The sequence below is a fragment of the Giraffa tippelskirchi genome, chromosome 11 (assembly GCF_054371585.1).
Source record: "Giraffa tippelskirchi isolate mGirTip1 chromosome 11, T2T-mGirTip1v1.2.pri, whole genome shotgun sequence".
Lineage (NCBI taxonomy): Eukaryota > Metazoa > Chordata > Mammalia > Artiodactyla > Giraffidae > Giraffa > Giraffa tippelskirchi.
Window position 1 is genome coordinate 49,858,957 of NC_137285.1, and position 218,940 is coordinate 50,077,896.

General features: G+C 39.3%; 3 protein-coding genes, 1 non-coding gene and 1 pseudogene across 60 annotated transcripts; 3 read left to right on the forward strand and 2 right to left on the reverse strand.

The window, feature by feature from the left end:
• Nucleotides 1–3,860: 3,860 nt before the first annotated feature.
• TRNAG-CCC (transfer RNA glycine (anticodon CCC)) lies at nt 3,861–3,933 on the forward strand. The gene has a single exon. It is a non-coding gene; the product is annotated as a tRNA-Gly (tRNA).
• Nucleotides 3,934–51,510: 47,577 nt separating this feature from the next.
• Nucleotides 51,511–69,832, forward strand: NOCT (nocturnin). 8 transcript variants are annotated; one of them, XM_081540596.1, is made up of 6 exons: nt 51,511–51,917; nt 54,224–54,398; nt 55,053–55,227; nt 64,552–64,589; nt 66,591–66,860; nt 67,873–69,832. In XM_081540596.1, exons 5-6 carry the CDS (start codon nt 66,599–66,601, stop codon nt 68,694–68,696), a joined length of 1,086 nt encoding a protein of 361 aa, XP_081396722.1. In that variant the 5' UTR covers nt 51,511–51,917; nt 54,224–54,398; nt 55,053–55,227; nt 64,552–64,589; nt 66,591–66,598; the 3' UTR covers nt 68,697–69,832. The 8 variants fall into 8 exon arrangements, with proteins under 8 accessions (XP_081396722.1, XP_081396724.1, XP_081396719.1 ...); XM_081540595.1 differs by lacking the exons at nt 51,511–51,917; nt 54,224–54,398; nt 55,053–55,227 and adding exons at nt 59,924–60,050; nt 60,651–60,785; XM_081540598.1 differs by lacking the exons at nt 55,053–55,227; nt 64,552–64,589.
• A 7,675-nt stretch (nt 69,833–77,507) lies between these two features.
• Nucleotides 77,508–173,547, reverse strand: ELF2 (E74 like ETS transcription factor 2). 50 transcript variants are annotated; one of them, XM_081540581.1, is made up of 12 exons: nt 172,888–173,228; nt 149,379–149,466; nt 147,847–148,085; nt 128,116–128,281; nt 121,033–121,135; nt 88,779–88,892; nt 87,133–87,270; nt 84,821–84,859; nt 84,334–84,420; nt 81,371–81,563; nt 79,666–80,016; nt 77,508–79,238 (listed from the first exon to the last, which is right to left on the reverse strand). In XM_081540581.1, exons 6-12 carry the CDS (start codon nt 88,816–88,818, stop codon nt 78,611–78,613), a joined length of 1,476 nt encoding a protein of 491 aa, XP_081396707.1. In that variant the 5' UTR covers nt 88,819–88,892; nt 121,033–121,135; nt 128,116–128,281; nt 147,847–148,085; nt 149,379–149,466; nt 172,888–173,228; the 3' UTR covers nt 77,508–78,610. The 50 variants fall into 50 exon arrangements, with proteins under 50 accessions (XP_081396707.1, XP_081396705.1, XP_081396708.1 ...); XM_081540579.1 differs by having other exon boundaries at nt 87,133–87,306; XM_081540582.1 differs by lacking the exon at nt 172,888–173,228 and adding an exon at nt 172,423–172,514.
• On the reverse strand, nt 141,758–145,228 carry LOC145526359 (large ribosomal subunit protein uL4 pseudogene; annotated as a pseudogene).
• Nucleotides 169,862–180,051, forward strand: LOC145525209 (uncharacterized). The gene is made up of 3 exons (XM_081538039.1): nt 169,862–169,914; nt 172,546–173,462; nt 179,643–180,051. The coding sequence occupies exons 1-3, from the start codon at nt 169,862–169,864 to the stop codon at nt 179,726–179,728; spliced, it is 1,056 nt and encodes a 351-aa protein (XP_081394165.1). The 3' UTR covers nt 179,729–180,051.
• The last annotated feature ends 38,889 nt before the right edge of the window (nt 180,052–218,940 follow it).

Sequence of the window (218,940 nt, forward strand, 5' to 3'; positions counted from 1 at the left end):
TGGTGAATTAGCAAAACCAGGGAATTTTGCACCAAACATAATTTGATATCTTCACCTCTTATAACAAAACAACTCTAGTTTTAATGGGAGCATCCCCTTTTACAAAAAATATTAAGCCCTATCTATCTCCCTGGGCAGAGATAATAAAAGCCTTCTAGAAATTCTAAAGTTACTAGACGATTATTATTTTCCTACAGATGATAGGAAATTGTTACAGGTTGAATTGTGTTCTTCAAAGAGATATGGACACCGTAACCCCAAGTACCTGAAAATGTGACCTTACTTGGAAATAGGGTCCTCGCAGATGCAGTCAAGTTAAGATGAGGTTATTAGGATAGGCCCTAATCCAATACGACTGGTGTCCTTATAGAGGAAGGGAATTTGGACATGGACACATGGAGAGAACACCTTGTGAAGACACAGAGGGAAAACTGTGATGACACGGAATTTTGCTGTCACAAGCCAAGAAGCATCTGAGGTCCCCAGAATCTACAAGAGGCAGAAGGATTCTCCCCTTGAGGCTCCAGGGGGAGCATGGCCCTGCAACATCTTGCTCTTAGACTTCTGCCCTCTAGAACAGTGAGAATAAATTTCTGTTGTCTACCCAACTTGGGGTATTTTGTTAAAGGCAGTCCTAGGAAACTAATACAGAAATCATTAAAGATTGATTTAAAGGGAGAAGGCAGAGACTAGCATTTACTGAGAACCTATGATGTTCCAGGCTCCACGCTGGATGCTTCACCTATTCTACTAATTCCAACAACTGTGGGAAGAAGGCACTTGACAAATGAATAGGTTGATGCTCAGAAGCTAATATGCTGAAGTTCCTTCAGCTGGAAAGGGCTAAGGTTAAGGTTCTCCTTCCAGGGGCTTCTCTGGAGGTCCAGTGGTTAAGACTCCATGCTTCCAATGCAGGAGGCACTAGTTTGATCCCTAGATGGGGAACTAAGATCCCACAAGCCACATAGCATGGCCGAAAAAAAAATTCTCCTTCTAAAGCCTGCAATGCTTCCAACGCACCATTACCAAGGACACCGAGTTGGCCTGGGAAGACTGATTCAGCAAAATTGCACACACTGATGGGTGTTAAACCATCAGTTACCATGCAGCCTTTGGGTGAACCAGACCTTCGTGGGCTCCCTGGAAGATAAGTCAACATCACTTGACTGCCAAATATTGTTGCTAATTGCACTGAAGCTTCATAATTTGCCAACTAGTAGTCAAAACTTGTTTTTAACCAAAAGTTAACTCTAATGCTGAGATTATCAATAAACAATCCCATCTGTTTATGTAAATATTAGACTTTCATATTGAATGAGAGAAGGAAAGCATGATATGGTGTACCAGACTAAATGATTCTTTATCCAGCAAATACCGATCACACACAATATCCTACTATCAAACTTAATTTTTGGTTTGAAAAGGTTTGCTTCAACCGTCATATTCTCCCAAGGTTTCAATGACCGCTAGCTGGTTAATTATAAAGCTGATTGCCAGGACATGAAAGCCCAGTACACTATTAGTTTGTAAATTCAATATGGTTTGTAGAGGAATTCCCTTCTGGTCCAGTGGGGGAGGTTAAGGCTCTGCAGGCAGCATGGGGTCAATCCCTGGTTGAGGAAAACAAGACCCTGCATGCCGTGGGGCACAGCCACAAAACAAACAAAAACAAAACAATATGGTGTGTAGTTAAGAATTAAGGATGATAAAAAAAAAAAGAATTAAGGATGGCTGGGTGCTAATGTGCCCAAAGACACATGCTAGATTTCAGGCCCCCTCTTGCCCCTTCAGCTGGCATCCTTGTGCAGGGCACAACCTGTACAAACATGCACTGCAACCCTGCAGGTAGGTTTCCATCTCCCCTGACTATGGGTGGTGGTGTTCTCCATGTCACACCAACCACCCAAAACATACAGGTAAAATGGAAGCAAAACAACCTGTGGGTTCAAAACCATTTGATATATTTGATACTCATGACATATTGCTACTGAAATCATGTATCTCCCCCACAAAAGGAAAGTAGAAACTAAGTATTGCTTAATCACTCTAGTATTCCTCAAGTGGGACCACTCTCGGGGAAAAGCAAAGACCTCAAGAGCAGTGGGGTATTGGGGTTTAGTCAGCTTAGCCCCTCACACATTCATTGCATTCCACTCAGCAAACAGCATTCAGAACATGACACCCTGGATATGGTTTGGAATGTGTGTCTCCGGGAGGACTAATTATTGGCTCATAGAGAGGAAGGCTCTCCAGTGCCCCATTAATTGCAGAGCTCCTGGCAACACAGGCAAATGTCTCCTGCACAGAAAGGTCATATCCTCGTCAGATCTGTGCAGGGTCTTATTGCTGTTCATGGTTATTTCCCTGATAATCACTCCCCAGGGGTAACTCTGGCTACAACCTAGAATATTTGAGCACAGTAATTTGCAAGATTTATGGAAAACAATTTTTCAGAAATGAGCTTTCCATTTTCATTGGGCAAATTTCCCTTTCTCTGGTAAGTGCTGGAGCATATGGAGCAGGTAAATGTTTTAATGGGCGACATAAAAGTACCATTTTTCTTCTGAAGCTCATGCTTTGCACTTAGGGCTTCCAATCCCCCCCCCTTTTTTTTTTTATCATCGTTGAGTTTTCAGCACAAATTAAAGAAGGGGAGGGGAACTCTGCTCTTTCAACCCTGCTCCCTCCACAGCTAAGCATTGAGCGTACCATTTCACAGGCTCACAACACCTCCCCTGCTCCCACCCTCAGGGAGGAAACTGTTACTGAATTTCTCTACCCCAGATGTTAGTCTCCCACCTGTCTCTTGTGTTATATACACTGAACTCATTTTTTTTTCCCTAAGATTTAACACAATACAATGAAAATGGCCAAAGGCAGTCTTTCTCGTCTCCGGAAAGAAAGATTAATGGTAGAAACAATCACTTAATGAAAAGTTGAGGAAAAAAATAAAGTGCAGGTAAACATACCCATGTGAATGTGCACAGTGCCCAGTGGCTCTTTATAATCAGAACAATTGCAACCGTTATTAAATTTTTTTTTTCTTTTATGGCATGAAAGAGCAGTAACAGGGTCTCTGGAATCAGCCATCGAACCATTTGAAGTTAGAATCACAGCAACACAATTCATTCGTTTGTTCAGCTATATCCATTTATTAAGCACCCGTTGTGCACACCTACTTTTTTTATCTCCAAGTATAACCAACTCCATTACTCTTACATGTGCATTAGATGGTCTTCCTTTATTCTCCTTTAACACTTTCTCTATATCTCTAGCAATGCATTTATCACTTTATACTACAATTACCTGATAATGTTTGTCTTTGGAGCTGACAGTGGACTAGGGGTAGCTGGTGGAAGTGATGACACATTCTATTCTTCTCAGCACCTAGACCAGGCACGAAGTAATGAATGTGTTCAATAAAATAATGAAATCTTACATGATGGCAAAATAAACTCTGTTCTCCTAAGGCCTCTTCTGAGAGTCAAAGGGAAAGGTTGGACATTTATGAGGAATTATGAAGTGAAAGGAACAAGCACTTTCTCTAAAAGTGAATAACAGAGGGCTCTTGAAAAGCTATTAGATTTTTTTTAAGCACCAGGAGGAATTACAGAGATCACCAGACCAACTCCACTCCGCTCTCTGCCCTCCTTGACATGTAGAAAAATAGAGGTTATGAAACCTACTTAAAATCACGCTACTTGTCAGTGACTGAGGCATAGAGTCCAGGGTACTGGATGCGCTCAGTCCACATGCCCTGAAAGGCAAAGTCAATCAACTGTACAAGAAAGGCCCTTTGAAAACTAGCTTCTGCTTTCACAAATGCAATTCTGTGTTTTAAAATGCAAATCAGAGGAACTTCCATGATGGTCCAGTGGCTAGGACTCTGCACTCCCAATGCAGGGGGCCCTGGTTTAATCCCTGGTCAAGGAACTAGATCCCACATGCTGAAACTAAGAGTTCACAAGAGTTCGCATGCTGCAACTCCCACATGCCACAGTGAAGACCTGGCACAGCCTAATAAATACATAAAAATTAAATATTTTAATGCAAATCAATGAAGAAACGTCCTGTGAGTCTTCTTCTTCCCCTCCCAGTTTGTAATTTGACCTGTTCACATCTGCTTCAGGATCTTTGCAACACCCTCTCCCCACACCCCATCACATCCCCAGGGAAGCCTTTCCTTATTATTCTCACCCCCCAGGTCAGATCCCTCTTTATAACCAGCGGGGTCCCCTGTACTTCTCCTTCATGGGACTCATCACAGTCACACACATGGTGACTGCTTGATTAGTATCTGTGAGACTGACTCCTCCATTAAATGAAGAGGTCATAAATTATGTCTCTGGAGATAAAGGGTATTCTCATAACACAACCTAACCCGTGTTTTCTCCATCATACCAACCTGGGAGTAGAAATAGGATCAGTGTGACAGTATCAAAACTGCTCCTTTGAGTCTACTCCACTTCCTGGTGTGGGTCCTTCACACTTAACTTGAGACCACACCCCTTGCCCCCACCTTCCAGGGTGTGAATCCCTGAGTCCTCTTGGCTCTCCTGAGACTCCTCATCCATCCCTAGACTTTCAGAAATGTGCTGCTGAGGACTCTTCATGCCTCAAATCCACCCTTGTATTATTATGCATGATACACAGGTCCTAGTTACAGAAATTTTAATCAAACCATTCTTTCCATTTTTCCTCCCAGCCCCTGCTCCCTGGGGCTCAAGACTAGAGTCCTTCATGGTTGGCAAGAAAAAAAAAAAGGTAATTATCCCTCCCCCATGATCCAGAAGCAAAGGTTTAGGGTGCCTTGACTCCTTTCTTGCAATGAATTGGTCCGAGCCTCCTTAGTGGCTCATATATAAATAGATGCCAATATGGCCTGAAAGCAGTGTGACGTCAGTGTTGTGGGCAGAGAGGAGCAGCAAGCAAAGGGGTTATCCTGGTTCAGAGCTGAGGAGGAGATCCACTCACACCCATCTGTTCAACAGCTGTACTGAAGAACAAGGGTTTCTGGGAACAGGCCCCGCAAAGGCCCTGAATTCCAGTCAAAGACACTTCATAACTTGTGAATCTTGACGGAGTCCTGAGGAAGGTGGCCATGTGCCATCAGCTGAGGACTCTGCTGGGACTGGTTTGAATCTTGGTTCCAACACTTGCTGCGTCTGTGAGCTTGGGCAAGTTTCTGAGCCTCCGTGAACTGTGGTTTCCTCATCAGACACCAGGACAATCTCTATCTCTCAGACAATGTTATGAATTGTAAATAAAACCACCTTGGTAAGTCATCCAGTATAGCGCTTCGGATATAGCAGATGCTCAATAAATATTCATTCGCTTTCCTGTGACTTTTTAAAATCTGTTCTGATTTTTTCAATCATTCCTTCTCCGGTGGCTTTGGTTTTAAATTTTTCCATAAAAATATTAAAAATATGTATGTCATTAATACTAGTTTAAAATTCTACTGTGCTCTTGGAGTTTACTATTGCATCATTAAATTGAAGAAATTACACTCATTTTTAATTCACTATTTCCTGGATTTACTCCTGGATTTACAGGGAGACATTATTTTCCGCTACTTTGTTTTTTCTTTTTTTGGCAGCAGCACAGGGCATGCAGGATCTTAGTTCTCCAATGAGGGATCGAAACTGTGGCCCCTGCAGTGGAAGTACCAAGTCTTAACCACCAGATTGTTCAATATTGTGTCGACAGTTCAATAAAATGTCGACAGCGAAGTCTTAATTTTCCCCTCCTTTGAAAATGGTTTGCAATTCAATAAGCCTATCTTGGATGAAAATATGGGAAACTAGTATATATTTATTTATTATCTATTATATGCCAAGGTGGCAATAGAGCTTGGCAGCTAATTGCTTGGGGGTTCAGAACCACATACTTAGATTTAAATTCAGACACCATAACCAGCTGTGTAACCTTGAGCAGGTAACATAAATTCTTGGTGCCTAAGTTTTTAATCCACAAAATGGTGGTGACTGCACCCATTTCATAGGGTGGTTGTGACAATTAAATGAGTTAATTGCAACAATGTGTAGCACATAATAAATGCTCAATAAATATCAGCTATTATTACTTTTTCACATTATATACAGCTTCATCTTCACAGCAGCCCTTCAAGGTCTGTGTTCAGCTAGCATACAGCACCCTAGCCATCCTGCGTAAGGTTTTCTGAGCCCAAAGTTCTGACCTTTTCTCTACAGCCTGACACTTTCCAGGAGGCTGCAACTGGTTCTCTTGAAGGCTTAAAACAATAAACAATACATGAATTATGAGGCGGATATCACCTATGTTCTAAAAGCACAGCTGACATAAAACTTGTTCCCCTACATTTGTCTAACTCTAGGTTAAACAAGTGAGTTTCAGGGTTACTTTTGTTCCAGATTAAATTATGCCCACATTCCTAGTAACTGAACCCTGCAACCTCCTGGCAGTCAGTAGACAGCACTTCAGACCAAAAGTTACACAGCTATTTCAATAAACAAAAGGGAAAAAGGAACACTCATATGAGTGCCATTATGTTATGCCAAGCATTTTACATTTCCTATTTAATCCTCTTGGCAAAGTAGGTACTATTTCTCCCATTTTCTAGATGAGGAAATTAAAGCTCAGACGGGTTAGGTAACTTCTCCAAAGGTCAGACAGCTAGCGCATGTCAGAGGCAGAATGATACAGGTAGACACCTGGCTCCAACCTCAGAAAGAAAACATCTCCATGAACTCCTGGCCTCTCTTTATGGCATCCTCTCAAACCCCTTGCTCAAATACTAGTTAAAGCTTATCTGGGGTTTACTGTATGCCAGGCTCTGTTCTAAGCACTTACAGGCAATATTTCATTTACTTCTCATAGGACACTTGATAGGGCTTTTAATCCTGACTCTTTCACTGCGCTATGTTAAGCAAATTAATCACTCTAGGACTTAGGTTCCTTATCTGTAAACTAGAACTTGATTTTACGGAACTTGGGTGTATTCCGCTAGAATTCTATGATTTGCAGCATATCAGTGTAAGTGACATAAGCAAATCAGCAGAGAAATTTCATTTGGCCAATCCTCATCAAAGAGACGACTTAAGACTCTAAAGCGGTTTTTTTTCAACATTTATCTGAGCTGGAAACTTACTTTAAAACTCCTATTTTGCCACCTTAGAGAATACTTAATAAATCAATTCAGAATTAACATGCCATTCATATGAAAGTGACAGTTCAGCAAATATAACATGTAGATTTTTACTGTCTGAGATGAATGAATGAATGGATGGATAGACAGATAGACAGACAGACAGGGAATTGAAGCCAGGTAGACCTGTGTTATTACACTGTCTCTGACATTTACACGTTATCTGACCTTTGGAGGAGTCACATTAACCTGTCTAAGCTTTACTTTCCTCATGAAGAAAATGGGGAACATAGTATCTACCCTGCTGAGCAAATTAGATAACAAATGTTTAGCACAACATTTTGGCACTGTTTTCCCCCTCTGCTTATTAAACCTGATAAGATAGAGACACATACACATGCACACATAGTCCTTAACTCTAAAAATTCAAAGACTGATAGAAAAAGGAAAAAAAAAGGCAAACTCTATACAAGAAAAAATCCGAGAGCAAACTGAAAAGATGGATTTTGGGGACTACCATTGAAACACAGATGTATCCTCCAGTGGGGGCAGGGCAAGGGAGAAGGTGAGAAACTCAAGGCAAGGCTGGAAAATGCTGCCAATCTCCTTAGAGTTGTTTATCAAATTCTTCCCCACTCACTTCCTCTCAGGTTTTAGGGATCATAATAGAGAGCTCCAGACCCTGGTATTTCCCTTCAAGGATTTTCCCATGGGAATTCATGCTGTAATTCACTCATGTCCCTGATGCCAATTTTAACCACTGACAGTCACGGAAATCTGCCACGGAAATGTTTGCACTGCTTCCCATAATGACTGACAAAACGGCAGGCCTCTTTGACACATTTGGAGGCGTCATCAGAAACTCTTTCTGGTGACCTGACACAGCTCTTGAGGCACAGGAAGAGAACAAGAATAAGGCCTCCCCAAAAGGTCAAGGTAAATGCCAGGAAAGCGAACAAGCAGATGATGTCTTTTTTTTTTTTTTGAGAGATCACTATAAATTTACAGGCAGCTGTAAGAAATGATACAGAGATCTTGTGTAGCCTTTACCCAGTTTCCCTCAGTGGTTACAACATGGAAAACTGTACTACAGCATCATTACCAGGATGCTGACAATGAGACCCATCACCATTGACACCAGAACAGCTCCATCACCACAAGGACCCCTAACGGTGGTCTTACATAGCCACATCTACTCCCCTCCCTCCCGGCTACCATTAATCTATTTTCCATTTTTATAAGTTTGTCATTACAGAATGTTATGTAAATAGAATTATAGAGTATATAACCTCTCTGGATTTAATTCTCTAGTGATTCATCCAGCTGTTGTATCTATAGTTCTCTTCTCCCTCCCGCCCTTGTTTGGTGCTTGCCGTACAGCCTGTGGGATCTTAGTTCCCCAACCAGGGATGGAACCTGGGCCCATGGCAGTGAAAGCACAGAGGCCAAACCACTGGAACACCAGGGAATGCCCAATTCAGTAGTTCTCTCTTTTTGCTAAGGAGTACTCCATGGTGTGGCTGTTTAATCATTGAGCTGTCAGAGGACATCTGGATTGTTTCCCGGTGTTGGCTATTACTAATGCAGCTGCTATAAACATTCACGTTCAGGTTTTTGTAAGTTTTCATTTCTCCAGGATAAATGCCCAGAAGTGCAATTGCTGGGTTGTATGGTAGTTGCATGTTCAGTTTTGTAAGAAACTGCCAAGCTATTTTCCAGAGTGGCTGCAATATTTTTTTTCCCTTATTTAAAAATTATTTTATTTATTTATTTTTGGCTGTGCTGGGTCATTGTTGCTGCCTGGGCTACTCTCTAGTGGCCATGCGCAGGCTTCTGATTGTGGTGGCTTCTCTTGTTGCAGAGCACAGGTTCTAGGGTGCCCAGGCTTCAGTAGTTATAGCACGTGGGCTCAGTAGTTGCAGCACCTGAGCCCTAGAGCACAGGCTCAATAGTTGTGGCACATGGGCTTAGTTGCTCCAAGGCATGTGAGATCTTCTCTCATCAGGAAACACACCTGCTGTGTCTCCCTCACTGGCAGGCAGATTCTGTACCATTGAGCCACCAAGGAAACCCCTGTAGTATTTTAAATTCCCAACAACACTGTATGAGAGATCCAGTTTCTCCCCATCCTTGACAACATTTAGTGTTGCGACTTTTTTTTTTTTTTTTCGCTTTTCTGATCAGCATGTAATGAGAACTCCTTGTGATTCTAATTTGCAGTTTCCTGACAGCTAATGCTCTTGAGCATCTTTTCATGTGTTTAGTTGCCATCTGTATGTCTTTGGTAAAATGCCTGTGTATTTTTTTGTCCCTGTTCTAATTGTTTTTCTACTACTGAATTTTGAGAGTTCATGTATTCTAGATATTAGTTCTTCTTAGGATATATGATCTGTAAATATTTTCTCCACTCTGAGCTTGTCTTTTCATCACCTTAACAGTCTTCTGTAGAACAAAAGTTTAATTTTGATAGAGTCCAATCTATCAATTGTGTTTTTAGTGTCAAGTCTAACAACCCTTTGCCTAACCCTTGATCCTGAAGTTTCTCCTAAATTTTTCTAAAAATGTTATGTTTATCTTTTACACTTGTGCGTGTGCTCAGTCACGTCCAACACTTTGTGACCCCTTGGGCTGTGGCTCGCCAGGCTCCTCTGTCCATGGGATTTTCCAGGCGAGAATACTGAAGTGGATTGTCATTTCCTCCTCCAGGGGATCTTCCTGATCCAGAAATGGAACCGCCTCTTACATCTCCTGCATTGGCAGGCAGATTCTTTACCATTGGCTTCCCTTATGGCTCAGTTGGTAAAGAATCCACCTGAAATGCGGGAGACCTGGGTTTGATCCCTGGGTTGGGAAGATCCTCTGAAGAAGGGAAAGGCTACCCACTCCAGTATTCTGGCCTGGAGAATTCCATGGACTGTATAGTCACAAAGAGTCAGACATGACTGAGCGACTTTCACACACACCTGGAAAGCCCCACCTTTTACACTTAAGTCTAACCTATTTTGAGTTTTGCTGGGTTTTTTTTTTTTTTTTTTTGGATTTTTTTTAGCCATGCAGCAGTGAAAACACCAAATGCTAACCACTAAACCACCAGGGAACTCCCTCTTGAGTTAATTTTTTATAAGGTGTAAGACTTAGGTCAAGGCTCATTTTTTTTGCCTATGGATAACTAAACTCTCCAGCACACTTTGTTGAAAGGGCTACCTTTCCTCCTTTGAACTGCTTTTGCAGTTTGTCAGAATCGGACAGGCATATTTATGTATGTCTTATTTCTGGGTACTCTATTCTGTTCCATTAATCAATTGTCTATCTTTTCACCAGTACTGCACAGTCTTGATTTCAATAGCTCTGATTTTCATGTCTTGAAATTGGGTAGACTGATTACTCTCATTGTATTTCAAAAACGTGTTTGCTATTCTAGTTCTTTTGACTTTTCTCATTTTGGAATAATCTTGCCTGTAACCACCAAAAAAACTACTTGATTTTTTTTTCCTTTCTCTCTTGCTTCCTTTTTTTTGGCCATGCCACGTGGCTTGCAGGATCTTAGTCCCCCAACCAGGGATTGAACCTGGTCCTTACCACTGGGCCACTAGAGAACTCCCAAGTGCTCCCTGAATTTTTAATTTCAGTGTCTACATGTTCCTTGCTGGTATACAAAAATATGATTGAGTTTGGTATGTTCATTTTGTATCCTGTGACTTTGCTGAACTCACTTATTTCTAGGAACTCTCTGGTAGATTTCTTGGGATTTCCTACCTAGAAAATCACATTATCTGCAAGTAGGGAGAGTTTAATTTCTTCTTTTGAATCTGTATGCCATTTGTTTCCTTTTCTTGCCCTGCTGCCTCTGGCTGTAACTTCTAGGATTACAATTGAACAAGAGGGATGAATGTGGGTATCTTTGCCTTGTTCCTGATATTAGCGGGGGTTCTGGGTTGAAAATTTATCCCTTGATGTCCTACCCCTAGTACCTCAGAATATGACAGTATTTGGAGAGTAAGTCTTTGAAGAGGTTAGGAAGTAAAAATGAAGTCATTAGGGTAGGCCCTAATCCAGTATGATACCAATCCTCAAAAAAAGAGATTAGGAAACAGATTTATAGAAAAAAGACCATGTGAGACATCAGAAGAAGACAGCCATTTCTAAGCTTAGGAGAAAGGCCTCAGAAGAAATGACACTGCTGACACCTTGAGCTTGCACTGCTAGCCTCCAGAATTACAACAAAATTAAGTTCTGTTGTTTAAGTTACCCAGTTTATGGTACTTTATTATAGCAGTCCTAGCAAACTAAATGCACAAAATTTTTCACCATTAAATATAACATTGGCTATAGGTTTAAGATGTTGAGAAAGTTCTCTTCTATTCCTATTTCACTGAGAATTTTTATCATGAATGCATGTGAAATTCATTTTTATGAAAAGCTCTTTGCTACATCAATTTATATAGTTGCATGATTTTTCTTCTTTAGCCTGCTAACATGGTAAACAACATTTGACTGATTTTCAAATATTGAACCAGCCTTGCATCTCAGGGATAAATTCCTTAAGTCTTGGTATATATTGCTAAATTCTATTTACTAATATTTTGTGAATGAATTTTTCATCAGTATTCTTGAAGGACATAGTCTATAGTTTTCTTTGTACTCTCTTTGGTTCTGGTGTAAAGTAATAATATTAGCTTCATGAAAACCTGTGAAATGTTTCTTTCTGTTCTGTTTTGTGGAAAAAATCACACAGAATTCATATTAATTCCTCAAATGCTTGGTAGAATTCACCAGTAAAACAATCTGAACTTAAAGATTTCTTTCTTGAGAGTTCTTAAATTATAAATTCAACTTCCTTAATACTTACAGGGGCATTAAAATTATCTATTTCATATTGGATAAGTTGCGATAAAACTATCGCAACTATATTTTGAGAAATAGCCCATTTCATCTAAGTAATCAGTTGTGTCTGACTCTTTGTGACCCCATACACTGTAGCCCACCAAGCTCCTCTGTCCATAGGATTCTCCAGGCAAGAACAGTGTGGTAGGTTGCCATGCCATCCTCCAGGGTATCTTTCTGACCCAGGGATTGAACCTGCATCTCTTATGTCTCCTGCATTGGCACGCAGGTTCTTTACCGCTAATGCCGCCTGGAAAGCCTTCATGGTAGAGCTATACCTATTATTCTCTTTTTATACTATTTGGGGTTTTTGGTGGGTTTTTTTTTTTTTTTCACTATTTGCATGTGTTTATTTGCTAGCTTGTCTTTTGATTGCAGTTTGTGGGATCTCAGTTTCCTGAACAGGAACTGAACCCAAGGCATAGACAGCATCGAAAGCCCAGAATCCTAACCACTGGGCCACCAGGGAACTCCCTATCCCAGTTATTTTTTAACTGATCTATTTACGTTTTGTTCCAAAGCAGAAAACTTGTTTTTCTTACAGTAAAAAGGAAAACTCTCAGAACAATAATAGTAATAATTTTTTAAAATCACTTAATAGGCAATAGTAACCAAAAGGAATGCAAAAGAAGGCAATGGCAACCCACTCCAGTCCTCTTGCCTGGAAAATCCCATGGATGGAGGAGCCTGGTAGGCTGCAGTCCATGGGGTCACTAGGAGTCGGACACGACTGAGCGACTTCACTTTCACTTTTCACTTTCATGCATTGGAGAAGGAAATGGCAACCCACTCCAGTACTCTTGCCTGGAGAATCCCAGGGACGGGGGAGCCTGGTGGGCTGCCATCTCTGGGGTCGCACAGAGTCGGACATGACTGAAGCGACTTAGCAGTAGCAGCAGCAACCAAAAGGAAGTAAATCTAACCAACCACACTTAACATTCCCCTGAAGATTCTTTCAGACACCTATCTACCCTTATCTATCTACACACACACACTTACACATGCACACATAAATATGCATTTTTATACAAATGAAATCATACTATGTATGCCATCAGGAACAGCCTCTTTCATGCAACAATGCATAATAGATCTGTGCTGTTTATTTATAATGACCACAAGGCATTCTGTTGTGTGAATGTATCATAATATTCTTAACATAATCTGATATTAACAAAAGATCAGGTTGTCTCTGATGTTTTATTTTAATAAATAATACTACAATGAACATCTTTATGCATAAAATTTAGCACATACGTGTAACTGACTCTTTAGAATTATTTCCAAATAGAATTGCTGGTACATTCATTTAAAATTCTGATACATACGGTCAAACCACATTCTACAAAAATATATTACTCCACCATTACCTTACAAACACTGGGTTTTATCTTTTTTTACCCTCTTTGCCAATAAGATATGTGAAAATAATCAGGATTTGTTTGGTTTTTTTTGGTAGTGGAAGTTTTTATTTTTTGCCTTTCTTTAACTACTGCTGGAGTTGATATGTTTTATTTTGTTTTGTCATTTGTATTTCTTCTTTAGGAGCTGCCTAGAAGAGGTAGGTTTTAAATAAATGGTTTTATTAGACACTCTGAAGGTTTAAGTACCTGGAAAATAAGATTCAATTTTAATTCCTGTCCCAAATACCATAGCAGTGCGAATAGCTTCACGCTTTCTAATTTTACTGAAAATCATTGTAATTTCCTTAGGTGTAGAACAAAACAAAGTAAAAACCCAGCTGGGGCTTAGATGGTGGTGATTTTTACACAACAATATGAATGCCACTAAAATATGCCAATTTAAAATAGCTAAAGTAGTAAACTTTATGTTACATATACTTCATCACAATTAAGAAAAAAACAGTTGGGGAAATATAGATATATGTATCTATCTATCTATAGATATATATATATATATATACACACACACATACAGAAGAATTTTTACTTTATTAGTTTATAATAAAAGGATTAACTCTCAATCTACTTTCCTTAAAAGAAAAAAGAATGAGACAACAAAGAAAATATGGCTAACATTCCACTTCTGTTTTCAATACTCTATAAATCATGGGTTTGTTAAAAGATTAAATCTATCCTTGTTTATTAATATTTAGATTTATAAAATCAAAAGTTGCATTATTAATAAATTGGATAGCATGTCAAGGGCACATTAGAGAAACATGAATTAATCATATACTCATCCTAAAAACTTTGCTTACACTGCTGCAAATTTACTGCAGTCAAGGAAGTTACTTTATATTTAAGTTAATCTGTGTATCAAACTGTGTGTGAGAAAATACTCTATGAAGTCTTCTGGGATGAATGGGTTTTTTAAACTCCCTTTATACGTTTCTGATCAAAAGCTTTAGAGGTCATCTTTCTACTACTAACTGATCTTTTTTTTTTTTTTAGGTAATTTCATCCAATATTTTGATCTTATTTCATTAGTCACTGTCATTGTCATTATCGTGAAGTAACATTTCCTCAGTTCCTGTTGGAGACTATAAGACTTGGTGACACAAGTCCTGTGGCCAGATCATAAACAACTAGGACTTTCCATTAGCCCAGGGAACCTCAAAGTCTGGAAAAAGAAGCTCAGAAAAAAACACCTCACCCTTGGGGCCCCCAGGCCCAAATTCTCCTGTAGTGCCCCAACTCTCTTCACACATACACAGGGCTTTCTCACAGAGCTGGGACCCAGAAACAAAAGACGCCCATGGTTTTGAGGAGTGGAATTGAAAGGGCAGAGTCTCCACCCCTGCAGTTTGCACGGAACCCATTGGTCTTCAGCTAGGAAGTCATTGGGTAGATAGAGAATTCTCCGACCATTCCTACCAGAGCTCCTTGCAACCCCTTCTCTACTTAGCAGCCATTTATATTTTATATTTTAAGTTTTTAAATGTGTTTTATATCTAAGAACATAAGACAGATGTTTGGGGTTTGGGTTCCCTGAGCTAATGCAAAGTCCTAGTTGTTTATGATCTGGCCACAGGATTTGTGTCACCAAGTCTTACATTCTCCAACAGGAACTGAAGAAACGTTACTTCACAATAATGAGAATGACAGTGAATAATGAAATAGGAGCAAGATACTGGATGAAATTACCTTAAAAAAAAAATCAGCAAGTAGCAGGAAGATGACCTCTAAGGCTTTTGATCCAGAAACGTGTAAGTTCAGTTCAGTTCAGTTCAGTTCAGTCACTCAGTCGTGTCCGAATATTTGCGACCCCATGGACTGCAGCACGCCAGGCCTCCCTGTCCATCACCAACTGCTGGAGTTTACCCAAACTCATGTCCATCGAGTTGGTGATGCCATCCAACCATCTCACCCTCTGTCGTCCCCTTCTCCTCCCGCCTTTAATCCTTCCCAGCATTATGGTCTTTTCGAATGAGTCAGCTCTTCGCATCAGGTGGCCAAAGTATTGGAGTTTCAGCTTCAACATCAGTCCTTCCAATGAACACCCAGGACTGATCTCCTTTAGGATGAACTGGTTGGATCTCCTTGCAGTCCAAGGGACTCTCAAGAGGCTTCTCCAACACCACAGTTCAAAAGCATCAGTTCTTCGGTGCTCAGCTTTCTTTATGGTCCAACTCTCACATACATACATGACTACTGGAAAAACCATAGCCTTTACTAGACGGACCTTTATTGGCAAAGTAGTGTCTCTGCTTTTTAATATGCTGTCTAGGTTGGTCATAACTTTTCTTCCACGGAATAAGCGTCTCTTAATTTCAAGGCTGCAGGCACCATCTGCAGTGATTTGGAGCCCCCCAAAATAAAGTCAGCTACTGTTTCCACTGTTTCCCCATCTATTTGCCACGAAGTGATGGGACCTGATGCCATGATCTTAGTTTTCTGAATGTTGAGCTTTGAGCCAACCTTTTCACTCTCCTCTTTCACTTTCATCAAGAGGCTTGTTAGTTCGTCTTCACTTTCTGCCATAAGGGTGGTGTCATCCACATATCTGAGGTGACTGATATTTCTACCGGCAATCTTGATTCCAGCTTGTGCTTCACCCAGCCCAGCATTTCTCATGATGTACTCTGTATATAAGTTAAATAAGTAGAGTGACAATACACAGCCTTGACGTACTCCTTTTCCTATTTGGAACCAGTCTGTTGTTCCATGTCCAGTTCAAACTGTTGCTTCCTGACCTGCATACAGATTTCTCAGGAGGAAGGTCAGGTGGTCTGGTATTCCCATCTCTTTCAGAATTTTCCACAGTTTATTGTGATCCACACAGTCAAAGCTTTGGCATAGTGAAAAAAGTAGAAATAGATGTTTTTCTGGAACTCTCTTGCTTTTTTGACGATCCAGCAGATGTTGGCAATTTGATCTCTGGTTCCTCTGCCTTTTCTAAAACCAGCTTGAACATCTGGAAGTTCACAGTTCACGTATTGTTGAAGCCTGGCTTGGAAAATTTTGAGCATTACTTTACTAGTATGTGAGATGAGTGCAATTGTGCACTCAAAAAGGCATTGCCTTTCTTTGGAATTGGAATGAAAACTAAACTTTTCCAGTCTTGTGGCCACTGCTGAGTTTTCCAAATTTGCTGGCATATGGCGTGCAGCACTTTCACAGCATCATCTTTCAGGATTTGAAATAGCTCAACTGGAATTCCATCACATCCACTAGCTTTGTTCGTAGTGAGGCTTCCTAAGGCCCACTTGACTTCACATTCCAGGATGTCTGGCTCTAGGTGAGTGACCACACCATCATGATTATCTGGGTCATGAAGATCTTTCTTGCACAGTTCTGTGTATTCTTGCCACCTCTTCTTAATATCTTCAGCTTCTGTTAGGTCCATACCATTTCTGTCCCTTACTGAGCCCATCTCTGCATGAAATGTTCCCTTGGTATCTCTAATTTTCTTGAAGAGATCTCTAGTCTTTCCCATTCTGTTGTTTTCCTCTATTTCTTTGCATTGATCACTGAGGAAGGCTTTCTTATCTCTCCTTGCTATTCTTTGGAACTCTGCATTCAGATGGGAATATCTTTCCTTTTCTACTTTGCTTTTCGCTTCTCTTCTTTTCCCAGCTATTTGCAAGACCTCCTCAGACAGCCATTTTGCTTTTTTGCATTTCTTTTCCATGGGGATGGTCTTGATCCCTGTCTCATGTACAATGTCACGAACCTCTGCCCATAGTTCATCAGGCACTCTGTCTATCAGATCTAGTCCCTTAAATCTATTTCTCACTTCCACTGTATAATCCTGAAGGATTTGATTTAGGTCATGTCTGAATGGTCTAGTGGTTTTCCCTACTTTCTTCAATTTAAGTCTGAATTTGGCAATAAGCAGTTCATGATCTGAGCCACAGTCCGCTCCCGGTCTTGTTTTTGCTGACTGTATAGAGCTTCTCCATCTTTGGCTGCAAAGAATATAATCAATCTGATTTCAGTGTTGACCATCTGGTGATGTCCATGTGTAGAGTCTTCTCTTCTGTTATTGGAAGAGGGTGCATTCTCTTGGCAGAACTCTATTAGCCTTTGCCCTGTTTCATTCTGTACTCCAAGGCCAAATTTACCTGTTACTCCAGGTGTTTCTTGACTTCCTACTTTTGCATTCCAGTCCCCTATAATGAAAAGGACATCTTTTTTGGGTGTTATTTCTAGAAGGTTTTGTAGGTCTTCACAGAACCGTTCAACTTCAGTTTTTTCAGCATTACTGGTTGGGGCATAGACTTGATTACCGTGATATTGAATGGTTTGCCTTGGAAACGGACAGAGATCATTCTGTCATTTTTGCGATTGCATCCAAGTACTGCATTTTGGACTCTTCTGTTGAGTATGATGGCTACTCCATTTCTTCTAAGGGATTCTTGCCCACAGTAGTAGATATAATTGTCATCTGAGTTAAATTCACCCATTCTAGTCCATTTTAGTTCACTGATGCCTAGAATGTCAACGTTCACTCTTGTCATCTCCTGTTTGACCACTTCCAATTTGCCTTGATTCACGGACCTAACGTTCCAGGTGCCTATGCAATATTGCTCTTTACAGCATCGGACCTTGCTCCTATCACCCGTCACATCCACAACTGGGTGTTGTTTTTGCTTTGGCTCCATCTCTTCATTCTTTCTGGAGATATTTCTCCACTGATCTCCAGTAGCATATTGGACACATACCTACCTGGGGAGTTCCTCTTTCAGTGTCCTATCTTTTTTCCTTTTCATACTATTCATGGGGTTCTCAAGGCAGGAATACTGAAGTGGTTTGCCATTCCCTTCTCCAGTGAACCACATTTTGTCAGAACTCTCTACCATAACCCATCCGTCTTGGGTGGCCCTACTCGGCATGGCTTAGTTTAAATGAGTTAGACAAGGCTGTGGTCCATGTGATCAGATTGGCTAGTTTTCTGTGATTGTGGCTTCAGTCTGTATAAAGGGAAATATATAAAGGGAGTTTAAAAAACCCAGTCATCGCAGAAGACTTCATGGGTTTCCCAGGTGGCACTAGTGGTAAGGAAGCCACCAACCAATGCAGGAGACAAAAGAGACCTGGGTTCGATCCCTGGGTCAGGAAGATCCCCTGGAGGAGGGCACTGCAACCCACTCCAGTATTCTTGCCTGGAGAATCCCATGGACAGAGGAGCCTAGTGGGCTACAGTCCAAAGGGTCTCAAACAGTTAGACACAATGGAAGCAACTTAGCACCAATGCATTCACCCTTGAATAGCTTTCCATTGTTCTTAGAATAAAACTGTAAACAAAGAAGAACACAGACCATTGCTCACCACCCAGTTCTACTAGGACTAAGTCCCAACCCACTAGTCACTGACCAACAGTGCACTGAGAGGAAATTCACATGATGATGAGATGAGTTACCCTGTGTTTTGGAAGAGTAGGCCCTTTAAACTGAGGTATACCTCAAGAACAATTTCAGTAAACCAGACTCTTGCATTTTCTCATAGAGAGAAAAGCATTAAAATCATTAACTGGAGAGAGCTGGTTTTTGAGAACAGCAGCAATCTTTTACCAAGATATATGTTTGACCACACATATTTCCTAGCCAGAAATTATATATAAACTGACTCCTCCTCAATCTCTACCTTCTCCTCCTTTTGGAGCTACTGAGAGGCTGTCTCCTGGGCTATAGTTCTCAGTAAGACCTGGAATAAAACTTAAACTCATAACTCTAATTTTTTTTTCTTTTTTTTTTGGTGTTCCATATGGCTTGTGTGATTTTAATTACCCGACCAGGGATTGAACCTGGACCCTCAGCAATGAAAGGATGGAGTCCTTACTCCTAGATTGCCAGGGAATTCCCAAAATTTACAACTCTCATGTTGTGTATTTTTAAGTAAAAACAAAAAAACAAATTCTTTGACAGTTGTGATTTGACTCCTGTCACATTGACTCCTTTTGTACCTGAACATCATCAAACGATTATTTCCAATTCAAGGCCATTACCCTGGCAATTCTCTGCCCCAGTTCTTCCCAGAGGGGGACGCTTCCTCATCCTTCAGTCTCAATTCAGTTATTACTCACTCTCTATCATGTTGTTTCACTTACTTCCTTCATAACACTAACCACATTGTATAATTATCCTACTTATTTGCTGGCCTATCATCTGTCTTCTCCCTCAACTAGAATGTAAGCTCCATCAGGGTACCCTTGTCTGTCTCATTCACTGTTGTATGCCTATAAGTAGATAGGGTAGAGCAGGGGTCCCCAACCCCCAGGCCACAGACTGGTGCCCATCCATGGCCTGTTAGGAAAGGGCTGTATAGCAGAAGGTGAGCAGTGGCGAATGAGTGAAGCTTCATCTATATAACCACTCCAGTTGCAGGGAAACAAGCTCAGGGTTCTCACTGATTCTACATTATGGTTAGTTGTATAATTATTTCATTATATATTACAATGCAATAATAAGAGAAACAAAGTACACAATAAATGTAATGCACTTGAATCATCCTGAAACCATCTCCCTCACACACAGGTCTGTGAAAATATTGTTTTTTATGAAACTTATCCTTGATGCCAAAAAGGTTGGGGTCCACTGGGGTAGAGGACAGGAAAAAGAGAACCAGGCATAGCTTTCTTAACATAAGAAAAGCCTTTTTTTAACTAAGCCATTTTGTGATCTAATCCTGACTACAACGCTTGCCCTGGAACAGGTCTCCGTAATCAATGATCTTTTTTTTTAAGTAATAATGATCTTAAGGGAACAACAAATTATCATCAGGCCAGAGAAGTAACAGTAGCAAAGATAACAGATATTTTGCCAAGACTCCCTGTTCTGTTTCAGTTGTAAAGACTAGCTGTTTTGCAGAATTTAAACACCCCTCAAACACCACCACCAGACCAATTTGAACTTAAGGGATGCTGATACTGAACTTTTTTGACCTTCCTGACTTCAGTCAATGAAAGTCTGGAATCCTGGACCTTTGCCCCAGTTCAGTGCTGAATTCTCCTCTGCTCAAGTCCCATCATTAACATGCATGTACCCTTAGCTTAAAACTTTCCCAATTTTGCTGTTCAGGGAGACACTAGCTTTGGAAAAGGTCCCCAGTGTTCTCCTACTTGCTGCAAATTATAAATCCTTCCTTCTCTCAGATTTTGGTTTGATTATGTCTTTTGGCTCGACACCCACAAAGTGGTGCACCTAGTTTCTTGGGTAACATGACCAGCACTTAGAAGTGTGCCTGGATTAGGCAGTGGTCAATATAAGTGTCATGGAACAGACAAGAACGAGTGCTTAAAGACCCCTTGACCCTCTGCCCCAATCAGTTAGTGACCATGAAACTGAGATACCCAATGTATACTATTTTGTGAGAAAACAAGTATACTGCAATTCATTGAGTATTCTTAGCAAATACTCAGTGTGATAAGAATTACAATTAAGGTGTCTCTGTCCTACCCTCGGAATTAAAAAAAAAAAAAAATCAGGATGAATTTACCATTTGAAACTAGAATATGTAATATCTGGTACCCACATCTTTCAGGTCTTCTGGAAAAGACCAGGTGTTTGCTAAATCTCCACCAAGTGTAGCCTCAGGAATCCATGATATAACTGGAATGCAGAGATGCTAAGAAACTTCTTCTGAGTTGTACCCAGAGGGCTGTGGTTAAACCTAGTCTATAAATAATGAGTATCAGGGGAATTTACCTGTGTTTCTCAAACACTGTATATTCTAGGGTAAAGAATGTAAGTAAAGAACAACCATAATAAAGATGACTGCTCCCCAAAAGCAAAAAGTGATCTTTTTATAGCTAGCAAGCCTAGGGCTGTTCCCATCTCAGGCACCTCCTCTCCCTTCTGTTTTGCTGGCCCACGCACGCACTGCAGCTCAAGCTCCTCCTAGGGGTCTTAGGGAGGCTCCTTCTGAGGAAACTGTTAGTAAGAATTACCTGGGGGAGGAGGGTACTGTTACCTGAAAACTGGTTCATGGTGGGTGTTGAGACAATAGATCAACCAAGCCGAAGATTGGGAGAAGGAAGAACTTATTATTACTTACAGCCAAAGATTGGGAGAAGGAAGAACTTATTATTTATTACTTACAGCAAGTAAGGATCTTTCCTTACCAGGGATCTTTCCCAAAGCAGTCTCTCTGAACAGCAAAATTGAGGAAGTGTTAAGCTAAGAGTATGTGCATATTCATGATGGGGCTTGAGCAGAAAAGAAGTAGGCATAGAACTGGGGCAAACATCCAGGAGTCCAGGCTTTAGTTGATTCAAGTCAGGAAGACGAACAACATCATTCCACCCTCCACTTGGACAGGGTGCCCATAGCACCTGCAGAACTCAAAGGTATATTATTATGTCTATCCCTTGAGAAGGAACTGAGACGCTGCTTTATCACTGCACTACTGTTTGACTGCCTTTCCTCTATTTCTGCATTCCTTTGTTCCCTTAAGATCATTGATTACTGAGACCTGTCCAAGGGTAAGCATTGTGGCCAGCCTTAGATCACAAAATTGACTTAGTTCAAAATGGCTTCTCTTATGTCAAGAAAGCCATGCCTGGTTCTTTTTCTCTGGGGACCTCCCCCAACCTACCTGCTTATAGGAGGAACTAGAAGTGAAGCTGCTCTTCAATGGTGTGAATGATTTAATGTCTTTTTAAAATTTTTGTTTTGCTTTTTTTTTTTTAATATTCTTTTTTCTTTTTTAAATTCCTTACTTATTTTTTGGCCTTGCTGTGTGACTTGCAGGATCTTAGCTCCCCAACAAGGGATTGAACACACATCCTTGGCAGTGAAATATGGAGCCCTAACCACTAGATCATCAGAGAATTCCCTGACTTAATGTCTTAAAGTAAGAACGAATTCATGTATTACTTATAATAAAAAGAGAAAACAATATTATTTTTAAGACAACAGCTTATCTTCTGTCAGGGAGGAAGAAAATTTCTTCTACACTTTAAGGTTCTTCTGGTTGGTCTAAAAATTAAATTGACATGAGACACATTAACAGTAGAAAATCAAACAAAATTTTAATAAGATGAGAGAGACCCAGGAAAACTGAGTAACTTGCCAAAATGGCTGAAGCCTTTACCTTGAGTACCATCCTTGCTAAAGAAAAACAAGGATGTTGAAGATGGGGGGGTCAGGCATGGGTGGGGGGTTACCAACAACAGCACAAGTAAACAAGGGTTAAGGTTCTTACACAGAATCAAGTCTTTGCCTCCTCCATTCATGAGAGTGTTTAGAGATTTGGTCATCCTCCTCTTCTTGGTACATCCAGGGAGACACCCTTACAATTGGGTATTTCTCTTACAGAAATTTTGTAAATATCTCTTACGAAAGGTTAAGTCCTACTTGATTTTCACATTTTTTCCCATATCCGCTGTTTCTTAGAAAATAACCAACTTAAAATATTCTAAAGAGACATATTTTGGGGCAGCAAATTCTGTTCCGCTAGAGTCCTGCCTTTGCAACTTCTCCAGGAAGTTTCACGGTTTAGAAGCTAAGTTGATACATTACTCCATATCTTTTTTGAACCAGTTACTCAGTCCTAAGAATAGGTCAATTCAGCTAAACAGTTGTGTCGCATTTCAGGAAGTGGTGATGTTGCCGGACTCTTAAAATTAGTCCTATATTGTGAGAGAAGTCAGGTATTTACTAAGAGGCATTTCTATGCAACAAAAGAAAAACAAAGGTTAGTAGCTGGAGCAAATTATAAATTCAGTGCCTGAGTCCTGAGAGCCGCCAGCTTTGCAGGTTGCAATATCTCTGATGATGTCATTGATGTGCAGGTAGACTTTCTAGCAACAGACAGAACGATCATCTAAACATGAGCTATTGTTACCAAAACACAAGTTCGTGTACCCAAGGCACAGTGAGGTCAAACAATATCAAAACATTGTAGTTTGGAACACAGAAAGGTTTATCGCAGGGCCATGGAAGGAAATGGCCCAAACTCCCAAAAGCTTTCAGCAAAGCCCTTTCCTAGGAAAGGTGAGGGAGGGGTGTTGTTGGCTGTTGTAAACTTCTTGGTGTCTGACTCTTTGTTCTTGAGGTCAGGTCATGGTCAGGTAACAAAGTGCCTGTAAATCTCCACCAAACAAATCTCTGTTCTGACAAGGAAGGGCAAGGTCCCAAGGCTCAACCGTCACCCTCCAAGGTCCAGGTCTTGGCTAAGAGGAGGCAGAGCTCAGTTGGTGGCTCCCTTAGGGACAGGTCTCCAGACCTTGTCCAGCTGTCATCACTGAGGAAGCCAGGTGCCCAGGACCCAACTGGTCCTCAGACTCCTCAGGTCACCCAAACATGGGTGGGAGGAAGGTTCCACATACTGTCTCCCAGACAGAGGCCGCTACTGCCATTAGGTCACAGAGGTGGGGAGAGGGGAAGAGGTTCACCGCCGCCTCAAGGCCTAGACCTCACCAGTCGGGGGGCCCTGATGAGGGCTCTGGAGCCCTGCAGGCACAGCCCCCAGCCTGTTCCCCAGGCCTCCCGTATCACCTGCTGACCTGAGGCCCAGGATCTGCCTCTTAGCTCACTCTCCACCTGACGGCCACCACTCTTTAGATCCTTGGATGTAACCCCCACGAACAGTTCCTCACTGACAGTTGGTCACTCATGGGAGGGGCCCACTGCAGCGCTAACCAATGGCAGAGCAGGACCACTAACAGTCACTCAGTGACAGTTGGTCATTTGGGGGAGGAGCCCGCTGCAGTGCCAACCAATAGCTGAGCAGGACCACTAATGGTCCGCACAGTAACTGTTGCCTAGTAAGGAGGGGGGGTGTGTGTGAAGGTAATAGTGCATAGCAACAGTCCCATGCTAAGGACTGTGATCAGCCAGTCTCTGTTACATTGTAGTGATCTCTCTTAAATGTATCTCAGCCATTCAGCTTCAGTTTGCAGGGCTTCAAAAAAGGGACTGCTTTAATTCTCAAAGATTCCAAGTCAACAGTAGGAGAAAAATTGGAAATTATTAGTTTGAAGAGTTACAGCCAAATATTTCAATAGAAAAATTCAGGTTCCAGTCCAGTTTATAGGTAAATAAACACAAAACCCCGAAGACAATTAATATCATTACAATCTAAAATCCATGGCTGAGTGCTATAGTTTTTGCTGAAACCAAACAGGAACCTGTGGGGCTTCTGGGCATGGAAGCCTTTCAGAGAGTTGCTAATCAGGGAATGGAAGGAATGCAGAGACAGGAAAAGCCCAGAACCAACAGTGCAGCTTTGGGACAGGGTCCTGGTTGTGCCTCCAGGAATACACATAACACTATCTTTGAGGTCTTTAGAGAACTAAAACTCCCAATAAATGGAAGATGTTAGCATTCTTCATTTCAGATTAAAAGAACCAGAGAAGCTCTTCACACCTTGAGACTCTACACACATCCTAATCCTCATCAGCAACCCCGCCCTTGAGCCATTGCTATAAAACTCCTCACCAAACCCTCCCAGGTTAGGACACACAGTTCTTCAGGGCCAGGAGCCCGTTGAGTTCCCCTTTGCCTGGCAAAGCAATAAAGCTCTTCCTATTTCACTCAAAACTCTGGTCTCCAAGATTCGATTTGGCACTGGTGCACAAAGGCTGAGCTTTCGACATCAATTCCAAGTTGGCAAGGGCTCTGATTCTCAGTTATTCAGGGATCCAGGCTGAGTCTCCACCATCTTTAATATAGCACTTTTCAAGTCACTCTGGCCATCAATGCAAAGGCCAATTCAGCTTTTGAGAGGAGGGAAGACGGAATATAAAGGAAAGCACATGGGATATTTTTTCGACAAGGCTTGGAGGTAGCATATGTCCCTCCTTCTATTCCATGAAAGAACTTAGTCCTTTGGCTCTACCTACCTCCTGGGGAGACTGAGAAATACTGGGGAGCTGGGAAGCCAAATGGTACTGCAGGAGAGCAAAATTCACCTCCACAAAATGTCTCTCTGGCATGCAAATTATTTCCAGATGAGAATAATCAAGGCCTCAAAGACTCAGGGAGAACCTTGGCCTTCCCGCTAACTGTCTAGAAGAATTTAGAGGGCCTGTTCACAGAATGGAGTTGCCACCAGAGAGATCTGCCAAGAATATGGGCTGGCCGCTGTGGGGGAAACAGGGCCTAGAGTCCAGCATCTATTCTGTGTCCTACTGTCTCCACAGGACCCAGCAAACATTTGCTTTTCCACCTCCAAATGAACTGTCTTCCTCCACTGTGAGGAAACCACTAGCCACAATATCCTCTTTCATCTTCAGCCGACGATATTGTTTGAGATGAGGACTTTGGCCATTTTGGTGAGTTACTCAGTGCTTCTGGGTCTCTCCCATGTTTATGTGTTATTAAGCTTTTGTGTGATTTTCCTTCTGTTAACCTGTCTCAGGTCAATTTAATTCTTAGACTGGTCAGAGGAACCTAGAAGGGGAGAGGAAAATGTCTTCCTCCCCAACAGCAGAAAGAGAGAGAGTTCTAGAGTTTAGATATCAATCTGTGCTACCTTTAGAGATCCTGAGGAGGTAAAGCTGCCAGATAAAATATAACTGGGACTCCCAGCTCAATTTGAATTTCAGACCAAAAAATGAGTAATTCTGTGGTATAAGTATGTCCCAAATGTTACACAGGCAAACTTACACTAACACTTAAACTAAAATATTATTCATTGTTTACATGAAATTCAGATTTAACTAGCACCTTCATTTTTATTTGCTAAACCTGGCAAGGGTAATTACCAGGTTTTAGACTTAGGTGAAATGGTAGTTGGCAATGTTATTATCTAGAGGGAAAGAGGACAAGTTCAAGATAATCAAACACACAAGAAAATCCACGTATAAGCCAAAATGCCAGTTCATTAGTTGAAAATGGAGCATGTATTTGGTAGGATTAACTAAGGCTGGCTATTGATACAGGTCACTCTGGGTACTTTTGGAATAGCTCAGTCAAGAAACAATAATCATAGATGAAGAAAACAGGAGTGAAATAACAGCATTAGGACAAAATACAAAAAGATCTCCAAGGTACCTTAAGGAATATAAGCAAGATGCAGAGTAACGTGTACAAGATGTCTGCCTCTGTGTATGCATTTTCTTGTACATGTGTGTTTGCTTGTACCTACTGTGGAAGCATGGAGTCCTAACTACTGGACTACTAGGGAATTACCTGAAGAAGCTATTTATTGAGTTTCAGATCCTGTCTGGACTAAATACTTTCTCTTCTTTGATTAATATTATATATGTAATGTACTAAAATTGTTTATCTATGTTATATATAATATGCATATTATATACACATTGTATCTTTTAGGTTATACTCTGTTATTAGAATCCATTAGAATCTGTTAGGTTCAGCTGGATATAAAGAATTGTTTATCAAGATGTGGTTCATATATACAATGGAATACTACTCAGCTATAAAAAATAAAATAATGTCACTCATAGCAACATGGCTGGACCTGGAGATTATCATAGTAAGTGAAGTAAGTCAGAAAGAGAAAGACAAATACCATATGATATCACTTATATATGGAATCTAAAATATGACACAAATGAACTTATCTATGAAACCAATTCACAGACATCAAGAACAGACTTGTGGTTGTCAAGGAGGAAGGTGGTAGGGGAGGGATGGAGTAGGAGATTGTGCTTAGGAGATGCAAACTGTTATACACAGGATGGATAAACAACAAGATCCTACTGTATAGCACAGGAAACTATATTCAATATCCTGTGATAAACCATAATGGAAAAGAATATTAAAAATAATGTATGTACATTTATAACTGAATTACTTTGTTGTATGGCAGAAATTAACACAACATTGTAAATCAACTATACTTCAATTAAAAAAAAAACTCTTTATCCCTCCCTCCTCCATTGTGGGTTTTTTAAAAGTTTACTTTCTCTCACATAAAAAACGACCAGAGGTGGGCAGTTCTGGGGTGGTATGCAAGCTCCACAATGTGGTCAGGAATGCAGGCTCCTTTCAATTCTATTTCAACATCCACAAAGGGTAACCCTCATTCTCATGACTCTAAATGGCTTCCAGAGTTCCAGTTATCACTCTCACATTCCAGGAAACATACAGTTAGAAAGAAGGGTACCTACACTTGTTTCAAGGAGAATTCTCAGAATTACCACATGACACTTCCTTCTACACCTTTTTAACCCGAATTTAGTCAAATGGCTAAATCTCTGTGAAAAGAAGGCTGGAAAATGAAATATTTTAACTGGTGACACTGTCCTGCCAAACACAGGGTGTTACTGCTCAAGAAGAAGGGGAGAATGCATAGCCATTCAAAGACAGGCATTGTTAAAACCACTCTATGGCTAAGGAAGCCCAGACTGGTTAAATAATTTGCCCATCACTTCATGGCAACAGAAGGGGAAAAAGTGGAAACAGTGACAGATTTTATTTTCTTGAGCTCCAAATTACCGTGGATGGTGACTGCGCCACGAAATTAAAAGACACTTGCTCCTTAGAAGAAAAGCTATGACAAATCTAGACAGCACATTAAAAAGCAGAGACATCACTTTGCTGAGAAAAGTCTGTAGAGTCAAAGCTGTGGTTTTTCCAGTAATCATGTACAGATGTGAGAGTTGGACCATAAAGAAGGCTGACTATGTGGCAATCTGGATTGGAGGGGAGTTTGGGAGAGAATGGATACATGTATATGTATGGCTGAGTCCTTTTGCTATTCACCTGAAACTATCAAAACACTGTTAATTAGCTGTACTCCAATATAAAATAAAAGAATTAAAAATAATTAATTAAAATTAAAAAAAAAAAAAAGGCTGAGCGTTGATGCCTTTGAATTGTGGTGCTGGAGAAAACTCTTGAGAGTCCCTTAGACTGCAAACCAGTCAATCCTAAAGGAAATGAACCTTGAATATTCACTGGAATGACTGATGCTGAAGCTGAAGCTCCAATACTTTGGCCACCTGATGCAAAGAGCTGACTCATTGGAAAAGACCCTGATGCTGGAAAAGATTAAGGGCAGGAGGAGAAGGCGATGACAGAGGACAAGAAGGCTGGATGGCATCACAGACTCAAGGGACATGAGTGTGAGCAAACTCCAAGAGATAATGGAGGACAGGGAAGCCTGGTGTGCTGCAGTTCATGGGGTCCCAAAGAGTTGGACACAACACAGTGAATGAACAACAACAAATTCATGCAGCTTCCACATGCTAAAGCTGGAATTTTACCTCTGTTCTCATTCCAGAGCCAGTGTACTTTCCAGCACCCAGTACTAATCTGGTTCACTCAGCACGAGAGTCTAATCCTCAGAAATGAGCGAGGAGATTCTTTGAAAAAAAAAAATATAGCACATCCTCTATGCAGTACAGGCTTTCCTGGTGGCTCAGATGGTCAAGAATCCGCCTGCAATGAGGGAGACCTGGGTTCAATCCCTGGGTTGGGAAGATCCCCTGGAGGAGGGCACGGCAACCCACTCCAGTGTTCTTGCCTGGAGAATCCCCATGGACAGAGGAGCCTGGTGGGCTACAGTCCATAGGGTCACAAACTGAGTGACTAAGCATAACTATGCAGTACACATTTCACTCCAGGATTTAGGAATTAAATTAAATTTAGGAATTTTATTTATAATAAACATTGTGGTGTAGAGGGTCAAATTGCACTGATTTTTATGACGAAACAGGTGGCTGGAAACAAATTTTACAATGCATTAGTCTCTTTAAATAAAGCAAAGTTTGAGAAGCCCCTCATTGCCCTGCACTGTCCCCACCACACTCTCCTCCTCCTCGTTATATGCTGACTCTATTCATTGCTGTTTTCTAGTCTTACCACCAGTTGCAGAGTGCCTACTTGGAACCTATAGTTTAAGGTCCCAACAGGATTCACTTCCTATATAGTATTGATATTACAGGCTGCCAACTGATTTAAACAACAAAACTTTGATTACATATTCTGATAGTATAAAATGTTTGAAAATGGCTAGTAATCCCATTTCTATAGAATCCCTATGTAAGAATATTGTATTTGCTGCTACGAAAAATAATTTCCCAGTCATTTCACACAGGTTTAGGGAAATCTGCTGATTGGCAAGGAAGGGTCTCAATTCTGATGTAAATAATTCTATGTGGCCCTGAAGGCACACAGTCTTAACTCGCGATTACATTTATAACCCAGTAGTTCCTTTGATGCTAAGCTTCCAGACAAAGTCTCCTGCAGATAGACCTTTCAACGGTGGAACTTTTCATTTCAGAGCTTCTCGTGGCTGGTAACATCCCATTATGGTGTCTGCTTGAAGGCTGCGATTCAGTTTTAAATAAAGCTTTGGTAGGATTACCAGTTTTGGTGTGTGTTCCCTATAATTATTATACCAGCTAATGTAAAGTTTAAGAATACAACTTGGAGGACTATCAAATTGATTCCAGACATCTGAGGGGTGGGTATGCAAATAAGTAGGAGATTCAGTTACACACACAAAAAAACATATTTCCTTTTTCTAAGGTATAGATGCAGAGGTCTTATCAAACTACACCAAAGTTTGATTATAATAAAATAAATTGGTTATTATTTACACAGACAAGTAGCTCAGAGATTGACTGTCTAACGCCAGCAAAAAATTAGGTTGTTTAGTCTGCCTAAGTGCTAACACACAGTTTTGCTAGGGAAAAAGGAGAGGGGGCAGCTGACATGTCAGAGGCAGGCACAGGGGCGGCGGGGGGAGAATTTAATTTCCTAATAGTGTTACTGAAAGCTTAGCCTCTCTGTGCACCAATGCCATATCAAATCTCAGAGACAGAGTTTTGGGTGAAGAAGAAAGCAATAGCTTTATTACTTGGCCAGGTGAAGGGAGACACACCAGGCTTCTGCCTTGAAAAACTATGTGTCCAACCTTGGAGGATTTGATGAAGGGTTTTAGAACAATGATTCAAAGCTGGAGACTCCTGACAAGATTAGGATATGAGCAGGGTTCAGGTGCTTTCTTGGCTGCTCCTCCCTTGATGAGCAACAGTTCGAATCCGCCCTTTGCAACTCAGAGAAGGTCATGGAGGCTGGAGTCTTGCCTACAAGAAATGGGGAACAGAATGGCCTCTGTGCCTGGGAACCCCACAGGGTCCCTCTTGGTTTGACAAGCTCAATCTCTTATAAACGGATTTAAGCCAAAAACAAACAAACAAACAAAACAAGTAAGATTGGGACCACTGCCTTTGCTACATGTGAGGACAAAATATTTAGACATTGGGGAAAAAAATGTCTCTGAACAACCTAAAAGTTAAAGAACTTGTATCCTTTGGGGCCTGGGACTCAGGTTCTATGATGACCGTGTTAACTAATGAAGCTCGGGCTGGTTGGGCCTAACTCAGCCAACCAGGATTTAGCATAGTGCAGGAAAATTATGGATTTCTTACTATTGAATAAAGAAAAGGAGATCTCAAAAAGGTGTTAGGAAAGGATTGGTTAGAATTTACACATCTAATGGATATAAATAGTGAATTTCACTGAATTTAAGAGACCATTTCCAAGGTGTTAAAGTGTTAAGGGGAAAAAAATCAAACTTGTATTTTGTATCTTAGAATTGATGATGCAGAGCTCATGGTATGCAAAAACATAATGACAGTTGTTTCAGGTTGGCAAAAATGTTGTTAGGACAAGTTTCAGAACTGGGTGAGCATGCTCAAGACAAACTGGAGACCAGGTTACTAAGGGGAGGACTTGCTATGACAAGATTCATTAAGAAGGGGATCTGCATCAGTATCGGTCTCTGTGAAATCTTTAAGATGGACTGAAATACTCACACCTACCTCTAAGTCCACTGCATTAACATTACAGAGATATCCAAATAAAAACTTTTTAACTGGCTTCTTTTTCTTTTATTTATTTTTTAATTTTCTAGCCGCACCCTGTGGCCAGCATATGGGATCTTAGTCTCCAACCAGGGATCGAAACTGCATGTCCCCTGCATTGGAAGTGAGGAGTCTTAATCACTGGACTGCCTGCCAGGGAGGTCCCTTAACTGGTTTCTTATTTCCAAAAAAAATATCTTCAGGGATACCACATGGTCATTAATCAATTGGTATGTTGTAGGCTTTCAATTTTTTATTTCATTTTATTTTTTATTGTTACAGGTTTCAAAGAGGACACTGGAGATTTAAATCAATTTTGGTTGCCCTGGTAGGCTTTGTATTCTGTCAGCTAGAGACTGATAACTCTAGTCTGAAAGATTCTATCCTATCCTGTTATATATTCATAGTTTGCTCTTTTGTTGTTGTTCGGTAAGTTGTATCCAACTCTTTTGAGACCCCAAGGACTGCAGTCCACCAGGATCCTCTGTCCATGGGATTACCCAGGCAAGAATACTGAAGTGGGTCACTATTTCCTTCCCCTGGGGATCTTCCCAACCCAGGGATTGACCTCACGTCTCTTGCATCGAAGGCAGAGTCTTTACCATTGAGCCACAGTATAGTATTTTCTATGCTTATTTGTTTACATTTTGAGTGACTGGCTTTGGATTATTGGTTTGTTTGCTGTGTGGTTTTTTTTTTAATTGAATGAAATATTCTTTAAATTCTAATAGTGTTTTAAAATTTTCAAAAGTTTCACACATATGATTTCATACAATCCCATAATAATGGACTACTGATTTTAACATTCTATATTTTCAATCCTGTCAATTGCCTGTATGACTAAGAGTCTATATTTTGCTACTTCCTCAATACAGAGGAGCTCTGCCTAACAACAGATCCATACAACCTGAAACCTCGAGGATAGAATGTTCTTCCTTATACAATTGTCTGCATTGTTGTGAGGGTGGAGGAACAGATACCTGTGACAGCAAGCCCAAAATATATCCCAACTCTCTCTGCCCTGCTATACAACGTAGAATCTCTGGTCCAATTTCTATAAAGAGAAGACGATCCTGAAAAGAATGTTGACTGGGTAGAGTGAGACCCGGGAATTTCAGCAAATTTGGACTCTATAGACAAAGTTACAGGGTGAAACTTCAGGTTATTTGACGTAAGTATAATATAATTGGACAAAGTATTTTAGGAAATTGGAGTGGCTCCCATGGTGAAGAAAACAGATGAGTAAACTGGGAAGCTTACTGTTTGAAACAAGTCCATACAAGAACAAAACAGTGGCATAGATCAGTCAGAAAATATACTATGAGATGATGCAATGCTGAAAGGAATTTTCCAAAAGGAATTAATTGTGTTGAACACCACTTCTTTTGCTGAGGGTATTTGCAATATCTCATTTAACCCTAACAATTGTAAACAACTGTAAAATAGGTATGGCAGCTCCAATTACACTAATGAAAAAAGTAGTTTGGTGAAATTATGTAACTTTCCCAACGTCACTCAGTTTCTGAGTGGTTAAGTTGAGATTCAACTACAGAGCTGACTAATCCCAATGCCACTGCTCTTTCCAAAACAAACAACAACAAAAAAATCCAACTGTCCTTAGGCTCTAGAAACTACAAAATATTGCTGAAAGAAATTAAAGAATACCTAAACAAATGGAAAGATATCCCATGTTCCTTGATCAAAAGACGTCATATTGTTAAAATGATAATCCCACCCAAAGTGATTTATCAGTTCAACATGTTTCCTATCAAAATCCCAGCTGGTTATTTGGCAGAAATTGGTGAATTGAACTTAAAATGCATATAGAAATTCAAGAGACCTAGAACAGCCAATACAATCTTGAAAAAGAACAAATTTAAAGGACTCACACTTTCCAATTTCAAAACTTACCACAACGCTACTGTAATCAAGGGACTGACATATACACACTACTATATATTGATACCAAATAGATAATAAGAACCTGCTGATAGCACAGGGAACTCAATATTTTGTAATGGTCGACAAAGGTCTGTATAGTCAAAGCTATGGTTTTTCCAATAGTTATGTATGGATGCGAGTCAGACCATAAAAAAGGCTGAATGCTGAAGAACTGATGCTTTTAAACTGTGGTGCTGGAGAAGACTCTTGAGAGTCCCTTGGACAGCAAGATCAAACCAGTCAATCCTAAAGGAAATCAACCCTGAATATTCATTGGAAGGACTAATGCTGAAGCTGAAGGTCCAATACTTTGGCCACTTGATGAAAGAGTCAACTCACTGGAAAAGACCCTGATGCTGGGAAAGATTGAAGGAAAGAGGAGAGGGAGTGACAGAGGATGAGGTGGTTAGTTAGCATCACAGACTCAACGGACATGAATTTGAACAAACTCGGAGAAGCCTGGAGTACTGCAGTCCATTGGGTCACAAAAAGTTGGACATGACTGAGCGACTGAACAATAACAACAATATGGGAAAAGAATCTAAGAAAAAAAAAATAGTAGATATATGTATATGTATAACTGATTCACTTTGCTGTACATCTGAAACTAACACAACATTGTATTAATAAATCAACTATACACCAATAAAAAAATTTTTTAATGTTATGGAAGCAAAAAAAAAATGACTATAATCAAGAATCTGATACTAGCATAATGACAAATATAAAAATTGAGGGAATAGAACTGAAAGTCCAGAAATAAACCCTTTCATTCATGGTCAAATGATTTTCAACAAGTGCCGAGACAATTTAAAGTTGGACCCTTATCTAACACCATATACAAAAATTCACTCAAAATGTATTCTAGATCTAAATATAAGAGCTAAAACTACAAAGCTCTTAGAAGAAAATGTAGAAGCAAATCTTTGTGACCTTGAGTTAGGCAACAGTTTCTTACATATGAATCAATTGCACAAATGATGAAAAAATAAATACATTTGACTTCATGAAAATTCAAAATTTTTGTGCTTTAAGTAACACAAACCTGGGACTTCCCTGGCAGTCCAATGCTTCCACAGCAGGGGGAGTGGTTTCAATCCTTGGTTTAGGGAACTAAGGTGCCACATGGCCCTCAAGATGGCCAAAAAGTAAAATAAATAGAAATTTAAAAAATTAAATAGCACCATCTAGAAACTGAAAAGACAATCCACAGAATAGGAAAAAAACATGTGCAAATTATATAACTGAAAAGGACCTTCTATTCAGAATATGTACGATGCAACTCAAAAAGCTACATGGGACCTCAGTCCTCTGACCAGGGATTGAACCCCAGGCCACAGGCAGTAAAAGCCTAGAGGTACCCTAACCACTAGACCACCAGGGAACTCCCCAATCCAATCTTTGTAAATGGGCAAAAAAAATCTGAATAGACCCTTCTCCAAACATCATTAATCATTAGGTAATGCAAATCAAAAGCACAATGAGATAACATTTTGCACCTACTAGCTAGAATGGCTATAGACAGGTATTAACAAGTGCTGGTGATTATGGGGAGAACTGAGAACCCTCCTACATTGCAGGTGGGAATATAAAATTGTGTAGCTGGTTTGGAAAAGAGTCAGTCCCTCAAAAGATTAAACACAAGAGTTACCATATGACCTAGCAATTTCAGCCTTAAGTTTATATCCAAGAGAAATGAAATCATATGTCCACACAAAAAACTTAAACATAAATGTTCACAGCAGCATTATTCATGATAGCAAAAATGTAAAAACCACTCAAATATGCCAACTGATTAATGGATAAGTAATGTGGTATATCCATAAAATAGAGTATTATTTAGAAATGAAAAGAAATGAAATACTGATTCATGCTATAGCATCAATGGATCTTGGAAACAATATACTATGTGGAAGAAGCCACCAGTGACTACCCTCGTGGTCCAGTGGCTAAGACTCTGTGCTCCCAATTCAGGAGGCCTGAGTTTGAGCCCTGGTTAGGGAACTAGATCCCACGTGATGCAACTAAGACCCAGTGCAACCAAATAAATACATGAATATTAAAAAAAAAAAAAGATCTCATATTACCCTTCTAAACTATTGGTGGGAATGTAAATTGGTATGGCCACTATGGAGAGCCATATGGAGGTTCCTTAAAAAACCAAAAATAGAGCTGCCATATGACCCTGCAATCCCACTCCTGGGCATATATCCAGAGAAAAACATGATCTGAAAGGATTTATGCACCCCAATGTTCATTGCAACACTATTTACAATAGCCAAGACATGTAAGCAACCTAAATGTTCATCGACAGAGGAATGAATAAAGAAAATGTGGCACATTTACACAATGAAATATTACTCAGTCATTGAAAAGAATGAAATAATGCCATTTGCACAACACAGATAGATCTAGAGATTGTCATAATGAGTGAAGTAAGACAGAACAGGAGAAATATCATACAATATCCCTTACATGTGGAATCTGAAAAGAAATGATACAAATGAACTTATAAAACAGAAAGAGATTCACAGACTTAGGAAACAAACTTATGGTTGGCTGTAAAAGTGAAAGTCGCTCAGTCATGTCCAACTCTTTGTGACCCCATGGACTACACAGTCCATGGAATTCTCTCGGCCAGAATACTAGAATACTGGAGTGGGTAGCTGTTTCCTTCTCCAGGGGATCTTCCCAATCCAGGGATCGAACCCAGGTCTCTCACATTGCAGGCAGATTCTTTACCAGCTGAGCCACTAGGGAAGCCCAGGGTTGCCTGTACACACTGCTATATATAAAATGGATAACCAACAAGGACCTACTGTATAGTACATGGAACTCTGCTCAATGTTATGTGGCAGATTAGATAGAAGGGAAGTTTGGGGGAGAATGGACATATATGCATGGCTGAGTCTCTTCACTGTTCACCTGAAACTATCACAACATTGTTAATTGGCTATTGTTGTTGTTCAGTTGCTAAATCACATCCAACTCTTTGTGACCGCATGGACTGCAGCACCCACTATAAAATAAAGTTTTTTAAAAATCACATATTATTACTGTACTTATGGAAATGTTGATAACAGGTACATTTATAAAAACAGACTAAGTGAGAAGAATCAGCCACCCTGAAATATCTTTGGCATATTAATTGTGTTAAACTCTTTCTGGGAAATAGCAGACAAGGGGTGGGCTATGAAAACCAACTTGGGCGTTTCCCTTTAGTAAGAAACATTTACACATGAAAGGGAAATCTCCATTTGTAAAGGTGTGTCCCTCCCTGTACCTGAAAGAGGATTACCAAATCAGTACAGAAGGCAAAGAGTTAAACTTGCATCACAAATCACTCTTGTTTACTGTGCTTTTCCAGGTAGTCTCACAAAACTGACTCTCTCCACCCTCAACATCCTCTTTCATTTTTAGCTGAGGATGGTACTTAGAGTGAGGGTTTTGGCCTTTTGGGCAAGTTATTCAGTTTTTTTTGAGTTTCTCCTAAGTATGTTGTTGTGGTTCAGTCAGTCACTCTTTGTGACCCCATGGACTGCAGCACGCCAGGCCTCCTTGTCCTTCACCATCTCTTGGAGTTTGCTCACACTCATGTCCATTGAGTTCGTGATGCCATCCAACCATCTCATCCTCTGTCGTCCCCTTCTCCTTCTGCCTTCAATCTTTCCTGGCATAAAGGTCTTTTCTAGTGAGTCTGCTCTTCGCATCAGATGGCCAAAGGATTGGAGATTCAGCTTCAGCATCAGTTCTTCCATTGAATATTCAGGATTGATTTCCTTTTTCTCCTGTTAATCTGTCCCACGTCGATTTAATTCTTAGACCAGCCCGAAGAACCTAGGACTGTAGAGGAAGTTTTCTTCCCCCCAACAACAAGAAGTAGTGTCGACTAAATAAAGATATACAACTTGAGGGTTTCGAGTTAAGCTTTATTTGGGGCAAAATGAGGACTGCAGCCTGGGAGGCAGCATCTCAGATAGCTCTGAGAGATACCCAAAACTCGGCTCCAAAGCGGCAGTGGGGGAAGGTCAATATATATGGTTTTGGTGAAGGTGGAATTCAATACCATTAAGTGCTCATTTTATGACCAACCTAGACAGCATATTAAAAAGCAGAGACGTTACTTTGCCAACAAAGGTCCGTCTAGTCAAGGCTATGGTTTTTCCAATAGTCATGTATGGATGTGAGAGTTGGATGGTGAAGAAAGCTGAGCACCAAAGAACTGATGCTTTTGAACTGTGGTGTTGGAGAAGACTCTTGAGAGTCCCTTGGACTGCAAGGAGATCCAACCAGTCCATCCTAAAAGAGATCAGTCCTGGGTGTTCATTGGAAGGACTGATGTTGAAGCTGAAACTTCAATCCTTTGGCTACCTGATGCAAAGAGCTAACTTATTTGAAAAGACCCTGATGCTGGGAAAGATTGAGGGCAGGAGGAGAAGGGTATGACAGAGGATGAGATGGTTGGATGGCATCACCGACTCAATGGACATGGGTTTGGGTAGACTCCAGCAGTTGGTGATGGACAGGGAGGCCTGGCATGCTGTGGTTCATGGGGTTGCAAAGAGTCGGACACAACTGAGAGACTGAACTGAACTGAAGCACTCATTTTACAAAAGGGTTTTTTGTTAGTCATGAGGCTCTGATGTCACTATGAAAGGATTTTTGCTTCTCTAGATATGAGGAGATGCAAGGATTGAGATCATAAAATCTGTTCCTAAAAATATCCAACTATCTAAAGACCTGTCCCACCAGATTCCCTGGAGCACAGAGTGCCTCACTCCACCCTGAACTCCCTCAGGGGTTGCTGAAGGTTAACAGCTACAACAGCATGGGCTTCAATCTCGTACAGGCAGATGGTAAATGCCTTTGTTGTTCAGTTGTTGGCAATGCTCTTGGTATAAGTGCCAATTTGTAGTTAACAGTAGATTCACAGTTGCCCAGGAATGGGGAATTTGGAGAGAAATGCAGAGTGACAGCTAGTATCTACAGATTTTCCTTTCAGGGTTATAAAAATGTTTTAAAATGGACTCTCCTGATGGTTGCACAATTCTATGTGTCTGCTAAATTGTTTCAATCATGTCTCTTTATGACAACATGGACTGTAGCCCACCAGGCTCTCTGTCCATGAGATTTTCCAGGCAAGAATACTGAAATGGGTTGCCATTTCCTTCTCCAGGGGAACTTTCCCACCCAGGGATCGAACCCAAGTCTCTTTATGTCTCCTGCATTGGCAGGCGGATTTTTACCATTAGCACCACCTGGGAAGCCCAATTCCACAGATGTATTCAAAAGCACTGAATTGTTCACTTTAAATGGATGAACTATATGGTATATGAATTATAGCTCAATAAAGTTGTTAAAAAAGAAAGCCAATATATTTTTTTGTTTATATTTTCAAGCAGATGTCCAAATAATAAGTTAACAACTTTTTACTGTTTCCTCTTTCCATCAAGGTTCTCGGACAGCTTTTTTTTTTTTAATAGCCAATATTGTGGAATTAAATCTTGAATCATAAGGCTCTGGTTGGATTCTAAAGGGCTTGGTTTCCTAAAAAGTCAGGAAACCTAACTCCCAATCCCTGCCTAGTGATTAAACCAAGTGGGGAAGATTTTCTGTTCCCCATTTCCTGTAGGCCTCCATGACCTTCCCTGAGTTCCAAAGGGCGGATTCAAACAGTTGCTAACCAAGAGATTAGCAGCCAAGAAATCATCTGAGGCAAGATTATAGGGACCCGAGAAACTCATCAAGATTAGAAAACAGATCATTTGATTAAGGGAGTGCATGCCCTAAATCCTACCCTAATCTTGTCAGAGACCCCACCTTCAAATCATAGTTATAAAACTCCTCATCAAATCTTCTTGGATTGGGACACATGGTTTTCCAGGGCAGGAGTCCACTGTCCCCCTCTGCCTGACAAATAAAGCTATTCTTTCCTACTTCACCCAAAACTCTTTCTCCAAGATTTGATTTGAAACGGGTGTACAGAGGCCAAGCTTTTGATAACAGTTATTACCAAACTAACACTATTGGTCTCAGTTTTCACAATGGTAAGTTAAAAAGATTGAGGAGATGATCTCTAAAGGTCCTTCCTCTGACACTAAACGAGCTTCAATCCCATCAGTAGAAGTACTGTTGGTTCTGTTTACCTCTACAGAGCCAAGCAGTCAAAATCTGATGTGATTTCAATTTACTTTTCAATTTACTTATCAGGGCCAATTATGAAACAAGCTTCTGGGGGCCCAGTGGTAAAGAATCTGTCTTCCAATTGCAAGACATGCAGGTTCAATTCCCTGCAGAAGGAGATGGTAACCCATTCCAGTATTCTTGCCTGGAAACTTCTATGGATAGAGAAGCCTGGCAGGCTGTACCTGCCAGGGTCACAAATGACATAGGGTCACAAAGAGCTGGTCATGCTTGAGCAGGAGCACTATCAGGACTTTGTATTTAAAGTAGAAACCACAGAAGCATAACACTGAGTTCAGCATTTGTGGAGGCTATTTACTTAGTACTCACATTCAGTTCAGTTCAGTTCAGTTGCTCAGTCATGTCCGACTCTTTGCGACCCCATGAATCGCAGCACACCAGGCCTCCCTGTCCATCACCAACTCCCGGAGTCTACCCAAGCCCATGCCCATTGAGCCGGTGATGCCATCCAGCCATCTCATCCTCTGTCATCCCCTTCTCCTCCTGCCCCCAATCCTTCCCAGCATTAGGGTCTTTTCCAATGAGTCAACACTTCGCATGCGGTGGCCAAAGTATTGGAGTTTCAGCTTCAACATCAGTCCTTTCAATGAACACCCAGGACTGATCTCCTTTAGGATGGACTGGTTGGATCTCCTTGCAGTCCAAGGGACTCTCAAGAGTCTTCTCCAACACCACAGTTCAAAAGCATCAAGTCTTTGGTGCTTAGCTTTCTTCACCGTCCAACTCTCACACCCATACCTGACTACTGGAAAAACCATAGCCTTGACTAGATGGACCTTTGTTGGCAAAGTAACGTTTCTGCTTTTAAATATGCTATCTAGTTTGGTCATAACCTTCCTTCCAAGGAGTAAGCGTCTTTTAATGGTACTCACATTAGAATCAAGTAAATCAAGTAGTTGTGCTAACTTCTAATTTTTAACCAGTTTATAGATGACCAATCAAGAAAGTTAGTAAAATGTATCCAAATAGTGTTGCCGGGAAGAGCCAGTTCTGACTCCATGCTGGATCTGTTTCTTTAATTTTAACCTTTGCTTTTTGTTGCTTTCGTTACTATAATCATACATAATGTCCTGCCTCAGATGCCCCTCCGCCTGTTAAACTGAAGTGCCTTTGTTCAGCTCACAGAGAGAAAAATCTGACCTTACCTACCTGTGAGAAGAAGAAATTAACACTTCCCATTTTGCAAGACTGATTGCCCTTATTACTTTACTTCCTCATTGTCTCTCCCTCTCCATTCTGCCTTTTTACTTCAGTGCCTCACCACTTTTCTCTCTGGTTCTATAAAAGAACCTGGTATCCAGACCCCTACCAGATGGTGTCTGGCATCATAGCTTTTTCTTCATTTAACACTATAAGCACATCTCCAGATCATCAGGTAGCTTTTATTATTTAATGCCAGTAGTAGTGTCATGACTATTTAATCATTATCCTATCATTGATAGACTGGTTCCCATTTTCCACTGTCTTCAGTAATGAGGGAAAAGGATTAATAACTTTATACAGAAAGCATTCTGGTATGTAGGGTTACTTCCTTGAATTAGATTCTGATTCATAGGAAGTAAAGTGAATGCATCACAGGACATGACCATTTCATAGCATTTCCCCCCAAAATTGTACCAATTTATATTCATATTGAGAGTGATAAAGTTAACTTGTATACTGGGACCCACAAAATGGAGGCCAACCCAGTGATCCCACACATCACAAATCTAAACCTAAGTCAGCCTTCACTTATCCCAAACACCTCACTGTCAAGGAAACAGAAGAGACACCAATCACTGTCCTCCAACTCAACTTTAGTCAGCTCAGCTCACCTTACCCTAGAAAACAGGACTTGCCAGCCTTACAAGGAGACCTCCAACCTCCAGGCCAATCACGCCCCATTTCCACTGGCTCTTTCTAAAGCTCTGTACATCCTCTGCCCAAAATCCCTCTGGAAGAGGGCCCCACTGCTGGTGAAGACAATCCCCAACCCGTGGATTGTCTTCCCTTGAATAGAGGATATCAAACCTATAACCCAGTGGTTTTAGTTTGATCATTTGGGAGTGCGCTACCAAGCGTGATTAAGACCTGAAATTTTTGGTACACCTTCATCACCGACATACTTATTTATTGTTCCTTGTCTACATAACCCTGTTAGAATACAAGCTCCACAAGGGCAGGAATCTTGGTTTTACTGATCTATCTCAAGCATCTAAACAGTGCCTGGCACTAGGAGACATTAAAATATTTGTTTCAGGAACCAACAAAGGACTTCCCTGGTGGCCCAGTGGTTAGGAATCTGCCTGCCAATGCAAGGGACACGGGTTCCATCCCTGGTCCAGGAAGATTCCACATATGGTAGGGCAACTAAGCCCGTGCACCACAGCTAGCGAAACCTGCCCCTGAGAGCCCACACTCCACAGTGAGGAGCCCCCAGAGTGAGAAGCCCGATCGCCTCCCTAGAGAGCAGCCCCCGCTCACCACAAGCAGAGAAAGCCCACATGCGGCACCCACGACCCAGCGCAGCCACAAATAAATATATACGTATTTTTAAATCTCCCATATGATTATGAACTTGTCTATTTTAAAAAAAGAAAAGAACATATGAAATAGGAAAAAGTTTGCTTTTTAATCATTATTATGTCAGTCCCAATGGCAAGATTTAATAGCAGGTTGCAACAGAAATGTCGAATAAATATGTCCCCATGTCCATCTCACGCTCTGGTATTATCACGACACAGTTTAAGCCTGAATCATTTATTGCATGCCTACTTCAGCCATGAAAGTTGTGTTCCTTCATTCTTACATGTAAGAGAAACGGCTAGTTGCCAACCTGGCTTCAGTTTCTCTTTCTTTCTTGAAGACCATATATTCAACTAGAAGACCACATTTCTAATCTCCCTTGCAGATAGGTTGCTCAGATAATTAATAAGACATATATGGAAACTGTTGGAAGTCCTTCTAGCAAAGATCTTTGAAATGGGAACAAACAGCTGATGTGGTCCCTTGCCTTCCTTCTTCTTCTTCCTGCCTAGAATGCAGACATGATAGTTCCAACAGCCCTGTCTTATGCTGCTGCTGCTGCTAAGTCGCTTCAGTCGTGTCTGACTCTGTGCGACCCCATAGATGGCAGCCCACCAGGCTCCGCCGTCCCTGGGATTCTCCAGGCAAGAACACTGGAGTGGGTTGCCATTTCCTTCTCCAGGCCCTGTCTTATACAATGAGGTAAATTTAAGGATGGCATCTCTGCTCAGTGGATGACAGAGCAGAAAGCTACATGGAGTCAGAATCTCTGGTGATGTGGAGACATCATGCCAACCCTAGACTGCCAGCCCCTAGGCTATTCTACGGAAGGAAAAAATAAAGCTCTGTCTTGCTTTAAGCCACAGTTCTTTCAGGTTTCTTATCAGCTAACCACAATTCCTAACTATACTAATCGTCATTTTTCTTAAAGCTCTGAAGATTTCAGTAGTACAATAAATGTTCTTTTAAAACAACAAGGAATCTTTTTATTTATATGCTTATCTTTTAAATAATAAGATAAATACTTTTTATTCTGAGCTAATCACTATAGGAGAGCAAAATTTGCCACCCCCAAATGTATCACTCTGGCCTGAGGATTAATTTAAGCTGATTATTTTGTGTGTGTATGATTTTTCAAAACCACTTTATTGAGATACAGTTTACAGTTCATAGAATGCACTGTTTAAACATAATTTACTGGTAAGCTGATTATTTTAAGAAACAGAAATCTCTTTTTACTTCTCCCATAGCCGCCCAAAGAACTTAGAAAAAAGGCTTATTGGAATAGAACTATCATCAGAGATACCTGCAAGGAATGTGGGCTAGGTGTGAAATAGGAGGGAAGGGAGCAGGGCACAGCCTCTAAAAGAATGACACAGCCGTTGAGGATATGACATAAACTGATCAGAACAAAGTTCAAGATGGGGGAAGATCTGGCTTCCCGTGGAACTTGAACCTTATTGTATGCTCACTGTAATACATAAGCATCTACATGACATACCTACAGGTGCCATGACATTTCCAAGGCTAACCATAAAAAGTCAAAAAGTGAGTGGTGGCTCAATTCCTGGAAATCTCTGACTCTTCCCCAAAAGAGCTGAAATAGACACAAAGTTCTCTTGTGTTGATAACTCCCCCATTTCATGGTGAGCAATAAGTTCAGTTTTATCTCTCTGGTGATATTTGGGGGCTAGTATTTGATACATACAAAAGAGTTATTAGAGCAAGACCTGTGAAAACAGGGCAGTAGCCTGGAGGAGGCTGAAAGAGCCTTCATTCTGCAGAATGGTCTGCATCTAAGCAGGATGAAGGTAAGAGGAAAGGGAAAGAAAGAGGAAGGGAGGGAGGAAGGAAGGAAGAAAAAGGAAGGGAAGGGAGGAGTGTAAGCAGATAAGGGGTCCCTGGAGAAAGAGAACCAGGCATGGCTTTCTTGACATAACAGACGCTGTTTTTGGCCTAAACCATTTTGTGATCTAAGCCTGGTCACAATGCTTGTCCTTGAACAGGTCTCAATAATTAATGATCTAAAGAGAATAAAAGAATTCAGCAACAGACAAAAAGCAGTCAAACAACAGTGCAGTGATAAGGCAGAGCCCAGAGTTCCTCCTCAAGGGATATACTTAAAAATATATCTTTGTGTTCTGCAGGGACTGCGGCCCCCTTACCCAGGTGGAGGGTAGTATGACAGTGTTGACCCTTCTGACTTCTGTCAACTAAAGCTTGTGTTAAGAGAACCACTGGCTGAAACTGCCCACCCTGGCTAGGCACCACAGCAACCATTTGCATGAGTTATTTTACAACAGGGAGTGAGACAGGGAGGGAGGGAGGAAGGTCCTGGTAAGGAAACCAGAACTAACAAGCTTCCACCAACCAGAAGAAAGTCAAAATGACAGAGGAGACCCAGAACATATGTCCTACCAACCTCCCAGAATCCTCCTCACTGGAATCCATCCTGGTTGAGCAATGCGTGGGCCACCAGGAAGCACCCGAGTCAGAATGACTGGCCAGAGACAACCCAGAATCTAACCCCCTTAGCCATAAAACCCTAGACAGCAAGCCACGTGGCGGAGCACTTCTCCTGTGTTCCCTTACCCTGCTGCCCTCTGCCGGGGCACTCCTTCCCAATAGTCTCTATCAGTATGTGTCTCCTCAAACCATCCATTTGCAAGTGTCAGACAGGCCCACTCTCGGTGCTGGAAGTCATCTCCCTTACCGCAACACTCGGACTTGCAGACCTTTGCCCTAGTTCTATGCTGAATTCTCTCTGCTTAAGCCCCTTCGTGAATGTGCATGTACCCTTAGCTTAGAACTTCCCCAACTCTGCTGTTCAGGGCAACACAGCTTTGGGAAAGATCCCTCATTTGCTGCAAGTAATAATAAATCCTCCTTCTCCTGATCTGTGGCTTGGTTGTGTCTGTTGGCTCGACACCCACAGAGAGGCAAAACCAGTTTGGGGCTAACAGGACCATAGGTGACGGTGCAGTTATGAGAGTTTGGTAACTGGGAGCTCAGTCTGGTGCTGTGACAACCTAGCGGGAGTGGTTGTGGAGGAAGGTTCAAGAGAGAGGGGATATACGTATACTTATGGCTGATTCACATTGTTGTATGGCGAAAACCAACACAAGATTGTAAAGCAATTATCCTCCAATGTAAAGAGTGAGAGCGAGCTTGCTAAGGCCGTGGGAGCTCCCCAGCCAAATTCGCCCCTCAGAGTAGTCCTCTTTCCTCTGTCTCACAGGGTCGCCAGTGTGCTCCGCTGTGGGCTGGGAACACCTCTGTGAGAACCAAGGCCCCGGCTCCATGACAGTGACGCCTTTCAGAGCAAAGCCTCTGAGGGCACAGATCCATCTTATCTTTGCAGTCCCAGTGAGAGGTCTGAGAGCCACATTCTCCTGGTTCGGGACATCTGATGAACCTCAGAAAAGACACCTGGCACAGTGTTACCTTCTGAGAAAAGGGTTATAAAAAACTCCAACAGAGTCTAACATGAATTTTTGTCCTTTCAGTTCAGTTCAGTCACTCGGTCATGTCTGATTCTTTGCAAGCCCATGGACTGCAGCACGCCAGGCCTCCCTGTTCATCATCAACTCCCGGAGGTTACTAAAACTCATGTCCATTGAGTCGGTGATGCCATCCAGCCACCTCATCCTCTGTCGTCCCCTTCTCCTCCTGCCCTCAATCTTTCCCAGCATCAGGGTCTTTTCCAATGAGTCAGCTCTACGCATCAGGTGGCCAAAGTATTGGAGTTTCAGCTTCAACATCAGTCCTTCCAATGAACACTCAGGACTGATCTCCTTTAGGATGGACTGGTTGGATCTCCTTGCAGTCCAAGGGACTCTGAAGAGTCTTCTGCAACACCATAGTTCAAAAGCATCAATTCTTCTGTGCTCAGCTTTCTTTATAGTCCAACTCTCACATTCATACATGACTACTGGAAAAACCATAACCTTGACTAGACGGATCTTTGTTGGCAAAGTAACATCTCTGCTTTTTAATATGCTGTCTAGGCTGGTCATAACTTTCCTGCCAAGGAGTAAGTGTCTTTTAATTTCATGGCTGCAGTCACCATCTGCAGTGATTTTGGAGCCTCCCAAAATAAAGTGTGTCACTGTTTCCACTGTTTTCCCATCTATTTGCCATGAAGTGATGGGACAGGATGACATGATCTTAATTTTCTGAATGTTGAGCTTTAAGCCAACTTTTCACTCCCCTCTTTCACTTTCATCAAGAGGCTCTTTAGTTCTTCTTCACTTTCTGCCATAAGGGTGGTGTCATCTGCATATCTGAGGTTATTGATATTTCTCCCGGCAATCTTGATTCCAGCTTGTGCTTCATCCAGCCCGGCATTTTGCATGATGTACTCTGCATATAAGTTAAAGAAGCAGGGTGACAATATACAGCCTTGACGTACTCCTTTTCCTATTTGGAACCAGTCTGTTGTTCCATGTCCAGTTCTAACTGTTGCTTCCTGACCTGCATACAGGTTTCTCAAGAGGCAGGTCAAGTGGTCTAGTATTCCCATCTCTTTCAGAATTTTGCACAGTGTATTGTGATCCACACAGTCAAAGGCTTTGGCATAGTCAATAAAGCAGAGGTAGATGTTTTTCTGGTACTCTCTTACTTTTTCGATGATCCAGCAGATGTTGGCAATTTCATCTCTGGTCCCTCTGCCTTTTCCAAAACCAGCTTGAACATCTGGAAGTTCACGGTTCACGTATTGCTGAAGCCTGGCTTGGAGGATTTTAAGCATTACTTTGCTAGCGTGTGAGATGAGTGTAATTGTGCGGTAGTTTGAGCAGTCTTTGCAATTGCCTTTCTTTGGGATTGGAATGAAAACTGACCTTTTCCAGTCCTGTGGCCACTGCTGAGTTTTCCAAATTTGCTGGCATATTGAGTGCAGCACTTTCACAGCCTGTTGTTCTTTAATAATTACAAAAATAGAGCTGAAGCAAGTGGGATTTTTCTGCATTTTAAAACATGCTAAAGGTGATATCACTTCATTTTTAGTGATAGAATCAGAGTCTTCATTACTTTCTTTCGACTACTCATCGACTAATATATTTCCGGTTTTGGACAGCGCGTATATGTATGTATGTGCTTAGTCACTCAGTTATGTCCAACTCTCTGTGACCCCATAAACTGTAGCCCACCAGGCTCCTCTGTCCATGAGATTTCAAGACCAGAATAGTGGAGTGGGGTGCCATTTCCTTCTCCACGGGATGTTCCTGACCCAGGGATCAAACCCATGTGTCTTGGGTCTTCTGCATTGGCAGGTGGATTCTTTATCACTAGTACCACCTGAGAAGCCCTTGGACAGTGCTATGAAGTGAAATGTGTCCCACTCACTCCAAATTCATAGTTTGAAGCTCTAACCCCTAATACATGTTGAAGCTGAAACTCCAATACTTTGGCCACCTGATGCGAAGAGCTGACTCATTGGAAAAAACCCTGACGCTGGGAAAGATTGAGGGCAGGAGGAGAAGGGGATGACAGAGGATGAGATGGCTGGATGGCATCATCGATTCGATGGCCATGGGTTTAGGTGGACTCTGGGAGTTGGTGATGGACAGGGAGGGCTGGCATGCTGCGGTTCACGGGGTTGCAAAGAGTCAGACACGACTGAGCGACTGAACTGAACTGAACCCCTAATATGATGTTTGGAGATCAGGTTTTCAAGAAGGTAACTAAGGTTAAATGAGGTCATAAGGGTAGACTCCTAATCCAACAGGACTGGTGGCCTCATAAGAAGAGGAAGAGAAAGATTTCCCTTCTCCTCATGCCCACATATGTATAAATATATGTGAATTTGTGTGTATATGTATGTGTATCTATATATGTGTGTATACATATGTACATCTGTATATATAGCTGTACTTCAGCCATTAACAAAAGAACTAGTAGAACTGCAGAAAGTCTCAATAGGAGAAAAACTATAACTTCTATGTTTCTTGGCTCCTTTTCCCCAACTTATAATTTGAGGTTCCTCCAATCTTCAGAGAAAAAGAAGACTCACCTGGTTCCTTAAGGCGTTGTTCTTTCATGGGTCTCCTGCCTTCCAGCCCCACTGACCACTGCAATCTGGTTTCCACCACCACGTAAGGGTTAGCACGAAGAGCCTTCTAATTGTCAAATCCAAAGGATTCACTTGCTGCCTTGACCTCTCGGCAGCATTCATCAGTGTTCTATTCTGGCAGCTTTAGGTTCCCTTACTTCCAAGATACCAACCTTCCTGTTTTCCATCTCTGACCAGGTCTCAAGTCTCTTTACCTTCCAACCATCCGTGAAGATGTATGTTTCACGGGAATTTAACCCTTAACACTTTTCTTCTCTCCCTCAAAAGACTTTTTGTGAGTAACCTCATTATCCATGAGTTTAACTACTAGACTTTCAAAAGTGTCTGGCTCTGACTCCTCTATGAACTCCCCGTCTTAGTTTATTTGCCTACAAAGGAACTCCACCTGGGTGTTCCACAGAGGCATCTCAATTATATGTTGTGACCTCCACCTGTTTTCCTTGTTTGTTACCATTATCTACCAAGGACTCTGTCCTCTCCTCCCTCACCCCCCAGATTTAATGTTACTCAACAGCTGTGGTTTCTGTCTCCTTTATAGTTCTCAAACCCATCTCTTTTCCACTATCTCTATCCCCAGTTTATCGGTTTTGAAGGTTGTGTGGCAGGAGAAACAGAGCTGTACATCGAATCAACTGTGTGGTTTTCTTTTTAAAGAAGTGTGCCTACCCTGGCCCTCCTCCAGAGGTTCTGAACTAGCAAGTCCTCTTCCTCCCCACACTGTTCTTATTTTTCCCTGGTCTCCCATCCATCCTCCACACTGCTGACAGATGATCTTTCCAAAATGCAATCCTGAAGGTGGAACCTGTCTTTCAGAGGTTCCCCAGAACCTTCGGATAAAGTCCAGATTCCTCGGAAAACCCTTGACACTTTTGTTTTCTTGCTCACAATTTCCACCTCATCTCCTGCCACTCCCTTACGGGCACCCTGCACTCAAGGCTTATCAAAGTGTGGTACTTGCTGTTCCCAGAATATCCCTCCTTTCCTTCCTTTGCTGTTCTCAGTGGTTCTCCATAAGCTTTTTCTGCCTGGAATTCACTTTGTTCAAAAAAGCCTCTCCTGACTCCTACAGGCAATGAGGCACTTCCTCTTCTGTATTTCTACAGGACCTTGTTCAAATCATGATTCTATATTTATTATCGGATGACTGTAAGTATTTCTGTTTATACAAAGTCTCACCCACCAAACTGTGAGCAGACTTTGTTCATTTCATTATTTAGCTCTGTCGTGAAGACTGACACATAATATGTACTCAACAAATGTTTACTAAATGAATTTTTTTAATTTTTTATTTATTTTTGACTGCAACTAGGGTTTCGTAACTGTGCAAGGGCTTTCTTGAGTTGCAGTGAGCAGGGTCTACTCTCTAGTTGTGGCGTGCTGGCTTCTCATTGCGGTGGCTTCTCTTGTTGCAGAGCACAGGCTCTAGGGCACTAGGGCTTCAGAAGTTGTGGCACATGGGCTCAGTAGTTGCAGCTCCCAGGCTCCAGAGCACAGGCTTAATAGTTGTGGCACCCGGGAACTTCCGGGACCAGGGATTCAATCTGTGTCTCCTGCATTGGCAGATGGACTCTTTATCATTGAGCCACCAGGGTTGGCTACAAGTCAACCTGGGGATTGAGCCACCAATCCCCTAAATGAATTTGAAGTGAATAAAGTTTTAATTTATATTTTTTCTGATTGTTTAAAGTATATAGTACTTAGCATATACCAAAAATAATGCTACTGACCCAGTTTCAGGAGAGCATGCTCTTTGAATCCCTTTTAATAATGACAGTTTATATTCAAACAGTGCTTTTAATTTTTCAAAGCACTTTTATTCCAACACTTTATTATGGATATTTCCAAACATATGGAAAAGAAAAAGAACTGTGAGTGAATTCCCACAGACCCTAGATTCTAACTCAACATTTTGCTATATTTGCAGAACACTTTTTATGGACTAGTTTGATCATCACACTTATTTGACCTAATGACTAAGGTATGACTTTCTATAGATAAGTAAAGTGAGACTAAGAGATTTAACGACTTGCCAAGGAGGGTGTCTCCCAGCAGTTATGATCAACCCTGTCAGCTGACACGTCCACACCCTCTGGGTGTCCTATATATAACCCAGGTCTTAAAATATTTTGAATATCCTTAGTAATGAAAAGTTTCCAATTCCACAAGACAGGAGACTCAGCAAAATCATGGGAAAACCAACAAGAAAACATTTCTAGGTCATAAATCATTCAGAGAGGTACCGAGTCTTGGGCATCTCTCCCACTCACCCCACTTCCTGTTCTGGTTAGTCATCATTTCCTGCCCAAGCTATCTGAGATATTTCTTCCATTCATTCTTTTCCAGTGCTAGATGCAGGTCTAGAATACCTTTCATATCAGCTAGTCTACTCTCTCCTGCCTTTTCACATGTCCGAGATACTTCACCTCCAATGACAGCACGGCCCTAAGACATATCCTTGCCCAGCTTACAAAACAGCTCACCCTTTTCTACCATATTAAGTCTAATACAATCTCTGCCTTCCGCAGTATAACCTATCCAAGCATCTGCCTTACTTCTTCGCTTCCACCCTACATAAAAGATGTTGCCACAAAGATACCTAGGGCTTTTTGTTTTATTCCCATAAAATTTATGCCTGTGTAAATCACCACCACTCTTTCTCCCAAATTCCACAAATGTAAATCCAAGTCGTGGCCCAACACAAATGCCAATCTTCTAATGAAAGTGAAAGTGAAGTCGCTCAGTCGTGTCCGACTCTTTGCCACCCCATGGACTGTAGCCTACCAGGCTCCTCCGTCCATGGGATTTTCCAGGCAAGAGTACTGGAGTGGGGTGCCATTTCCTTCTCCAGAGGATCTTCCCGACCCAGGGATCGAACCCAGGTCTCCTGCATTGTAAGCAAGACGCTTTACCGTCTGAGGCACCGGGGAAGTCCAGTCTTCTAATGAGCCTTCTAGAAAACCCAGGCGTGTTACGACCTCTATCGCCAAACTTACATGAAGTTACGGCACTGATCTTAATCTACCTTGTACAGCTTTATGGTCTGATTTCTCTTGCCACGTTGGGCCCCCTTTGCCTGAGAGTAACATTCTTGAGGAAAGGGACGTTGTCTTACTCAGCGTCGCCCTCGCACACAGTAAGGGCTTTATCGTGCTTAATTTCGTTTTAACGCAACACATCTCGCCGAAAGGGTGGGGGGGGCAGACACCCGCGGCCGGATTCTCACTTACACGCGTACACGGATGCTGTCTTTTACTCCGACACACACGTGCCCCCGGGGCCATAGCCTGGAACGGTCTTGGGACTCCCAGCCTGTGGGCGTTTCCACTCCACCCAGCGGAAGGGGAGGCTCATTTCTTTAAAACTGCCTTGAGGGATACTTATTAATCTTGGACCTCCCACAGCCTCCACCCTATAAACAGCTGAAGATCTGCGTCCTCGCAAAGCAGGATCACTCCAGTTCTACCAATCCCTGCCAGGTCGCGCCGGGCGCCGGTCGCCTGGGCACCCCCTCCCTGGTACGCTTGGTAGCGCCCGCTTTGTCAGCGCGCTGCGCTCGCCGGTTACCCTCCAGCTCCAGCCGGCCCGCGGCAGACAGCGCCTCCACTTCGTAGCATTCGCGTCTTCGTCCGTGCCGTCTCGGGCTCCTCTGCCTGCTACCTTCCCCCGGGCCGCGGCTGGAAGAGAAGGAGCCCCGGAGCCTCTGCTCGGACGGCCCCAAGAGGCTGCTGGGCTTGCCCGCCTCGGCGGGCCCCGCAGGTCGGTGGGGCGCGCGAGGGGCCGCGGCGGTTTTGGCGGCGGCGCCCGGCATGTATCAGAGCCCGCGGCGGCTCTGCTCCGCCCTGCTGCAGAGGGACGCGCCCGGCCTGCGCCGCCCGCCCGGCCCGCCGCCGCCGCCGCGCCGCCTCTCGCCCACGGCCGCCCCGCGGCTCGCGTCCCCCCGGCTCCTGGCGGCGGCCTCGGCGGCCCGCGACGTCGCGAGGTCGTGCTCCCGAACAGGTGAGTGCACCGCGGTTCCGGGCGGAGAACGCGGCGGCCGCCACCTGGAGACGGCGGGGAATGAATGGGAAGCCGGGGGCTGCCGGGCGGTGGGGTGCGACTTGAGCCGCCGTCTCTGCTCTCCTTTGCCGCTCTGCCTTCGCCTTCTCTTGCCTGGGGCTTGCACCGCGTCCGGTAAGAACTGGAACCCCGTGTTAGGTTCCCGTTTAATCCTTCCCGTTTCATGCCGCGGTTTCAGTATTTCTCGCTCTTGACCGACGTTATCTTTTCCCCTTCCGAGGCCGCAGATTCTGTGTGTTTTACTTATTGCGCTAATGGTGGAACATTTTATGCAATATGTATATAAAGTTACACTTACCTGATCATGTGGCCTGGTGGCTTATCTGATCATGGCTTAGGTAGTCTGGATTTTGAAAAATGTATGAACACACATTGACTCTTTGGACATCTACTTGAATTTGGGGGGAGCCTTCCAATCTTAATATTTGCGTCATTATACGTCCTGTATACCTGGGGTTAAGATCTTGTAAAGGTGATGCCATCTCTTTGCCAAGAACCTGTTCTATAGGTCGCGTGCTCTGGGTTTTTCTTTGGTTGCGGGGAGGGAAACGCCAGGCAGGATCTTACTTCCGTGACCAGGGATCGAACCTGCGCTCCTTGCATTGGAAGCGTGTAGTCTTAACCACTGGACCCCCAGGGAAGTTGCCTGGATTTTCCCTTTTTTGACCTCGGAAGTTTCTGCCCGAGGTCTCACTACCGCGGCCACAATTTACATACAAATTAGTCATACTTTTAAAATTAATAAAGCTTCTCTTTCAAAGGTGGGCAATTTCATCACGCTAGCAGGTATATTTTAGTCGTACTCAAGTTTATTGCTGTTAAAACGTATGAACATCTTAGATTGTAAACAACTACCTTTTGCTCCAAAAGTTTTGTGTTATCTCTTTTATGCCACCCCACACGGGTTGCCTGATCTTAATTCCCTCACCAGGGATTGAACCGCCAGGGCAGTGAAAGAAAAGGCGGAGCCCTAAACACTGGACTGCCAGGGAATTCCCAAGTTTTGTATTAACTTCAGAACAACAGATTGAGCAGTAGAAAGAGTATGTTTGTTCAATGTAGCTTTCTTTACTGAAAGTGATCACCCAAAATGTGATTAAAGTCAAGATTTTAAACTCTATTCAGATGATCGGCCTCTATTTAGATGATTGGCAGATGTAGATTGAGACAAACTTTTTAAAATTAGGATTTTCTTCTAAAGGGACTTCGCCAGCGGCCAGCGGTTAAGACTGCGTTTCCACTGCAGGGGTCACAGATTCCACCCCTCGCCAGGGAACTAAGATATTGCATGCCACCCAGTGTGACAAAAAATAAATAAAATTAGGATGTTACTGGAGACTAAACTCTTTTGTTCTTTTTTTAAAAAAAGGTGAACTTGACAGTCATTGAGATTTTCTTTGCAGTTCTGTAGGAATTTGTGAAATAACTGTTAGAATGGGAAAATTTCTAGAGGCACATTGTTGGGTTTGAGGTGGGAGAAGTAAAAGAAAATCAGCTGGTGTCTTCTGTAGCACCATATCTCTTGTCTTAACCTCTTACCTTAGATTTCCTGCGGGTCCTCGGGGCAGAGTTAGTCAGTAGGTTCATCTTGGGAATACACATAGCTTGTGTAATACAGATATAGAGCTGTGCTGTTAGCTGGGAAGAAAGGTCAATACATGTGGGATCTTAGGCCTTTGACATAGAAAGATGCTTAATGAACTTTCTGGAAGTCCCCTGAAATCCCCTAGTTTTAGAAAGAAATTGAAAGGATTTATGGCTGTTAAACTACAAGACCTAGGCAGTTTTCTCATTTTGCTCAGTTTTGGCTTCAGCTGCTTGTTGGGAGAAACTCGTGAATGCATTCATTTGCATATCCTTTGATCACTCATTCATTCAGAAAGTCTTTCCATTTCTGGTCTGTCTCACTCTATTTGTGCTAGTCGTTCAGAAGTGTCCAATTCTTTGCGACCCCATGAACTGTGGCCCGCTAGGCTTCTCTTTCCATGGGATTCTCCAGGCAAGAATACTGGAGTGGATTGCAGCTCCCTTCTCCAGAGGATCTTCCTAACCCAGGAATCAAACCTTGGTCTCCTCCGTTGCAGGCAGATTCTTTACCATTTGAGCTAGGTGCCACCTTACAGGAGGTAAAAGAATGCGAGACATAGTCTGCCTCTGAGGAGTTTAGTGCCCAGTCAGAGAGAAGAGTTTTGCACAAAGACCTGCTTGTTTAAAGAAATAAAACACCTTTTATTATTCTCTTTCAGTTAAAGGTTTGCAAGTGGCACAAGGGTGCTGGAGAGCATGAAGTCCCTTCCATCAGTGGTGATCATTTTGACTTCAAAAAACGTGGTTGGCATTTGAGTTGGTCCTTGAAGTACAGTTAAGATTGAAAGAGATTAAAAACATTTTGCTTGGGAAAAGCCAGGAGCAAAGTGGAAGGTATGAGGCATGGTTGTGGCAGGGTGAGAGAAGAGGTACCTTGCCAAATGTTTCCCAAGATTCATAGATCCTATTGTAGACTTATTAAAAAGAATCGTTACAGGTGGGTCCTGAATTCCATGCTACTTAACAGAATGACAACAATAAATAAGAAGCAGATTATTGTTATTACAGGCCTCAAGGTTTAGCCATCTGGCTAGAGAAAGTCTTCAAGGAACTGAAAGCTACACTTCGCTCCCTCCAGCATCTTTTGGGGTGCGTGTGTGCTGAGTCGCTTTAGTCGTGTCTGACTCTTTGGGACCCTACGGGTCATAAGCCCGCCAGGCTCCTCTGTCCGTGGGATTTCCCAAGCAGGAATACTGGAGTGGGGTGCCATGTCCTTATCCAGGGGATCTTCCCAACTCAAGGATAGAACCCAAGTCTCTTAACATCTTGCATTGGCAGGTGGATTCTTTACCACTAGCACCACCTGGGAAGCCCCAATCTTTTGGGGGGGTGCTGCTAAATCCCAACAGTTGACCTTATTTGTTAATCAGTTCCTTGATAACTTACGCCCTATGGGAGTCAGATGTCACTGCAAAGGTGAGTGCAGCCCCTTTGCAGTCATCAAATGCTGGGTTATTAGAATTTAAAGGGGACCTTTTCTCATGGAAGGATCACAGGGCCCATAGAGAAGCAGCAGCTGTCACAGTTACCCTACTGGATGAAACGTGGTCTGGTGTCTTCGCTGGGTTTATAAATGCCATCCTCCAGATCCCACCTCCTCAGATAGTGAAGAGTTGGCTGAATTACTGTTCTCCACCGCTGGAACACATTGCTGTTTTTCTTGGTACGATTTTAAAAGCAAATACCAGCTCATTTGAGGAGGCAGTTTTATTTAGTATGTCCTTTAACAATGTGAGTGATCTGCTTGGAGAGAGAAGTGCAGCAGCTTGTAATTATCAAGCTTCTATAGACATATATTTTCTTTGTAGGAGAACCAAGGTATTTGTTTTCCCGTAGCATTCAGTGGTAAGAGCTTAAATACAGTGAGTTACTGGGGGCTTTTGAATTAGAAATCACGATACCAACTGATCTGTAAGTTTTACTGAACACAGTATACTTAAAAGGCCAAATATTTTATTGTGTCTCATGACTAATTGCATTGGAAATTAAGAAATGAGTGTGGCTGGATTTGTTAGGGAAAAACTTTGAATGCAAGGGAGGAAGGTGACAAGCAAGAGAGAGATCATTTGCCTGGAAGCAGGTAGCAAGTGTGGCAACAGGGACGAACACCCTAGGGAAACAGATTCTTGAATTAATCTGGGTCTTTTCAGCTTCCCTGGTGGCTCAGACCGTAAAGAATGCACCTGTAATGCAGGAGAGAGGGGATCGACCCCTGGGTCGGGAAGATCCCCTGGAGAAGGGGATGGCAACCCACTCCAGATAAAATACCTACTGTGTAGGTTCCTGTGGTGTTTGCTAGAAGTGAGGCAGGTATATTCTGGTTCTTGGAAGGAGGCAGGGACACTCCGCATATATTTACTGTTAGGAATGACTCTCTAATCAGGATTCCTAGGACTTTGCTAACCATTTGAATGGTTATCACATTTGAATACTTAGCAATTCAAGGATGATGTGCATGGGTGTTTAGTTCCATAGTAAACCCACTTGTACTTCAATGAAAAATAACTGAAATATTTTGGATTTATCATTTTTAAAAAATATTTGGCTGTGTGGTCCATGGGATCTTTGTTGACGCATGTGGAATCTGGTTCCTGGGGACCGGGATCTAACCCAGCCCCCTGCATTAGGAGCACAGAGTCCTATCCAGGAAGTTTCTGGATTTGCTGTTTTAGAATGAGGAGAGCAACCTTCCTACAGGAAGGAGTAAGACCTCAAACAAAAATCTTAGCTAGGTCTTCTTGTGTCTACGTGATCTCAAAGCAGCACCTGAACAACCTACCAGCTACACAGAATTCAGCATCAGTGTCGGGGATGTGGGCGGGAGTGTCCAGGAGAAAGAGGGCTAAGAAAAAATTATGCCTGTCAGATTTAAATGTCTTTATGAAATGCAGCCCCTCTTCCCCACCCTCCATGGGTGGGTTCCTCATCCAAGGTTGGTTGAATCCCCAGATGCAGATACCAAGGGTGTACATCCTTATATAAAAGGAGCTTGAGCATCCAGATTTGGGATGTTCCAGGAGAGAGTCCTGGAACCCATCCCCAAGGGATGACTGTACTTTTTTTCTTTTAACGCTATCAAAAGAATGCCTGGGTCCCACTCAAATCATCTGAATTTTAGTTGCTGCGAGTGGGCCTTGAGCATCTGCTAGTTCTGATGTATAGCCTGGGCAGACAGCCAATGAGACACTTGTTTTGCTAAATGCTTGGAAGCCTGCTAGAAGTTTCTTAACTAGTGTCCCCAGAAGTTAGTCTCCAGTAGAGACTGCTATTGGATTATGAGGGATTGTGCAGAATGGTTTAAAAATGGCTTTTTCCCTTCAGAACTGGAGTGGTCCGAGAAGTCCAAAGCTACATGGAGCCAGAATCATGGAGCAGTAAAGAAAAGTTACAGTAGGGTGCCCAGGAAGCGCCTTGTGCATCATTTTCCTTTGACTTTCCCAGCCTGTCCCCCAACTCTGAGTGTCCAGTGCTGGGCCAGGTGCATCCAGTACAGGGTACAAGGAAGTTATTTTGCATATCCTAGCGACACTCTGGACATGATGGTTTTCTGTTTCCTTTGTTTTGCTTTCACTGAGAGGGTTGAAGATGTTCATCTTTCAGATTTTCTAGGTCAAATAGATTTGCTGAGATGTGTTCTACAATTAATTTCTCTTTCCGGTGGTTCATTCTGAATTTTATTTGGAATATTTTCATGACAATTTTAAAAAAATGAGTTTTTAAAAATAACATGTCTGTCTGCCTCAGAACCTCAATTTCTTTGACAGTACCAATTATCCTCTAGAAGTTTAGGATTGTTTGTCCTTGGTGTTCAACAGTTCTATCAGGATAAATGTCTCAGCATCAGATGAGCCCATTCAGTGTAAAGTTTCACTGTGCTGGGCCTTCATTGCTGTGTGGGCTTTTCTCTAGTTGTGGAGAGCAGGGGGTACTCGCTAGTTGCAATTCTCAGACCTCAATGTGGTGGCTTCTTGTGCAAAGTGCAGCATTGGTTCTAGGGTGCAAGTTCTTCAGGAGTTGCAGCTCCCAGCCTCTTGAGCACAGGCTCAATAGTTGAGCACAGGTTTAAGCTGCTTCACGGCATGTGGGATCTTCCCAGATCAGGGACTGAACCCATGTCTCCTGCGTTGGCAGGCAGATTCTTTACCACTGATCCACCAGGGAAGCCCCAGGACGTACCATTCTTTAGCCCAGGAGAATTTCTATTTCTTGGATTTTATCATTTTTATCACTAGTTTATCACGTTCCCTGTTCTCATATTATTAAACTCCTGCTAGACAGATTGTTGTCCATATGGGTCCACCCTCTGTGGCTCCTCTTGCGTTTTTTAAAGAATTTATCTCTTTATATTTCATGAGATGTTTTGAACATGGCTATTTTGCAGTTGTTTACAATTTTTGGACATTTTCTAATTCTCTCTTTGCTCATAGAAGCCTAGTCTTACTTTGTGTCCTATATAGTTGTAAATATGCACAGCTGTGTGTTTCTCCCCCAGACCTTTCCTCCCGGGAGAGCAGTTTGCATTCTCTGTAGTTGGGGAGATTTGGGGGTGGGGGAGTGCAGGCAGGCTCCCTTCTATGTTCTCTAATGCTGAGCTCACCCCTCCAGCCACGCCTTTAGAAATAGCCCTGAGGTCCATGGTTAGCGCCTGGTCTGCTCTGCCTCCCTTCCCATCCATCACTCTCGGGAGCCCTTCCAGCGCCTGTCCCCACCATCTCTGAAGCCTGTTCTCCAGCTGGCGGAGGCCACCCTCTTCTGTCTGAGAGGGGAAGTGACAGAACTAGCAGCTGTCTCAAATGCCATTGCTGAGAGAATGACCCTAACAATGGCCTCTCCTGCCCTCTGTCTTTGTGGACTTAGCTTGGGGTTTCTTCAGAGCTCCCTTGGAAAGAGCCATATGTAATTTTCCTTTGGTAGTTTGTACTGCATTTTCCTCCACTCTGGGTTCTCTGTTAATTCACACCTGTCTCTGTCTTCCTGGAATTGTTTCTTAAGCCCATTGGTGGCATCCTTTCTGATTTTACCTGGCATCCTTTCTGATTTTACCCATATTCTTTCAGTCTTTAGAAAAATATGCATGTCTGTACTTTATTCCGGAAAGCTCTTAGGAAGGAGAATAATGTATTTTTGGCCTCATGTCTGATGACCTGTTGTACATTATTTATCAATTCCCATCTTAAAAATGAGTCATTGGACTGGAGATTTTAAAACTGCTTCCAGTGTCACTACACATTTTAAAAGATGATTCTTTTCCTGCATGTGCTGTAATTATTCAAGCAAGGCTATGGAAATCTATATATGAAAGGTTTTTTTCCCCTATTTTAAATGACTGAGTCTTTTGATTTTGTGAAGTATATACAAATGGACTGTACAATTCATGATCTAGAGCAGGAGTCTGCTAACTTTTCTGTAGAGAACCAGCCTAGTATATCTTGGGCTTAATAGACCAAATATCTGTTATAGCTGTTCAGCTCGGCTGCTGTAGAGTGGAAGTAGCTGCAGACAATACACAAACTTTATTTATGGATCCTGAAGTTGGAGTTTCGGGTGATTTTCACGTCAGGAAATATTATTACAATTTCTTTTTCAACCATTTACAAATGTAAGCAGCCATAGGCATCTCATATGGGGCACTGGGAGACGCATGTGGACCTCTGACCCACAGGGAAGAATAGCAGAGTACTCCTTAGCTCCGTATTTCCATTCACAGCCATTCTGGGCTGTGAACCCAGGCCACCTCTTGAGCATCCTGGGAATGTTAATGATGGGCACCAGGTAGTAACACAAACCGGATGTCTTAGTTGGTGGAGAGCAGCTGTCATACCATATTCTTTGTTTCTGCCTTTTCAATTTTCAGTTTTCTGGCATTTTGCTGGAAAAGTCTGGCTTGTGCAAATGCTTGGCCAGCCCACTCATAATCAAGCACCAGTTTTAACACGCTAACCTAAGTATTCATTGTGGAGGCATTTCTCTTTCCTTAGCCATATTTTCAAGATGAATCTGGCGTGACTGAAGGGACAGCTCCGCTTTGTCCAGAACGCACTTGGGTATTCTTGTGTCTGTGACTGCTGCCTAGCAAAGAAAGGTCACTGGGATTGTCGCAGTGTGTCTAGGAGCTTGTATTTATAGACCCGCTAGGTTGGGAGACATGACCTTCACTTGATATCTCTAGTAATGCCATGTGCCAGTAAAGCGGGTCATCACACCGCTTTGTACACTTTGTGCTGTGCCAGTGTGCATGCCCTGACGGTGGTGACTTGTGCAGAGGGATGAGGTGAAATTCAACCTTTGTTAATTGCCATGCGCACCCCTGGCACAGCTCCATCAGGTCATCCTGACTCTGGGTCAGCACTGTCAGAGATGTTGATGAGCAGTGGTCCAAGGTGCAGGCAGCCCTCTCCAGGACCGGATCCTTTGCTAATTATGCAGTCAGTCTCCGTGTCTATAAAATGGAGAAGACAATACCTACTTTGCTGAATTGTTGGAAAGGTAAGTGTGTTACATGCTTGGCTCTCAAATGTTAATAGCTGCTCTTTAAACCCAGAAAGAAAAGTAACAAAATAGCTGCCACTTAGAATGTACTAGGTATAGCCAGTTTAACTCTCTTAACCCTCACAGTAACACAGTGAAGTAGGTCATGGTGATCCCCAGATGAAGAAACAGAGCCACAGAGATAAATAACTTGTTCAGGATCTGATTAGTGAAAAGAGAAGCCGTGATTTCTGGAAACCAGGCGACCTACCTTGAGTCCATAAACAAGGCAGATACAGTCCCTGTCCTCATGGAACTAATGAGTGAAGAACAGGGGTTGTAATTTAAATATTAAGGGTGACTTAAGTAAGAGAAGAAGGCCATGTATAAGAAAAAGGGAGCCACTGGAACTTGATCCATGCAGCTGTGAGCCATGGGGACTGTGAATCTTTATTGATTTATTCATTAAGTATTAAATAAATATATTGCATACCCAACATCCAAGCTGTTTTAGGTCTATCGTTATCTTGTGAATATTTTGAAGGTGGCCACATTTATTCAGGAATCTTTAAGATCAGTGAAAATTAGCTGCTGAATTAGCTTTCTAACCTTTCTGAGGTGATTCAACACAATGGCCAGTGAGTGGCAGCACAGGCTTGCTGTTTCAACGATGCCTTCCTGTGACATCTGTCCTTAAAGTTTTGTGTGAGGTTTCCTTGGGCCCAAGGTTGGTCAACTCCAGCAGCTTCTCAGGTGTGTACCCAGATAATCCTGGCTTTTGTTTAATTTTTAATCAGCATTTTTTTTTCCCAAATAAAAAGATTTGTTGAAAAAGTGGCACCATTTGACGTTTTGGGAAATCGCTTCATTTGAAAGTCTGGCTTAATAGGTGACAGCTGTATCCTAGTTGCTTCTCCATTCAGTCTGTTGTGATATTTTGGTTAAAAGATAGGAATCCAGTCTCTCACTGGTTATATAATCGGAGAGAATTATTTTAATAGCCTTTTACGATAATTGTGGGTAGTCTTGTGTGGTAGCTTATGTTAATAGTTATTTACAACATCAAATCTAATACCATATCAGTGAACATCTTATTCCCTGGTGGCTCAGAGGTTAAAGCATCTGCCTCCAATGCGGGAGACCTGAGTTCAATCCCTGGGTCGGAAAGATCCCCTGGAGAAGGAAATGGCAACCCACTCCAGTATTCTTGCCTGGAGAATCCCATGGACGGAGGAGCCTGGTAGGCTACAGTCCATGGGGTCACAAAGAGTCGGACACGACTGAGCGACTTTTTATTGGTTATTTGGGAAGTGTTGGTTAACTAGTGTGTTTCTTCCAGCTGTTATACAGTATAGAAATAACCTTAGTAACGATCACCACCAATCTTGTCAGAGAAGTTTTTTAAGTACTGGGGACTTGTCAGGCTCCTGATGGCAGATACGTTTTCCAAAATTTTCTCTGGGAAATTTTTCTCGGGCAAAAATGCTGTCAATTGTTTGCCTTAAAGTGACAGGCTCACTTCTTACATTTGAGTGGATAAATGTCTGCCTTGTATCCATATGTGATTGACTAAAGTTTGTTGGTTCTTTGAGGTGAAGACAGGGGCGAGTTCATTTTGCAGGCGAGACACTCACCTGAGTGCTTTTGCTTAAGGCAGCATATTTTATGTGCAGCACAAGTGTTTATATGGACTTTCCTTTTTGTCAAGTATTAAAGATATGTCATCAGGGCTCGAAATTTAACAAGTACTTGTTGCCACCTCACTTAAGGACATTTGAGGGTAAGACAGGAAATTTAAAAAAAAAAAAGAATAACGGTGAGCACAGTAGCCCCTACTGGAGCCTGGGGCCACTGCCTGAGTTATGCTGGCAAAGCAGCGGTTTCATCACAGTTGTGGGTAAAACAAAGACAGAGAAAGGATGCCTCAGTGTTAATATGAAAACCTTGGCCCTGCATTTCTCCAAAGGTGTCTCAGACATCCCTAATGGCTTTTTGTCTATACATCTATGTGTACTGTAAATGAGACATGAAATCTGGATGATCTGTCTGACTCCACCTCAAGTACCTCATGATTCCTTTTAAACCTTTCCTCATTTATCTGCAGCTTTCCTCTTTCACAGAACATTACTTACTGTATCTGTTCAACCACAATATACATGTAAAGCATTTTTGGAATCGCTGACACCCACCCCCCAAGAGGAACAACGTTGCTAACTTGAGTGCACTTCCTTTAGTCTTGAGCAGTTAAAAGCTGTTTTCCAAAGTTATATCATTCCTTTTTTCCTGAACCCCCTTCTGTGAATTTGTCATACATTTGTGATAGATTTATTTGTCAGAGTCGGCATTTCCTCTTGATCCCTCCACCTCCCTGTTGATCTTTTGAATTTTCACACATTAAAGTTTACGCTTTGTGAGGGATAGTTAAGTCAGTGGATTTTGACAAATACAAAGAGTCATGATGTGCGCATCACCCTAGGGCTCTACAGAGTAGTTCCATTGCCCTAAAATTCCTTGTCAGCCACTGCTGCCTCTCCTAATCTCTGAAAACCATTCTGTATAATTTGCCTTTTCTAGAATGTCCTGAGTGGGATCATGCAGTATGTAATTTTTAGGATCTGGCTTCTTTCACTTACAAAATGCCTGTGACTTGTTCCCCTTTATTGTTACGTACTATTTTGTGTGGTTGTATACATTTGCACATTGAGGGGCATCTTGACTGCTTCCAGTTTGGGCATTTATTAATACAGTTGCGTATATACATTTGCGTACATATTTTTGAGTGAAGTTAAGTTTAAGCTCACTTAGGTAAATCCCTAGGGACATGAGTTCTATGTTTATTTTAAACACTGCCTGACTGTCTTCCGGTGAGGCTGTACATGGGAAGCAGTAGGTGGGAGTTTACGAAGGGATTGGTATTGTTTAAATATTTGATAGGCTCACCAGCGAAAGCCATCAAGGCCTAGGCCTGCTTTCTGGGCAGATATTAACTTACTTCAGTATCTTCGCTGCTCTAGTTGGAATCACTTCCACAGAGCTGAGGGGGAGGTGTGAGGCCAGGCAGGACCTGCACAGACCAGCACTGTTTTTAACTGAGGTTCAATAGCTTTCGCAAATAAAAGCTTCTCAGTTTGTATGCCTTTGGTCTACATCCAGAGCACTGAAATGGCTGGTTTTGACACCGTGGCTTAGGTTTATAATTCTTTTGAGGGAGGACTTGTCAGCTAAAGAGACGTGGTAGTCTGCTCCAGAGCTCAGTCCTCCTGTCAATAAACATCTCCCACCTGTTTCCAATTTGCACCTCTCTCCTGAACATCAGTCATACCTAACTGCCGAACTCCTATTTTCTGCAAACCCTACCCAGTTTTCCTAACCTGTATTGGCAGCTTCATCCTTGCAGTTGCTCAACCACCCGTCTTGGAAACTTTTTTGACTGCTCTCTCATAGGCCACATCCAAGTCATCAACAAAACTTGTTGGCTCCAATTTTGGATTTAATCAGAATCCAACCATTTAAACTGAGACTAGAACTGGGGCTTTACTGCCCACATTGCAGTATGTCCTTCCTCTTTTTTGCTGTAAAGTCTTTGTCTTTAGGTGGTAGATGTAATTTTTGAAAACCCTCAAAAGTCACGAATAAGGTGAATGACAAGATATAATAATCCACTATTGGACCAAAATGAGCTGACTTTTTTTGAGCTGAGCTGGCTTTAATAAGAATGTGTTTTCCTTGAGTTTGTAGCTAACAGCCCTATAAATACATTTCCAAAACCAAACCAAAAAAGGACAACAGGGAATGATGAAATTAGAATATCCAGTTTAAGCAGTCTAGAGTAGCAATTCTGATTCTACCATTACCAATGATGATCACAGCAAATAATTTTGAATATGCTTGCTTCTTTCTGGTCCCTGCTCTGTCCCACCCCCAACCCCCATCCCAAGCTTTTCCTTTTTTTTTTTTTTGGTTGTACTAAATCCTCATTGGTTCATTCTTGGATCACATAGCCAATGGATATTGTATTATCTTAACCTCATTTAGACTTGATTTGCTCTGTTTAATACAGCGCCACCAGTTCGTTTATCAGTATCTCTGGTCATTTTGGTCTAAAGCTTGTTCTCTAGTTCCAGGGGTGGTAAGACTTTTCTGAGAAGGGCCGGATAGTAAACATTTTGGCTTTGAGGGCCAGAAATGATCCTGTCACATATTGTGTGCTTGTGTGTGTGTACACAACATCTCAAGATCAAGGACTGTACAAAATACATCTGGCTGCTGTTGGCCACCCCGTGCTCTAGTATTTTCTGGAAGAAGTGCTCCTAGGGTCACTATTCCAGTTTTGCTGGATGTAAAATTCTTGGCTCACATACCATGAGTCATATGTATATAAAGCCTGACATGTTTCAAATATGTTACTTCATTTTTTCTGGTCTAAAAACATTACAATTGAAGTCTGATACTCTTAACTTCTAAGTTACTTGCTGTTTATGGCCTGGAGTCCAAGGGATTTTTTTCTGTTTCTTTACAGTCCAGTTGGTGTTGGTCATTCTGGGTTGATAGTCTCAGGTATGTGTGTTTGTGTCCATGATACATGTTTTTTTAACCTCATAATTTTTCTTTCAAACCATTGACCTTTCCTTCAGCTTTATTGAGGTATAATTAGCAAACATTGTATGTATTTGATGTGTATTGCGTGATGCTTCGGAGAAGGCAATGGCAACCCACTCCAGTACTCTTGCCTGGAAAATCCCATGGACGGAGGAGTCTGGTGGGCTACAGTCCATGGGGTCACCAAGAGTCAGGCACGACTGAAGCAACTTAGCAGCAGCAGCAGTGTGATGCGTTGATATTTGTACACATCTTGAAATAATTACCTCAATCAAGCTAATCATCATGTCACTCACATAGTGTGTGTTTCAGGGGGGGCAGGCGGTGAGACCACTTAAGATCTAAGATCACTTAGAGGATTTCAAGTATGGGATACAGTATCCTTAACTAAAGTTACCTTGCTGTACATTAAACCTCTAGAACTTAATTAATCCTGCATGATTGAAACTTTGTACTCTGGAGAGTTTTCTTGATTTATAGTTTTTAGTATCAATACGTGTTTCATTTCCTTGCATTGGTTTTCCTGCTACAAGAACCTTTTATCCATATGTTGGATCTTTGCTTTAAATTAGTACATGGTGCCACTATTTCTCAAGCTTTATCTCCTCATTTCTTTCTGTTATGTGTTTTGTTACTAATTCTTCACCTTGCCTCATTTGTAAGTTTTCTAATTTAGACTACTTTGTCATTTTCTTAATATCTTAGCTTATTTTGCAATAGGATATAATTTTGATTGGCTTTCTGGGCATGTCTTCCAGCACTTTTATTGTGTTAACACCTTATACTGTTCACTTTATATGGAAGGTATATTCAAGTCAAACATCCAGGAAACAAGTGTGTGCGTGTGTTCATGCATGTGCCTTTGTGAGAACAGGCTTGCAGGCAGTTGCACGTACACAGAAATGTGTGTTGAGAAAACTGGTGTTTCTCTGCCTCGTTTTCTCATTGGGGAGTCGTTGGAAAAGGAATGATAGAGCATGCTTGCATCTTGAGCTTGATGTTTAGGGATAGATCCTAGGGGGGAACACTTGAATTTGCCTTTGTGACCTGCTATGTAAGGTGAATTCAATTGCTTGCTAGTTTCAGGTGCAATCAGCTTGCCAAGTAATGTCTTTCATAAAGAAAACTTTGTGTCCTTCAAGAGAAGGCAAGGACATGGATGAGGTCAGGAAATCTGGGTTCCTCCAAACCAGGAATCTTAGACATGGTTCCAAATCCTAGTGAGGTGGCAGATACCTCTCCCTTCATGCTAACTTGTTGAAGATTGTGCTCTGTTGTCCTTAGTTATTATCCAGTTAGATAAGAATCAGAAGCCCCAGGAAATGGACCTAGACAATGCTTCCTGCACCACTATACCCCACCCACCCCACCCCCATCTCAACTATCTCTGCCCCTCCCCCCGACAACCTCGTTTCTGATTTTTAAAAAATCTGGCAAGTAAGATTAGATTGCAGACTGTACTGCTCGGGGTGATGTTCACAGAATCCTATAGAAAGCCAGAGCCCTATGAGAAATGGATTTAATCCAGCTGATTCTTCCCGTAACAGGGATCTGAGTAGATGACCCACTAAGAGCCTGCTCTAATGTCATAATAAAGTAACCAGGCTTTCTCATATCTGCTCTTTACAAACTGGCCTTCAAGTTTTCATTTAAAATACATAGAAAAAGGAATATGGATTTTGTTTAGCCATACTTTCGTAAGACTGTGTCTATAAATTATAGTCTCAGGTTAGAATAAGCCATAAAGATCAAGGTATTTCAACTGTAGTATTTCAAGTAGTTGTCCTCCTAGAAAGCTAGAACCTGGGAGCTCCTGTAATCCACCCCGTAGACCATGAATGTGGCAACATCGGCCCCAGCTTCTGTGGACACTAACTGCTTTATCTGTGGTCCCTCTGAGAGAGAATGGGAGAAAGGCAGGAGAAGGCTGAGTGTGTAACTGTTTCTCCTTCCCCGCAGTGTATCCCATGGGAAACGGCACGAGCAGGCTCTACAGTGCTGTCGCCAAGACACTCAACAGCAGCGCGGCGTCCCAGCACCCGGAGTACCTGGTGGCCCCTGACCCAGAGCACCTGGAGCCCATCGACCCCAAAGAGCTCCTGGAGGAATGCAGGGCTGTCCTGCACACCCGGCCCCCGCGGTTCCAGAGGGACTTTGTGGCTCTGCCAGCCGATTGCCCCAGTAGCCACCCTCCCATTAGGGTCATGCAGTGGAACATCCTTGCCCAAGGTAGGCCTGCTGCATCTCTGCTTGAGCCGCCACCGCCTCCCTGCTTCTGCACATGCCTGATGCACCTCTGCCTGTGCGGGGGTGGGTGTGGCCGGGAGCCTCTCCCAAGGGGAGGTGGGGAAAGGGAGTCATCTGGTTTTCACTGATAAGTCCAGCAACGCAGAGGCAGAGGTATTTCTTACTTACGCGTTGGTAGACTTTGCATATTCAGTGACAGCTTCTGTCTCCCAGCACATCCAGATTTCAAGGCCCCCATCTCTTGTTAGCCTGAAACTTTCTGTTGTCTCCAGCTTTCAGCACTAAGATAGCATTTGCCAGGGGGAAACTGAGTCTGCTGAGTGGGCGATGTAGAATCTTCTGCAGGAAATGGGGCCTGGGGGGAGGGGTTCTGGGTACTCTGGCCAGATTCTCATCCAAACGCATCTTTATAATTTGAGGCCAGAGATGTTGCCTCTGTTCTCTGCTTTGAGATATTTGTTATGGTAGAAAGGACTCCTTTCCTGGGTCTGCTGGATTTAAAAACAGGTGTGTCAGTCAACTTTGTGTAGTGCTGCTGATCATGGAGCTGTTGAAATTTTAAGAAGAAACCAGGGTCACCATTTTTCCCTCCTTTTCTGGAATAGAAGAGCGTTAACTCCCTGACTTCCAAAATTTTGGATTCATTTTTTCTTTTCCCAGATATAGGTAAAAGCTGCCCGTTTAAAATAGGTGTCATTTATGGTATCTATAAAGGCCTAGTACAGGGTTAAATGTATTTAGTTCATCTGACATAGCTTAGATCTCTTAGACTACAAAGAACATTGTTTAAAGCTAAAACTTAATGTTTTATGGCCTGGAATATGTGGCTTTATTAAGTCTTCTGTCCTGGAATAGAAACAGATAGTTTTAATATGAAGTAGTCAATTCCTTGCTTCATGTGGATGGCCAGAGGTAATTAGTTTAGAGGCCAGTGCAGTAAGAGAATACTCTCAGCAATTTAGCAGCTGACAACTGACCGGCTTTTTTATTTCAGCTCTTGGAGAAGGCAAAGACAACTTTGTCCAGTGCCCTATCGAAGCCCTCAAGTGGGAAGAACGGAAATGTCTGATCCTGGAAGAGATCCTCGCCTACCAGCCCGATATCCTGTGCCTCCAAGAGGTGGACCACTACTTTGACACCTTCCAGCCCCTGCTCAGTAGACTGGGCTATCAGGGCACCTTCTTCCCCAAGCCCTGGTCACCTTGTCTGGATGTGGAGCACAACAATGGACCTGACGGCTGTGCCTTGTTCTTCCTCCAAAACCGATTCAAGCTGATCAACAGTGCCAACATCAGGCTGACTGCCATGACGCTGAAAACCAACCAGGTGGCCATTGCCCAGACGCTAGAGTGCAAGGAGTCCAGCCGACAGTTCTGCATCGCTGTCACCCACCTGAAGGCACGCACCGGCTGGGAGCGATTTCGATCGGCTCAAGGCTGCGACCTCCTCCAAAACCTGCAGACCATCACCCAAGGGGCCAAGATTCCCCTGATTGTTTGTGGAGACTTCAACGCAGAGCCCACAGAGGAGGTCTACAAGCACTTTGCTTCCTCCAGCCTCAATCTGAACAGCGCCTACAAGCTGCTGAGCGCTGACGGGCAGTCGGAACCTCCGTACACGACCTGGAAGATCCGGACCTCAGGCGAGTGCCGGCACACTCTCGATTATATCTGGTACTCCAGGCAGGCGCTCAGCGTGCGGTCAGCCCTGGACCTGCTCACCGAGGAGCAGATTGGACCCAACCGGCTACCGTCCTTCAATTACCCTTCAGACCATCTGTCCCTAGTGTGCGACTTCAGCTTTAAGGAGGAACCTTGATGGACGTTGATAAACGCTTGTCTGTGTGTTTAATCACAGGAGTCTTAACCAGGGATGTTTCAGGAAACTGAAATAGGATAAGTTGACTAAGGAAGGGTTCCCAGTTTCTCTCACTTCTTTCTTTCATTGTTTCCAGCATGCCCTTGGGAAGGAACCCCGTTAGCTCACATTAAAACCTTTTCCATTAAAACCTAGGGCGAAAAAGGTTTTTGCACTCCAGTATTGCTTTGCAGTGTTTTTCTTTCCCTTAGGGTTAATTACATGATCATTTAAGGGCATTATATTAGGCTTGTTTTGAAGCTTTTTCTGGTAGAGGATACTATATTAAAATAGTAGACTTGCTTGAGTCTCCCATAATTAACAAGTATGCAGGAGCAGTTTCTCTAGACAACATTTCAAGTTATTTATTTGTGTTTTTTAATACCAAGTTATGCATGGCAATATTTATTTTTTTATATCTTCATGTAAAATTAAGTAAATTATAACATGAACATGTTAAAACCATGCAAGACATAAGTTATAGAGTAATTTATAGTAATTTTCTTAAAGCTTTAAAGATGTTTTTATTGGGGTCTAATAAAATAGTAGTGTACAAAGGAACTATTTAGTCTTGGAGTTTTTGTTATTTAAGTGGAAATACCAGTTCTCCTTGACACATTCTTGATAATTGTTCTCCATTATCGTGTTTCTTGAAGAGATTCCACGGCCAGTCTGCATTATTTAGTCACTGTTACACATTTCCGGTATTCCCTTGGACTGCTATTGGTATTCATGTGCAGTTACTCTGCCGTTATTTGTCTTGAATGTGCTTTGCACAGTAGATATATTTAGGAGCTGTTATGTGGTAGTGGCTAAAGACAGTAGGATCTTCTTTTCAGAGATGGGAAACTATTCCTGCTCTGTTCATGAGGCTGTGGTTGAGATTTACTAAGATAGCCAGGTAACTGGTTTTAAAACATCAAGCAGAATATAAAAAGTTAACCTGGAATTCTCTTCACTCAGAAATAAAGTGGTAAAGATAACAGGTGAAACTCCTTCCTAATGAAATCCCAGAAAGCAGCCCACTGGAAATAATATATTTTAACCTGTGAGTTGTAAATATTTAAGATTAATAAATAAATTGTCTTTTAAAGCCAGTGTTTTAATATCTTGTCTTTTTAATGCATAGAGAATCTGAGAATAAATTTGGTCTTTTTAATACTGTTAAATGTGGTGCCCACGCAATCCCTGACAGTCAGACCTTCATTTTAAAGTGGACAAAGGTGGCTCAGTAGTTGAAGGTGGCATCTGATGCTGTTTGTGAAGTATCACTTGGTGACAAGGTTGGAGTCCCCAAAAATAGTTCCTCCAGGTATTCTGCATTGGAAATGCTTTTGAACCCATATCATAAGCAAATCTGGATGAGAATAAAAGCCAAACAAGTGTTTAAATTTCAAATGTTAACAGGCTGTGGGAGGGGGGGGGGCAGGCTGGGAATGCTGCTGAGCACAAAAGGGCTTCTGGAAATACCAAGTCACCCTTCAGCACTGCCATGGCGGTAGGCTAAACACATACTTCTGTATGCTTTTGTTGTATTTGTCTTCATTTAAAATGTAGTCATGTGAGCATTTTATGTAAAGTTTTTTTTAGTAGTTGATAATTCTTGCTAGGTGGCACTTTATTTTTACTTCTCTAGTCTTCCTTTTGTAGACAGCTCTGCCTTGTGGACCATCAGAGTTACCTGAAGGCATAATGGCAAATAACAAATCTCTATTCTAGACTTCTAAAATCAGTATGTTCCATTACTGAAGTTCTTATTCCATGCCTATGTCCCTTTTGAGCCAGCTTTTCCTTTTATAGCCCATGATATTTTGTGGTTATTAGTCTTAGAAGGTAAATTGTACAGATTCTTGAAGACAGAGTGAGAGTGGATTTTTTCATTCCTCCATGGCCGTATTTCAGGAGATTCTACGAGGTGGTAGGGATGACATAGTAAAGCATAATGGTGTGTATAACATTTGAGTTCCTTATTTTTGGCTCTAAGAGCTTTGGATATGAATTTAAAACTGCTCCTAATTTAAAATGGAGCCTAGGGACTTCCCTGGTGACAGAGTGGCTAAGACTGCACTCCAGTGCAGGGTGCCCAGGTTCGATCCCTGATCAGGGAACTAGATCCCACATGCCACAGCTTAAAAAAGCTGTGTGTTGCAAGGAAGGACCTGGCACAGCCAAATAAATATTTTAAAAATAATGGGGCCTAAAAAGCCCAAATAAGCTGAGCAAAGTCCCAGTGGGACTAAATTCTAGAAAAGGATAAAAACACATGCCGATAATCATAATTGATTTCAGTTGGAAAGGCATCCAAAAAATGAATGTGCTTGAATGAGCTCTGAACTTTTCTAAATGACATGTATAAAAATACAGTACAGGCAGGCTTTTATCTAGAGTGGTTGGATACTGGAATGGCAAGAGGTCTGGAGCTGGGCTTATAAAAGCAAATTCTGTAGGGCATGGGCTGTAAGTAAAAGGACTTAGCTGTGACTGCTGTGACACTCTCTAGGGCCTCAATTTTCTCATCCAGAGTATAGCATCATACCTACCTTGTCAATCTCAGATTTGTCAGATAATTTGTAAAACACTACTGTAAATCTGAGGTAAGTCATTGAGTAAAGGTTTAAGATTAAGGTCAGCGCTTAAGGTTCAAAGCAAAAAAGGAAAGGGCACTGTACTTGATGTCCTAACGTATTCATGATGTCCTAACAAACCACTCTTAATCTTTCCGTTTGAAAGGGCATAGTCTTAATAGAAATTAAGACCCAAATAGGTGAGGGATTGTTGGAGTGGCAAGATTATTTCACCCCCGTTTCTCCAGGCAGATGTGAGGTGTAGGTTAGTGATTCATTTTCAGGAGAGGATGTCAACCCTACTTTGACTTGTTGAGAGATGAAACAACAGCCACAACTCCAGGCCCTTTGTTCACCAGATGTCTGTGGAAAACTCACCTCTAAGAAACTATTCATTAGGACGTAATCGCATCCATTCCTCTTGACAGAATGTTAGGAGAAGCCTTGCTGCTTCTAGGCTGCTACTGGTAAACCAGATGAAATCTCAGGATGAATTCCTGTTTGCTTTGGCTGCTGAGAAATTCAAAACCAAACCTTATAGCTGGATTTTAATTACTGTGTAACATTCTGTAGCATGTATTCCATTTCCTTTTGCCATCCTGCCTTTTTCATGTCATTGTCTTTCACCTGCTTATTTTTGTTGACTTTTCATTTGTTCTTACAATATATAAACTATCTAAAGTTTTTGTTAATCTAAAGCAGAATCTAAACTGCCACATTGAGCAGATTCAGGCTGCTAGATGTAGACCACTTGCACATTAGAATGCTGGAATATAATTACAGAGTCCTGCATCACAGGGAGAAAACACCAGTCAGGAGAGATGATGGAAAGCTGGATACAGGATACCCGGGACATCTTAGATTGGTAAACCTGAAGAGAACGCCCAGCAAAATTCTGTAGCATTTTACTAAGTTTGTGAGAGTAGGGATCACTGCATGGTGAGATAGATTTACTCAGACACTAAGCTTGTTCTGCGCCAACCCCTGCCTTTTTGTAGATGGAAGGGAACAGAGGTTGAGGCCAGAGGAAAAGTTCTGTCCCTAGGTCTGCCACTGATTAGCTGAACTGAAACTGAGTCAAGTTTTTCTGAACTTTAGTTTATTTACAATACAGGGAATAGACCAGAAAATCTCTTGGATTTCTTAAAAGCATTAAAACTGACTTGCACTTCAAAACAATTTGGGTTAATTGCTGCCACTGCCCAAAAATATTTTTGAAACTTTTTGGAACAGTTTGGATATCCAGTTCAATGAAGGTCTCAAGAAAACTAGTGTAAACTTTAGCCATGTTTAATTTTGCCAGGTATGGCAGTACCTAGCTTAATTCACATCAGTTTCTCAATCTCAAGTGACTTCACTATTTCTAAAACTAAAACCTTCCTTGATAGGAAAATTTGTCTCTTATTCTTGTCCTTGTGTTTGTCACTCAGTCATGTCTGACTCTGTGCAACCCCATGGACTGTAGCCTGCTGGGCTCCTCTGTCCGTGGGATTCTCCAGGCAAGAATACTAGAGTGAGTTGCCATGCCCTTCTCCAGGGATCGAAGCCAGGTCTCCTGAATTGCAGGGCAGATTATTTACGATCTGAGCCATCAGGGATTTACCATCTGTGTCCCTAGTTAAGTATGTTTAAAAATTTAGGTTCTGCTCCAAGAAGCAATTCTCAAAAGTATTTTTTCAAACAATGGTAGCATTGGTGTCACTTAATATATAGCTTTCTGAAAGTAATTCCTTTTAAAGGACAAGGTACTAACATAGTGTACTCTTTCATAAGAATTTAAAAAAACGCATCCTAGTTAGACAGTAAAATGTGAGAAAACAGCTTTAGAATCAATGAATATACAGTATATAATATCCTAAACTACCTTTTTTTCTGTTGAACGTTTGTTTTAGAAAAGCTTAGATTAAGACAGATGTCTAAATGTGAAAGTTGTGACTGAGGTGCCCAAACCTGGCTGCACAATGAAATCACACTGAGATTTTTTTTTTTTAAATACCAATGCCTGGCTCTCCTTTCCACACATTGTAATTTAAGTGGTATAGGATGTGACCTGGGCAATAGTATTTTAAAATCTTTTCCCAGGTGATTTCCAACGTGCAGCAAAGTTACCACTGTATTTCAGTGAACTCATGTCCTACAACCCAAATAATTTGCAGATTCTGTAAAACAGTTTAGTGCCCACCTTTTATTCACTTACCATGTCATTAAAACCTTGTAAAATAAGATTTTTTTGTTTAAACATACAATGGGTGAAAACTACTGTTAGTTTACAGTCTAGAGTTTTGTTTTTGTTATGGAGCATTTTGCATTAAATACTCATGTTTTTCTAAGTTCTCACTTGGAAGTTGTAATATATCATTTATTTATAAGTCCTGAACCCAAAGCATTACTGCTGAGGTGCAGTGTTTAAAAAGATAAGCTACAGGTACATAAAAAGTGAAGTCAAATACGGCGTACCCAGAGATATATTGGTTCCAGACCACTACAAAGAGTAGCTCAGTAAATAAAGCATCATGTGAATTTTTGCTGTCCCAGTAAACATAGAAGTGACATTTGCATGACATTATTAAGATATTATTAAGTGCAGTAATCTCAAAAAAAAAACCTACCTTAATCTAAAAATACTTTATTAACTCTAGTCATCATCTAAGCCTTCAGTGAGTCAGTTACTTTTTGCTGAAGGAGGGTTTGAAATATGAATATTACCAAAGAGATGAAACTGAGCAAATGCTGTTGGAGTAAGGACACTGCCAGACACATGTTGACAGCAGTGTTGCCACAAATCTTCCATTTGTATAAAGCAGAGTGTCTGCGAAGTGCAGCGTAGTGAAATGAAGTGTGCCTGCAAGTCTCCCTGCTGCACTTGTGTTTCAAAGGGTTCTGGCAGAATGTAGGCAGATGCAGGTCTTTAGGAGGCAGACCGGCGTACTTGCAGAGGTGGGGAGAGAGTGTCTTATTCTCACAAGGACTGGCCAAGCTTTAACTGTGGAGGAGGATAATGAAGGGACTTCTGAAGGACTGGTGAACCACAAGTACAGAGGACTTGTACAATGAACAGTGAAAAGCTATGAAAAGGGAAGAGTTGCTGGAATGGCTGTGGAACTGAAAGTAGGGTTCCTCTTGCCTCCCCAAAATGTGCTCTAATATAGATCACGTATGTAATGTCCTCACATAAAGTAGACCAGGAGGCTTAAAGGATCACGGGATAGATCCTTTATAAGCCCAAATATTGTTATTGTTAAACCTGACTCATTTGCATACAGCGGTCAGAGTGGCTGCTAATGAACCAGGTGCTGTGTCCCCTACATTCTGGTTTCATGGTCATCCCCCTAGTGGAACTGCCCCTTTATTGTCATGCCATCGGTTTTGGTGGCTTTTTCTTTGACCTTACTTGCTTGGCCCTTCCTGGTACACTTGATAATGTTCCCACCATACCTTGAAATGTGACCTCTGCTGTCCTGTTGCCTTTCTGTGAACAGTCCTTGATCTCCACTTGCTGATTCCTTTTCCTCTCTCCTAGCCCTTTATATACTTGATGTTTTTCAATCTTTTCTCAGAGTTCACTCAGAGTAGACTACCCCCCACCTTGAATGGCTTCCAAGCCTATTTCAGAAATATTTTGATGTCTGTCATCTTCACTTCAAATTCAGGTGAAGAAAGAGTGGTCCTGAGAGAAGCCATCAATGGCATGGCTCAACAAAGGTAGATGCCTGAAACATTTGGGAAAATATATGTCAGTAGGTCTGTAGCCTGGAGATGCCTAAAATAGAGTCAAGAGAGTTAAGACCTGGGAATGTAGGCAGATGCCAGATCAAAGGACTTTGGATTTTTTATCTTTTTAGCACAAGATGTGCTGAAGATTTAGTGCAGTCACAAAGAAGTTGATGAAAATATTCATTTTAGAAACTCAACTGGTAACATGGAAAACAGTAGAGAGAGGCTTGAGAAGACAAAGCAGTAAGGTAGGGAGGATGGGAAAGGAAGTTATTTAGAACGAACCATCAATAGGACTTGGTGAAAGATTGGATGTTGGAAGTCAAGTGTCTAGAATGGCCTTCAGGTTTCTTCTGGCAAGAGAAATTGGTTGCTGGTAGTATCATTTGTTGAGCCAAGAGAACAGATTTTAGAAGAGAGTTCAATTGGACATTCAGGAAGAAATAACCAGTAGGTAATTAAACCCATCTTAAGACTTTCAGTCTAGCCTAAGACAATAGATAGTAAAAACCATATGCATGGATGAGATTATTGAACAGTTATGTTGATGCAAAATCGTAATAGTAAATACAACTATTCTATGAAGAAAAAAACCCCATGGTTAAGTACTACCTTTAAATGGGAAAGCTGACAGAAAACAAAGACTAAGAAGTCAGGCAGGATGCACACTAGAAGAGTGGTATCATGAGAAACCAAAGGGGAGTTTTAAGAAGTAAGCTGATCACGTGGAAAAATGAAGTATCTGTTGGATTTGGCTCCTGGAGACCTCAGTGGGAACTTTTTCTAAGCCAAAATTAACTGCAAGCTACTGAAGAATGATGGACTATTGGAACAAAGAAACCAAGGAGTTGTGAAAGGGGGGAGGTGTTGAGTACAGGAGGATAGCACACCTGCCTCCTTCCCAAAGCAGGTGTTCAGGATGGATGCTGGAATAAGGCGATGCTCTTACAGCAAGCGGTCCAGAAACGGAGTTCACAGCTCAGACCTCGATTTTCTCTATTAAGAGGTATACTGGCCGGCTGGTAAACAGAATGGTGGTGAAAAGGCTGGAACTGTTGCTGGAAGATGACCCAGGGAATAAATGCGCTGACTGCTGAGTCACTGTTCAAAAGCCTGGCCAGACTGGAAAATGTAGTGGCATCAAGTCATTGCTATGTGGTTCTTTTGTTACAATGGACACAAAATGCAAATACTAGTTATAATGATTAACATAAGGGTTGCAAGTAAAAGCCATACCACTGATAATTCCCATCAGAAGAAATACTCTCATCATTACATACTGTCAACATGTATTTCTAAATCAAGACCTTAGGTGGGCTTACTCTGCAAGAGACACAGAAAATGTTAAGGTAGAGTGGTAGAGGTAAGCAAGCAGCCTTGGCTTAGCCTAATGAAAACCAAATAGTAATATAGCATAGGTGGAAAAGAAATGCTCATTTAAAATATGTTTCATTAGCTATCTTCCATGTGACTTCTTGGGCTTCCCTGGTGGCTCAGATGGTAAAGACTCTGCCTGCAATGCAGGAGACCCAGGATCGATCCCTGGGTTGGGAAGATCTCCTGGAGAAGGAAATGGCAATCCACTCCAGTATTCTTGCCTGGAAAACCCCATGGACAGAGGAGCCTGGCAGGCTACAGTCCATGGCGTCGCAAAGAATCGGACATGACTGAACAACTAACGCTTTTTCATGTGACTTCTTTGCCCTAGAAGAATATTACGGGAGACATGACTCAAAAAATGAAACTGGAGTGCAAAAAAAGACAATACAGTTATGTGTCAAGGCGTATGATACAGATTTTGAAACATGAAATATTTAGGAAATGTTTTAAAAGGAGGTAGAGTTTGAGATTAACCCCAAATGGGATAAGAATCAGTGAGTTTTTCTTTGAGCTTTTATTAAAAAGTACCATCAAGTATGTTTATGGAAAAGATAAAAGATTACAAAGGGAGCTGTTATAAAAATCTGTCAACCTAAGTAGTGTCTAACCAACCAAATGCACAATTAAAGGCCACAAATATTAAGTATCAGTTTATTTAAATTTCTAAAAGATGTAAAAATAGACAACTTTTCTCTGTAGTAGAAAGAGCATTATTATGTGGAGTTATGGGACCTAGTTCACTGTGGCATGAGGTTCCTCTGGTCCCTCCAGTTCCTAAAAGAGCTAGAGTATTATTTGTTCTTCCTTACCCACAAAAGGTCTGGTTGAGAAACAAATGGTCTGATTTGAAATATAAATTATTTAAGTGTGGCCAACACTAAAATAGTAAATTCATTATGGTAAGTAGAACATTATAATAATTACATGACAGTAATTAGGAAGTGGAAACATGCAGGTTATTTGCCAAATATTAATGTAATGGAACAAAACAATTTCTTCAGGCAGCAGCTGGGAAGGAAAAATAGGACTTCTATTACTTCTTAACTAAAACAACATGTTTATATAGTAGCTTTTGAATACTGTTATAAATATCACCAGAGACCAAAACACAAGGTAAATTTCATTTCTATATTTCAGAAAACCTACTTGAATACACTTTGAAACAAGAGTACAACAAAATAGAATATACTTCAAATGTTGAATATACAAACTATTATAGTTCAAATCTGAACACTGGTACTTTCCCTCTTAAACTTCAACTAAAAAAAAAAAAAAAACAAAACAAGGAAGAAAGAAAACTCCAGGTATTAGAGTTACCTGACAAAAATCATGCTGAGCCTTAACTTCCAAGTGACAGTAGAACTGAAACGGATATGTCTGCACAGATGCCAGGGCTAAGTGAGTGACAAACAGGCATGTTATAGCAAAAGGCCAGAGCCAACTGTTAATTTGTCCACAATTAAGAAACTGACAGACTTAAACTACCATATAAAATGTTACATGTAAATTCTATAACAATACTGTGCTAGGTACAAGATTTTTAAAATTTTTCTTTTAATAAAAAAGCTTTACACAAAGAAGCCATTAGCTTATTTCAATAAAGAAAACCGAAAATTAGTCTAAGGCCTTTGTTTTAAATCAGCTTAAGCTATATGATAAAAAAAAAAAAAAAAAAACGCACTAGATCTTTTTTGCTAACCTCTTTCTGAAGCTTTTGGATCCATTCTTCAATTCACATTCTAAAATACCTATATTAGCAGTTTTCACATAGCACCAGTTAAGTGAGTTCTGTGTGAACACAGTAATAATTGCTGGTATGCATATAAAATGCATCAAAAATTGCTATATGTAACAACAAGATCACCCATCCCAACCCCTCCCCACTGAAAACTAGATAACCTCTTACAGAATGTTAGTGTTCCAAGTCTTAGTGTAACTTGATATTGTAGTGAGTTGCTTGGTCCCTTTCAGTCCTTCTTCTCATTGACGGGTTCAGTTGTTTTCTACTGTAAGAGGCAGTTTTCTGTCAGCATCTCAATATGTAGTTCGCTTCCCACTGAAACATGGGATAGGTAATTTATTTCCAGTAAGTTTGATTGTTTTCTTAAATGCATGAAAAATGTTTTAAAGTCTTCTGACTTCTGTCGATGACATCCTTGCAAACACTTATATCAGGACTATCACTAACATTCTAATGTCCGTGGGAGCACTGCTGTTTTATTTCTCACATGTTACCAATCCTTCCGTTTTCATCGTTACAGGAAGGGCAAGAGCTGAAGGCGCACTGACAACCACTACGTGGGTCACAGTCTTATTTCCATCTGCCGGTTTTTCTTCTTGTACCAGCTGCAAAGTTTTCACATCATGTTCCTGCTTTTTCGCCACTGCTTCTGATTTAACCTCTGGCCCTTTTATGACAGCGCTGATAACCCGGGGAGGAGTCTGGCCAGATGCCTGTTGAGGAGGCACTGATAGTCTCATTACAGGGGCCCCGTGGGCTATTGAAACAGGGGTAAGTGCTCTCACAGCCAGTGGGGTGCCCACAATGTTAATGCTTCCTGATCCAGTCAGATTCGACTTCGTCTGCAGTTGACACTGTGCAAGTTGTGTAGCTGGGATGGTAATAATTTTGGCAGGCTGCATGGTGATTTTGTCTCCATTTTCAGTAGAGGCTGGCATCACAGTAGGGATTGTCTGAATAACTACCTTTGGAGAGGCTGCTGTTGTTGGACTAGTGCTGGTTATTAATGGTGCACCTGCATTAACTGACTGAACTGCAACAGTTGAAATTTTCTGACCCAATGATGTCATTACAACAGGTACTTGCATTGCCACACGAACTGTCCTGGTTGATTAAAAAAATAAATTTGATTATCTGTAATGCTAAATTATTAAATAGGTCTCTTTGAGAGAGAAAAAAAGATGAATGCAAATCCAACATATATAAAACTAGTGGACCCAATTTTACAGATGTACCAAAAATCTCTGAAGTTTACAGCATGAAATAACATGAGCTGAATGTATTTATACATATTTTTAAAAGCCTACATTAAATTCCATCTATAAAATCATAAAAATCAATTCAAGTAAGAAAAGACATCTACTTTAGTAAGAATATTTTAATTAATATATTTAAAAATACCAAGCACTTTTCAAAGTCCTGACAAAGAATCAGTTATTAGAATGCAAATATTAAAAAAGGAACATCCCAACTGTGCCAAAGAGTTTTCTAAAAACTAAATACATTACCACTACTGGTTTCCCTCACTTACCTTGGGGCAGCTGTTGCTGATACGGATGTAGCAGTAGTGGGAGACCTGGATGAAGCATCATGACCAGGGGGAGTGATGTTCACAACTCTAGCTACACCCTTCTCCGCTCTGGAGCAGTTTAGAGGAGACGAGTTTTTCCCACCACGAACAGAAGTTGCTGCTTTCAAGAGACTTTCTGCAGACAATGATACTCGTTCTAATGATTTTTCATCAGTAGCTGCTGCTAAATCTTCATTACAGGTTTCACTTTTGTCATCATCTATGACCACTATGTTTTTGGGCATATCCTTGAACTGATATACAAGCCTCTGTCCTTCAACCTTTGCAAGAATACCCCTTTGGTAATAATATCTGTAAGGAAAAAGTATTAAATAAGTCAAGTATATTATGTTTGCCCCCTCACAATCCCCAAACAAAAATACCGTGAAGAGATGCTAACAGAAACATTCACTTACTCTGTTAAGAGGTAAGGTGGGACTCTATTCAAAAGGCTAAGAATTTGATGTAGCTATGAAATTAGAACTTGGTACTGTATGTCCTATAACCTTGAAATCTGTGAATTAGCTAAAAGCTCACTGTTTTTATTAAAGGAAGTCATTTAACCTAAATACAGAATATATTCCTGTACAGTTGGCCCTCCATATCTGTGGGTTCCTTATCCATGGATTTAACCAACCACAGATCAAAAACGCTCAAGGAGAAAAAATTTCCACAAGAGTTCCAAACAGCAAAACTTGGATTTGCCATGTGATAGCAACTACTTAGATAGCATTTACGCTGTATTAGGTATTATCATCTACAGATGATATAAAGTATATGGGGGATATAAGTGGGTTACAAGCAAACACTACTCCACTTTATATGAGGGATTTTGATCATCCATAAATTTCTGGTATCCAAGGAGGGTTCTGGAGCCACACCCCTCAGATACTACTGAGGGACAACTGGATTTTACAGACACTGGTAAAAATTTAGTTCTGATTTACATAGGTTATAAAAGCAATTTGGCATTATGTGGAAAAATTATCTAAACCATACTTAGTAAAAATGAATTTGTGGCATATGTGAATACTGTCACATAAACTATGTTCATTTACAAATACCCTTAATTAGAATAAGCCACGTACATTACAAAGTTATGTGGGTTCCTTAAACTGACAAAATTTTCATATCACAATAAATCCATTATAACAAATTTGCAGGAACTAAAGAACAAATTCACAGTTTGAAAACTGTATTGTTTGGGTTTAATTTTCTTAAAGGCACACATTTTCCACAAATGGATTTTCCGATAGTGTTCAAATTTTAACCATCTAGACTAAACTTCTCTCTCCATCTGCCTCCAAATCCAAAAAGTTCCTCTAAAAAATCCACCCAAATTAAAAGCTATAATAAGTAAGAGATTTTAAGAGCTTCTCTTTAAATATCAGGTTTCCCAGGTGGCTCAGTGGTAAAGTATCCACCTTAAAGGAGACACAGGAGACCTGGGTTCAATCCCTGGTCAGAAAGTTCCCTGGAGGAAGAAATGGCAACCCTACTCCAGTATTCTTGCCTGGAGAATGCCATGGACAGAGGGGCCTGGCAGGCTACAGTTCATGGGGTTGCAAAGAATTAAGACACAACTGAGCGCTCTCACACACTTCAAGTATTAATAGATAGGATTAAGACATACGTAAGTTTTCTCTGAAAACTCTTGTGTTCTTACCTCAAAGCTCGTCCCATAGTTTCATAGTTCATGTCTGGCTTGTTCTTATGCTTTCCCCAAAGCTTAGAAACAGCCTTTGAATCCACAAGCTTGAATATGCCTTTTTCTCTCTGAGTCCACTTAATATACCGAGGACAAGTATTTTTATCTTGAAGTAGATCTAAAAGAAACTCCCACAAATAGGTTGTGTTTCCTTTGAAAACAATTATAGACATTGATTAAAAATTCATCAACATAACTAAAAGCAAGTATTTACTTACACTGAATAAAAAAATCAATTTACTACTCGTAAAGAACAAATGTACTAAGAGTCTGCCATTAAATACTTGACTATATTATCAATCATCTGTACAGTGTCAAACTGTGTTGTCTAGTATAACAATTCAAGAAATAAATAACAGTTTTGAAACAATATAAGCTATATCATAAGGCCATGCACAATTTTATTTCCAATGAATGACAGAAAATAATGTCTGGGATTTCAGGAGTGGAAATAAAGTGGATTGGTAAAACATTAAGTCTTGGAAGATGGCTAAGATTTGCATACCAGAAAGAAAGGAAGGAATGTGGGTAGGTAAAATAAGGAACTTAGTCCCAAAGAAAAGAGAGCATTACTCTTTTCTTTTTTTTGGAAGGGTGGGGGGGAGTAGTGGGCAGTGTTATGACAAGACTAAAGACAGGCTGCTGTTTTTCTTTTATTCCCTCTGTAAGCCTCTAGGTACAGAGGTTCTTAAACTGATGAAGAATAGAAGAGTCCTGAGAAGATGATTAGAATACATATGCCACCACTGAGCCACTGGGTCATCTCTAGGCTCCTGCTCACTAACCCTTTACTATCCTCAAAAATTCAGATCCAAGTTACAAGCTACATGAGAAGAACCTTGGGGAGGCTTCTGCTACTCAATCTAAACACTGATGCTCTTCCTCTAGCATTTCATTTTCATCCTGTAATTTCCCCGAAGATTCAGTAAACCCATTAACCCACAGTTGAGCCCTGTGTGCCTTCTCTTGACCTAAAAAAATTAATCTTCAACTTTACAATGTTATTATATTTGTATCTCTGAAGCCCTATTACATCAGTATCAATACCTAAAAACTCTTAGTGTTAAATCACAACTTTCAACTACATCAGTCTCAACTGAATCAAGAGGTGTGGCTGGGGCATTTTTATTCTGTCTGTGACCTGGAGATTATAAGAACTCATTCTGGAAGAAATTTTTGTACAACAGACAATGCCTTGTACATAGTAGGGATCTGAATGCTCCTGTGTCTAATGAATTAGTTATAGTTAGACCCATTGACATTCTTCAGATTATCTTTAACTGCTTCACTCCAGTTACCATCCCTAAGTCAAAATGAACAATTCTATTTCTGGTTTTAAGGAAAACAGAATTCAGAAAGGGAAGCCTTCTTTATCAGACAAAGTAGTTCATGGATGTCTAAGAAGACATCATAATTTTGCAGAAGACGAAGCACTGACTGGATTTTTAATCCAGGTGTGACTGTAATGACTTTAATCTTCACATGACAACATATTGCCTCAGGTTTAATAATACAAAACTGAAATTTTAATGAAAGATGATTTTGACTGGTAAAAATAGGTTACCACAAAATTTTTTTCCAGTGTTAAACGTAAGGTCTTTGAATATAAGAGATACCATTAATAACGGGAGTAATTTTAAAAACAGTAATAATTGTATATTTACAGTTCAAATTTCTAACACTTACTAATAATAAAGTTTTAAGGTTTTCAATACAAATTAAAAGATAAAACCTAAGATGTTAAGAATGTAAAACAACCAAAGACAGAGAAGAAAATAAAACTATCCTAAACTTGTCCCAAAATGAATAACAGTTCTTAAGTAAATGGAGGTTTACATAACTGGATTTTTAAAAATCTAACCAAATTTCTTGGTAGATTTACTGACTTAATTTTTTTTATTAAAGACTTAATCCAACAAATTAAGAGAGCAGAGAATGTAGAAGGCTTATTGCTATTTTTGCTTTTACTGAGAATATACAAATTCAATATACACATCAATTTTTTAAAAATACGTCAAATTTTTGTTTAGACATCCTTACTGACATGACTGAATTTTGTTGGATGGAAAAGTAAATTCACCTTGCTTCTATCAGTTAAAGTATTTATCAGAAATGAAGCCTTAGTTTTGTTCAGTTCAGTCGCTCAGTCGTGTCCGACTCTTTGCGACCCCATGAACTGCAGCACGCCAGGCCTCTCTGTTCATCACCAACTCCTGGAGTCTACCCAAACCCATGTTCATCGAGTCGGTGATGCCATCCAACCATCTCATCCTCTGTCGTCCCCTTCTCCTCCCACCCCCAATCCTACCCAGCATTAGGGTCTTTTCCAATGAGTCAACCCTTCGCATGAGGTGGCCAAAGTATTGGAGTTTCAGCTTCAACATCAGACCTTCCAATGAACACCCAGGATTGATCTCTTTTAGGATGGATTGACTGCATCTCCTTGCAGTCCAAGGGACTCTCAAGAGTCTTCTCCAACACCACAGTTCAAAAGCATCAATGCTGCGGCACTCAGCTTTCTTCACCGTCCAACTCTCACATCCATACATGTTTTGTAAACCTTTTCAAACATAAGTGACTCCATTTGACTCTCCATGAGGATGGGTGTAAACATGCACACATCGTCCAAAACACAGGTGTGCATCAGACTGCACTTAGGGCCTTTTCCAAATCCAAATGCTTGCCCAGCTCCACTCCCTACCGTTTCTCTATGCCTACAGAACCTCACTGGGTAAGGACCAGGCAGAGATAAGTTTGAAAAAGCTCCCCATGTGATGCTCATACACCCCTGATTAAGAATTACAATCCAAGACAGCACTACAGTGCATGTACTAGAAGATAATTTTCCTACAAATGTACTTGACCGGAAAAAAAAAAAAAAAATATCCATCTCACCTACAAAACAGCCCTCCCCAAATTACCTTTTCCTTCTCTGGGTTTCTTCTTTATACCTAAGTCAGGAGACCCATTGGAAATTGGCGACTGCTGGGTCTTTGGTTTACGGCCAACTGAAAAAAGAAGAGATTGAAACCATACATGGAAAACAGGAAAAATAACAGAAACATGATAGCAGGTTTTTTGATAACACACTATTTATGAAACTAAACACTAATTTATGGATTAATATACTGTGTATATAAAAGCTGCTTTTAAAAGGAACATTAAAAGCACTTCTGCAACATAAATTACAGCATTTCAGTTCAGTCGTGTCTGACTCTTTGCGACCCCTCTTTGTGTTAACTGATAGTAAAATCAATGTATATGGCAAGTCAGGTACTACTAACCTATTATTTACATGGTCACAGCCTCAATTTGCTGACCTTTTCCAATAATGTAGCAATGGAAACAAATTCTAGCATAAACTTTTGTTTTCTGTTCTACAGAATTGTTAGAAAAAGCTTTACCTACCTATTGCAGAAGATCTGATAATCTGCGAAGCCCTTTGAGCTCAAATGAGGAAAAGTAAAAAATATTATTTTAAACACTCTCTACTGCTCTGAGCCAATCAATTCACCAGAATTTAAGCATAAATTTCCCCACCTCAACGTGCAGGTATAAAGATAAAAAAAAAAAATCTTCCAAGTAATTGCTTCATATGTCTAAGAAATGTTCATGCCCTTTCATTGCTCCTCACTCACTTCCACCCTAAACCGCTCTCACACAGTCCGACACCCACAATGAACAGGAAAGCAAGAACTACACTTCTCTGCAGTAAGGAGAGCGTATTTCTGAAATGTGTTGTGTTCAACCCTCAGCACTGAAGGATGAATGCTGGCAGGTGAAGGAAGTCTCAAGAAAGAGACTGGGAATATTAAGTATGATATTACTGATTTGATGATTGTCATATACCTGGGATTTCTGATGTCTCTACTCTTCATTAACGAGGATTATCTAGAGCTAAATTAAAATGCCCTAATTTATATCTAAAAAAGTATAGCATAGCTATTATATTCTAGGATTTCTGTATGGTAATTCTGATCAATAAAGAAGTATGTTTTGGCAAAAATTAAAACAAAGTTCACCAGTCTCCTAATTAAAAATAGAGCTTAATTTCTCAATTTAAATAATATTTATATGTACAAAGTAGTCAGTAATAAGATCAACATCTTCTCTGTCTCCTAACTCAAGCACAAAAGCCCAACTCCTTAATGGAAAGGTTAGTCCCCAAAGGCTTATTTTCTTATAAAGCAGCATGTCTCAAATCATGTTACTTGAGAAATAGGTTATTCAATCAGTAGGAAAAGGGTTCTACAGTCAAATTAACTTTCAGAACTGCACGTAATCATCTCTTGGAGATTTATAATGCACATTAGTATATTAAAAGCTCTGGAAATAAAAATAAGGCCCTACTATTAAAAATAGCCTACCTAACTCTGTATGTCCCAAATGTACTTAACCACAAATGAATAACCGGTGGTGTTATATGTAATTTTTAAATTGTCATTCATTAAGACCACCTATTTTCAAATACATAAGATTAGTATTAAATTGGCAAATTATTTCCTGGTTTATACCAGACCATCATGTACACAGATCAACCTATTTATCTAGAGATCTTGGTTCCCTAAATACTCCCAGCTTTTCAGTCTTTTCCCTCTTCATTTAAATCTAAAATTTTCTTAGGTATTTTGTAACAGTTTGCATAAGACACAACCAGCCAAAGGCTACAGTGGGCAGTGGGTAAACAGGGTTATTTACATGTATACCTTTTGCTTAAACATTTACAGTGCAAAGTAATTCTTCCTTCTAAATTCTCTCATCCATGCCTTTCTCAAATATATATATATGACCTGTATTGTAAGAGGGAAGGCAACCTGTGTTATTCTTTGTTGTGTCCCTCACAGCAATGAGGCACAGACCTGTGAACATCACAGCAATCTGAAATACTGCTATCTAATAAATGATTAGAAAATACCATTATTTCTAACACAACTTTTCCCCTTATTTTTTGCCTTTGATTTCCCCCCCCACTCTAAAATGTGCAGAAAGAGGCAAAGAAAGTAAAATTAGGTGAGTACTCATTTACACAGAATCTCACTTCTTTCAAGTTTTACCTTTGATTCAAACAGAAAAGAAGAACCCACTCAGGACGCTGGAGATGGACTGGAGCACTGTGTGCCACCCCCCGCCCACCCCAGGATCAGGTGAACACAGGTTTCAGCAGGAGTCAAAGAGTAAGTGGAAATGCTCTTTACCCAATGGTGAGTTTAGTCCCCTCAGAATTCCCTATGGGCAATCTTGGTGTTTTAAAGCCAAAGATAGTGGGGAAGAAAATTGGGCTTTTTATTTTAATACCCACAAAAGAGTAGGAAGATAAGGTTATGAAAAACAGAGTCAAGAATACTTTTCTTTTAAGTAACCAAGTACCTAAAAGGATCAGAAAGTAGAAAAATGTGCAGTGAATCCCTGATCTTCCTTCTGCGTTGTTCAGTCGCTCAGTCATGTCCGACTCTTTGCAACCCCACGGACCCCTCCTGTGTATCAATCTCTTACTATAAATCTCACTTTTGGGCAACTACTTTTAGGGCTCAAATACTAACTCCTTTAAACACTATGAACATGTTAAAAGACACAATTAAAAATCTCAATTTTTTGAGAATATTTAAATCAGTATAACATCGATCATAAATATAGCATGTATTTCCCATGTCCCTTCATGGAGAAAAAAGATACTAGAAAAAATTTCACCCAATTTCCCAGAATTTATAAATACACCCTACCTTTTTTCTTTTTCATTGGTTCATGGCTATCCGGTGATGTAGGAATAGGAGAGGTATCCATTGGTTCAGATTCTTCGGTTGACACCTCCACTACAGTTTCTGTAATGACATCTGGCCTCATAGCAGCATGGATAAATTCTGGAGTTGACACACAAGGAGGGACAAACACTTCCACTATAAAAAAAAGTTGAAAAATTAAAATTTCCCACCCCCATTAATGCCTCTTAGCATGGACAAATCAATTTTTAGTAAAGGTGAGGTTATTAAGAATTCATCAAAGCAGGGTAAGAACTTGAGGTTAATTTGTTGAATATACAATACGGTCTAAAGTAGGTAAGTAAATAAATGCAAAGAAACTCGACCTGAAGGAAATGTTAATCTTCTGGGTAAAGGGGGAGATCATGAGTAGCCAACCCCCTTGCTTCACACTTTAGGTACTTTCAAGTTCATTGCAGAAGACTTTGTATCATTTTGACAATTGGGAAAACAGTTGAAAATAAAACAGTGTAACAGTGAGTTAATAATTATTTTCCTTCTACTTACTCATCATTATTTTCTAACAAGGTAAAACATACACCTAGTATAACATTAAATAAAAGCGAATTCACTGGAAGTAAGCACTTATGGTTCTCTCTTTTTTTAAAAATAACTTTTGGCCGCACCGTGAGGCATGTTGGATCTTAAGTTTGCCCACCAGGATCAAACCTGCACCCTCTGCACTGGAAGGCTGAGTCTTAACCACTGGACCACCAGGGAAATTCCTACAGTTCATTTTAAATATGAAAAGAAAACCTGCTCATTAGAGCCAAATAAGTATCATCTTTCAATATTTTATTTAATGGAACAGTCCCTAATATTTTGGGTCACTGAAATGGTGCATACAAATTTTTAGTATTCTATTATGTACAATAATGTTGCTCTGGCTTCCTTTCAATGTGCCTGAATAACTAGGATATGACATTTCTATTTCAATTTAGATTAATACACTGACCAATATGCACTAATTTTCTTCTCATATCCCTGAATAACACACGGGATTACTACTCTAATTAAAAAGTCCAGTTGATCTTAGTATTTACTGTAAATCCCTAAAAGAAGGGTCAATCTTACTGTATGAAGTCAAATTAACATTTGGACATTAAAATTAGGGACAAAAAGATTCTCAAAGGCAATCTGTAAAGCGAGACCAAAACCAATGGAAAACCTGAAGCCTGAAGGGAGTGTGAAGAGAGGTGGACACTACCTCCTCTCTCTTCCAGGGAGTGGTCCTGGAACTACTGCCTGTTATCATTGAAGGAAGGACTCAAAGTGGGCATGGGTGGCAACAGCTCCCATCGGCCATTCTCCAGCCATTCTCTTAAGGTTTCTCATTTACCCAGAGTTAAGGAAATGAGACACAATAGTAGAAACAGCAATCTGACATTTATCTGTCTACAGTGGGCACTTTCTGTATCAATTATTTTGAAAATTAAGTATTCAAAGCATTTAAGACTTGGGAACTTTGACAGGTAAAGACCAATTACTGCTGTCATAGGTATTTATGTATAATAGACTTTGAGAACAATTCCCTTTGATTAAAAAAATTTTATTCTAGATACATGAAATGATATGACATCTTTAATATAATAAAAGAACAGTTCACATACCAGGACTTCTTGAATCTCTCAAGCAGGTAGGAGATTCCATATGAAGCAGGGCTTCAGCAGCTTCAATTGTCTTATCTGTACAGTGTGCATTACTGCTATGAACTGATGCTTCCACTGGAGGGAGAATAAGTTCCACTCAGTAAAAATGCATTGAACACATTACTGAACTAAATGCTCATGTTTAGTTCATAACTCTAAATAAGCCATTAATACATATTAGTCTATACAAATTACAGAAATAATTAAAAAACTAAAACAAACCTGCCATTTATAAAATGAATGTTGATGATAAAGCAACTATTGAGATTGATTAGAAATTTCTGAATCTTATCCAAAGGAAAACAAAGACAGACTCTTGAAATTTGAACTCTGCATCAATTTTAGGCCAAAACTAACTTGGGGTAGGGGGCAGAATGGTTGTAGATTAACAATTCTATGAAGTCTATTGTAATTTTAACATACTGCTACTACTAGAATCGGGGGTTAACACCTAGCAGAATCGGTCAGAAACTCATATTTCTAAATTACTTTAATGAATTAGTTCCATTCTTACAAACCCTCCTGGTGAATGCACCGGAGAACTCAGAAATTTTCTTCACAATTATCTGCTTTCTTCTTCAAGATTTCACTGGCCTTTGCTGGGTTTCACCCAAGAAATTAAGAAAGACTAAAAAAGAGAGTGTTCCTATTCCCCCCCCCCCCCAGCCTTCATGAAGCCTTTTCTAATTCTACCACTTTTTGTAACTCCTCTAACACTTACTGTATGCTTTGCTGATTAAATTATTTGTGAAAAAGCTTTGGTTCTAGTCTCTGCCACTTATTTCTGTAACCTAAGGCCAGTAATTTAAATCCTTGTATGGCCCAGTTTCCTCTCTCACTAAACAGTAATATTACTTACCTCATACAGTTTTGAGAATTAAATGCAGTGATTTCCTTAAAAAAAAAAAAAAAAAAAAAAAAAGGCACCCTATCTCACCTATAGATAATTAATTTAATAAATGGTGATAATTTCCTACCACTTCTATGTGATTGTAAGCTCCATGAGATCAGGGAGGGCTGGCTCTCCCCACCCCTGCCTTTTTAGCCACATGGCATGGCATGCAGGATCTTAGTTCCCAGACCAGGGATCAAAACCATGCCCCCTGCAGTGGAAGCATGGAGCCTTAACCACTGACTGCCAAGGAAGTCCAAGGAAGGCCTGTCTTAAACATCTTTATATCTGTTATAGTTCCTAACACAGATTCTTCATATAGTAGGTATGTAAGTATTTCTTTTATTGAAGTTAAGGACAACCAACAGACCTTACAGGAAAAGTAGCAATCCAAGCACAAACTTATTATCCTAATGATATATTAATTTCACATCCTGATTTGAAATACTGAAATTCTACTTTGTAAGAGGTTCTGAAACACGAATGTGTTTAACAGTTTCTAATTTGATAGATCTTTCTCAAGATGTCCTCTCAAGGACTAAAAGAAATACAGAAATTTCATAAAACCATGATAAATTCACAAGTTCTACACACTAAAGATATAAATCTTTTAAAATTATTTCTAGTAAACTTTAATTGAAAAAGATTTTTTCACTTAGTTTCAAAATTCACCAAGTCCTAAGGCCTCAGCCTTAAACACCAGTCATTTGGAGAGCATTTATAAAAAATCCAGTGACTGCTTTACCACCTGTTGCACATCATCCACACTCTCAACCAAGGTACCGAGTCTCTCCAGTTGCTCTTTCCATTTATGGAAATCTGCTCAAAGCTAAACAGTTCCAGAGAGGCAGCCAAACCTCTAAGTAAATCTATCTTTAGGTGACCCTGCTTACTCTTATCTGCAGCTTCACTGAAGCAGAGGATTCAATCAGTCCTTCTAGCTCAACCTTAAGAAACTACTATTAGTAAGTATAAAATGTATCACCATTCTCAAGTATTTTTTTTTTTCAAATTACCTCCCTACAATACTCATGTGCACTAAAGAAACCTGGGAAGCAGTTTCAGGGTTTTAAAGTTTATTCTGAGAACTTCATTCTCTTTAAAGTCTGCTTGTGTTGCAATTTAGCTGTTGTCTGAGGTGCTATTAATAAACTACCCTGGGTAAACTAATTCCTTATGTAATTGTATTAAGACACACCCTAAAACTCTACCATATTAAAGTTAGAGCTCTGAGTATTTGATAATAATACATCAATAGAATCTTACCAGATATTTTAATGTTTTAAGTTATAAACAAAATTTCCAAACAGTTACATATACTGCCCCAAATTCCTACATAGCTTGAGGTATATTTTCAAAACCATGATTTCATGTTAGTTATGTCAGTGAAAATTTCCTAGCTCTTATTTCCAACCTCAACCTCCCCTTTCTCCCTAAGTTCAAAATATTATTTCTCTAAAATACTGTACATGTACATAGTAAAACAAATAGAAAACATACAAATTTAAGAAGAATATTATTAAATCATTTATACTTTAAATTTAGGATGAGAATATTAAAAATGCATAAATTCTCTATGAACTAATGATTAGATCTTATACTCTATGTACAGTCAATAAGTGGTTGCTCAGGATCTACCCTGTGCTACAAACAAGTGTGGAGAGATCTCTGGACTCATGAAGCTTACACAAATAGTTCAGAAAGTATCAAAAAGATAAACAGGAGTAAAATATTTCAAAACAAAGATGCAAAATAATTTGACAGTTTCCATGAATACTTAATCCATTTTGTTAAAAAGGGAACACTATCTCCTTTTGCTCTTCCTTTGTTGACGTAAGTCAACAAGTAGTTTTTGGTAACAGAAATTTAAGAAATATTTTTCCTATTCAAGTTTCTGTAATAATTGAAAACTTTTCAATACTATTTTATTCTTATCAGTAATTCAAATACAATTTAAATTCAATACAAATACAACTAAATAATAATTCAAATACAACTAAAATTCTGCACAATTCTTAAGGTAAATAAAACAGTGTCGTGCCATTAAAGTAAGCAAACTTACAAGTGATGGCTGAGAATTATTATCTCTTACTTAAAATGTGATTTACGGGTGTTTTTCTAGGCCTATGTATTAAATTCATGAGTTAAAAAAAAATTTAAAAATAGAAACAATGAAGCAAAAAGTTATCTGACAGGCACATCATCATCTAGTTACCACTAGCAGTTAGGTTGCTGGTCAACATTCCTTGAAAAACTAAATGTATCAAATAATTTTCAAAACTATTTTAATCAGTATCAAAAATTAAATTTGCTTATGCCCTCCTTTACTATTGGTAAGAGTCTTGTTCCATTTCTAGCTTTCTAATCAACTGGTGTTTGTATGGTAGACCATTCCAGACTCACTCAACAGCTGTTACTAAATACCAAACTTGGTAATTAAGTCTGACAAGAGACATACCTCTCAGCTTTGCAGAAGAGAATGCTGGCAATAGACCTAGCTCATAACAATGTTTTTAAAAGTCAAAAATAAAAATTAACAGCAACTTGAGAGCCGTAGGAAAAAATTAGTAAACACTTCATTAGGTGATAGTGGTATTCACCTACAAGACCATAAACTAATATTTACAAGGCCATCACTCAGCTACCGCACCTGACTTACCACAGCTTATTCTCTGAAGTCCCAGGACTGTAACAGTAACAGATGAGTAAAGAACACAAATGAACGCACTGAAAAGGAGGAAAGGTAAAGGTCTCCATCTTTACCTGTGCCCCTTTGACTTTCTACAGCTTCATTATAAGGTTAACGGAAAGAGAATAAAATAATTTTCTAAAGTAGAGCTGTCTGATAACAAGTGCCACATGTAATTTTTAAATGTCCAGCAGCCACATTGAGAAAAGTTAGTGGAAGGTGAAATCAGTACCTTTCATTTAACCCAGTGTATTCAAAAACATTGCCATTTCAACATGTAAAAGAAATTTACATGGTAAAGAAGTTTTCTCTTGTTTTAATTTTCATGTTTAAATAAAATTAAAAATTTGGTTTATCCATCACATTTCAAATACTCAATCGCCACATAAGGCTAGTCGCTATGGTACTGAAAAGTGTAGACTAATTAAACTATAGTACAGCTATTTGCAAACTTCTTTGGTCAAAGAATCTTTTTACACTCAGAGAGGACCACAAAGAAGATTTTGCTTATGTAAGTCTCATGTTTAGATATTTATCTTATTTGAAATTAAAACTAAAAAAACTTTATCATTTTTTATAAAAAGTAACTTTTTCTTAAAAACAAAAATTTAAAGAGTAGCTTTAGTTCACATTTCTGCAAATCTTTTTAATACATAATAGAAAACATTGGGGCTCTCATACTTGCTTCTTCATTTGATCTGTTACATCCAGCCATGTAGCCTCTAGAAAACTCCTGTGAACATTCGTAAAAGTGAAAAGGCACATGTCTTAGCGTTATCATGAAAATAATTTGATTCCAGACTCCCCTGAAAAAGTCTGGGGGGACTCCCAGGAATTTCAGTTTTTAAGAACCATAGGTGTCTTTTAGTATCAAACATAATTAAAAACACCCAAATTCTATCCTCATATTTCTGTAAGTTTTAGCTTCTAAACATAAAATCAATGTGTGGACAAAAGATTATGATTCCATTTCCATAAGGGCAATAGTATTTTGTCAACTCACTTGCAAATGAAGTTTTGTTTTTTATAACTTTTCATAAATCAGAAACACTCTCCTGCCTGCCTCTTTCCACCAGTTAAATGTGTCCCTAAAGGAAACTGATGTTGAACTACCTGGAATGACTATTTACATATTGATGACTTACTGTTTAACTCAATTTTTATGAATTTTAGTACTAATGCTGCAATGAATTCTGAAGAGTAATTTCTTAAACACATTTTCAAATAAACTTTTAAAAAATTAACGCCATTCTTTCAATTTTGTTTCTACACAGGCCCTCATTTTTTCACTGCCTGCTAAATTTTTTTTTCAAATTGATGATCTTTTCGTTGATATTAGGTATTCCTGTTTATAATAAATTAGATTTTCAAGTTCAAATTTCATGATGAATTTTGACAAACTAGACAGATTTGTTCTGTCTGTGAATATACTTAGGCTGCATTTTCAGAAAAACTCCCCCCTTCCCTTCAATAACTCAGTTAAAGCAGAACAATACTTTTGGTTACCCTATTTCTCAATTCTCAAATTCTCCACTTTCCCAATTTTCAATTTCTCAGAAAAAGATGGAAAAAAAAAGTCACGGAAAGTATGTACTTGACAATAAGGGAGAATATTTTAAACTCAAAGTCTTCAAAAAACGCAGACCACATGTACACAACACTTTTGCATAAATATTAAGGAATATTTATTTTTCCTTAAGGACTAAAAATGGGTCTAAATTATTAAATAAACTATATCTTGTCTTATTCAACATACAGACACAACCTCAAGCTCCCATTTGTTACAAAGATTGGTGAAAGAAGTTAGCCTCCCCATTATATAATCACCTTAGACAAATTCACTCACATGGTGTAAATAAATCCAAGAAAATGAGAACCTTCACTTTCCATAATATATCTGAGCTGCCCTATAGTTTTAGAGTTTTAAAAGTCAGTAGAGATCACCTAGTCAATCCTGTTCTCTTACAGAAAATGAAGCTTTAAAGAGCAGTATAGTGACAGCTAGATGAAGATCCTTATCTCCTTATCTCAGGGTCAAGGCTCTTTCTCATATATCATGTTGTCAGTGAAAGTTTTTAATAAAGTATGTCGTCTTTACCACAAAGAAGTATTTTGTATGTTAAAATGAAAGTGATTTTGAATAAACAAGCGTATTTACTTCATTCTTCATTCAAACGCCTCTGACAGCATAAACATGGATAACTAAACCTTAAGTTGATAGCTAAAGCTGACAGTTAAGTCTCTAAAGGAGGAAAATAAAAACAAAAATATATCCTCTAACATCTTAACATAAAATAGTAGTGGTAATTCTAAGTGCTTTGTACCTACTTAGAAACAAGTTATGCTAACAATACTCAGTTTAAAGCTTATCTCCTTTAAAAGTTTTCCTTACTATCAGTCACTCTATTCTACACTTATCATAAACTCATATAGCAATCACTGTAATTAAACATTTATGTATCATATAGATTTTCACCTGTCTCCTCAATTAGACTGTAAACCTTTGTGAGGAATAATTCTAACACTTGATTTCGCTCAAGAGAATAAAAGTATCATTATGTCCATTTACAAATACAAACCCTTTAAACATTACACTCCCAACATCACTGGAAACTGGACGCGATAAAAATTTAGATCCATGATTCTTCATTTTCCAGGTCACTTTCCTCCCCAACTTTTTCAATGAATAAACCTTGGATAAACTAGCAAACCTGTCTCAAAATTTCCTTCTAAAACAGAGCTTATAAAGGAACTTCAGATTACATGAACATGACTGAGGGAATATTTGAAAACAATTATATTGAAATGGATTCTTCACAGAACACTATAATCACAAAAGAAACTTCAACTGTAAGATTTGTATATACTTGTGAAATGCAGCAGAACTGGAAAACATCATTTCACGTAAAAAAGAAAAAAAAAAAACCTCATCAAAAGAAAATAAAACTTTGGTATTTTTAAAACCGTAGACTATCTGTATGTATCCACTCCTAGCAAAATATCTACAGATCACATTCGGTTTTGATAATGCCAAAAGCTTATAAAAAGGATCTTCTCTTGGCAAAATTAAGCCCTCTTATCTTCACAGTATCTTTCAAAATTCTAACTGCATAGGCTATCCTACAGTTCTCATAACCACTAGGAACGTTTCTGAAAAGGTACACGCTCAACATGACTGACCTAAACAAAAGTATTGTTAGCACCAATAATATAAAGCCAAAAATTCCATCCCTTAATTCATAGTTATCATTAATAAACTGAACGTACACAAAGGGACCAAGTTCTCATTGTACTCTGCCCCTTTTTCGTTAATATTTAAGATCTTGCTCTAATCAGAAAATAACTGTCAAATGTGCTTTCATCACTACTCACTGTGATTTCTCTTTGGAAATGTGCAGTGTTACATTTTAAAGATTAAGTTCTGTTAAATATACATGTATGATTTCTCCCAATCGAATTGAAACAGTTTCACCAACCAAACTAACTTCACTACCTAAAAACAATGGATGGAAAACAGACGGTAAGACCTTTTACAGCAATGCTCTTCGATGAATATTTCCCATCTTCCAATTCCCATCGATGGCGATATGAAATAGAACCCAAGGAAAGGAACATTTATGCTCACTACAGTAAGTAAATCGTATTCAAGCACTGCTACGCCTATTCAGGGCTCTCACTGCGCTGTCTGCTATTAAGTAAAGCTGCTTTTTCTATGTAACTTAAGTCCGTGCCCTTCCGCTGCAGCAGTGGCGCTGCACATCCCCCACCCCCGCGGCCACTTCCGTGTTTACACTCCTCTTCCCTCCAATTCCATGCGTACATTGTCAGCTTCACTCCCGCCCAATCTTCATTGGCCCAGCGCGGGCCCGGAGTCCCGCCCCCAGAAACCAACGTTCTTATTTGGAACAACTCAGCGAGCAGATTGGAACCAAAGGCCTGTCAATCCCGTCCGTTCTGTCCTCTCCTAGGCGCTTCCGCTAAGGTGGGAGGCTTGGGGGGGAGGGGAAAAGGGGGCAATTCCTTGCGGAGACTTCCCTAGGGCCAAGACTCCCTCCCGCCCGCCCCACCTTCACCCGCTGTTTACCAAAATAAACGTTCTTCTCTGACGCCCCAACGCTCCGGGGCAGGGGTACAAAATACATTCCGTGTCTTTTCCATTCTCCCCCCCTAAAAAAAACAACCCACGAGGGAAGGGGCATAAACCTACTTCTCCACTGCCGCCCACTAAACGAGGAAAGGGAGGCGGGCCCTTGAGAGAAACACCACCCCGGGCCGCTCCACGTTATTAAGTGACCCTTTCCAGAACCGTTACTCCTGAGACCGCACAAGGTGGGGATGTGAGGGCGAGGGTCAGAGGGTGTTTTTTTTTTTTTTTGGCGCGTATCGATGTACCGGACATGGCACGGGGCTGCCTCGTCCATGCGGAAGTCGAGGATTTGTGGACCAAGTCTGAAAGAAGGACGGGGCGGGAGTGGCGAGCGTCCACCCGAGAAGCCCGCCGCCCCCGACCGCGGGCAGTAGCGGCCTCTCGGGTCAGACAGCGTGGCAGGCGCTACCGGGAGACAACAGCCTCACTCACTTCCTGGTTCCTCAGCAACTGGGGTGAAGCGCACAACTCGTCCGCCCCCGAGTCCCCAACTTAACTGCGGTTCCGTTCCCCGGCACCCGCTGCCAGCGCTCCGCCCGGCAGCTGCCACCACTGCTACACAAACCCACCCTGGAGCGACAGCGCCGGATTCGAGGCAGGTTACTCTCCAAGGTGATCACTTCCTGATTCGTCGCCTCCATTACTTCATTCACTACCCCCCTTTCCCCCGGCCGCCCCAGTGACTGATGGACATGGTCCCCCCTGCACTGACCGCTACAGGGGAGCCACCCCGCCTCCTGTGCACCCCCTCTCCTGCTGCACTGATGCACCAGAGGAAAGTTCCCCTGTCCTTACCAGCCCGGATGAGCAGATCCAGCTGGTTCGTGGGTCCCTCATGCAGAGACGTCGCCATGTTTATCCCGGGGCTGGAGCTGCTGCTTCACATTGACTTACACCGTGAGCAGCGGCGGCAGGGGAGGAGGCGGAACCCGCGGCCGGAGACACACGCCGTGCGGCCGACACACACTCACGCACTCGCACACTCAGACGCCCGGATCCTTGCGCGTCCTCCGACAGGAAGCCGAGGCCGGCCCGCCTCCCGCCGCCGGGCTGAGAAACCCCACCACCTAACGGCAGGGGCGGCGGCGGCGGCCGTCTCGGCTGGCAACGCGATCCTTCCGCCCCGCGCCCAGACAGGAAGTCCCGGACGCCCGCCCAGCGGCCGCGGCCCGCAGCAGAGAGGGACACCTGAGGCTGGAAGTCGCCCCGGGAGCCGCGGTAGGACGAGGCCCCTCGGCAGGAAACAGCACATTTCACGCTCTGCGGAAGAAAAGTCTGCAGTTGTCCCCACTCTAGAAAAGAGTCATTAATCAAATTTTCTTTCTGGAAGAGCTAATCCTAGTGCTGCAGCTGTAAATAAAGGTAGCTGTTTAACTTGTTTGGCCATGTCAAAGCTTATGTTACATGTAACCCGTTCACTTGAAAGCCTGCACTTTAAAACAGGAATACCAACTAAAAAAAGTCATACCCGGAAAACATTATAAAAGCTTTCCTTGAACAAAGTAAGGAGCATCCAATTACTCTCAGGGACCGACTTTGTCCTTTCCCCTCTGCAGAAGTGTTAGCACTCTAGACAACTATTTATTAACAAACAACAGAACGTGCCAACCTCTGAGAGATTAGATTATCCTCCCCCAGTTTGCTAGTCATGAAGTTTATGTACCCTCTTATATTTCTATTTGGTTCATTTGGAAGCAAACGTATTTCCATCATCTACTTTTAAAGGTCTTTTTGATAAAACTAACGTTATTACAAATAACGTACATATTAAAATACAGTAGAAGCAGGAGCTAAATTGCCACTTAGTGACTACAAACTTACAACACAAGAAATCAAGCCTATAAAATGACTTAGATGAAGCTTCATTAAAACACACACACACACACAAAATGCTTTCTTGGTTTCAGAGTTTCATAACATTAAAAAAAAAAAAAAACTGAAACAAAATGTTGCCCTATAGTTTCTACACAAAACATAAAACAGTGCCTCCCTCCGGAATAAGTGTTCGAAAAGTATTTGCTGAATAAATAAAAGAAAATTTTGCTACTTATTTTGAATAACAAGGTATAATTTTTATGATCTAAATTGAATGAACTATGCTGATAACTACAGAAAAAACGTTTTCCAGTAGTAGTATTAATACACTGTCATTTTACAAATATTTGCCCAACATGTCAGTGCAACTTCAGAGTAGATTACACAGTCCATGACTTTTCTTCTAAATACTCATTGATTCCCTTGGGCCTTTCCCCTAGTCCTACCACCATAATCCCCAGCTCCCGAAAAAGAACTTATCTGACATTTCCAAAGTACAACCTTCCCTTAAACCAAACAGCGATTTCTTTCCTGTAGTTAGGTAAACTTGCCACCTATTGGACAAAAAAAACCTGTATGATTGGTCGCTTTTATTTTTTTTAATTTCTAGTTAATTTAAAATAAGGATCATCCATCTACCAGCAGGCAGTTATCATAAACGGAGCGTTTCCAGATGAGAGGATGATAAGGAATACTAAGGAGCTAATTTCTAGCTTTAGACAGAACACTGAAATTGGTAACAAACCCGAATTTCCACTCTTATCAATCAATAGATATTAATATGTTTTGAAAAGAAGAGAGTAAGGAAAGCCAAAGGTTTATTTTTTTCTGGAGGCAACAGTTTGACTTAGCTGAAAAGGAAACAAATTCTCTTCTCACTGTGGGAGTCACTTTGAAGCCTCATACATAACTTTCATCTTACTATTTGCTTCTTGAAGTATATCTTTTAAGGAAGATAACAGTGTGTGTCTGTGTATTTTACTCTGGGTATATCTTAATTAAGGGGATTCCCTAGTGGCTCAGTAATTATCTGCCTGCCAATGCAGGAGATGTGGGTTTGATCCCTAGGTAGGGAAGATCCCTGGGAGAAGGAAATGGCAACCCATTCCAGTATTCTTGCCTGGGAAATCCCATGGACAGAGGTGCCTGTTGGGCTATACAGTTCATGGGGTCATGAAAGAGTCAGACATGACTCAGCTACTAAACAACAACAGAATCTTAATGATATAGACACATATCTGCCTTATATTTTAACTTCTAAGGGAACAGAAGCTGTGTCTATTCCTGCATAATACTTCACAGTTAATATATACACATATATAATATTTATGAAATATTAATACAAATTATGCACAAAGGCTAGAAAATATTCCTATGTATGTAAAGCTCTTTTGAAACATAATTCCCTAGAGTTTAATGCAATTCTGTTTTGGTCCTGTAACTAGGCTTTCAAAAGCCACCAATATAATAGGAATAGCAAGCAAGGTGAGACCAAGTTACAAAATGGATGAAAAGTTAAAATCCACTTTACTATTTTATAAATTATAGCTGCTGGAAATATAAACTGGTACAAACTTTCAAGAAAGCAATGAGTGTCAGATATCAAGAGTCTTAAAGAGGTAAATATATACTGATCTAGGAATTTCATTTCCAGGGCCTAGCTTGAGGAAATAATCAAGAAATTCAATGGATTGTTTTATTAAAAACATGTTCAAAGAATTTTTAACAACTTGGTAAAATGTTAAAATATAAATGTGGCAGGACTAAAATATAATGCATTTGTTCCATACAATATCACTCAAGCCATGTAGACTGTAAAAATATGTGTATATTATGCATATATGTATGTATATATACACATTCACATACATACATCTGCATTTCTGAAGTCTTCAAGATTAAGCAGATATTCATAAGCAGAATTTTAAAAATTGAGTAAGAGTAGTTAGGTTAGCATGGTAGAAACTTTAGAGCAAATTCATAACCTGCTCATAACATTGCAGAAAGACATCCTCTATGTCAAAGTATTGCTATGATCTAGTAGGGAAAAAAGGTAAATAACCTTTACTGAAATCAAAGCCACCACCTTCAGTTTTTTTCACTTATTCTGCTTTACATTTCTGTAACAGATATTACCACTGTGCTCATTTTATAGATGAGGAATGTTGAGCAAGGTCATGGTGTTCAAGAGAAGCAGAGCCAGGATTTGAACCCAAGAACTCCTAACTCCAGAGCCCTTACTTTCAAACACTTCCCCAAGCTCCAAAGTAACAATGCTTGTTTATCCATTATGATGCATTTAGTACCTACTTTTCTGAAAATTCCTTAATATTCCTTCCTTCAAGAGGTAGACTATAATTTCCCTCTCTCCCTTTGAGTGTAGGCTGAACTAGATGGACTTCAGAAAGTGCTTGATCTCTTGCTTTTGGGTCAATCTGAGGAAGCATCTCTGTGGAGAGGCCCCATTAGACAAGGAACAATGGCAGCCTGCCAACGGTCCTGCGACTGAACTCGCTAGGACATAAACCCTCCAGCCCTAATCAGGCCCTCAGGTGATTCCATCCTCATGAAAGATCCTGAGTTAGGAACCATGAAGGTAAGTCAATCCCCAATCCTTAATCTTAAAAACTAGATAGTATAATGTTTATTGTTTTAAGCTGCTAAATTTGGGATGATTTGTTAATCAGCAAAAGATAATTAACACAGAAAAGGAGCAGTTTAAACTCCCAACTTGTCACATTTTACAGCTTAAAGAAAGAAGGGAAAAGTTTAAAAATGACCTGTGACTTTCAACTACAGAGTCCTGAGCAGTTCTTTCCATGTCTGTCTTTATACTCTGAGCATCAATTCTTTCATCCTCCAGCCTCTCCATTTTAAAAATAAGTCGTCAAAATATAATCATTACCATTAAAGTCTAATATGAATGAATGAACGAATGAATGTATGTGTACTCAGTCGTGTCCAACTATTTGTGATGCCATGGACTATAGCCCACCAGGCTAATCTGCCCATAGAATTTTCCCAGCAAGAATACTGGAGTAGGTTGCCATGTCCTCCTCCAGGGGATCTTCCTCACAGAGGGATCAAACCCACATCTCCTGAAGCTCTGGCATTGGCAAGCGGATTTTTTTTTTAACCACTGAGCTACCTAGGAATCCAGGTCTAATATAACTGAAAATAATTAGATACCCTTGGGTATTTGAATGATTTTATGGTCCTGGAATAACCAAGATGGTAAAAATTCTTTAGAGGTATGTAAACGTACAATTGTTTCTTACACCATACTGGTTTTAATGTTTTTTAGCTATTCTGGTTATTTCCTTTGTATTTTTTCTTTATCTAGAAAAGAGAATCATAAAATGTTATGGTTGAAAAGATGCCTAGAGACCACATCACCTAGAGATTTTGAAAAAATTAAGGACCTGAACTGAACATCACGATCTCTTTTCCTGACTTCCATGAATCAAATGTATTACACTTGAAAGCCAAATATGTAACTGTGTGCGCCATCAGATGCAAGTACCAAGGGCAACAGGCTTTAAAAAAACTACAGGTAGGAATCAAATGAAGGAGACATTTTATCCATTTAATGTCATATACACTTAACATCCTATAATTTTGGAGAAGGATAAAAACTTCCTATTTTAGTGATAGTAACTCTGTAACCACCAATGGGAGGGTTATTTGAGAATCACCGGCTTTATCCAATGCCCTATTTTACACATCAGGAAACTGAAACCCCAAGAAGTTAAATAATTTAACCGAAGTTACATGGTAGCTTATGATTTCGAGGTTAAAAATTCTACAAAACAATCTATAAAACTCAGAAGTTATAAAATGGGTGAAAAACCCATTTTGCCATTTTGTAAGTTATAAAGTGTTGATGTTTTACTTTTAATGTCAAAGCTAGAGCAATGGTTAAGAGTATACCTGAGAAATTAAGAAAAAACTGAAAAAAAATTTTGAGCAGTGAATGGTGGGAGAACAACAAGAGGGGGTCAAACAGTCTAAGTTTTTCTAATACAGCCAAACTAACAATGAAACTCAAAGCTTGGGGTATGGTGTGTTGGGCATGTTTAGCAGGGAAAAAAAGGTCATGAAAACTAAGATTTAAGAAAAACATATCTATCAGGACAACAAGCTAGAATCAAGAGATTTAGGACCATTACGTAAAGCTCAGTTCGTCAATGCTGGGAGACAGACAAATACATAGAGGTGTGTAAGTCTGTAGACTGACCAAGAGAAAAGACAGACGATTTCATATGTTGTTAAACTACTGTGGCTAACTCTCTATTTTTAGTTATTTATAATACTGATACATTTTATTTAATATTATAGTTAGGTTTTATAAAATATTATTAAAATGAAGATGCTTGAACACACATTATATTCACATATCCATTCGTTTATTCAACAAATAATTAACTAGCACTTACTTTGAGCAAGGAAGTATTGTAGGCACTCTGTACAACACTTTCTGTTGTAGGCACCTACTACTACATCTGGTAGCACTGAAGTAGATAACAAAACAAAAAAAATTAAGCCTTCTCAATTCACACAGAACCTCTACCAAGGGTGAAATTCTTAGACAAGTGTGATATACAAAATTGCCTATACATGAAATTAGAGTAGTAATGAGTATATCCTACATTTACATGTATAAAAGCCTTCATAAGGTATGAATATTTGATAGGAGGTTCATAAAGGAAAAATTGTTAGCAAAATATTTTGTTAGCAAAAAATAGCATTTTTTTTCTGAAGAAAAGAACTGTGACTATTCAGATTCTCAAGGAGGTCTATGATTCCCAAAAGTTATTTTATCATAAATTTTTCTCCCCATATGCATTTATGGACCATAAAAACCTATGATGAGTAAGGATCCAGCATGTACCATTTTTGAAACTGATAATCTAGCTTAGTTTTATTCATGTTTTTTGCATTTTTACTTAAGCCCTCCCTGGGCCAAACTCTCTTTGAGCCTGCTGATTCTTCACTTTATGGTTTATACTATGCAAAAAACTTTCTAATCCTTAGCAGCCACTCCTAGAACAACACATCAACTGATTCTTGTAGCTGGTCTTTTCTAATGGATGTTGGACAAATAATTGTCTTCCAAAAGCATTTATTAAGTACTCTTATGCGTATGACACCATACAAGGTAAGTTAAAATGGTTAATGATCTATTTTATATAACATTTATAACAACTGATTTCCAGGACTTGGGTTCTTTATTTTTATTAGGGAATGTATCTTGAATACTCTGGAAATTGTTTTCAATTCCTGTGAAAGTACAAGGGCTATGCATGATTCTTGTTCGGCATATTTATGAAAACATTTACAGTGGAGTTCTTAACTAAAACATACGGCAACTCTAAGTCAAATTCTATTTGTATTCTAAAAGGAATATTTAAATTAACTAATTTCTTCTCCTGTTACAATATATCTTCTGCACCTACCCACTGAAAAGTTCTTCAAAAGTTCCTTCAAGCTTTTAACTGCCAAGCCCAAGGACCTCTTCTTAGTTTTCACCTGACACTACCTCTTCAAACCAATGACATTTTTGACTATCCATTATTAACCTTCTTCCCTTCATATGACTTTCACAATAAAAGATCGTCTGACAGTGTTTTTTTCCTCTTTTCTTCAGTTGACTTAGCCTACATCTGCACAACCCTCAAATGTGACTGTTCTTCCAAAGCATAAGCCTTAGCCAGCTTCTCTCTTCATTCTCCACTCTCTGAAGAATGACAGTTAATATCCACATACCACCATGACTTTCAATATTATTTCTAAACTAACTCAAAAATTAGCATCTCTAGGCTTGACTTAATTTTTTCTTTTTTTTTTTAGGTCTAAGTTCTAATTTCCAGTTGTATGGTAAATGTCTTTATTTGGATAACCCACTGGTATCAAGGTCTTTTACCTACAAATCTCCTTTGTTTCCTCTATCAATAACATTACATCATCCCAGGCTAGAAATCTTGAGTCATCTGTCTATGTTCCTAGTTTAGAAAGTCATCTATTAAGCAACCTAGAGGTCCATCAACAGATGAATGGATACAGAAATTGCAGTACATATATACAATGGAATATTATTTAGCTATACAAAAGAACACATTTGAGTCAGTCCTAATGAGGTGGATGGACCTAGAGTCTATTAGAGTGAAGTAAGTCAGAGAAACAAATATCATATATTAACACATGCATATGGAAGACACAGACATAGAGAACAGACTTGTGGATACAGTGAGGGAATGTGAGGGTGGAATGAATTGAGAAAATAGCAAGGAAACATATACATTACCATATGTAAAACAGACAGTAAGTGGGAATTTGCTGTGTGACACAGGGAACTCAAGCCAGTGCTCTGTGACAACCTAGAGGGGTGGGATGGGGAAGGAGATGGGAGGGGGGTTCAGGATGGAGGGGATATGTGTATACCTGTGGCTGATTCAAGCTGGTGTGTGGCAGAAGCTGACACAAAATTGTAAAGCAATTATTCTCCAGTAAAAAAAAAAATTTTAAAAGAAAGTCATATAATTTTTGAGGAAATTTTAAAATGTATGTGAAATTACCAAAAAAAAAAAAAACCAAACATATATATAAAAAACAGACAGTTCATGGCCCCACCATCCAGAACAAACAACTGTAATCATTTTGTTATTTATACTTGAAAGTGTTGTTTCTCCCTAAGAAATAGTACATTACAAATGAAGATAATAACACCTTTGAGAACTATCCCGTCTTCATTCACCATTCTCTCTCTCCCAGGAAACCATTATCATGAGTTTCTGTGTATATTCTTCCAGCCTATTCTGTATACTTTTACGTGTTCACATGTGTGTGCATATATCCCAGAATGACATACAGTATTATTTTACATGCTTTGTGTACATAAATGACATTATACTATATATGCCATTCTAAAATTTGCTTTTTTCATTCAAGATTCACATTCTACCCATGTTATTATAAGTAGATATAGCTATGCTTTTTACATACTTCAAATTATCCCAGGGCATAAATATACCCCATTTTGTTAAAAAAATTATCTACTCATAGGCAAATAAAATTGTTCCCATTTTTCACTTTTATAAACAATGCTACAAAAAAAGAATCCTATCTATGTTTTCTTAAGCATGCATGCTACAGTCTCTCCATAGTACAAACGCACAGAGAGAATTTTTAGGTCAAAGAATAAGTGCATTTTTAATTTATCTGTTACTCTTTCCAAAGTAGCAGTTTAAGTCTAAAATACTGCTAGTAATGTGTCAGAGTTCCCATTTTTCTTCCATTCTTGTCAATACAAAATATAATCAGATTTTTAAAATGTTTGCCATCTGCTGGATGGCAGGAAAATTTTCACTGCTGTATTAATTTGCATGTACCTAGTAAGTACTGAGAATAAACATTTTTTTCATATACTTACTGGCCATTAACGTTTCTCCTATGAATTTTCTATTCATATCCTTTGTCATCTTTCTATGACACTTTCTGTCTTACTTATGTGTAGAATGTTAACATCTAGTGTAATAACACTCATTATCTAGTGTATTCTAGATAATAATCATTCAGACAAGTGTTCTAAATATCTTCTGCCAGCCTGCTGTTTGACTTTACTGGTTGGTCTACGGTATCCTCTGTCCTACAAAAATTTTAAGTTTTGATACAAACTAATGTGTGCTATCATTTCCAGTGTATTTTAAATAGCCCATAAAATAAAAGGGGAATCATAAAGTAGTTAAGAAATATTTAGAAATTAATTACAATAAAAATACAATATGTGAAACTATATGCAACACAGCTAAAATTCAGTACTTAGATACCAGGAAATGAAAAGGTTTAAAAATAAATAAGCTAAACATTCAGCAATAAAGATGGAAAAAAAGAAGAAAGAAAATAATAAAAAGCAGGAAAAATGAAATAGCAATAATTTTCAAAAATACAAAAAGTCACAAAATCAAAATTTGATTTTGGAAAGGTTAATAAAACAGATAGACCTCTGCAAGAGTTACCAAGAAAAAAAGGTACAAATATGATACAAGAACAAAAGGGGAAAAATAACCACAGATACAATACATATAAAAATAATAAATCAGAAAAAAATAAAAAATAAAAAATAAAATAAATCAGGATTATGAACAATTACACACTAACAAAGTTGAAATCTGGATGAACTGTATAAAGAAACTGTGTAACTTGTAAAAGGAAAAAAATTGAATAGAATAGTAAGCGGCAAAGAAATTAAAACGTAGTCTTAAACCTCTTTTACAAAAACAAAAAAAATTACAGGCTTAAATGTCCTTTTAAGAAAATTCCAGCAAAATTTTAAATTAATTCTTATCTTATGAAACTGTTACAGAAAAATTAAAAAAGTGAAAGCAACCTAGATTATTTTATGAGCCTAGTGTGATCTCGATTCCAAAATTAGATAAAGATAATACAAGAAATTGTAGTTCCATACTACTTATGAAAGGCCCTTAACTAACAGTAAAACAAGAGCAAAATGATGTATCCTCAAATGCAAGGAGAGTTCAATGCCTAAGAATTCTTCAATTAACTGATCATATTAATGAAGAAAAATCATAACTTATCAAAGAATGCTGAATAAGCATCTGATAGGATTCATGAATAACTAACACAAAAGCAAAACCAATGTCCTACATGGAAATTCCTTAACCTAGTATATATTATATATAAAACCTACAACAAACACTAAACTTCAGGTTGAAACTTCAGATACATTTTCAAGATTTAGGAAGAAAACAGGAGTGCAAATGAGAATGTAAATTGGTAGAGCCACTTGGAGAAGGAAATGGCAACCCACTCCAGTACCCTTGCCTAGAAAATCCCATGGACGGAGGAGCTTGGTGCAGGCTACTGTCCATAGGGTCGCAAAGAGTCGGGCAAGACTGAGCAACTTCACTTCACTTCACTTCTTCACTGTGGAAAACACTATGGAGGTTCCTCAAAAAACTAAAAATAGAACTGCCATATGATCCAGCAATTTCACTCCTGGGTATATATTCAAAGAAAACAAAAACACTAATTCAAAAAGATAATATGCTCCCCAATGTTCACAGCAGCATTATTTACAACAGTGAAGATACAAAGCAGTCAAAGTGTCAACCAACCTATGAATGGATAAAGAAGATGTGGTGTGTTTATGGAGACAGACAGACACTCAGACACACAGACACACACACACATATATATATATACAGGAATACTACTCAGCCACAAAAAAGGAATGAAATTTTGCTGTTTGCAACTTGGAATGTTATTATGCTTGGTGAAGTAAGTCAGAGAAAGACAAATACTGTATATCACTGATATAAGAAATCCAAAATAATTAAATTGTTATTAAATTAATTTGTTATTATAACAAAAAGAAACAGACTCAAAGATATAGAAAAGGAGTGGAGAATGGAGAGGGGGAGGGGCAAAATAGGAGTAAGGGACTAAGAGGTACAAACTACTATGTATAAAAATAAGCTGTTATAAAGCACAGGAAACATAGCCAATATTTTACAATACCTATAAATATAGCATAACCTTTAATAATTATGAATCACTATTGTACACCTGAGACATACAATGTATATTATTAGTTAACTACACCTCATTTAAAAATTTTTCTAATTAAAAAAAATTTTAAGAGAAAATCCATTACCAAAAAAAAAAAACACCCCAAGAAATGCCAATTAATATAACTACTCTAACATATTAGAGTTTCTTGATCAACATCTTAAGAAATAAAAAGAAGATGATTGGAGATAAGAGAGAAGAAGGCTGAGTTGTTCCAGCTGAGACCATTCTAGGCCATTAAGCTCCCAGTTGATCCACACACAACCACAAACAGGAGAATAAAATGTGGCGGATGTCTATCAGGGAGAGCTGTGCAGCAGTTAGAAACAACAGATTGGATATGTACAAAGCAACGTGAATGGATATTAAGAATAGCACTTACTAAAAACCAGACTAAGACACACAATACCATTTCTATAAACTTTAAATTTATACAATAGGATATACATACAGTTGTTGTTCAGTCACTAAGTTGTGTCCGACTCTTTGCGACCCCATGGGCTACAGAACGCCAGGGTTCTCTGTCCATCACTATCTCCCTGAGTTTACTCAAACTCATGTCTATATATACAGTTAATACACTAAAAAATACCCATTAATCAAATTAAATTTGATGGTTATGAGGGAGGAAAAGTGGATTTTTACATAAATAAAAGGGATAAAGAGGAATAAACAAATCAATTGAAAAAATAAAGGTATGAAACATGGATCTATTAATATTTTACTTTTCTCTCTATAAAAAGCTAGCTGTCCTAACATAATTTATTGAAAAATTCTTCCTTTCTGTAAACCCAGTCTATTATATACCAGGCATAAATTTATGCTTACTGTGTTTCTGGGCTCTCTAGTCTTCTCTTCTGTTCTACCCAACTACTCATCTGTGGGCCAATAACACATTCAAAAATTTTACATAATTTTATGACTGGGGGGTAAGTAGCACACATTTTGTTCTTTTGCAGTATAGACTACTTTTGGATCTCTATCTAACAGTTTGTCAATTCCACCAAAAACAAGTCCTCTTAGAATTTTGACTGGAATTGTATTGAATTTATAGATTAATAGGGGAAAAATTAACAGTTTTACCATGTCTAGTTTTCCATATGTTTACGGGTTAAAGATTAAAGGAACCAATAAAATCGGTCTGGTCTTTTTTTCTATTGTTTCTTAAGGAAGTTGTGGATCTCTTCATTTAGTTATGTCCCTCCATAAAGTAAAGTTCTTATTTTCATACAGGTATTGCACATCAGTTCAGTTCAGTCATTCAGTCATGTCCGACTCTTTCTGACTCCATGAATCGCAGCACACCAGGCCTCCCTGTCCATCACCAACTCCTGGAGTTTACCCAAATTCATGTCCATCAAGTCAGTGATGCCATCCAGCCATCTCATCCTCTGTCATCCCCTTCTCCTCCTGCCCCCAACCCTTCCTAGCATCAGGGTCTTTTCCAATGAGTCAACTCTTCGCATGAGGGGGCCAAAGTATTGGAGTTTCAGCTTCAACATCAGTCCTTCCAATGAACACCCAGGACTGATCTCTTTTAGGATGGACTGGTTGGATCTCCTTGCAGTCCAAGGGACTCTCAAGAGTCTTCTCCAACACCACAGTTCAAAAGCATCAATTATTCGGCGCTCAGCTTTCTTCACAGTCCAACTCTCACATCCATACATGACAACTGGAAAAACCATAGCCTTGACTAGACGGACCTTTGTTGGCAAAATAATGTCTCTGCTTTTAAATATGCTATCTAGGTTGGTCATAACTTTCCTTCCAAGGAGTAAGGGTCTTTTAATTTCATGGCTGCAATCACCATCAGCAGTGATTCTGGAGCCCCCCCAAAAAAAGTCTGACACTGTTTCCACTGTTTCCCCATCTATTTCCCATGAAGTGATGGCACCAGATGCCATGATCTTAGTTTTCTGAATGTTGAGCTTTAAGCCAACTTTTTCACTCTCCTCTCTCACTTTCATCAAGAGACTTTTTAGTTCTTCTTCACTTTCTGCCATAAGGGTGGTGTCATCTGCATATCTGAGGTGACTGATATTTCTCCCAGCAATCTTGATTCCAGCTTGTGTTTCTTCCAGCCCAGCGTTTCTCATGATGTACTCTGCATATAAATTAAATAAGCAGAGTGACAATATACAGCCTTGATGTACTCCTTTCCCAACTTGGAACCAGTCTGTTGTTCCATGTCCAGCTATAACTGTTGCTTCCTGACCTGCATACAGGTTTCTCAAGAGGCAGGTCAGGTGGTTTGGTATTCCCATCTCTTTCAGAATTTTCCACAGTTTATTGTGATCCACACAGTCAAAGGCTTTGGCATAGTCAAAAAGTAGAAAGAGATGCTTTTCTGGAACTCTCTTGCTTTTTCAATGATCCAGCGGATGTTGGCAGTTTGACCTCTGGTTCCTCTGCCTTTTCTAAAACCAGCTTGAACATCTGGAAATTCACAGTTCACGTATTGCTGAAGTCTGGTTTGGAGAATTTTGAGCATTACTTTCCTAGCGTGTGAGATAAGTGCAATTGTGTGGTAGTTTGAGCATTCTTTGGCATTGCCTTTCTTTGGGATTGGAATGAAAACTGACCTTTTCCAGTCCTGTGGCCACTGCTGAGTTTTCCAGATTTGCTGGCATATCGAGTGCAGCACTTTCACGGCATCATCTTTCAGGATTTGAAATAGCTCAACTGGAATTCCATCACCTCCACTAGCTTTGTTCGTAGTGATGCTTCCTAAGGCCCACTTGACTTCACATTCCAGGATGTCTGGCTCTAGGTGAGTGATCACACCATTGTGATTATCCGGGTCATGAAGATCTTTTTTGTACAGTTCTTCTGTGTATTCCTGCCACCTCTTCTTAGTATCTTCTGCTTCTCTTAGGTCCACACCATTTCTGTCCTTTATCAAGCCCATCTTTGCAATGAAATATTCCCTTGGTATCTCTAATTGCATATACCTGTACTAATTAAATTTTTAAAACTATGTGAATGGGATCTTTTTTGTCTCGTTGCTCTGGTATACACAGCAATCCTGATGAACCTTCTAAGCAATTTTAAAATCTATTTGTTGTTATTGTTAAGTTGCTCAGTAGTCGTAGTGCACAGGCTTAGGTGCTCTGCTGCTTGACGGATCTTCCTGGACCAGGGATTGAACCCATGTGCCCTGCATTAGCAGGCGGATTCTTTACCACTGGACTACCAGGGAAGTTCAAAATAGCGTATTTTGAATGATACTGATGTTTCTAGACATAGTTGAGATTTTGCTATGACAGTCACTGTTGAGATTCTGCTATGACAGTTAAAAACTGACCTGAATATAACTGGAAAAAAATATACAAGGTTGTATTTTATTTAGTTAGGTATAATGTTCTATATATTTCTAGTTTATCAAATTTGTTAATCCTGTGGTTCAGTTCTTTGATATCATTTGAAACTTTGTGTCTGCTTAACTTTTCAATTTTGACAGAGGTATTTTTAAAGTCCCAGTTTTGTAGACACATTGACTTAGCCTTGGAATTCTTAAAGTTTTTACTTTATTTCTTGGTGGTAGCTTGCACAGCTTATGGTATCTTAGTAGATTTTCCTGCAGTGGAAGTAAGCAGTCCTAACCACTGGACCACCAGGGAATTCCCAAACATTTTTACTTTAAATGATATTATAAGGTTATGTTGTTAGATGCATATAAGTTAATGATGATTATATTTTCTGGACTGTTCCTCTTAGTAGTTTGAAGAGCCTTTGGCCCAATTAATTTGTCCCCTGAATTTTATTTTAGTACATTAGCTTTATTTGGTTAGTATTTCTCTGATAAACATGTTTTTCCATTGTTTTTAATCTTGTTTTGTGTATCTGTTAAAAATAGCAGACTCATGTTAAGATCACAATTGGTAATTTTAATATAATTGATGGTTTGGACTATTTCTACTGTCTGGATTTATGATTTGTATTTCCATAGTTTTTTCCTCCCCCTCTTCTGTTGCTTTTTTGTTAGATTGGTTAAAAGTTTAATTTATTCCCTAACCTACCCCCCAACTTAGTACTTTGGAAGCCATACTTTCTATTTCTATTATTTTAGTATGCTCTGGTTACTTAAAATAAATGTTCTTTTCACTTCTCATCTTCTTCAGATCATGTTTCACACAGCTCCTATTTTATTCAAACGCCACCAAAATCTGGTTCCACTCTATCTTTCTAGGCTCATTTCTCTCAACCATATACATCAACGAAGCCTAATTACACTACATTACGTATAAGTTTAAACTACATTATTTATCAGCTTCTAAATAAAATACAAAATTTCTGAAATTCTGTTCTGGTTCATGATGTTTTCTGATTCATTTACTCAACAAATATGTTATTCAAAACGCACTTGGTGCCTGGCTTTGAGCAATACCAGTAAACACAATAGATAGGTCTCTGGGTTTATGAAGCATGGAGTGAAAAGATTAAACAATAAATATAAATATAATAAAGTAAAACTTCATGGATTCAGATAAATGTTAACTGGGAATTGGCTCCCATCTTGCACTCTATTCTCCAACAGCAGTCACTGGAGAACACAAATACCAGCAGGTGGCACCAAACCACCTAAGTCTGACCTTAGACTGATCTGGATACCTTATTCTGAATTCCACACACACGTTTCCTCATCCACACAGACTGACTCGAGTCATTTTATTAAACTTACAATAATGTCATTGCTCAAATCATGTTTGTGATTTGAATTTTTTAGAATCACTTATTACTTTATCATGGGAATTTACTGTATCATAAGTTTTGTAGGTGCTAATCAAAAAAAGAAAAAAGGAATGGGAGTCTCCGACAAAATAACAGAACTGTCACAACTGAGACTGAAGAGTATCAGCTAAAGATCCTCTCTCTGAGAAAGTGACTTTCAAACTGATATCTGAAAGATGACCAGGAATTAAAAGCTAAAAAATGGAAAGTAGTATGTTCCAGAAAGTGAACAGCATATGTGAGCACCCTAGGAAGATAAAGTCTGATTTAAAGGAGAGGTGAAAAGACAACAGTGTGTGTGTATGTCTGGGGTAAGGGTACTGTGTAATTCATCAGAGTATAATGCTTATGAGCTTGGGCCCTGGAGCCCTAGCTAACTTACCATCTGACTTATCATCTGACTTTAAGTTCTTGTTATTTAAGTTATTTAAGTTCTTAAATAGCTGTCTAGCTTTAGAAAGGTTATTCAGCCTAGGGTTGCTAAAAGTATTAAATCTATTATTATATAAAGCCCTAAGAACTATTCCTGGCAATATAGTAAAGATATATTAATGTTAAGAGTTTTGTTTTTTGTTGCTATTATTGTTGTTATTGTTTCTAGATGGATGAGAGTAGACAAACTATTCTGTGTCTTGAAGGCCATGTTAAAAATCCTGAATATTAGGATTTCCCTGGTGGTGCAGTGGTTAAGAATCCACCTTGCAATGCAGGGAACATGGGTTCAATCCCCGGTAGGGGAATTAAGATCCCACAGGGCACAGAACAATGAAGCCCAACTGCCTCAACTACTGAACCCAAGAGCCACAATTACAAGAGTCCAGAGTCTGTGCACCACCACAAAAGATCTCACATGATGCAAGGAAGATCCCGAGTGGTGCAACTAAGACCTGACACAGCCAAATAAACAAATAAATAAACCTGAAATTTATCCTAAGTGCAGTTAGAACCCACTAAAAGGTTTTACAGGAAGGGAATATCATATTTCAATTTATAAATATATTTTTTAAATCAACAGGAATGAATTGATTAGGGTTGGGGGCAGGGGTCAGGAATGGAAACAAGATCTATTGGAAGGCCAAAGACCATCATGATAGTTCATATAAAAAAATAACTACAGGCTACTAGGCTAGTAGCAATAAAGTTGGAAAGAAATTGGTAGATTTATGATACATTTTGGTGGTAAAACGGATGTGATTTGGCGAACAGTTGACTCATTGGAAAAGACCTTGATGCTGGGAAGGATTGGGGGCAGGAGCAGAAGGGGACAGAGGATGAGATGGCTGGATGGCATCACCGACTCGATGGATATGAGTTTGGGTCAACTCCGGAAGTTGGTGATGGACAGGGAGGCCTGGTGTGCTGCGATTCAAGGGGTCACGAAGAGTCGGACACGACTGAGCGAATGAACTGAACTGAACTGAGGCGGTTAAGGGAGGAAAGGGTATAAATGATGACTTCTTACAATACCCAGCCCCAAACCTTGAATAAAGTCTTCCTTACTGTATGTACTTTAATGACTGTCACTGCATTTTTTTTTTAACACTTCTCAAATGAGAGTTATCTTCCCAGGCTCAGCTAAAATATGAACTTTCCATCACAGGAGCTAATAGCTGTCTCCTCCTCACCACACTCTTTACAATATAAAGAGCTATTTTTCTAAACATATATTTTCCCTATAGAGGCAAGTTCCTTTACAGTCAAGGCTTTTTTTCTCCCACATAAAAAAAGTGCTACATGTAGTACAGGCAGAGTTGGATAATCCCACAAATGGTCTCAAAGCCAAGGCAACTCCTCAAGTTCTTTTCTTTCTTTGAAAGGAAATTCAGTTTGCTTTCTTCTCCTTTCAATTATTCTATCTTTGGGGATTCTGTTTCCCTTAAGATTAGTTGCAGAATTAACCTGGCATCCCCATTTCTTGAAGCCACCAAAAACAAGTATTTAGGGATTTTTTTTGTTGAAGTGCTTGCTACTAATTCTACTGAAAAACAGAAGGTAACAAAATTGAACACAGGGTTATATTATCTTACAATAGTGGTCTTTAATTTATAGTTTCTGACTCCCTTTGTTCCTGAATAGTTCCTGAATGCCTCTTACTTTTATTCCCAAGGATGAGGTTTACCAAAAGTTCTTTCTTTTTTTGTGTGTGTGAAGGCCTCTCTTCCCAGAATATAGCCTGTAGATGAAGCCTAGACATAATAATCAGTGTCTTATCTCAAGAAGATAACTGGCACTTATAAGGATATCCTAAGTAGGCATGTAATGTAGCAGTTGAATTAAAAACAAATTCTATTCTGCCAGCCTTGTTTTTTCCAAACCAAATGGCTAAAGCTTACTGCTGTGAATCTAAATAGATGCTAACTATGCTGTTTGAGTTCTTTCTCCTCTTCAACCAAATCTTCAAAACAATTTCACATTTTAAGTTATTATTCTAAGTCTTTATATTATGAGGATTAAGTTGCAGGAAAAAAAGGTAGTATGAAAAACAAAACAAAAACAGGATTCAGATTCTCCTAAAAATTCGCATCAAACAACATGCATAACAAGAACTTCTTTTTTGCTAACTGCTTTAGAGACATAACTCTTTTCTTTTTGATGTAAAACTTTCTAGGTTTATCTTTTGGAAACTCATCTAGTCATAAGAAAATCTCTAAGTTCTGGCTAACGAATAATTCATTTTGTTCAAATATATTCTTAAAAAAGTCCTAGAGGATAACTACTTATTATCATGACTCAGTCTTACAGAAAACATATGAAAAGTATTTTCATTAAATTAAAAAATTTTAATTGTTCATTCCTTTTAAATAAGATACATATTTTGGCTGATTTAAAAAGTAAAAAGAAATCAAACAGTTACAACCAAATGGTGAATTTGACCATGGAGAATATGGGATATCTATTATAAAAATCTGTACTTCACCTTAATAATGTCTAAGAGAAAGAAAGGAAATTAGCTATATTTCTTCTTCCCTTGATATACTCAATAAAAAAAATTACAGAAATGTAAAAAAGATTTTAAATAAAAACTAGTCCTATCTCATCTCCTAATCCCATTCCCAAATTGTAACTAAGCACAGCAAACACACTAAGTTCTTAGCCCTATTCCCTGATTTTTTGTGAGTGGGAAGAAGTCACTTATGTTTTTGATGGCAGTATTTCCACATGATTAAAAAAAAAAAAAGGTGAGATTTCCAAATGCTTAATTCCATTTGACTTGCTTCTCTGTCCCTAAACTCTTTGCCTTAACAGTCAACTATGCCTTTATGATAAAATTTAAATGTGACCCACCACAGTAGAAATAGTTCAATCTGGAACTTACAGACTAACTACTATACTTGGTTATTTTTTGTCTTTCCTCACCGTTCCCCAACCTTATCTACTTTATACTATTATCTCCTCAAATGCTTGTTTTTCTCAACTTAGTTGGTAAGCTTCCTTGAGGCCAGCCACCATGTTATAGTCAACTCTGAATCACTTACTCCCTAGGAGCTGTGACAGTACTTTGCATATAACAGGTACTTTGTACACAATAGATATTAGTTCACCAGTATCACAACTGTGCTTAAAAACTGACACATGGAGGAGGAAAAGGAAGAATTTACCTGTTGCTTCAATTGCTTGAAAAGAAATGGTTCGTGAATTTATTATTTTAGCTTAACTGAAAATACTAACTGTAAAGAACAATTTCAGGAGTTGCTAATTTATGTAATCTGCTTTGTGATAAAGAAATTTTACTCTAAGGGGAATTTCATATTTTCTCCACTAGAGCCTAAGTATTGCATGAATGTAGACATTGTCTCTTTTGTCTGTCTATCATTCTAACCCCATACTTTAAATAGTGAAAGTCACTCAGTCGTGTCCAACTCTTTGTGATCCCATGGACTATACAATCCACGGAATTCTCCAGGCCAGAATACTGGAGTGAGTAGCCTTTCCCTTCTCCAGGGGATCTTCCCAACCTAGGGATCAAACCCAGGTCTCCCACATTGCAAGCAGATTCTTTACCAGCTGAGCCACAAGGGAAGCCCATGCTTTAAATAGTGCCTGATAAATAGCAGATGTTCAATGAATGTTTACTGATGAATTAATTAATAATAGCAATGCACTACATCATCTCATACAAACCTGAAAGAACTTTAGTACCTTTTCACCCTCAACAGCAATCTCTGTGATGGGTAAAATACAACACAGTAAGAAACTACAGTACTAACTGAGGTCTCACAGTGGCAGAAGCTCTTTTAGTGCTATCATTCCCAACAGTCAAGATAATGGTTCTCAAAGTATGACCCCTGGGCCAACAGCATCAACATCAGCATCATCTGAGGACTTGTTAAAAATGCAAATTCTTGAATTCCACCCCACTGAATCACAAATCCTGGAGGTGAGGGCTAGCGATCTGTATTTTAACAAGCACTCCAAATGACTATAACGTATGCTCAAGTTTGAGAACCACTAGCCACAGAAATTTTTTTCATGGAAATCGAAGGGATCTCAAACCAACAAAAAAGTAAAGAAACATTAAATGAGGCTTTTAAGAAATGTACTTGATGTACAACACTAGAATGTTTTTAGAATAAGTTAAGTCAAACCATTAAGTAACATGAAAAACTACCACTATACAGTTAAGAGATTTTTTTCTTTTCCTTAGCAGAAATCATAAGATTGTATTCAATAAGAAATATATTTAAAGTGGCTTTCAGATCCCTACTATGAGCTATTAAGAAAAGAGACAGAAGCAGGGCAGAATACAGAGAAGAAAAGGAAGATAAGGTAGACCAGCTAAAATAAGACATGAATGAGATACAAGAAAATTGTTTTTTAGATCCACCTGAAATTTAGCACATTAATTTTAAATAAAGTACAAACCACAGTAGTTTTCACAGTCACATTATCTGTGACCTCATGACCAACAGAAAACATAAAATATTTTCATATTGTATTATAGTTATTACATATTTCTCAAAATATAATTGATGGTCATCACCACTTTGAAATTACAGCAGTAAATTTTATCTGCCACTAAATCTCATTACTTAATACATTATAAAGGAAACATGTATTAATATACCACAATTAAAAATAGCCTGAAAGCTATATTTCAATATATTTGGTTCCTTGGTATTTCTAGGTATTTTATATATTTAAAAATGTTAAATATGAGAGAAGGTCCACAGGCTTTACCACATGGCCAAAGAGGCCCACAATACAAAAACATGAAAAAATCATGCAAAAGCTAACAGTTAACTGTTGTGTTAAAAGTGTTCCTGACCTCTTCTTAAGTTATGTGCCCCTTCACAAATCTGAGAAGACGTATAGATCCTTTCCCAAGTTTACAACGGGGCACAGGGCGTGCAGAAAGGACAATGATTCCTCCTCCTGAAACAGCATTGTATCAAAGCACCCACATCTTGATACCTAAAAGAAACGCTAGTTGTGCAACTACTTTAATCTCTATTAACTTTTAGCTTAGTATAGGCAATGAGCACATCTATAGCCCAAATCTGCAGAGGCAGACAATTTAGTGGAAAGTGAATAAGAACAGTCAACTAGCTTAAAATTAGGAAACTGTGAATGAGGAGCTAAGGACTTCCTTCTTTATTTCAGGTAATGTTTTTATTGTCTTACTTTACTTTTCATTTACGGTACTCAATATTTTGGAAACAAATTTGTATAAAAAACATACTTTGTTTAAAACTCTTAAAAAAGCTTCCCACCACCTTTTAGATAAGGCCAAAAAAACAGGTATAAAGGTTTCAGAGTCCTCACCAGTTAAGATTTTACCTCTTTCACTTCATTTTAATCCCCTTTCCTTGTCATAAATCACAATCTAGCCATATTGAATGCTACTGCTGCTAAGTCGCTTCAGTCGTGTCCGACTCTGTGCGACCCCATAGACGGCAGCCCACCAGGCTCCCCCATCCCTGGGATTCTCCAGGCAAGAACACTGGAGTGGGTTGCCATTTCCTTTTCCAATGCATGAAAGTGAAAAGTGAAAGTGAAGTCGCTCAGTCGTGTCCGACTCTTTGCGACCCCATGGACTGCAGCCTACCAGGCTCCTCCGTCCATGGGAGTTTCCAGGCAAGAGTACTGGAGTGGGGTGCCATTGCCTTCTCCAGCCATATTGAATACCTTTCTGCTAATAGACTATGTTCTCCTTCCTCCAGACTTTCAGACATGCTCTTCACTACATGGCTAATTACTTCAAACCTTTCAAATCTGTTTAAATGTTACTTCCTCATGAAGGCATTCTCTGATCTCCTAGCCATTCCTCTGCTGTATGCTCTCTAACCCTTTCATCAATCCTATCATAACACTGACTCATCACATTTTATTGCAGCAATGTGTTTAATTGTTCATCTTTTCCACAAAGCTGAAAGCCTGGTGAAGGCAAAGGCAGGGTCCTGCTTAGCACAAGAATTTCAGCTCTGAGCCTGACAGGCTGCAGGTCCGCAGTAAGAGCTGGGAGAGGAATGGATTTGCCTACAGTTTTAAAGCATTTCTATTTGTATACCTAAGAAGCCTGAGCTATCCCTACTTTGTAACACTTGTAACCTTATGTGCTACTCATTTAAAATTTTATATAATCTGCATTTAACCCTCTCCACAGTCTGAATTAATAAAACTGTATTACTTAGACACATTGTTATATATAAAATCGGAAGTTATTAGTGTTTAAAAAAACAAGTCTGAGTGCAAAGGAATGAATGCTACTAGTTTCCCAAACTGAACAAATATTCTTTAATGATCTACTGTCTGGATATACTTATCTTTCCTTTTATATAAGACAGATGTTTCTTGAAAAGTATACAAATACCATTTAAAATCATTCCTTTTCATTTGTTTTATTAATTGATGGGGGTAGTTCTTTGCTTTGGGCCACTCTCCACATAATTAATCATCTGTACAAAATATATTCAAAGGGTACTAGAAATCTGTGGCTATTTTAAAAAGTCTTTAAAGGATTCTGTTTTAAAATGATAGTTTAAAAAGCTTTCTAGGTCACAAAATTCAATTAAAAACTGCCAGTTATGATAAAACTCTACTTTTTTTTTTGGCCCTGCAGTGGCTTGAGGAATCATAGTTCCCCAACTACGGGGACCCTCAATCTTTCTTTCTTTAGCAGTGAAAGCACCAAGTCCTGACCACCGGACCACCCAGGAATTCCCAAACTCTACCTACTGAGTTAAGTAAAAGCATCATATTAGAATACTTTTTCATCTATACACTCCATAATTTAAAATTTTATTTTATGGTTATCTTGTATACTTTTAAACAGTATAGTTAAATGGTGCTTTAAATACCGTCTCTTAAAAGACAGTAAAGAATTTAGAGATCTTAGCATATACAGAGACCTCCACAACTGCCAACTCATCTCATTTTTCATAAACCTGATATTTTAATATCTAATTCCCAGATAATAGGAATTTCAGGAAGATTTGTAATTGCATGATAACATAGTTCATTAATTATAAGATGTTTTTTTCACATTTTGGCATCTCTGAAATCGGTGTATTTCACAATTGATGATATCCTAAAATTTACAACTGGCAGCATTTTTTTCTTTCAGTGGTCTAAAAATGTCTCTTACAATTGATGGCATCTCAGATTAAATGAAATACTGTCAATAAAATATTAAAAACTTTTCTCTGATAATGCTTTCTAACTAAATAACAGTATAATTGTAACTCAAACAATTCTAGAATCAAAACTAAATAAACTTAAGATTTACATTTTACCTTTTTAGAAAACTAGTGACCAGGCTAAACTCAAGAAAATAGATAACTGAAAGAAAACATTTCTTAAAAACTTTCGATGCATGAGACAAGGGCTCAGGGCCGGGGCAATGGGATGACCCAGAGGGATGGGATGGGGAGGGAGGTGGGTGGGGGGTCCAGGAGGGGGAACACATGTAAACCCATGGCTGATTCATGTCAATGTATGGCAAAAACTATTACAATATTGTAAAGTAATTAGCCCCCAACTAAAGTAAATAAATTTATTAAAAAAAAAAAAAAAGTTATTTTAGGAAAAAGTATAGATTAGTAGCAGAAATAACAGACATGAAAAAAAAAAAGAAACAAACTTGAAGATGTTCAGTCAGTAGTAACTTCCAAGGAAGTGGAGGCAGGAAATAGCCCTAGACTTTTGTCCATAAAAAGAAACAAGTATTAGGAACAAGACAGGGGATTTAATTTTAGATAGCAAATTATCTAGGAGGAAAAATACTATTTTAATCTTTCTCCTATAAGGAGGACTCATTGTCAGCCTTTAAGCAAAAATATGGTAGAGGGATTAGAAATAATTGTAATTAAATGTAAAATTGTAAACATTCTTAATAAATTAAAGACCAACCTACCAGCATTGTCTTCCTTCTGGCTCAATCTGTTTCCCCTTCAGGTAATCCTAGGAAAGGGGCTCCTTTTCAGATCCCCAGTTTTTCATGTCGATCTTCTACCTCCCTGTGGCAACAATATTTTCTAATTAAAAGAGTCCTGTTGTGCCACAGGGAGGATTTCTGACGGTATAGCAAATACAAACGTTATTCACAACTCATCATGAAGTCAACCTAGTCTTGAGATTCTTCAAGCAAGAAATTTGGTTCCTTATTTTTCAAGATAAATCTGGTTTTTATTTTTTAAAACTCCATTTCAAAAAAGCTAATCTTTCATTCATTAAAAAAAAAAAGCACTACTTTCTTGTTGAAGTATATAAAAATTCTTATCATTCATCTATCTCTTCAGCTAATCTCTAGACACAATTTTGCTGATCATAAAAAAAAAGCTTTCTGAGTTCTCTTGACAATTACTTTAACTAGTAAGACCAACCTTTTATATTTTGATACCTGGTTAAAAACCAAAGTCCTGTTCCCAATAATCAGAAGAGAGTAGTAGGAAGCTATCAGATCCCTTTCAGTCAATGTTTGTTAGTAAAGATTAATAAATAAGTCTATGTGCATTATATAACATGATGCTAATTATGCTTAAAACATACATTAAAAAAAATCAGCAGGGAATTTAGAAAAGTGGCAGTTACTGTCCCCTCACTGTTAAGATTATGGGTGATTTTCACTGTTTGTTTATTCTTTGCAATACTTTCCAGTTTTTCCAGTGAGCATGTATTGCTTTTATTATAAGAAAATAAAAAGTCAAATTTAGGTATAAGCAAGAATGAATAAAACTTACTGTGATTTTTAAGATAAAGTTAATCTAAGTATGACAATATTATGGCTTTGATATATTTTGGATGACAATATTTATGTTTCGGATGAGTACCTTTTTATACTTTAAATAACCCAACAGTATCCAATAGCTTTTTTTAGCTTATATAAAAAAGAAAATACATTTAAGATTTTACATACATGATTCTTGATTATATTGCAATTCTAAGTCAAAACTCAATTTGCTTCAGTCTATATTTCCTAACAGTTTTGTGTTAAACACTATATTATATATTATACTCAAATAAAATAAATAGAATAAAAGTATGGGCCCTGTATTCAAGGGGCTTGTATGCTTACTTTGAAAACAAAAGGAATATATACACAAGAATAGTATAAGAAAGTAAATGATCAAGTGCCTACATCCAGATGGTCTAACAGAAGATGAGGAGAGGGAGTGTGGACAGTTTCATGTAGTTGGGCCTACAAGTATGAATAATACTTGACATTCTTGATAGAAAACTATATTTGAGCAAAAGCTCAAAAGCATATATAGCACAGCCACGTAGAGGGCAGAAAGGAAACAGCTAGAGTACAGTGTTTCTGTAGATAAGAAGGCCAGATTTAAAAGGCTCTACTTCTGGATGATTCTGTGAGTCAATGAATTTGGTAGAGGAGTGGACTTTGAAATCTGATAAACAAAAGAGCTTCAGGAGAATGATAAATGTAGATACCAGAGCACAGTAAGTTAAGGAAGGAACGAGAAAGAAAAAGTACAGACTTATGGTATAAGACATTTTTAAAAAGTCAAAGTGAAAGGAAAGAGAAGTACTACAACAGAGAAGTAAAGAAGTATTAAACAAATGTTGTGTTTCAATGTATGAAAGACATTCTCCATATCTGAAGGCACAAAAAGAGGTGTTAATGAAGTTAAGGAACACTTATAGAGTACTTACATCACAAGCACTGTGTTTTATAGGTTTATTTTATATAATCTTCACAACCTTGAACTCCTATCTTAAGACAGTAAGATAGACTCTGAAAAGGTTAATTATTGTCAAGTAAGTGATAAAGCGGAAACCTGAAACCAAGTAAATAACCCAATCAATAGTCTTCCCTTTCCTATTAAAGAAAGCTACTTAAAAGGCTTAAAAGAAAAAAAATTAAGCTCAGGATTAGTCACCCAGGATTTTCTATCATATCTGACTACTCTTTGGCTCTTGTTCACATCTTCAAAATGTAAACATTCCTTAAGGTTAATTTCTTAATTCTGTGTCCTTTGTTCTCAATCACCAAGTGACAAATATAGAATTTATATCTTGCCCTGAGGAAATCTTTCAAATTCCTCTCCCCCTGGTCCTTTCATTTATTTCTATGAGGATGATTCTCCAATTAGTCTCTCCTTGACCCTTCTGTACTAGGCTTCAACTATACTAGATAAATCTTCCATTTGCTCTACGGATCTGTTCCCCACCTTCCACTCTGTTCTCTGTCCCAGGAGGCTGACTTCCCTGGACTCCTTCTATGTGGCACTGCCCTCAAGTCAGCTATGTCCTTTGACCAAAGGTTCCAGATTCTCTCAAGGTAACCCTTTCTCCAGGGTTCTCTTCTTCTGGGTTCCAGTAACCCTTCCCTCTGGCCCTTGGGCCAAAGGACAGAAATAACTCTATTATTGCTAGCTCAGGAGTACCACCCTATCACTTATGGTCACCCTACACTCACTGACATATTTGTAACTATCTATTTATTAAAACATTCTTTAAATTATCCTAATTTGAATATGCCCTCTCTTTCGTGATGGGACACTGACCATACATTTACATGTCTTTTTAAATACCTAAATATATCCCCTCAGATGCCCTGCTTCAAATCAAAATCAACATGCTTATTTATCAAACTTATCTGCTTTCCCCAAACTCCTTTATGATACTTTCATCATTATTAAGGTAAAAAAAACTGAGTAATATCTTAACTAACTCTGTTTCTTCCATAATCTATCATGCCAAGTCTTATTAGATCTTACATAGTAGTACTGCTTATATAAGCCCCTTCTGTTCCTACTGCTTCTGTGCATGGGCTTGGACACTCAGTCGTGTCCAACTCTCTGCAGTCCATGGGATTCTTTCGGCAAGAATATTGGAGTAGGGTGCCCTTTCTCCTCAAGGGGATCTTCCTGAATCAGGAATTGAACCCAAGTCTCTTAGTCTACCACACTGGCAGGTGGATTCTTTACTGTTAGCGCCACCTGAGAAGCCCCCTATTGCTTCTACCTTGTCTCAGTACTTCTCAAGCCATCCCTGCCTCATACCACAACAGCTAGTCTTTCTGCTTCATCTTTACAATTCATCCTCTATCTACTGAGATACTAATCATCTATGATTATCTACTCAAAACCCTCCAAATCTTGCTGTTTCTTTTCTTTTTTTTTTCTTCATAATCACACAAGATGTGACATAGTTTATTGACATGATTTCTTTGGGGCTTATATATGCTTAATTACTAACTCTTAAGTTCAAATCACAAACTAGTCACAATTCTTAATGGAATCTACTAATATCTTATTTACTCAGTATCTCCTAAACATATCTTGAATTTCTACATTCCACCCATTTATTAACTATATCTCCCTCAGTCTACATGCCATTCACCTACCTGCTATCTGCTCATCCAAATCCTATCATTTGTCTTCCTCTTTTACTTTCTCTAAAACATTCCCTAATCCTGTAATTGAACTTTCCTCTTCTGAACATTTCTTTGAATTTATGAATAGTGCTCAATTGATTTTATGTTGCTTTATATTTTTTTTATAATATATGTATCTTATCTCCATAAAATATAAATTACTACCTCCTGTGGGAAACAAACATGTTGAACACAGTGCCCTGGCACATAACAAACACAAAATATTTACTGATATGTTTTCATAAATTGAAGTAGAGGATTATGAGTATAAATATAGTTTAAGTTAAGGTACAAAATGAAGAAGCAGATGCTAAACAGCTCAATCTTTTCAAGCAATTCTTAAAAGTTTTCTAGGAAAACTTATTATGGATTGTATTGGTATAAACTTATTACTTTTTACATAGTAATCTGTAACAACCTTTTAAAATATTATTTTTATACATATATATTTTTAAAGAGTGAACATAAAAACTGAATTTCCACATCTTAGTACGGAATCCAAGAGATGCCTCTCCACCCCCAACTCAACATCAGTCTCTCCAGCAGCCTCCTGAAACTGCTGGAGTCTGCAGCCACTGGCAAAGGTATTTCAGTCTGCCAGAGTCGAGACCACCCTTCATCCATACTTTGTTACTATTCCTCAAAAGTTCCTTATGATTACTAAACTTTAGTTGTCATCAAAAAGCAACTTATAGGTTTAGATGAATATGTCTGCTTTTTTAAAGTTTCAAATATATTTGGGTTTTCCTATATAACTTAAGAGAAGATTACTATTACACACAAGCTCTGTGAGGGAAATGTCGATGTTCAGTCTATAAAAAAAGTGAAGCAAGACAGCCTATAGTTATCACTAACAAAATAAGAAACCATTTTATACACAAAATAATGAAGACAGCTAAATGTACATCATTATATGATTTTAGTACTCCTGCCTAGATGACACTATGAATATTGCTTCTCATACAGACATGTATGTATGGGTATACAGGAATAAAAGAAGAAAAACTTCAATGAAAACATGCAGAGAACTGATATAACAGATCAATAAACACAATTATGAACATATGTAGACTAATGTAATCTAAATGATAATGTAGGATCATTCCAAGAAGTGTTTCTCAGATGTGCAAAAGGCACTCTTTTCTATACAGATCTCCTTTCTACCAATTCAGCAGACAGAAACTGCTATAGCCATCTTATAAATATTCCTTTCCTTCCCAATTATTTTCTTCTCCAAAACCTACATATATCTGAGATTTAAATGAAATATTTATTATCACCACAAGAAATGAACCTGATCCAAATCCACTAAAAGGAAACATGTATTACAATAAGTCATAACAACCTTTATTCATCTGTGTAGGTTCTAGATATCAGAATTAAAATTTATTTAGATTTTAACTCATGTAAAAATGCATTTTAGTCTTTAAGAAAAAACATAATTCAGCTCAGATTAACTGATTTTAAACTAATCTATGTATATTAACAATCTTACTAAGTTATTATGAGCCAGGGCATTTTTAAATAAATTAGTATATTGTAGTCCCCAAGTTCTGCATGCCTTATGATGAATAAATGTGAGTGTTCTGATTACAGATGTATGAGCAAGTAGTTTTCATTCTGAATTTGGCATTGCTTTTAAAAAAGTTATATCTGAATGTTACATCTTACAGTGTTGTTCTGTAAAGAGAGCCAAGAATAGCTATACTATCCTATTCTATATTTTTAGAAGTAATATGGATTTCAGAAATAAAATGAGTTTTCAAATCCATGAGCCAGAATGGAATTGAAAACAAAATGTAAGATGAACTTCTCAGTACTTTAAGACTGTTTCAGAATAACATACGTTATTTATTAAAATTTCCTTTTAGTGTTGAAGAAAAATAAATCTAAAAAATATTATCAAGTATTCAAAAACTACTTTTATAATGCCATTAAAGTAATTGTTCTTTTATCCAGACTTTGTATATCCTCTTTTTCGATATTATAAATAATCACTTTTATCTCTGTAATGCAAATTATATCATCACCCCTCAGAGAGTTCAAGAAGAAAATAAAATCCCTTAAATGGATTATATTCACTTCCTATTTGGAATTCTTTTTGCAATATTAATTTAAATCAATGAACTGTTGACCATTAACTGTATAACCAGTAAGAGCTGGTGAACATGCTCTGGTATTTTAATGTGAATTTAAATTTCTACTGATATAAATTTGGCACTATAATTTTCATTTTTCCAAGTTTCCAATTTACTACCAAAATCATAGTTTTTCTTATTTTCTTTGATCAAAACATTTTCCAGAAATTTCAATCAGTTCTATTTTTTTATTCAACTTAAGCTATCACATTTTTCTTGTTCCATTAGTTCTATTTAGTTATGCTCCTATAATAAAATCAGTTACAATGTCTACTTCAAAATATCATCCTGCATGATACTTTTATAAGTGCTCTTCTTTTCCTCAAGAGGAAAGTTCATCTCTGCCACTAAACTTGTAGCTTCAGACTAGAAAACTCTCCAAACTCTCAACAACAACAAAAAATGTATCTTCCTGCCACTTGCACTGTAAATCAAGTATCACTCCAGACTATAGCCACAAAGTCTTTATGACGTGTTTAGCTATCTGTTTTAATAAAATAACTTGATTACCACTGCACACGGGGTTTGCCGGCACGGCTGTCATCATTGTACCTCCAAAGAGCGAGGTAAGTTTCAATCTCTCAGCTCAACAAAAAATAAAACTGTGGAGGAAGAACAGGTTTAAGCTGGAGGAAGCTAATAGTCCTAGGGAGTACAACTGGGCCTCAACAAGCAGAAAGACATCAAATAAAAATTTTAATCATGAGATTCTGCTACATTTAAAGAAATTTATCTAAAGTACTAGAAATTTTTATCAGGATTGTAAACCAAATATAAGGATTTCTTTTCCTATTCACTAATAAAGAAAAAAATTAATGTTTATTTTATAAAATTGTCACTATAATCTTTCTGGTAAAAAAATCCTTTTTTCTTTATGGTCAATGGCAAATAGGAAAAGGTTTCTCCAAGAATTATACATACCAATGCCCAACTAAACATACAGTTATCTCACCACAGACTTACTGAAATACCAAAATTTCTAAGAAGACAAAAAAGCAAAGAGGAAGTTGATATACTACTACAAAGACGCTTTTGAGCTAGAGAAAAAGAAATGATACTGCTCTAATACTACTGGTTAAAAGAAACTCTAATCTGCTATGGAATGAGGATACTTTATTTTTTTAACTAAGAAAAATCATATACTGGTCTACTGGCTTCTACAAATAAATAACAACTAGTCAATATTACCACTCCCAGGAAAAAATGACAAAAATAGTTTTATTATTATCGGTCTGTAATTTTTCTTTAGAGTCAATGATATGAGACTGTTATACCTCAAAGAATTATTACGTAGAACTTCATATATTTATAAACTCTTTTAAGAAATGTTTCACTTGTTTCCAAGTTATACTAAATAGCATTAAAAAGAGATTTTTCAGTATGTTATTCAATTGGCAATAGTTATGTTGACACTTACAAAATGAGAAAGTTAAAAATAATGAACATTTTATGAGATGTCTACCTGTTTCCACATTCTCGGTCTCAACTTCTTGTTCTTCTGCCACATCTTGCATCATATAAGTCTCATCATCATAAACCAGAACCTGGGCTGCATAGCCCTGCTCTAATCTGGCGCTTGGAACTGGCTCCACAATCACTGCTGGGTATTCAGAAACCTTTCCACTTTCCTACAAGAGCAAATTTAAAAAAACAATCAACCTCTTTATTCACAAATTCTGAATTCATTTATAAATCCTTGAGTTCATATAGTCTCAAGGAGTTCAAATGAGTTTCATGTATTATAAATATGGATGTAAAAACCAAAGCAAGAGATGAAAAGGGCTCATTTTAATAATCTTTTCAAGTCTCAAAAGGTGAGACATATGTTAAACATTTTAAATAGTCAGGGCTTTAGGATTAAGATGGCAAATTAAAAACATGCATATAATTTCACTCTCTCATGAAAGCCCACTAAAATGCAATAAAAGACTTTTAGACATAAACTCATAAGAAGAGATAAGAGCAACAAAATCTTGAAAGACTGATAGTGAATGGATGAATATTAATAAGTGGTTTAGCAGACCAAGGAAAGCCAAATCATAGCCTGGCAGCAAAAAATAAATGAGACACAACACACTTTACACTGGAGAATCCACAGAAGGCAATACCAATTACTTCTGGAAATAGAGGAGCAGCAGGTGGTGGAAAGAAGAGGGGGGTTAAAACAAGGAAGATTCCATTAAAGTTGTTTGAAAAGCACTTTTATTCCTAGACCTGCTCCCTCCTCCATGATGCTAGGCAACCGGCCCTTCCCCACCTCAGCAGAAGATTGGAGAGTTACTTTCTGGAGAGAGAAAAACAAGAGCATCTTTGAGGTACATAAGCACATTTACTAGTATCAATTCTGTACCCAAAGTAGATTCCCAATCAGCTTCTTAGTCCTCCACTTCTAGCCATGAGCAGACAGCCAAGTTACTAGTCATCCAAGCAAAAGCCTCTTAACACAAAACATACCATTTACTTACACATACATTTATAAATTTACATTCTTCACAGAAATAAGAGAAGATATATCCAAAAAGCGGGAACAAAATACAATTTAATAAAGAACATTAAAAAATAAAGAGTTCTGAGAAATTAAAAACACAATAGCTAAAATGAGGCATGGAGGATAAAACTAAGGCAGTCTTTCAGGAACCAGAGAAATAAGAGGAGAGAAATGGGAACACTACTAGAGGATCAGTCCAGGATGACCAATGATCAATACCAAGCTCCTGAATAACGGGAGTTTCAGAAAAAGAAAACAGGGGGAGAAAAAAGTTGGAAAGAAATAAAAGAATTTCAGAAATTTTCCTAGTGTGGAAGGATATGAGGTGACCATTTAAAAACATCTACCAAGTGTTAAGTATAAACAAATAAAGAATGAGACCTACACTGAGGCACACCACTGTGAAATATCACAATTAAGGAACAAAAAGAGGATTCTATTAGATTCTTGAAAGAAAATACAGGTCATATACAAAGAATCAGGACTCAGACTTCAGTCTTCTCCACAGTCATACTGGAAGGAAGATGGATGACAATGGAACCATTTCTTCAAAATTATAAAGGAAAATTATTTCCAATCTAGAATTCTTCACCCAAACCATCTTATGAAAAAGTAAAGATATTTTCTCAGACATAAAAGATCTCAAAATGTTTACCTTCCACGCATCTTTTCTCAAGAAGAAACTGGAGAGTGTATTCCACTAAAAAAGCAAAAGTTTAATAAAGATGATAACCTAGAATATAGAAGGTCTAATATGGGAGAGAGGCAATAGCAATGTTTAGGAGGATCGGATTGTGAAGAGAGGTTCCAGGATGCCAGCTGTGCACTGGATCTGAAGGGCAACTAGTTCAGTTGTAGCAAAGTAACTCCTGAGACAGCAGGATAAACTGTCATCACCAAGATGACCACTGACACTGTTCCTAAGGAGAGGATGCCCATATAAGCCTATTCCAGATTTTTATTTATATTTGGCTTGTCTTGATGTATTTACTCACTCCACCTTCCCTTGCTACCTGGCTCAGCCGAGAACCTCCCAGATGTATTCTGCTTTATTTCATCTACTCCTAAGTTTTGGAAGATCACAAAGAGCTCAAAAACCAAAAATAAACAACAGCACAATAGCACTCTTTCCATATGACCATATATCTATTGAAGAAGGCTGCAACACCAAGTCCATACCCTAGCACTGCCATATATCTGATCAAGATAGCCTTATGTTTCCAAAACTAACTCATTACACTGCTTAAGGATTACCTGAGTAGAATCTCTGGAAGCTCAGTGAATCTGATGTCAGACTAGTCAGCCTATCTCCCGGAAGCTTTTACTAACTGTGGTAATGCTGTCCCTTCCTAACTCTAAAGCTAAGTACACTATGCATTTTCTCAAAGTAAATAATATGTTGTCTAGGAGATATTCAGAGAGAATAAAACTATAAAGAAAAGTAAAAGACTGTTAACACATTGTCAGGATCATGGCACCTCAGGGAACAGGTATGGGGACAGGAGGTGTGGCACACTTGGTGTTCTAAAATACCAATAATTTCTAATTTTTTAACCTGAATGACAGATAATATGTCCTTTGTTACTCTTAAATTGAAATATAATATCTTATATACTCTTCATTTTGTATAAAATATTGCACAAATTGTTAAAATAAATTACAAAACAAAGATACGGTGAATTTTTAAAAAGAAAGTACATATTGAATATTAACCTTGAATTTCCTACTGTGTATAAGGCAAGAAATGAGTCCAACTTTTTAACATTAGAAAAAAATTCTTTTTCACCAATTGGATATAGTGACAGTTGAATCTTCATGCTGATCATGCTTCTTGATCAGCTTTATAACCACAGCACCACCCAGTTACATAATAGCGATTAATGAGAAGCATCGGCTTCTCTGGTGGCTCAGATGGTAAAGAACCTGCCTGCAATGCAGGAAACCTGGGTTCAATCCCTGGGTCAGGAAGGTCCCTGAAGAAGGGAGTGGCTACCCACTCTTATATTCTTGCCTAGAGAATCCCATGGGCAGAGGAGCCTGGTGGGCTGTACTACCTGGGGCTGCAAAGAGTCGGACACAGGGAGGACATCTCCAAGCCAAGAACACCTGAAGCCGCCAAAAGCTAACAAACAGGCGTGGGAGACAGTCTCTCTCACAGCCCTCAGAAAGAATCAACTCTGCCAACCTTGTTTTCAAACTCCTAGCCTGCAGAACTGTGAGACAGTAAATGTCTACTGTTCCCAAAAGTGAAATTTCCATGATTTTTTGTTTCCATTATCTGTCCAAATCCTTTTTATCCACTCAAGGCACGGTTCCACAGGGTCTTCTACAATCCTCTAATCTGAATTAATTTTTCCATACCAAATACTTCTAGAAAACGTTGTTTCCCTATTATCACCACTGTACGTTATCCTGTATTATAATTACCTGTTTACATACCCAACTCCCTGACAAGACAATAAGATGACTGACAGCAAGAGCCCATTTCTATATCGAGAGTCAGTTACTGTCTCCTCCCCAACAACACACACCTCATACAAACTAAACTGTCATTTTAAGGGCTTGGAATTTGGTTCAAAGAATGATACAAATAAGTCAGAGGGAAATGATTAACAGAACAGTACTACTGTATGATTCTATTTATAAACATATTTGTTTTACATATGCATTAAAAAATCTGAAAAATATACCTCAAACTACTAATAACACTGTAAGAGAGGTGAGCAGATAAAAGGAATTTTCATTTTCTCAGTGTATCTGCATTTGTTTTTTACAATAATCCTGTATAAGAAAAAGCAAAATACTTTTCCCGTGTAAATATAACAATGACAAAAAAAGAGAACAAATGAAAAAACAAAGGAAAAATAAAAATTACCAAAAAATATATATATTAAAACTTACAGGGCTAATTTAAAAAGAAATACCATTTCGGTAATATAAAACTTGCAGGATAATATATCTCAACTAATAAACTAAATTATTTAGTTTTAATCAACTTTACTGATGTATTTTTATGTAAATAAAATGCAACCATTTTAAGTGTACAGTTCTATGGATTTCTGTCAATGTAGAAATCCCTGTAACGATCATCACCATCAAGAAATAGAATACTTCTATCATCCCAGGAGGCTCCCTTGCACCCCCCATACCAGTCAAACTCTCACAATCACCACCATACCACCACCTACTCCCCCATCTACTCATTTACCCACGTGGGCAATCACTAATCTATCTCTATAAATTTTCTTTTTCTAAAATTTCATATATATGGAGTAAACAGTTTTGCTCTTTTGCATTTGAGTTCAAGTTAGCATAATGTTAAGATTTATACTTGTCATTGCATGTTCAGTAGATCATTTCTTTTTATTGCTGAGACTACCACTGTATTGACAGTCCTCTCTACACAGGGCTGTAACACTCCTATTGGGGCTTCCCAGGTGGCGCAGTGGTAAAGAATCTGCCTGCCAAGCAGGAGACACAGGCTCAGTCTCTGGGTCAGGAAGATCCCCTGGAGAAGTGCATGGCAGCCCACTCCTGTAATCTTGCCTGGAAAATCCCATGGACAGAGAAGTTTGGCAGGCTACAGTCCATGGGGTCACAAAGAGATGGACACAACTTAGTGACTGAACAGCAGTAATACTCCTATTAATGTCTTGCTGTTCCCCTCCCTCGCTTTCCATTCCATATTTACCTACAAATCAAATTACCAGATCATATGGTAATTGTACATCTAGTTTTAAAAGGACTGTCAAATTATTTTGCAAAGTGGTCACATTGTTTTACATTCCCACTAGTAATGTATGAAAGGTTCAGTTCCAGTTCCTCTCCAAACATGCTCTGCAATTTTCACCATTCTCTAAGTATGTAGTAGTATTTCCTTGTGTTTTCACTTCGTGTTTCCCTGATGGCTAATAATATTGGGTATTTTAAAGTGTGCTTATTAGCCACTCACAGAGTTATCTGATCAAATCTTTTTCTAATTTTAATGGATTATCTCCAACTTATTATTATATATCATCAGACTATAAGTCCTTTTATAGATTATGAATACAGGTTATGTATTCTAACTCCTTTCCAATCTTTGGTTTGCCTTGCCCTCCCTCCCCCTCACCACACAGCATGAAGGATCTTAGTTCCACACCAGGGATAGAACCCGAGCCCCCTGCAGTGGAAGCCCGTAGTCCTAACCAACGGACCACCGGACCACCAGAGAATTCCTGCCCTTTCATTTAATTAATGGGATATTTTTAAGGAATAGAAGCCTTTCATTTAAATGAACTTTATCATTTTTTTCTTTTAAGGTTCATGTGTTTTATATTCAATCTAAGGAATTACTGCCGGTTTCAAGGCTGAGAAAATTTCCTCATTTTTCTCCATTTACACTATTTAAACATTTAATTATATAATACATTTAGAGTTAGTCACTGTGTATGATGCAAGAAAGCACTGTAGTTCATTTATTTGCATAGGGATATAGTTGTTCCACCTCATCTGTTAAAATGACTATCCTTTCTCCACTGAATTACATTAGCACCATTACTGAAAATCAATCAGTCTTATATGAGACTATGCGATGTTCCACTGATCCACAGGTCTGTCAGTATACCAAACACCACACTATCCCAATTACTGGATCTTAACATTAAGTCTATAAATCAGGTATGTAAGCCCTCCAACTCTGTTCCTAAACCATAAATATTCCGATCCCCACCTATGTTATATTTCTCCATTTACTCAGGTGTTTAATTTCTCTCAAGGAGAGCAAGGAGAGATAAGAAAGCTTTCCTCTGTGATCAATGCAAAGAAACAGAGGAAAACAGCACAAAAACAAAGACCAGAGATCTCTTAAGAAAATGAGAAATACCAACGGAACATTTCATGCAAAGATGAGCACAATAAAGGACAGAAATGGTATGGACCTAACAGATACTGAAGAGATTAAGAAGAGATGGCAAGAATACAAAGAAGAACTATACAAAAAAAATCTTCATGACCCAGATAACCACCATGGTGTGACCACTCACTTAGAGCCAGACATCCTGGAATGAGAAATCAAGAGGGCATTAGGAAGCATCACTACGAACAAAGCTAGTGGAGGTGATTGAATTCCCAGCTGAGCTATTTCAAATCCTAAAATATAATGCTGTTAAAGTGCTGCAGTCATATGCCAGCAAATTTGGAAAACTCAGCAGTGGTCACAGGATTGGAAAAGGTCAGTTTTCGTTCCAATCTCAAAAAAAGGCAATGCCAAAGAATGTTCAAACTACCGCACAACTGCACTCATCTCAACACTAGCAAAGTAATGCTCAAAATTCTTCAAGCCAGGCTTCTAACAGTACATGAACCAAGAACTTCCAGATGTTGAAGCTGGATTTAGAAAACGCAAAGGAACCAGAGATCAAATTGCCAACAGCCACTGGACCATAGAAAAAGCAAGAGAGTTCCAGAAAAATATCTACTTCTGCTTTATTGACTATGCCAAAGCCTTTGACTGTGTGGATCACAACAAACTGGAAAATTCTGAAAGAGATGGGAATACCAGACCACTTTACCTGCCTCCGGAGAAATCTGTATGCAGGTCAAGAAACAAGTTAGAACCAGACATGGAACAACAGACTGGCTCCAAATTGGGAAAAGAGTACATCAAGGTTGTATATTGTCACCCTGCTTATTTAACTTATGTGCAGAGTATATCATGTGAAATGCTGGGCTGGATGAAGCACAAGCTGGAATCAAGATTGTCAGGAGAAATATCAATAACCTCAGATATGCAGATGAAACCACCCTTATGGCAGAAGGTGAAGAAGAACTAAAATGTCTCTTGATGAAAGTGAAAGAGAAGTGTGAAAAAGTTGGCTTAAAACTCAACATTCAGAAAACTAAGATCATGGCATCTGGTCCTATCACTTCATGACAAACAGATGGGGAAACAATGGAAACAGTGACAGACTTTATTTTGGGGGGCTCCAGAATCACTGCAGATGGTGACTGCAGCCATGAAATTAAATTAAAGACACTTGCTCCTTGGAAGAAAAGCTATGACCAACCTAGACAGCATATTAAAAAGCAGAGACATTACTTTGCCAACAAAGCTTCGTCTAGTCAAGGCTATGGTTTTTCCAGTAGTCATGTATGGATGTGAGAGCGCCGAAGAATTGATGCTTTTGAACTGTGGTGTTGGAGAAGACCCTTGAGAGTCCCTTGGACTGCGAGGAGATCCAACCAGTCCATCCTAAAGGAGATCAGCCCTGGGTGTTCACTGGAAGGACTGATGTTGAAGCTGAAACTCCAATACTTTGGCCACCTCATGCGAAGAGTTGACTCACTGGAAGAGACCCTGATGCTGGGAAAGATTGAGGGCAGGAGGAGAAGGGGATGACAGAGGATGAGACGGTTGGATGGCATCACTGACTCGATGGACATGAGTTTGAGCAAGCTCTGGGAGTTGGTAATGGAGAGGGAAGCCTGGCATGCTGCAGTCCATGGGGTCGCAAAGAGTTGAACAGGCAGGACTGAGTGACTAAACTGAACTAAATTTCTCTCAACAGTATTTTGTAGTTTTCTATGTACAGATTTCATTCAACTTAACCCTTTGGTCTTATGCTGCTGTTAAACAGTATTGCTTTTTAAATTTAATTTCTGAATTGCACTTTGCCAGAATATATAAATACAACTGATTTTTACATAGACACCTATTCTACATTTACTTATTAGTTTAACAGTTGCACAGATTTCTTAGGAGTTTCTATGTATATGATTGCATCATTTAGCAATAAAGACAGTTTTATTTCTTCTTTTCTGATCTGGAAGTCTTTTATTTTTCTTGCCCTGTACCAATTTTGCCAGTGCAGTGTTGAATAGAAGTGATTAGAGCAAGACACCCTTGCCTTCTTCTCAACCTTAAAAGGAAAACATTGTCTTTCTCCATTAAGTATGTTTACTGTGGGTTTTTCACACATGTACTTACCATACTGAGGAAGCTGCCCTTTATTACTAGTTTAAGGAACTTGTATAATAGGTATTGGCTTTTAGCAAATGGGCTTTAAGTGGCTACTGATACGATCACATGATTTTTCCCTTTTCCTTTGTTAACATGGAAAATTACACTAATTGATTAAACCTACCTCCCTGGGACAGACCCCATTTGAGACATATGATCCCTTTTATATGCCCCAGGATTTGATTGCGAGTATTTTATCAAGAATGTTTGAGTCTATGTTCATGAAGAATATGGACGTGTAGTTTTCGTTTCCTATAAAATCTGTCTGGTCTTGATATCAGGGTAATACTGACCTCATAAAATTGTCTTGTCCTCTATTTTCTAAAAGAGGTGTGTAGAATGGGTATTCCTTCTTCCATAAATATTTATCAGATCAAGAAAGCCATTTAGCTCTGTTGTTTTCTTTGCAGGAAAGACCTTGACTACAAACCCAAAGGTTACTTAAATATCTTATTTAAAAGATACCTTTTTAAAAGACATCTTATTTAAAAGATACTTTTTTAAGAGATTATTAATTTAAAAGATAGAGGGCTATGCAGGCCTGCTATTCCTTTTGGATTGACTTTCAAGGAATTGGCCCATTTCATCTAGGATATCAAACTTATTGGCCTAAAGTTCTTCTTAATGCTTAGTGTCTATAATAATGTATCTTTCGTTCTTGATATTAGTGTATTTTGCCTTTTTCTTGTACAGTCTACTTACAGATTATCCATTTCCAACTTCATTGATTTGTTTTTATTTTTATTACTTTGGGTTTGATTTGATCTTCATATTCTAGCTTGTTGAGGCAAAACCTTAAGACTGATTTTCCTTTTCCAATGTAAATATATGAAGCTATAAACTTTCCTCTAATTTAACTTATATGCAGAGTACATCATGAGAAATGCTGGAGTGGAAGAAGCACAAGCTGGAATTAAGATCGCCAGCAAAAATATCAATAACCTCAGATATATAGATGACACCACCCTTACGGCAGAAAGTGAAGAAGAACTAAAAAGCCTCTTGATGAAAGTGAAAGAGGAGAGTGAAAAAGTTGACTTAAAGCTCAACATTCAGAAAACTAAGAACATGGCATCCGGTCCCATCACTTCATGGGAAATAGACGGGGAAACAGTGAAAACAGTGCCAGACTTTATTTTTGGGGGCTCCAAAATCACTGCAGATAGTGACTGCAGCCGTGAAATTAAAAGACGCTTACTCCTTGGAAGGAAAGTTACGACCAACCTAGATAGCATATTGAAAAGCAGAGGCATTACTTTGCCAACAAAGGTCCGTCTAGTCAAGGCTATGGTTTTTCCAGTAGTCATGTATGGATGTGAGAGTTGGACTATGAAGAAAGCTGAGCACAGAAGAAGTGATGAATTTGAACTGTGGTGTTGGAGAAGACTCTTGAGAGTCCCTTGGACTGCAAGGAGATCCAACCAGTCCATCCTAGAGGAGATCAGCCCTGGGTGTTCATTGGAAGGACTGATGTTGAAGCTGAAACTCCAATACTTTGGCCACCTGATGCAAAGTGCTGACTCACTGGAAAAGACCCTGATGCTGGGAAGGATTGGGGGCAGGAGGAGAAGGGGACGACAAAGGATGAGATGGCTAGATGGCATCACCAACTCAATGGACATGAGTTTGGGTAAACTCCGGAAGTTGGTGATGGACAGCGAGGCCTGGCGTGCTGCAATTCAAGGGGTCGCAAAGAGTTGGACACAACTGAGTGACTGAACTGAACTGAAGCACCGCTTTGGCTTCATCCCTCAAACTTGATATCCTGTGCTTTCATCTTCATTCAGTTTGAACATCTACTTTCTCTTGTGATTTCTTCTTTAATCCATGGGTTAGACTAATATAGAAGTAGACTGTTTAATATGCAAGTATTAAAAAATTTTGCAATCTTATTTTTTTGTTTATTTCTAATATAATGATGCTGTGAAAGTGCTGCACTCGATATGCCAGCAAATTTGGAAAACTCAGCAGTGGCCACAGGACTGGAAAAGGTCAGTTTTCATTCCAATCCCAAAGAAAGGCAATGCCAAAGAATGCTCAAACTACCACACAATTGCACTCATCTCACATGCTAGTAAAGTAATGCTCAAAATTCTCCAAGCCAGGCTTCACCAATACGTGAACCGTGAACTTCCAGATGTTCAAGCTGGTTTTAGAAAAGGCAGAGGAACCAGAGATCAAATTGCCAATATCCACTGGATCATCGAAAAAGCAAGAGAGTTCCAGAAAAACATCTATTTCTGCTTTATTGACTATGCCAAAGCCTTTGACTGTGTGGATCACAATAAACTGTGGAAAATTCTGAAAGAAATGGGAATACCAGACCATCTGACCTATCTCTTGAGAAACCTGTATGCAGGTCAGGAAGCAACAGTTAGAACTGGACATGGAACAACAGACTGGTTCCAAATAGGAAAAGGAGTATGTCAAGACTGTATATTGTCACCCTGCTTATTTAACTTATATGCAGAGTACATCATGCAAAATGCTGGGCTGGATGAAGCACAAGCTGGAATCAAGATTGCCGGGAGAAATATCAATAACCTCAGATATGCGGATGACACCACCCTTATGGCAGAGAGTGAAGAAGAACTAAAGAGCCTCTTGATGAAGGTGAAGGAGGAGAGTGAAATAGTTGGCTTAAAGCTCAACATTCAGAAAACTAAGATCATGGCATCTGGTCCCATCACTCCATGGGAAATAGATGGGGAAACAGTGGAAACAGTGTCAGACTTTATTTTGGGGGGCTCCAGAATCACTGCTGATGGTGACTGCAGCCATGAAATTAAAAGACCCTTACTCCTTGGAAGGAAAGTTATGACCAACCTAGATAGCATATTTAAAAGCAGAGACATTACTTTGCCAACAAAGTCTGTCTAGTCAAGGCTATGGTTTTTCCAGTGGTCATGTATGGATGTGAGAGTTGGATGGTGAAGAAAGCTGAGCACCGCAGAATTGATGCTTTTGAACTGTGGTGTTGGAGAAGACTCTTGAGAGTCCCTTGGACTGCAAGGAGATCCAACCAGTGCAAACTAAAGGAAATCAGTCCTGGGTGTTCATTGGAAGGACTGATGTTGAAGCTGAAACTCCAATACTTTGGCCAGCTCATGCAAAGAGTTGACTCACTGGAAAAGACCACAATGCTGGGAAGGATTGGGGGCAAGAGGAGAAGGGGATGACAGAGGATGAGATGGTTGAATGGCATCACTGACTCAATGGACATGGATTTGGGTAGGCTCTGGGAGTTGGTGATGGACAGGGAGGCCTGGCGTGCTGCAATTCATGGGGTCGCAAAGAGTCAGACACGACTGAACGACTGAACTGAACTGAACTGAACGGAAGAGGCAGAATCTGACAAACACTGCCCGAACTGAACTGAATATAATCCTGCTTTGGTCACACTTTCCCTGTATAATTTCAATCCTTTGAAAGTTTTTAAAATTACTGAGATGTGCAACCCAGCATATGATCTACTTTCACTTACTGTCCATGTGCACTTGAATATGTATTCTAATACTGTTAGGCACAGTGCTACATAGAAGTCCATTAGGTGAAGTTAGCTCATACTGTTATTCAAGCTTCTGATATCCTCATTGGTTTTCTAATTGATCTATCAATTACTGAGTCAGGAGTACTGCAAACTCTGACTAAAACTGTGGATTTGTCTATTCTTTCAGTTCTATCAGTTTATGCTTTATGTATTTTGAAGCTCTCATGTTGAATGCAAAAACGTTTAGGATTGTTAAGTCTTCTTGAGAAGATGGTCCTTTTATCATTTATGAAATGTCTATCTTTATCCCTGGTCTTGTCCTGAAACCACTTCACCTTGTTTTATGATTAATATTTGCATGGTATTATCTGTACCTATACTTTTAAACTGTGTGGTTATACTTAAAAAGAGTTCTTTGCATGAAACCAACAGATTTGGCTTTTTAAAAAATCTAATCTGCATTTTAAACAATATCTTCATTTAAATTGGGCTATTTAGAATACTTATATTTAATATTATCAATAAAACAAGGTTTAAATTGACCAACTGCTCTGTTATTTACTTCATTTATTCCTTGTTCCTTTCATTCTCAGTCTTGTTTTGAATTAAGAATTTTTTTTAGTATCCATTTTAATTCTATTTAATTTATAGATAGTAATGGCTTACTATCTATATTTCTTTATTTTTTAGTGGTGCACTAGATCTTACAATGGGCTTCCCTGGTAGCTCAGCTGGTAAAGAAGTGAAGTCAAGTGAAAGTCACTCAGTCCTGTCCGACTCTTTGCAACCCCACGGACTATAGGCTGCCAGGCTCCCCTGTCCATGGAATTTTCCAGGCAAGACTACTGGAGTGAGTTGCCATTTCCTACTTCAGGAGATCTTCCCCATCCAAGGATCAAACCTGGGTCTCCCGCACTGCAGTCAGATTCTTTACTACTGAACGATCAGCTGGTAAAGAATCCATCTGCAATGCAGCAGACTCTGGTTCAACTCCTGGGTTGGGAAGTTCCCTTGGAGAAGGGATAGGCTACTCACTCCAGTAATCTTGGGCTTCCCTGGTGGCTCAGATGGTAAAGAATCCACCTGCAGTGTGGGAGATCTGGGTTCAATCCCTGGGGTGGGAAGATGCCCTGAAGGAGGGCATGGAAACCACTCCAGTATTCTTGCCTGGAGAACCCCATGGACAGAGGAGCCTGGTGGGCTAGTCTATGGGGTCACAAAGAGTCGGACACGACTGAGCGACTAAGCACAGCACAGCACAGATCTTACAATAGGCTTCCTAACATATTACAGTTTATATCCAACAATGCTTAATGTAAAAAGTGTACAGCACTGTAGTATTTTTCCAATCCTCCCTCCCATCCTTTGTTGGACTGTTGTCATACATTCACTTCTTTTGCTTCTTCACATTGCAAACTCTAATTCAGCTATTATATACATACATATATATAATTCACTGTTATTTTTGTCTTAAACAATTATCTTTTCAAAAAATTTAAAACAAATTTTAGAAAGTATTTACCCACACATTAACTATTTCTCTAGCACTTTTCAATGCTTTATGTATAAATTTATGTATATATGCTTTATTTTTTTTTCAGAATTTTATTTTAATTTATTTATTTTAGTTGGAGCCTAATTACTTTACAATATTATAGTGGTTTTTGCCATACATTGACATAAATCAGCCATGGGTTTACATGTATTCCCCATCCTGAACCCCTCTCCCACCTCCCTCCCCATCCCTGTATATATGCTTTAATTTGGTGTCATTTTCCTTCTGCCTAAAGATCTTCCTTTAACATTTCTTATAATACACATTTGTTGGTGATAAATGCTCTCAGCTTTTGTTGGGCTGAGAAAAACTTCACTTTGAAGGACATTTTCACTGGATATGTTACTGTAGGTTGACAAGTTTTAGTTTTGTGAAATTTAAGGAAATCATTATCTTCTGACTTGCATAATTCTAATAAAGATGTCTGTAGTCATATCTTCATTCTTCTGTAGGTAATGAATTTTTTCCTCTGGAAGCCTTTTTCCCCCATGCTTCTCACTACATCTTTGATCGGGTCTTTACTTAAAATTAACTGTCCAAAATGATTTGACCTTTATAGATTATTCTGAGTTTATCCAGCAGACTTCTTTTCTTCTGTGTTGGGCTTCCTTTTTGTGGGTTTCCTTTCAGTTGCTGTTTGTTTTTTTGTTTTTTTTTTAATCACTGCAGCCTTTTTTCCCCTCAAAGCTGCTTCTGCTTCTTAATGCCAAGAGCCTTCCTTCCTTTCTTCCCCACCACAGTCTTCTTGCCTGGAATCCCCTTTTCATCTGATCTGGCTTCTAATGCTGCTGCTGTCCACCTGAATTTTCTGGTTCTTGGTCAGAAGAAGGGTGTTCTGGCACATGGTCTTTGAACATGAGTTTAGTAGCTTCAATGTGATTCTCAAGTTCTTCAGTGGATTCTTTTTCAGGCCTTTGTAGTGAATCTTCCATGTGGTGCTTGGAGAGCTCTCTGGATCTCTGGGGTTTTTAAGATTCTGCAAAGGTCTATTTTAAGCATCTTGTGAATGGGGAGTTTGCAGTTAACTCTTTACACCAAGTGCCAAACAGCTCATTTAACTTGTGGAAAGCACTTCCAGTCCAAATGCAGAAACATCCCACATGCCTACCAGGAGCAAGTTTCAAAAATATTGAGTTTGCTTATACTAAGCAGAGTAATTCCAGGGATGTCTCTGAAGGCCTTGATGATTTCACTGTCCTCATTAAAGAAGATGCAGGGTTCCCCGTGCTGGATCCAGTGACGGCTTCTCATTTTGCCTTTGCCAGTTCTCATTCGTTGAGAAGCACAGATCTTTCTGATATCATTCCAAGCCTTAAGTTTCTCCAGAAGCAAAACAATCTCCTTGGTCTCCTTGTAGCCTTCAACTTTATCTTGAGCCACCAAAGCAAGTTCAGGAATTTCCTCAATAAGATGACACAACCAGCAGGTAATGCTGAGGCAGCCAGTGCAGAGCAGATAGAATATCACTTCTGCATTGTGTTCAGTCTGAAGTGCCAACATCACCAGGCCTTGATTAGCGCAAACATGTGGCCTCCACAACATATATTTCCAAAAGCACCCTGGCCAGAACAGTGAGTCCCACCACCTCAAACTCTGGGAAATGGAGTCACAGCTCTGCCAGAAGCCCAAGACTCAGAACTGGTTTGATGACCTGCTAATTCACTGACAGCATAGGGCTGTCTGTTGTTTTTGTGCAAGTTGGTGTGGGTAAAGTACACAATATCTGGTCAAACGGGAGCCTTGAACACAGCAGAAAAAGAGGCATTTTTCTAGATGACTCCCCCTTTTTGGAGTACTGGTATCAGTGAATGAGCACTCCTCTCAACCCTGTGGCTCCCACAGGAGAAGTTCTCTAGAAGCTTCCAAGATTTTCTTTTTGAAGTTTGCTTTCAGCAGCTTTATTATGATGTTCCTCAGTCTGTTTACTCTCTGCTTTATCCTATTTAGAGTTTAAGATTCTTATATCTGTGCTGTGCTTAGTTGCTCAGTCATGTCCATCTCTTTGTGAATCCATGGACTGTAGCCCACCAGGCTCCTCTGTCCACAGGGATTCTCCAGGCAAGAATACTGGAGTGGGTTGCCATGCCCTCCTCCAGGGGATCTTCCCGACCCAGGAATCAAACCCAGGTCTCCTGCATTGCAGGCAAATACTTTACTGTCTGAGCCACCCGGGAAGCCCATGAATACTGGAGTGGATAGCCTATACCTTCTCCAGGGGATCTTTCTGACCCAGGAATCAATCCAGGGTCTCCTGCATTGGAGGCAGATTCTTTGCCAGCTGAGCTACCAGGGAAGCCCCTTCTCAGATCTATGGGTTTATATTTTCATCAAACTTGGAAAATTTTACAGCCATTATTTCTTTACACGCTTTTTATGTTCTCTTCTCTCACTCCGGGACTCCAATTACATTATATTAGACAACTTGATATCGTCCCACAGGTAACCAAGTTTTTGTTCACCTTTTTTTCTTTTTTCAGTCTTTCTGCACTTCACGATATAGTTTCTATCCTTCAAATTCACTGGTCTTTTCTTATGCAGGACCTAATTCATTTGCAATCCTATATAGTGAATTTTTCTTTTCATATAGGATATATTTCATTTCTAGAAGTTTCACTTGGTTCTTTTATGTCATTTACACCTCTCCTGAGATTCATGTTCTCTTTATCTTTCTTGAGCTTATCTGTAATAGCTGTTTTGGAATTTTATCTGTTAGTTACATATCTATCATTTCTATTTATTTTCATTGACAAATTTTTCTCCAAGTTTTAAGTTATATTATTCCTGCATCCTTGCATTTAACATGATTGGGTACTTCATATGTAAAATTTACATCATTGGGTGCAATTTACACATTGCTGTCTTATTTTAATATTGTTTACTAAGACAGTTATGTTACTTGTGGATCAATTTTCAAGGTTTATTTTGAAATCTTTCTAGAGCAAGTTAGGACTCCCTTTATTCCAGAGCTCGTTTAGCTCCACTTATATAGGCATGACCCTTCTGGAATCTCTAATGAATGCCCTGGGCACTTAACAAAAATCCTCTTTTCCAACTGGTTGGAACTCTAGCATCTTCCAGCCTTGAGTGAACTATGTAGATTTTTTTCAGTAGGTTCCTGAGTTTACACCTTTCTGATCATCCTTTACCTGGCTTCATGGAGTTTCTCACTACACCTGGGAGCTCATTCAGCTAAAGACTAGAGGAACCAAAGGCTGAGTTCTGTGTTCCTCCTCTGGGCAGCTTCTTCCTTTCAGATACTCTGCTCCTCAAATTAGTTGCATTCAGCTCAGTTCAGTTGCCCAGTCATGTCTGACTCTTGCCATCCCATGGACTGCAGCACACCAGGCTTCCCTGTCCATCACCAACTCCCAGAGCTTGCTCAAACTCATGTCCATCGAGTCAGTGATGCCATCCAACCATCTCATCCTCTGTTGTCCCCTTCTCCTCCTGCCTTCAATCTTTCCCAGCATCAGGGTCTTTTCAATGCATCAGTTCTTCAAATCAGGTGGCCAAAGTATTGGAGTTTCAGCTTCATTAGCAGTCCTTCCAATGAATATTCAGGACTGATTTTCTTCAGGATTGACTGGTTTGATCTCCTTGGAGTCCACGGGACTCTCAAGAGTCTTCTCCAACACCACAGTCCAAACCATCAATTCTTCAGCGCTCAGCTTTCTTTATAGTCCAGCTCTCACATCCACACATGACTACTGGAAAAACCATAGCTTTGACTAGATGGAGCTCTGTTGGCAAAGTAATGTCTCTGCTTTTTAATATGTTGGTCATAGCTTTTCTTCCAAGGAGCAAGTGTTTTTTAATTTCATGGCTGCAATCACCATCTGCAGTGATTCTGGAGCCCAAAAAAATAAAGTCTGTCACTGTTTCCCCATCTATTGCTTCCCCATCTATTAGTTGCATTATTTCCACTGTTTCCCCATCTATTCCATTGTTTTCCCATTTTCAGTTCCATTCGCCTCTCCAAATTCCAGATTTGGTACCTCAATACAGTAAGACTGTCACATTCTGCTTGGATTTCTACCCCCATGTTTTGGTCCAGAAAGTAGGTCCAAGCAGTAAGCCAGTGCAATCATTTCTCAGGAAGAACAGTCTTGCACTGTCTATAGTCCAAATGTCTTAAACCATTCATGTTACTATAACAAATACCAGACTAGGTGGCTGAAAAACAGCAGAAATTTATTGCTCACAGTTCTGGAGGCTGGAAATCCAAGATCAGGGTACCAGAATGACTGAGTGGGGGCCTTCTTCCAAGTCACAGACTTCTTTTGTCCTCACAAGGGGTCTCTCTACAGCCTTTTTTTCCCCCCCTTAACGCCTTTTATAAAAGTATTGACCCCATTTGTAAAGGTTCCTTCCTCATTACCTAATCACCTTCCTAAAGCCCTACTTCCTAATACCTTCCTAATGATAATCATCTTTGGAAGTTTGGATTAAACATATGAATTTTGAGGGGTTCACAAACATTCAAGACTATAGCACAAATAAAAACTATGGGTTCATATGTTTTGTTCATTTTCCTAGTTGTTTATGATTGGAGTACAAATCTGGTTTCAGTTGTTCCATCACAACCTGAAGTGGAAGAAGTCCACTTCTTTGTCTGGAAGCAGATGCTCTCCAAAACTTGCATTCATTTTGTTTTTTTAAATATACCTAAATCCTTTTTTATTTTTTCTGCATTAATTCCCCATTTCTATGAGACCTACCTGCTATGTATTTCCTTCTCAAAAACTGCTCTGGATAGTAGCTTGTAAGACAAAATTCTATCTTTCAAACACCACTATCCCCAAAACTCACTTTAAAAACTTGGGAGATATTACAGATACTAGTGGCTTTTCTTTCTTACAGGAATTTTCTTCCCCAGGTGTTTCTACAGCTCAATCCCTTATGTTATTTATGTCTACACTAAAATGCCACCTGCTCAGAGAAGCCTTCCTTGTCCATTCTTATTAAAATACCCTACCAATTCTCTATCTACCTCTAGCCCTGATTTATTCTTCACAGCCATTCTGAAATACTTTATCGTCAACGTCAAAAAAAGTAACTGACATTCACTAAGAGGTCAATTAATGTTTGTTGAAGGAATAAATGAAATGAAAGTAAGTAGGCACCCACATGATATAATGTGAAGAAAAAGTTCCCAAGAATAGTTTCCTCGTTTCTGGTGCCACCTTTCCTAAAATGCCTATGAACACCTTTTAAGACTACTGCATAAATCATCAGTCAATAATGTCTGGCAAAATTATTTTCATTTGTCAGATTCTTTCTTTGGTAATAATCAGTTTGTCAAGCCATGAACACATGGGGTCCCTTGTAAATGAAGGGAGGTATAGAGAGTCTTCCAGAAACAAAGTGTTCTATTCATTTTCCCATAATGGTGGTACCCAGTCACGACAAGGTAAATATATTCTGCCAATTGTTCTTAGCAGCTTCCTCCATAGAATTAATATTAACAGAGTAAAACCATGGGCCAAAAGGAAAGTACTTGAAGAAGCAAGTACTGGATGATATTGGAGGGGACATAAATTCCGAGTCCCTCATTTCTTCGGTGAATCATACTTGGAAGTGATCATATAGAAAGTGAAACTTCAAGAAGGAAGCAGAAATTGATTATGAGAATAAAACAAGTTCTTTACCTTTGTTTCTCTTAGTAGATTTTGAAACGGTTTTAGATTCAAATACAACAGGAATATTTCAGTTACCAAGTCCACTGAAAACAAACCCACTGAATTTGCCCATTGCTATCTCAGAAAACTGGACACCAAGCAAGCAAGAAAAAGAATCCAGATGCCAGAACACACAGCCTGACATCCTAACTTGTATCTCAGTCGTAATACTAAGTACCAGTAACAGCAGTATCTTTCACAGAATGTAGAAAAAACAAACTTTTTCCCTTCATTTCCCCATCTTATCTCTGGCCAAATATTTGACCATTGTTGTGACAGTATTATTATATTTTAATTTAGATAGTTCCCAATAGTCAGTCTTTACTGAATGGTGGGAGTAAAAGCCAGGCCCTGCAAGTCCATGTATTTCTGGTACTATTGTTTTCTACTCCTATCTCTTATTCTTTAATGTTATCAATAACAACAATAACAACAAAAAAAACAAATACACTGACATTCCAAAATTCTTCAAGTATAAAATTTCAAAACCGAGTTTCTCTTCTGATTTACAAATTATCTAAATTCTTAAGTATAAATAATATGTAATTAAAATACGATGGATTCCCACATGAATTAGAATAATCAAAAGACAAAGGTAACAACAAAAAGAGATACAAAATTCTAAAGTAAGATGAATATAATTTAGGTATTTAGGTACGGTATTAACCTATATACTCTAAAATCCAAAACAATGGATTTTATCAGAGATTTAAATCTATTTCTCAACTGATACTATTGTCTTCTTTCTTTTTTCCCTCCTAGTTCATTCTAATATATGGAAGTTCCAACAACTCAGGCAACTCAGGCCCAGTACTACCCCCCTCAACCTTCTAACACCTAATTATATGGGGACACATGACAGAGATACACAGTCTCCTGCACTATACATCTCTGCTCTCAAATACCTGTTTCCCATTAAATTCATTAGTTCATGCATTGATTTTATGAACAAAACAGAAATGTAATACATTGGATGGCTAACCTCTTGATTTTCTACTCCATTGCTGGGAAGCTCCAAAATAGAACCTCCACTGTCAACCACTGCTGATGCCATTGTTTACTCCCTGAGGAAGCTTCAAACGCTACCAATCAATGTAATTAAAGGTTCATGGATGATTGTCAGTGTTACAGGTTTGCATTATCATGTTTTAAAAGTCAATAGAGATGGAGTAGAGTTGATATCCAGAAATTCAGTCTTCTTAAGATGATTAACCAGAGAGCCTAAAAAGAAGAAGAATTTGAAAAATTATTTAAAAAAATACAAGGATATAAAGCACAAACTATTTTGCAATAAAATTTTTTAACATTTTTATAAACTGAGAAAAAGAAGAGCTAGGCTTATACAGCTGTGTGTCAAAAGAGGGCAGTAATGAGCATTGCTCTTAGAGCAGTCAAGTTCACAATCTGCAGTTCTTACCAAGCTATTGCACACTGGTGATCTCATGATGTTTACATTGTAAGAAATAAAATGTTACAACTTTCTCCCCTCATGAAGATGTACTATTATTCCTGAAATATTTTGGTAAAAATTTCTGAAATTTAAAAAAAATTTTATGCACTAAAAACATAAAATGTGCTAGACCAAGACAACTTCTAAAATTATTCACCTGTTTAACAAATTAAAAGATGTATTGGTTTGTAAATATTTCAATCTTCCTTGGCTCATCTGGTTTGTTTATGTATATGAATTTATGTTTATGTTGTTTGTTTATGTATGTATATAAGTAACTAATTAGAATTATCTTTTGCTTACAGTAGCAGGCTCATTTTGTGTTCACATTTTGTATACTCTACAAGGTCTGTAAAACAGATTAATCTGAGTTACTCATACTTTCATCAAATATAATAAGTTTGAAAATAAAGTAGTGAAATGACTTGGAATGCCTTTAATATTACTTTATCATTCTTTCTTCAATAACTTCGTTATTGGTTCAAAATGAAATATAGCAAATGGTTTCAAGTAAACATAATTCAAGTTTTTTTCCCCTAGTGGAGATGAACGGCAATATGTACATCATCTTGATTTATGTATTAGATTATTTCTTAAAAGGTACATTTTATTTGATTTTTGTGGACATTAAATATTTCACAAAGAAATTACAGGGCTTTTTAATAGAATTTTCCACACAAAAATTTAAGAGTACAGAAAAACTAAGCATATTTAAAGAGAAAATAATCATTTCTAATAAATCATTCCATTAATAATGTCCTATATTAAATATGAAAATAAAATAACAAAGCATTTCCATAAGCTTCTACAATAAATAGAAAATTCCTGAAGAAAAGCAGAAATTTCACCTCACAACCTAAGACCCATTCAGTACTATTAGTCTTCTTCTTGATCCTATCAACAGAAAATGGGATAGGAAATATTTGTATCTTAAAAATAAAAACTAAGAAAAATCCTCAATCCCATCACCCTGAATCTCACTATTATCACATAAGGTAACCATTATTTTCAATTTCTGTTTTCTGATCATACAGATAATAATAGCAGAAATAAATTTTACTTACAATTTGAATGTTTAGTAGTCTAAGCATCCTTCACTAGTTTCACAACTTGGCAAGAGTTAAAATATAAACCAGCAGTTCTCTGGAACTACTAGTGGGGGGAAAATACAGTATTAATACAACTCTACTAAAAATATTTTACTCAAAATAGATGTGATTCAGACAATATGTACTTACTGCAACAAATCATCTCCAAGCCTGATGGCACACATTTTATAATGAACATAATAAATTATTTCTAAGCTACTGAAGAATCAAAAGTTTTTTATCAGACTTAAAGTTTTAAGTCATCACTAAAGGACAATTATTGAGTAACAACAGATTCCCACATACATAGCCTATACCCCACATTATGGGCTATATTTCAATCAACCAACAGGATTTTAATACATGGCTGCAAGCATAACTCCAGAATTCCAGGAGTATTAAATCAAGTTTAAAAAAACTAATTCCAATTAAAAAATAATTTAAAAAACTTAAAACAAATTTTCGGAGAAGGCAATGGCACCCCACTCCAGTGCTCTTGCCTGGAAAATCCCATGGACGGAGGAGCCTGGTAGGCTACAGTTCATGGGGTCGCTAAGAGTCGGACACGACTGAGCGACTTCACTTTCACTTTTCCCTTTCATGCACTGGAGAAGGAAATGGCAACCCACTCCATATTCTTGCCTGGAGAATCCCAGGGACGGTGGAGCCTGGTGGGCTGCCATCTATGGGGTCGCACAGAGTCGGACACGACTGAAGCGACTTAGCAGTAGCAGCAGCAAAACAAATTTTTAAATTAAAAAAAAAAAGACTAACCCAGAAAACTACCAGTGAACAACATTAACATATTATTGCCTGTTAAACTTTCCTGCCATTCACTTTTTTGTTCACTCTTCAAAATTAGCATCCACACAAATCCAAACACTCCAAGCCTCCTCAAATATCCCTTCTGCTTTCTAAAGCTGATCTATTGACTGATGCACTGGATCTTAGGCCTTGTTCCATCAATTATTCCTTCTTTTTCCTTATCTTTCTCTTTCTTAACACTGGTTTTTTTCCCTCAACATCCAAATATTTATAAGACTCTCTCATCTTTTTTTAAATTTCTTGGCCATGCCACACAACATGTGGGATCCTAGTTCCCCGACTAGGAATCTAACCCACGCCCCCTATAGCAAAAGCATGGAGTCTTAACCACTGGACCTCCAGAAAGTCAAGACCCTCTCATCTTGAACATGACTCCTCCATGACCCTGCATAGCCCTCTAGCTACCACTCTAGTTCCTTCCTTTCTCAGATATAGTTCTACTTTAAAAAAAAAAATCTTTTAAACTGTGCCTCCACTTTCTGCTTTCTCAGGTGTTCCTTCTACAGAAATTTGGTATCCATCACCACCAAGTGAAATTTTTATTAAATTCTGGTTATCAAATCCAAAGGATACATTTCTGTCTTCATAGGACTTAATGTGTCTGAAATCTCTCTTTCAGTCTAAACCATTTTATGGGCTCCAGTTTGTCTACTAGATATTTTCTTGCCTATACTTCCCTGCAAACTTAAAACAGTAAGCATCTATTCCAGGATATCCCAAGGACTACATTAATTAATTTACATTAATTCAATCAATCAATAAATATTAATTGAGCGCCTTTTATGTACTAGTAGTTTTCAGTTAGAGTTACAACGGTGAATAAAGCAAAAGTCCTGGCTTCCCTGGTAGCTGAGTGGTAAGCAACCCATCTGTCAATGCAGGAGACAAGGATTTGATTCCTGATGCAGGAAGATCCCACAAGCCACAGAGCTAAGTCCGTGCACCGCAACTACTGAAGCTGTACCCTAGAGCCCTGGGAGCCGCAACTACTGAGTTCACATGTCGCAACTACTGAAGCCCGTGCCCCCAGAGCCTGTGCTTTGCAACAAGAGAAGCCACCACAATGAGAGACCCGCACACAACTAAGAGAGTAGCCCCCGCTAGCTGCAACTAGAGAAAAGCCTGTGCAGCAACGAAGACCCAGCACAATAAAAAATAAATAATTTTTTTTAAAAGCACAAGTCCTTATTCTTATGCATCTTAAATTCCAGTGTAGAGAGAAGAAAATAAGCAAAATATGTATCACACATGTACAGATGGGGATAAAGGCTAGGAGACAAATGAGACAAAGGGAGAGAATATTCAGCAAGGAAGAGGGTTGCAATTTCAAACTGGGTGATCAAGGAAGAATTCACTGAAAAAGTGACACATGAGTGAAAACTCAGGAAGTAGGCATGAGCTGTGCCAATGACTGGGAGGAGTCAGGGGAGCTCCCCAGTGAAAGGAAAGGGAAAATTCAAGATCTTAAAGAGGGAATAAGCCTGAGTAGTTCAAATATCAGCAATACAGCTGGAGTAAAGTGAGTAAAAGGAAGACAGAAGATGATGACAGAGAGGAAAGAGAAAGGGATGATAGGAAAAGGGAAAGCCCTCTCTGAGGACTCTGACTTTTATCCAGGGAGAAGGAGGATTTTATGCAGAGAGATGACCTGATTATTAAAAGGATCATTCATTAGATGCTGGATTGAGAACAGACAAGAGGACAAGGGCGGAAGCACAGAGATCAATTTGGAAGCTAATATCATAATTAGGTTAGAACTGATAGTGGCTAGGACTGAGTGATAGGTGAGTGAACAGTGAACTTTCAGAAACTTTTGTAGATAAAAGAAGCAAAATTGGATAGCAAACTGGATGTGGGGTGTGAATGAAAGAGAAGAGTCCAGAATGACTCCAGAAAAATCAATCAGCGCACCTGGACTAGCCATTAAGTGGGATGAATAAAAGTGTGAGAGAAACCCAATATGTCCCAAACTAAACTTTTTCTCTGCTACCTCCCCCAAAGTATGACCTCTCCTACTGTACTTAGCTCTGTAAACTACACTATCGCCTATACAAGTTGCCTAATAAACAGATGCTAAAGTCATCTGTGATTTCTTTTTCCATCATCATCATCCACCTCTCTCACTCTTGACTCTTCTCTATAATCTCACATGCTCTGCTCTAGTTGAGGTCCTTATCATCTTTTTAACGTTGTAAGAGCCTCAGAATTTGCCTCTTGGTCTCTAATCTCCCCTCCTTTTCAGTCCATCTAACTGCACCAGCAGGGTAATCCAAGACTGAATAATGTCGAGGCCCTCTCAAAATTCTTCAACAGTTCATCATCACCTACAAGATGAAATTTCAATCTTTGCAAGCATACTGATTTAGTAAGAACAAGTAAGGGTCTAGGTCTCTTTCAGAAGTTACGAAATGTTCATTCTGATATGCTCTGGTATGGAAGTCACAAATCTAATCCATGCTCCCTTGTCCAGCCTCATCTTTCCTTTTTACTCCCTCCATTATGGTTGTTTAATACCACAATTGTTTACAGCTCTCTATTTCTTCGCTCTCTTGACATCCTTCCTCTGTTTGCCCATTTGGCCAATTCCTAGCTGTCTTAACAGGTCTCAGCTCTAAAGCACCCACATCACCAAAGGGATCAATATTATTCTCTGTAATTCTCTTCCCCCAACCCACATTATATACCTTCCTCACAAAAACATCAAGAAAATAACAGTTTCCAGCAGATCATCCACTTACCACTTCCCTCCAATGAACCATATCAAGCCCAACACTTAACGCCTTTCTTCAGTGCTCCTTAAAATCTTGCTTCTCTTTACCATCTTAATATTATCTTCGTACTACTTTCTCAAAGCACCAAGTTTAAACACCTGTGTATCCAGGTTTTAAAAATCTGTGATTTATGCCAACTAAACCAGGGGTTTCATACAGCAGATACACAGTAAAGATGTGGTGAATACAAGGATAAAAAAACATGTCCCAATAAGACAAATATCTCCACTGTTCACTACACAGACCAAGCTCATCCCCGTCCCTATCCTTGTGCTGGTTCCCCTCTCTCACCAGGAATGCCCTCTTCTTTGGTTATTCAAATTCTACCTGTCCCCCATGGACAACGTTTCCCCAAAATGACATCACCTCTTTCTTTTCTCTACTATACCAGTTCTTTCAAGTAACATTTATTAAGCACTTAACTATATACCAAATACAGCACGATGCCAAGAACACAAAAATATCAAGCTAGGACTCACCCTTCAAATAGCTTAGAGTATAGTAAGGAGAAACACTTAAAGCAATTACATTAATGTAAATGCCATAAAGGAAACTACAAAGTACAGTGGAAACATTAAAAAAAGGAAAACCCAATCAGCCCTGGGGGGTGGGAAGATTCGAGAGAGACTTCATTAGAGAGTCACCATTTGGCCTGGGACTAGAAGAAGGGCTGGAAGTTGGCATAACAATAAGAGAAACATCTTTGAATAATGAATACTAACTGAACTCTCCGGACTAAAAAACTCTGAGAATGATAGCAAACCTAATTATCACTCAGAAAAAAATTCACCTCGGACTATAATTGAGTTGCTTAGAATACAGATCACATTCTCCCCCAAAACAGTTTATGTGTATGATTTTATTTATATAAAGTACAAAAACAAGGAAAATTCAACCTATGATATTGGAAATAGGATACTATATCACAAAAGACTACTGAAAGAGAGAATTTTTTTTATCAACAACCTTAGATATGAATCTGCTTGCAATGCGGAAGACCTGGGTTCGAGCCCTAGGTTGGGAAGATCCTCTGGAGAAGGGAAAGGTCACCCACTCCAGTATTCTGGCCTGGAGAATACCATGGACTGTATAGTCAATGGGGTCGCAAAGAGTCAGACACGACTGAGCAACTTTCATTTTCACTTTTTCAGATATGCAGGTGATACCACTCTAATGGCAGAAAGCAAAGAGGAACTAAAGAGCCACTTGATGAGGGTGAAAGAGGAGAATGAAAAAGCTGGCTTAAAATTCAACATTCAAAAAACTAAGATCATGGCATCTGGTCCCATTACTTCATGGCAAACAGATGGGGAAAACATGGAAACAGTGACAGACTATTTTTCTTGGCTCCAAATCACTGCGGACAGTAACTGCTTTCATGAAATTAAAAGCTTAGTCCTTGGAAGAAAAGCTGACATATCTAGAGAGCATATTAAAAAGCAGAGACATTAGTTTGCCAACAAGGGTCCATATAGTCAAAGCTATGTTTTTTCCAGTAGTCATGTATGGATATGAGAGTTGGACCATATAAAGAAGGCTAAGCATCAAAGAATTGATGCTTTCAAATTGGTGCTGAAGACTCTCAAAGTCCCTTGGACAGCAAGGAGATCTACCCTGAATATTCACTGGAAGGACTGATGCTGAAGCTGAAACTCCAATAATTTGGCTACCAGATGCAAAAAGCTGACTCATTGGAAAAGACCCTGATGCTGGGAAAAACTGAGGGCAAGAGAAGAAGGGAGCAACCGAGGATGAGATGGTTGAATGGCATCACCAACTCAATGGACGTGAGTTTGAGCAAACTCCAGGAGATAGTGAAGGACAGGGAAGCCTGGCATGCTGCAGTCCATGGGGTCGCAAAGAGTCCGACACGACTTAATGACTGAACAACAACAGTTCAGTTCAGTTCAGTCACAGTTGTTCAGTTCAGAACAACAAAATAGAGAATAAAGGACCAAAAAAAAAAGAGAAATATGAAAAACACACAATTCACAAAACCAGATATAAAAACAGCCCTTAAACATAAGAAAAGATGTTCAAATTCACTCACAGAAAATGCAAGTTTTTTAAAAATTGAAATACCATTTCTCTCATCTATCAGATTGGTAAAAATTAAAAAGTATAACAATAATCTGTTGGTAAAACAGTACATTTATACATTGTAAATGTATGGGAATGCAAACTGGCACACTTTGGGAGGGGAATTTGGCAATATCTAACAAAACTACATATGTACTTACCTTTTGAAACAGTTTTATTGAGATATAATTCACATATCATGGGCTTTCTGATGGCTCAGAGGGTAAAGAATCTGCCTGCAATGCAGGAGACTCAGGTTCGATCCCTGGGTCGGGAAGATCTCCTGGAAAAGGGAATGGCTATCCACTCCAGTATTCTTGCCTGGAGAATTCTATGGACAGAGGAGCCTGGTGGGCTACAGTCCGTGGGGTTGCAAAGAGTAAGACACGACTGAGTGACTAACACTAACACCTTACATATCATACAGTTCACCAACTTACAGCATATAACTCAAAAGTTTATAGTACATTAATGAAGTGGTGCAATCATTACCACAATCTAATTTTAGAACATCTTCAGCACTCCCTCTCAAAAAAACCTCATGTCCATTAGCAGTCCCTCCCCATCCTTCCCCAACCCCTAGTCCTTGGCAAGACTAATCTACTTTTATCTCTAGAGATTTGCTTTTTCTGGCCATTTCATATAAATAGAATTTTCAATATGTGAACTTTTGTGACTGACTTTTTCACTTACTATGCTTTCAGTATTCATCTATGTGTAACATGTATTAGTATTTCAATTTTTTTATTGCTGAATAAGATTCCATTGCCTAGATACATCACATTTTATTTATCCATTCATCAATTAGTACAAAATTGTTTCCACTTTTTAACTACTATAAAATAATGCTGCTATAAAAATTCATGTACAAGTTTTTGTGTAGATGTGTTTTCTTTTCTCTTGGTATTTACCCAGGAGTGGAATTGCTGGAACACATACTAACTTTATGCTTAACATTTTGAGAAAATGCCAAATGACATCATTTCACATTCTCATCGGTAAGTATGAAGATTCCAATTTCTCCACATCCCCATCAACACATGTTGCAGGTAACCTGTTATGCAGTAATAATTAATACATCATCTTGATAGATAAAATAAAAATCATTTGATAAAATTTTATAATTAAAAGAAAAAAGCTGCCAAGACTCAATGGCAAAATATTTAAAACTTTCCCCCGATACTGGGAACAGAACAAATATACCTACAATTGCCACTTCAATTCAAAACCATACTAGCAATCCTGACCAGGAGAGTTTGATAAGGAAAAATTAAAAGGTGTAAGAAATGGAGAGGAGGAAATGAAGCTATCATTGTTTATAAATGATAAAACTCTCTACATACTGTAGGAAATCCAAAAGAGCCTTTGGATATTAGAAGAGGGTTTCCGATTTGTGTGGATACAGATCAATATATAAAAATCAAGTGTCTTTTCTATATCCCAGCAACAAACAGCAAATGTAATTTTTAAAAAGGATATAATTTACAATAACTACAAAAATATAAGCTACCTAAGACTTAGGAATTACTGGCAGTTACGGAATTTCAGCAGTTAGGAATCAGCGCTTTCACTGCCACATCCTGGGTTCAATCTCTGGTCCAGGAACTAAAATCCCACAAGCTGCACAAAGATAACTAAGACTCAATCTAACAAAGACCTCTATGGAGAAAATAAATAAATCTATTGAAAGAGATTAAAGAAGTCTTGGGAATTCCCTGGCAGTCTTGGATAGGTAAGCTCAATATCTTAAAGATACCAATGCTCAACAAATTTGTCTAACAAATTCAATACGTGAAAGTCGCTCCCTCATGTCTGACTCTTTGCGACCCCGTGGACTATATATTTACTCCATGGAATTCTCCAGGCCAGAATACTGGAGTGGGTAGCTGTTCCCTTCTCCAGTGGATGTTCCCAACCCAGAGGTCAAACACAGGTCTCCTGCACTGCAGGCGGATTCTTTACCATCTGAGCCACCAGGGAAGCCCAAGATACTGGAGTGGGTAGTCTATTCCTTCCAGCGGATCTTCCCAACTCACGAATCGAACCAGGATCTCCTGCATTGCAGGCGGATTCTTTACCAGCTGAGCTACCAGGGAAGCCCAACAAATTCAATATATTCCAGTCAAAAATCCCAAGAGGGTTTCACAAAAAACTTGACAAAGATAGTTAAGAAGGGGGAAGTATACACAAGAGAAACTGGCAAAAGTGAACAAAGCCCCTGGAAAAGAACTGTCCTACCCTGTCTAGTCTAGTTATCAGACAGTAAGTAGTGGTATAGACATAACCAAATATTAACAATGTAACAGAATATAGAGGTCAGAAAAAGACACATGCATATTGGAAACAATGTAGAAAGAGGCAGTGTTAAAATCAATGGGAAAAAAAAGACTATTAAATGATGCTGGGACAGTGATTATCCATACAAGACAAAAATTAAATTACCACCTCTCACCATTCACAAAATAAATTACAGGTGTACTAAAGATCTAAATACATAATTTTTTTCAAATTGGAAGGAAATAGAGAATATCTTCATGAATTCACAGTTAAGGAAAAATTACTAAATACATGGAAAGCTAGAAACAAAGAATTACTAAATGTGACTACACCAATTTTTTAAAAAATTCTTAACAACAGAATCTAAAAACAAAACTGAAAGACAAAGGACTAGGTAAAGAGACTAGACTCCCTCCAAAAAGGGGGGAAAAGGAGAACTCCTACTAATTAATAAGAAATATACACAACTGAAATCTATTAATGATTTTTAAATATATTAAGGCACACACAGATAAATGTGATGTAAATTCTTGTCAAGGTTCTAGTTCTCAGGAATTCCCTGGCAGTCCCAGTGGTTAGGATTTGGCATTCACTACTGGGGCTCAAATTCAATTTCTGGTCAGGGAACTAACCATGCAAGATTCGATCTCTGGGTTGGGAAGATCCCTTAGAGAAGGGAACAGCTACCCACTCCAGTGTGACCAAAAAGAAAAAAAAAAGTTCTAGTTCTCATCTGAATGATGGACTCACGTGTGATCACAATAAACAACAATGACTGGGTAAATTATTCTGTGTCATGAATCACGGATTATTTATCTAATTGTGTACAAGCTGATGAAGCACAAGCTGGAATCAAGACTGCCGGGAGAAATATCAATAATCTCAGATATGCAGATGACACCACTGAAGAGCCTCTTGAAAGTCAAAGAGGAGAATGAAAAAGCTGGCTTAAAATTCAACATTCAAAAAACTAAGATCATGGCCTCTGGTCCCATTACTTCATGGCAAATAGATGGGGAAACAATGGAAACAGTGACCGACTTTATTTTCTTGGGCTCCAAAATCACTGCAGATGGTGACTGCAGCCATGAAATTAAAAGACACTTGCTCCTTGGAAGAAAAGCTATGACCAACCTAGGCAGCATATTAAAAAGCAGAGACATTACTTAGCCAACAAAGATTCAGCTAGTCAAAGCTGTGGTTTTTCCAGTAGTCATGTATGGATGTGAGAGCTGGACTATAAAGAAAGCTGAGCGCCGAAGAACTGATGGTTTGGACTATGGTGTTGGAGAAGACTCTTCAGAGTTCCTTGGACTTCAAGGAGATCAAAGCAGTCAATCATAAAGGAAATCAGTCCTGAATATTCATTAGAAGGACTGATGCTGAAGTTAAAGCTCCAGTATTTGGCCACCTGATGCAAAGAACTGACTCATGATGCTGGGAAAGACTGAAGGCAGGAGGAGAAGGGGATGACAGAGGATGAGATGGTTGGATGCCATCACCGACTTGATGGACATGAATTTGAGTAAGCTCCAGGAGTTGGTGATGGACAGGGAGGCCTGGCGTGCTGCAGTCCATGGGGTCACAAAGAGTTGGACACGACTGAGCAAACGAAATGAATTTTGTACAACTGAGGCTGGTCAAAGGAGAGGTTTAAAACTGATTTTATTAGTTTCCCATCTACAGTGTAGGAGGAGAAGGGAGTGACAAAGGATAAGATGGTTGGATGGCATCAGTGACTCAATGGATATGAGTTTGAGCAAACTCCAGGAGATGGTGAAGGACAGGGAAGCCTGGAATGCTGCAGTTCATGGGGCAGAGCCAGACACGACTGAGCAACTGAATAATAATGACAATATCTAAAATGTCAAATCCATTCACATGAATTGATTCCTTTAAATATGTTGGGTAAACTAAATAACATTTATTAATACTAAACCATTGACAAACTTCTTTTTCCAATTTTCCAACAGGCTGTGTCAATTTTTTCTGATTTAGTTGCTTCTTAATGCAATTCCTAATTTGTAAGAAAGTTGTAGCAGCATAGAGGGTCACGGTTATCTTACTTGCTAGTGCAGCAACTATATCTAAACAACCTAATAGATCAGTAAGAGGAAGGGCAATTCCATTTATATGACACTCAAGAAAAGGTCCTATAGGAACAGAAAACAGATCAGTGGGAAGGAGTTGATCTTAAAAGGCACAAGGAACTTTTGGGGGTGATAGCACTGTTCACATCTTGACTGTGGTGGTGACTGCATAATGATACAAATTGAATCTGTTAAAATCATGAAAATGTAAGGATGAATTTCACATGTAATTAAACTTCAATAAACTAGACTTTAAAAGGAGAGGACAATGCTACAAATTTGAATTTACCCTATTAAAGAGACATTCTTACACAGTATTAACATTATCATCATACTAAGAAAAACTGCAGCTTGATAATCTAAACTTATGTACAGTTTAACTCACAACTAGGTTCCCCCCAAAAAAACCCTTAACTGTTCTTAGCCATTTTATTGGTAAAATTAATCCTTTTAAATTTGGAACTCAATTCCTAAAATAGTTTTGATTCATATTTCATTGTTCTATTTTTTAAATTATCTACCAAGTCTGATGGGAATTATATATGTAGTTTATAATGCTAATATAATGACAGCCTCAATAGTATCAATATCTATTTTTTTATTTCTTTGTTACTAAATCATACATTTTTATGCACTGTCTTCTCATTCTTATAATAACCATATGAAATAGGAATAATTATTCCTGTATTAATGACGACTATTTTAACAGAATTCTTTATGTTTAAGAGCATGTGCAACTTAAGAACCTGTTGGCCACTGTATTCCCAGAATACAGTAGTACTCAATAAGAATTTGTAGACTGTTGGCCTCACCTCTATGTGACCTTGGACAGTTATTTATCTCCTTAAATTTCAATATCCTCATCCATAAAAAGATAGTGAAACAATTCTAGGAAGTCAGTGTTTTTAGTTCTTTTAAGCCTTTATATAAAGTACCTGGCACACTATGAATACTGAATGAATGTGACCTTATTATTATCTCTTTGACAGCATTAATCAGAGTTGTATCATACTGCCAAAGCTTTCTATTAAGAATAAAGCAGTAACAGAATAGATGATTATACCTAAAACCTAACTGTTCCTCATGCCAAACTGAAATGTTCAGTGTTATTTGTTAAAATAAAAATCAGTACAACATTTTAAAGGGATAAAAAGTAAACTAATGAATCTTTTAAGGAAAGAAGAATCACCTCCTGAAAATGGAAGTAAGTGTAAGAAGTATATAATTTACAAATATTTGGGCCCATAAGTCAGGGTTGGAAATTATTTGGGCAGCAAGAGGTCATTGTCATGGGACTTACTTTAGGGCAAGGTGAGTCATCTAGATATTATAAATTGGGTGCCAGAAATTGACAAGATAAAAGAAACTGCATTAAATTATTGGAAGAGATCTTAGAGCTCATTTTATAGAAGAAGAAATACATTGAAGAGGCTAACTGGAAAATCAAGCAAGATAACTTGCCAAGCATAAAAACAATTCTGCATTTCAAGAGTCCTGTACCATGGATAACAGTATCTCAAAATCTGCGTTTACTCATGGCCCTGAGTTCTGACACACAGAAAAAGACACAGAGAATCACACACAGGTAAGAAGTGAACTTAGATAATTTGTGACATCATCCAAGTTCTGTTTAAGGTATTTTGATGCTTTTCTTGCCAGGCATGTTTCAGTTGGTTTCTTCATCAACCAAAGAACTACAATGGCCAGGTTTCTGGGCGTAATCTAACAAATGTTGGTTTGTTCAATTTATTTTAGGATGGTGAAAATCTAGGAGGGAATTATCATCCAAAAATACTCCAAATAATCAAACATTAGAGTTATTTAAAGAACTGAAGAGCAAAGAAACAGCAAGACAAAATCAACCTGACTTGGTTGCCCACAGTTACCACTGAAGCTAAAATTGATACTGCTGCCTAGCTATACTCCTTTAATATTTTTATCCTCCTAATCTCTATTACCACCTCACATATGTTGAAATTCCAGGGCAGTAATAAGGAAATAAGCATAATAAGGGAGGAATTGATAACATTAAGCACATATTAGAATCCAACCTATCTTGAGGATGCAGATAAGCAACAAAGTTCTGATTTTTTTTTCCTGCTGCACCAAGAGGTATGCATGGAACCTGAGCCCCCAGCAGTAGAAGGGTGGAGCCTTAAGTACTAGACTGCTAGGGAAGTCCCCAAAGGTTTGATCATTAATCAGTAACCCCAAACTTAAATGAATATTCATTTCTATACTTACCCCACAAACTATCTGTAAGAAATACTATAATGGTGGAAATAAATGTTAAGCCATGTATATTCTATGAATAAGGACATTTCCAAATCAAGCAAGAATCAGATAAAAGAATATGCACTTGGACATTTGGTTAGGGAAAAGGTAACAATCAAAAGTCACTGGCTGGGGACTTCCCTGGTGGTCCAGTGGCTAAGACTCTGTGCTCCCAAACCAGGGGGCTAGGGTTGGATCCCTGGTCAGGGAACAAGATCCCACACACCGCAACGAAGATCGAAAATCCCGCCTGTGTGCTGCAACTAAGACCTGGCACAGCAAAATTTAAGAAAAAAGGAAGGTCATTGGCTTATCCCATGACCCCTGTGCAGATGTTTAAAAAGTCTTAAGGCTGGTCACTCTAGCTCTTGCAAATCCAAAAGGAGATACTTAAAAAGACTTGTTTCAACTGGATTAAGGTAGTCAAGCAACTGCTTTATGGGTATTTGCTATTCAGCAAAGCAAACTGGGAAAATTTTTCTTTTTGAAGGAGAGACCCTAGTACAGATCATTCTAAAGCCTCTGCCAACTTCTTCACTTTTGTGATTTAAAAGGAAGCAAAGAACTGCTTTTTACAACAATCTTTTTTTAATATTCTGGTTCAACAGGATATGAATGCATTAGTGTGAATTTATCCTAGAGGAAAGCCAATAACCAACCTAGCTTAAGAGTATTTTTCCTTCTTCCAAACAATGAAGGGATAATAGTAGTTAACATTTATAGAGCACTTACTCCATGCCAGCATTATTCTAAACTTGCTATATGTATTCATCCAGTAAATCTACACAATCCTACAAAACAAGCATAATTCCCCATTTTACATCTGGGGAAATTGAAGCACCAGGAGACTTTTTTTTTCTTTTTTTAAAGGAACTTACTCAAGGTCAAACAACAAACAAATGGAGAGTCAGAATTTCAACCTAAGTAGTCTGGATCCAGAGTCTATGCTCTTTAAGTTTTTCTGCCTCATGATTATACCACTGTTTTCAACATTAAAACCGTGAAAGAATCACTTAGAACCTCTCCCACCCCACCCTGGGAGATTTCTCCACCTACTTTCTTATTGGCTCATAACATAGGCTAATCAGAAAGGTTCAAATATGCTAAATGGGAATTACATACATCTTATCTATATAAGCATACATTTCTCCCTTTCCCCCCCAAAAAAGGGAGAGTGGTGCGAGGAGGGAATTAATTAACTCACAAATTCTCTCATATTAAGTCCTGCAGGCCTTAGGGAGAAACTGACAGCATGAGAAGGTCTTTCTTCTTTGCTCTCTTTAGGGTTGAGCTTTTTGTTTTTTCTTTTAGAAAGAAGCGTTGCGCTGCAACTCTGTATTAGTAACAAACAAAGCTTTTCAGGCATAGGCTTTCGATCTTAATTAAGACTTGCGCATATGTATTATACCTGGAACCAAAATATAAACTTTCTCATAGTATTAAATAAAATGGGCCCTGCAGAAGTAGCTAGGGAGAAAAGTGCACCCAGTCTCTCACTTTGAAGCCTGAACTACTTATGAACAAATGCGTGCTTATTTTAACTTAAGGACTAAATATCACCTTCTCCATTGCACCTGGAACTCTAATCTCTAGGCAAGAATCTTTGCCATTGCTACAACTGTACTACAAATTCAACACTTTACAGATATTGATTTTTTTGTTGTATTTTTCAGTAAATTTCAAGGAAGAAACAGGGAAAAAGTTACTTTCCCTTCTATCCTTTATAAAGCTAAAATCATTTATAGAAAACCCTTCAGAAATTTACTCACACTCAGAAGTTGCTAAAAAGAATAAAACTGTATCAGTTCAGTTGCTCAGTTGTGTCTGACTCTTTGCAACCCATAGACTGCAGCATGCCAGGCTTCCCAGTCCATCACCAACTCCCGGAGCTGGCTCAAACTCAAGTCCATCGAGTCAATGACGACATCTAACCATCTCATCCTCTGTCATCCCCTTCTCCTCCTGCCTTCAATCTTTCCCAGCACCAGGGTCTTTTCTAATGAGTTGGCTCTTTGCATCAGTTGGCCAAAGTACTGGAGCTTCAGGCTGTAATTAACTCCTGAGTTAAAAATGTAAGTTACTGAAATATTTTTCCACTGTTTTGCCACCACACTTAGAAAAAAATCTAAACTCTAACATGGTCTTTATAAAGATAACCCAGGAGAAGCCCACCCCACCTCTCTGATCTCATTCATCCCTTAATTTCTCTTTCACTGGCTTGTGGAGTTCCAGCGACACTGGCCCTGCTCCTGTAACACTCCAAGCTTATTCTGCACCTCCTATTCTCTAGGCTACAAAGCTCTTCCAGATCATGAACAGGCTGAATCCTCCTCACCCACCATGCAGATCTCACTTCAAATACCACCTCTTCAGAGAGACATTTTCTTCATGGCTCCCCTCCCACCAAAATTATATCACATTTCCATGTAGCTGCCTCATCATTCTCTATTTGAGATCACATTACCCTATTCTGGGCTTCCCTTGTGGCTCAGCTGGTAAAGAATCTGCCTGCGATGCGGGAGACTTGGGTTCGATCCCTGGGTTGGGAAGACCCCCTGAAGAAGGGAAAGGTTACCCACTCCAGTACTCTGGCCTGGAGAATTCCATGGACCGCACTGTCCATGGGGTAGCAAAGAGTCGGACACAACTGAGTGACTTTCACTTTACCCTATTTTATTTGTTCAATATATTTATCATTCTCTAAAATTATCTTGTTAATATGTTTAACGTATATCTCCTCTAACAGAATATAAAGGTCCATGAAAACAAGTACTACATTTATCTTATTTACTATAATCTCTCAAGGAACTAAAATGAATAAATACTATACTACTAAATGTGCAGGCTCATATAAAGATTTTGATATTTTATAACCATTCTAACACATTATATTGCTCTCTTAGGCTTTTTCTGCTTTTTTCTACCCATTAGCACCTACTGTGAGAGAATTAAGCAGCAAGAAATACAAATAAACATGTAGACTTTATATTATATAAGCAGTTCAGAGAATGAACTAAGGTTTCTGAATTAATAGCATGTCTTTCAAATTGTACACTGATCCTACTTATCAGTAAACAATAATAGTATTGTAAGTAAATTGTTAATTATGTTTAAAAAGAAACTATCAGATGAAATTTAGCATTTATGAGTAGTATACTTTTACGTATATCATGAAATACAGATTAAAATATTGAATATAATTTAGAAATAAAACAAACTTCAGTTTACTATTTAACATAGCTTACATATCATCTACCTAAAATTTAATTTCATCTCCAAACAAAAAAACCATATTTAAAAAAGTTAAAGGAAAGTATGACAACTATAACTCATAAAATAGGCAATCTCAATAAACATACAGGTATTATTTTTTTAAAAAAGAATAAACGGAAATCCTGGAGTTAAAAAATATTGAAAAATATTAGGAACCAAAATTTGGGGAAATTCCCTGGATATCCAGCAGTTAGAACACAAAGCTTTCACTGCCAAGGGCTCGGATTCAATCCCTGGTGGGGGAACTAAGATCCCAAAAGCCACTTGGTGCAGGGGGAAAAAAGAGAAAGAATCAAAATTTTAAATTCACTAGCAGAGTTCAAAAGTGGATTGGAGATGACAGAAGAAACAGCTAATGCACTTGAAGCTATATCAATGTGTATGAAAGTCTCTCAGTGCTGTCCGACTCTTTGAGACCCCATGGACCAGGCCCCTCTGTCCATAGGGATTCTCCAGGCAAGAATACTGGAGTGGGTTGCCATGCCCTACTCCAGGGGATATTCCCAACCCAGGGATCAAACCCAGGTCTCCCGCCTTGCAGGCAGATTCTTTACCATCTGAGCCACCAGGGAAGCCCACCAATTATGAAGAAGAGAAAATAATTTTAAAAATTTTTAAATGAACAGATCCTCAGAGATTTAAGAATACCATGAAGCATGCCAACATACATTTAATGAGAGTCCTAGAAAAAAAGGAGAGAGAAGAAAGAATAGAAAAAATATGTGAAGAAATTATAGATAAAACTTACCAAATGGTTTCAAAATGTTAACCACTACATTTAAGTTTACTCAATCCAAAAGAGGATTACACAAAGAGATCCACACCCAGACATATCACTTTAAATCTGTTGACTAAGGACAGAAAATCTTGAAAGCACAAAAAGAAAAACTACTCATCAGAAACAATGGAGGCCAGAAAGCAGACGATGACATATTCAAGATGCCAAAAGAAAAAAAAATGCAGCAAAGAATTCTATATCCAGCAAAAGTACTCTTCAAAAATAAAAGCAAAATAAAAACAAGTCCAAGAAACAAAGACTGAGATAATTCATTAGCAACAAACCTTCCTTACAAGAAATCTAAAAGGAAGTCCATGAGATTGAAAGGAAATAATCAGCCCATAAATCAATACATAAAAAGAAATAAAGAACACATAAACAGTAAATATGTGATAAATATTTTTAAAACTGTTTAAATATGTTTTCTTCTCTTAACTATTTTTAAAAACATACAATTACATTGAAATATTGTAAAATTGTATTGTTGGGCTCCTAAAACATAAATATATGTATGACAATATTGACAGGACAGGAAAAAAAAATAGAGTAAAGTTTTTATATTTTACTATAATTAAATCAGTCAATTCTGAAGCAAACTGATAAATTAAGATACACACTGTAACCACTAAAGCAACCTAAGAAAATAATGTTAAAAAAATCCAGTTAAAAAACTAACAAAGGAACTAAAATGATAGCCTGGAAAATAACTATTAACTCCAGAATAGGTAGCAGAGGCCAAAGAAAGAAATAAAAAAGAAATAAGACATATGGAAAATAACTAGCAGAACTGCATAAATCTGACTATCAATGATAACATTAAATGTGAACAGATTATGAATTCTCCAATCAAAAGGCAGAAGTGGTCACATTAATTTTTTAAAATAAGCATTTTAACTATATGCTGTTTGTAAGATACACTTTAGATTCATAACAAATAGGTTAAAAGTAAAAAGACAGAAAAAGATGCAATGCAAATAGTGAACATAAGAGAGCTGGAGTAGCCACACTAACACCAGATAAAATACTACTATAAAATGTGTGTATGTGTATTATTATATCCACCTATCATATCTAACACTAGTCCCAAAAATATGAAGCAAAAATTGACAGAACTGAAAGGAAAAAGACACTTCAATAATAATAGATTTTAATATCTCACTCTCAGTAACTAATAGAAAAGCTATAGACAGAAAATCACAACAAAGAACCAACTTGACCTGATACCTATAAAACATTCCACCCAACAATAGCAGAATACCTTTCTAGTGCACATAGAACATTCTTCAGAACAGATTACCTACTAGGTCATAAGAATGTTTCAATAAATGTAAAATGAGAAAAAATACAAAGTATGTTCTCTTACTACAGGGGAATTAAACTAGAAATTAACAACAATGAAATTTAGGGAATCCCCAAATAACTGAAAATTAAACAATACATTTCTAAATAACCATGGGTCAAAGAAGAAATCACAAAGGAAATGAGAAAATGTGAATTAAAATTTTAAAAAGCAGAACATATAAAAACATATGGTCGCTAAGAGTGTTAAGAAGGAAATGTATAGTTTTATACACCTATATCAGAAAAGAAGATCTCAGATCAATAACCTAAGCTTCTACCTTAAGAAACTAGAAAAAGAAAAGCAAACTAAATACTAAGCAAACAGAAGGGATGAAATTATAAAGATTAAAATGGAAATCAGTGTAGAAAACAGAAAAACTTTTTTCTTTGAAAACGAAACTGGCAAATCTTTTCCTAAAATGACTAAGTAAAAAAGAAGAAACATGCTACCAAAATTAGAAATGAAACAAAGACATCACTACCTACGCTTGCAAAATTAAAAGCATATATAGAACTATTACAAAGTGCATGCCAAAAACATTAAATAGCTTAGATGAAATAGACATATCCCTAGAAACACAATTACCAAAACTAGTAACACAAAACTTAGCAAAAAAATCTGAATAGGTCCAGTGAAGAAACTGAATTAGTAGTTTAAGAATTTTCCAAAAAGGAAAACCTAGGCCTAGGATATTTCATTGATGAATTCTATGAATATATTTAAGGAGATAATACCACCAATCCTTCACAAACTCATAGGAAACAGAAGAGGGAACAATTCTCAATTTATTCTGGGATTAAAACATATTATTACATTACAAAATCCAAAGAGATCACAAGAAAACTTCATACCAGTATCTTCCATAAGTATAGACACAAAAACGTTCAATAAACATTAGCAAACTAAATTCAGCAGCATGTAATAAGAATTACATATCATGATCAAGTGGGATTTACCCCAGAAATACAAGGCTGGTTTAATTGTTAAAAATCAGTTAATATAAAACTCTCTATTAATGGAATAAAGGACAGAAACAACATGACCATCTCAGACATTAAAGTGACCAACTGTTCTGTTTTGTCTGGAACTAAGTTTCCCAAGAAGCAGGAGATCCAGTACTAAAACTAGAATCAGCTTGAGCAACTACAACAGTTTGTCATGTTAAGAGATGCAGAAAACACATTTGATAAACTGAATAAAATAGAATTAAAAAGGAACCCTCTACCAAATAAACAAATCTGCTACACCACATTTTGTCACAGCAATAGTGTACTGTATTCTTAAAAAATGACGAGAGGATTCCCTGGTGGCTCAGTGTTCAAGAATCCACCTGCCAATGCAGAAGACACCCTGGTTGGGGAACACCAGATCCCTGGTCCAGGAAGATCCCACACGCTGCAGATCAACTAAGTCCATGGGCCACAACTATTGAGCCCATGCTCTAGAGCCGAGGAACCAAAACTACTGAAGCCCATGCTTCCTACAGCTTGTGCCTCGGCAACAAGAGAGGCCACGGCAGTGGGGAGTCCCAGCACTGTAACAAGGGAGTAGGCCCCACTCGCTTCAACTGGAGAAAAGTCCAAGCAAGAACAAAAATCCAGCATAGCCAAAAATAAATAAATAAACAACTAAAATTTTTTAAAGTCAAGCGGGTAGATCTCATGTTAAGTGTTCTTACCACAATAATTTTTTTTTAATTTAAGTAAAAGATTTGCACACTGAAGATTTTAAAACATCACTTAGAAAAATTAAAGATCAATAAATAAGAAGGAAATTTCATGTTCCTGTATTAAAAAACTGAGCATTATAAGGCAGCAATTCATCCCAACTTGATCTACAGATTCAATGCATTCCCCATCAAACTTCCAAAACATTTTTTGCAGACAATGACAAGTCAATTTTTAAAATTTTAAATGTAACCCAGAATAGCCACAATTTGAAAAAAATAACAAAATTTAAGGATTTACACTACTTGGTTTCATAAATTACCATAAAGCACAGCAATAGAGACAGAGTGGTACTAGCACAAGGACAGACATACAGATAATGAAACAGAATTGCAAGTCCAGAATTAAATCTTTACATTTACGAGCAGTGGAGAAATGACAATCTTTTCAACAAATGGTGTTAAGACAATCCATTATGTGCGAGCTAAGTTGCTTCAGTCACGTCCAATTCTTTGTGACTCTATGGACCATAGCCCGCCAGATTCCTCTTGTCCATGGGATTCTCCAGGCAAGAATACTGGAGTGGGTTGCCATTTCCTCCTCCAGGGGATCTTCCCATATACAACAGGTGAATTTAGACCCTTATTTCGCACCATACTCAAAAATTAACTCAAAATAGATCATAAATCTAAGAGCAAAATCTATAAAATATCTAGAAGAAAACAAAAAAGAAATCCTTAAGCTCTTGGATGAGGTAGAATCCTTAAAACAACAAAAGCATGAAAATTTGGGAAATTAAGCTCCACCAAAATTAAAACTTAGGTGCTTCAAAAGACTCCAATTAAAAAAAAGAGAGAGAGAGAAAAGCCACAGACTGGGAGAAAATATTTGTAAATCATGTATCTAAGAAAGGACTTGCATCCAGAACGTATTAAAAACTCTTTCAAATCAATAATAATACAACAATGGGCAAATTTCCACCTAAATGGATATATGAATACCGTATGAAAAAATGCTTAACACCTTGCATCTTTAGGAAAAATGCTACTTAAAATCACAAAGAGTTAAACATTTCATAGTACAATGGCTGTAACAAAAAGGACAATAACAAGTGTTGGCAAAGGTGTGAAAAAATTGTAACTCTTGTACACTGCTGACAGGAATATAAAATGAAAGGCCACTTTCAAAAACAGTTTGGCAATTTCTCAAAAAGTTAGATGACCCAGAAATTCTATTCCTAGGCATCTATCCAAGAGAATGAAACCATATGTCCACACCAAAGACTTAAAACTTTCAAGCTTCATTATTTGCAACAGTCAAAAACTGGAAACAATCCAAATGCCCATCAACTGATCAACAGATAAACAAAATATGGTATAGCCATACATCAAAATACTATTCAGCAATAAAAACGAACAAAATATTGATGCATGCTACAATATGGATGAATCCTCAAAACATTATGTTAAGAAGCCAGATGAAAAAGACTACATATTCTATGTTTCCATTTACATGAAATATCCAGAAAAGGAAAAATCTACAGAAATAAAATACAGAACAGTATTTGACCGGGGCCAGGAGTGAGAATAAGGGTTAACTGTAAAAAGACTAGAAAGAATTTCTAAATGTTCTAAAATTGGCTTGTGGTGATAATTTAACAACTCAATATATTTACTAACAAATTATTAAATTTTGCATCCAGAATTAATTTGGGATATTAACTCAAAAAGCTAATTTTTTAAAAAATTGTATATACTCAGAAGAAATGAAAACATATCCACACAAAAACTTGTACAAAAATGTGCATAGCAGCATTACTTGTAATAGCTAAAAAGTAGAAACTCTAATGTTCATCAACTCATCAATGGATAAATAATATGTGGTATATCCATCCATACGATGGAATATTACTCAGCAATAAAAATGAAATGAAATAATGACACATGCTACAACATGAATGAACTCTGAAAACATTATGCTAAGTCAAAAAAAGCAGTTATGAAAGATCACACATTGTAAGATTCCATTTATGCAATTTGTCCAGAACAGAGACAGAAAGTAATTAGTGGTCACCTAAGGCTGAGGGTTTTGGAGGAAAATGGAGAGTAACAGTTGATGGGTATGAGGTTCCTTTTTGGGGATAATGAAATGTTTTCAAATTGATTATGGTGATAGATTCACAACTCCGTGAGTATATTAAAAACCACTGAACTGTACACTTTAAATTGGTGAATAGAATGGTAGGTTAATTATATCTCAAGAAAGCTGTTATTATCATCAACGACAATAAACCTTGGTGTACAATCTGTGAGCAGGTAAAGCCATCAACACTGATAAGGGCCTACCACAGCCACAGCTTCAATCTATCTACTTAGGACAGAAAAATCTCAAAGTTACAAATTCTTTCCAACCTACTGTGATTATTTTGTAAATGAGTATATATGTCTGAAATGAAAAGTAATGATCTATCAAAGCAATTAGTTCAGTCACTAAGTTTAAAAAAATACTGACATTAAACTGTCCAATTTCAAATGCCCAAGATATATGAATTTTCTACTAAGTGTTTTTAGAAAATATCTCAGTAATATTCATATAAGCTCACTTTGTAAAATATTACATCATATTTAAACCTTATTCCTAAATCCTTTTAAATGTAATTAGCTTCCAGCCTTATATAAAGTCATTCTACCGTCTGAAGAAAAGAAATTCTGAAACTCAAATACCCAATCCTATCTTGCTAAAGAAGACATTCTTCTGTGCATTCTGGTACTACTCTGTGACCACAGCATTAAACAAAGTGCATAATTTACCTCACGATACAGACTCACAGAAAGGCAAATCTGATTACTAAACACCAGATTACTGTTCTATCATCACCGGATTAAAATTTAAACCACACAGTTGAAATAAATGTTGATGAACACAAGATAGGGGGTGAAATTCATAGTTGTACAATAAAGTGTTCGCCTCTTACTTCTTTCATGAAGTACTATGAACTTTAAAGGCTATTCTGCAGCGTAGCTAGCTCCTACAAAAAGGAGCCCAGGATGCTGGCACATGAGAAACATTAGAAACTATTCAATCTAGATTACTCTTGGGGTAATGGAATATTTTCTCTGTCCTCTATTGACATGGAATAAAAATGCCCAAATAGAGTAAGAGAGGGGACCCGGCTGCCCAGCTCGCAAAGCTGCTCAGGCAGTCAGTTCTAGCCCTAGCCAAGCCTTCACCGTCCTCCTCCGCGTCCCCCCCACCCTCCAATATCCAAGAACACGGTCCCTGAGGGCCAGCTTCGCGAAGAGAGGATCCATAAGGCGGTCACTGGAAGCGCGTGTTACAGAGCCCGTTTTTGTTTTGTTTAAAAAACAGATTCCTGTCAGAGCCCAGCCTCCCCACTCCCGCGGGAACAGGGGGAAGTGGCAGCAGGGGGCCGGTGTGGAAAGAGAAAATAAAAGAATGACCTAGTACAACCTGCCGTGCCAGCTAGCAGCAGAGGGCAGGAAAGGTAAGAGGCGGCTAGGAGGCCCGACGGCGAAGGAAACTGGTCTCCAGCCCTCCACGCCACCCCACGCGGCCGCAGCCTCCCAGGTCCCGCCCCGGGCTCGCCGCCCTGCCCCGGCGCCGGCCGCCGCCTCCCGCCTTACCCGACCCTCCCAGGACGCGCTTCCTCTAGGGCCGGACCCCCGCCCTGGCCTCCTCGCGGGATAAGGCGGGTCAGTTCAGTCCGCTTCTCGGCAGAGGTGACTCGCGCGGCGATGTAAACACAGCGAGACCAGCTGCGCGCGGCCCATCCCCCCCGCCGGGGGCTGTAACCTCTTCCCTCAGCCCTGCTCCGCGCCCCGCGCTCCTCGCGGGCGGGCGCGCCGCGCGCCTTCCCCTTTCTCCAAGTCCAGCTCCCCGACCGTTGCCCCGGGGCACTCAGCCCCCTTTCCCAGCTCCCGGCCGGTGTCACCGCCACAGCCTCCGGAAAACCCTCCGCAAACCCCGGAGCAAACAACACAGGCGCCGGGCGGGGGCGCGGAGGGAGGCGGTGGCACTCGGGCCGGCAAGGCTTTCTCGCCGCACCCTCCGCGCTCCCTCCCACCAGCCTCGGCGGCCCGCGCTCTTACCTGCTCTCCGCGTCGCCCGGGAAGACCGCCGCGTCGCTTTCCCTCCCGGCAGGGCCGCGGACTAGCCGCCGCCGCCGCAGCCGTTGGCCAGGCGTCCGGAGGGAGCCGGGGCCTCCCCGGCTGCCCGAGCCGCTCCACTGGGAGAGGAGGAGACAAAACAGCGGCACGCCGCCCCGCGCAGAGCCCCCCGCCCGCGCCGCCCCACCGACCCCCCCCAACCGCCGAGGCGACGGCGGCGACACTGAGCCCGGCGCGGGGAGCAATGGTGGCCCCCGCCCTCCACCCCCCGCCTCGGCTCCTCCCCTCGGCCTCCTGCCGCCGCCACCAGGACACTCGAGTCCGCCTCCCCCACCCCGCCCGCTCCGAGCGCTCCTCCCCTCCCCACGCGGCGGGGGCGAGGGGGGCCGGCGGCACCGCCAGTCACCGCCGCGCCTGTCAAACCCCGGCCGGCTATTTATACCCCGCGGGGCCCCGGCGCCCTCGGCCCGCACCAGCCCGCCCAACGTGCTTCCGTGGCCGTCTCGAATCGCGCCCGCCCTGTAGCCCCCCAACTTCTCCAAAACCCGCCTTCTCAGGTAAAGACTCTCGCCACTTGTCCCGCTTCCTGCTCGGCGCTTCGCCAGCCTGTTCCCGACTCCGACCCCGGCCCGGGACTGGCGCGGAGGCTCCCAAACGCGGGCCGGCGCGTGGGGGGCAGCGGGGCCGCGCGTGCACCTGCAGCGGCCGCCGGCCCGGACCGCACTCACACACCCTTGCCCCTCTCTTGAGGCCCCCCGCGGACCCGGGCTGTCACCCCATCCCCAAGCTCTGGACTCCCGCCCTTCTCCTCCAGGGACGGCTCGGCCCTCGGGCAGCCTGACAGTCACTGAGGGCTGGAGATTGTGGAAACTCCTAGCCCGGCTCTCTCGCTTCTCCACTCCGAAGCCTGGACTAAGTGGAAGGCGGGGGCGCGGGCGGGCAGAAGCGCGCCGCCGGCCCCGCCCCTGGTGCCTCCCCGGCCCGTGACGCTCGTGGAGCCACGCCTCTCCCTGCCCGCGCCCCTCGGCGCAGCCCGCTCCTCCTCCTCCGGCTAGTCTGCAAACGCCCGGCCTTGTACCCCGCGGACCCCGCCCCATTCCCAGAAATTACCACCCGCCCAACGGCCGGGCCGCGCGACGGTTGGTGCCCGCGTTTGCTGACGGGCGGGCGGCGGGGCTCAGCGCGCAGCTGCGGAGCGCGGCGGGCCGTCCCTTGGCTCTGGCCCCGGGAGCTGCGGGTGCCCGCACCGAGCCATTGTCGCTCCTCGCTCGGTCGGCGACGGACGGAGAAGTAACTGAAGTCCGAGGATTGTCGGTGCGGGAATGCGGGAGAGTGTTGGTGCGGGAGTATTTGGGTGCCTGCGAATTCGAAAGAAAAGGAAAACCCAGCTATAGCTGCGAGCTTCTGGTTTCCCCCCTTTCACACAAAGAGGAATCTCTGAGCAGGGCACTCACGCGCCTCCAAGTACACAAAAGCCAATGACACGGTGCCCAGGGTTGTCCTGCGTTTGTAGCGCCTCATTAATGATCTTTCTTACGCACAGTTATGCATATAAACGCCTCAATCTGTTCCCCCACCAACACCCTTGGCCGCCGCCGCATTTTCTGGTATTTATTCAACAAAGAACCAAGACTGTCCCAGTGCGCGTGGGGACCGATTCTGGTCCCCTCCTGGGCTCCTGCAGCCGCACTCCGATGGACCCGGCACAGTGTTCAGTAGGTTCGTTTCCCGGCTCCAGTCTCACTTTTTTTGAGGCTCCACAGTCAGTCCTGAGCGAAGGAAAAACCCTGAGGATTATAAGAGATAGCTGTTCTTGAAAGTAACGTGGGAACCGTGGAAATAACGCTACAGTAAGGCTCAAACTTCAAAGAATCACAGGAGGCCCTCTGATAGTCTGAAGAGCGAGGAATTTAATGATCTTCTCTTTCTTTTTTAAAGCTAATAATGCCTGTATATTTACTGGGAAGCCAAGAGGGTTGCGAGGGGATTCTTTCTTTCCTATTCGAAAAAGCAACTCTGGGTACTTAAGAGATTTTTGCTTTTAAACATAGGGGAAATCTGGGTAGCAAATAGGGTCAGTCAAAGAGATCCTCTGAACTCTGATGAAGTTTTATAGATTCCTGAGTTTTAAAACAATGCGAGTCTTGCCACTTTTCTAAATTAAAGAACTTATAAAGCCTTATAACATTCAAGGGCTTCCCTTGTGGCTCAGCTGGTAAAGAATGTGCCTGCAATGAGGGAGAGCTGGGTTCGATCCCTGGGTTGGGAAGATCACCTGGAGAAGGCTACCCACTCCAGTTTTTGGCCTGGAGAATTCCACGGACTGTATAGTTCATGGGGTCGCAAAGAGGCAGACATGGCTGAGCGACTTTCCCTATAACATTCAAACCTTTCATACACATTAAACAGGATACTATAAACAGCATCCTTTCTAGGGCAGTATTTTAATGCCCTATTTCCTGTAAAATAGCCTATCACTTAAGGGAACTGTAAAGAATTGGCCTGCAATGCAGGAGACTCAGGTTCATTCCTTGGGTTGGTAAGATCCCCTGGAGTAGGAAATGGCAACCCACTCCAGTATTCTTGCCTGGCAAATCCCATGGACAGAGGAGTCTGGCGGACTACAGTCCATGAGGTCACAAAGAGTTGGATACGGCTTAAGCGCCTGAGCATAAGTACACTACTGTCCATTTTTTATATTTGTAAGGAATTAATATTCAGTACTACTGTATCTCCATGACCATAACATGGCATGTTAAGGAGTGTGCAACAAGCCCTGATTTCTAAGTTACAAACAGATTTGGTCTGTATATATAGAGACCAAATATTAATAAGATTATATGTATACTAGGTAGAACAATTTTGTACTTTTCTCTGTTTCCCTTTTGTTTTCGCTGAGAAAATCTCTTTTTAAGATCATTTTAGACGACTCAGCCCGTCTTCAATATGATAGGTGAAATAAGAGAAGAGGTTATCATCACTTTTATATCAGAATGTTAAATGGGACAAGGACCCCTTAGCACTTGATTTAAGGGTAGAAGTGGTAATCAACATGAGGAATGAAGGAGAAGACTAAATTCTCCGAGTGGTAGCCTGTAAATCATTTGTTGTCCCTCCCAAAATTGAAAATTCTCTTTTTGGGCACATCCTCCAGCACTATGAGTTATAGTTGATTAAATAAGGCTCTATTCCCTTTCACAATGAGTAATCCAAGAGAACAAAGGAATGCCATGCTGCCTTTTCTAGCCAGTCCTGGGAGTCATACACCATGACTTATGCCTTATTCATACAGACCACTCCTAACTCACGTGGGATGGCTCTACACGAGGACATAACACCAGAAGATGAACATCACTAAGGCCATGTTGGAAGCCGGGTATCACAAGGCCCTGACACAGTAGTGAATATTGAGTGACTGACACAGGTTTTAAACTTATTGGATTCCCTCATTGCAGGTGGGCAAATCACAGGTTACCAACAACTATGTAGACTTTATAAGAACAGCCAGAAAAATCTCTTCTTTTGTCTCTTTAAAGAGTAAGGTGTTCTGGACAACTATCCAGTTATACTATGGTGTTAACCTACCTTGTTGGTGAGTTACTGTATCCATCCCTCCCAACACACCTTTCTGGGCATCTCCAAAGATAATTATTCATAACTCTCCCATATTCTTTGTCTGCAAAGGAACCCAATCCCCAAACTCACCTTTTGTTTTAGATACCATCTTGCCTTTTATAAGTCAGAATCTCTTAAACATTGTATCTGAATCAAGTTATAATAGGCCTGCCTGAGAGAATGGTGAAAACCAAAATAATTTTGGAGGAACATGTTAAGTTTCCATAATCCAATGAAATAGTTCTTAAGAATGAAATTTGTACCATCAAATGCAACCAGATAAGCAGAAAATGTAAAGTTTTTAGTATAGAATGGACGCCAAATCCTCATGAGTTGAATGTGTAATTTTACCATGTAATGTTTTCTTGTAAGTACTTAAAGTCACTTTATAATTTGAGTTCTTGATAAATTTACAAAGCAGTCTTCTCTTTAAAATAGTGCTTTAGTTGGAAGCATTCTATTTATTCTATCCACAAATAAATTACTTTCAAAGAATATTTTATTAATTTTTAAAAATATTTGAAGTATTTAGCATGGATTACACTTTATTCTGGTTAGGATTTCTAATATTTTCAATGTTAAAACCAATTTTTGTAAGCAGATTTTGCCTCCTTATCTTTATTGTTAAATTAAATAATTCCATGGAATTCTCCAGGCAAGAATACTGGAGTGGATTGCCATTCCCTTCTCCAGGGGATTTTCCCAACTCAGGGATTGAACCCAAGTCTCCTGCATTACAGGCAGTTTCTTTACCATCTGAGCCATTAGGGAGGCCCATAAAATTGAAAGTTCAAGTGAAATGTATATGAAGATATTTTATTAGTGATTTAGGATTATATTTAATCTTTAAAGTTTCTGATTTAGCACTTCCCAGGTGGTGCTAGTGGTAAAGATTCTGCCTGCCAGTGTAGGAGACACAAGAGATGTGGGTTCGATTCCTGAGTCAGGAAGATCCCGTGGAGTTGGAAATGGCAAACCACTCCAGTATTCTTGCCTGGAGAATCCCATGGACAGAGGAGTCTGGTGGGCTACAGTCCATAGGGTTGCAAAGAGTCAGACATGACTGAAGCAAAGCAAGCAAGCAAAGTTTCTGAATGAAACTGATTTCTTAATAAAATTCCGGATAAATGCTGTAGTAGTTAATTAAAACACAAAGATAAATGTCTCCCTGGAGAAAGATCTGAAATAAATTGCCATATCTTCAGGCTGACTAGTTTTCAAGGACATTTAGCTGTTTCTTTCATGCTACTAAGATAAAATGAGTTAGTAGAAATTTTTCTTTCCATTCATTTCCTGGATCACCCTGAAGATTAGAAAAGCATACCAAAAGCCATGTTTTTCCCATTATTTATTTACTTTCTTCTCTGGTGGTTTTTCCTACTGGTCAGCTAATCAGAATGGGTAGCATCATATTCGTAGTAAATAACAGCAATGATAACAAAAATGCTGCTGCTGCTGGTGCTAAGTTGCTTCAGTCGTGTCCGACTCTGTGCGACCCCATAGACAGCAGCCCACCAGGCTCGCCCATCCCTGGGATTCTCCAGGCAAGAACACTGGAGTGGGTTGCCATTTCCTTCTCCAATGCATGAAAGTGAAAGTGAAATCATTCGGTCGTGTCCGACTCTTAGCGAGCCCGTGGACTGCAGCCTACCAGGCTCCTCCGTCCATGGGATTTTCCAGGCAAGAGTACTGGAGTGGGGTGCCATTGCCTTCTCCTAACAACAATATATTATTGTTATTATTATATAATATATATTATTATTAGATTAGATAGATATAATAACAATAATATTGGCCCCTATTAGTATACAACTGGATAATTTGTGTTCATTAATCTTATGAATTCTGTATAATTATTCCATACTACAGTTCATGTTGAAGGTATGAGAGATTAAGCAACTTGTTCAAAGTTACATAGTAGAGGGACTTCCCTAGTGGCTCAGTGTTTAAGACTCCGTGCTTCCATTACAGGGGATGCAACTAAGATCCTGCATGCTGTGTGGCAAAAACATTAAGAAAAAAATTTATAACGTTATGCAGTAGATAGTGGAGTTGGAGATTTACTCCTCCTCCAGAGCCTGTGCTCTCAGCCACTAACACTGAATACACCTAAAATGCAGCCTTGTTTCAACTGTTCTTGTCCAAACATCAACAATAAAAAGTATTGCCCTCTGCTTCAGCCTTGACAGCAGCCTCCTGTCCTATCCCCCCCAAATTCGTAGGGCACTGCCACCACCTTGCAGCCCTACTCAGCTCTGTTTGGCATCCCTGTTCTGCCTAACACAGCAGGCACTGCTGCAGACAGTTGAATGTTGCTGACTGTGTTCCCCATCTGCCTCTCCAGACACTCCCTTTTCCTCTGGTTGCCAACATCTTCTCTGTACTGTAGCCTGTGGCTCCTGTATCCTGTTCTTCCTGTCTGTCTCATTGTGTCTGAGTAGACTTTCCATTATCTGCTGATGACACTCACTGCTAAGCAAAACGTAAGAGGGAAATTTAAGGCCAGGATAAGAATCCAATCAATATGGAGGATAAAAGGTCACAGGAGAACCATAATTAAAATGTGAGTGCCAGACAGAAAAGAATGGAATAAATGGGAAGGGGAGAGTTCTAAAATACTGTGAATGTATATGAAAGACTGGACACTCTCATAATGTAAAGGAGAGAGGGAAACAAAAATAGTTGTATGGTTCAAATTAATACCCAGCTGTCTATGAATTAGTATAGTAATTGATAATATCTGTACTTATATGTGGCCAGAATCCTGTGTGTAAGCTCAGTTGTGTTTGACTCTTTTGTGACCCTCATGGACTGGCATCCCGCCAGGCTCCTCTGTCCATGGAATTTTCCAGGCAAGAATACTGGAGTGGGTTGCCATTTCCTACTCCAGGGGATCTTCTCAACCCTGGGACCAAATCCGTGTCTCCTGTGTCTCCTGCATCGGCAGGCAGATTCTTTACCACTGAGCTACCTGGGAGGCCCTGGTCAGAGTCCTAAATACCAAAAAAATGCTTTTGAAATTTAGCACCATCCTAATAGTGTAGATCAAATGTGTATTTTCTTTTAAGTTTTTTTTTTAATCCTCATAACAACACAATTAGGAAAGTATTATCATTTTGCAGATTATGAAACTGAGGCAACTGAAGGTGTAGAACAATTTTTCCAAGACCAGCAGCAAGTGAGTAGTGGAGCCACGCAGGAAAACTAAGCAGACTGGCTCCAGATTCCCTGCTGTCAGCACTCTGCTCAGCTTCCTCCTGCTCCTCCTCCGCATCATCTCCAAGACTGAAGGCGACCGGGTCAGACTGGCTTCTCCCAATCCTGTTCTCTCCTGTGACTTAGAGTAGGTGAAGGAGCCCAGTTCACAATTCAACAAACCTAAAAGTGGCTTACATTCTATTAGAGAATTCCAGAGTCCGCTTACAATGTCTGCATTGTTATTTGTTTGCCTGAATGGAGAAAGAAAATTAAAATATACTCTACTATTTTTTAATTAACTATTTGATATGCCAATAAAATAATTTTCCTACATTCATTGGCTACATACTCTCTTCTTTCTTCATATGATGATTTTGCAATATTAAGTTTCATGGAAAGAGTAGAAAGATCATTTTTTTCCTCTAGCTTAGAATATTAAAATTTGGTTTTTATTACTGATACTTAAGAAATGTATCTGTTAGCCTTATAACTTATTATTGATAATATATACATTTTAGGAAAGTTTTCAATTTGCAGGAATTTTTATCATGTTTCTTTCATGTAGAAGTAAGATTTTAGCTTATTCCAGTTTTCTTACACTATGACTAATCTTAGATATTCTTTGACTTTGAAAACAGTGTTTGAAAACTGGTATGTATAGGATGAATAAACAGCAAGTTCTTACTGTATGGCACAAGGAACTATATTCAATATCCTGTATTCATAATGGAAAAGAATATGAAAAATAATATATATGTGTACAAGTTAGTCACTTTGCTGTACAGCAGAAATTAGTTCAATATTGTAAATCAAATATTCTTAAGTAAAAATTTTTTAAATGCCTCTTAGGCAAAAAAAATTAGTTGCTATTTGATGTTCAGTGAGTAGTGATGATGAATCGTGTTATCTCTATGGATGTCACTATTTAATGTCAAATCAGCCATGTACTTACATATTTTGCCAATTTATTCCTATAATTCATTCCTGTCAACTCTAGTATAATCTAAAACTTCCTCATTAGTTATTTTCAAATTTATCTTTTCCTTTGAATGTTTGCTTTGATATGTTTTGAAATTATGATCTCAAATTTCTATTTTTGATGTAATCATCATCTTTTCACTTTTGTCTCATAGTCCTTTAATTTTTATCTAAATAAATATATTTATCTAAAATAGACAAATTCAATAATTTTAAAATTTAAATTTTAAAATGATAAAGTATTCTTCATATCTATTCAAATCAGGAATCTAGTTCTTACTTATTCTCTTAAAATATTCCAAAATGCCTTTTCAAATTACAGTTACAATGCACATTCAAGCTTTATGAATCTTTTGAATAAATATATTACCACTGGTTTGTATATGAGTTTCTCTTCTGACTCTTCATAATACATATATTTAGAATCCTCAGCTTATCATTGTACCTATGTTGCAAGGCTTGAACGGTTTGACAGTGGAGAAACTGTCCTATTATATGGAGAGCCTAAAGTGAAATAAGTTGGCATGTGTGTTTAAATGCTCCATCTAAGGATTAGAGATGGTTCATCTGACAAGTGAACCTGAAAAGAGAACATGTAACTGTAGCAAAATACTGAAGTAGTCCGCAGCTTCAGGTAAGGTGTGGAGGCAGATTCCCAATGCTCTCCCAAGAGAAAAAATAGCCAGAAATAGCTGGCGCAGACTACAGGAATGACTGAGTAGAGAAAGAAGACAGATCTGAACCAACTGTGGTTGAAAAGTCTTTAACAAAGTTTACAAAGCACTCGACCATGTGAGCATGTTGGTGGGACTCATTCCAGGTTCTCCTTAGCAGTCAGTTAAGAAGCACTGAACTTAGTTTATTAACCTTAGGCCCAGCTGTCCACCTGCCCCAAGGTTCTCCGAATGCGCCAGTTCCCTTACAATACTCTCCTTTTCAGCTTAGGCTACATCAAGTTGGTTTCCATTTTTTGCAAACCAAGTATCTCCTACAAGATTCTATTCTGTTTTTCCCAGATTACTGCATTAAACCTGTAACTAGTATGATTAATACTATTCTCAACTCCAATTGGTTTTATACATCCCTGCTAGATAAATCTCCCTATAGCATAGTCCTGATGATGTCATTGCTCAGAACCTCTGAGTACAAACTCCTCAACTTGGCATTGAGGGTGATGAGGTTCAGAACACACTGTCCCAAAATATGGCACCTTGGCGTACTGAATATTTTAAACTGAAGGACAGGAGAAGCAAGGTCACCCTGACTCTTCTTCCCCCACCCCTTCTTTCCTGAAACAGACCCTAAAACTCTCCTGTGAAATGTGACCTCTCCGTCTCCAGGAAGGGAGCATCCTTATCTCCAAAGACAAAGGGACACCAAGAGGAATGATAACCAGAGGCCTTGCTAACTTTCCCCTAGTTTCTTACAGTTACCTCCCATTCCTTAACTGAACATACTTCTTAACTGTCCACTTTTCATCCAAAAGTGAAAGTGTTAGTCATTCAGTCCTATCCAGTTCTTTGTGACCCCATGGATTGCAGCCTGCCAGGCTCCTCTGTCCATAGGATTTCCCAGGCAAGAATACTGGAGTGAGTAGCTCTTCCCTTCTCTGGGGGATCTTCCCAACCCAGGGATCAAACCCAAGTCCCCTGCATTGCAGGTAGTTTTTTTACTGTCTGAGCCACCAGGGAAGCCTACTCTTCATCCAGCATAGCCTAAAAGCACACCGGTCTGTTTCTTTGGGTCTTCATTTCTGTATGAAAACTCTCATGTCTTGTAAAATTTATATTAAACTAAGTGTGTATGCTTTTCCCCTGTCAATCTTTCTTTGTCGGTTTACTTCTCAGACCCAGCTAGGTACCCTAAGAGGGTAGAGGAAAACTTCCCTCCCCTACAGCGGCCTCTGTGTAAGGACCTATGGCATCTCTCCAGGCCAACCTCCCACCACCTCCCTTGGTGGAGGCAGCAGCAGGCCACTCAGGATCACACCCTGAACTTTCCCACCCCTCTGCCTTCACTCAGGATCCTCCTCTACACTTCTCTCCTGCTCTGGCTGTCAGAACTACAGATCCTTCAGGGTCTGGCTCAAATACCCTCTCAATTTATGAAGTTTTTCATGAGTTCACAACAAATCTCTATTCCCCAAGGTAAATATGATTTTTGCCCCACTTTGACTCATTGTAGCTTTTGTCGGTTCTTAACTCCTCAGTGACACAGTATTTGTCCTTAGTTTATTGTCACTGTATACAGCAGTCTTACATCTTGTGTGCATGCTCAGCGCTTCAGTCCTGTCTGACTCTTTGCGACTCTATGGACTGCAGCCCACCAGGATCCTCTGTCCATGGAAGGATTCTCCAGGCAAGAATACTGGAGAGGGTTGCCATACCCTCCTCCAGGGGATCTTCCGGTCCTAGAGATCGAGCTTGGGTCTCCTGCATTGCAGGCGGATTCTTTATCGCTGAGCCACTGGGGAAGCCCACCTTACATCTTACTCAGGAGTTAGGCTCCAAAGTCAGTGAGCAAGGACCACAAAAGTTATAGTGCAAAAAATCTCTCAAAATTTCCTAAGAAGGTGACAATTTAGAGATTAATAACTCTTCTCCTGAGATCAACAGCACTCTCTTTCAGCATAATCAGAAGACATCCACGGCTGCACACCCCAGCCGAGATGAGTTGCCCTGAAAGGAAAAACCCTGCTATATGCACTGTGAGTGTTAGTCGCTCAGTCGTGTCCGACTCTTTGCAGCTGCATGAACTGTAGCCTGCCAGGCTTCTCTGTCCATGGGATTCTCCAGGCAAGAATACTGGAGTGGGTAGCCATTCTCTTCTCAGGGTATCTTCGGGGGCTTCTGCACTGCAGACAGATTCTTTACTGTCTGAGCCACCAGGGATCACCTTTGGCCTGGCGAAATGTCCACGCTGTGAGAGTCACAGAAACCCAGCAGGACAATTCTTCATCTCCCATAACGCACTCCCTCCTAAGCGAGTGACAACTGAGTAGAAGAGGGACTGCTTTTCCCATTTAAATTCTTCTGTTAGCCTCAGTTCCTATGGTTGAATTCATGTAAACTAAATGCACCCGTGATAGCATTTTGATTACTGGCTCCACCACTTACTAACACGTAACCATGGCCATGTTATTTAATCACTTTCTCTACACCTCAGTTTACATCTGCAAAAAGGAACAGTAATAAGGCCTAATTAAATTAATGAACTTGTAGTGGTTAAATCAGTTAACTTGTAAAATAATGCTATTTACCTTCTAGGCTGTAAATGAAAATTAGATGAGCTAATATATGTAAAGCAGTTAGGAAAGTCTTGGCATGTGTTAGTGCTCAGTAAATATTGCCTATTTTTAAAATTTTTTAAAAATTTTACTGAAGTATAGTTGGCTTAGGATGTTGTGTTTAATTTCTGCTGTACAACAAAGTGACTCAGTTATACATATATATTCTTTTTCATATTCTTTCCCAATATGGTTCATCAGAGGTCACTGCCTATAGTTCCCTGTGCTATACAGTAGGACCTTGTTGTTTATCCATCCTATATATACTAGTTTGCATCTGCTAATCCCTATCTCCCAATCCTCCCCTCCTCTACTCACCTCCCCCGTGGCAACCACAAGTCTATTCTCTAGAAATATTACCTATTATTATAATTTATCTCTCTTTCCTTTTCTACTTGTAAAAGTTTTAGATGAGAAGCACTTAGAAGGGTGCTTATGATAGAACAAGTACTCCATAAGGGTTAGTTATTATTATTATTATAATCATTTCACTACTGATGGCCTCCCTATTGAAAGTTTCTTGGGGACAGGGACATTATCTTACACAACTTTATGTCCTTGCAGTGACTCAAAATAGTGCCTAGTACTTATGAGTCACTCAAAAAATAGTCGAAAATCAGATAATGTTGCCCCCTTCCAAATTACTGAGTTACATTGATTTGATTTTTACAGGTTCATAAGGAAATAAAAGAAATGTATATTCATGAATACCTAAATAACTTTTCTACACTCTTCAACTGTCTTTACCATTTTCGGCAAAGTTCTTCATTGTAAGAACTCCCCCAGGTGGCGCTGAATAACTTCCTGAATAAGGAGTTATTCAAGTACCAGAGTTGGAATGTGAATTACTTGGGGGTAAATGTTGACTTTGGCTTCTCTGAGTTTTACTAAGGACATTTGTACTGTAAAAGCTGATCTTTAAAGCTCATAATTCACCATCTGTGGTTTGAAACCACCTTGGAAATGATGCCAGGACACCAGTAAACATATAATCATGTGTTTGTAACTGATTACAAATCTTTTTGTATCTTAGATCTCCTGTCTTTTAAATAAAGATAATAATATCAACTGACCTCAAAAACATGACAAATAATAAACATGAAGCTTTGGAAGTTAACGTTACTAGAAGACTTAGTTAAAAGACGTCATAGTCTATTAGTTAAAAGTCTCCATTGTCAATATATGTATGTGTATAACTGATTCACTTTGCTGTACAGCAGAAACTAACACAACATTGTAAATCAACTAAATTCCAATAAAAGTTAATTTCAAAAATAAAATACTCCACTGTCAGAGATACATTTTTCTACACATGTACTTGTTTAGGAAGGTTTTCGCTTTTTACAGCTCACATCTTTCAAAGGGACCACATGGAGAGAAAGAATGGGAGACTGTCAGACAGCAGCATCTTGAAATAACCTTTCCCGTCAATGAGATGCAGAGGTGTCAGCCAGATAGAGCTCTGTTGACCCAGGTAGGTGTCAAATACTCCTCTTAGTTTAACAAATGGGAAAATGTTCTTTTCCTAGCAACTGGTGTGATCTTTTCTCTTACGAATGAGACTTGCCTCTGTTGGGAAAATTCCATGGTTAGCCTGCTTGGAAGCTGACCTCAGTGAGAGGAATCACTGCCCAGCCTAGAACAAGGAAGGGAAAGGGACTGCACTGGAGGGGGGCGGGGGGTGGAGCTGTTGAGAAGATGGAAAGGTGGCTGTGGCCTCTGAGATTCATCCTTCCAGCAGTCTCACACATCCTGGGAAAAGTTATTAACATTACAAAGTACTTGGCAGATAAGGCTGCTGCTGCTGCTAAGTCGCTTCAGTCGTGTCCGACTCTGTGTGACCCCATAGACGGCAGCCCACCAGGCTCCGCCATCCCTGGTTTTCTCCAGGCAAGAATACTGGAGTGGGTTGCCGGTTCCTTCTCCAGTGCATGAAAGGGAAAAGTGAAAGTGAAGTCGCTCAGTCGTGTCCGACTCTTAGCGACCCCATGGACTGTAGCCTACCAGGCTCCTCTGTCCATGGGATTTTCCAGGCAAGAGTACTGGAGTGGGGTGCCATTGCCTTCGGAACCCAGTGGAAAACTGAGGAGAGTGCTCCTAATGGCCATCTTTGCCTAAGGTAGAAACCCAAGGAACCCTGAGGAAGCAAGAGCTTCCTGGGACTCACAGAAATCTCAAGGCAGGATCTAGACTCTCAGTCTGTAAATTATGAGGGTGCTAGCACCAGGGTGGGGAGGCCCCAATCCCACCTGGTTTACATTAGTAGTAGTAGTAAGATAAAGGTAGCTTATTTACACAATTATGAATCTTCAAACAAAATTTTCAGCAAAGCGAAAATAAGAGCTAAACATTTTTAAGTACTTGTAAGTAAAACCTAGAGCATTTTGCCTACAAAACCAGGCAGACCACCTTTACTATGAGAGCCGAAATAAATGATAAGGAAACTTCCTTGCTATGTTAACAATTTTGAGCAAAATGTGGGAAAATACTTTAAAATGGAGATTGCTTTACTGTAACACTTATCCAGAAATGAAGGGTCCTCAAACAGAAATACAGATTCTATCCTTTCTTATCTGAAGATTTAATTTTTTAGAACAAAGTTAACCATTTTTCTTATTACAAAAATAACACATGATCATTTAAAAAAATTTCAAACACTAAGAGGATAAATCCATGCCTTTTAAAATTATAAAGTAAATTGGCTTCTAGCCTTCATGAAATGAGAAGATCATTCTCAGTATGGTATGAGTAGCCTGTGCTGAGAGTGAATTAGAGGTGAAGGTTGTAGAACTATCATTGTAGCTTTGAGAAAAAAAGATAAAAGGAGAAAGAACTTTTCACTTCACGCATTGAATTAGCTGGGCTCCCAGTGACACATGACAGAAACTAACTTGAACCAGCTTAGCCAAATATGGCAATGAATTTATTGGCTCACATATCCAAACCATAGGACAGGGAAGGACAACAGGTACAAAACTTCTCACTTTCAGGATGTTCCCTCTCCATCTTTCTTCTCTACTTCTCTTGTCTGGGTTTATTCTCTCAAGTCATCTGCTACATGAGAACTACTATGGGCTTCAGGCTCACATCCTGACGTGTCCATGAGCCTCATAGATAGAAAGTAGACCAATAACATGAGTGCTATTTCCATAAGAATAGAAAAAAGTTGAAAGAAAAAAATTGTTCACTGTATTCTTTGACTGCTGCCTCTCCCACCACTACGCTAATACACATAGTCTTCTTCCCATACATACAATTCCAAAAATGCCCTTGTCTAGCCACTAATAATCAACCAGAATCTTCTTTGGAAGGACTGTTGCAGAAGCTGAAGCTCCAGTACTTTGGCCACCTGATGTGAAGAGCTGACACACTGGAAAAGACCCTGATGCTGGGAAAGACTGAAGAAAAAAGGAGAAGGGGCAGCGGAAGATGAGATGGTTAGATAGTATCACCAACTCAATGGACATGAGTTTGAGCAAACTCTGGGAGATAGTGGAGGACAGGGAAGCCTGGTGTGGTGCAGTCCATGGGGTTGCAGAGAGTCGGACACGACTTTGACAGAACAACAACAAACCACTATGTAGCCGCCCATATCCCTGTCCCAGTTCCAGGATCTTTATGTCAGTTCATGATCAGGACGGATGAGGGTGCCTTGTTTCCCTATAACTTAAACAATAAATCTAAATATACTCAATGCACCTAAATATACAATGGTGGAGAAAAAAGAAGATAAACATCCCTTCAAAAGGAATGTTCAAAAGAGGAAAAACAGAGAAAGCAACACTCAGAGCATACACTACTTCTTCCTGGAGAGAGAGGGCAAGTTTGAAGACTCAGATCATTGACTCTTGGAGGGCACAACAAGGCTATGTGTGTATACAAATATGCTAGTTGATTGGGCAGAATTGTAAATGTATAAATAGGTTATAACTGCTGCAGTTTCCATGTGGTAACTTTTTGAGCCCAAACTTTTGCCAGGGCTACTTGGACATTATTGGATCCAGTGGCATTTAACTTCAATGGAGACTAGAAAAAGAAAGATGCACTGTATACATATATCAAATTGTTATTTAGTACATCTTAAAATTATACAAGGTTAGGGACTTCCCTGGTGGTCCAGTGGCTAAGATTCCAGGCCCAGGGGGCCCAGATTCCATCTCTGGTCAGGAAACTAGATCGCACAGGCGACAACTAGAAATTCGGTGTGCCACAATGAAGACTAAAGATCCTGTATGCCAAAACAAAGATCCGGCACAGCCAAATAAATACATACATACATAAATAAAATTATACAGGGTTATATGTGTGCTGCAGTCCGTGGGGTCACAAAAAGTTGGACACAACTGGGCAACTGAACAACAATAATATATGTCAATTATATTTCAATAAAACTGGAAAAAATAAAGAATAAATTTTTAAAAAGAAAAGGGAGGGAGGGAAGAAAGACCTGCAAAAGGAAAGAAGCACTTGCTATCTTTTATAATAGACATTTACACCTTATTGTTTCACTGAATGTGGGATTTATGCAAGTAGATCTGAGCGGAAGGTAAAGAAACTCTTAAAGGGAGAGTAGGATGCCTTTCTCTTTTTTTTGAGGGGAATTTTTAGCGAAAATAAAAAATCTTTAACTCTATGAAGTAACAAATGTAGGAATGAATAGTGACAAAGAAAGCAAATCCATGAAATAGCCAGTATCTAAAGAACATCTTTAAAAAAAAAAAGAGCCATGTTAACACGGCAGCAAAGACAAGCAGATGAACATTTGGTTTCTTAGACTGACCTTTTTGGTATTTAGATGTTGTTTATTTTAAGCCAACTGAGACAGTGGGAGACCATATTTAACCCAGGGATCCCACCTGTGGAATAACTATGGGAGAAGAATCTGATGCTGACCTGACTTTGTACCCAAAGTAAAGGATTGGGGTTGGGTGGAGGAAGCAGCTACCAAAGTGTCCTCAGTAAACAAGCATGCTAAATAATTTCTTGTTTTACTTCCCTATTCTAAGTTCAAAGAATTCATTAAAAACATAGTCATCTGCACAGAGCAACATGAGGCAGCAAAACTTATTCCACATGCCACAGAGCAGCTAAGCCCATGTGCCACAACTACAGAGAGGGTTCAGACATATTAAAGTTTTAGTTTAAGTTCACACAACTCACAAAATATAAAAGTTAAATTATATTAAATATAAAAGTTTTTCCAATCAGAATTAATACCACATTATTCATATACAATTCACCCAATTCTGAATGTAAAATTGTAGATGAAATGAAAAACAGAATTTAAAAAATATGTATTTCCTGGATTGAGTTATTTTATTTTGAATATCCTAGTTCCATTTGTATTTCATTACTTAAGAAGAATAGAGGAAACCATCTCAGTGAAAGAAAATTTGCAGCATTCTGTTGATCTTTATGGAGAAATGTAAGATCCATAATAGCATCATCAATATAACTAAAATATTATTATAATATTTACAAAACTACTATAAATTGCTTATAAATTTCCCCCTTGACTTCTGTGTTTAGGCTACAAGGCCGCTACTGTTCCTCAGATGCCAGTCTCTTAGACTTTTCCCTTAGTGTTTTTGAGTTTCATGTCTATGAGATTCTTAGGTGGTGGGGAAATAGCTCCCCAGGTTTGTGTTTCAAAAATAGTTTCAGGGACTTCCCTGGTGATCCAGTGGCTAAAACTCCATGCTCCCAATGCAGGAGACCTGGGTTACATTCCTGGTCAGGGAACTAGATCCCACATGCTACAACTAAAGATCCTGCATGCCAAGACTGAAACTCAGCACAGCCAAACAAATACAACTAATAGGACTTCCCTGGTGGTACAGTGGATAAGAATTTGCCTGCCAATGCAGAGGACACAGGTTCCATCCCTGGTCTGGAAATATCCCACGTGCTGTGGAGCTGCTAAGCCTGTATGCCACTACTGAGCCCATGCTCTGGAGTCCAGGAGCTGCAACTACTGAGGCCAGTAAGCCCTAGAGCTTTTGCTCCATAACAAGAGACCCCACTATAGTGAGAAACCTGTGCACTGCAAGGAAGAGCAGCCCCTGCTTGCAGCAGCTAAAGAAAGCCTGCGGCCACAACGAAAACTCAGCTCAGCCAAAAATTAATTAATTAACTTTAAAAATAATAAGTATATGTTTAAAGTAGTTTAATAATTTTGTTGAAAATGAAAAAAAAAAAAGATGACTTTCATATTGGAAGTTTCCTTTCTTGTTCTTATACCCACAGGAGGTGAAACATTATGTAACCATTCTGAATGAAAGGATATTTGGTATCTTAAAACTGTTCAACAAATTATTTTCATAGTTAAGTGGTACATTTAAAAAATGTTAAATTTTAAGTTATGTTTAAAATTATAGATGGCAGTGCATCTTTTAGATACGTTATTAAATTTGCCACTTCACTGATTCGTTGCTTTTTTTTCATGACCAAAAAATAACATGTTCCAGATCTGCACTATTCAGTCTAGTAGCCACTAGCCACATGAGGCCTTTGAGCACTTTCGTTGTGGCTTGTCAAAATCGACATGTGCTGTACGTGTAAAACACTCTGAATTTCAAAGACAGACCAAAAAAGTAAAATAGCTCAATAATAGTTTTTTTAATTGACAACATATTGACTTGATAATATTTTGGATATATTGAATTAAATATACTAAGACAGTTTCACCTGTTTCTTTTTACTTTTTTTTTTACTGTGGCTTCTGAAACACTGAAAATTGTGCTCATAACTGGCACTATGTTTTTGATGGACAGTGCTGCTCTGAACAGATTTTCTTATAGCAGGAAGAGCTTAGTTAACCCTTGTCTACACATCCTGGAGAGAGGGAGGTGAGGGACAATGTGGGCAGTTCTCCCAGGAAGGTAAAACTTCCAACCTAAAAAATAAGAAATTATTCTTATGATGGGATACTGGAATATTTGTCTTGAACTGTATTACTCCAAATCTGTTCCAAAGCCATCATTTTATGAAGTTTTTCTTTTTAGGTTCAACCAGAAAAGTGAAATCCTCTGACAGTTCTGTCAATAATTTACCCAAAATATTTGAAAAGAAATGTTCCAGTGTGGACAAAAAACAGTATAATACTTTTCCTTCTAGGATAAAACTTAATAAAATTTACAGAAATAAGTCCATGTTAATTTTTTTTTTTTAGTAGAGGTAAGTGGGAGTAAGACCGAAACTATGTGTTTCATCATCACCTGGCCTTTGTCCATGTAAACACAGGGAATACACAGACAGAATCTTTTCAATGAATCTTTTTATTTCCTTTGTTCACATATAGCATTTAGATGCAGCGCACTAACTCTTTTCAGTCCTCTCAAGCTACACTCTTCTCTTCAGAGTACTACACACAAAATCTCAAGCTGCGTGCCTTGCACCAAATCCCAGCTGCTCTCCGGAATGAGAGAGAAATCGCGTGAATATTTACTTCCTTCCTGACTTACAGTTGCAGTTGGGTTTGATTCTGCATCCTCATCAATCCATCGTGCCTCTCTTCTCCTGCTTCAATTTTCTCCTCCTGCCTCCTCCACGTGTTTGCCCCCAGCCAGCGCTGGCCTCTCCTCCCTCTCGCTCTCTCTCTCCCATTTCTGGTGAGCGTAGTGTTGGAAGCTCTCTGACTTAGCGCCCTCTTCTGTTTAAAACTCTCAGTGCGCATCCAGACAGTTTACCTTGTTCTCAAACAAAACGTTAGTCCTGAAAGAGCTTGAGATTTGGGGGAGCAAAACTAGCAGGTTTGTGGGCAGGTTGAAAATTCGTGGGCAGGTTGTAAATGCAAGCTTCTGAGAAATGTGGGGGTCAACAGATAAGTTCAAAAGGACTTTGTTTTCATTACCTCAACAACAGTAAGTCTGAAAATTAGTTTTGTCTCACTTTCTTTATCCAAAACTATGCCTAATACCTTTTAAATTCCCTTGCTTCTGATTCAGAGAACATCAACACTTTTAAGAGTCGCACAAAACCAAGTTTGCTTGCTTTCTCATTAGGGTATATCTATTTCACTACATTAATGTTGACATTTTTAATATTGTTTTAACGGAAGGGAATGTATGTTTAAACCATCACCATAATGATGACAGTTCCATTGCCATCTTCTTTACCTGCTGAAGGGGCAGAGAAGGACAGAGGATAACATTCTCCATTCTAATCAGATTACAGCTGGGTGGGAGTGGGGAAAATGCTAGTTCAGAAGCATTTGGGTGAATTTAGAGATCATTATACAAAGAGAAGCAACTCAGATTGAGAAGGACAAATATCATCTGACATCACTCCTATGTGGAATCTAATTGGAAAAAATGACACAAATGAACTTGTTTACAAAACAGAAACAGACTTATAGTTATCAAAAACAAATTTATGGTTACCAAAGGGAGATGAGGGGTGGGAAGGAGGGATAAATCAGGAGCTTGGTATTAATATACACACACTACTGTATATAACATAGATAATCTACAAGGACCTACTGTAGAGCACAGGGAACCCTACTCGGTCTTCTGTGATAACTTATATGAGAAAAGTATCTGAAAATGAATATATGTATAACTGAGTCACTTTGCTGTACTCCTAAAACTAACTGCTGCTGCTAAGTCGCTTCAGTCGTGTCCGACTCTGTGCGACCCCATAGACGGCAGCCCACCAGGCTCCCCCATCCCTGGGATTCTCCAGGCAAGAATACTGGAGTGGGTTGACATTTCCTTCTCCAGCGCATGAAAGGCAAAAGTGAAAGTGAAGTCGCTCAGTCATGTCCGACTCTGAGCGACCCCATGGACTGTAGCCTACCAGGCTCCTCCGTCCATGGGATTTTCCAGGCAAGAGTACTGGAGTGGGGTGCCATTGCCTTCCCCCTAAAACTAACACAACATTGTAAATCAACTATACTCTAATAAATTTTTTTTAAAGCATTTGAGATAGAGACACTCATAGAATGGAGAATGAGGAGCATCAAGTCCACACTGTGGATGGCCACTCAGGTTTCTTTCCCCATCAGGACCTTCAACTTCACTCCTGTCCGCTGTGACCCAGACTCAAAAGGACAAAGCCCAGACCCAGACTCCCAGATCTGACCTTCTATGCTGTGAGAAGTGAGGATAAATTAGCCATCACTTTACTAAAGTTTGTTTGTGAAGTGTCCTTGACCTTGACCAGATTAAATTATACTGCTATGAGTGGAACCCGGTGTTTTGGTTATTTCTCATGGTCCCCAAACTGATAATTCCAAGAGACATGATTCTCACAGTTAAGAGATAAATTTGCTTACTCATGAAATTGTTATTTTTACCAAAATATAAACTTTGAAGTTGCTAAAATGAATGTGAAATAGTGCCTACTATATTCATTAGTTTCACAGCATAGAACTCTCTTCTGGGAGTTTGGGGATGTAGGTTAAATTCTAGTATTTGCAACTGGATTTCTGACTCATGACAAGTCACGTATACTCTAAGCCTCAATTTTCTCATCTGTGAAATGAAAATAACAAATCTACCTTATCTTCCCCAAAGTTTGTTGTCATGAGGATCAAATGAGATAACATGTAAAAATGATTTTAAACTATAAACCCAAAGGTGTCACTAACAAAATATAAAGTTAAACAATCTCTTTTGGGTTTGAAAATGAAACCAACCTGGAACCCAATTTAATGTGTAGAAGAGTTCTGTTTTTTATAAAAATTTAGCAGCAATGTAACTGATATAACAGGCTTCCCAGTTGGCCATAGTGGTAAAGAACCTGTCTGCCAATGCAGGAGACATAAGGGTTAAAAGCCCTGGGTCGGGAAGATCTCCGGGAGAAGGGAATGGCTACCCACTCCAGTAGTCTTGCCTGGAGAATTCCATGGACAGAGGAGCCTGGTGGGCTACAGTCCATGGGGTTACAAAGAATCAGACATGACTGAAGCAACTTAGCGCGCACACACACACACACACACAACTACTGGAAATGTCTCCAAAGGCTTAGAGACAGACACCTTATAAACCATCATGATCAAGATGTATAAGGAGAAAAGTTTCAGCTGCAGTGGAATCCAATGGTCCCCAAATCTGAATGGTCAATGAAGATTTTTCAATAATGTTTAAAGTTTTAAATTGTGGTAATAAACATGTAATGTACAACTTACCATCTTAACTGTTTTTAAGGGCACAGTCCAGTAGTGTTAAATTTATTCACATTGTTATACGAAGATCTCCAGAACTTTTTCGACAAACAAAACTGAAATTCAATACTCATTCAACACCTTCCCATTTCCCCTCACCTAGTCCCTGACGTCACCCATTCTGCTTTCTGTTTCTGTGTGGTCAGCTACTTCATCTACCGCATGTAAGTGACATCATACAGTATTTGTCTTTTTGTGACTAACTCATCTCACTTGGCATAATGTCTTCATGATTCATCTGTGTTGTAGCATGTGACAAAGTTTCCTTCATTTTTAATGATATTCCACTCTACGTATATACAAATTCAGTTTATCCTAAATGTTTATCCGGCTGGTGAACCAACTGATGGACATTTGGTTGCTTCCAAGTGGTCTGGGTAAAATTGCTATAATAGCAGTGTCCTGCTCATGGTTAGCCTGCTCAGTCGTGTCCGTCTCTTCGAAACCAAATGGACTGCAGCCCACCAGGCTCCTCTGTCCATGGGATTTCCCAGGCAAGAATACTGAAGTGGGTTGCCATTTCCTTCTCCAGGAGATTTTCCCAACCCATGGATCAAACCAGCCTCTTCTGCATTGGCAGACAGGTTCTTTACTGCTGAGTTACCAGGGAAGCCGTTATTTATATATAAGAATACTGAGACGGAGAGCAGAAAGGAGTCTGGAGGGTTTTTTCAGTCTCACACTTTTGCATTATTTAAGCTGTTTACAGTGAGCATATATATTGCTTTTAAATCATTTTTGTAAGGATATTTCTATGGGGTTGGGGGAGGGGGCAGGGAAGGGAACATATACATGAGAAGCAAGCCTGACAGTCAGGAGTGGGAAAGAGCCTGAAGTCGCAGGTCTCAGGCTGCCTGACTGGCCTTGTTGAGCCCTGAGATATGTTTCCTTATTATGAGCACAGAGTTCAGAGGTATGCTCTGAAAATAACCTGGAACCCTGGGTGTAGAATGGACCTGATTGGTTACCTGGTCTAATTTCCACCTGGATACACAACTTTCTACATCTCCTTTATCTCAACCCTTACTCAACAGCTTTCCACCCATCCTATTACTATAGGCTGATTGTTAGAAAGTTCTTTCTTATAGTTAAGATGAAAACTGTCTCCCTATAAGCAATAATTATTCACTCTAGTTCTTCCCTCAAGGGCACAATAGAAAACAAAATCAGTTCTGTCTTTCATACGCTAGCCCTCTGTTGCCAGCTTCCACGTCTATCCTTCTTTCTATCTTTTATGAGCCCAGTAAGCATCCTCATTCAACCTCCATGTGAGTCTACATTGTTTCAGTTATTTTCTTATGACCTCAGTTTATCTGTTTTTAAATGTAGCATGCTTTTTATTTAAATGTGGTAGTATTACGTTTTGCATGCGTGTGTGCTAATTCGCTTCAGGGTGTCCAACTCTGTGTGACCCTATGTACTATAGTCCGCCAGGCTCCTTTGTCCACAGGATTCTGCAGGCAAGAATACTGGGGTGGGTTGCTGTGCCCTCCTTCAAGGGATCTTCCAGATCCAGGGCTCAAACCCACATCTCCTTCATCTCCTGCATTGTAGTTGGACAAAGTATCATAAGTTGTACTTCTGTTGTGCACCCTAAGATTATATTAACTTTTTTAGCAGTCATATTGTACTGTTGGCTCTAGGTGAGTTTATCATCACCTGAAACTCAAGGATTGATATCCAAGTAGTTTGTTTCCTTACTGAAAAATTACAGTTTGACTCTGAATGCAAGCCTAGTTTTCCAGCTTGATGTTTTGGTCTGTCGAGCTCATAGCTATAAGAAGGTAACAAACTTTGTAGGGTTTTTTTTCTTACTCCAAAAATTATTAACACATATTCACTTTGATTTTTTTTTAAAAAACTCATGTATATAAACAAAAAAAGAAACTAAAAATTGCTAGTTAATCCATCATCCTGACCTTATTATTCTTAATGTTTTGGTATGAAAATAAATATTAAAAAATAAAAATCAGTGTTTATATAAGTAAATCCATCCCCACTTCTTTCTTTTTAAATAAATTATTCATAAACTGGCATTTACGTACAAATCCTTTTAAAAATATTTATTTATGTGTTTATTATTTATTTGGCTGTGCTGGATCTTAGTTGGAGCATGCAGGATCTTTAATTGCAGCTTGTGGTATCTAGTTCCCTGACCAGGGATTGAACCCAGGCCCCTTGCTTTAGGAGTTGAGTCTTAGTCACTGGACCACCAGGAAAGTCCCCCCACTTCTTTCTGTGCATAACAATATTTTTTCCTAATAATTGGGCTGTATTCACTATTTCATAACCTTGTTTTTTCACCTAATAATATGTTTATAACTCCTTTCCCATGTTAAATATCCTTCCACAGCATATTAAAAGACAGAGTTTCATCATTTATTTGCTTGTTCAATCGACCTTTATTCAGGGCTTCCCAGGTGGTGTAGTGGTAAAGAACCCTCCTGCCAGTGCAGGAACTGCAGAAGACCTGGGTTCCATCCCTGGGTTGGGAAGATCCCCTGGAGGAGGGCATGGCAACCCACTCCAGTATTCTTGCCTGGAGAATCCCAGGGACAGAGGAGCCTGGTGGGTTACAGTCCATAGGGTGGCAAAGAGTCAGACACGCCTGAAGCGACTGAGCACACACGCACCTTTATTCAATCGTATGGACCTAGATATTTGTTTCTATTTTTTTTCATATTATTGATAAGACTGCAAAGACTGCCCTTGAACTTACATTTTTGTGTAAATTCATGATGATTTCTTTAGAGATTATTCCTAGAGTAGAACTGTGTAAAAGTTTAAGCATTGTTTAAAGTTTTGGTACCTGTATTAGTTTTCTCAGGCTACCATAACAAAATACCACTGACTGGATGGTTTAAGCAACAGAACATTCTGGAGGTTAGAGGCCCAGCAAATAACTTTCTGATGAGAGCTCTTTCTGGCTTGTAGATGCTGCCTTCTCCCTGTGTCTTCACAGGGCCTTTTGCTGTGCATGTGCGGAGACAGGAAGAGAATTCTGGTGTCTCGTCCTCTTCATATAGAGACACCAGTTGTATTGGATTAGGGCCCCACCCTTAAGACCTCCTTTTTACAAGAAGCAGTGGTCAAAACCATCTCCAAGGAAAAGAAACTCAAAAAAACAAAATGGTTGTCTGAGGAGGCCTTACATATAGCTGAGAGAAGAAGAGAAGTGAAAGGCAAAGGAGAAAAGGAAAGATATACCCATCTGTAAGATACACACATCTGGCATCACTGACTTGATGGATGTAAGTTTGAGCAAGCTCCAGGAGTTGGTGATGGACAGGGAAGCCTGGCGTGCTGCAGTCCATGGGGTTGCAGAGAGTCAGACACGACTGAGCGACTGAACTGAACTTATGACCTCATTTAACCTGAATTACTTCCCTACAGGGCCTATCTCCAAAAACAGGCACTTTGTGGGGGCAGGGTTAGGGCTTCAACATACAAATTTGGGGGGACATAGTTTAGTCCATGGCAATGTTTTTCTCTTTCAAAAAGATTGTACAAATTTACATTCCCACTGGCAGTGCTCAAGAGTGCCTCCCCTGCACTCCTACCAAGAGTTGAACATTTAGAAACCTATAGTATTTTGAAAATGGATTTTGCAGGCTCAGATGATAAAGAACCCGCCTGCAATGCGGGAGACGGGAGTTCGATCCCTGGGTTGGGAAGAACCCCTGGAGAAGGGAATGGCAACCCACTCCAGTATTCTTGCCTGGAGAATCCCACGGATGGAGGAGTCTGGTGAGCTACAGTCCGTAGGGTCACAAAAAGTTGGACACGACTGAGTGACTAACACTTTAAAGCTGGACAGATGTTCATAACTGTACAAACAGGAGGCTCAACAAAGGCACTGAGGTCAGGAGACATGTTCTGATATTAAATGCTTTTTAAATTCTCAGATGCATTTCTTTTTCTGTGATACTAATACTTACAAACCTGGGTGCACCTTTGGGCCCCAAGAGGCACCCAGATCTCATAACTCGGAGAAAAGCTTACTAGTGCACCTGCATACTGTGTTAAATCCCTGATGGAATCAGTGCCTTAGTGCAAGGTTTAGAAAACTCATTTAGGAATGAATTGCTGAGAAGGAACTGGAAAGTATTCTGGTAGATGAATTAGGTGGACTACTGAAAGAATGTGAAGGGAGGGGTCATCTTGAATGCTGGAATGGAAAAGGATTGTTTGATATTGAGTTCCTCAGCCTTAGGGCACTTACTTGATCACAGCTGCTTTTCTAATCCCTAGTGGCAGCTGAGCCTTGAGCAGCCCTTTTTTCACTGGCCTGGGGAAACGATGACCCCTTTCTCTGGGTGGATCTCCTAGCCAGACAGGAATGGGCCATATATTCCTGACTTTCAGATAAGAAGAATACAATACTCACTGTTGTGAACGTTGAAGTCCTATTGCAAAGTGCAGACTCAACTGCTTACAAAAGAGGAGCTGTGCTCTAGTCTCTGCTTTCTCTTCATTCCTAGGTATGATGGCTTCAGACATCTGTGCTAACAGAGCCCAGGTGGAAATGAAAGAGCAGAAAGTACTTGGAATTTTTTTTATAATTAAATTTATTTTTTTTAATTGAAGGATAATTGCTTTACAATATTGTGTTGGTTTCTGCCAAACATCAACATGAATCAGCCATAGGTATACTTATGTCCCCTCCCTCTTGAATTTCCCTCCCACCTCCCTCCCCATCTCACCCCTCTAGGTTGTTACAGAGCCCCAGTTTGAGGTCCCTGAGTCACACAGCAAATTCCCATTGGCTATCTATTTTACGTATGATAATGTACATGTTTCCATGTTGCGCAGAATGTACTTGTAATTTATTTTATCATTTACCTTTAAGAATATCTTTACTGTATTTATATTTTTATGCCCATTTTAACAAATTCAAATGCAGAAGCGTAAGGCACAAAGTAAAACCATCTAGTCACTTGTCATGAGACAACCATTGTCATAATCATAGAGGTATAAAAGCAATTTTATGTAAATATGTTTCTGCATGTATTCTGTGACCTATTTTGCTCAGTCGTAAGCCTGAAATCTTTTCAAGTCAGTACATATGGGGGATCATCATTATTATTTATGATTGCACAGCATTACCATAAACTAGGCTGTTTACAGTTTGTGAAGCTACTATAAGCAATGTTGCGATAAGTGTCCTTGTGCATATTTTTCACTACTTTTAGAAGTATTTAAATGAGACTGTGTAATGTCTTTGGGATTAATATACATTAAAAGTTAATACACATTAATACACACAAAAATATACTTATCAGAAATTGAAAATATGTACAGCTTCTTTTTTCTCTAGTTACAAAAGTTATCTCTACTTTCCTGTAGAACACAAGGACCTTGAAATGCTGTAATTTTGATCAACCCACCCCTCAACCTCTCTCCTGCTTCACCTGATATTGTGTTAATTTGGGGCCTATCTTGTTATTTTTGTTATTGTGTTACTTTATTTTAATTTGAAAAATGTCAAATTTTTGTTATTGTCTTACTTTATTTTAATTTGAAAAATGTCAAGCACATAGATGGAGGAGGCAATGGCACCCCACTCCAGTACTGTTGCCTGGAAAATCCCATGGACAGAGGAGCCTGGTAGGCCACAGTCCATGGGGTCGCTAAGAGTTGGACACGACTGAGCAACTTCACTTTCACTTTTCCCTTTCATGCACTGGAGAAGGAAATGGCAACACAGTCCAGTATTCTTGCCTGGAGAATCCCAGGGATGGCGGAGCAACCCCATGGGCTGCAGTCTATGGGGTCACACAGAGTTGGACACGACTGAAGTGACTTAGCAGCAGCAGCAGCAGCAGCAGTAAGCACATAGAAAAGTAAAAATAATAATAATTCAAAGAATACCCATATACACCTCACCTGATTTTGTCAGTTATTAGTATCTTCTCTTTCTACTTTCTGTCTCTCCCTCTCTCTCTTTCCCTTAGAGATACCTTTCAGCTATGCATTGAAAGGAATATTTATTATGTTTTTATCTAAAATTTCTAGATATTACATGGCAAGGAGTTTTCCCAGTTACCTAGTTGCCTGAACTGCTAGAAATGGAAGTCTTATATTTATCAATTTGTATTTCACTTTTTTCAAAAGACACTACATAATTTTTTCATGGTTCCACAGAAATAATTGCCTGCAGATTTATTCTTTATAGTGATCTGAAAAATAATTTAAAATAATGAATAAAATATTTCTTAAAAACAACATTGTATTCAAATTTTTTCTACAAGTGACTTGGGTGGTAATATTGTCCTTCAATATCTTACATGTCTATTTATACTTTTATTTTTATAAAAAGTGCTGCCCTCTGATCTACAGTTTGTTTAATTTAAAAAAAAGAAATTTGGAGTATGTTCAATAGGGAAAAAACAAACCCCAGCTGCTTCATGCTGCATTTTTCAGACATGTAAAGAATGCAAGAAACATCACAGACAGAGAAACCTGCATATGTAAAAGCCCCATGAAAGAAAGAAGCAAGGCACATTTCTTAGGAGTAGAAAGATGGCTACTGTATTAGAGCATAGCCAATGAAGAGTATGAGATTAGGCTGAAGAGGTAGTTGGCAGCAACCCTCAGGACTTTGAAAAAGATGACAGGAATTTAACTGTGTGTTTTAAGAGAAATGCTAAGCTACCAGGGGTTTTAATTAGACTTGTATTTGAAAAGATGGTTCTGAATGCAGTGGGAAGAACAGAATGGAAAGCACAACAGCGGGCATGGGAAGACCAGTAGAGATGACTACAGTAATCCCAGCAAGAAATAATGACTCGGAGTGGAGTGCTGGCAGCAGTGATGGAAAGAAGTAAACAAGAAAGAGAATAGTTAGGACGTGGATCTTGCTAAAGTGATGAGTAAGACACTTTTTAAGGGTTCACTTGGTCCTCTCACTGATGGAAAGTCAGCTGACAGATAGAAATTTCCCTGCTGTGAAAGCCAAGGAGTGTCCATGTTTGGATCTCTTTTCAGGGAAGAACTTGCTGTTCAGCTGCAAGGAATTATCCATCTTGGCTTTCAGGCTGCTCCTCCCAGGCAGCCCCAGCCAACGACTGTGCACAGCGAGGTTACGAGGTCTGGTCATTTCTACCCAAACAGAAATCTGCTCTAACAGGCAATCTGCTCCGGACAGTTGGCTGAAACTTTATCAGATCTATGTTTGCCCGAGGTTCTCTCTGCCCCATCCTACTTGTTCCTCCATGTCAGATTTACATCAAGATCTGAAGGCTATCTTTGGCCCATCCTGTATCTTTTTCCTTTATCTTTCATAGCCTTAATTCCAATAAATCTCCTAACTCTGTCTCATTATCTGCTTTCCTTAGGCCCTACTGACACATCTGAAAAGAAATGAGGTTGGAGATAGCTGATGAAGGATATCTGATCAACTGTGACATTATCTTCACAAAGCCCATAACTGCTAGGCAGTAATTCACTAAGTGTCTGCTAAAGTTTTTTAGAGCATTAGGCAACCAGATTTGCCCATGCTTCCAAGGAGTCCTGCATTGTTTTGGAGTAGCTGTTTGGAGGGGCAGAATTCAGAGAAGAAACATAAAGGAGAAATGTACAGGCTTAGTCTTCTCTTCAGGCAGAAGGAAAGGCTCTGGGCTTGATGTTTTTGTTGTCGATCAGTCGTGTCCAACTCTTTGTAACCCCATGGGCTGCAGCACACGAGACCTCCTTATCCTTCGCTCTCTGCCAGAGTTCGCTCAAATTCATGTCCATTGAGTATGGATGCTATCTAACTATCTCATCCTCTGCCGCCCTCCTCTCCTTTTGCCTGCAATCTTTTCCAGCATCAGGGTCTTTTCCAATGAGTTGGCTGTTAGCATCAGGTGGCCAAGGGATTGGAGCTTCAGCATCAGTCCTTCTAGTGAATATTCAGGGTTGTTTTCCTTTAGGATTGACTGGTTTAATCTCCTTGCAGTCCAAAGGACTCTTAAAAATCTTCTCCAGCACCACAGTGTACCCCAATGTTCATCGCAGCACTGTTTACAATAGCCAGGACATGGAAGCAACCTAGATGTCCATCAGCAGACGAATGGATAAGGAAGCTGTGGTACATATACACAATGGAATATTACTCAGCCATTAAAAAAAATACATTTGAATCGGTTCTACTGAGATGGATGAAACTGGAGCCCATTATACAGAGTGAAGTAAGCCAGAAAGAAAAACAATACAGTATACTAATGCATATATATGGAATTTGAAAGATGGTAACGATAACCCTATATGTGAGACAGAATAAGAGACACAGATGCATAGAACAATTTTATGGACTCTGAGGGAGAAGGTGAGGGTGGGACGTTCTGGGAGAATAGCATTGAAACATGTATGTTATCATATGTGAAACAGAACACCATTCCATGTTCGATGCATGAGACAAGGGCTCAGGGCCGGGGCAATGGGATGACCCAGAGGGATGGGATGGGGAGGGAGGTGGGTGGGGGGTCCAGGAAGGGGAACACATGTAAACCCATGGGTGATTCATGTCAATGTATGGCAAAAACTATTACAATATTGTAAAGTAATTAGCCCCCAACTTAAATAAATAAATTTATAAAAAAATAAAAATAAAAATAAAAGACATAGCTTTACACATATTTCAATTTTACTACTCTGAAGGTATATTTCTCAAGGTTGGAGGATGGAATAGATTTTCTTGAACAAGTTGTCCACTTGATTGATGATCTATAGATACATAGACATTTAATATGTGGGCTTCCATTCGAATTCTTGTCCTACTTTCTAGACTTAGCCTCAGTAACCTGTAGTCCTGTTGCAGCAAGAAATGAAGAGAGGGAGCCTGTTCTGGTGAGTTTACTATGTGGGAGTGCTTTGGGAATGACAGGGCTAAGAGAGGAGCAGACCTATTCCCTACTCTTGTGGCAAAATAAACATAAGGTGCTACATGGAACTTGGCCAGTCGCATAAGTTAGAACTGAGGGAAAATAAGCATCCCCACGGGCTTATCCCCTGGTGGGTCAGATATTAAAGAATCTGCCTGCACTGAGGGAAACCCAGGTTCGATCCCGGGGTCTGGAAGATCCCCTGGAGGAGGGCCTGGAAACCCACTCCAGTATTCTTGCCTAGAGAATCCCATGGACAGAGGAGCCTGATGGGTTACCGTCCATGGGGTTGTAAGGAATCAGAGACAAGGCAACTGAGTGACTAACATTTTCACTTTCACTCTCAAGCATCCCCACACCCCATGATATCCAAGGAGCTGTCATCTAGCAGGCAGAAATGTCAACAGGCTCTCCTAGGGAGGGATGTTATTCAGAGTGAGGTGAATGGCAGTGTTGGGTGGTACACCTAGCCTCCAGCAAGACCTCAGATAAACTATGGGGAATGGAGGCCCAGTCGAATCCCTTGGAAGGAAAAATGACAAAGCCTAAGCATTTTACAAGTCCAATGTTTGTAGTCAGGAAAGATTCTACTTCCCGCAGATGGTCCTGGGGTCTAAAGCAGACATACCCTAAGCAAACATAGCAGGCGATTGGGGAGGGTGTGCAGCTTACCGGGTAGCAGTGTTAGGGTACCCTGGCTCACCCCGCAAGTTTGTAGGGCTAATAACAGTAAGATTAATCTCAGACACCATCTGTGGGTGAAAATAGGCTCTATATATATTGCCTGCCTTGGTCAGGACTGTCTCCCAAACTAAGTCCATGGTTACAGTGCTGGACCCAGAAAACAGAAAAGCAAGGACTTTCAGGCATCAGGAGTTGGCCCTGGAGGAGCTATTTTTGACAAGAAAGCCTTTCAGCATCCGTCACACACAGCATGCCGATTACTCAGCCCCACAAAACATTAGTTCTGAGCAGAAACAAGTAAATTTTGATTAATATTTTAAATACTCAGGTTGCTGAGTGGCAGCACTCTGTACAGGTAGAAGCAGGGGACTGATCACAAGACTGCAGGGATCGTCTTTGTCATGAACTGGTGATGGAAGGAAGCAGGATGATCAGGTGATGAGGAGGAAATCACAGAATGGAGAAAGATAAGAAAATTACCAAAGCAAAATCACTGGGAAGAAGGGTAGGGACAATAGGAGAGCACAGGGAAGGCTGGCATGGGCATTTACTGTAGCAGGAATGAAGGCAGAAGAAATGGAACCCAGGATGCTGTTTTGTGCTTAGTGGCTCAGTCATGTCCAACTCTTTGCAACCCCATGGGCTGTAGCCCGCCAGGCTCTTCTGTCCGTGGGGATTCTCCAGGCAAGAATACTAGCGTGGGTAGCCTATCCTTTCTCCAGGAGATCTTCCCAATCCAAGAATCAAACAGAGGTCTCCTGCATCACAGACAGATTATTTACCAGATGAGCTACCAGGGAAGCCCGGAATGAAGGATGTGTACGATTTATTCAACTCCCACTATGTGCCAGGACATTCTAAGGAGTTCCACACATCTTAATCCACTGAGTCCTCACAACAACACAATGAGGCAGGTATTACTATATCCTCATTTTACAGAAGAAACTCAGCCACTAACTTGCAGGTGACTCGCCCCAGGTCCCATAACTAGGAAGTGGCAGAGCTGAAATTTGAACTTGGGCAATTGGACACCACATTTTGAGTTCTTAATGCTAATACTAAATCCCTCCACATGGGGAGGCTAGTAGGTTTGATGGTGGGAAGAACTGCAGAGAATGATAGATTATGCCTCTCAGGAAACTTGCTTTATAAAAGGCCTCTAATAAACAAAAAGGAAATCTCTCTCACATGAAATTCCCAAATGTAATGTCTATCATTCAGGAGCATTTGAAGTATCTAGAATGTGTTTGGACTAGCAACAAATACAGTATGCTTTTTTCATCTTGGCCACTAGAGGGAAGAGTGGAATGTCAAAAAATTTGGATATCTTGCATGGGTTCTCAATGGCTGAAAATTACTGTTAGTTCTTGCCTTAACATTGACAGTAATAAAACTTCTTTGTATTTACCTGTGAGAGATAATTTTCAAATAAAACTTATGAAGTATTCATAAACATTTTTCTCCACTTTCTGAAAATGTATTATGCTAAGTGAAAGAATGTAGGCACAAGAGACTACATATTGTATGATTCCATTTATATAAAATGCCCAGAAAATGTAAAGCTCTAAACAGAAAGTAAATTAGTTTATCCCTGAGTTGAGGTTCAGGTGAACAGAGGTTAACAGTAAATGTGTGTGTAGGATCTTGAGTGATGGAAGTATTTTATTTATTTTTTTTTTAATTTTTTTTTTTAGTAGAAGTATTTTAAAACATGGTGATATATGGGGATAGTTGCACATGTAAAACAGTAAAATAATTGTATTAAAAATCAGAGGGAATTCCCTCATGCTCCAGTGGTTAGGACTCCATGTTCTCATCATGGAAGGCCAAGGATCAATCCCTGGTTGGGGAAGTAAGACCTCACAAGCCACATGGGGTGGCCAAAAAAAAAAAATTACTGAATTCTACACTTGAGTGAAATATGTGATATGTAAAATATGCCTCAATATAATTACTGAAAAAAAAGAAAGGTAACATTTTGTAAACTAACCTTCCCCCAAAACCCTGTGTTTTCAAAAAGACTGAAAGTATAAATTTAAGTATGCATAGGAATTTCTAGGAGGAAAGCCACAATTTAGTGATTAAACAATGCTATTGGGGGGAAAACTGGGAACTTTCTAATACTCTATGTTTTTCTGTATGGGGGGCAATAATTTATTTAAAAATTATTTTAAAATATTTTTGTGAGATAGGAATATATAAAATGTAATGGAATTATAAGTATCATTTCCTTTGGTTAGTAAAACATTGCTTATATTCTTGCCTCGCTACATTTATTTTTTAATTAAGAATGATTATATATTACTTTTTCAGTACAAAGTGGGAAGAGCTTACTTTTAGTGTATGTGCTGCTGAGGCAAGCACATGGAAATAACTTAATTTAAAATAAAAAACCAGTTCGATGAATGATACCGGGTACTTGGGGCTGGTGCACTGGGATGACCCAGAAGGATGAGATGGGGAAGGAGGTGGGAGGGGGGTTCTGGAAGGGGAAAACATGTACACCCATAGTGGATTCATGTCAATGTATGGCAAAACAAATACAATATTGTAAAGTTAAAAAATAGATAAATAAACTAATTAAAAATAATAATAAAATAAAAAAACAGGAAATATTCAAATAGCTTTTTAAAAAGTCACCTTTAGTAGAAATGTTTATTTTATATATGTATATGTATATATATATATTATACTTCAATCCTAAAGGAAATCAACCCTGAATACTCATTGGAAGGACTGATTCTGAAGCTGAAGCTCCTGTCCTTTAGCCACCAGACGCAAAGAGTAGACTCATTGGAAAAGATCCTGATGCTGGGAAAGATTGAGAACAGGAGAAGGGGGCGACAGAGGATGAGATGGCTGGATGGTATCATTGATTCAATGGACGTGAGTTTGAGCAAACTCCAGGAAAAAGTGAAGGACAGGGAAGCCTGGCATGCTGCAATCCATGGGGTCACAAAGAGTTGGACACAACTGAGCAAATAAACAACAGAAATATTTCATATGTAATGGGAGATTATTTTAGTTTAACAAAGGAGCTTAGACACTTAGATAAACAGAGGTGACAACCATTGGACTTTCAGCTTGGATGCTGTCTAGCGAAGCTGCAAAGTATTCTATTCTCATTTTTATTTACATCTACAAAATTATATAGAGGTGGAAGGAAAAAAAAACAACAAACCTTTGTGAGATTAGAGTTTTGGACGTGGACCCTCCCTTTTAAGATCACATTTGTAGCACATGTCTGATGGCAAAGAAGGCTATGGGAAGCCTGGTAAGAGTCATACAATTAAAATAACAGTGGGAGATACTGGCCATATACAGAGAAAAACATAATTCAAAAAGACGCATGCACCTCAGGGCTCATGGCAGCACTATTTACAATAGCCGGGGGATGGAAGCAACCTAAATGCTCATCAACAGAGGAAAGGATGAAGAAGATGTGGTACGTATATTCAGTGGAATATTCCTCAGCCATAAGAAGAAACAAAATTGGGTCATTTATAGAGATGTGGGTGGACCTAGAGACTATCATACAGAGCGAAATACATCAGAAAGAGAAAAGCAATTATTGTATATTAACACATATATGTGAAATCTAGAAAAAAATGAGACAGAAAAACTTATTATTTGCAAAGCAGAAATAGAGACACAGACATAGAGAACAAACATATGAATACCAAAGGGGAAAAGAGCGGGTGGGAGGAATTGGGAGATTGGGATTGACATATATACACTTTTGGTACCATATATAAAATAGATAATTAATGAGAATGTACTGTATACCACAGGGAACTCTGCTCAATACTCTATAGTGACCTAAATGGGAGAGAAATCCAAAAAAGAGAAGATAAGCATATGCTATATATATATGAATCATTTTGCTGTACAGTGACTAACACCACATTGTAAAGCAATTATCCTCCAATTTAAAAAATTACCCCTTACTTCACAATATTGTTGCTATTTTAGTCACTACGTTGTGTCTGACTCTTTAGCGACCCCATGGAGTTTAGCCCACCAGGCTTCTCTGTCCATGGGATTTCCCAGGCAAGAGTACTCAGGTGGTAGCCATTTCCTTACCCAGGGGATCTTCCTGACCCAGGGGCTGAAACCGTGTCTCCTGTTTGGCAGGCAGATTCTTTACCACTGAGCCATCTGTGAAGCCCAAAGCAGCTATACTCCAATAAAAATTGATTTTTAAAAAGTGGCAGTGGGAGAGGAAAATCCTTGGGGGAAACTTTACTGTAGGGAAGGGACAATGTAGCTGATGATCCAGACCTTTCCAAAGTACTTGAATCATTGGAGGTATGTTGAATCACTGTACGTTGGAGTACACTGAATCATTGCCTGGGGCACAGTGTAAGCTGAGGCATGAATTTCTCCCTTCCTAAATACTATGAAATACCTTGCGGTGGGGAAGTGTCTGCAAGTAATCAATCAGAAGTAACACATTGAGAAGGTCACTTCTAAGAGTTCAGTTCAGTTCAGTCACTCAGTTGTGTCTGACTCTTTGTGACCCAATGGACTGCAGCACATCAGGCCTCCCTCTCCATTACCAACACCCTGAGCTTGCTCAAACTCGTGTCCATTGAGTCAGTGATGCCATCCCACCATCTCATCCTCTGTCGTCCCCTTCTCCTCTTGCCTTCAATCTTTTCCAGCATCAAAGTCTTTTTCAGTGAGTCACCTCTTCGTATTAGGTGGCCAAAGTATTGGAGCTTAGCTTCAGCATCAGTCCTTCCAACAAATATTCAGGACTGATCTCCTTTAGGATGGACTGGTTGGATCTCCTTGCAGTCCAAGGAACGCTCAAAAGTCTTCTCCAACACCACTGTTCAAAAGCATCAATTCTTCGGTGCTCAGCTTTCTTTATGGTCCAATTCTCACATTCATACGTGATTACTGGAAAAACGATAGCTTTGATTAGACAGAACTTTGTCAGCAAAGTAATGTCTCTGCTTTTTAATATGCTGTCTAGGTTTGTCATAGCTTTTCTTTCAAGGAGCAAGCATTTTTTAATTTCATGGCTACAGTCACCATCTTCTGTGATTTTTGAAGAAAACAAAGTCTGTCACTGTTTCCATTGTTTCCCCATCTATTTGCCATGAAGTGATGGGACCGGATGCCATGGTCTTAGTTTTTTGCATGTTTTGTTTTAAGCCAATTTTTTCTCTCTCCTCTTTCACTTTCATCAAAAGGCTCTTTAGTTCCTCTTCGCTTTCTGCCGTAAGGGTGTTGTCATCTACATATCTGAGGTTATTGATATTTCTCCCAGCAATCTTGATTCTAGCTTGTGATTCATCCAGCCCCGCATTTCGCATAATGTGATACTATGCATATAAATTAAATAAGTAGGGTGACAATATACAGTCTTAACACACTCCTTTCCCAATTTGGAACCAGTCCCTTGTTCTACATCTGGTACTAATTGTTGCTTCCTGACCTGCATACGGATTTCTCAGAAGGCAGGTCAGATGGTGTGGTATTCCCATCTCTTTAAGAATTTTCCACAGTCTGTTGTGATCCACACAGTCAAAGGTTTTGGTGTAGTCAATAAAGCAGATATTTTTCTGGAACGCTTTTTCTTCTTCTATGATCCAACGGATGTTGGCAATCTGATCTCTGGTTCCTCTACCTTTTCTAAATCCAGCTTGAACATCTGGAAGTTCACGGTTCATGTACTTTGAAGCCTGGCTTGGAGAATTATGAGCATTACTTTGCTAGCATATAGCAAAGTGCCTGGAAGAAACACTGAACCCCAGCCATACTTGCAGACACCTATATCCGTAGCCATGGAAACAGAAAGCAGGGTACCAGAGCTAATAGAAACGTACCTTTGAATAGAAGTCTGTTGAAAACGAGGATTTTTGTCTGTTTTGGTGTCTGTTTAGAAGAACAGTGCCTGCCATGTAGCAGGTACTCAACAATGACTTATGTAAAGATGAATGAATGAAAGAAAGAATGTATGAGTGAGTACCCAGCCAGACCCTTGACTTGTAATTCTATCTGAGTTTCAGTACAACAGCTGTCCTGGCAGGGAAGCAAGGACTCTGGAGGCCACAGTGAAGGGCCAGTAAGGTCTGGAATCAGCGATCTATGAGTCAAGCATGATTTCACCTAAAGGAAAGCTTTTTGCTAGCTCATTCCAGCAAGTCAAGAGTGAGAGTGCCCTGTCATCCCACTGGTGCTCAGAAGTGATTTAACTCCCTCCCTGCTCCTGTGTGCCTTCCAGAAACTTCAACTCTTGCCCAAGAGAGGGACTTTTGACGTGGTTCTAGACAGAAGTAACCAGATTTCAGAAACAGAAATCATCCTTTGCATGGTCCAGTTGTAATCTTGCTTAGGGTTTGGGGGTTTTTTAACAGGGGAGTGGGGAGAGGTGGAAAGAATATTAGGAAATACCTTTCAAATAATGATTTTTTAAGAAAATTATCTCTTAAATGGGACATAATTAGAATTTAATGGTTAGGCTGTAGATGTATGTATTATTCCCCCTGAAAAATGAAAATTTAAATTCAAATCATCTAATAAAATGTCTTATTTTGTATTTCTCTCTTCTGAACCAAGGAAATGCCCAATAATATCATAATTGTCTTATGTTCTATTGCCTTAAAATAAAGTGAAACTTTCTGTGGTTGAAAAATAGTACAAAGCAATCGAGATGGGCTAACTGAGACAAATAAAATATTTGACTAATGGCAAAAAGCATTGCCTCTAGGTACTGGTGTTCTGATTATGTAAAACCTACGTTAATTTTGTTGTTGTTGTTGTTGTTTTTCATGTGAAAGCATGGGAATGCTTTAGGCCTGAAGACAGCATTAACTGTAGAAAAGGACAAGAAAAGCAATGGTTCTGTTCAACCAAGTCCCTGCTCTTTGATGACTAGGGTATATAACCTTATATCCACCAGGTTAGTGCTCTAGGTAGCACTGAAACTCATCCAGCCTCCTGGGGCATACACCCTAATTAGAACAGTAGCAGTGCCCCCTACAGGAATCACCTGCAAATCCCAAACATTTTAATTAATTAATTAATTAATATATATGTAAATATATATATATGTATATATAAATATATGTGTAAATATATATATATATATATATATATATATATAGGACTTCCCAGGTGGTGGAGTGGTAAAGAATCTGCCTGCCAAATGCAGGAAACGCAGGAGACTCAATCTCTGGGTTGAGATTGAATCCCTGGGTCGGGAAGATCCCCTGCAGAAGGAAATCCATGGACAGAGGAAACTGGTGGTCTATATATTGTCCATGGGGTCGCAAAGAGTAGGACACGACTTAGCGACTAAACAACTGCTCTGGAAAATCTGGACCGTTTCTTTCTCTTCCAAGTTCAGGATGACCTATTCCCAATTTCCTGTTGACCACAAAAAATGAGAATCTAGTCTCTAATCTGCAACACCTATGGCTAAGGAGAAAATCCGTCCTTAAATTTCCAGTTGAGAGGTTATGCAGAGGGTCTTTGATCACTCAGCAAATCATAGAACCTGTAACAGATTCCAGAAAGGAATCATAGGAAAGTACTCAGTCCTATAACTTGGGCAGCCTCAAAATGAAACTGGACTCATTTTCCATATTTATTGTAAGGCAATCAAGTAACAGACTTTTTTTTTTTTACTTTTTCAACCAATTATGAAAGATGGTAAACATGAAGTTTTTTTGGGATACTTTGGATAAGGCCTTAAATAAGCATGATTTGTTCTAAAGTCAGGTAGATCTTTTTTTATCCCCATTCCACATTTTACATTTTTTAAAAATTAAAGCAGGAAATTGCTTCAATAAAATGCCTGGAAGAAAATCAAATATTTTCAAACCATTCCAAGGAAAGGAATTTTTGTAAAATTAAAACTTGCCAAAGGGAAAAAAAAATCAAGTAACAGGTAATCCTTAAAATCTCAAAGAGGAAACCAAAAAACCCAGCTCTAATGCCTTTATCCATACCATCATACACCATGATTCAACACTCCTTCCACTGAGTTATTTATCATTCTTACCTGGGCCCACACCAGGATTCTCTCTCGCCTCCTACATGACAGGAGTCCAAAGGAGGAGAGAAGACAACTTCTTGTCTGCCTCTTTTGGGTGGGGAGAGCATTTTGGCTGTCACTTGCAGCTCTGCTTCCAAGCCAAAAGTGACTGGGGAAGTGCCTAGCTGGTTTTATCTTTTTAAAACAATTTTTATTGTTATTTTTTGGCTATGCAGGATGGCATGTGGGATCTTAGTTTCCTAACCAAGGATCAAACTTGTTCCCCCCACCCCCACCCCTGGCTTTGAAAGCATGGAGTTCTAGACACTGAAGTCCCTGGTTTTATCTTTTCTGAGAGTGGAGAATGTGATAGGGAAATGCAATTTATTTATGTTTTCTGTGTCTCCTACAGAGTTCCCTGGGACTCATGTAGGGAGGCAGAAAAGGATTCCCTCTATGATTTTTCCTAAGTTCTAAGATGTTTTAAGTAGGAGTCAATTACATTATAAATGAATGAATTCTCATTACTATACTTCTTTTCTCTGTTAAAGAAATATATGCATTCTCCTTTAAAATGACAACTGACTGAAGTCATTGTAGTGAATGATTAACATTGAGTGGATGATTTAAAGTACTAGAAGAGTTTATATTCAATAAACTTACTCATAAATCTGTAAGTATTGCCTTTTCTTTCTACCTGCTTCTACATTTCTCTGTGTTAATTCTCACATCTTCCCTGGTGGCACAGTGGTAAAGATTACACCTGTCGATGCAGGAGATATGGGTTAGATCCCTGGGTGGGGAAGATTCCCTGGAGAAGGAAATGGCAACCCACTGCAGTATTCTTGCTTGGGAAATCCCATGTGCAGAGGAGCCTTGCGGGCTATAGTCCATGGGGTCGCAAAGAGTCAGACACAACTTAGCAACTTAAACAACAATTATATATTGCAGACAACTTGCATTTTCCATTCAACACTATATTTTTGAGATTTATCCATGTTGATATATGTTGTTTTATTTCTTTCATTTTCATTGCTATACACTATTCACATTCTTCCCACCCACCTCAGTGCTTTTCTGCTTATACAAATGTATAATCCTCCATGTTTAAAATTCATTATTGATTAGAAGTTGAAATAATAGATCGTAAATTTCAATGGTACTTAGTAGAAAATATTAAGAAGCCAGTGAAAGGAGATTTTGAGAACTTCAAGAACCACATTAACAATGTATTCTTTCTTTGGAAAGAAATGTAAGGATTAATATGTATTTACATACCAGTTACTAACAATTTAAGTTAAATCTATATACATATTTTTTTTCTATCCTATCAACAGAAAATAGCTTTTCTAAGTTTGTTTACTAAAAATGGCCAAAAAAATTGTTCAAGGTTTACTTGAGTAAGTAATTACATTTGCTAAAATGTTTACTGCAGAAAATTGTTTACTTTATAAATTACGTTTGCATAGGAGGTTGATTTTGCTCAATAACTTTGTCATACTTAATCACTGTCACCTGACTGCTAATGTAAAGCATTGAACTTTTTTTTTCCCTGCTAAGCCACATGGCTTGTGGGATCTCAGTTCCCCAGCCAGGGATTGAACCCGGGCCACCGCAGTGAAATCCTAACTACTGGGCAACCAGGGAACTCCCTAAACTTTTTCTTATTAATGTGGGGTATATAATTGATTATAAAGTATATTTAATAGATAAGGGTATTCCTCTTTGTAACCAAGTAGAAAAATAAATAAGGAACTCAAACAGATTGAATATCTACCCAGAATCTCAATTTTCCAGGAAACAATTATACCAACGAACAAAATCGTTTTTACATTTTCTATTGAGATTCATTTAGGTTATTTTTATTTTATTCACTATTACAGTGTTTCTCTGACTATTCTGGTCATGTCACCCAGAGCACATGTGAGAGTTTCCATTTCTAGAATATATTCCTAAAAATGGAATTGTGGGGTCACAGAATATCTTCATCTTTACTAGATTTTGCCAAATTCCTTTTCAAATTGGATCTACCAATAAACACTGAATATTTAAACACATCCCTTGGTACCCAGATAATCACGATGGTGTGATCACTCACCTAAAACCAGACATCCTGTAATGCTAAGTTAAGGGCGCCTTAGGAAGCATCACTACGAGCAAAGCTAGTGGAGGTGATGGAATTCCAGTTGAGCTATTTCAAATCCTAAAAGATGATGCTGTGAAAGTGTTGCACTCAATATGTCAGCAAATTTGGAAAACTCAGCAGTGGCCACAGGACTGGAAAAGGTCAGTTTTCTTTCCAATCCCAAAGAAAGGCAATTGCAAAGAATGCTCAAACTATCACACAATTCCACTCATCTCACATGCTAGCAAAGTAATGCTCAAAATTCTCCAAGCCAGGTTTCAACAGTACGTGAACTGTGAACTTCCAGATGTTCAAACTGGATTTAGAAAAGACAGAGGAACCAGAGATCGAATTGCCAACATCCATTGGATCATCAAAAAAGCAAAAGAGTTCCAGAAAAACATCTATTTCTGCTTTAATGACTATGCCAAAGCCTTTGACTGTGTGGATCACAACAAACTGTGGAAAATTCTTAAAGAGATGGGAATGCCAGACCATCTGACCTGCCTCCTGAGAAATCTGTATGCAAGTCAAGAAGCAACAGTTAGAACTAGATGTGAAACAACAGATTATTTTCAAATCAGCAAAGGAGTATGTCAAGGCTGTATGTTGTCACCCTGCTTATTTAACTTACATGCAGAATACATCGTGAGAAATGCTGGACTGGATGAAGCACAAGCTGGAATCAAAATTGCCGGGAGAAATATCAATAACCTCAGATATGCAGATGACACCACCCTTATGGCAGAAAGTGAAGAAGAACTAAAGAGCCTCTTGATGAAAGTGGAAGAGGAGAGTGAAAAAGTTGGCTTAAAACTCAATATTCAGAAAACTAAGATCACGGCATCTGGTCCCATCACTTCATGGCAAATAGACAGGGAAAAAGTGGAAACAGTGACAGACTATTTTTTTGGGCTCCAAAATCACTGCAGGTGGTGACTGTGGCCATGAAATAAAAAGACTCTTATTCCTTGGAAGAAAAGTTATGACCAACCTAGACAGCTTATTTAAAAGCAGAGACATTACTTTGCCAACCAAGGTCTTTCTAGTCAAGGCTATGGTTTTTCCAGTAGTCATGTATGGATGTGAGAGTTGGACTATGAAGAAAGCTGAGCACTGAAGAATTGATGCTTTTGAACTGTGGTGCAGGAGAAGACTCTTGAGAGTCCCTTAGACTGCAAGGAGATCCAACCAGTCCATCCTAAAGGAGATCAATCCTTGGTGTTCATTGAAAGGACTGATGTCGAAGCTGAAACTCCAATACTTTGGCCACATGATGCAAAGAATTGACTCATTGGAAAAGACCCCGATGCTGGGAAAGATTGAAGGCGGGAGGGGATGCCAGAGAATGAGATGGTTGGATGGCATCACCAACTCAATGGACATGCTGCTGCTGCTGCTAAGTCGCTTCAGTCGTGTCCGACTCTGTGCAACCCCATAGACGGCAGCCACCAGGCTCCCCCGTCCCTGGGATTCTCCAGGCAAGAACACTGGAGTGTGTTGCCATTTCCTTCTCCAATGCATGACAGGGAAAAGTGAAAGTGAAGTCACTCAGTTGTGTCCGACTCTTAGTGACCCCATGGACTGCAGCCTACCAGGCTCCTCGCTCCATGGGATTCTCCAGGCAAGAGTACTAGAGTGGGTTGCCAGTGCCTTCTCCTCAATGGACATGAGTTTGAGTAAACTCTGAGAGTTGGTGATGGACAGGGAGGCCTGGCGTGCTGCAGTCCATGGGGTTGCAAAGAGTCAGACTGAGTGACTGAACTGAACTGAACTGGTACTATTAGATTTTTGAAGTTTTTACAAATTTGATAGCATGCATTTTTTGCATATTATTGTTTTTGTTTGCTTTTTTATTGGTTAGCCATAAAATTGAGAATCTTTTCGTATTTGTATTAGCCATTCAGCTTCTTTCATCTATGAATTCTTATTTTTTGTAAATTACTGCTAAGGATGTTTCTCTTTTTCTATTTATTGGTAGAAATTCTTGAAATAGCCTGGATTCTTATATCTCTGAAGGTTTTATATCTTGTGGCTTATCTTTTCACTTTCATCATGGTTATTTTTATTGTAGAGAGGTTTTATATTAATGTAATCAAATGTTTCAGTCTTTTTCTTCTGCTTTGTAATTTTGTGTCTTTAGGGATCCTTCTCTTTTCTGAAGTCAAAGAAATATTTCCTTCCAAAAATTTTAGAACTTTTCTTCTCGCTTTTAAATTGTTAATCCATCTGGACTTTTTTGTGAGTGTGTTGTGAGATAAGAAGCTAGTTTTATTTTCTTTTTCCATATGGATACTCAGTAGTACGTGTACCACTTACTAAAGAGTTCATCATTTCCTCAGTGATTTCAAACCAATCATAATACTCCTATGCAGATATGTGTGGGCTGATTTCTCAGTTGCCTATTCTTTTCCACTGCTGTTTGTTCATCTCTTCAGCTATTGCTGTTGCTTAGTCTCTCAGTCATACTGGAGAGGACTGTCATTTCCTTCTCCACTATTCAGCTATACCAACTACTAATACTTTAATTGCTATAGCTTTGTAAGTTTTTATATCTAGTAAACAATCACACAACCACCTTCACTTTTCATCATACATTTTTAGCCATATATTTATATTACACTGAAAGCTATGGAAACTTGACTAGACAGAACTCATCCATGCAAAGATAATCCACACGGTCCAGATGATGTCCAATTGAGTGCACCAAGAGTATGAGAAGTTCTGCTTCCAATTAACGCTGAGTTATGAGGAAATTGACTTTCAGGGAGAAGCAAAAAGTACTACAGCAACCAAAATAGCCAATAGGTAAAAAAGAGTCAGATGAACTCTGCTTCACTACTACTGTTTTCATGGATAAATCTTTTGAAGTGAGTTTTTGTTGGACAAGAAATGTTTTTACAAAATGTTATATAAGCTCCCACATCAGCTTTATTATTCTGACTTGAATTTTGAATGAATTTTAAGGAATAATATGAAGACACTGGATATTTCTGTTCAACTTTCCCTCTTCAGAACAGAGACAGTCATCGTTGTGGAGTCATGTCGAAATACTTGGGAAACAATCTCTTCAGGAACAGTGAAGCTAAAGTAATGTGAGGTGGCACATGTAATTGCACTGGAATCTGCCTGCAGCTACAGTTCTCATGTAAATTGATTAACATGGTGACGCTTGTTCCAAAGCTGAAAAGTCTTCCCAGAGGACTATTGAACCAAAAGCCTGTGCTTGCTCTCTCTAGACTGTCAACAACGGCAGGAAGGAGAAGGTCTGGATGGAAACCTTAGCAAGATATCTATGAAGTAATGTTTTCTTTAAAAAAAGAAAAAAGGTGCAAATGGGATGAAAATTCAATTCAAAATGACAAGTGGGCTTGGTACCAAAATAAGAAAAATATAGGCTGATTTCTTTACCAAAAATAAACAAGTAAAAAAAATATATATATATATATATATTTACAAGTGGGGATTTCTTCAGTTGATTTTCCAAATAATCTGAGAAAATTCTGTGTTTACAATCAAAATTATAAATATTTTAATAACATTGGCAATCTGAACTTTTCTCAAGATTTACCTCTTGGAATAGATTTAGGTTGAATTATATAAAAATGCTATTTTGGTAGGTCAAGAATGGCCAAATATCAGCAGTTTCATAGAGGCAACTCTACAAAACAGGCCAAACTCTGTGAACATCATGATTTCATTCACCAAACACTTATTGAGGGCTTTAATATGGTCTTTCATTGCAGGCAACTTCCAGTCTCTTCAGAGGTTCCAAAATATAAACAAATAATTGAAAAACAAAATGATAAGTGCAATAATAGAGTGAGGTATGTACATGCGTGCTATGTAGCTTCAGTTGTGTCTGATTCTTTGCCACCCTGTGGATCATAGTCCACCAGGCTCCTCTGTCCGTGGCATTCTCCAGGCAGGAATATTGGTCAGTTGCCATGCCCTCCTCAGGGAATCTTTCCTGTATTGGCAGGCGGGTTCCTGACCACCAGCGCCACCTGGGAATCCCCAGAGTGAGGTATAAACTGACACAGAAGAAGGTGTGGTGACTTCAGCTCAGTCAGGTGAGGAAAGTGTTGCAGAGCAGACAATGTTTGAACTGAGCAATCAGAAAGAAGTTGAGCCAGCTGAGGGGTTGGGAGAGTCTTTCCATTTGGAGTGAACCACGTATACAAGTTCTTTGAGGCAAAATATAGGATAGAAAGTTCAAGCAATGATGCTGCTAAATCATTGAGGCTGTTTGGGTCATGGGAGAGGGGAGGTGGCTGGAAGCTGTAGGAAAATAGGAGTAAAGAAAAAAAAATAAGATTGAAGAGAGATTGGACAGTTGTGGTTTGTGGAGGGCCCTAAATATCATACCATAAAATAAGAATTTTGACTGCAAAGTAATCACAAACTCAAATGTCCTCAATGAGATATTGGTGGGCTAGCAAAGAGCTTAAACTGGGAGATAACATGATCAACTAACCATTTTAGAAAAATAACAGTGAACTGACCAATATGGAGACTTGCTAAGAGGCTGCAGATATGAGGAATTGAACTAAGGTGACAATTTCAAGACAGTTTGGAGATGAAATGGACTGGGAGGAGTTAGAGATGTGATCATGATAAATTTGTAAAAAAAAAAAAAGCTTAATTTCAGAATATTTTGCTACTATTTGAGTTCTTATAAAATATATTATTTTCCTTATTGAAAGTTCCATATAAAACTCACTGCAGTATTAATTCAATCAATTATCATCTAAGTATGAGTTTTAATAATCAGTTTAATTGGCCATTCTATTTGTTTTTGTTATTGTTGTTGTTGTTCACGCTGCCTGTCTTGTGGTATCTTAATTCTGCAACCAGGGACTGAACACTTACCCTCAGCATTGAAAGCTCGGAGTCCTAACCACTGGACCACTAAGGAATTCCTCCTAAATGCTAATTTTCTCTTTATTCTCATCCTACAACCCAGAAATCACTCCATATGATTTAATCTCAGAAAACAAAGGTTAAGTTTTTAAGGTTAAGTTTAATCACTAGTAGGGGCAATGAATATTTAAAATTATATATCCATGTGAAAAAGTAAAATAATAATGCTTAACTTTCTAAATTCCCCCAGCTTGTTCACTAAAAACT

Coding starts and splice junctions, on each gene's coding strand:
- NOCT (XM_081540590.1), top strand. CDS start 51,728: ATGTATCAGAGCCCGCGGCGGCTCTGCTCCGCCCTGCTGCAGAGGGAC. Junction 51,918..66,590: donor GAGGTCGTGCTCCCGAACAG/GTGAGTGCACCG, acceptor CCTTCCCCGCAG/TGTATCCCATGGGAAACGGC. Junction 66,861..67,872: donor GTGGAACATCCTTGCCCAAG/GTAGGCCTGCTG, acceptor TTTTTATTTCAG/CTCTTGGAGAAGGCAAAGAC.
- ELF2 (XM_081540547.1), bottom strand. CDS start 147,918: ATGGCATCAGCAGTGGTTGACAGTGGAGGTTCTATTTTGGAGCTTCCC. Junction 84,421..84,820: donor TATCAGATCTTCTGCAATAG/GTAGGTAAAGCT, acceptor TTCTTTTTTCAG/TTGGCCGTAAACCAAAGACC. Junction 81,564..84,333: donor GAAACCCAGAGAAGGAAAAG/GTAATTTGGGGA, acceptor TTGTTTTCAAAG/GAAACACAACCTATTTGTGG.
- LOC145525209 (XM_081538039.1), top strand. CDS start 169,862: ATGGCTGTAACAAAAAGGACAATAACAAGTGTTGGCAAAGGTGTGAAA. Junction 169,915..172,545: donor GGCAAAGGTGTGAAAAAATT/GTAACTCTTGTA, acceptor ATGTAAACACAG/CGAGACCAGCTGCGCGCGGC. Junction 173,463..179,642: donor TCCAAAACCCGCCTTCTCAG/GTAAAGACTCTC, acceptor ATCATTTTGCAG/ATTATGAAACTGAGGCAACT.